The sequence below is a fragment of the Leguminivora glycinivorella genome, chromosome 5 (genome assembly GCF_023078275.1).
Source record: "Leguminivora glycinivorella isolate SPB_JAAS2020 chromosome 5, LegGlyc_1.1, whole genome shotgun sequence".
In the NCBI taxonomy this organism is placed as follows: Eukaryota; Metazoa; Arthropoda; class Insecta; order Lepidoptera; family Tortricidae; genus Leguminivora; species Leguminivora glycinivorella.
The window spans coordinates 7878473-8166830 of NC_062975.1; the positions used below are offsets into that span (position 1 = coordinate 7878473).

Consider the following 288358-nt stretch of genomic DNA (forward strand, 5'->3'; position numbering starts at 1 on the left):
AATATGGTAATAATGAAGGTATTGCCACCGAATATGGCGTGAACTACATTTGTGCGGTGTCCTAGTCATCTGTTTTTAATATCTTGATGCCATCCCTCATTATTACTGTTCTTGTTTAACTGGAAGACGCACAATAGGCTCTTGTGCTCACACCATTTCCATTATATGGTACTTGGGGTTAGGCAGGCATATGCCATTTAATCATCCTGCAGGTCATTTGAACGACTTGGTCATTGATGAATAATAAGATAACATTAAATTGCTGTAAATACTGAATATATTAATAAATAAAATAATTACCCGGACAAATATTTTTTTTACACATTTCTGTATCTCTCAAACGCTCGGTTCTGTCATGTCATTTTAACTTTTTTTTTCGCTACGTACCTAAAGGTTGTCTGAAAGAGATCGCTTTTTAGCGATAAGACCGCCTGTTATCTTTCTCTAGTTTAAGTACTTATTGTTTTGTATCGCTTTTATATTATTATCCAATCAATCACTAAGAGAAACCCGTTTTTAGGGTTCCGTAGTCAACTAGGAACCCTTATAGTTTCGCCATGTCTGTCTGTCCGTCCGTCCGTCCGTCCGTCCGCGGATAATCTCAGTAACCGTTAGCACTAGGAAGCTGAAATTTGGTACCAATATGTATATCAATCACGCCAACAAAGTGCAAAAATAAAAAAATGGAAAAAATGTTTTATTAGGATACCCCCCCTACATGTAAAGTGGGGGCTGATATTTTTTTTCATTCCAACCCCAACGTGTGAGATATTGTTGGATAGGTATTTAAAAATTATTAAGGGTTTACTAAGATCGTTTTTAGATAATATTCATATTTTCGGAAATAATCGCTCCTAAAGGAAAAAAAAGTGCGTCCCCCCCCCTCTAACTTTTGAACCATATGTTTAAAAAAAATGAAAAAAATCACAAAAGTAGAACTTTATAAAGACTTTCTAGGAAAATTGTTTTGAACTTGATAGGTTCAGTAGTTTTTCAGAAAAATACGGAAAACTACGGAACCCTACACTGAGCGTGGCCCGACACGCTCTTGGCCGGTTTTTTGATAATATTAATAGTTTCGGAAATAATCGCTCCTAAAGGAAAAAAAGTGCGTCCCCCCCCTCTAACTTTTGAACCATATATTTAAAAATTATGAAAAAAATCACAAAAGTAGAACTCTATAAAGACTTTATAGGAAAATTGTTTTGAACTTGATAGGTTTAGTAGTTTTTGAGAAAAATAAGGAAAACTACGGAACCCTACACTGAGCGTGGCCCGACACGCTCTTGGCCGGTTTTTTTGTAGATCTTATAACCACTGACTAAAATATGAATATCTCGGTTCTGCAATGTAATACAACTTGGTGCCTATAGAACGAAGTGAAGTATATTTATAGACCTATTTAATGACCTAACTCTCAGCTCTGTTGGTTCTGGGTCCAAGCTCCATACTAAGTTGCCCATGGTCCATTATACGTTTTTATTGTGAATAAGGTAATTACTAAATATGTAGATGTCAAGAATTAAAACTTCTCAAACTAGTTTTATTTTTTGACATAAAATCTATGAGTTAAGTGGTCCAATGATAGCAACCTTCCCCTAGACGGGAATTGAAAATAAATAAAAAATTGTCAAGTCACGGAATGAATCAGCAGATCGCCTAACGGTTAGCAATTACCATCTCCCATGGACACTGGGGATCGTCAGTGAGTTGTCGGCTTTTAATTAAGAGACCATCGATCGTCCAGTGGCGCCCTCATTTTGAGAATATTCTTGTTTAATATTCATACCAAATAGTTTAAGTATAAAGCTATCTAAATAATATAAAATATGGAACTTGCAATTTCCCGCCATTAGAAGTGCCTCCCTGTACCTTCGTGCCTTGAAACCCTCGCAACGCTCAAGAATCCAATCTTTGAACCACTCGCTATGCTCGCTGTTCAATATTGGAATCTTTCGCTCATTCGGGTATGAATATTGGCACGTGCGGTTAAACAACAACTTTGCCCCCTTCTAAAAGAAATAACTAAAAGTCGGAACCTATACTCTCTCTCTCTCTCCCTCTCTCTCTTCCAAGCTATGAATCCCACATGGTGGTGGGGTCAGCTTTCCACTTTCACTTCGCCCTGTCTGTGACGTCGTCTTCGGACACTTTGCACTCAGCCGTATCTTTTAGCACTACGTCCCTAGTAGTAGGAACCATTAGTAAGTAGGAACTTGTAGTATAAGCTGTAAAAATATCTGCAGCTCTCTCTCTCATCTTAACGGTTTCCCGGTTGCATCCTCAGCTCGGGCGCTTCGGAGCCCGGGGTCCGCTTTCCGGCTTTTTCTCCTCCACTTCGCACGGTCTTCTGCATCCCTTTTAGTGAGACCATTAGCACGCATATCAACCCCATGTAAAAATATCTGCAGCTAATAAGTTATATATATTAAGCCACCTGCCTGTGCGTGCCTGTGTGGTGACGGGTTAAGAATTTCACCACCCCCTTTCTTCCCGTGGGTGTCGTAGAAGGCGACTATGGGATATGGGTTAAATTGTGGTGTAGGCGAGAGGCTGGCAACCTGTCACTGCAATGCCACAGTTTCGTTTTCTTTTAACCCCTTATTTGCCAAGAGTGGCCCTGAAGCTTTAGTAGTTTCATGTGCTCTGCTTACCCCTTTATGGGATACAGGCGTGATTGTATGTATGTATGTATTAAGCCATGAATGGCAGGAGTACGCTGGATATATACTTTCATACAGCTCTCCCGGGAGCAAGCCATATTGCTTTTGTTGAAATATCAATGGGACTCTTATATAACGCTTTGCGTCACACAAAGTTCGTGCTTTTTTCGAGTATGAAATTATTTCATGTATCCCACGGGAGTCGTGAAACCCAAGCTACCTTTTATTTAGGCAGGTCACAAAGTAGGTCACGCATAATATTTAAAGGCCAAGGCCTTTTAAAGCATTTATGTAAACACATTAGTGTATAGCAAGGGCCATATAATACCGTGACTGACAAGGCCCATACAAAAAAGCGTACCCCTGAAATGTATGGGCCGGGCCTTTTAGGCTTAAAACTAGATGGGCGCTATTTTGCAGAATGGAAGTAGCCAAAATCATATTTTCCCCAAAAATTTTTTTTTATTTTTTATAAGAACAAATGACAACGCTGTGAAGGCTGTCAAAATTGCAGTTCCCTTACTCCCTGGGTCTTGGCGTTTGACTGCCGTTATTGCAATTAGATGAGCCTCCGATCTTATAATAATAAAAAATAAAAAAGCCATTTATTCCTTAATATCAATGTAAAAATAGATACAAAGTTTGTGGATAATGCATGCATTATTATAACATTTCAATTGTTCAATTTCTTAATAAATTATTTATAAATGAATTTTAATTTTAATTTAGTACATTATGTCATCAATATCATCATCATATTATTACTTAAGCCTCCGATCTTATGAACCTTATTAATATTTGTTAAGCTAACTAACCACATTTTTTATTTTAATGTTCTCCACGAAAATAATTTTACCTACGTAATAAGTAGACATAGGTACATTTACAAATGTAGGTACTTATTACCAAAAAGTAACTGAAAATATACTATAAAACTGTTACTGATGTAGTGTGAAATAAATTTCCGAAAAATTTCGATAGAAAACGAATAATATTTGTGAGTTTGTTTAGTAAAACGTCCCACTTTGTCGGTTACCATTAAGGCGAGATTTACTTGTATCTTTATATGAATAAAGTGACAGAGCGGTTCTATAGTAATCGACAAAGTGGGACGTCGGTGCACACTCACATTTGTTTTTTCCATGCATATTATGCACGATATATGTAGGTACGAGTAGTGTAGGAATATTATACTTGTTTAGAAACTGTGTTAATATTATTTATTACCTTGCCCAACAGAGAATGGGCATTATGTATAATGCCCGGCCAATTTAATTATTTGAATAGTTATTATGAAACTGCCCACTCACAATGGGCATTATTCATAATGCCTGAGCATTATGTATAGTGTCAATTAGTGCCCGATTTATCACTTGGTTCATAACATAATATGTATCTATACTAATAGTATGATGCTGATCTTACTAACTTCGCGGTAGACACTAATTGTTAATCTCAGCATGATGGCAAACCTATTAAGAAGTTTAAACACAATCTAGAAGTTTGAGTGGAAATAATGACAGTTGCTAGTTTTGTAAGCATGTTGTGCGCATGCATATTTAACTATTTACAAGTTACTTAACTAACTACTACTAATCTAATAGTATTGGGTTGGCACAAAAGTAATAAGACACTTGGTTTACGTTTTATATTTTTTATTGTTATTACAATACAAAAAGCTTAGTCGATGATGTAATCACCATTAGCATCTATGACTTCTTGCCAACGATTCGGCAAAGTTTGGATGCCTTTCGCCCAGAACTCTGATGGCTGTGCCTCGAAAAAGTTGTTCATCTCCACCTGTACATCATGATGGAAATCATTGAATTGTTTACCCCGCAAATGTCGTTTCAGGGCTCTAAACAAATGAAAGTCTGATGGTGCGAAGTCTGGAGAATAAGGTGGGTGGGGTATCGTCTCCCAGCCCAAGTTCTGCAGCTGTTGGCGAACAGTAGATGTGACATGAGGTCGAGCGTTATCATGTAGTAAAATTACAGTGGCTCGTCTTCGTCGTTTTTTCTTGATAGCAGAAGATAGTTCGGTGAGCTGTGTTGAATATTTGTTAGCGTTTACAGTTTCATTGTGTAATAGTTCATGAAACAGCATGCCTTGCGAGTCCCAGAAACAACAAAGCAAAACTTTTAAGCGGTTCTTTTGACTCAGCTTCGGTTGAGTTGGTGGCGTTTCTTCTCGAGGCAGCCAAAAAGCACGACGTGTATCGCTCTCATAATAAATCCATGATTCATCTCCCGTAACCAGATCAGTCAAAAACTCTTTACGTCGGGGTCGCAGCAAAAGTGATTGACAGATGGCGACACGGACTGCACGACTGGCGTCGGTAAGGATGTGCGGTACCCATCGAGCCAAAACTTTTTGATACCCAAGCTCATGCAGATGGTATTCCACAGCGTGGTGACTGCAGTTAAGTGCTTCCGCTAATTTACGAGTAGTAGCATCAGGATTCGACAGTAGTTCGCGGCGTAAATCGTCATCATTGAATGCAGGTGGTCGCCCTGAGCGTGACTGACTTTCAAGGTTCCTGTCTCCTGATTTAAAACGGTCAAACTATCTGGACACCGTGGCATGGCTTGTACTTCCAGCGCCCAATGCAGTGTTGATATTGTCAGCCGCAGCCCGTGCACTGTGGCCTAACAAGTACTCGTATAAGTAAAGTGTTCGAACTTGTCGCTCGTCCATTTTATTTCAATCTAACTAAACCAATCACGAAGGCGGCTTTATATACCCTCACATTAGAAGTACCTAGAATGTTCTACAACATACTAGAATATTATCGAAAACAATTAACTTAAGAAAGGAAATGTATAGAGTTTTGTAGAGTGTGTCATTACTTTTGTGCCAACCCAATATATACCTACTTTCTTCAACAAAAAATGTTGACGACCGGTATGGCCCATTTGGTAATTTAGTAACCCTACCTGTTATGCCAACGATCCTGACTTTGAATCCTGGTAAGAGCGCCTAAGATATTTTGTGTGACACTGAATGAATTTATGTAAAAAGAAAATACGAAAACCAGGGAGGAATGAGGGCTATGGTTGTAAATATGGATGGAAACTCGATCGATTGCTCTTAACGATGTCGAAAACCAATTAAATCTCGGTAATCCTCTGGCCAGGCTCGTAATCTGCCATCAACGTCATCCTCAGTGCGTCAGCTTGACACGAGTGGCGCCACGAGCGAAATCACAAAGTCAAACGTCGATTGGGATGTTTTTAAAAGATTGGCAAAAAGTGGAGGACTTTTGAGTGGGAATTTGTTTGTCAAATAAAATGTATTGTACCTATATTCCATCAGATTTAGCTCATTTTCCTCCACGCGTCAGCTTGACACGAGTGAAGCCACAAGACCAAAAGTCAGAATTAGGTACAAAATCGAACGTCGCGTCGATTCGAATTTTTTACCGATTTTTAGATTGACATTGAAAATGTCAAAAAACATGTTAATTACATAGCTTTTATATTGGAAGGCTCATTTATTATTTGAGGGTTCAAAGGTGGGCTTCAAACCAACTGCAACTTGTTATATCGGAACTGCAATCGGTCTGCGTCGGCGTGCCTTTTCCATACAAGGTGAATTAAAACCTGCAAATGTAAAATCTTCGTAAAACATACTTATTTTTTTAGTGTTAAATCGTTATAATTTTTTTATCAGTATTTAAACTACAGTAAATATTAGCTCAAAAAGCTTTTTTCAGTACAGATGGTGTTTTTTTACGCACTAGTGCGAGAAGTGGTTCATTATATGCCAGGTCGAAACTTCGGAGGCTCATCTGTACTGAAAAACGTCGTACGATACACGTGCAAAAAGGAAATTCGTAACTCGTGTCGATTTAAAACACTCCCTTTTTTACGCACTTGTATCGTAATGTACTATTATATTCTGCTCATACTCAGGCACATAATTAATCCTTGGTTTTTTATCCGTTTAAAACAATAATCGTAGATGCTTATCCCTAGTCACAAAATCTACGACCAATGAAGAAATCTGTAACCCATTTTTATCGTACGCTTTTTATGCCCTATCATTATATTTACGGGCCATAATCCATTGATGTTTCATTAAGAGAACTCCAACCATAGGCCTATAAAAGTATTCATGGCGCTCATCGGTACCATTTACTCTCTTTACTGTTCTATGAAGAATATTAAATGAAGTAAATTTGCTATAAAAACATTTGAACAAGACGCTGTTTTACCTTTTCTGCCTTCCCATGGAGATTTTTACGATGAGCATGGTTTTATTACGTACCGTTGATAAGTCAATGGGGTTCTTTTTTCGTAATGTTGTCATTATCATTTCGTTTCTTTTCCAGCCACTTTGTTTTACATTTTGTCAATGGTGTGTGCAATACATATTTTATTTTTATTTTTTGTTTTTCGTGCAATTGGAATGTGAGCTATTTTTTTTATTTTAAAAGTTGTCCACCCCACTTTTTTAGATTTGTAATTTTTTATGTGGTTTCCACTCAGAATCGGGATGTCTTTCCATCCTAATAGGAGAAAAAAGTGTCTCAAGGTTTTTTTCCCATTCCGTTATCATTTTTTCATATATTTTGTATGGCGGTAACAGAATTGAAGGTTTGAAAAATGTATGGAAATCTTGGGACATTTTTTTTCTCTATCATGATCGAAAGACCTCACGATTCTGACTATGAATCGCGTAAAAAATACACATGTTACAAAAAAGTGGGGTGGACAATTTTGAAAAAAAAAAATGGCCCATGTTATAAAAGTCATTTAAAAAATATATACTTAAATTTCTCAGATATATGTTTGCCAGAAAGTATTACATAATAATTATGCAATAATTTAAATGAGCAATCATACACATTTTCATTATTGCCAAACTAAAATTGAAACAGCTGAATAATAAATACAGGTGATTTTGAAAGTAATAGACAACAATCTGAAATCCCAAAAAAAAATTTGCTCTTTCATACATTTTGACTGCCGGGATGCCGCTCATTTCTATATGAACAGCCTATTTTTTTCCCCGATTTCAGCGTTAGTGCCACAATAAAAGTAATTCATTATGAAATCAAAAAGTCACTATGCCATGTTTGGCTAATACAGAATAATCCTGTATAACAAAACCCTTAAAATCCTTCAATATTACTTGCAAGGTCAAAGGTAAAAGTGAAGAGTAAATGTTTAAGTATTGGATGAAGTCGTTTAATGAGCCTTTGAGCAATCAGACGTGACGAGCCGCAGCAGCTTTCGGAGTGCTGGGATAATACTGATAGCAGCCGATTCGGATTAGGGATGTCACGAATGTCGCATGTGTCACATTCGCGAATGCGAATGCGAATATTCAGAATGCGAATGTGCGAATGCGAATGCAAATATTCGTAACATCCCTAATTCGGATCTACTATTTTGGTAATGTTTATAAGCTAATTTTGATATATGACCTTCCGGCGCAGCCGAATGGCAATCGTCACTTACAAATAGTGCGACCATGCTTATACTCTCTGTCGCGCCAATACGCAAGAGTGATAGAGATAAATATCTACGAAACAGATATTATCGTGAGCGTTTGGCTACGTACTTTCGTCCGTATATAGGGCGTATATTTCTTGTAAGGTCCAAACTTCAAAGGGCCATATGTACTAAAACACGTCGTTCGATTCATGTGCGAAGAGCCTCTTTTTCGCACTCATATCGTAATGTACCTACACTCAATGTATGTATATATGTTCACTCAATTTAATCATAGTGAATTCTATGAATATCTATTCATAAGACTGATTTAGACTCGACGTAATTATATTATCTATTTTGTAGGTGACTTGAGGACGGTGATTTATGGTTATTTATTCAGGCTGCAGTTAACCATTAGTAAGTATGTAAATTGTCAGTTTAACTTAAACATATGTTACCTTAAATATTCCGTATTCTGGTGTTTTCATTAAATTATAGGGCAGATAATAGATAAAAACGGACATCAATAACTATGCGTAATATTTTATTGAATTAATACGTCAATCTATGCATAATAATTTTATTTCTCTAATTTATAGTTTTGTTGACATTCTACTATTAACACGACCACTTATTTGACTAATGACCCTTTCATTCTTCGGAGCGAACTTCCAAAGTTGCCTCGTCTTGGCATTTCCAAATACCCAAAACGTCGCAGAAAACGCGAACTGGTAAAGAGAGAGAATATTAGATGTCACGTATATGCCTTGTACGAAGATCGGGGCCGTCACCTGCTTGTTAATAAGTATTATGTGAATCATCCTGTATATATCCATGAACAATAATTGAAAAGAGAACACGAATATCAACCAAACCATTACAAAAATTATTCTTCGATTATTTCGATTTCTTACGTTTGTCTTTAAAACCGACCGTAAACTCATAGAGAGAAGAATACCATTAGCACACAAAATAGGCCACTTCATAAAAACGTAATATACTAAGTGCACTTCCAGGTAAGAATTCCTGAAGACATACACTCCTGTATTGAATATAAACGCCGATATAATTGGGACTCCCCAGCCAAACATAACAGTCTTCCAAACGCTGTTCTTCTGAGTTTGAAAAACTTTCACTAAGCTTTCATATATCTGCTTACTAAAAATAGTCATCCAGATGATGAATGCCATTTCTGTGTATATCAGTATATACGACATAGACATCTGACGACGGATATGAAAATTTTCGTCGTATATCTCTATGAGTCCGAAAATGTTCCGCACATTGTTGAAATACCTCAAAAGGACGTAAAGAAATCGAGCCATAATGAAGTGAAGCAGGACTTGGTTCTTGTATATCTGTCTCCATTCTGGGAAGAGGATGGCGGTCAGGAACAGAAGGACTAGAGCAGTGGCGGATAGTCCAATCCCCAAACTGCTGGTGACGAGTGTAATGACGGTGCCAACTGTAGTTTTATTGTTTGGAGCATAAATGACCTGCCCTTGGTCTATATCCCACGTTATACTCAAGTTCCCAAAAATACGTCTGCATTGTTCCGCTCACTCAGTAACGCCACTTCAAATTTTTCCTGGACACTGCCGTGGGACAGATCTTTTTATGAAGCTTCTGGCAACCTTAAGTTTTTATATTCATAAATTGTTCACTTATCACGCTAACTATGTAATTATATTTGTCCATTATAACAATTGAATAAATATTGTTTGTGTTACCGAACAGTAACAACACAATTTATGAACTGATGTGTTTTTGATGTTTATCGCCATAATTTGATATGAAAAGCAATTGGTTGATAGCGGCATAATTTATCATGTAGTGATAAGATTAGCTATTTCATTAGGAGGGGTATAGGTTCATAATATTTTTGGTAGTCCAGTACAAGTGTTTATCAATTATCTTAATTAGATATAGACTAGACGTAATTATTTTGCTTCTTCTTTTTGCGTTTTCCCGTTGCATATTATATATCATAGGCTCTGCTTTTGACTATCAAATTCTAATAATTGTCACTAGTTTTTGTCTAAAATATTGCTATCTGATTTTCAACACTTAATACTCTCTCTAGACCTAATTGGGATAAGTTGATGGGCTTTCCACAATATTGTTTTTTCACCGAAGTGCGATTAGTAAATATTGGATGAGTTATACAATAAAATCTTTAGAGCGAGACTGGCGATCGAACCCGTGATCTCTCGTTCGTGGTTTTCTTGTCAAACCCTTACTACTGCCCCTCAAATGTTTGCTTTAAGGTTGATTTTATAAAAAATATAATATTGATCTGATAGACATTAGACAACCAACCTTATAGCAGAATGGATTTACCCAAGTTTGAAGGTAAGCAACACATATATTGATGTATGTAGGTGTTATACTAGTAAATAAAAATGCATTTTAGAAACACAGAGAATATATTTTCAGATATAACACCACGACAGGTCAAAAATAAAGTTTATATAGGAGGAATACGAAACAATAAATATATAAAATTTTACATACAAATAGTCAACAAGGTGACAGTGCCCAACGATCTTTATATTTATTATATTACTGAGTAGGGCACATAAGAGATTATTGTTGCAGATAAAAACATCTTGCTAAAAGTTACCGCTGCCACTTTGCCGTCGATTTTCACATTGGTATGGTTTACTTGATTGGATAAAAAACATAATATAATTATTTATTACATTACCATTCTATGTAGGTAAATGCACAAATATGGTAGATACATCAGGTTTTCGATATTTATTTCAATTAAACAAAATTATCGTGCATCAGCAATTTTATTTCCTATTTATTTGCACATTTGTGAGTATATTTAGTAAAACGTCCCACTTTGTCGGTTACCATTAAGGCGAGATTTGCTTGTATCTTTATATGAATAAACTGACAAAGCGGCTTTATAGCAATCGACAAAGTGGGACGTTTTCCCGCGCACACTCACATTTATGAAGAATTCAGTTCTTAAAGTAGAAAGTCAAATTTTTGTTCCTACAAATAAGTGCAACTACTTATAAGATATTATTGCATTTTCTAATTAAATGTAGAAATACTATCAACCACTACACATTTATGTAAATGCAACTAAGTTTATTATTAATTTATTCTAATGTAAAGATTCACTGCAAAAGATTTGTCACAAGTTATAGTAGTAGGTACATTAGTTACAAGTTTAGGTTGGGCCTGATTATTACTGAATAAACAACTACATAGTCATTTTCATTTATATTTGTTGACAGTATCAATAATTATTATATTAGAATATCCTGGTGCCAAGCTTTGTTTATTTCCAGCCAGGTTTTTGAAATTGCAGAAATAAAGCACTAGGAGCTGACACAAATCTGTACTCTAACAAACTATCGGTAGGTACTCAACGTTCGTCTGACATGCGGCCCGATTCGAATTTTAATATACTCTGAATATTGGATTAGATACGATATGGATCGGATATGTATTATTAGTGTAGATGTTTTCATTATTTGAAGAATCGTCACTTTTGACACTGATCGATAGATATCATATCGCATATCGTATCTTACTCACATCTTGAAAGCGTTGTTCGAATAGGTACGACAGTCACAGATTACAATGTTCAGACCATTTGCTAGATATATTTAAAATTCAGCCAGCTCAGTGTTGTCGCAAGCAAATTAAATGATCTGAAAGTTATGAGCGCCCGTTGTAAAATCCCTGCGTTGAATTTTTATGCATTCTGGCCTTAATCTGGTCTAAGTTTATAGAGCGACCTAGAACAAGTTACCTCGCATAATGTAGTATATAAGGCGTCATAAAAATATTTTGACCAAGTTCATCCTAGTTTCCTTTTATCTTTGACGTAAAGGAAAACATTTTTTTTTTAAATAAGTATGTAAGTCTTAAGTTTATTTTTTTCGTTTGCGCCTTATGTCACTGAGTAAGTAAGTAGTGATGACGGAAATATAAATTTCCCTTGAATTTCTAGCACTAACATCTCAAACCCTAGGTTTACTTGCCGGTGTTTCTATTTAGTGTACTACTTGCTATTTCCAAAAGGTGTAGTCACACAGACACTATAGCTGCAATCGCGTGTTAAAAATTCTGAGGAACGAGTAAACCAGACTAGCTTTCAGCGCTTCAGATAAGTGATTATTTTCTTACATTTAATTTCATACACTTTAAATATATCTATTGTATGTTGAATATAATGTGTACTTATGTAGAAGTCTTTATAAGGGATCACAGCTTGGAAAACACTAGTTCTACTTTGACCAAGGAAATTATGGCAGTGACGATTGGGGCTTGCCAAATAATTTAACCTGCATACATTTTGTGTTTTTTTTTAGATGGAATTGACAATTATATAAAATGTAATCAATTATTCACAGATTTATATTGCTATAATTTCCTTCGATCAAGGATCGTTTAATTGAAGGGTACAATTTTTATTCTAACAAGCTACTTTTTAATTACAACAATAATAAGTCTTAAAATTATGACTTTGAGTATGTATGTGTACTGTGTAGGTTTAGTGTAAAAGGAATCAGTAACCAACAATGCTATCTTAATAGGTCTTAAATTTTTTGTTAACTAAATCAATTGCTTTTAAAACGTGAAAAGAACTGGTAGGTATTACAGTTTTTTCTAAACGTTAAATAAGTTATTTCTACACGACTAAATTGATATATTATTTACGTTTTACATTAACAACAAAAAATATCACAACGTGAAATGAATTCTACTCTTACAAGACACGAAGCGCAACACACTGCGCTCGATTTTAATTTATTTAATTATATTAATTTTAAGTTACGTTTATCTTAATGAGGACCAGTTTCTAATCAAGGTTTGGATTTTATAAGTATTATCTTAACAAAACAATGGAAATTTACTCGTACCTAAATATTGGGATTTTCGCTTAATTCTCATAGTGAGAGTTACTATAGTATACAACGTGTTACACCATGCACTGAAAACCAGAAAACAGTTTGTTCAGAATCAAGAGTAGAATCGATTACGCTATATTTTAATGCAGGTTATTTTTTGTATTTAGTTTTCATTTTTTGCGTGCCAGGTCTAAAAGTTACAAAAGCAAAAGTTACTACAGTATCTCTGATAGAGGATTGCATACTTGGTAATGTTTTAATACTGGCTGTTCTTTTTATTAAAGATTGAATTTTTAAAATTTCGCTCTTCAGGCTCAGTGATAAGGTTCAATTTATCATGGCGAAAATACGACAGGTCAGTCCCTGTTACTACAAAGCGAATGTCAGTTGCCAATGTCACTACCGTATTTCAGGCAATAAGGGCTGTTTTTCTTACAATTTGTAACAAACTATCGCCTTATCGACTTTTGTTCTAAACCCAGTTTGTATGACTGACAATTGATAAGATACCTAAAGCCTTATGCCTTTGCAATAAGGATTACGAATTGCCAGTAATCTGTTTGGACCACGATGATACACTAACACGGCACGCATACGTAATCAACGAACGTAGAGTTACTAATCAACTAGACTTACGAAAATAAAAGAAACAGCAATATCTTTGGAAATAATAGGCCGATTTAAGAATAAATATTCTAGACTAACTCTAAATAATAAAAATCTGTTGGGGTGTCTGAGGTTTTCAGTGGTTGGTGTAACACGTTGTTTATCATCCTAGGAAAATAAAACTGAATGTTGAAAATTGGTATGATTTCCGCAATGTTCATCTGATAATATAATCGTAGCATTTTTTCAAATCATTAAAGTGCATATTATGGTTCTAATATATCGCACTAGTGCTTTATGTGCTTTATGTCTAAACATCGAAAAGCCGTAATATGCACTCTAAAACGTCATACGATATACATACAAAAAGGGAATTCGTAATGCGTGTCGATTTAAAACACTTCCTTCAGTCACGTTTTACTTTATTCAAACTGAGTTCGAATTTCCTCTTTTCTGCATTTGTATCGTAATGTACAGTCAACCAATTGGAACCCTAAGCCACTCTACAACCATGTCAAAAACACAAGCAGTAAGAAATTTCTTACAATCTGATTTATAACGTCACTATGACATAGTTCTACAGTGGCCTGGGGTTCCAATTGGTATGATATTCATAAACAAATACTTAATGATCATATGCTCTTCTCACTCTCTTTGGTATTAGTGTTATATAAGATAGACGTAGCAGTAAAATTACATACGTATGTTAAAATTCGATGTACAATAGAAACTGGTCCAGAAATAATAGAAGCTACATCTAGAAGATCACATTGCAAGAGGCAGGAGTTCTACGTACTAAATAGGTACTTAGCTATGTTTAATAAATCATTTCAAAAAGGATCCTAAATAGTTATAGTCTGTATTTTTAGGCATTCGAAAAAAATGTAAACAAAATCTACCCACAAAATGCTCTAAAGGTTGGTTGGAAGGTTGAAAGGCAAAAGGTTGAAGGTAAATTTACAGCATTAAACGACCAAATAAGAAAGTTAAAGACAGGTCACTCAGTGACTATCAGCTTGGTTTTTATATTTGGTTGGTGAAGCGAAAAATGTTGTAATACATACATACAATCAGGCCTGTTTCCCAGAGGGGTAGGCAGAGATCACGGATTTCCATTTACTACGATCCTGAAAAACCACTTTCACTTCACACACTTTCATAATGTTTCTCATACACGCTCGTCGGTTTCGAGTAGGTACTTCTGACCTGGCCTTTTTGTAACTACCCGAAAATTTACAAATTATTTGATTACGTTCTTTTAAATACCTAAGAGTAGGTACAGACTATGAGTCTAATAAATAAACTTACAATTAACTCACCACATGATGTAAAAACAATGATTTTCTTAAAGTATGTACCTAACACACAATATTTTTTGTAATAAGAGACCAGCTCTATTAAATAAGCAACTAAAATGATTTTAAGGTGGTACACTTTCATAAAAAAAGAAAACAACTATGTGCGACTATTTACTTTCTAATTGGTTTGAGTTAAATTAATAAAAACACTTTACAATTACTATGCAAAAATAAAATAAAAACCTTTTGTAGTTATTGTGTTATAAAAAAAACTGCTCTGCATGATTTTTGTATATAAAAAGTATCTTTATTAATTTTCTTCAAATAAAATACTCGAAAATAGGTAGACGTGAACATAATTTTGTACCTAGTAATGGCGTGTAATGCCACAAATGACTTAATAATAGGTACGTAGTATCATGAAAATTGAAAAGCGAACCACCTTAGCCGATTGGTAGAGGTCGATTCACGACAGGTGGCACAAATGGAACGAACGAGTGAATGAAAATATGCATGTTTGTGACAGATTATAGTATTTTATGCAACTGGCGTTTAACAGAGGTCAAAAAAGGTGAGTGGCGTGGGTAACAATTTGAGGCGAAGATGAAAATTGTTAATAAAGACGCCATGAGTATTTTTTTGACTCAAATAATAACCGACATACAATACTTTTTCTACGACGATGCACTTAGTTTTTAATAGTTTTCTAGAAAAAAAATCATGAAATTCACACTACGCGAAGGTTTGCACTGCCAGAGTTCGAGCCAGCTGCCCAAAGCCATCCTACGCCGGCGGGAGCGCACGCGCGCAGTAACGTTATAACAATACGTTGCCATGGTTACAGAGCCAAACAATGCGTTTTCAATTTTTTCATTACTTCGCGCATGCGCGGGAAGCCGGCGGGGGCTGGCTTTGGGGAATAAACTTTTATGTAGGGTTTTAAATATTTATTCGTGAGTAGAAACACTAATAAAACGGTAGCACTTGACTGTTACGATTGTATACCTGGCCGGTTGGCTATCAATTGTCACCATGTCTGTCACGTTCTAACTAGTAGGTATGTAAGTGCGAAAGTGACGCATGATATAACAAGTGACAAAAACACGACCATGATACGGCTATATCAAAGCTTTGTTCATTCCGTTCACGCCAGCTCTCATAAATCGACCTCTAAAATTAACATGAATGGTAACGTAAAGTGACTTGTGCTAAAGTTGACTAGAAGGTATAAATCTGTGCATCTTCTTCATTCCACCATGTGCTCTGTGGGAATAGGCTCTGGTTAGTTTGTGGCTTTCCGGAAACTAACTACATGAACAAATAAAATAAAATAAAATTAGGATACTTATGTGTTGTTTGTGTAACAAAAAATAACAATATCACAAATGAACATTTCACATTTAAGTATATTGTTTACTTTAAATTAATAGCCTATAGGCCCATTTAAATGGCACTCGAAGTCGCATGCGCTTCTATACTTGAGGTTGGATACATTTCATCACACCAATCATACTTCGCAATGTAAGGTACAGCGGACAAATCTCGACTGGAGGGCAAATGTAACTGGTTCATTTTTTCCATGTTTTACAATGTTTGCATTATTAAATAGAGTGTCCAGCGGTCATATATGGTAGGCGTGTTCAGTGGACATGTAGAACTCAACATCATAGTGTAATAATGGAAAAAATGGATTAGTTACACTTGCCCTAGATTTGCCCGGCTGTACCTTAATGAAACTCGTATGCGAGTACTCGCACAGCTGCACAGTGTAAATGGGCCCTTTTGGCTGCTAAATATTTGCAAAACAAGTTTTACTATGGTAGAAAAGCAAAAATCACGAAATATATGTCTTATGAGTAATTACAACTAACCTTGTTCTTCGACAGGCGTGTGTTCTTCGTCGGAAGAGTCTAACCTCTCTATCAGAGAGCTCTGTTTTGATAGTGACTGCAACAATCAATCATAGAATGAAATTGGTGTCGACTTGCATAGGGCCTTTACAAAGGGGCATTCCACGAGAATGTCGCTTACGACATGCAATTCTTCTAATACTTCTGAACACGCTAGGAAAGCGAAATTGTGTCTGACACCCTTTCATGGTTTGACTTCTAGGAAACTAGCCTATTGCGTAGTTCTAATTTTTATACATTCGATGCTTTATTGATGTTTACTGGTTTAAACTTGATTAGTAATGTTGTTTCTATGAATTTACTTGTGATATATAGTGTGTTGATATAAAAATAAGAACAGTGTCATGGCACGTATCTAAAGCCCTATAATACATTAAATGATTCTTCTCTTTCCGAAGAGATTCTAACACACATCACATCAGCCATCATGTTCTCTTTATGCTAAACTTTCACATAATAGATTGATTTAACTATTTCTGTATATTTCGGCATGACCTTAAAAGATACATCTTCAGCACCGATAGCATGGTCGCGTGATAAACGATAAAATATCGGGCCGTCCCTATCGCACTTACAAATAGTGCGATAGGGACGGCCCGATGTTTTATCATTTATCGCACGACCATGCTTGCCTGCCTGGTCGTCTTTTACCTATGATAAACTTGAACAATTTCATTAGGTTTGGCGTGGCTTCTGTAGCTCAATTAGTTAAAGGCTATGATGCACGGATTGCATTGCAGAAGACGCAGGTTCAAGTCTCGCCGGAAGAGTAAATTTTTAATTGTTTTCCTTTAATATTAAAAATGTTATACAAATTAAGGTACATGACAGTAATATTCTCGTTCGAACAGTTACCTTGTTCGAGCGTCGTCGCGGGGGCGAGACCTTGTTCCACAGTGCCTCGAGTTGATCGAAGTGCTGCGACTGTGCAATCGCCGCTTCCTCAGGCCCCAGGCTCACCTATTAAAATACAAAATTAAGTATAACTAAATTGACAGACAGACGGGCCATGAGGATTCCTTTTGTACCTTTTTGGTACGGATCCCTGAAAACAAAACCTACTGGGCGAGAGCCCCATTGTAGACCATTTGTCTTCACCTTGGCTAGTCTTTGGCCGCGATGAACCCATTTATAATAAAAAAATGTGTTTTATTAGAACGGAATGTTAGCTCTTTCAAATCATTTGTTTATCAGAATTTTATCAAAATATTGTTTTATATAAATACTAGCTTTTTCCCGCGGCTTCGCTCGCGTTAGAAAGAGACAAAAAGTAGCCTATGTCACTCTCCATCCCTTCAACTATCTCCACCTAAAAAATCACGTCAATTCGTCGCTCCGTTTTGCCGTGAAAGACGGACAAACAAACAGACACACACACTTTCCCATTTATAATATAAGTAGATGTTATATTAAATGCAAGTCCAAAAACAGATGCATTTTCAAATTTATTAATCTATGTATAGGTAATTCCACGGAGGTTGAAGTGAATGATAACACACACAGCTAAATGAAGATTAGTACTGATTGCAAAAAAAATGAATGAATGAAATGGTGAGTGAATGTAAAAAAACGATTAATATATTTTTGAAAAACATTATTATTTATTGATATACTTATCATTAATGGTATTAAAAGCAGTAATGGTATTATCCTGTGAACTTTATAGCTCATATGAAATTTCACTTCCAAATAAGTATTCAGCTATCGATATATTTTATATCGGAAGGATCTCCCTATGTTAATTGACGTTATTGCTACCGCGACTTCTATGTTTGCTAATAAGTAATGAAAAAATAGGTAAACACCATTTTAACAGCTACCATGATAAAATAAGGCAATCTTTTAAAATATCTTCGATTTCTACGATTAATATTACAATCATAATCTGACAATTAATAAATCACATACGAGATATTTTATTTTCTGTTTTGTTTGAAAATTGTTCTATAGCCGTAATTCTTAACAAAATAGTAAATAGAAACTTTTTGGTCTTTCTTGCAATTCACTGTTGAATCTGCAGTCGGTACACGGTAAGAACACTAATTTCAAAATATCGTTGTCTTTACATGACAGTGTTATAGTGTGCGTGGCCTCAACTGAGTTGAAACTACCTATAGCAATTATGCGTCGATATTTTCTAAATGACGGATCTAAAATTTTTGAGATTTTATGTAAACGAATATAACTTTATAATTAAGTATCGCAAGGTAAATTAAAAGTAAATATTTTTTCATTGTGAAAAATAAGTTATTAAGACGAATAGCGCTGTTTACAAGAAATGTAATAAGCACGTTAAATACATATTTTATGAAATGTTTACCTGTGAGCCCAAGTCTTTGTTTTTCGCTTCTTGTATTTTTGAGATTTCCTCCATGGAAGCGGATACGGAAAACCTAAAAATGAGAAAGTTATTCAAAATTGATTCCTGGTAGCTTTAAGTAAATTGGTACATTCTAACAGTATCCAATTGAGGCTTTCACGTGATTTATTTGAATCAAAAATTAAATCTATATCCATATAATTAAACACATGATAGTTAATCAATATAAAAGTACTGTAGATTATACTAAATAAAACTAAAAACTAAAATTAAACTAAATATATGGGTATGTATTATGTAATTATTAATTATACTGAATGTTCATTATAAGCATGTAAAAACAAATACATCTTTAAATATAGATAAAGTTAATTAAATAGTAAACTGTTGAGATTTTACTCAACTATTAAAATATTTACAATCTTTTGCATTTACCAACTTTTCACTTATCATTCGGTATAAGAAAACGAATTCTGTTTCAACAAAACTAATTAAAACTTGATTTAAAACAAAAATTATGAATTATAATGTTAAATTTGTATTATATTTAGTGTTGTATCTTAGACGCAAGGTTAATTAAGTTAGTAGAAATAAAACTGATTTAAGGCCCTACGAATTTATTTATTTATAAATACAAAGTTGCGGAATGGTCCATACAGACATGAAGAAACAGACAGACACAGTTTCCCATTTATAATATTAGTTATGGATTTATTTTATCTCACCTTCGTTTGAGTCGCTCGTCGACCTGCGCCATCATGGCTGCCGACGTGAGGTGGCCGTACTTCTTCTGCCAAGTGTACGTGTCTAAGGACACCTCTTTCTTGAGCAGTCTTCTCATCGGCCGCTTCGGAGCCAATGGCCTTAACTCTGTTCAGACAAAAAGGGCGTAGAAAAATTATATTAGCAGAAACACTCAGTACAGGCCTATATATGGTCACAATGGCTTTGACAACGAGATTTTAAGCGTCTATTACGCTTCCATATTATTACTCAGTACGATACTGACAGTAAGGAGTCAATCACTATATGGAGCGTAAGCGTTTGTGACGTTGTATATGCACCATGGTTGACTCACCAAAGCTGGCACGAATAGAATGAACGAATCTTTATTATATGAATGATACCTGTCTATTTACATACTCGTATGTGTGTGTTTGTACACTGAGTCTTGATAAATACACGCCTTATTTATTCAATTAATGTCAGCTCTTGTGAATCGTACACTTAACAATAAGCTCCTGATTAGACTGAAAGCCTTAACTGAATAATAAAAAAAATACTAAGTGCTTTGAAGAAATAAAACTAGTTATCTAAAACTTAAATTATAAAAATATATTATACTCGATCAAAGCGATTTTAATGGATAATTATATGATTATTTTTATGCATGATGTACCAAATAATGCCTTTGACATTGCAGAGATAAAAATAGGTATTAAATTGTTTATTTTTCATACCATCAGCATTCTTCGTCGGGGCTGCATAGGTTGGGATCTTCACGTATGTTGCCGGTGTGTTGTGTAGACAAATAATTGGGAGACAACCTGTTGATATCAAATTATATATGAGAAATACTAGATTCTACGCCAAGCGTCCACCAAAGAAAAAGTATTCAAGTCCACTGGATTTTAAAATGAATAGGTACGGTCACGGACTTTAATTGTTGATCCACTCCTAGCTCATTTTATACTGGACATTTCAGAGTTAAGCATAGTTAAGCTATGACGTTCCAGTATAAAATGAGCTAGAAGTGGATCAACAGTTAAAGTCCGTGACTGTACAAATAAAAGCAACAATCAACTGTCTAATAAGTAATAATATATGTCTTCTAAGTACAAAAGCGGTCTGAAAATGAGTGCGCCCAAAGTAACTACATATAGGTAAGTAGATGCCGAAGTGAGTCTTACCTCTGTCCAGAAGGTGTATGACGATGCGTGAGCAGTCGCTTGTGATCTGCAGTCCAAGAACGGGTACGTGCAGGGCGAGGGACGTCAGAGCCAGCCCGCGCTTTGTCTCCCAGATTATCAACGTTTTGTCTTCAGCACCTTACAAAAACAAAATATATATGAGAGCGAGCAAAATGTAGTTTAAGACAGTTTTATCACGCTATATTTGACAAATAGAGCAAACAAAGGTTTTACGACTTCGTACAACCTGGCTATTATTCCATTTAGTTCTACCAAAATACCATAGATGCCGCTGTCTAAAATAACAGAATCCGATAACTAACAGATGACGGCAGGAGCAGGACACGACTTGCATCTTGTTCGGAGATCAAACTAAATCGCAAATATAAAGAGAAAGACAAGACTCATTTGATACAGCAATGGAGCCATCCCCTGTAACCTTGACAGACGTGACCTTGCTCAAATGTCCGGACAGCAGATGCAGGTCGGCGGCCGTGTTTACATCCAACACGATAAGGTTAAATTCTCCGTGAACTATTCAGATCTAAACAAAATTAACTAAACTACAGAAGCAAGAAGAAAAATAATACTAACTTGACACAGCAATGGAGCCATCCCCTGTGACCTTGACAGACGTGACCTTGCCCAAATGTCCGGACAGCAGATGCAGGTCGGCGCCCGTGTTCATGTCCCACACGATGAGATTGCAGTCCCACGAGCCGGACACGACTTGCGTCTTGTTCGTGATGGCGACTGCTACGCAGGTTACGATGTCCGAGTGACCAACTAGGACCTAAACCAGAGAAACATATACGATTAGAGGTCTTGCGCAAAATCGTATTTTCATGCAGACGTATTCCTCATTTCCATACTAAGAAGTTGTGAGAGGAAAATGAAGAAGAGATCAAGCGCGGATCCAGCTTCGTGCCCAGGGGGGGGTCACGTGGTATAAAGACACAGGCCCCAGGGGGGGTCACGTGGTCTATTTGTATGGCCAACCTAGGCTCCAGGGGGGGGTCATGACCCCCATGACCCCCCCCTGGATCCGCGCATGGAAAAGATATTTATACGGAGAAGCGGTCCTCCCATTTAACCCTAAGATCAAAGAAAGATAAAATTGGCTGGACAGTTTCACACCGTCCAGATGCTGACCGAGTTGTAGTCCAATGCCCCATGCTACTGTCAATCCAGAATATAACCAACCTGTGACAGTTTCCCACCATCCAGCTTCCACACTTTCAGCGACATATCCATCGAACCGGTGACGACGTGCTGCAAGTCGGCAGTAACAGCGAAACAGGTTACGCGCTCAGCGTGCGAGACCGTGCGATGCTCTTCGCCGCCGTCGCCTCCCGTCAGCGCCCAGATGCGGACTGAGTTATCGCCATCTGACAGCACCTGGACGAGATAAGTTATTCGTTTATTTCTAATATAAATATAACTATTATTTTGTAGAAAATTCAATTTAAAATAAGTATAATATTAAGCCCGTGTGGTGGTAACTTCACCACCCCCTTTCTTCCCGTGGGTGTCGTAGAAGGCGACTGTGGGATATGGGTTAAATTGTGGCGTAGGCGACAGGCTGGCAACCTGTCACTGCAATGTCACAGTTTCGTTTTCTTTCAACCCCTTATTTGCCAAGAGTGGCACTGAAACCTGAGTAGTTTGATGTTCTCTGCCTACCCCTTCATGGGACACAGGCGTGATTGTATGTATGTATAATATTAAGACGAAATATTTATTTTAATTTATCATTTCGCTTGCATGTGGAATTAGTAAATTAGATAGCGCCTGATAAATAATTAACTGCAATTATATTTCCATTAGAGTAAAATGCTTTAGTCAATTATCAGGCGCGGTCTTAATTATGTCACTTTAGGGGTTAAAGTGACTTTTTAACCTTGGAAACCATCACATTACTTAAAAGTTTTTAAGACTAAGTAAGTATAAAGAGAATGGAGGTACGTGTCTCAGATGTTTACAGTAACGTTCAAGAGTTTGCCAGTCAACACCTTTTGCTAACTAATTAAGTAACTTTTACAATTACTTTCGTTATCTCGAAGACCAATAAAATACCTGTTTGTGTCCCTCATGTTTGGCATCAGTCACAAAAAGACAAGTCAAAAGTTTTAAAAGCCAAGTTGGATCCAATGACAAAACTTCTGGGCAATGTTTCGCTTACTTAAGTGGTATTACGTGTTTGCCAATGAAAGTTTTGATTTAGTTTCCCACTTATGGGTCGACTAATCGGTGTTATTACTTTCTAATCCTTATAGGGGTTAATTCCGTACCGTACTTTGATGACAGTGGAATGATTCATGAGGGTTATAGTTAAATTATTTTAGAAAATATTATAGAGCAGATAAATTATTACATTAAAAAAATATGAAAATGAACAGAAAAATACAGTACTTATACTGCTTGTTGTTATAAAATCATTATGTCAGGTGGCCAAATGTATTTATTGACTGTTTTTGTAACCAAATAGTCAGTGGCCCCGTGTGATAAGACCTCACAGTAGTTTCTAAAATTAAAACAGACAAATTAAATTAAATTACATTTCATTTATTTCAAACTCATGGCTCATAAGATGTTAGTTATGTACAATAATACTTAAAAACTATGTTAGTGATACAATAAATAACTTAACTAAATGGTACACCGTTACTGGGCTTGTGAAGTTCACAACAGTGCACTATGTACGGACAGTCAAGTCTGTCCGCAATCATGGCCACTTGGCCAGGATGGTGTTGGGGCTGGCGCGCACGCGTCGTACGAGCGAGGTGGCTCGCAGGCGCATGGCCGCTTTAAAGCACGTTACTCCTGCATCAGCGAACATTTGTGACTTGTGACGCACTACAATGCGCAGTAGCCCCATCAAAACCCGGAACGCATTATTGTATTGAACTTGAAGGGCCTTGTAAGACTTTATTGTAAATTTGCTCCACAGGCTGCACGTGTAAAAGTTGGTACAAAAAGCCCTGAAAAGAGTTATTTTGCTGTCCCTAGAGCAACGTGCAAACCTGCGGGCAATCATGTTAGCCCTTATAGACAAGGCCCTACGTTCACGTTCAATGTCAGTATTGTCTTTGAGGTCTGTGGTGAGTATATGCCATAGATAATATTTATATACTCTTTCAAGCTCAATCTTTCAAGACAAAGCATCTATAAATTAATATTGAATCTGATCACAAAATTTCACTAAACTCGGTTGAGAATTGCGACATGTAGACGAAAACATCCGGACAAATGCCGTTTTTGCGAGGCATGGTAAAATGTATATTTAATGACAGTGCAGCTGAGCAACCCAAACATGAAACATACCGTTTAGAACAAGTAACCAATACTCACAGCAAACTTCATGTTAAGAGTGACTTCAAGACTAGCTGACGGGCCGGTGGTGGAATGTAGCACAATGCCGGAGTCTACTAGCCAGACGTGCACGTTTCGCGCCCGGTCGCCCGACATCGCGCGACGGTTGTCAGACATCATCAGTAATGATTGCAGGGCGGCTGAGTGACCCTATGAAAAATATTTTATGAGTTCTTGTGATAATACATTTTCAATACAATATATTTTGGAAAACTTGTATAGATCCCGTATTCATAATTTTTTTTTAAATGTTATAATGTAGTGACATGATGAGTCACCTGTTGACTACGAACGCTGTAAAGGGATCGAAACATCGATTCGTATTACGTACTAGTATAAGTCTTTATAAGCGTAGGAAAGTATTCGCCAAGTGCCAGGCACGACAATCCTGTTATCAGACCCGCTCAACATCAGCACGTTGTTTGGTGAGAACGTGATGCAGGTCACATGGCCCATGTGGCTGTTGAGCGTGGCCTGACCGCCGGTGAGTGAACGCTGCCAGGAGAGAAAAAATCTTACCTTATACGTTAGCGTGGGGGAGTTATCAGCCAACTGCCAAACGACGACCGTTCTGTCTTCGGACCCACTCAACACCAGCAGGTTGTTAGGCGAGAACGTGACACATGTCACGTGGCCCATATGGCCGTTGAGCGTGGCCTGCAGCCGATGAGTGGACAGCTGCCAGACCCGCACAAGTCCCCGTGCGCACCCGCTGGCTGCCAGCTGACCGTCTCGGGAGACTTCGAGGCAGCTGATTGGGATCAACTCGCTTTGCTCGGCCTGGTAAAGAATAAAGGAAAGGAAAAAAGAAGAGATTATTCAATGCAATCTTAGTTGTCTAAATTCTAGGTTAGACCTCATATACAAGAGGTCTCCTGACATATGATCTTCACGATTACCTACAGTTTAATTGAAAATTTCTGCGAAATAAGATAAGTTAAATAAAATTAACAGTATAAAGCGATCGTTGCTATCAAATCCAGTTTATTGAAGACGGTGTGTGTAATTTAGGCAGAGTGAGCACGGATATGAGTACGAGTACGCGGGTATCACAAAATATTAGAATATAATTTTCTTTCATGAATACAATTTGTGACTTGTGACTTGTATTGGTGACTTGTTAATTAAAACGTCCTCCGTCGCTTTGAACTGGCATAAAATGTTTCAAACACTTATTACATTAAAGTTATTCGTTCTAAACTTGACGTAATAATTATTGAAAAAAGTAAATTGCAAAAATAAGATCAAGTTACTCGGTCCGCAAAGGCGTGCTAGGTATGGCGGAAATTTTGCTGACAGTTAATTTGGTTCTTTAGACATAAAACGGAGTTACCTAAAAGGATTGAAAGCAGCTGACGTCGTAGCATGTCTGTTATAATCACATTTAAACTTTGAATCAACTTAACCTTTGAGATCCAGTTTTTGATGTTTTAGAATACATTATAGGCTTATATCCTTTTTGATTTTCCAAAGAAACAATTTTCCGTGATCATGATGCATGCAACTGCGTCAAAACATCGGGAGCTCGACAAAAATCAAAAAAGTAATCACGATCTATAATCCCGGTCAATATAACGCCGTGGCTTGCGTGGGCGACGGTCGCGCGATGGTCGCGCGACGGCGATGCGACGCATACGAAATCAAACCTTATCGATATGGAAGTATGAGACGCGACGGCCCACGTAAGACAAGGCGTAAGTCTAATGCATATGTCGCAGTAAGATAGATAAAGCCGTTATATAGTTATAACCCTAGGGATATAATTATATGTCGTAACATAGTTAAACGAAAGCGATTAATTGCTATCTTACTAGGAATATAACTATAATACGTTACTAGTTTAGTCAAATAGTTATATGACTGGATTCAGTTTAGTGAAATGATTGTAGGCAGGAGTGCGGCGGTGCGGCGGAGGTATAGTTATAACCCTAGGGATATAATTATATGCCGTAACATAGCTAAACGAAAGCGATTCCTTACCATCTTACTAGGAATATAAATTTATATATAAGACCCATTTTTCATCTCCAGTGATAAGATGGTCCAACCAGTTGAATGTGCGGCGAAAAGACAGAAGTTGTATGCAGATATCGGCACGGCGGTTTATTTGATCTCTATCAAGTTCGTGCGGTATCCAAACACTGTATTTGTAGTTTTTTCCCAACTCGTGTAAATGTGTTTCTATGGTGACATGAGAGCAGCCTAACTCGGTAGCAAGAGTACGACTCGTTAGCCTCGGATCTCCTTCAATTAAGGTTTTTAATTTGGCTACATCAATCTTCACCGGTCGACCAGACTTAGGTTGATCTGATAATGAAAAGTCGCCACTACGAAACCGCTGGAACCATCGTTTCGCCGTGGCCTAAGACACAACTTCAGGAGCAACACGCTGACATATATTACGCACTGCTTCGGCGGCTGAATGGCCAGACTGAAATTCATATAGTAAGCAATGCCTTACATGCACTTTTTATTCGTCCATTTTCTTCCTTATATTAGTAATTATAATACGTTACTAGTTTAGTTATATAATTATATCACTGGATTAAACTTAGTTTAGGGATATAATTATAATACGTCTCTAGTTAAGTAATATAGTTATATTATAGGCCTTCACCCGATGAGGGGTTCTTGTCCGCCATAAATAAATACCACAATTTTATTAAATATTAAATTATGATTAAATTATAAATTAAATTAAATTAACATTGACATAATTAGGTAATTAGAATATAAATATAAATTGTGACGACATTCAATGATATGTAATAGCTTAACTTGGACTCGAAATAAAAGGCTTTTTTATTTTATTATTATAGGATTAAGTTCAGTAGTATAATTGTAGCAGTGTAGTGCTGCAAATTGCACTATTTGCGATAAATATCATGTTTATCTTGTCAGATTAAATTAAAACTGCCATCGCACAAATCCAAATCCGGTTACTAAATGTTTGTCCCGGTTATTTCGCCAACATAAAATTACCGGGATTTCCCGGGAAATCAAGAACCGGGAAATACCGGGAGCATGCCCTAACTGTTACGTTTTAACTAATATAGCTTGGATTCGTTTGTTTAGTAACCAAACCTTGTGTACTATGTTCGATACAAAATAAACTTTGTTCTAACGTCATTACGTCAGTGACGGTGTTGTTATTCCAAATCGTCCCGCTTATAAAACAACACTGATTTAAACTTTCACGATTTTTACATATATTTAAAATTGCAAACGGGACTTAATACATAGTAACACGCGATTAAGTCCCGTTCGCAATTTTAAATACCGTATTATAATTATGTTCCTAGTAAGATGGTAATCGCTTTTTTTTAGCTATGTTACGGCATATAATTATATCCCTAAGGTTATAACTATACCTCCGCCGCACCGCCGCACTCCTGCCTACAATCATTTCACTAAACTGAATCCAGTCATATATCTATATGACTAAACTAGTAACGTATTATAGTTATATTCCTAGTAAGATAGCAATTAATCGCTTTCGTTTAACTATGTTACGACGTATAATTATATTCCTAGGGTTATAACTATATAACGGCTTTATCTATCTTACTGCGACACATACATAAATACAATCACGCCTGTATCCCATAAAGGGGTAGGCAGAACACATGAAACTACTAAAGCTTCAGTGCCACTCTTGGCAAATAAGGGTTGAAAGAAAACGAAACTGTGACAGTGTGTGTGTGTAAGTCTAATAAAACTGTGAATCATTTAAAACGCTTGTTTTATAATATGTTAGTTACTCTATAGAGTAAACGGCACGGGACATGATATTCATATTATGGAAAAAGTAACCAAAGCTCCAAAGGGTAACTAACTAGAACCAAAAATTACATAGTTAGGTACCTACGTTTTCTTCCAACATTAACCTCGTAAGGCCCAATGTACATTACAATGTACATAGTTGTTGTTGCAATCTAATTTGAATATTTTAAGTACCAAATAAAGTAGATTTTCCTTTGTTACATTGATTTTTGAAACAAACGAAATGCTTGCCAATTTACTTATAGAACAAGGTTCAAAATCAAAACGGGAAAACTAACTATGGTGGTGGGCCTTACGAGGTTATGGGTAGAGGCAATAGGATCGAGTATTATAGAGAGTTACTGTCGAAGTAAAATGTGTAATCACAGTGCATAGACTGCCATCTCTCGACACAAGCTTAAAACATTTGAACCTCAGTTTTGACAATTTGGCCCATATTGTTAGCTTGATATGTGTTAAAATGTCAAATATTTATATTAGCGCCATCTAGCCGAGCGTTCCCCAAAGGTGTAACGCCGTCTAGGCCACCGTACCTTTTTCTCTAGGGCTTTGAGGTACGTTTGTTTTTTCTTAGACTTTATCCGTCTATACGGAGTTACATATGTCTCTGGTAGAGGCTATGCTCTAGAAAATGAACATTGCTAAACTAGCGTATGTATCGTTCTTCAGTACCTAATATAAAATAATTTGACTCTAGTAGTACTTACATGTAGTTAAAACGAGTTGCACAAACAAATTTGTTCAGTCATAATATTTGTTTGTACAAAGTGCAATATAAAACTTACTTGTAATAAGCTGATGTTGGTTTTTGACTTCGTCTGTCGTCTTTTTAGCTGTTTCGTCGGGCGGAAATTTGTTAAATTATCTTCTGTATGAAACGAGTATATCGTCACTCTGTTCCCTCCTGCAAATAAAAAAAAATAAGGCATAAAGATGTTCAGAATATAAAACTAATATAAAATTACTAGTTTTTGCCCCCGGCTTCGCTCGCGTTAAATTCGCGAAAATTGTGGAATGGTCTATACAAACGTCCATCCACATTTTAGGTAAGTGGGGGATCAGAAATAGACAAAAAGTAGCCCACGTCACTTTCCATCCCTTCAACCATCTCCACATAAAAAATCACGTCAAATCGTCGCTCCATTTTGCCGTGAAAGACAGACAAACAAACAGAGACTCACACTTTCCAAGATTTGAATTGCAAGAGTACACTGTCATTACATAAAGACGGAGTAATTAAAACTCGTTTGTAAGCAGAACGCAGTAATAAGGCTCTTTTTTTTATTGAAACGAAGATACTCCTCGTAGTATGCAAAGCCTGACATTCAAGTTTATTGGATGGTCGTTTCCTGTAAGCGTATTGTGTGACTGAACTTCAATGGATCCTGTATTCCTTTAATATCATTAAGGTAAGCTTACCAACCGACCGCCTTTTCTATTGGTCAGTTGGATTTTACGTTTACTATACCACTGAAAAATAAGGGTAGAGTGCTTACTACATACTACAACAGTTTTTTGTACCAAATCATTATTATCTTCATAGCTCAACTTCTAACATCGAGTAGCGATATCATTAGTACTTGACACTAGATTTCATAAAAGTTGCTACTGATAAAAATGTATCGCTTTACAATTGTGTCGCTTAACTTCAAACTCGGGTAAAACCATTCTGCTATAAGGTTGATTCCTTTTCAGATTATATATATTTTAGACATAATCAACCATAAAGCAGAATAGATTTACCGGACTTCATAATTTTTAAAAGTCAGTTTGATCAGTATAAGGAGAATAGCCTACAGTTCAATTCTTCGCCTTTGTTACAGGCCCCACTCTGTATATATTTTTAGACATAATCTTGAAGTTAAGTTAAGCGACACAATTGACAACAATTATACGTGGGCACGATATTACAATCATGTAGAATTAGTTGAAAATAGCGGTTCGATGTTAGCTTAGCGTTATTGTTCAGTATTTTATCATTTACCGCGACATCTATTGTCAAGTAACAATACTGCTGCCACTACTCAACGCTAAATAGATAAGATGCTCAGAGTGAGACTTCTGTCCAACCTAAGCATTTTCTCTAAGATAAAATTATCAGTTATTATCATATTACTCACCAGCAGCCAATAAAAAGTGGTCCCTGTCCGCCACGGCCAGCGCTGACAGATCGTGGGCCACGGCGATGGTGCGCAGGAGCTGCGCCGTGTGTAAACTGTACACGTAACTACGCTGGTCTAAGCAGCCCACCGCAGCGCGCAATCAGTCGTGGGCCACGCAGAAACACTTTATAATAAACTATAATTTAAGTATAATACTCACCGGCAGCCAATAAGAAGTGGTCTCTGTCCGCCACGGCCAGCGCTGACAGATCGTGAGTGCGCAGGAGCTGCGCCGTGTGTAAACTGTACACGTAAATACGCTGGTCTAAGCAGCCCACCGCAGCGCGCAATCAGTCGTGGGCCACGCAGAAACACTTTATAATAAACTATAATTTAAGTATAATACTCACCGGCAGCCAATAAGAAGTGGTCTCTGTCCGCCACGGCCAGCGCCGACAGATCGTGGGCCACGGCGATGGTGCGCAGGAGCTGCGCCGTGTGTAAACTGTACACGTATATGCGTTGGTCCGAGCATCCCACTGCGGCGCGCGACGAGTCGTGGGCCACGCAGAAACATTTTAACTGTTTGGGAAAACAAACAATAAATACATAGGTACAATTATAGGTAGGTAGCTTTTGCTTGCGGATTCGCTTGCGTTAAATTCGAAAATTATGAAATGCTCCATACAAACTTCCACCCCCCATTTTAGGAAAGTGGGGGGTTAGATACTCGTAGAAACAAAAAGTACCTAGCCTATGTCACTCTCCATCCCTTCGACTATCTCCACTTAAAAATCACGTCATGTCGTCGCTCCGTTTTGCCTTGAAAGACGAACAAATAAACAGACACACTCTTTTCCATAAGTATGGATCCTACACAACATCACAGTAAGTTTAGCACCCGTCTATCGCGATAGTATCTCAAGCGAGGGTTAAATTACTTTTCTCTTTTAACTGCATAAATAATTTGGGAGACGCGCGACGGATAGTTTTGGGGTTACCAAGTGGCGGACCGCTGACCACTTTAATGCGGACCGTGTTGTGTAATTTTATAAGACCGGGCCGCCTGCTGAAGGATCTTATTTTGAAGGGCGCATTTTTTTAACTTATCAATTTATCAAAATATGATTTTCGTAAACACCTATTCATTTTTCAATACCTATCCAACAATTTATCACACGTTGTCGGAGTGATTGATATACATATTGGCACTAAATTTCAGTTTTCTAGTGCTAACGCACTGAGAGAAAATACAACCAGTTTTCATGTTCGTTCAACAAGTTTTTTGGTTAAAATAGCGCTTACGTGCTCTTTGGTTCAAACAACAAGCTACTTGTCATTTGAATCGGCAATATATTTGAATCAACAAGTCGATTTTATAAACCACATGACACATATTGTTTTAAACATACGTTTGGCTGATTCAAACGGATAAACCGCAACAAGTCGAACTTGTTAAATTCACAATGCAAATTTCTCTCAGTGCGGTCACTGAGATTATCCGCGGACGGACGGACGGACATGGCGAAACTATAAGGGTTCCTAGTTGACTACGGAACCCTAAAAATGGGACTTTCCACCTCCTTAAACGTTTACACCGCCCCTTTTCACTAGGTAACTTCTTTCAGTATATTGTGTGACCTACACGATATTCACTTTTATACGAATTATTCAGGCAAACATATACCATAAAACAAAAAACCTTCACGAGACTTCACATTCACACGTACCGAATAGATGGATAGCTGTGTAAACGTGGGCAGTTAGCACTACGTAGCGAGTAATGCAATAAGGCAGAGCTCGAGAGCCACTTACAATAAATCAGCTGTATTTTATTTCCACTACTGGGGAATAACTAAGGGCTAAAGCAATTTAGAGACCCTCAATTACCTCGTCCGGAGAAGTTGGAAGATACGCGATACGGCGCTATAGCGGTTGATTGTTAGCCCCTTTAACCACATTGAAGAGTGGAAGGGTTGGAATTGATATACCCATTTGATTAAATCGTTAGATCAATCAGTAATATCTGGGCGACCGAGCTTAGCTCGGTTCTATTTTAATATATCACGTCTTTAGATAAAAAAAAAACTCTTATAAATACAAAAACAAAAAAAAGGACAAAAAACAAAAACTTAATTTCTGGCCGGGATTCGAAACCCTGACACCTACGATCTATCTGCGTACATTAGACCGACCTCGTACGACTGAGCTAAGCGGAATCGATGCGCGCGCGGCGAAATTAACGAACATATTTTACAATACAATACAAATACTCTTTATTGCACACCTCAATACACGAAACAACATAGCAAGTATAAACAACGTTTACGTTACGTTTACTAACGCGAAAGAAAAACCCATGAAAACTCGAAAATTCGCGATTTCCGGGATCTAAGGCTACGCTAGATCGATTTTTCACCCCCGAAAACCCCCACATAACAAATTTCAGCGAAATCGTTAGAGCTGTTTCCGAGATCGTCGGTATAAATAAATATACAAGAATACTCGTTTAAAAGTATAAGATAGAAATAAGCTTTGAATGTCTATGTAAGAGATATACTTGACACATACTTCGGAAAAGGCTTAACACCTGTCTAATACGAGTAATATGGAATACAATTTTATTTACATTTAGTAATAGGTAGTAGGTATTCAAATAAAATGATATTTTTGACTAGTGTAATAAAATCGCCGTCTAGTAAAATAGTGCAATTAAAGTGTAATGGAAATCATGTCTTGAAAATTCAAATAATGAGTTGTAATGGCAATGGGGCAAATCTCGAATGGGGGGCAAATGTAACTGGTCCATTTTTTCCATGTTTCTCTAAATTCTATTTAAAATCTGTAACTATTAAATTAACACCTTATATAAAGCTAAACATTGTTGTAAATTCAAAAGATACTTATTCCGGTTGTTAACCCGAATAAGCAACATTTTAGTTGAAAATTGTCGCGACGTGCTATCTGGTAACCGCAAACAGTGAATTAATACCTTTTGTGATGCATTTAATGCTAAAGTTAGTCGTTCAGTATGGAGACTGTGGAGTAACGAGCCGTGGCAAGTTTAGGGGTAATTGTTGGGCAGTGTTGCCCTGAGTTAATTAAGCTAGGAACAAATTATGGAACGAGTCCGCGGACGCGCGTCCTCTGCCGCGATCTATAGATAATACACTAAATTGTGCAAAACTATCGGACGTACTCGTAAGCCGTGGACGTGGACTTAAGCGCACGGACGGCCGGATTTTATTATAGGACGGATATTCTTACAATAGATTGTTTGGCCGGATAAATATCAAGAAATCATCGCTATTCGGTGGGTAATCATCATCAATCATTTAAGAGTTGGACTCTTGTCGGTGAGCGTAGTGAACTTCCATGAGTGCCGTTTTATGTGCCTCCTTTTGACTTCCTGATACGACACAACGTTGATTTACTGAACTTCATCGGCAAAATGCGACCTTTGTTCAAATGTTAATCGCGTTTAATAATTATGGCCTGCTGGATGTGTGAATTTTTCAATTTTTTTAATTTAATATTAATATCGCTTATGACGTTCTGCATGGCAAAACAAATTTAGTATGGGTTAACCGCACATTGTTCTGGCGATTCTCAATGTTTTGAAGACTGCATATTTGTTAAGATCTATACGGGTAGATGTTTGCTATAACGCCACCCTAGGCTTGACCCTATCGTCATTTTGTAGATTGTAGATAGGCATGGATAAATTCGCACTTTAATCCACATCCGTGGCGCAGTTGGTAATGGCTAAGCATAATCGCTTTTCGAATCCTGATTACGGAGGTGTGAATTACATAAAAAAACAGATTTTTCCAATTTAAAAATAAATAAAAATGACAATTAAAATATCGGCCTTAATGGGAAAACGTAAGTTTTTCAGTTTTTGTATTTTTTTCAAGAAATACTTGGGCTCATATGTGTAGATGTTGATGCACTAAACGAAAAAAGATAAGTAATATTTATATTTGCTGTGCTTTATTTGGGAAAGATTTTTTTAATAAAAGTCAAGATCGCCAACAGTCACCAGTAACAATAACCTAACCACAAAATTAAAATTTTGAAAAAGCCCCGACATAGTGGACCGATTTTCATGAAACATGGCTAGGAACACACTCGACTAACTCAGCTTTCAAACAAAAAGAAACTAAATCTAAATCGGTTCATCCGTTCGGGAGCTACGACGCCACAGTCAAACTTATAACACCCCGTCGTTTTTGCGTCGGGGGTTAAAAATAATGCTGCATAAATAACTGACACGCAATTATGGCTCTAGAAAAACGATTGTGTTCGATATTTTTTGTGCGATTATGCGATATGAATGCCGGTGACTGTACCTTACACATAAATATAATTATGTATAACAAAAATAGAAAGAAATCTAAAAGAATTCTGCTTATAAGTATCTAAAAGAACTCAAACCTTATTAATATCTACAAAAACAATCTTATTACATAAATCAGAACGACTGTTATGCTTTTCAATTCACTAATTAATTAGCACGGTATAAACAGAATTCATGATCCGAGCGAAAATTTCAAACAAAGCGTTTTGGGCTCACAAAAGCAGGTTTGCAATTTAATCAAATAAGCCGCGGTGCGCTGGATAAAACAATTATTTTACCGCCCGTGCAGCGATTACACTGCGGAACAGAAATTATAAATGTGCTGAGCTTTTTCTACTTTTCCTTCCTGAGAGGATTATCTAACCTTTAGGTAAATTGCTTTGTGTACATATATAGAATGTTTTGTAAAACAATATAGGTAAGGTACAGCGGGGCAAATCTCGACTGGGGGGCAAATGTAACTGGTCCATTTTTTTGCGTTTGAAAGCTCACAAAAGTTTAGAATAATTATAATTGTTAACAAACACCTAATATGTCTTATATAATTTCAATTGCAAAACTAGCCTTCAATAATCTCCTGTCTATACTCGAGCATACTGACCGTGAGAGTTCTGACTAACATGAAGTTGTCCACATTTCGATTCCACGTGTAGACTGTCTCGTCTTAAGAGCAGGTAATTACGAAACTAACGTTAGTTTTAGGCCTCTTCAGCATATGCAGGTACAGTCAAGTGTAAAAATATGGGTGTACACATCTTACTCAAAAATATGTCCTATAGCATCTTAGTCCGGTGTAATAAGAGCGTAGTACCATATTTATGAGACGATTATTTCGTTACGTATTTTTGCACTTGACTGTACGAACGCAGATGCAGGTATGAACGTGCGAACATGCAGCTCGTTCTGTCCCTGCAGAGTACCCAGGAACACGTAGTCATCATGTGATCTCCATCCTATGTACCGGCATGTTGGCCGTCACTGTGCTGAGCAGCGTGAAGTTATCCACGTTCCACGTGCAAACTATCCCGTCTTAAGAGCAGGTCACTACTATACTAACCTTAGTCTTAGGCCTCTTTAGCATATGCAGGTACGTCCCAGTGATGAATGTTCGAACATGTAGCTCGTTCTCTCCCTGCAGAGTAACCAGGAACACGTTGTCATCAGTGATCTCCATCCCGTGAACTGGCATGCCAGCCGTCACTGTGCTGAGCAGCGTGAAGTTATCCACGTTCCACGTGCAGACTGTCCCATCTTGGGAGCACGTGACCACGATCTCACCGTCTTGGAGGACTTTCACGCCGGTCACGGAGCCCCGGTGGTGGTCCAGTTTTGTTACCTGAATAAAGAAAATAATTTAGTTTTTTTTCTTAACTAGTTATGTGTCGCCATAGTTGGGCAAAGGCCACTTTAGATATTTAAAAATATTTTTGACAGATTAATTTTAAACACAAATTTATATCAGATATGATAAATCTGAATAAAACACTCAGTAGGTAATTTCTCAATATCGACTGTACGTATACTAACGGTTTATGCAGCTAATAGAAAGTAAACATAACTTTAATCAAGTCCACCGTTTGGTTTGCAGTGCATACGTTCATTTTAAACTTTCATAAAAATAAAAACACAAGAACTGTACCAATGCAAAAAATAACTCTTCGTTTAATGCGATTTTCCTGTACTTTCAAATGCGGGTTTTATTTGCATAATCAAAAAGTTCTTTGAAGTTAAACCTCTCAACAAAGAACAAATTAACAATTATTACACGAATACAAAGTAAAACACAAAAGTCTCCTTAAATTTTAACCAGTAGGTACAGTCGGCACCAATAGTGTCGGATGAAACAATCCGCCACGAGTGTCTACCATCGCAGAATACTTGTCCAAAATGTTGATATTTTGTACATTCATTCAAGAATATCTTACAGTCTTAATTGTTTATCTGTCTTTTTTTTATATAGGTGCATAGCTTTTTACTAACATGTGACATAATAGGCTACTAGACTCATATCGAATTTGGCACAATAAATGATTGTCTTCTGTAGTATTAGTAGACGACGACCGGTCTGGCTCAGTCGGTAGTGACCCTGCCTGCTGAGCCGCGGTCCCAGGTTCGAATCCCGGTAAGGGCATTTTATTTGTGTGATGAGCACAGATATTTGTTCCTGAGTCATGGATGTTTTCTATGTATATAAGTATGTATTTATCTATTTAAGTATGTATATCGTCGCTTAGCACCCATAGTACAAGCTTTGCTTAGTTTGGGGCTAAGTTGATCTGTGTAAGGTGTCCCCCAATATTTATTTATTTTATTTATATTTGACATAATAAACCGATATTTATAGATTTTGGGTATTAAAAATGTATGATGACTGCGTATTTTCGATTAAAAATGTGTTGTAATTTTTCATCTATTTTGGCCACCGAAAACGCTGGCAGCGATGTAGTGACGTCATCGAATTCGAACCTTACTGCATGCAGTCAAAACAATCACTGACATATTGAACTTTATGCCTTCATATTTAAAAAGTCAGAAAAAGCTGTTTTCGAATAGAATGACCTGATGCACAAAAAAGATATAGATTAACATGACTGTGTTGTTTTCGCCTGATTACGTAAAAGTATACTTTAAAAATATTTTTGCTGTTTTAGGTCATAATAAAATATCGCAATATTTTATTTCGGTTAATTGGACAATACTTAATCATATAAGACAGACTTTAAAAAGGGTCAAGTAGCCTAAAGTAGTGACTTTTGACACCTCCGTTACTTTTCATGCTGACAGTACCCAAAAATTTCAGTAGATTTTGTGAGAGCGTAAAACGTAGTAAATTGAAACCAGTCCACAGAGACTCGGGTCAGCAAAAATGGGCTTTGCGTTGTCAGAGCGGTATAATGCCGTGTTTTCATTGAATAGACTTACTTAGCTTTCATTTTTCCCTGAGAAGTTTTTCGTAACTCACACAAGTACAGGTTTGATTTTCAAAACTTGAAAGATTTTTACGTCTAGGTCATTATTTGAGGTAAGGAATATCTAACACAAGTAGTTTCAAAGCTAGTTGAAGCAGTTTAGGGACTTCATTGACTTTCATATCAATTTCCGGTATCATATATAGCACTCAACCGAGTTAAAAGTCGTCGCCTCTTACCTTAGCTACCATCTTCATCATCGTCATATCAGTCCTTCATCGCCGACTACTGAGAATAGACCTCTCTTCTATTACGCCATTTGTCCTGGTCCTGAGCTAGTCGAGTTGTGACCCGCAATTTTCCGGATATAGTCTATCTACACCGTGTTTCACTTAACACTAAAAACCTGAAAACAGTTTGTTCAGAATCGAGAGTAGAATCGATTCAGCTATATCTTGATGGGGGTAATATTTTTATTTAAATTTGTATTATTAGTTATTTTTTACGTGCCTATTCTATTGTACTCGTAAGACAACATTGTGTATATCGCATTGCTAGAGGTTGTTTACCTTTTTCAGTATTTAGGGGTATTAATACTGGCTGGTTACTTGGACGATTATTTTTTCGCTACGAGTTTGACGTTGTTTGTCAGTTTAATCTTAATGTTTATCATAAGTCATAACAAATTGAACTCGTACCTAATTACAACCTTGTCATTTTAAACATTGGGTTTAAATTTGATTACCTGTCCAATTTGAAGTTTACTGTGACAAAGCTTTAAAGTGTTTTACAGTGACATCTTAGCTGTCTATTGGTAAACCTTATGTCGTTGCAGTAACGTACACAAATAAATAGTTTTGTGGTTTATGGTGGAAGTTAGCAACTATTTTATTGAGTGTAGAGCTAAAAGTCAAGTAGAGCTGTACAAAAAATTTAAAATTCAATTAAAAAAAAGTAACCATCAGATTAAAATATGAATACTCTAGATGAGTTTAAAAAAATAAAAATCAGTTGGGGTGTCTGAGGTTTTGAGTGTTACCGGAAACACGGTGTATAAGTAACCGACGCCAACGGGATAGCCGACGCGACGGAGCAACGCTATTTCGTCGTGGCCCAAATCAAGTTCTTAAATGTATTTTTTTTTTTTGTGTATTTATCTTATGTATTTCTATTTTGTTTTGTAGTTTGTAGTGTCTTAGTTAACTGTAATGCTGTGTAACTATTTTTTAACCGACTTCAAAAAAGGAGGAGGTTCTCAATTCGACTGAATGTTTTTTTTTTTTTTTTTTGTATGTATGTTACTCGATATCTCCGAGAATCGTGGACCGATTTTCAAAATTTTTTTTTTGATCGAACCGGTATAACCCCGAGATGGTCCCATTGGCACCAAGTCAGGGTCTGATGATGGGATCCTGGAGAAATCGAGGGAACTCTTCAAATGTTATAGGCTTATGTAATGTTTTTAGTCTATTTTTCAAAGGTACACCAGTATTTACGTCTGATGGTAATAATTTTATGTGGCTGAGCTGATGATGGAAGGTCAACTCCTCAATGGTTAGGAGTTTAAGGATAATTCTTTCACTACTGTACATGTATTCGAACTGATACATATAATATCACTAGGAACCACTAAAAATCAACTGAGCTGATGATGGAAGGTCAACTCCTCAATGGTTAGGAGTTAAAGGATAATTCTTTCACTACTGTACATGTATTCGGACTGATACATATAATATCACTAGGAACCACTAAAAATCAACAAATAAATAAACTTTTTAACAAAAAATAAAACCGCCTTCAAAAATAAGCGCGTTACAAAACACGGAGAAACTAAAAAGCCAAAAATAATAAACCTTTCAATTCAGATTTCTTATCGTATTGCAATAAGCTAAACATCCAAATTATAAACAAATCAATTATTTTTGGAGTCGGTACCAGCCTGTGTATGGTTGGGTGGGGCAAACAGGCAATAGCAAGGCGACGAACAGGTCTGGTACCGACTACAAAAATAATTGATTTGTTTATAATTTGGATGTTTAGCTTATTGCAATACGATAAGAAATCTGAATTGAAAGGTTTATTATTTTTGGCTTTTTAGTTTCTCCGTGTTTTGTAACGCGCTTATTTTTGAAGGCGGTTTTATTTTTTGTTAAAAAGTTTATTAAATACAAACCGGCACGGCAATAAGTCGATCGGTCCGCCGGCCGCCTCGTGTGTTCAATACCCGAACGGTGCCGAAGTTCGTGCGTCCGGCCGTCCGGCCCCGAACGCCGATTCGGCACTACACGCGCGAACGGCACTACACGGGAACGGACTTCGGCGGGTTCGGGTAGTTCGGACGCTTAGCACCGCCGGGGCTAAGGGGCCGGGCGCACGGATCGGCGGGTAGTAACGAATATCCAGAGCCCTATTTAGAATAGATACTACATTGAAAATTGAATTAAACTAAGAAAATGTTTTTTGCGAAAAAAATATTTTACGTTTCTTTCAAGAGTCATCTACTGCTCTCCGAGATATCTAAAAACTCCTTACTCGATGGGGATACGACGTTTCATAACACAGTTCCTATGACCACTTTTCTGCTCCATCATGAGATCAGCTCCATGATACCATAGTATTGCATTGTCACGTGATTTACATATGTGTGCAAAATTTCAGCTCAATCGGAAACGGGGAAGTTGGTCAAATTTAGCTTCTACGTTTTGATCCAAACTAACATACTAACAAGGCAAGTTGAATAAAAGCTTATAATAAAAACTATTTATTATATGAAATATCATACACTACGTAGGTACTCCACCTAAAAACAAGTAAATATTTATAGATTGGATTGGTTCAGGATTTATTAAAATAAAACTTGCACAGTATCACCACACCTCGGACACTGGCGATCAAATATATGAAAGAGGCGCGTTCCTAGCACACATTCTAAGCTCGTGTAGGCTCGTACCATACTTGTATGAGTGAGATATGACAGGTTGACTGTTCGCGTTTTCAACGGGGAGCAGGAGTGGTCATACTGTACGATAGTACTCTTTATTATACTGTGGTATCACGGTATGGCAGATTCCTCCAGAGGCTCAGTTTGAGCTCCTGCACTTTCCTTTTTCAACGGCATCAAGCCGACCCGCTCACCATTCTTCGGCACATCTGTCGAAAACCTCCTCGGATACTCCTTCTTCTCCTCATCTTCCTCCTTTATCAAATACCTCCACTTAGCTCCATACATAGCCGCTTCGTCCGCCAGCTTCCTACTATGCTTCACACAAGCTAAAGGAGACAACCAAGCTATCACCGCATTTTTACCATATTGCTCCAAATCCCGATTCGCAGAGTTCGAAATGATTTTCCCATCGGGTCTTATAACAATAAAATACGGAATGTATGATACTTCGTATAAATAACTAAGGATAAGTACCAGGGGATCATCATGTAGAAGAGTAAACCAGTTCGCTTGCTGCTCGAAGCTCTGTCTCATTTGTGATTTGTTCGCGTCCAGTGGCACGTGAATAACTTCTAAGGGCACATTCGCGTGTTTGACACTTTCGTAGATATTGTTAAATTTCTCGACGATTCCCTCTCTGTCTACATTTATTGTGTTGAAAAAGACAACGACTATATCTGCGTTGGCTTTGATCCACTCCGGCTGTATCAAAGCGTAGTTTTTGTTGTAAATCTTTGCGTCTTTCAACCAGTTGTATCGAGGAATCTTTATTGAATTAAAAGAAGTCATTGCTTTGTTAATAAGTTCCGGGCTGCAAATAAGTTATTTATATTTTGACAGCTTTGATTGGCAGATAGCTGTCTCGATGACATGTTGCAGCTTATTACAGATATTATAAAATAGGTTATATATAATTTACACTAATTGAATTGATACCTACTTCAAGATCAATTGTATATTTTTTCTATTTAAATAGAGGAAGAAGTTGGTTTTTGGTAAGTGTTTATTGCCAAAGTAGTTGTAACTATGCTAAGAAACACTTATTATATGTGAGTGTGTTTAGTAAAGCGTCCCACTTTGTCGGTTACCATTAAGGCGAGATTTACTTGTATATGAATAAACTGACAAAGCGACAAAGTGGGACGTTCTCCCGTGCACACTCACATTATTGTAAAAAACTACTTTAACCACTAATCTCAGTTCTAAAGTTTAAACATCCAAAAAAGTAAAAAAAAACAATGACAGATAAACACATAAACTGTCAGTTAGTGTCAATGCTCAATCCGTTTTGACCTAACGGAAACATGAAAACTAATCAAAAATCTGGACCCGTCGCTTACCCGTTACTTAATATAACTAGAAGTGAACGTGAAATGATATATCTAACTGTGCAAACAGGCAAGTGTCATGCGCTGTTCTAAATAATTCGCCAAACTACGAAGAAAAGTTAAGGTAGGTGAGCAATTTTCAATAAGTTCGTACATTTCGATCATGTCTTCTATATTGATAACAAGTTTTTTGCAAAAAGAGGCATTTTTGGAACAAGCTTTTATCGCTGACTGTACCTTTCTTTCAACAGTCATCTGCTGCTTTCCTAGGCATTTCAAAACTCCTTACTCGATGGGGATACGGCGTTTCATAACAGAGTCCCTATGACCACCTTTCTGCTTCATCATCAGAAAGCTCCATGATACCATAATATTGCATTGTCACGTGATTTACATATATGTATGTGCAAAATTTCAGATCAATCAGAAACCGGGAAGTGGGTCAAATTTAGCTTCTACGTTTTGGCTCAAACTAACATACTAATAAGGCAAGTTAAATAAAAGCCTGTAATAATAACCTACATAAATAAATAAATAGATTGTTTATTAGCGCACAAGTCGCACAACAACAAAAAACCGGCCAAGAGCGTGTCGGGCCACGCTCAGTGTAGGGTTCCGTAGTTTTCCGTATTTTTCTCAAAAACTACTAAACGTATCAAGTTGAAAACAATTTTCCTAGAAAGTCTTTATAAAGTTCTACTTTTGTGATTTTTTTCATATTTTTTAAACATACGGTTCAAAAGTTAGAGGGGGGGGGACGCACTTTTTTTTCCTTTAGGAGCGATTATTTCCAAAAATACTAATATTATCAAAAAACCATCTTAGTAAACCCTTATTCATTTTTAAATACCTATCCAACAATGTATCACACGTTGGGGTTGGAATGAAAAAAAAATATCAGCCCCCACTTTACATGTAGGGGGGATACCCTAATAAAACATTTTTTTCCATTTTTTATTTTTGCACTTTGTCGGTGTGATTGAAATACATATTGGTACCAAATTTCAGCTTTCTAGTGCTAACGGTTACTGAGATTATCCGCGGACGGACGGACGGACGGACGGACAGACAGACATGGCGAAACTATAAGGGTTCCTAGTTGACTACGGAACCCTAAAAAGGTAAACAGAACAGAATAAAAATTATAGTTTAATCAGAAATGTGCATGATGCTGAGCAGGATCGACCAGATTTCCCAAAATGTCTCAGAAAATTTGTCTTTGTATGAAATATTTCCGTTTTTGTTAAGTACCAGCTTTCTGTACATTTTCGGTTACAGAGAAGGCGCCAATAGATACAAAGTATTCTAAGAAGTTTTAAACTTAAAATCCAGACTTATTTCAATAACCTGCTAACGTTCATATATTGTGGGTAGGTACAATGTCTACGATCAACCAGCAGTGGGCGATAAAGGGCTGATATGATGATGATGATAATGAAATAAGGGAAGGGACCTCAGATATGATAAATCACGAAATGGACGAATTGCGTATTAACAAATCTCGAAGTCGGCGAAATGCAGTCGGACAAATCGCTTAACTGACGAATAATTGCGTATTAACGAATCGCGAAGTCGGCGAAATGCTGTCGGACAAATCACTTAATTGACGAATTGTGTATTGACAAATCGCGAAATGAACTCATCACATGATGGACGAACTGCGTAGTAGGCGAACGGATTAAACACGATTTGGACGAACCGCGTATTGGACGTACAGCTAACAAATCCTTTTGACAGGTAAAATTTTATTGTTATTTACTTTCGTAACGGCACAATGAAAATAAAGAGATTGCTCCGCGAATGCCAATCCTTTTTAACCGACTTCAAAAAAGGAGGAGGTTCTCAATTCGACTGAATGTTTTTTTTTTTTTTGTATGTATGTTACTCGATATCTCCGAGAATTGTGGACCGATTTTCAAAATTTTTTTTTTGATCGTACGGGTATAACCCCGAGATGGTCCCATTGGCACCAAGTCGGGGTCTGATGATGGGATCCTGGAGAAATCGAGGGAACTCTTCAAATGTTAAAGGCACATGTAATGTTCTTAGTGTAGTTTTCAAAGGTACACCAGTATTTACGCCTGATGGTAATAATTTTATGTGGCTGAGCTGATGATGGAAGGTCAACTCTTCAATGGTTAGGAGTTAAAGGATAATTCTTTCACTAGTGTGCATATATTCGGACTGATACATATAATATCAATAGGAACCACTAAAAATCAACAAATAAATAAACTTTTTAACAAAAAATAAAACCGCCTTCAAAAATAAGCGCGTTACAAAACACGGAGAAACTAAAAAGTAAAAAATAATAAACCTTTGTATTCAGATTTCTTATCGTATTGCAATAATCTAAACATCCAAATTATAAACAAATCAATTATTTTTGGAGTCGGTACCAGCCTGTCTATGGTTGGGTGGGGCAAACAGGCAAAAAGCAAGGCGACGAACAGGTCTGGTACCGACTACAGAAATAATTGATTTGTTTATAATTTGGATGTTTAGATTATTGCAATACGATAAGAAATCTGAATACAAAGGTTTATTATTTTTTACTTTTTAGTTTCTCCGTGTTTTGTAACGCGCTTATTTTTGAAGGCGGTTTTATTTTTTGTTATTATTTTTATTTTTTTTTATTTAGAACACAAACAGTCGTAATATACATCATACATAGGTGTAGTACATAGTGTACCTACAGAAACTGAAAGTAATACAAATAGTAGGTAGTTATAAAAACAGCGTAGTAGTATAATAAATACAACGTAGTTCAAAAATGAACATGCAACACGTAAGTACCTATTATTAATTTGAATGAATAATAAAATAAATAATGTTGTCACTTGATTTACAATGATTAGTAAGTAATAAAGGACAGTTACGTACGAGTGAGCCATCAACCAGCGAAGCAACGATGACAGCCGAGTCCTCCCCTCCGCTGATTACCAGCGAGCGATTCACGACAGCCGCCACGCACAGTACAGGTGCGATATGTTCCCTGTGTCCAAGAGAATTAAATAAATATTAAATATTGGAGACACCTTACACAGATCAACTTAGCCCCAAACTAAGCAAAGCTTGTACTATGGGTGCTAAGCGACGATATTTTTTTTTTTATCAGAGTTTTGGGAATTTAGAGAAACCTCTATCTTATCCACATAATGGACAAAGGGCCATAAGGGAAAAAGAAAAGGGATATACTTAAATAGATAAATACATACTTATATACATAGAAAACATCCATGACTCAGGAACAAACATCTGTGTTCATCACACACATAAATGCCCTTACCGGGATTCGAACCCAGGACCGCGGCTTAGCAGGCAGGGTCACTACCAACTGAGCCAGACCGGTCGTCAAATGACATAGAAGAATGGACATAGAAGATTATTGTTAAAGTAAAACCTGTAATACATAAATACAATCACGCCTGTTTCCCATAGGGGTAGGCAGAGATCACAGAGTTGCTTTTGCTACGATCCTCACAACCACTCTCGCTTCATGCACTTTCATAATGTTCCTCATACATGCTTGTTTGTATGTATGCACCTATGTAAAACTTGTAGACACAGTGTTACTGCAATTTTTCGTCATGGGATCAAAACTATTAGAACCTCCGTTTTGACAATTCGACCATTAACTGACATCTAGTCGAGTATCAATAAAGGGAATGCCATCTAAACGAGCATATTTTATAAGAGTTTTAAATAATTCTCGGTTAGTTTCGTTAAACTTTATTTACACATACATACAATCACGCCTGTATCCCATAAAGGGGTAGGCAGAGCACATGAAACTACTAAAGCTTCAGTGCCACTCTTGGCAAATAAGGGGTTGAAAGAAAACGAAAGTGTGACATTGCAGTGACAGGTTGCCAGCCTCTCGCCTACGCCACAATTTAACCCATATCCCATAGTCGCCTTCTACGACACCCACGGAAAGAAAGGGGGTGGTGAAATTCTTAACCCGTCACCACACGGGGGGGGGGGGGGTTAAACTTTATTTACCTTTCTGATTTTTGAAAGTTTTCCGTGATCGTGATGCGTCGAAATATCGAGAGCTCGACAAAAACCAAAAAGGTAATCACGGTCTATATCCGGGCCTAATGAGTATATTTACTTTTTTGGTTACGCAATTTTTTTCATAGATATATTTTACATCATATACGGAGTTATAGTTTAATCCAAGCAAACAATCACGTCCAAATAGCTTCACTTTACTGCCTCCTAAAATAGACTGACATACATAAAACGTTTACAACCAAAAGTAGACTTGAGAGAATCTTTTAATCGGACCAGATTTCGACAAGTTTGGCTTGTTACAGCTGCCGTAAACCGAATAATGTTGAACAGTTGTGAACAATTAGCAGTTTGCTACATTTGAGCTTAAGTGCTCACAGTGACGCTCTGTAAGTAATAGCGAGAACTTCTGGACCCGGTTTTGTGGAAAATAAATATGCTCTTACTTTGTACCTGTTTGTCAGTAAATCCATACTAATATTATAAATGGGAAAGTGTGTGTCTGTTTGTTTGTCTATCTTTCACGGCAAAACGGAGCGACGAATTGACGTGATTTTTTAAGTGGAGATAGTTGAAGGGATGGACAGTGACATAGGCTACTTTTTGTCTCTTTCTAACGCGAGCGAAGCCGCGGGCAAAAGCTAGTCCCTACATATTACACTTTCGTACACTCCCATCCCAGGCTCATTAGAATGGGTATCAGATTTCCTCGCCCCAACAACTGGGTACAATGAGCGAAAATATGCACGATAGTTAAAAATTTTTTTGTACTTTTGGATATCATTTTAACGTCAGTGCAATGCTTTAAATGTCATAATTATACCTGGTAGATAAACATGACTGTTAATCATTAGATCATTACCATTTTGATATTGTGTGTTTATTTTAACTACGAGGAGTAGGTCTTGATAATCGAATGAGATTAGCAGAATGATAATGTTTGATCGTGAAAATGGATTGTGAGTGTGTATACTTAAACGCGTTACTCGCGTTAGAACGGCTCGTTTTATTTTTATAACCGAAACACTTGTTGCCAGTTTTATTGACTTGTGTATTGACTGGATATGTTCGTAATTATGTAAGTACATACATACATACATACATATAATCACGCCTGTATCCCATAAAGGGGTAGGCAGAGCACATTAACTACTAAGTTTCAGTAATTATGTAAGTACTTAAGTAAAAGTTATTCAAAAGTCTTCACAATAAATGAAGAGCAAGTGAATTGAGTTAGTTTATTAGAGTTATTATGACATTTTTTATCCCTTCTTATTACAAGTATGCACGGACTGGGCAAATCACGCCTGTAGGTATCCCATAAATGAAATACTAAAATAACAACAACAACAACATACAATCACGCCTGTATCCCATAAAGGCGTAGGCAGAACACATGAAACTACTAAAGCTTCAGTGCCACTCTTGGCAAATAAGGGGTTGAAAGAAAACGAAACTGCGACATTGCAATACTAAAATATTTCCATATAATACGTATAAATGTTTTATTTAGTAAAAACATGTTTGCATGACATTACAGTAAAACCAATGCGTCACGAAACTTAGATAACAAAAAACACAGAAAATAAAGAAAATAAAATTAAAAATAAAATTAAACAATTGATTTGGGCGATGACGTCACAGCGTGGCTCCGTTGCGTCGTTTGCCCCGGTGTGGGATTTGGCAGGTTGCCCCGGAACCGCCGAAAAACCACACCTTTCACATGTTATTTATTTATTTATTTAATTTTATTGCACAACAAAATAAGGTACAAATGGCGGACTTAATGCCTCAAGGCATTCTCTACCAGTCAACCAATGGGCTAAACCAGAAAGATTAATGTTCCGTTTCCTAGCAAAATGCTTCGAATACTTGGTAGCATTAAATGAATGTAAGGTCAGTGTGGGGAAGACCGTCTACCCGGAAAGACCGTCTATTGACTATAACTTTTGTGTTTATATATCTACGCCTCTCACACCTCCGAAGGTATATCAGTTTTTCATCCTTAAGCCATTGGTCTTCAATACATATCCCTAGGACGAACACTAGTTAACAATAAACTTGATTCGTGTTTCGAACTCGAGCATCGAGTTCAACATGGTTCCGCAAAAAATTAAAATAAAATAGAAGCAGTCGGAATATTTGTATATCATATATGTAACGTAGTCATTTAATAACCGTTCTTTCTGACTAGTACTATTAATCTACTCAAAACGCGTTCAATTTCTTGTTTTATGTTCTGAAATATGTAACTTAGAAATTGTGCCCACTCAGAAAGTCCGGCATAAAAGAGAAAGGCAAGACCGGCATACGATAAACAAGGAGTTGCCAACCTTTTTTAGGCTTTATTGGAAATAAGTCGAGTGTAAACAATATCAATATATAAGTACGTTTTTGGCTTATGATAATTGTACCGTTTTTGATTTTAACTTCGAAATACAGTTTTGGTAATGATTCGTATGGTGTTACTAATATCATTCGAAAGTATTAAATAAAAATGACATAGTTGTGAAGAATTATAAGTGGTGAACAGAACTAAGCCTACTTGCGATTAAATAACGACTTTAAAACGCCCTTGTAAAAAAAATAACTTGGTATTAACAATGCCAATTTGACGTATTTTAACAAAGGCTGTAATGGATAAATAGTGGGTAGTATTTTTTTATTTAGCTTTTAATAGTACATTGTGCATCAAGGGAAGGAACTTGAATATTACTAACGAGAGTAAGTTAAATCGCGACGGCATGCCAGAGCGATTTAAAGACTCGAGTTTGTAATATTCATACTCCCCAACCCCGAGTTACACACAATGTTTTTCATCACACTTGCAATATAAAAATATGTAAAAAGATAAAAAAAAAATTAATACGGTACTAGAAATTTCATAACTCCCTTGGGAGAACGATTTTTCTATAACTCACGCTCCGCCTGCGTGCAAAATCACATTTAGTGTGCGAGTATGATGAAAAAAATAACGCATTCATTCATACTGTAGTGACTATAGCAAAACCAAGCATTGCTAAGAAATGTTACCAAACTAATTCACGTATCTTAATATCCTATTAGGTTTTCTTAATAACATAGTTTCAAAAACAGATAAGTAGTTGGATTTATATGAGCCTGTAATATCGTGACTAAATTGTATTCGCAGGTGTTCGTTGGAAAAACAGTATTATGCAATATCTGGACCTGAAAAGAAAAGGTTATTAACCCCATCTACGGGACATATGTCTTGCCTTATAAATAGAAAAATGCTTATATGTTCAAAATTTCAACGTTATTTTAATAATTATCTAGCGCATTCTGCCTCGTTATTACGTAAAATAACAATGATCATGATTTTGCAACCTAGTCTCATATGAAATTACGCGACAACAAGCACTAGACGGTCTTTCCGTGCTCATCGCGGGAGAACGGTCAACCCGCCGAGCCTTAAAAAATGTGATTTTTATCACTTAAAAGTACCTTATTTCACCAAAATACTGTAAAAGCTTTGTAAAATATAATATTTGCTATCCCATAGGACCATGCGCATTACGCCAGACTAATTATACTAATTATAAAATGAGAAATGTCTACTCGACGGAAACATGTCACTAACAGACTTGCTGATATTCCAACAGTTTCAATGAAATAAATTGATATGTTACCGGATTTTATTTTATTTTTTAAGTATTAAACATACTTTATGGATATATTTCACGAATAAGTTTTGAATTAAGTCTCTTCAAAAGCAGATTGAAGTAGGCAAGGATTGTATTTTGTATTAAGTAGTTCTCGACAAGCTAATGTCCAATAGGTCCTTCTGTCACATTTATTGGCAATGACTTAAGATTGTAAGTGACATTTACTGGTATATTGTCGAGCACTGGTACTATTATGTATCTGTACCGCTCATACGGATATGTCCTGAATCACGGATCGGATTAATCCCTGCCGCTTCTTTCCTCCATCGCCCTACGCGAGAACAGTTCCATCTCCATCATTTAGATGGCTGACAGTCCACTACTGTACGTTTCTCCAGAAACTTCCTGCCCCGCACAGGTAAACTGAGGAATGAATTGTCGCCTGCGGTATTTCCGGACCGATCCGACCTTCAAACCTTCAAGAAAAGAGCGTAACACCCATCTTAAAGGCCGGCAACGCACCTCCAACGCTTTTGGTGTTTCGGGTGTCCATGGGCGGCAGTGATCGCTGGCGACCTGTCTGTTCGTTTGCCTCATACCTCATTAAAAAAAAAACGATAAAAATGTACCATATAACGAGGTCACAAGAAATTGCCTATTGAACTTGATTAAACAGTGAAAGACAGCATTATATATCTACTCCAGTTCTTTAATTTCTAAATAATTAAAATGCAATACTCACGTCATCTTAGCCTTGACCGCCAACGTGTGAAGATCCCACACGATAACGCTGGTATCTTCAGACCCCGTCAGCAGGTATTGCGACTCCCTCGTGACACACATGCAAAGGATCCGGCCCGAGTGACCTGTAAAATTGCCCTCATACATATTCATTTTCACCTAACGTCTAATGAAACGACGCCATGATGGATTGTGTAATAACGCATTTCGTATGTGTGCGTGGAAATATTAATTTCTTTCTGCCGTATCGTCAAAGGTGGGAACTTTACCAATGGCAGTATAGGCAACTTGACTGTACTTAAAATAAAAAATATAATACCATGCACGAAATAAAGTATCAGATTATAAGAAAAACAGGGACAGAAGTTATTTTTAACTCTCATTTATATTCTATAAATCAGATAGAAATATATAAATTTAATTTACAGTTGACCGTGACGTCACTCAATTCGATTTCATATTAATTCCATATTAGCAAGTCGTTCAAAATCGTTTTGACAGTTCTTAAAAAGAAGCTGACTTGACTAGGAGGAAAGTAGCCTATTATGGTCGTGTTTTTGTCGGTTGTCATATCATGTGCCACTTTCGCACTTTACATGGGGATTAGAACGTGACAGACATGGTGACAAAATATGATAAACAGGGGGCCGATTTTTGAGTCTCACTGTCACTAAAATAGCGGTTGAAAACGGTGAATTGCCTATTATTTTCAGTGACAATTTTCTGAATTCGAACGCGTGAGACTCAAAAATCGGTCCCCTGCAGTCCATCTTAGCCCAGTTGCTGAGATAACTTTGTTATCATCATCATTGGCCTTTGCCATAAATTACGAACATTTACCAAAATCAGTATTAAGCAGCTATCTATTCACATTTTCATGTTTTTCCGATCATGATGCATTAAATATCGAGCACAAAAATGAAAAAGGTAATCATGGTCTCAATAAAGTCTTAAGCGTTCATAAGCATAACATTACGTTACGACACACAAAAGACTGCTTATATTCCTTGAGCTATATTCATTAGTAACATATGCTAATGTTACCTTAGAAGGTAACGTTGACACCTTTGGCGGTTTCACGAAAAGCTTCTTAGATGGGAGTAAGTACGTTTTCACATTATCCGATCCGATATCGGATGTCGGAGGGATTTCATTAGAAAAAATCCAAGATGGCGGCTGTAATTTGTCATATCGTCGGATAATGTGAAAACGCACTAAGATATTACTGTGATATGATAGCAATTTGTCAGTGTCAAAGATCACGTTTTATCAAGCTAATATTCCTATTCTTATCCATATTGTATCTAAATCTACATTAGACATTAAATAAAATTCGAATTAGGTCATTTTTCATTCATGTGTACACATTGTGAGTTGTTAATATTTAGAACCTTTACTAAGAAATTACATCACATCTATTCACGTATTTATAGCCAGTTAATAAAAAAAAATATTAAAAAAAATATAGCTATACTGTTACCAAAATAGATATTAAAACTATATGACTCCCGTGAGACTCAGACATATTTAAAAATATTTTAAGCGGGTTACTCACGTATAAAGTGGATATAACGCTCGAAATATTTCGATCCGTTTCCGAGGATCTTTTTCGAGAGTAGCGACCCAGCCTTTACGCGTCAATCGACTTAATACGTGAGTACTGAGTAACCCCGCTTAAAATATTTTTAGAATAGATATTCTAAGTATTTGAGTTTCTAATCCATTAAATAAAAATAATTCGGCTCAGTCCACGTGAACTGCTTGCTATTCCAGTGTTCCATTATTTTGTTGGATTTTCATATTTAATGCTAAAATTAATTTTCTTCGTTGAAATTTCTTAGTAACTGCGGTGGATGAATTTGTCTCTTACTTTAATGATTCTGTGAGACATTAGAAATAGAGACAGAAATATTTTACAACTAGATACAAACATTCAATTTATACTATAATTTGATAGAAAATTTCAAGCAAGCAAAACTATTGAACAAAAGAATAAACAAATAGGTATGGCACAGCCGAGCAATTATGACCGGGGGCAATTTTCAACAGATCGAATTGTTTCCATGTTTTACACTATTAACTTGAGCTCCATATGTATCCACTGAAAACTCGTGCCATATATGACCAGTGGACGCTCTATTTAATACTGCAAAACATGTAAAACATGGAAAAAATAAAGCCATTGAAAATTGCCCCTCCCTCCCAGTCGTAATTATCCCGCTATACCTTACATTGGTTTTAACAAACAAGTAAACTTCAACAGGAGTATTTTATCGGAAAACAATAACCAGAGAATACGAGCAAATCCAATTAGCAATACGAATTCGATTCCATTTAATTGCAGCAATCACTACTTTCGGCCCAGTTCGAACAACGCCTCAATGATGTCACAGAGGCTCCACGATAGCGATATCGAGGGTACGTCAATGACAAAACCTTTATTTAATTAACGCTTTATTGGTCTTTAACGGTTATAATACTTATAATCCATAGTCCATAGTATAATATATGTGGATGAGGAGGGATTCACATTGGTGCAAAAGAAGAGCAAGGCGCGCAGGGCGCCTCGTAAGACTATGTGTGGCAATGCGGAACCAGTGAATTCAGGTCTACGGATTGCTACGCCGAGTAGGGCGCTCTACGTGTCGCGCTTGCACTACTCCGCCGGGGCTGATGAGGTGGTGGAGTACGTTCGCCAGAAGACTGGCTACACGCTGAGAGTGTTCCAGCTACAGTCGCGCCACTACGTGCACTTCAGTTCGTTTGTGTTGCGAGTGCCGCGGCCGCTGCAGGACACCATCGCGAGTGCAGACTTCTGGCCGAAGGGCGTGGTGTTTCGGCGGTTTCTGGGCAACCTGCCGAACCCTACGCCGTGTCAGACGACGCAACGGAGCCACGCTGTTACGTCGTCGCCTAAATAGAATATTGTTTTTTTTTTTTGTCTGATTTTTACTGTTGTGCTATATTTATACCTATTGTTTTTATTTCTTAGTTTCACAGTGCTTTGGTTTTACTGTTATGCTGTGTAACTTATTTGAATAATAAATAAATAAATAAATAAATAAATAAATATTATAAATAGGAAAGAGTATGTGTCTGTTTGTTTGTCCGTCTTTCACGGCAAAACGGAGCGACGAATACGGAGATAATTGAAGGGCTTGAGAGTGACATTGGCTACTTTTTGTCTCTTTCTAACCCCTCACTTTCCTAAAATGGGGGTTGCAAGTTTGTATGGAGTATTCCGCAAATTTTAGAAAATTTGCGGAATACTCCATACAAACTTGCAACCCCCATTTTAGGAATTTTATTTTTTTTAAATTAGAATTTAACGCGAGCGAAGCCGCGGGCAAAAACTAGTTTTAAATAAGGTAACATATGGATAAGTGTGTCATACAAGGGTAAATATGTCTGACCTATACTCACAAACAAAAAGAATTACCTGTGTCAGTGTTTTTGCGAGCTCGTGAATTTGCTACTTGCTGCTCACGATTCGTGGTAAACATACGAACTCTCAATAAATACTTCAACAGGCCAAATCGTCACTACTTTGAAAAAATCTCGTATCTCACGCTGCTCCTCAAAGTTAAAACGCAGTAAGTCTATATGCATTCCATACATACTTACTACAATTTTCTTTTCATTTCATTTTTTTTAAAGTAGTCACGATAAGCTTAAATAAGTAGGAACACTAACAAATATTTATAACATTACATTTTTAACTAGCTTTTGCCAGCGGCTTCGCTCGCGTTAGTGAGAGACAAAAAGTAGCCTATGTCACTCTCCATCCCTTCAACTATCTCCACTAAAAAAATCACGACAATTCGTCGCTCCGTTTTGCTGTGAAGGACGGACAAATAAACAGACACACACACTTTCCCATTTGTAATATTAGTATGGATGTTTAGAAACATATCACTTATGAATAAGTAATATTAATAAACTTATGAATAAGTGACGATTTGCCCTGTGTGGTGACGGGTTAAGAATTTCACCACCCCCTTTCTTCCCGTGGGTGTCGTAGAAGTCGACTGTGGGATATGGGTTAAATTGTGGCGTAGGCGAGAAGCTGGCAACATGTCACTGCAATGTCACAATTTTGTATTTCTTTCAACCCCTTTTTGCCAAGAGTAGCACTGAAACATAGTAGTTCATGTGCTCTGCCTACCCCTTTATGGGATACAGGCGTGATTATATGTATGTAATATTAAAAAAGAAACGCACAGTGCGTTACGCATCTCTAGCAGTCTGCCGAAAAAAATACCTATACGAGTAAGTACTTCCAGAGATATTATTGGACCTACATGTGTTTATTTTTATCACATAAGATTTCTTATGCTTCCTTCAATAAGAAATTTCAACAGAGATTCCCTTGTCTAAAGGAATGCTACATAAATATTTCAAATTACCTACAGTCGAGTTCTAAGCCGCAAAACCGAAAGATATTAACACGGATTATTTACCAACTCTATTAATTAACCAGAAAAGGTATCCCCTTTCTTAGAACTGTCCCGGAACATCCGGCACCGAAGACAATTTAAAACAAAAGTTCATCTCTGAATTAATTGCGCCACCGCAGCGCAAATCGTTCGCAGTTTAACAGGAACTGATCAAAGTTTCGCACAAATCGCACAATACAGCTGCAAACAAACCGGATTCGAAATTTAAGATAATGTTAACACTATTCCGGTATACACACACGACAGGCACAGGCGACATGGCGCTCATCCGCACACCTTGCGATCTAAATGGTCGCGCCCCGTGCGCTTTCAGAGGAATTTCCTCCCGCGGACGCTCCGGCTGTGAGGTATGAGCTCCCTGCAGAGGTATTTCCGATGAACTACAGTATGGGGTTCTTCAAAAAAGGAGTGTACAAGTTTCTAATGGGTCGGCAACGCGCATGTGACACCCCTTGAGTTGCAGACGTCCATAGGTTACGGTGACCGCTTTCCATCAGGCGGACCGTATACATGTTTGCCACCGACGTGGTATTAAAAAAATACTGGGTCTTTACGAACAAACAGGGTACGTAGCCAAATGGACAAACGCTTACGATAGTATCGTTTTCAGTACAGATGGTGTTCTTTTTACGCACTAGTGCGAGAAGTGGTTCATTATATGCCAGGTCGAAACTTCGGAGGCTGAAAAATGTCGTACGATACACGTGCGAAAAGGAAATTCGTAATTCGTGTCGATAAATGTGAAAAATATACGGATATATCCGGGCGGAAACCGACGGCACCACAAGAGATTTAATTTATCGCCACTCGTTTCGAACTTCCTTTTTTACGCACTTGTATCGTAATGTACTATTTCAGTACAGATGGTGTTTTTTTTACGCACTAGTGCGAGAAGTGGTTCCTTATATGATAGGTCGAAACTTCGGAGGGTCATCTGTACTGAAAAACGTCGTACGATACACGTGCGAAAAGGACATTCGTAACTCGTGTCGGTCGTGTTTTAATATATCACCACTCGTTTCGAACTTCCTTTTTTCGCACTAGTATCGTAATCTACTATTTCGTAATATCTATCTCTGTCGCTCTTCGTATTGGCGCGACAGAGCGCAACTGCGTTTCTATCGGCATCTAGCGTCAACGATTGTCATTCGGCTAGGCCGGCAGGGTACTTCGCCAAGGTCACAATTGCTTACGCCGTGGCTTGCGTGGGCGACGATCGCGCGATGATCGCGCGACCATCGCCGTCGCGTCTCATACTTCCATATCGATAAGGTTTGATTTCGTATGCGTCGCATCGCCGTCGCGCGACCATCGCGCGACCGTCGCCCACGCAAGCCACGGCGTTACGCTCGCAATCGCGTAGCGTGTCCTAGCTAGCTCTCTCTCATATCGCCATGTAAGTAAATAAAATAAATAAATATTATAGGACATTCTTACACAGATTGACTGAGTCCTACGGTAAGCTCAAGGATTTATAATAATAATTTATTTATTCAAATAACAAATTGCACCTTACAGCTAAAGCCAAAGCGGCACAAATTGGAATACATTACAACATTAACATTATAATTTATAAAACAATACACTGATAAAAACCAACAAAACTTAGAGGTAAAAAATGACTATGGGATGGTACTCTCAGGCATCTCTCTTTCTAACATCTTCTTGTATTCTGTTATAACTTGCCCCATCGCACTATCAAAGAGATCGCACTGGGGCTGTGCACGGAGTTGAGCAGCGTGAGCGCGCGCGCGACCGGCGCCTGCGCGTGCGCCTGCGTGCGCGCCGCGCCCCACGCCAGCAGCGGGTGCCCTCGCGCGCGGGTGTACTGATTAGGTACAAACAAGCGCACACAGACTTCAACAAGCTTTATGCTATCAATCTTGTTTATAAATATTTGTAAAACGAATTTAGCTAAAGAGAGCGACCTTCGTAGTTGCAGAGAGTCATATCCGAGTTGACCCTGCAAAAATAAGGTGGGAAAGAAGGCTTGTGTTGCGGGTACTCAGACAACGATATATATAATATGTAAATACTTATATACATAGAAATCATCCATGACTCAGAAATAAATATCTGTGCTCATCACACAAATAAATGCCCTTACCGGTATTCGAACCCGGGACCGCGGCGCAGCAGGCAGGGTCACTACCGACTGCGCCAGACCGGTCGTCAAAGTAGCGTCAATGATAGTCACTTCGGCTAGTTTTACAGCCAAAGACCATAGACGCATTACAGTTACAAATTACAAATTACAGTAGGTGCTGTGTAATATGTAATATGACAAGTAGAAAAGATGCTAAGCTATTATTTTTTTAGCTTGCAATGTTCAGCTCTGAGAAATGGTCTCCTTGTGTTTTTGACGTTTTAAAATACTTTACTAGATAACGTAAACGTCATGCAAAGTTACATGAAACAATGAATTCACTGTATGAACGAAGTGGATAGCGCTTCCAATCTGTTACTTACTAGAATAAAAACCCTAAAAATACGTTACACATAATATATTACACATTACACGATATACATTTTCCGTGATGTTCACGCTACCGAGAGGTATTCGAAAACGTCAAAAACTCATGGTAGAAGATATGGTCCGACAATTTTTGATTGCGTTTGATGTATATCGTATTCAGAGCTAATATTTGCCGTATTTTAAATTTCGAATCGGGACGAAAGTAGGAAATTCATCCTTTATCCTCTTAGAGATTCCCACAATTTGCGTTTTCTTTTGTGTTCTCCTTTCGTTGAATATGAAGAAGTTTACTCGACCCCTGGTTTGATCTGCATTAATATTAATTAGACGGCAAAAAGCGGAAATCCTTTGTGTTTGAAACTACGGGGATGTTCGAATTTAATAGGTATTTATTTTCAGAGATGAAATACCCTACTGTTGTTTTTTATATGAGAGTGTTTATTATCTGGTCGAACATGCTAGCGAACTGGCGCTTATTCAGTTCGGCTAGTGATGTGCAAGTTGCGGAAACTTTACAAAAAAGTCTTAAATTTCATGAAAAATTCACGAAACTTTCACGGAAAATAAAGATAATTTAAATTTATGAAATGGAAAGTTTCCATGCAAAGTATGGAAAGTTTCCAAAGTTTTCCTATATAAAAATTTCAGAATTTTGGAAACTTTCCGTCGGCACAGCAGTAAGTCCAGATCTGTCCACTATTAGAGATCTTGATCGTCTTTTCCTTGTTAAGACAGTTTTTTCAGTTGACAACGAAACTTGTGGTGACATTATTGTAGCTTAGCTAATACTTGGGCTGTCTTGAATCTGCACTGAGAGAAAATACAACCAGTTTTCATGTTCGTTCAACAAGTTTTTTGGTTAAAATAGCGCCTACGTGCTCTTTGGTTCAAACAACAAGCTACTTGTCATTTGAATCGGCAATATATTTGAATCAACAAGTCGATTTTATAAAAACAACCTGACACATATTGTTTTAAACATACGTTTGGCTGATTCAAACGAATAAACCGCAACAAGTCGAATTTGTTAAATTCACAATGCAAATTTCTCTCAGTGTGTGTTTACAATTTTAGAAATAAATCTTGTCATAAACGTCTGATTCTGTGGAATTTTACTCATAGAAAAATATGATCTAAAAGAAATCTACGATCACTTATTTATTTTCAAGAACAAATAATGAATAAAGATATACGTCCTAAATCCATATAATTTCCTGATATTTAATGAAATTTGGCAATCAAGCTAAAACTAATCCAGCCTGAATGCAGGCAAGCCATTAATCAACATCAGAGGATCGCGATGGAAACATTAATCATGCGCATTGGAGCTACTGAATCTTAATGTTAGTGTGAATTCCCGGTAACTAGAAACTACTGCATAATTTTTACTCAGATAATACAATTAACCCCTCGTGTGCGGATGCGTCAAAAAATTGTGGGTTCCAATTTCGGCTATGCCATGTAGATAGGGAAAAAAAAATCGTTCCAAAAAAAAAAATGCAAAAAATGACCAATTTTACGCACGGATCCGTGTCTGCCACATACGATGGTTTAAAAAATAACAACATAAAATGATAAAATACTATAAGAAATAGAGAAATTTAAAATAAAAAAAATACATTAACTAAACATAAATACTACTTGTAATAATAGAAACTACTTGTAATAATTTGTTCAATCTTGAGAATAAATAGGTGTAAAAGTAACTAAAATAGCTATGGTCAAGCAAGACGGGTAAGTGTATCGTAAGGGTAAGTGTGTCCGGCCTTCACGGTCAATACGGATAAGTGTGTCGTAAGCTTGTAAGGGTAAGTCTGTCATGCCTTCACATTTGACGTGTTTACTGTTTAAACCAATGATTAGTGTTTATTGGAAGTTCATACGTGAGTAGTAAGTAGCAAAAGTATGAACTGGCAAAAACACCTGTGACAATGAGTAAAAAGGTCAAATTTAATGCGAAAGCCAGATACACCCCTTATGACACACTTACCAATATTAACCTTATCTTGTTTGTCTTGTTGAAATTTGTCATTATAATCACTGATTCCAAGTATATTTTGTGGCAAAGTACCTATATTTTTGCTGCAGAAATCAATACCTACCTACTTTTAGGCGGCTATATATACCGAAACTTTTATAAAATTAATACTTAAAAAATGTTTAGTTATTTTTCGGGAAAAAAGCGAATTATAAACGGCATTATAACATTAATATCTTAACTACACATAAAAAGAGTACTAAAAGAGGTCGGTACCACAACTTACCTACTCGTTATAGTTGACGTTGAATTGAAAGTATCGTTATAAATGTAATGAATGAAACATTTTTTTAATTGGTAGCTAAGTACCAAATGTTTTTAAACATAATCCACAACCCCAAATCGCTCTGTCGCTACTTTCCCTCCAGGCGACTGTTGATCTTTTGTCGTAACAAAATAGTGCCGAAATTGTAAGCAACGAAAATTTCGCGTCTCCTTTTCAGGACTTTCATTAAAACATGAGCGATTATTGTTGTCAGTCGGGATATTGTTTAATTTCACGAGGAACCATTGTTGATCGAGAAGCTATTATGGTACTTATAAATAAAAAAACGCTTCAGCGGGGCAATCAAAAACGTGGCCTGGGGATTCAGAGCACGCTCCTGTCATCAATCAGCTGGAAGTTATTAAAAGAGTAGCACAATACCCTTTTATGAAAAATAAATTGGATAATCATGTTTGTATCCCGTATTTTTTATAAATTTGATTTTTTATGTACAATTTTAATGAATATGATGGAAATACATTTTATTTTAAATTAGTTATTAGTATTTGGGCAAATCAACCGACAGTTCGAGTGTCTCTCGCGTTTCTTTGAATGTCTCTGGAGTTATCATGGAATTAAACTTCTAATGAAGAAGGTTTTAATTTATTGTAAAATTGTATTAGATCCTTTTGTTAACATACCTTGCGTTTCGTTAATATAGAATAGGCACACCCTACACCATCATAGAATAGGGAATTCTACTAATCATTGCACGAGTTTAATTAATTATATAAGCTCATTTCTTTAATTAAGCCTTACTCGGCCACACGAACATAATCAACAGATAAGAAAAATATAAACCCTTAATAAAGAATCAGTTTTATATCTCCGGGTTAGTAAATAAGAGATTGCGGAATATAAGGGCACGGACGTTAAACGCCAATCGAGCTCACCCATAAAACGGCTATCGATCTATCCACGCGTGCAGGTGATTGCTAACGTAACCTTTTCTATTGTAAATAGATAAAAGATGGGAAAATATGAGATTATCCTTGTCTACAAGGTCCTTATTCTTCAGGTGCAATAAGGTCATAAAGAGGACCCTTTAACATGGACCGCCACGTAATAATGTCGTTATTTTAAATAAATAAAATATTATTTTACAACGCTGGAAAAGTAGTTTGTACACGTTTAGTCACCATCAGATATATCGCAGCAGTCAAGGTGTCAAAAATAAACCTCTATTTTCAAGGCGATAAGGCGTGTTCAGATAAGAAATAAAATATACAAGAAATAATTTTGACACTAGTTACGACACTAAAATATCTTCCTAATAGGTTTCCGTCATAAGACTCATAAGTTTGACCAAGTTTGTCTCAGATTGAAAATTCGATATTACTTGTTAAGCATTGTTCTACCGACGGACTCCATGTACCTTAGGAAACTATAATTGATGAGCGCTAAAAATAAACAAAGGCAATGAACTCCTTATTAGAATCTAACATAAATCAAATAAACTTAAACATACTTTAAGTCTGTGAAAACAAACGCCGATGAAATTCGGCGGATCTAAAACGCTCACCGCATGCAGTGTTGACTATCATGATTGAAAACACTCCACATTGTTCGGGTTTAGATGGGTAGGTACTAGTTATAATGGAAATGCATACCTATGCATGGAGATGGTATTTAATGATGTTGTTATTGTTATACTTACTACTACTATGTTTAACTAAGTCGAAATGATACGCTAAAACAGGGCCAGACGGGCAAATGTATCAATTATAAAAAGTACCCATTGAAATTTGGGCTATCACATAATTCCTTCTATAGAACGACATCTCGTTCCGTCCCTTTTTTTTGAAGCGTCAGTCATCTTAACCGTACCGTAACCCTGGAAAATCCTAAAACGCGCAGAAGGCCCTAAAATATAGGTAACTAAATACAATGCTTAGTAATTTGATTTTATCAAGCAAAAAAGTAAATTCAAATCTTATACAATACATTACAAATTATACATATACATAAGCCATTACTGAATTAAGGGGCTGAAAATTTCCTAACGAATCCAACAACACAATTGCGCAGTTACATTTCAGCACCAAATTCGCTCACTTACCTACAGAAACGCTCCAATCAGAACTAACCTTTAAAAGTGTGCACTTTCGAGTTGGACATGACATGCCAGAGCTGCGGGTCACCGGCGGCGGGCGCCAGCACCAGATGCTGCCCCGACGGTGCCAGTTGCAGCAGACGGGCCCCCGTGCCGGGGCTAGTCGCCCCCACGGATACCACCCGCACCGTTGACGCAATCGGCGGTTGGAGCCTGGGCGGAACGAGAAATATACAATATTTACAGTGGTTGCAGTAATATGGTTGTCAGATGTGTGTTGGTTTGGAAAATTATTATTCATATTTTATTTTAAATTTAAAAAAAAAGGAATAATGCTTGTATTGATATACTCCTAAGAGGTTTTTTAAAAGAAAAATCAATGGTCAGATTGAGCGTAAACTTTGCCATTTTACCTACACTATGCATGATTCTTGCTTTTTGGCTTCATACCTCTACCTTTTGTATAATCAGCAATATACATTATAATTATTAATATCTGGGCGACCGAGCTTCGCTCGGTTCTATTTTAATATATCACGTCTTTAGATAAAAAAACTCTTATAAATACAAAAACAAAAAAAAAAGACAAAAAACAAAAATTTAATTTCTGGCCGGGATTCGAAACCTACGATCTATCTGCGTACATTAGACCGACCTCGTACGACTGAGCTAAGCGGAATCGATGCGCGCGCGGCGAAATTAACGACCATATTTTACGTTTACTACCGCGAAAGAAAAACTCATGAAAACTCGAAAATTCGCGTTTTCCGGGATCTAAGGCTACGCTAGATCGATTTTTCACCCCCGAAAACCCCCACATAACAAATTTCGGCGAAATCGTTAGAGCGGTTTCCGAGATCGTCGGTATATATAAATAAATAAATAAATAAATAAATATACAAGAATTGCTCGTTTAAAAGTATAAGATGTGATAATATAATGTCTATTGCTGATTAAAATATATTGTTATTTGACATTTGGTTGCGCATTGAACCTCACGGGCGCCGTTGAAAAATTCCTATAATTTTATGTTCTACACAGAGATGAGATGAGTGCTGCGATTATTTTCGTAGCAGTGTTTTTCTTGCGCACTGAGTAATGGTAGTCATTTTAGAGGCCGACTCAAACTAGAAGAAAATGCTCTTACTTAGGTCTTTATATATCGATAACAAGTTGTTACAGATCAGTGGCCGCACAAATAGAAGTAAGTATAAGTACATCAATTACAGATGTTAAATTCTCATTTGTCTTACTATTTACTAATCACTCTTCACAGGTTACCGTCACAAGGGATGAAGTGAAAAGATACGAAAGCCAAATTAGTTGGCACATTTCTCGGAATTCCTCATTATAGATAACATTTGTCGGGTCCCAAGTGTCCCAACGGTGCAAGGTACCGACGTTCCTAGCCAACGTCACAAACGCTTACGCTTCGTAGCTCTCCCTATTGCTCTTCTAGGTACGTAGACAAATACAATAAGTTTTTTGCAAAAATTTCATTTTTGGCACAAGCTTTTATCGCCGACTGTACCTTTCTTTTAACAGTCATCTACTGCTTTCCGAGACGTTTCCAAAAAACCCTTACTCGATGGGATACGACGTTTCATGACAGAGTTCCTATGACCACCTTTCTGTTCCATCATCAGATCAGCTCCATGATACCATAATATTGCATTGTCACGTGATTTACATATGTGTGCAAAATTTCAGCGCAATCGGAAACCGGGAAGTGGGTCAAATTTAGCTTCTACGTTTTGACGTACACTAACACACTAACAAGGCAAGTTGAATAAAAGCTTGTAAAAACGCTTATAATACCGTTAAAGTAGCTACGTAGCTAACTATAATCTCTATCGCTCTTTCGTATTGGCGCGACAGAGCCAGACACCGTTACAATCGGCGTATAGCGTCAGCGATTGTCATTTCGGCTAGGCCGGCTGTAGTGCCGCGACAGAGCCAAACTTTCGATCGCCACGTATCGTCAATGATTGTCAGTTTGGCTAGACAGGATCTCGAAAGTTCGCAATAATATATCGCAGGGAAGTTAATGGGGTAGATAAACACAACGATCAGTAAACGGGGATACGGCCGGCTAATGAACACTAAATTCTGTGTACGCAATCTCGCCCGTTTTCTGTGATTGTTATCCTTTTTCTTGCTTTTTGTGTGTTGGGTAATGGTAGGGATAAATTTATGGGCATTATGCGGGATTTGCGAGCTTAGTACTGTATAAGGAAATAAATGCCAAATGTCAGTATATATCGAACAAAACGGGACTTTACGCGAGTGTAGGAAACTATTAAAATTCAAACCAATGTATGAAAATGACGTTTACGAATAAGCGACAGTATAAGTATTCAATGAATGATCTTTCTAATATGTGAATTTCTATTTACAATGATACCTGCTAACCTAAATTAGCATCAATTTAGATAGTCTCACACCTATACAAGGGTTAAGTAAACGTTAATATAACAAGGGTTAAAATAGCAGCTGCACCGGCCGGAACTAATTCGCTGCGAACTTAGATTGTGTGACTTTACTAGAAATTGTTGATGTTTTGTAAAATCGCTAACACTAATATATGTATACCTAACTTTAAGTAGGAAGACATAGCTGGAAGAGATCCCTTAAAGGGATAAGCTCGCCTTTGTACATAACCACTATAATTATTCACTGTACTTGTAATTTGTTCTGTGCAATAAAGTGTTTACTTAACTATCTATAATTAGGATATTATTGTTTTCCCCTCACTAGCTCGGAAACACGTGTTTTGTCCTTTAATACCAGCGGGTAAAAACGCATTTTATCCACTAGTGGGTAAAGTAATTTGACCTTGAATAAAGTCAAATTAACTGCTTTGAAATTGATAAAAGTAGGTGAATCTAGTAATAAAGATGATTTACCACCCGTGGAACTACTGGAAGCAGTGATAAACGCATTTTTTGCGTTGTAGTTTCCTCGCTATAGTGAGGGGAAAAGTTTTGTGTTACACTCGGGTGCAAATATATTTTACTTCTCGTGTGTTAAAAAACTCGCAAGTTCAGGATTCTATTCTCGAACCACTCGCTTCGCTCGTGGTTCAACTATAGAATCCTTTCACTTGCTCGTTTTTCAATTCCACACTCGGCGTTAAAATACAACTTTGCCCCCTTGTATAACAACTTAAAACATTTGCCATCAATTATAAAGTGCATCTTTTTATCAGCATTAACTCATAAAGCCAGAAATCGATTACAAGCCAGAAATCGGTTAAGTCGTGAATTTACCGTAACCGAGTCGTAACGCAAAACCAATTCCAGAACCGATTCTACCCAAACGAACATAAAACACATCCGCGAAGCTGTGATTGCATTTCCTAGGCACATAATACAAGGTAACTCGATTAAGGTGTGTTGTGTATCGGGCCTTGGGGCGGCGTGCTTCTGGCAGCTAATTGAATAAAATGGTACGGGGAATTAGACTGAGGTACCCTTGTACCGGTGTGGTAATCCGTTTATAACAATTTCGTTGTCAAAACATCGAACGAGTGAAACTTAAAGTTCTCTAAGATGATTGATTGATCTTAGATTTCGAAACACAACACGTAGAGTCTAAAGGTGAAAAATGTTTATTCATGAGCAGCCAGAAATTTTGTTCTTATATTTCATAAAACATTTTATGAATTAGACTGAGGTACCTACCTGAGGTACCTGAGGTAGATATTTAACCTTTACGCGCGGTATTCCGCTTATAACAATTTCTTCGTCAAAACATCAAACGAGAGAAACTTAGAGGTACTTTAAATTTTCGAAACACAAAAGTAGGCTCTAAGGTGAAAAATGTTTATGAGCAGACAGCCATTTTGTTTTTGTATTCCGTTAGGTAGTAGTTTCGAGCATGTTACGAAATCTATGATTACATATTAAGGTAGATACAGTAAAGAGCTTTCTAAAACTAGGACAGACAGATGTCTGGCGCAAGTTTAATAATAGCGCCAGTATTTTTGAACAAAATTGCAATACAACTTTAATGACTAAACTCACAAAACGAAGTTTGTTAAACTGTCCAAGGTTAGGAAAAACTGTACCTACCCTAAGTGAGAAGAAAATTTGTCTGAGTTGGAAAAAGTAGCGGCCTATTAGGTTTTTCTTTAAAAGTACCTAATCAATTCAATGTAAGTATTGGGTTGGTAAGAAAGTAATGAGCGATCGATTGAATTCCACATACAATTTTTGAGAGAGTTCTAGAATCTTCTATGGTCGAAAGTATATAAAGGGCGAGTCGCACAGTTTCTCGTCAGTCATTCACTAGCTGTCGCCGAGCTAATATAAGGAAGAAAATGGGCGAATTAAAAGTGCATGTAAGGCATTGCTTACTATATGAATTTCAGTCTGGCCATTCAGCCGCCGAAGCAGTGCGTAATATATGTCAGCGTGTTGCTCCTGAAGTTGTGTCTGAGGCCACGGCGAAACGATGGTTCCAGCGGTTTCGTAGTGGCGACTTTTCATTATCAGATCAACCTAAGTCTGGTCGACCGGTGAAGATTGATGTAGCCAAATTAAAAACCTTAATTGAAGGAGATCCGAGGCTAACGAGTCGTACTCTTGCTACCGAGTTAGGCTGCTCTCATGTCACCATAGAAACACATTTACACGAGTTGGGAAAAAACTACAAATACAGTGTTTGGATACCGCACGAACTTGATAGACATCAACTAAACCGCCGTGCCGATATCTGCATACAACTTCTGTCTTTTCGCCGCACATTCAACTGGTTGGACCATCTTATCACTGGAGATGAAAAATGGGTCTTATATATAAATCGCACACGCAAACGTCAGTGGCTAGCTCCAAACGAAAAAGGAATAGAGGCACCAAAAACAGAGCCTCACCCGAAAAAAGTTATGCTGTCCGTTTGGTGGGATATTCATGGTATTATTCACTGGGAACTACTACCAAGTGGAATGACTGTTACCGCATCAGTATACTGTAATCAGCTTGAAAATTTAAACCAAAAAATCTGTCAGAATCGTCCACAGCATGCTAAAGTTTTTTTCTTACACGACAATGTTCGCCCACACATTGCAAAAGTGACTCGGCTAAAGCTATTGAAGCTAGGTTGGAAAGTGATACCTCATCCACCGTACTCTCCAGACTTGGCACCTACGGATTACGCATTGTTCAGATCGCTAAGCACTGCCTTGAATGAATAAAAGTTCGATAATCAAGCCCATCTACGACAGTACATAGCTGAGTTTTTTAAATCTAAACCTAAGAACTTCTTCGCCGATGCTATTCATTCTTTACCAGAACGATGGAGACAAGTAGTAGATAACGAAGGCCGTTATATTTTTGATAAATGATTAAAATAATAAATTAAATAAAAATTACAATATTGGTTATGATTCGCTCATTACTTTCTTACCAACCCAATATTTTTCTCAATATCACTAAAGAAAAGGTGATACGATAACAAAACTAATTGGCTTAGCAACGCCATACTTGTGTGATTGGGCATAAGAACCTAATCTATAACAACGTTAAATTTTATTGTGATTTTTTTTATATTATAGATGGGCTTACGCTTGCCTTTTGTGATGACAAATATATAAAAGTAAATATGAAAACGATACCCTATTATACCCTGTTCGTCGATACACTAAAAAGTTACCATCGAGAAACAAAAAAAATCAGATCAGTCTTTTTATTGAGCGGCTGAAGCGATTTTTTCTTCCCAAATATTAATACGCTTTCTTTTACCCACTTACACAATTATCATGCATCGCTGCGTTCGCGAATGCTTTGAATTATTTACGTACATACGTACCTATGTTACGTTTACGTATAAACTTCAACTAACACAGATATGATCTCTTGTACGTATTTTCTTTTTCTTACTGTTAAAATACTTAATCATAAAATATACATTCAAAAATATTAGGTGTATATATTTATAACCAACGTTTACTTCGATAAAAAGTATCGGTTTGTTTTATGTTGGTTATACCATACTGAACTAAATGAGCAAAAGACCTAAAAGAGCGAACTAGTTCGTGGGAGCGATTGATATATCAACGAACGAAACGGCACAAGCCTAAATAAATGTCCTTACCATCCGTTGAGTGGGACAAGTAGCGGCTTGTCATAGCCGTCGCACCACGCCATCGCAGCCGTGACGAGTGTCGCTAGCACGCCGCGCCGCGCCACCGCCGGTCGGAGCCATGCTATGATCTGTACAAACAAAATACATGTCAGTTAGGTTAGTCGCGCCGACGCAGCGTCGGGCTTTGCCAACACAGTTGGCCCGACGCTACGCTCGCGAAACGCCAGATGGGGCCCTTAAAGGTTTAGTTTCCTAAATCCAGAGTCAAAAAAGTGACTATAAAATGAGCAAAATTCAATTTTTTATGGCCCTATAAACATTCGTGACTACAATTTTTAAATTTATCGTTTTTTTAAGACTATGACTTGACAGTTTTTATGAGGAACTAAATAAAATTAAATAGGTACTGATCTAAACTGTGATTAACTTCCAAAATCACTGCAAACATTTGTCTAGGTTTTAGATGGTTAAACAAAATCGTTTAAAAAAAAAGTAATTTCATAACTAGCTGCTTGGTCTATTAGGCTATGCATGTATCGTCGCCATGGTAACCGCTCTACAGAATTACTGTACGTTTTAATTTAGTTTTTACGTCTTTCTTTTTAATCAATTTTGTAGCCACGTTACTTTATCTGCTTGTCGAATAAGATTAGTCAGTCCTAAACTAATTAATCAGCGCCCCGTCCTTTCCGATTGTCTAACAGATAATTTACTATGTCGTTTCGTATATGGTGTTTTATTTATGTTCTACTTTTTCCTCTTCCTGCTTTTAGATATCAAAATACATACTGAATATATTCTTCAAGATAATTCTAATTCACGTGCAATATTTAGGCCGGCAAGAGACAGTCTTAAAATTCATAATCTTAAAAAACAAGAGTGTGTGGACAGTTGTTAAATTGTATGGAAATCTGTGCACTCGATCTGATTTTTATAAGATTATGATTTTTCAGATTATGAATTTTAAGACTGTCTGTTGCCGCTGCCGGCCTTATTCTTAACTTGTTTTTATAACCTTTTTGAATTGGATGATAAGGTTAGGTTAATATCTGGTAACAACATACATAACATATATAAATCGTATTCTAAAGCAATAATATAAAGAATATAAGGTTAGTGCGGGCAAGACCGGCATACTTTATTTGAAACAAAGTTTGAGTGGATACAACTAGACTATTAAATTAGTCTGGAGTGATCCGAATAGTCCTATGGGCTAGCAAATTTTATATTCTACACAGCTTTTATAATACTTTGGTGAATTGAAGTAAACTTATGTGATAAAAATCACTTTTATTAAGACTCGGCGGGTTGGCCGTCCCCACGCGCTGAGTACAGAAAGACCGTCTAGTGCTCGTTGTCGCGTAATTTCATATGGAAATAAGTATCAAAATCATGTTCATTGTTATACTCTGTAATAAAAGGGAGTAATGTGATAGATATTAAACAAATAACGTTGATATTTTCAACATATCAGCATTTTTCTATTTATGATAAGATAGATAGATAGATAAATGATTTATTGTCACAACATGGTCGTTACAATGTATCCTTATGATATATCTTAAAATTATATGTAACCTATACAATACAAGGAAACTTAACTTACAATCTAGGTATTCGTGACAAGTGGACAGTCTCAGCTACGTGCTGGAGCCTCACCTTCCGGCGTGGTTTCAGCGCTGATTTTCAGCCTGCCCGGGTTGAGGTTGAGGCGGTGACACAAGACGACTACTAAGTACTTACATATTATTTAAAAAAAAAACAAGAATGCAAAAATTTAAGTTTTCAATTACCCACTAATTATATTATATATAATTTATAAGGCAAGACCGTCATATGTCCCGTAAATGAGGTTGATAGCCTGCTTTTTTTAGGTACAGACAAAAACAAAGCCGAAACTTATAATTAAAATTAACGTACAACACCCGTTTAAACTCGACTTATTTCCCATAAAGCCTAGAAAAGGTGCCTTACTCTTATATGCCGGTCTTTCCGACTAGGCACAATTTCGAAGTTACATATTTCAGGACATAAAACAATAAATTGAAAGCGTTTTAAGAGCATTAATTGTACTAGACAGGAAAAACAATTATTAAATTAACACGTTACATACATAATGCACAAATATTCCGACTGCTTCTATTTTATTTTAATTTTTTGTTGAACTCGATGGTCGAGTTCGAAACAAGAATCAAGTTTTTTGTTAACTAGTGTTCGTCCTAGGGATATCTATTGAAGATCAATGGATTAAGGATGAAAACTGGTATACCTTCGGAGGTGTAAGAAGTGATAGATATATAAATACAAAAGTTATATTCAGTAGACGGTCTTTCTGGGTAGACGGTCTTCCCCACACTGACCTTACTGCGTATATTCCTCCCTTTCACGCGAAATTGGAAATGATATACAGCTCGGTATGAAAAAAGTGTAAAGAAAGTTCTTTTACACTCCACCGAGCTTTAGAAGAGATGTTTGTTTTCCTCGAGTGAAATAAAGTAGCGTGTTATACCTGAGCGCGAGCGTATACAATGTGCACATAAATTAAGTTTCTTTATTTACCTTTTACGTGACGAAATAAAAGTATACATTTAAAACAGTTATATCTTGAAAGCTGTAAACATAAAAAAACTTTGGGTTGAAGGATTGCAACTCAACTTACTTTGGAAATTCAATCAAATTTTGTGTTAGCTGTGTACTTAGTGTACCTACTTATGCGTAAACCGTTTACATACAACTGTTTATAACACAACTGATTTCAATACACTGAATCGTTTCTTCTTTTCAAATTGGAGGATTATAAAATCCGGCTAAAGCTAAATCTACAGCATTTTTATGACGCAGAGTATGCTATAATTATGGTTGTATGTTCAACAACATAACACTGGCCATTAGAGCGCAGACAAGTTATCTCAGCCTGATTTAATTCTGCATACTTCCTTCAGATACCTCAAGAATAATTAAAATTGTGACTTGATATTTTCACGCAATGCGACTTAATTTGTTTTTGTTAAGTAATTTTTACTTTAGGTAAATAAATCCTGACTTTTAGCAATTTAAGATTTTAAATTAACTCCATAAAGCTATTACTGATATTTTGTTATAGCCGGCGGCTTTCCTACAACCTAATTTTGACAGCTCCAAAAGTTTTCCTTTCAGCAAGCCCGTTGATGGAATTAATGTCTTTGTTAACGTCAATCCTTTCTATTTTGATTGATATTTGAGTTTGTATGGAAGTTAATTAAGAGTTTATTTCTCGGCAAATTAGATTTGCATGGAAAGGAGCTCGGGGTGAGAACAAAGTTATGTTGTTCTATATACAGGTGACCTACCTAAATAGTATAAAACAAAGTCGCTAGTAAGTATCTTTAAAACTACGCAACCAATTTTGATGTGGTCGCTAGTCCTTTATAAAAGACAGGATGGAGAATTACCGAAGAAATTATAAGTAAATAGGAATATTTTCACGGTCGCGTCGGATAGAAACTTGGAAGAAACGGCGAAAGTATAACCATTAAAATAATAATAAATTGTAAGGGGAAGTCACAAAAATGTTGTTCAATTATTTTAACTTGAAATACGAGGGCGGGATGATAAATAACTAGCCTAATAAATAAAAGGGTATAAAAGTGTAAAAAAAAATATTTTATTTTTCGACGTAGTCTCCTTGTAGCTCAATGCACTTATTCCATCTTCGTTCTAAAGCTGCAATGCCCTCCTTAAAATGACTTCTTTCGAGGCCTGCAAAATACTCCTCTACAGCGGCTATGACGTCATCATTGGAGGCAAACTTCTGTCCACCCAAAAAAGTTTTGAGCTTAGGGAATAGGTGAAAGTCTGACGGTGCGAGATCAGGCGAATAAGGCGGATGGGGCAACAAATCGTACTTGAGTTCGTTGATTTTTGCCATAGCTTTAACACATGTGTGAACCCTGGCGTTGTCTTGATGAAAAATTATTTTTTCTTGGATAAGCCTGGTCGTTTTTGCTGAATACTTTCATGAAGCTTATCTAAAAGATTTGCGTAGTATTCTCCATTTATAGTTTGACCTTTGGGAAGGTAATCTATCATTAAAATTCCATTTGCATCCCAAAAGACGGAAGCCATCACTTTTCCAGCTGACTTTACAGACATAGCCTTTTTAGGAGCTGAACACCCAGATTCTGTCCACTGTTTTGATTGGATTTTTGATTCTGGCGTGTAGTGGTGAACCCACGTTTCATCGGTTGTAACAAATCGACGCAAAAAATCTGCTTTATTCCCTTGAAAACGACTCAAACATTCCTTCGAATTTTGCACCCGAATTCTTTTTTGATCGTGTGTAAGCAATCGCGGCACCCAACGGGCGGATAACTTTTTCATGTTTAATTTTTCACTCAGGATATGATGTACCCGTTCTTTTGACATACCTGTAGTGTCAGCTATTTCAGATAGCTTTAATCGCCGATCGGCCAAAACCAAGTCATGTACTTTGGAGACCATTTCCGGACTCGTAACGGTTTTCGGCCGTCCAGGGCGGGCTTCGTCTTCGACACTTGTACGACCGCGTTTAAATTCAGCCACCCAGTTTTTTACGGTGGCGTAAGAAAGTGCACATTCACCCAAAACATTCTTTAACTCTTCATGTATATCCATCCCCTTCATACCCTTCATATAAAGAAACTTTATCACAACTCTTTGTTCATTTTTGTCCATGTTGAAAACAAGCGACACAATAAATTTTCAAATAATAGAAAAATAATAAAATATCCGCGCCAACAAATTCAAATTTCGAACACAGATAGCCAGAGACACGGTAATAAAAATGAGGCAGTTTTTTTTTTAATTCTTACTTTTTAAATGGCTAAGGCTAGTTACATATCATCCCGCCCCAAGGGACCTTTATTTAGGACGAAAAAATAATTGTAACAAAGTTTACGGAGATAACTTGTTGAAAAGATTGGAACAACAAATATTTCATTAAAGGAAGGCGTTGTCTCTGGGGACTTTTCCGAAAACTAAGGGGACAACGCCGTCCTCGAAACGTCGGAGGTTAGTTTACTCGATATACGCCATGAAGTTCCGTTTGCCGTTACCGTTTATACTTAGATGTTAGGCGAGGGTTTACCTGGGCTCCTAACTGCATGGGGTCGCGAGTGGATGTCGCGAGTAAGGATGTCGCTCGACTTCTTGACCGCGCCGTAGAAAAGTTCCACATCACGGTCAAGTATTCGTATACATATAGCTGCTGCTATACAGCTGCAGCGAACGTGTTCCAGGATGAATCAGAGATAGCACACCGTCACCGTTTATAGAGGTTAGGCGAGGGTTTACCCGGGCTCCTAACTGCATGGGGTCGCGAGTAAGGATGTCGCTCGACTTCTTGTCCGGCCGTAGACAAGTTCCACGTCACGGTCTCACGGTCAAGGATAGAGCAGCGGACGTGTTCAAGAATGCATCGATTTATAGAGGTTAGACGAGGGTTTACCTGGGCTCCTAACTGCATGGGGTCGCGAGTAAGGATATCGCTCGACTTCTTGACCGCGCCGTAGACAAGTTCCACGTCACGGTCAAGGATGTAGCAGCGGACGTGTTCCAGAATGCATCGGAGATAGGACACCGTCACCGTTTGTACCTGAGAAATGAGTTAAAACGTTCACTAAAGTTCAAGCCGATAATAATCGTTGGTCCCTTTCCGAAGTATTGGTGTGATAGAAAGGGGGAAACGATTTTTAACGGCTTGTGAACTTTAGTGAACTTTTATGAATAAGGAGTGAATCTGTAGTAAAATTACTTAAATAAATAGTGTTATTATTGCGAAGAGTGTGCTTTATTGGTGGAGAAAAGGTTATCCATGAATTACAACAACCTGTATTAAATAAACTAATTTCGATGTTACTAAGAATCGAAGTGGCACTTTTCTTAGAGGCATCAAAGTAAAACATTTGTCAGGACATCTTATTGTTACTATCACAGAACATTTTTTTGCTTGAATGATTTTAAAAGGTATTTATTTGGTAAAAGGCCACGTAAAACAGTTTCTGACACACAATAGCATACATATTTCAAGCCTGGGTTACCTGGAATTCTAGGATTCAATCGCCCAAGCCCCAATTATGTGGCTCCCTTATATATTGCTCCTTTGTGACGCAATTTACGTTTATTTTTAGCATTTGTTTGATTTAACAGGTTAACTTGTAAGGCGATGTTATTTTTCTTATTCTTCCTTTAAAATATTGAGTGCGCTGAGTCTCTTGGGGGTCAACGTTAGCAATTTACGAGCAGACAAGCAGCGGCGTAGAAAAACTTAGCTTTGCATAGCACAATGAAATTTACTTCAAAGATGTGACGTTCTCCTTGCCTCTAGAGGGTCTAGCCGTACTGAGCTCTTTGTTTGAGCCTAATTGATGCTTAGACAAAGCTAAAGCAGATAAATAAACGTTTATTCTTGCCTTTTAGTATTAGGTACCAAAAGGTGACAATCGGAACACTCAAACGCAGTCTTTCTGTCCGTCTATTTCTCTGGCAGCTGTTTACGTAAATATACATACATACAATCACGCCTGTTTCCCAGAAGGGTAGGCAGAGATCACGGATTTCCATTTACTACGATCCTGACAAACCACTTTCTCTTCACACACTTTCATAACGTTTCTCATAAAATACTCATTATACGTTACGTTTTCCTATAAATATATGAGTATTTATAAGTATACCTAAACAAATTGTAGTAGATAATTGGCGGTTCGTGCACCGGCTATTGTCCCAGATTTGTAAGAACCTCTTTTTGACACATGACAGCGTCCACAATACGTAAACTCGCGCAACCTAATGAAATTTTAAATAAAATCCTGTAATAATATTTAAAAAAATCAAGTACTTAAAAACAATATTTCGCTTACTTTAAACATAATCTAACACATGTTACATTTTTGCGGATCTTCGTTAGTGAGTATTTTACGATATTAATTTAACACCCAGGATTTACTTATTACGTCATTTATTATTCATTTTTTATTTTTAAACTAGTGCTGTGGCAGAGTTGTCATTTCGATTCAAATGACATTTCACTAAGTTGATAGAAATCGTATATTTGTTTAAGCACCTCCTTGTACATGTACATAGGGCCTAATCGATTCAACCAATTCGAAATTAATCGTTAGATTTGGCAAACGATACGTCTTAGCCACATCGCAACATACTTCAAAACAAATGTGTCAAAAATGTGAACTTACAAATCTGGGACATAGTAAATAAGAACCCCTAGTAAACACTACAATATTTGTAAATTTTATAATGAAATCGGCTACAAATGGATGTGTAATTAAACTACCTACAGTAGTAGTGGTTGCAAGGAATACATCATTTACATCATTAATAGTGATTTCTTCTTCAGACACTTCCTGAACCCACAGCCAACAAAAAGTAGAACTTGCGGACAGTGAGGTTCTTAAGCTTCGAGAAGTTGCCAGCAAGTAACCACTGTACGACTGCCCGAGTAGAGTAGTCTCGAGACTCTCGAGTTCAGCAAGACAAAACCACATGACGTTGAATAGTTTCAGTCACTTACCGCTGCCAGCAAAAAGTCGAAGTTGCAGACAGTGAGGTCCTTCAGCTTTGAGAAATCGCCGGCAAGAAGTAGGTGTAGCCAAGATTCCTCGACATGGCGCTGTGTGAACGCCGCCGCTGTCCGACTGCCCGAGTGAAATGGCGTCGAGTCTAGTAGTGCGTCGTCGTCGTCTGCGCAACCTGGTTTAAAAAGCACAATCTCAAGCAGCTCAATCTTTCGTAGCTATCTATATATAATCTTAGTATAGGACATTACAACATTATTTATGAATAACAAAAAACTGAACTTATTGCCAAATTCTTTATCGAAAAAAAAATGAACTGAGTCTACAAGAGTAATTTCAAAATTAATAAACTTCCATGAAACATTAAATCACCCAACTTTACGTGAAACATTTCACCCTCTAAAGCACATGTTGCTGCATAATTCATCGAGACATGTAATATTTAGGTAGTTGCGAAAGTTGAGCTCCACGCTGGAACGCTATCTGAAGCAGCTAATTCAATTTGCAATCGCGTTGCAAAAATGAAGAACAATTTACTGATATCGGATTTTCTCTGCTGGCAGTCGGGCTCGAGTATCATGCGAGTCAAAGGAGCTTAGTTAAAGATGTTCAAACGACATTTTAAATGAAAATATACGTGACTACTTTTTACAGGAGTAAAAGAGCGCAGGTAAATTGAATGTAATGTGGTGAATTAAAAGGGAAATAAATTACACATATGAAACAAAAAGTGACCAAGGCCTCCAGTGCCTGAGGCTGGAATCGAACCGGCGTACTCTACAATCGCGGCAGATGCCTGTTTCCGTTCGGCTACCCAGGTCACAGCTGCTGAGGTCGAAATTATCTCTCATATGAGTAAGTAATCTATACAAGGACTCGTAGCACCCTCTGACCATTCTAAGTATACATTATATATTCATTCTGACTGGTTCGATTCCAGCCTCAGGCACTGGAGGCCTTGGTCACTTTTGCTTTCATATGTGTAATTTATTTCGGTTTTAATGTATATTTATAGACAAGTTGAAATATTTTCAATAGAATATAATTTGACTTGTGTTAATTAATAATGTGGGTGATTTATTTTGCTGTATATTATTTAATTTAAAATGTATTAATCATAGGTACAATGATATATCTGTCCACATCCACATTTATTAAAGACACACATGGATCGAACGCGATAAAACAATATTATTACCTTTTAGCCAACTCTTAAAAAATGGTGTATTTTAAAAAAGTGTACAAAGCGCGAGAACTTAAATTGTTGTATCCACATTTAGATTTATTCTAAAATAGCTTAGTAACGTCCTTCGCAGGCGTTTTTACTGATTTAAGAACGCTTTAATCAATGTTTTTAAATTCCGGGCTGAACCTAAACGATTAAAAAATTTAAATTATAACTTGTTATAACGAAACTTTTAATTTCCCAACCAGCAGTAATCCATTTTTAATTGGGTGGGCTGCTTACCGCCGAGATTAACAGCTTAGCGTACCTTTTTAATTATGGAAGGGAATAATTAGTAACGATCTAATAGCTATAGACGCGACAGAGTATAATGAGTGTAACTTGACTCATAACGCAAAATATTGATAAGAAAACTATATATAAGCAAATGCGGGCATCTTTCTCATTAAAGCATTATTAGAGAGACATAGTTCCTGACGGCAATGACCACCGTAGCATGCAACAGCCATTGCATGATTCCAGGGTTTGTGATTATCATTGAATAAATTTGGCTTGTTTATTAGTTTTATTTTATGCTTAGTTTGTCCATACGACGCGTCAAACTACGAATAGGTTAACGCTGCGGGCTGGACAACACTAAGGTAAACGTCCCAATAGATGACACTGACCCAATGTATGACTATTTCACAGTTTATTTAAAAAAATAAGAAATCGGTTAACAGTATGAACAAGATACAGGACTTAATCGATCGTCAGCGTTATCTATGAATTTTGTTTAGAATTTGTGAATGATAAGTTTAGTAATTTTTATTTTGTGGGGTAGTTTTTGCAAGGAGGTGCATCTAGCTGGTTGTGCGTCGTAATTTTTACTAAATCTGTTAAGAAACTGCTTTTGAAAAGTGGAAATAAAAACCAGGATTTTGAAGTTACTGGTAAAACATCATTATAAACTGTTAGATGATACATTTACTGGGGACGCTATTGCACAACACCCTGCATTTTATGATTAAGCACTGAGACTTGCCACAGGTTGTTCCTTGGGTGGCCCTGAGTCGATAAAGATCGGGAGGCATTGAGAGCCCCCCTTAATTTAGGAGGGAAGAGGGGGGGAAGGCTGGCGCCGCCGCGCTTCCTTTGAAACCATATTTCTCTAAAACTATACAAAATAGGGCATGCGATATATCATTTTCGGATAAATGAAGGACGAGGAATTTATTTTTGGAACAAAAAAAATTTATTTTAGAACAAAAATACAAAATAAAATGGGAAAATCTGAAAACGAGATTTTTTTTTATACATATTATTGCACATTTTATGAAAACTGTAATGGTTTTTTCTAAATAAAAAATATTATTTAATAGCTACATTTATCTAGTTTTAGAAAATGTATAATTTGTTCTAGAAATATATTATAGGACGAGTGATAAAAAATAATTTACATCGCCCGATAGGGTGATTTGAATGCTCATTTCAATAAGTTTTGTCAATGATTTCAGGTATAATCACTATTTTTAACACACAAAAGCCGTAATCATTGTAGTTTATGGCTATTTTAGTGATTAATGTACTTAAAATAAAAAAAAATACAAAATTTTTTAAAAATATTAAAAATGTGATATTTTTTTTTAACATTATCCTATTTTGTTCTTTCTACACAATATATATCTAAAAGCAATAAATATCAATAAAAAGCCACATTTATACAGTTTATAAAAATATATAGTTTGTTATATAAATATATTACGAAACGCGAGATAAATAATAATGAAAATGAAAATTTTAATGTACATCTTACGTTGCATTATTCGATGAGGTGAGGTAAAGGTACTACCCGCTATGCCACTGCATTAACTTCTGAGCATTAACTCCACTGAGTTCGTCTAGTAATACAGAAATATACTTATTCTAATAACGTTTACACATGTAGGTATATCACGACCCAGTACAGAAAATTGTAAAAGTCCTATAATATAGTTTATTTTGATTGTAAAATAAAATTGCATGTGACTTATATTGCAAAAAAAATGTCTCAATCACGTTCTCCTCTCCTAAAGCAGTTCTGCATGCATAGGCTTGAAGATTTTTTAGTTTACTAGCAGAATTTAGTTCCTTTGGGCCCCCTTAAATCGGTTTTACCCATCCATAAAAGATAAAATAAAAATCGTCATATTCTTCCTTTCAGTATCAATGATAGTTAGTTATTGCGCAATAGTGCCATAAAAAATAAACTAGATTCGTATTAGCATTAAACATTAATGATTTTTGAACTAAGACATTGCTTTTGTACAAAGGAGAACCTCAAAAAATGGTCTGACTAGACGAAAACATGTGTATCGGGGCTAGTACTCAAGGCTCTCAAAAAGTGTAGCTATTTTGAGTTATTCAAATAAAACAACATGAATAGTCTGAATTTAATTATGTATATATCACAACATCCACTGCATAAGCACATCAGCTCCGAACATTTAATTTAAAAAGTATTTTTTTACGGTTGCACCTTACGCGGCACTGTTTTTTATTACACCTGCATCCGACAATTTCGAGGCATGTTTCTGCAGCAACAGGCAACGTTGCGGGCAAGTAGGCTCCCAAATCCCAATTGTTACAGACTTTCGTCCAGCCACAAGTAAAAAATAATGGCAAATTTTGAATTGGGTTTAGTTGACCCCATACATGGACACCTTGATATACCTATAACCCTTACAAAAATGGTGCAAGGCAGCTTTTGTCGGTGAAATGCTGTTAATTTGGCGGTCTTTTTTGGTTAATAACTATTTTCGGCACTCGTTAACCAAAGTACAGGACGCAGATCTGGAATAATAAATATGTCAAGTAAGAATTATCCATAAATTATGCAAATCATATAGATAACTACTATTTCACAAGATGTATGTATTAGGATCAGATGTATATATCTGACCTTCTTCTTCTTCTTCCCAGACCTTGTCCCATTTACTTGGGGTCGGCCTTCCCTGTTCTCTTCTTCCATAGTGCACGGTTTAGTGGCAGGTTTGCGTCGTCTATCCCTTGCTCTCTCAGGTTTTTCCCCACCGTCGTCAACCAAGTGGTAGGTGGTCTCCCGCTTCCTCGCGTCGTCGTAGGCATCGCTAAGGCTACATTGACAATATGATCAGGAGGTCGTCTTTGAACATGCCCGTACCACCGTAGGCGCTTCTCGACAAGCTTGTCTGTTATCGGTGCAACCTTGAAACTGCCCCTGATATACTGGTTTCGAATCCTATCTAACAGAGTGACGCCTGCAGACCAACGCAACATACGCATCTCCGTGGTGTGAAGTTTGTTTAGGTGACATTTGTTTGTGGCCCAGCATTCTGACCCATAAAGTACTGCCGGTCTTATGGCTGCTTTGTAGATGTTACCCTTCACTCTTATGGGCATGCGTTTATCACACATTACGCCAGTAAGTTCACGCCATTTAAGCCATCCAGTGTTAGTCCTCTGTGTGAGATCAGCGTCAATCCTCCCATCGTTGCTTATAACAGACCCAAGATATTTAAATTGTTCTACAGTGGGCAGAATGGTATTATCGATGGTTATCTTGACATCATTTGGATTTGTAGAATCATCAAATATGCAGGACATATGCTCTGTCTTTTTTCGGTTAATTTTAAGGCCATTTGTTTCTAGAGCATCGGCCCAGAGATTGAATACGTTTTGCAGTTCTTCGGCTGATTCCGATATCAGGGCAACATCATCCGCATACAAAATATTCCACGGTACCGGCTGCTGATGCTTCCTCGTAAGGTAATCCATGGTTACGTTAAACAATAGTGGGCTAAGAGTGGACCCTTGATGCACCCCAGTTCTCAATGCGAAGCTTTTGGTAACTCCTGCAGGACAGACTATTTGAGTTGAAACATCTCTATACATGTCCCTGATTAAGTCAATGTAGGGTTCCGGAACAAGCTGTGATCTAAGCGCTTCCCATATTAGATCTCGGGGGATATGGTCAAAGGCTTTTTCCAAATCGATGAAAACCATGTGCAAATTTGTCTTATTTCTCTTTGCTTTCTCGATTAGAATCCTAATGGCCTGTATAGCATCAGATGTACTTTTGCCAGCTACGAAACCACACTGATTAGGCGTGAGCTCTATTATATTGTTCAATCTGTTGTTAAGAATCCTCTCCCAGATCTTCAGACTGTGAGACATCAGTTTGATAGCTCTGTAGTTTTCGCACTCTCGTACGTCACCTTTCCCTTTGTAAAAGGGTATAAGATGACTTTTGCGCCATGAATCTGGTATAGACTGTTCTAGAATCAGCCTATTGTATAAATCTTGCAACCACGAAATCCCATCATTACCCATACTTTTCCAGACCTCGACGGGTATTTCGTCTGGTCCGGGAGCTTTATTATTTTTCATTAGCTTTAGAGCTTTGATGATTTCGTCCGTTGTAACTTCCGGGATTGGACCAGATACATGTGGTGGTTTCGTGTGGTTGCTAGTTCTGGGGTTAGATTTGTTTAAAAGCTTTTCATAGTATTCGACCCACCTATCATTTATATCGCTGTCTTTAGTTAAAAGTTGGTTATCTTTTCCTTTTATATATTTCACGTTGCTGATATCCTTGCTGTTGTTGTTTCGCGATCTTGCTATTCTGAATATATCGATATCAGTTTTGGCCGACTCCAGACTTTCGTAAAATTTTGCATTGGATTTTGCTCGGGATTTAGCTACTTGACGCTTGGCTTCATGTTTGGCTTTTTTATACTCATCGAGATCTGAGCACTCTCCTGTAGATTGCCATTTTTTGAACGCATTCTTTTTGGCGTTAATGGCATCTTTTACCTCTATTTGCCACCACTCCGTTTCTTTAAAGGGGCCTTTCCTATTTCTGGTCCTGCCTAGGTATTTTTCGGCGGTGTCTCTACAGGTAGTCTCGAAATCATTCCACACCTCATCCGTTGTTCTGCTGTTATTTATGGGCTTAAGATGTTCTACCATGTCATGAATAAATTGTTGACCAGCCTCATCTTTTAGCAATCTCCATTTAATTTTCGAGGTTAATTTATTATTGATTCTTATAGGTTTGGGTAGCTTATACTTAGTTACTAGAATTCTATGTTGGGTTGTTAATGCTTCGCCGGGTATGACCTTACTGTCTCTATAGCTTCCAAGCTGTCTTTTTCTGGCCAGTACATAATCCACCTGCGTTGAATGCCCTCCACTGCTATACGTAATAAGATGAGCGTCCTTCTTTTTAAAGTAGGTGTTTACAATTGCTAAGTTACAACTCGTTGCAAATTGAATAATCCGATCCCCATCAAGGTTTCGGGCGCCATATCCATAACCACCGTGACAACTTTTTGCATTCGTGCTTAGTCTGCCGACGTGGCCGTTCAGGTCTGCGCCTAGGTGAATATTTTCATCCTTGGGAATGTTATTACTTAGAAGATACAGATCGTCCCAGAAAGCGTCTTTATCGTCCGCTTTACTATTTGTTTGCGGTGCATAAGCGCAGATAATATTCATGACGGGTTGTTTTTCTAACGCCAGCTTAACTGCCATAAGCCGGTCTGTAACCCTTTCCACTCCGACTAGTCTTTGGGTCAGTTTCTCCGATAAAGCTATCCCTACGCCGTTTTTGCCGCTGGTGGTTCCGTGATAGATCAATTTGTAGCCATTACCGATGAGTCTAGATTTGGACCCCTTCCACTTGGTCTCTTGTACACAACATGCGTCGATGCGTCGTCTTTTTAGGACTTCGCTGAGTTCAGTACTCCTTCCAGTCATAGAACCGAGGTTCCACGTTGCTAATCGCAGTGAATCGCATGTATTGCTCCGACCGTCGCTTAAGGGGGACGCCCTAGTATTAGTGCTCTCTCTCTTTCTTTGTGCTTTCATGTTTGAACAGGGAAATGAAGATTGGCTGTATGTTTTTACGGCCGGCTGCCGCCTGACGCCAAGACGGTAACCCTCTTGGAGAGTTTGGGTGCCGCCGTTGGAAGATTCTCATCCGCCGCCAACCCTACTACGTCACCCCGCCTGATGCCGTAGCTCTAGCACAACCTGTTACTCCATCATTTGGAGTTAGCTTGCTACTAGGATTTGCCCCTTCCACCTGCTCCGCCGTTGTAAATGGACTCCATCTTCGCCTTTGCAGCCGTTGAGGACTTCACCTGTGACCCTAGGCAAGGGTTCCGTGCTATACCCCACGGGACTGGGTCCCTGACCGAACTCCGCCACCTGCACATTCCGGCCTACTAGAATGTGAGGTGCCCACCCCCACGGCAAGGACGCGCCGGTCAGGAGTTACCCCAGTGGATAATAGGGGAGGTGTCCCTATCATCCCTGGGGCCGGGTTAATGGTCTGTTATTAGCACAGACCAAGGGCAATGTATATATCTGACCTATCATATCAATCGATCATTTCATGTAATATAAATAGTTAAATTCAGACTATATAGGAGTATGTTGTTTAATTTGAAGTACTCTAAATAACTACACTTTTTGAGAGCTTTGAGTACCTTTACCTCACCTCATCGAATCATACAAGCTGACCCGTACCGTACATCAAGATCGCCCTGCCACGTCACTTTCATTATTTTTTATCTCGCGTAATATATTTATATAACAAACTATATATTTTTATAAACTGTATAAATGTGGCTTTTTATTGATATTTATTGCTTTTAGATATATATTGTGTAGAAAGAACAAAATAGGATAATGTTAAAAAAAATTATCACATTTTTAATATTTTTTAAAAATTTTGTATTTTTTTTTATTTTAAGTACATTAATCACTAAAATAGCCATAAACTACAATGATTACGGCTTTCGTGTGTTAAAAATAGTGATTATACCTGAAATCATTGACAAAACTTATTGAAATGAGCATTCAAATCACCCTATCGGGCGATGTAAATTATTTTTTATCACTCGTCCTATAATATATTTCTAGAACAAATTATACATTTTCTAAAACTAGATAAATGTAGCTATGAAATAATATTTTTTATTTAGAAAAAACCATTACAGTTTTCATAAAATGTGCAATAATATGTATAAAAAAAAATCTCGTTTTCAGATTTTCCCATTTTATTTTGTATTTTTGTTCTAAAATACATTTTTTTTGTTCCAAAAATAAATTCCTCGTCCTTCATTTATCCGAAAATGATATATTGCATGCCCTATTTTGTATAGTTTTAGAGAAATATGGTTTCAAAGGAAGCGCGGAGGCGCCAGCCTTCCCCCCCTCCTCCCTCCTAAATTAAGGGGGGCTCTCGATGCCTCCCGATCTTTATCTACTCAGGGCCACCCAATGAACAACTGTGCCAAGTCTCAGTGCTTAATCATAAAATGCAGGGTTCCCATACAAGACATAGCAATAGCGTCCCCAGTAATTAAACAATTGATTTAGTAAATTGAAAGTAGCTTATTTTCCTTACTTTAGTATTTTAAAGACATGTTATTCACTGGAACAAATTTTTAGATTTTACTAGTGTATGACACCCGCGTCATTCATTGGCACAAAATGTAATTTCACAAGTTTTTATTTTGACAATAAATTAAGGAAGTATAACATACGTATAATATACCCTGTAAAAATAAATGTTCTATCTATCACGTGAGTAGTGTCTGACATGGGTGTCATACACTGTTTTACTATGGATATAGAGTGAATGACAGGTACGTATTTACATGTCATTCATTAGGTCTAAAGTATAGTGTCATACACTGGTTACAGATATAGATAAATAAAAGTAAAAATGCCTCCAAACTCTAAAAATATAGTTTATATGACGTATTAAAGGCATTAGACGAAGTATCGAGAGGGATAGCTGTTGCTACAGCAGCTAATAATTACGGAATTACCGTATCACACTGTCATACATTAGGACAGCCAATTTTTTTTTTCCATAGTCATATATTGGGACATACGAGTTTTCGCGTGTTATCCATTGGTACAATTTCAGGTCTCAAGGGAAACTGAAATTATAGAGAAATGTTATTACTATTATACAATGTAATGTTTCACTGACATAAAGGAAGGATTGGTTCATAAATTTGCATACACCAGTAATCTGTATGGGTGACATAATAAGTAGTTTTCATAGAAAATGTCTCAAATCCCTCCTAATAGTGTCATTCATTGGGACGTTTACCTTATATTTTGACCTCGCGACTGCTTTTCATAATTTAAAAACAGTGGGCGCTGCGTGGTTAGCTTAAAGCGTCTCGAGAAAAGAAGATCTACCGCACGAGGGGTAAACTATTAGCAGCTTACCAGGCTCCTGTGTTTCCGAAGTATCCGTATCATCAGGGTCCTGCAGGAAGTTGGCAAAGTGTAGTGCAGCCAGATCAGAGTGTGCATCTCTGAGCGCGCTTTGCACGCGCACGTAACGCCTGCGCGCGCGCGCCCCGGCCGCCGCGGCCCGCCAGCGCCACGTGCTTCGGCCCGACACTACGTTCTCTGCTATTAGAGGTTCTGAGAATGAAACGAGGTTATTTATGAAGTGACATTACTTTTTTTCTTAAAAATCCGTGAGCTCTGCCTTCCCCTCTGGGAAATAGTCGTGATTGTATGTATGTACTTTGTCCTACTCAGGTTTTTTTTTTAATTTACGGCCAATGGTATCGAAAATAAATCGTAAGAAGCCCGATCGTGCAGCGACGGTCGGGCGAGGGTCCTTGTGTAAAATTGTATCAGCAGTGTTATTAGCGATTTCCATGCATTGTCATGCAATTGTTGCTTTATAAAAATAGCTGCGAGGCTAAAATATAGAGAGAGAATATGATTTTTAATCACACACACAATACGCAAATAATCAATTAATGTTCAAAAGACTAACATAAAATACATAACACGACAAATGGCCTCATCTCAGCATATTTCTGGCATTAATGTTTCTTTAAACAAAAAGTCATTTTTGGCAATGTCTTATCGTGCTTTGATCTTATATTTCAAGTATATTAAAGTTCAAAGCAAGCTGTGTGTGAGCTATGAAACCTGTTAGTGAAATTTCCTACCCCCTAAATTAATTTATCAGTACGAATATCGCGGCAACGCGTGCGTCGCGGAATACCTAAATCCACTAATTGGAACAGATGTCGCTTGCAAATTTATGCTTAACTACTACTAACATTCAAAATCATGCTAAAGCTGTGAAATTATAGGCAAATACACCGTTAAATTATTTAATATCTTTACGTAAAGTGTCCTTGTTAAATATTTCATAAACTGACACAGAATCCAAAACTTTTAATGTCACAAGATACAGGCTTCAAAGCTTCTTAGAAAAGTTAACGTCAGATTGTCACTTACTCATCATATATTTGGCGACACATAAAGTAGAAAAGTTAAAGTTGGCATCCTTCAGAGTTATGACCGCGTCGCTGTTGCTCGTAGGCATGAGAAGTTCCAGCAACTCGAGCTCCGTGAGGCCGAACTCCGAACAAGTTATATAACCTAAAATCAAGACCAGAATTAATTGCATCTAAATAAATTAGGAACACGAGCATGTATAGTATGTGTACAGTGTAGATTAGATTATTTACCTGCTAATTTACTAAAGGCTTTAGATCCGAAGACGGCTTCTAATTTATCAAAGGCACTGTCTATGTAATCTCCGTAGCTGTTATTCTCTGATGTCTCAGCTATAGCGTCGAGGAGATGGTAGCATTGCTGCACCTTGAACTTCTCCTTCTGCGCAGGAGTCAGCTGCAGCTGCTCGAGTGGAACTGCGCTCGTGCACACCAGGAACACGTTCCGAGGCAAAGACATCGGTAACCATGACAACCCTGTCACTATGTCGCACTCCAGCGGATTCACTCTATGCACGTTATCGATAAATATAAGCAAAATCTCATTCTCCATGTCCTCGCATCTCCTCAATAAACTTTGAAACCAATTATTAATATACAAAGGATCGAAACTGGCGTCTTTTGGCAAGTAGCCTTCCGGAATGTTCAAGATGATAGATATTTGTTGGCACATAACTCGCAAAAGTTCCAAATTGTAGGCCGATCTCGGGGTGGAAGCCGAAAACCTTATTATCCTTAGAACAGGCTTGGGGAAAACTTCCTCACATTTGTAATACAAATGTGTCAATAAAGTACTTTTTCCAGAAGCGTCCGGTCCATAAATTAAGACGGGAGGGTGTCGCGTCCGGTTTTCGTAGTTTTCTTTTGCGTTGCTTAGTATACTCTTCGCTGCATCCTCGATTTGCTTAACATTTACCTTATACTGACGCCTATGTTCTATACATATTCTAAGATGAGTGATGTGCTCCAAGAAAACTTCCTGAAACAAAATAGACGGGACGTAGTGAATTTATTGATAAGTTATATCGGCGGCTTTTCAGAGAACTTCAAATTGACTTGATTGAGTTTAAGCCAAACTTTATCAATTTGTTTACGTTTGGTGGTAATAAATTCTTTGTTCAACAGGGGTTAACCGAGTTGGGTCGGGAATTCCGATAAACTTAATACGCCTGGCGGCAAAGACAGTAATTAATAATATTTTTCGGGGAATTAAATTTAGCTCCTTTAAGTGATACTAATCAGTCCTATTGCAAAATAAATAATCCATCAATCAATTTAGGAAAGTTGTAAATTAGCTTAGCTTAGATACTTTGACAAAATAATTTCTGTTTTTATCAATATTTGGATAGCGTAAAGCATTCTTCAAAAACTTTGCTTTCGTAAAACTAGTATCGACGTCAATATCCTGGAATCAGTTGCCAAAGTTGACCCCAGGGTGGGACGTCCGTGACATAATGCAAGGAAGAGATTGGAACTATTGGAAGTGTAGTACCTGGATAGTCGTTTTGCTTCCCTTACCCTGGTTAGGCTCGGTGTTAGTGTTTCTTCGTTGTCGGTCACTCTTTCGTAAAACTGGTGCACACGCCAAGGCAGTTGCAAAAGTGGGCTCCAGCATGAGATGTGGCAACTTATGGAAGTGGTTGGGAGTTTTGTACCTGGACAGTCTTTTTCCTTCCCTTGCCCTAATCAGGTTTAGGGCTCAGGCTATTGTGGAGCAGTACACTGACGCAGGCTTGCACTGCCTCCCGAAACAGTGCCAGTCTATCCTCGTTGTCGAACTGTCTTTAGCAAAACTAACGTCTACACCGTTCATAGGATCAGTCACTAAAGGAGCACAGGCTCTCATGAGTTGTAAGATAATGCCGCGAAGAAACAATTGGGAGTGTTACCTGGACAGTCTTTTTCCTTCCCTTGCCCTGATCGGGTTCAGTGCTCAGGCTGTCGTCGAGCAGTGCGCTGACGCACGCTTGCACCGCCTCCCGGAACGGCGCCAGTCTCTCCTCGTTTTCGGACGCAGCGTCCGTCCGGGACGACTCAGCTGATGACGACCTGTAATATTATCTGTATCAACATGTATACTTTTTTACCTGTTTATCCGCAAGGCTCATTTAGATGGCGTGCGGACGCACTTGCGATTTCAGATAACTTGTGAACTACTGAGGTTATATTCCGCTTTATAATTATACTCACCACCCCCTTTCTTCCCGTGGGTGTCATAGAAGGCGACTATGGGATATGGGTTAAATTGTGGCGTAGGCGAGAGGCTGGCAACCTTTCACTGCAATGCCACAGTTTCGTTTTCTTTATGAACCTATTTACTCTTAAAGAGACCTGGATTGCCATGTGGGAACACAGACTCAGGCAGGCCCTGAAGCTTTAGTAGTTTCATGTGCTCTGCCTACCCCTTTATGGGATACAGGCGTGATTGTATGTATGTATGTATGTATGTAATTATACTCGCATGCGAGATATCGTGTCGTGTAAATCAGCCCTTAGTAATAACGGCCGCGTATTCCCATAAAGGGTCATTTTACTTTACACGGCGCGAGAACTTGTACATACTTTCAATACGTTTTGGTATTTGATTGGTATGCTCAGTACCAGCCCGACACTCTTTAAAAAAATCACTGAAAGAGTACCATCTGTTTTTTTAACCACATTGTTTTTTAGCGGCCATAGTTGTGAAAGCGGACCCCAGGCTCCCATGAGCTGTGGCAAATACCGGGATAACGCAAGGATGATGATGATGATTGCTTTTTGGCACCCCTTTTATTACCACTTAACGCCTAGAGCGGCCGCTCCACTCGCTGTATCCTAAATCCGGCCCTGGGTGTTCTGAAATGTATCTAATCTCCTTCGCCTAGTACAGTTTAGTTCGCCTTTGTATAAATGATGTGTGTGTTCTTTTTTTCCTGTTATATATGTTCTTATTTTTGTACAATAAAGTGTATTACTACTACTACTACTAATCTCAACAGACTGCAAACTGTGCAAGATTGAACATGGAACAAGAAATACTTAGATACTATTACGTACCTATATCAATGTACTTATGTAAAAGTATAACGCAAATAAAGTACGAAATAATAATTTGGAAAAGTATTCTGATTATACGAACGTAAGTAATAATATCTTATAAAGTCACTTACTCAAGCCTAATGATATGATTTTCAGGTAAAGTGTCTTCTAATTTTCTTCTAAAGCGACTTTAATTCTACAAGACAGTTGGCTCGATTCGATCATCAGGATAATGTTAAATAAGATATGTCAAAACGCTTTAGATATGGGTCGGATCTGTCCCTGTCTAAAGTGATGATTACATCTTTAAAAATTATAAATTGAAAATAGATACCATACACTAAAGAAAAAGCGATCAAGCCCACTGGTGGCGAAGCCGGGAATCGAACCCGGGTCTCCAGCTAACGCGGCTGACGTGATAAACCGCTACACCACCCCGACCGCCGAGGTACCCGTCGAAATTTCTCTAGTGTATGTTATCTCTGAAGGCTAGGCGCCTTTGACCAGTACATTTTGTATAGGAAGGACGTAAGGCGCGCCGCCAAGCTCTTACGTCTTTCCTAAGGAGCGAGCAATGTGTGCTCACTAAGCGAGCAATGTGTGCTTGCACCTCCTATATGAATCCTTTTGCAGGATTACGATATAGCGAGAGAGATGGTGCTGCCATCTATCGCAAATAAAGTACAAAATAATAATTCGGAAAAGTATTCCAATTATACGAACGTAAGTAATAATATCTTATAAAGTCACTTACTCAAGCCTAATGATATGATTTTCAGGTAAAGTGTCTTCTAATTTTCTCTTCAGTGATTTTAACCTAGAGTGCGCCAGGACTGCGATCTTCGAGTCATCTGCCTCGAGCGCCTGGCAGTCTCTGAAGACAGCTATGACGCCTTTAGGATGCTTGCCGGTTGATAGCAGATCTGCGAACAATATTGATTTTAATAATCTAGAAGTACCGAAACCTGTAAAGTTATGAGACCAGTAAAAATAGAAGGTAGGTATTACCTACACTAATTTAAGTAATGTATGTACAGTAACTTTGTGGAGAAGGCTGAGCAGGAAAGCGGACCCTGGCGCTAGGCCGGGAAAACGCTAGGTTGAAGAAGAAGAAGAAGAAGATGTACAGTAACTTTGTCGCCTGAAAGTATGGAGCCGTATGCGTCAAATCCGTTAGTTCTGATTTTTTGCAGACTTCTTTATGATGTTGGCCTAATGAATAATCCAAGTTTCAAGTCACAACCTCGAGCGCCGAACGCAACTTTGTCAAAAATAAAAAAATAAAACGCGAAAAAATCGTTTCTTTTTCAAATGTTGGCGATTATAACCCTAAGTCCGTTTTCACATTATCCGATCCGATATCGGATGTCGGAAGGATTTCAATGGAAAAAATCCAAGATGGCGCCTGTTATGTATGGGATATCGGTCCTACATCCGATATCGGATCGGATAATGTGAAAACGCACTAAGGGACTAGTTTATGAAAAACCTTCCTTAGGACGTTTTTAAAGTATGGGACAGAAATGCACCGAATGAAATCAATCACATGTCATTCTAATATTAAGCATTACGCTACTTGGAAGATATGTACTTACTTATCTACACGTATCTAGTACAAGAGGATTGAAAAATCGAATAAATACGTGAAATCAAGTCAAGAAATTTTTAATAAGAGTTTAAAAAAGTTACTCAAAAATGTGTAGCAAATATCGTCGAATTAGTCTGTAAATACATTTTTTTCATATTAAGTAAATAGAGCGACAGAAACAGTACTCCTCATTCGCTGTGATTCGTAAACAAGTAAGATTTTGGTTAGGCACTCTCTTAGATGTAATTCCAGTACATTTGAATTACCCCTTAAAACTCGCAATACATTAACGCTGCACGCGGTCCCGAAACTAGCACCGCCTGCATGTGACATTTTGCTCAAACTCCGCACCGCAACCGCAGACATTGGCGCCGCAAGCTTTTACATGCAATATGTGAACTTGAAGTCCCTTAATAATGCATCGCAATATTTATAGCCTTGTAAAACTAGTAAAAAAAAAGTAAAATTTATGTAGTGGCAACAAGACAACATTGTGATTGTTTTGGGACATAAATTGATTTTAAAGGTAGGTGCCACATTACAGTGTGTCCACTTTTTCGTTTCTGTTCTCTTTTGTCAGACTACGACTGAGTTTTCAATTTAATCTTACAAATGACAACGTAATTTGACAAATGTCAGTTTTCAATGACAAAAAACAAAATAACCTACGATACGCTGTGAACGATTGGCCACATTACGATACAAGTGCGAATCATCTGAAATATGAATCAATTTTCTTTTGAGTTATGTAACAATTATCACACTAGTGCAGTAATATGGCGCCATACGTACTGTAAAATATGATTACTGCCCCTTCTTTTAATTCTACTTATTGTTTGGTAAATCGCATAATATCTTAGTTATTATATTATCTAAAATTCCATTAACTCGTAGCTCGCGCGATTTAATAGGCGTTTTATTACCTCTGACCCGACGGACATTTCATTATTTTCCCCTTCATTAAAAATAAGTACGGCGGTGAAGCTTCCTCGTCTATCACATAATATAGCTATAATGTAGGCTAGAATCTAACCTCGTTTTATAACGTTCTTTAATTCTTACATGGATCGTGAATATAGAACATGCAATTTTTTTGCACGTCGGGATTAAAGACGCATATTTGTTTGGTTAATATTTTGAAACTTCATATATTTAATATAAAATTTTATTATTTTAATTTCTAATTGATTAACTGGTGACTAACCTCAAACAGCGATTTATTTATATCCATACTAATCCATAGTAATATTATAAATGGGAAAGTGTGTGTGTCTGTTTGTTTGTCCGTCTTTCACGGCAAAACGGAGCGACGAATTGACGTGATTTTTTAAGTGAAGGTAGTTAAAGGGATGGAGAGTGACATAGGCTACTTTTTGTCTCATTCTAACGCGAGCGAATCCGCGGGCAAAAGCTAGTGCAAGTAATATAAATGTAAGTCTTCTTCTTCCTACCCTTATCCCACGTTATGTGAGGTCGGTACAACATATCATCCTCTTCCATTCTTCTCTATCTAAATATATAACTATCAGGCAGGCAAGCATGGTCGCGCGATAAATGATAAAACATCAGCAGGGCAATCATGGTCGCGCGATAAATGATAAAACATCGGCCTGGGTGGCTAGCCGAATGGCACAAACGCTCACGAAACGCTCACGAAACGAAGCGCTAGTTATCTATCTCTATCGCGCTTGCGTATTGGCGCGACAGAGCCAGCGGCGTATCGCTTTCGTTTGGCGTCGGAGAAATGCCATTCGGCTACGGGGCCTGGTGTTTTATCATTTATTGCGCGACCATAATTGCCTGCCGGGCCGTACAAATAGTGCGATAGGGACGGCTAGATGTTTTATCATATATCGCGCGACCATACGTGCCTGCCTGATGTAGATAAATACTTATGTTGGGTATAAATGTAAGTATGCAATAGGTACATAATATTTTGCAATCGTATTTTCTCTGAAACGTTCCTAGATTATTCGTTTTCAGTAAACTTCAGTACTTTTTGTTCTGGCACTGACTGAAAATGCACAACGCGTTTCTGCGTTTTCATAAATAACATGAAATACTCGTATAATTTTAAAAGAATTCATACTAATATTATAAATGGGAAAGTGTGTGTGTCTGTTTGTTTGTCCGTCTTTCACGGCAAAACGGAGCGACGAATTGACGTGATTTTTTAAGTGGAGATAGTTTAATGGATGGAGAGTGACATAGGCTACTTTTTGTCTCTTTCTAACGCGAGCGAAGCCGCGGGAAAAGCTAGTATGCAATACTTGTACTTTTATACATGTAAACTCTGAACGAATAATAGAGGCCAAATAGTTATTTACTTTATATTATACTTGTTCAAATATTTAAATATATCAAAAGTGATTTACTTTATGTTTGTATGTTAAGTAACAGAGAGAGCCAATTATAGGCAAACGGTATTATGAATTAAAAATCAATAAATAATTATAGCTTTAATAAATTCACTTCTAAATTAATTGTAATTAGGCCTACATGAATAAAGAAATTTTTGAGTTTGAGTTTGAGCCGTAACAACAAACAAGATCTCGCATTTTTATCTACCTTTTAATATCTCCAGAATAATTTGCAACTCACCAAAAAGGATAATTACAAAGTTTCCGAGAGGAAATCGTGTGACAAAAAGGTACACTTGGATCGGAGGAGAATCACGCCAATGACGCGAAGAAAAAACGGTGGAAAAGTTTTAATGGGTCAAAGTTATGGTAACTACCTTATGCTAACAAGCGACACTTTTATTGATCGTTATATTCTTCTACGCTAGAAGATAATAAAAGGTGTAATTTCCCGTTTCACTAAAGTTTTACTATTACGCCATAAAACTGAAGGAGGAGCTCGTACTCGTATTGAATTAATAGCTCATAATTTCGGAGAATACTTTGGCACCGTGAATATGAGAATAGGTGAGTACGTAGTACAAAGAAGTTATTTTTCTTTGCTTACTGTTCATAATAGCGATAATATAATGTTTTGTTATTGGGAAGCAAATGTAAATTATACAATGTTTTCACAATTGTATGATAGAACTATTTTTTATTGGATAAATAAATGTTTAGATCCGTAAAAATATTCGCTAATATAAAAAGAGTAGGCTGCATAAACAAGACGCCATAAGACTCCGTCGTAAACGAAAAGCAAATACTGTCCTTGTCGCAATAAAACAAAAGCAACTTTAGATACGCAGCGTGAGCAATGGCATTAAAATACGTTCGTGCTCTTTACTCTCTTTAGTTTATAGAATGAGATTGAAAAATACAGACTTTCAATTACGACTGATTTAAAAAAAGACTACTTATTACAGATGAGAAAATAATTAAAACTGTCATAACTGTAATATAATCTTTTATCGCCGACTGTACCTTTCTTTTAACAGTCATCTACTGCTCTCCGAGACAATTATAAAAATCCCTTACTCGATGGGGATACGACGTTTCATAACAGGGTTCCTATGACCATCTTTCTGCTTCATCATCAGATCAGGTCCATGATACCATAATAAATAAATAAAAATAATAAATAAATAAATATTATAGGACATTTTTACACAGATTGACTGAGGCCCACGGTAACCTCAAGACGGCTTGTGTTGTGGGTACTCAGACAACGATATATATAATATATAAATACTTATATACATAGTCCATGACTCAGCAAATATTTGCTCATCACACAAATAAATGCCCTTACCGGGATTCGAACCCGGGACCGCGGCGTAGCAGGCAGGTTCACTACCGACTGCGCCAGACCGGTCGTCGAAATCACGATTACCACGATTATTGTCACGTTATTTACATATGTGTGCAATATTTCAGCTCAATCGGAAACCGGGAAGTGGGTCAAATTTAGCTTCTACGTTTTGACCCAAACTAACATACAAGGCAAGTTGAATAAAAGCTTGTATAAAAAGGTGTCGTATATAATACTCCTATTGCTATCGTTTTCCGTGACAATGAGAGATAAAACTACGATACGCTACGGCGGTTGAAATAACAGCGGTGTTCGAAAGACTCAGCTGTTTTCCAATTTTAATATTTTAGTCTTGTGACAGTCATTACTCACCTAAAGCTAATTCGCATTGTATCTCGACAGGACTCCGCAGAAGGTCCGTGACGTCAGCGCCGCCAGTGTGCGCCTCGAGCGCTAGCGAGTTGAACGCTTTCTGTACCTCCGCCAGGCGGCCACGCTGCTCTTCTCGATCCACTAAGTTGCTGTACCTGGTTCATAGAACAATAAGATTAGAATATGAGCCGTGAAAATACCTAAACAATTTAGTGATCCAATTAGATTGGCACTTAAGGATCATTTAAGAACCAACTATACAGCGTGTGGATTCCATATGGGCGAATAATGTACCCAGTTATAGTATCTGTTGGTACGAATCGTATAGGATAATCATTTTGTTTAAAAGTGTTATTAATAAAGAGTAATTAATTTTGGAAATCTGGCCAAGCACCAATGTACACCATCAAATTAATTTGACATGACATGAACGTCATGTCGTAATGTCGTTTAGGTAGGTACGCTAATTGATGTGGACATAATACACTGCGTACTGAATTATTATGTATGAAAAAATATATCTCATCTATTAAAAAAAAAATCATGTGGTTGGGTTCCTTAGATCCGATACTAATCGTCATTAAGATATTCGCCCGTATGGAATACACACGCTGTATAACCTAATCACAAAATTAAAATTTAGATTTTCATGAAACATGGCTAAAAACACTCCCGACTAACTCAGTTTTCAAACAAAAAAAACTAAATATTAATCGGTTCATCCGTTCGGAAGCTACGATGCCACAGACAGACAACCACAGATAGACAGACAAACAGACAGACAGACACGTCAAACTTATAACACCCCGTCGTTTTTGCGTCGCGGTTTAAAAATATGACTACATTCCAGATTATTTTGCATGACAATCGCTTGGACCATAGGTACCTACAAATGTAGTGCGAAAGGCTTTTCCTTCATATCTTTCCCGAACCGTTCGCATTTAGAAAGAAAGAAATAGTACATTACATCAGAGGCCGGGAAAATGAGGATTTCCGGCCAAGTGGGTATATACCGGATAGGGATACGAGGCCGGGAATCCGTTTTCACGCCGAGGCATGTATAGTGCTTTTCTCAAACATACAATGAAATAAAAAAAATGCTCTAAAGGACAATATTTTATAAAAAAAAGTTACTTGGCAGGCCTAGGCCTAAAAAATAATATGAAATCCCTTTACAGTCCTCTCGAGTTGTTGCGCCCAAAAAGCGATACTTCCCAGCCCATTTTAAGGAACGTAAAGACAATATTTCATTGCATGTTTGAGAAAATACATTTATTACGACCAATTTACAACTCAAGGTACTTTTATATTCCGCTTGTACTAGAGTACATAAACATAAACACAACATGTAAATACATAATGTTTGATATAGTGGTCGCAAATTAAAGGACACCACACATTTGTCATGCTAGTTCAGATAGCGTTAGTACGTCTTGTACCTACTGAGACTGACTGAAATTGCATGACACGTTCGTTCTTTCCGTAAGAATACGAAGGAAATGCTTTTCGCACTACAGCTGTACCTAGACTTGCTCACCTTTGTTAGATTATGATGTCTACTTGTGTATTTATTTATATTTATTAATGTGCCAAATTCGAATTGCTTGCCTCAGAGACATGTTCTATTTACTCTATGTTATACTTATCCATACTAATATTATAAATGGGAAAGTGTGTGTGTCTGTTTGTTTGTCCGTCCGTCACGGCAAAACGGAGCGACGAATTGTCGCGATTTTTTAAGTGGAGATTAGTTGAAAGGATGGAGAGTGACATAAGGGCCCATTTAGACGGTACGAGAACTCGCATACGAGTTTTATTACATTGCAGTATTTGATGGCTGTGCAAAATTGTATGCAATCTCAACAGCCCGCAATGTAGCTAAAATCGCATGCGAGCTCGCATGCCGTCTAAATCAGGCTTAAGACTTTTTGTCTCTTTCTAACGCGAGCGAAGCCGCGGGCAAAATCTGTTTTATTATAATCGCAAAACCATTTACGAGTATTTAGCTTCAGTAGTTTCATGTGCTCTGCCTACCCCTCTATGGGATACAGGTGTGATTGTATGTATGAGTGTCAAACCATTTAACAATGTCAATTGGATAATTTGGATACAACCTTATATGAAATTGGCGTAATTAAGTGACCTATGTGAACTTGGCGCCCGACATTGACGAATTTTTTTATATTTTTTTTTCTGATAGAGATTCGTTTGTAGTTGATTGTAGTTCAAAAGATTTCATTTGTAGTTGAACCCAAAAAAAGTTAGGGGGGTAAGAAAAATCGCAGCACCCCACTTTTGAAATCTTATATTTTTATTGTTGATTGTTGTTAATTATCGTTTGTAGTTGATTGTAGTTCTCGTTTTTTCATTTGTAGTGGCCATTAAACTCGGAAAAATCCAAAATGAAATACGAATAATAACCTTCAGATCCCGTTGATGTCTTTTATATGGAGTGAATTGTGACCGATAAAAAAAGATGTAAAATTTGACCAATTGTTACTTTTACGATTGATTCGTGTGCAGAATGGCTTGGAGGGGTTTGTAGTTCTTTTCGTTTCGTTTGTAGTTGCCAAATAAGGCCAAAAATTTTCATTTCACCAAAAACTCAATGACACTTCAATATTAAGGAATGTATAGGGGAAATTCGTAACTTTTCTTATTGATTCTTGTTCGGACCGGTCTCTAGAGGTTTGTAGTTCTTTTCATTTCATTTGTAGTTGGAAAATAAGCCCTTAATATTTTTTAGAAAACTGCATTTCACAACGATCGGCCGTTGTAGTCTTTTACATGGAGGAGACCAAATAAAAAAAAAGTTCTAAATTACTTCGTTTTCTTGATTGATTCTGGTGCAGAATCGTTTGTAGTTGTTTGTAGTTCTTTTCATTTCTTTCGTAGCCGCCAAATAACCCGGAAAATTTCGTTTTGAAGTTTCGATGAGAGCTTTTTTTTTGAAAGTTCAATAAAAGGTTGAAAATTTGATCAAGTTGTTACTTTTACGATTGCTTCGTGTGCAGAATGGCTTGGAAAGGTTTGTAGTTCTTTTCGTTTCGTTTGTAGTTGCCAAATAAGACCAAAAATTTTCATTTCACCAAAAACTCAATGACACTCCAATATTAAGGAATGTATAGGGGAAATTCGTAACTTTTGTTATTGATTCTTGTTCGGACCGGTCTCTAGAGGTTTGTAGTTCTTTTCATTTCATTTGTAGTTGGAAAACAAGCCCTTAATTTTTTTTAGAAAACTACATTTTAACAACGATCGGCCGTTGTAGTCTTTTACATGGAGGAGACCAAATAAAAAAAAAGTTCTAAATTTCTTCGTTTTCTTGATTGATTCTGGTGCAGAATCGTTTGTAGTTGTTTGTAGTTCTTTTCATTTCTTTCGTAGCCGCCAAATAACCCTGAAAATTTCGTTTTGAAGTTTCGATGAGAGCTTTTTTTTGAAAGTTCAATAAAAGGTTGAAAATTTGATCAAGTTGTTACTTTTACGATTGATTCGTGTGCAGAATGGCTTGGAAAGGTTTGTAGTTCTTTTCGTTTCGTTTGTAGTTGCCAAATAAGACCAAAAATTTTCATTTCACCAAAAACTCAATGACACTCCAATATTAAGGAATGTATAGGGGAAATTCGTAACTTTTGTTATTGATTCTTGTTCGGACCGGTCTCTAGAGGTTTGTAGTTCTTTTCATTTCATTTGTAGTTGGAAAACAAGCCCTTAATTTTTTTTAGAAAACTGCATTTCACAACGATCGGCCGTTGTAGTCTTTTACATGGAGGAGACCAAATAAAAAAAAAGTTCTAAATTTCTTCGTTTTCTTGATTGATTCTGGTGCAGAATCGTTTGTAGTTGTTTGTAGTTCTTTTCATTTCTTTCGTAGCCGCCAAATAACCCGGAAAATTTCGTTTTGAAGTTTCGATGAGAGCTTTTTCTTAAAAGTTCAATAAAAGGTTGAAAATTTGACCAAATTGTTACTTTTACGATTGATTCGTGTGCAGAATGGCTTGGAGGGGTTTGTAGTTCTTTTCGTTTCGTTTGTAGTTGCCAAATAAGACCAAAAATTTTCATTTCACCAAAAACTCAATGACACTTCAATATTAAGGAATGTATAGGGGAAATTCGTAACTTTTGTTATTGATTCTTGTTCGGACCGGTCTCTAGAGGTTTGTAGTTCTTTTCATTTCATTTGTAGTTGGAAAACAAGCCCTTAATTTTTTTTAGAAAACTGCATTTCACAACGATCGGCCGTTGTAGTCTTTTACATGGAGGAGACCAAATAAAAAAAAAGTTCTAAATTTCTTCGTTTTCTTGATTGATTCTGGTGCAGAATCGTTTGTAGTTGTTTGTAGTTCTTTTCATTTCTTTCGTAGCCGCCAAATAACCCGGAAAATTTCGTTTTGAAGTTTCGATGAAAGCTTTTTTTTTAAAGTTCAATAAAAGGTTGAAAATTTGATCAAGTTGTTACTTTTACGATTGATTCGTGTGCAGAATGGCTTGGAAAGGTTTGTAGTTCTTTTCGTTTCGTTTGTAGTTGCAAAATACGATCAAAAATTTTCATTTCACCAAAAATTTAATGACGCTTCAATATTAAGGAATGTATAGGGGAAATTCGTAACTTTTGTTATTGATTCTTGCTCGGACCGGTCTCTAGAGGTTTGTATTTCTTTTCATTTCATTTGTAGTTGGAAAACAAGCCCTTAATTTTTTTTAGAAAACTGCATTTCACAACGATCGGCCGTTCCAACATGTATTTGGATAGCGGGTCAGTATCAGATCCCATGTTGTTACGTGAAAACATTATTAGGAGACATTCCATCTATTTAAAAATTAATGAAGATTAGCGTTTAAGAGAAACATAGAGGTGCGAGAAAATAGTACATTACGATACAAGTGCGTAAAAAAGGAAGTTCGAAACGAGTGGCGCTAAATTAAAACACGACCGAAGGGAGTGTTTTAAATCGACACGAGTAACGAATTTCCTTTGCGCACGAGTATCGTACGACGTTTTTTCAGTACAGATGGCCATCCGAAGTTTCGACTTGGCATATAATGGACCACACCTCGCACTAGTGCGTAAAATAAACACCATCTGTACTGAAAAGATTATTTTTCACAAACTTTTTTTGATGCCAAACGATCCCATTCCTATCAGGTGTCAATAGTTTGTATCGAACCAAAAAATAGTCCGACTAGAAAATCCACAAATCGAGAAAAACTTTACTCATACAATTTGTATGAAACTTATTAAAATTGAAAATTGTTTTAAACGATCGTTGTGAATTGCAGTTTTCTAAAAAAAATTAAGGGCTTATTTTCCAACTACAAATGAAATGAAAAGAACTACAAACCTCTAGAGACCGGTCCGAACAAGAATCAATAACAAAAGTTACGAATTTCCCCTATACATTCCTTAATATTGAAGTGTCATTGAGTTTTTGGTGAAATGAAAATTTTTGATCGTATTTGAAACTACAAACGAAACGAAAAGAACTACAAACCTTTCCGAGCCATTCTGCACACGAATCAATCGTAAAAGTAACAACTTGATCAAATTTTCAACCTTTTATTGAACTTTCAAAAAAAAGCTCTCATCGAAACTTCAAAACGAAATTTTCCGGGTTATTTGGCGGCTACGAAAGAAATGAAAAGAACTACAAACAACTACAAACGATTCTGCACCAGAATCAATCAAGAAAACGAAGAAATTTAGAACTTTTTTTTTATTTGGTCTCCTCCATGTAAAAGACTACAACGGCCGATCGTTGTGAAATGCAGTTTTCTAAAAAAAATTAAGGGCTTGTTTTCCAACTACAAATGAAATGAAAAGAACTACAAACCTCTAGAGACCGGTCCGAACAAGAATCAATAACAAAAGTTACGAATTTCCCCTATACATTCCTTAATATTGAAGTGTCATTGAGTTTTTGGTGAAATGAAAATTTTTGGTCTTATTTGGCAACTACAAACGAAAAGAAAAGAACTACAAACCTCTCCGAGCCATTCTGCACACGAATCAATCGTAAAAGTAACAACTTGATCAAATTTTCAACCTTTTATTGAACTTTCAAAAAAAGCTCTCATCGAAACTTCAAAACGAAATTTTCCGGGTTATTTGGCGGCTACGAAAGAAATGAAAAGAACTACAAACAACTACAAACGATTCTGCACCAGAATCAATCAAGAAAACGAAGAAATTTAGAACTTTTTTTTTTTATTTGGTCTCCTCCATGTAAAAGACTACAACGGCCGATCGTTGTGAAATGCAGTTTTCTAAAAAAAATTAAGGGCTTGTTTTCCAACTACAAATGAAATGAAAAGAACTACAAACCTCTAGAGACCGGTCCGAACAAGAATCAATAACAAAAGTTACGAATTTCCCCTATACATTCCTTAATATTGAAGTGTCATTGAGTTTTTGGTGAAATGAAAATTTTTGGTCTTATTTGGCAACTACAAACGAAACGAAAAGAACTACAAACCTTTCCAAGCCATTCTGCACACGAATCAATCGTAAAAGTAACAACTTGATCAAATTTTCAACCTTTTATTGAACTTTCAAAAAAAGCTCTCATCGAAACTTCAAAACGAAATTTTCCGGGTTATTTGGCGGCTACGAAAGAAATGAAAAGAACTACAAACAACTACAAACGATTCTGCACCAGAATCAATCAAGAAAACGAAGAAATTTAGAACTTTTTTTTTATTTGGTCTCCTCCATGTAAAAGACTACAACGGCCGATCGTTGTGAAATGCAGTTTTCTAAAAAAAATTAAGGGCTTGTTTTCCAACTACAAATGAAATGAAAAGAACTACAAACCTCTAGAGACCGGTCCGAACAAGAATCAATAACAAAAGTTACGAATTTCCCCTATACATTCCTTAATATTGAAGTGTCATTGAGTTTTTGGTGAAATGAAAATTTTTGGTCTTATTTGGCAACTACAAACGAAACGAAAAGAACTACAAACCTTTCCAAGCCATTCTGCACACGAATCAATCGTAAAAGTAACAACTTGATCAAATTTTCAACCTTTTATTGAACTTTCAAAAAAAAAGCTCTCATCGAAACTTCAAAACGAAATTTTCCGGGTTATTTGGCGGCTACGAAAGAAATGAAAAGAACTACAAACAACTACAAACGATTCTGCACCAGAATCAATCAAGAAAACGAAGTAATTTAGAACTTTTTTTTTTATTTGGTCTCCTCCATGTAAAAGACTACAACGGCCGATCGTTGTGAAATGCAGTTTTCTAAAAAAATTAAGGGCTTGTTTTCCAACTACAAATGAAATGAAAAGAACTACAAACCTCTAGAGACCGGTCCGAACAAGAATCAATAACAAAAGTTACGAATTTCCCCTATACATTCCTTAATATTGAAGTGTCATTGAGTTTTTGGTGAAATGAAAATTTTTGGTCTTATTTGGCAACTACAAACGAAACGAAAAGAACTACAAACCCCTCCAAGCCATTCTGCACACGAATCAATCGTAAAAGTAACAATTTGGTCAAATTTTCAACCTTTTATTTAACTTTCAAAAAAAAGCTCTCATCGAAACTTCAAAACGAAATTTTCCGGGTTATTTGGCAGCTACGAAAGAAATGAAAAGAACTACAAACAACTACAAACGATTCTGCACCAGAATCAATCAAGAAAACGAAGAAATTTAGAACTTTTTTTTTATTTGGTCTCCTCCATGTAAAAGACTACAACGGCCGATCGTTGTGAAATGCAGTTTTCTAAAAAAAATTAAGGGCTTGTTTTCCAACTACAAATGAAATGAAAAGAACTACAAACCTCTAGAGACCGGTCCGAACAAGAATCAATAACAAAAGTTACGAATTTCCCCTATACATTCCTTAATATTGAAGTGTCATTGAGTTTTTGGTGAAATGAAAATTTTTGGTCTTATTTGGCAACTACAAACGAAACGAAAAGAACTACAAACCTTTTCGAGCCATTCTGCACACGAATCAATCGTAAAAGTAACAACTTGATCAAATTTTCAACCTTTTATTGAACTTTCAAAAAAAAGCTCTCATCGAAACTTCAAAACGAAATTTTCCGGGTTATTTGGCGGCTACGAAAGAAATGAAAAGAACTACAAACAACTACAAACGATTCTGCACCAGAATCAATCAAGAAAACGAAGAAATTTAGAACTTTTTTTTTATTTGGTCTCCTCCATGTAAAAGACTACAACGGCCGATCGTTGTGAAATGCAGTTTTCTAAAAAAATTAAGGGCTTGTTTTCCAACTACAAATGAAATGAAAAGAACTACAAACCTCTAGAGACCGGTCCGAACAAGAATCAATAACAAAAGTTACGAATTTCCCCTATACATTCCTTAATATTGAAGTGTCATTGAGTTTTTGGTGAAATGAAAATTTTTGGTCTTATTTGGCGACAACAAACGAAACGAAAAGAACTACAAACCTTTCCGAGCCATTCTGCACACGAATCAATCGTAAAAGTAACAACTTGATCAAATTTTCAACCTTTTATTGAACTTTCAAAAAAAGCTCTCATCGAAACTTCAAAACGAAATTTTCCGGGTTATTTGGCGGCTACGAAAGAAATGAAAAGAACTACAAACAACTACAAACGATTCTGCACCAGAATCAATCAAGAAAACGAAGAAATTTAGAACTTTTTTTTTATTTGGTCTCCTCCATGTAAAAGACTACAACGGCCGATCGTTGTGAAATGCAGTTTTCTAAAAAAAATTAAGGGCTTGTTTTCCAACTACAAATGAAATGAAAAGAACTACAAACCTCTAGAGACCGGTCCGAACAAGAATCAATAACAAAAGTTACGAATTTCCCCTATACATTCCTTAATATTGGAGTGTCATTGAGTTTTTGGTGAAATGAAAATTTTTGGTCTTATTTGGCAACTACAAACGAAACGAAAAGAACTACAAACCTTTCCAAGCCATTCTGCACACGAATCAATCGTAAAAGTAACAACTTGATCAAATTTTCAACCTTTTATTAAACTTTCAAAAAAAAAGCTCTCATCGAAACTTCAAAACGAAATTTTCCGGGTTATTTGGCGGCTACGAAAGAAATGAAAAGAACTACAAACAACTACAAACGATTCTGCACCAGAATCAATCAAGAAAACGAAGAAATTTAGAACTTTTTTTTTATTTGGTCTCCTCCATGTAAAAGACTACAACGGCCGATCGTTGTGAAATGCAGTTTTCTAAAAAAAATTAAGGGCTTGTTTTCCAACTACAAATGAAATGAAAAGAACTACAAACCTCTAGAGACCGGTCCGAACAAGAATCAATAACAAAAGTTACGAATTTCCCCTATACATTCCTTAATATTGAAGTGTCATTGAGTTTTTGGTGAAATGAAAATTTTTGGTCTTATTTGGCAACTACAAACGAAACGAAAAGAACTACAAACCTTTCCAAGCCATTCTGCACACGAATCAATCGTAAAAGTAACAACTTGATCAAATTTTCAACCTTTTATTGAACTTTCAAAAAAAGCTCTCATCGAAACTTCAAAACGAAATTTTCCGGGTTATTTGGCGGCTACGAAAGAAATGAAAAGAACTACAAACAACTACAAACGATTCTGCACCAGAATCAATCAAGAAAACGAAGAAATTTAGAACTTTTTTTTTATTTGGTCTCCTCCATGTAAAAGACTACAACGGCCGATCGTTGTGAAATGCAGTTTTCTAAAAAAAATTAAGGGCTTGTTTTCCAACTACAAATGAAATGAAAAGAACTACAAACCTCTAGAGACCGGTCCGAACAAGAATCAATAACAAAAGTTACGAATTTCCCCTATACATTCCTTAATATTGGAGTGTCATTGAGTTTTTGGTGAAATGAAAATTTTTGGTCTTATTTGGCAACTACAAACGAAAAGAAAAGAACTACAAACCTCTCCGAGCCATTCTGCACACGAATCAATCGTAAAAGTAACAACTTGATCAAATTTTCAACCTTTTATTGAACTTTCAAAAAAAAAGCTCTCATCGAAACTTCAAAACGAAATTTTCCGGGTTATTTGGTGGCTACGAAAGAAATGAAAAGAACTACAAACAACTACAAACGATTCTGCACCAGAATCAATCAAGAAAACGAAGAAATTTAGAACTTTTTTTTTTTTTGGTCTCCTCCATGTAAAAGACTACAACGGCCGATCGTTGTGAAATGCAGTTTTCTAAAAAAAATTAAGGGCTTGTTTTCCAACTACAAATGAAATGAAAAGAACTACAAACCTCTAGAGACCGGTCCGAACAAGAATCAATAACAAAAGTTACGAATTTCCCCTATACATTCCTTAATATTGAAGTGTCATTGAGTTTTTGGTGAAATGAAAATTTTTGGTCTTATTTGGCAACTACAAACGAAACGAAAAGAACTACAAACCTTTCCAAGCCATTCTGCACACGAATCAATCGTAAAAGTAACAACTTGATCAAATTTTCAACCTTTTATTGAACTTTCAAAAAAAGCTCTCATCGAAACTTCAAAACGAAATTTTCCGGGTTATTTGGCGGCTACGAAAGAAATGAAAAGAACTACAAACAACTACAAACGATTCTGCACCAGAATCAATCAAGAAAACGAAGAAATTTAGAACTTTTTTTTTATTTGGTCTCCTCCATGTAAAAGACTACAACGGCCGATCGTTGTGAAATGCAGTTTTCTAAAAAAAATTAAGGGCTTGTTTTCCAACTACAAATGAAATGAAAAGAACTACAAACCTCTAGAGACCGGTCCGAACAAGAATCAATAACAAAAGTTACGAATTTCCCCTATACATTCCTTAATATTGAAGTGTCATTGAGTTTTTGGTGAAATGAAAATTTTTGGTCTTATTTGGCAACTACAAACGAAACGAAAAGAACTACAAACCTTTCCAAGCCATTCTGCACACGAATCAATCGTAAAAGTAACAACTTGATCAAATTTTCAACCTTTTATTGAACTTTCAAAAAAAGCTCTCATCGAAACTTCAAAACGAAATTTTCCGGGTTATTTGGCGGCTACGAAAGAAATGAAAAGAACTACAAACAACTACAAACGATTCTGCACCAGAATCAATCAAGAAAACGAAGAAATTTAGAACTTTTTTTTTATTTGGTCTCCTCCATGTAAAAGACTACAACGGCCGATCGTTGTGAAATGCAGTTTTCTAAAAAAAATTAAGGGCTTGTTTTCCAACTACAAATGAAATGAAAAGAACTACAAACCTCTAGAGACCGGTCCGAACAAGAATCAATAACAAAAGTTACGAATTTCCCCTATACATTCCTTAATATTGAAGTGTCATTGAGTTTTTGGTGAAATGAAAATTTTTGGTCTTATTTGGCAACTACAAACGAAAAGAAAAGAACTACAAACCTCTCCGAGCCATTCTGCACACGAATCAATCGTAAAAGTAACAACTTGATCAAATTTTCAACCTTTTATTGTACTTTCAAAAAAAGCTCTCATCGAAACTTCAAAACGAAATTTTCCGGGTTATTTGGCGGCTACGAAAGAAATGAAAAGAACTACAAACAACTACAAACGATTCTGCACCAGAATCAATCAAGAAAACGAAGAAATTTAGAACTTTTTTTTTATTTGGTCTCCTCCATGTAAAAGACTACAACGGCCGATCGTTGTGAAATGCAGTTTTCTAAAAAAAATTAAGGGCTTGTTTTCCAACTACAAATGAAATGAAAAGAACTACAAACCTCTAGAGACCGGTCCGAACAAGAATCAATAACAAAAGTTACGAATTTCCCCTATACATTCCTTAATATTGAAGTGTCATTGAGTTTTTGGTGAAATGAAAATTTTTGGTCTTATTTGGCAACTACAAACGAAACGAAAAGAACTACAAACCTTTCCAAGCCATTCTGCACACGAATCAATCGTAAAAGTAACAACTTGATCAAATTTTCAACCTTTTATTGAACTTTCAAAAAAAAGCTCTCATCGAAACTTCAAAACGAAATTTTCCGGGTTATTTGGCGGCTACGAAAGAAATGAAAAGAACTACAAACAACTACAAACGATTCTGCACCAGAATCAATCAAGAAAACGAAGTAATTTAGAACTTTTTTTTTTTATTTGGTCTCCTCCATGTAAAAGACTACAACGGCCGATCGTTGTGAAATGCAGTTTTCTAAAAAAAATTAAGGGCTTGTTTTCCAACTACAAATGAAATGAAAAGAACTACAAACCTCTAGAGACCGGTCCGAACAAGAATCAATAACAAAAGTTACGAATTTCCCCTATACATTCCTTAATATTGAAGTGTCATTGAGTTTTGGGTGAAATGAAAATTTTTGGTCTTATTTGGCAACTACAAACGAAACGAAAAGAACTACAAACCTTTTCAAGCCATTCTGCACACGAATCAATCGTAAAAGTAACAACTTGATCAAATTTTCAACCTTTTATTGAACTTTCAAAAAAAAGCTCTCATCGAAACTTCAAAACGAAATTTTCCGGGTTATTTGGCGGCTACGAAAGAAATGAAAAAAAACTACAAACAACTACAAACGATTCTGCACCAGAATCAATCAAGAAAACGAAGAAATTTAGAACTTTTTTTTTATTTGGTCTCCTCCATGTGAAAGACTACAACGGCCGATCGTTGTGAAATGCAGTTTTCTAAAACAAATTAAGGGCTTGTTTTCCAACTACAAATGAAATGAAAAGAACTACAAACCTCTAGAGACCGGTCCGAACAAGAATCAATAACAAAAGTTACGAATTTCCCCTATACATTCCTTAATATTGAAGTGTCATTGAGTTTTTGGTGAAATGAAAATTTTTGGTCTTATTTGGCAACTACAAACGAAACGAAAAGAACTACAAACCTTTCCAAGCCATTCTGCACACGAATCAATCGTAAAAGTAACAACTTGATCAAATTTTCAACCTTTTATTGAACTTTCAAAAAAAGCTCTCATCGAAACTTCAAAACGAAATTTTCCGGGTTATTTGGCGGCTACGAAAGAAATGAAAAGAACTACAAACAACTACAAACGATTCTGCACCAGAATCAATCAAGAAAACGAAGAAATTTAGAACTTTTTTTTTATTTGGTCTCCTCCATGTAAAAGACTACAACGGCCGATCGTTGTGAAATGCAGTTTTCTAAAAAAAATTAAGGGCTTGTTTTCCAACTACAAATGAAATGAAAAGAACTACAAACCTCTAGAGACCGGTCCGAACAAGAATCAATAACAAAAGTTACGAATTTCCCCTATACATTCCTTAATATTGAAGTGTCATTGAGTTTTTGGTGAAATGAAAATTTTTGGTCTTATTTGGCAACTACAAACGAAAAGAAAAGAACTACAAACCTCTCCGAGCCATTCTGCACACGAATCAATCGTAAAAGTAACAACTTGATCAAATTTTCAACCTTTTATTGTACTTTCAAAAAAAAGCTCTCATCGAAACTTCAAAACGAAATTTTCCGGGTTATTTGGCGGCTACGAAAGAAATGAAAAGAACTACAAACAACTACAAACGATTCTGCACCAGAATCAATCAAGAATACGAAGAAATTTAGAACTTTTTTTTTATTTGGTCTCCTCCATGTAAAAGACTACAACGGCCGATCGTTGTGAAATGCAGTTTTCTAAAAAAAATTAAGGGCTTGTTTTCCAACTACAAATGAAATGAAAAGAACTACAAACCTCTAGAGACCGGTCCGAACAAGAATCAATAACAAAAGTTACGAATTTCCCCTATACATTCCTTAATATTGAAGTGTCATTGAGTTTTTGGTGAAATGAAAATTTTTGGTCTTATTTGGCAACTACAAACGAAACGAAAAGAACTACAAACCTTTCCAAGCCATTCTGCACACGAATCAATCGTAAAAGTAACAACTTGATCAAATTTTCAACCTTTTATTGAACTTTCAAAAAAAAGCTCTCATCGAAACTTCAAAACGAAATTTTCCGGGTTATTTGGCGGCTACGAAAGAAATGAAAAGAACTACAAACAACTACAAACGATTCTGCACCAGAATCAATCAAGAAAACGAAGAAATTTAGAACTTTTTTTTTATTTGGTCTCCTCCATGTAAAAGACTACAACGGCCGATCGTTGTGAAATGCAGTTTTCTAAAAAAAATTAAGGGCTTGTTTTCCAACTACAAATGAAATGAAAAGAACTACAAACCTCTAGAGACCGGTCCGAACAAGAATCAATAACAAAAGTTACGAATTTCCCCTATACATTCCTTAATATTGAAGTGTCATTGAGTTTTTGGTGAAATGAAAATTTTTGGTCTTATTTGGCAACTACAAACGAAAAGAAAAGAACTACAAACCTCTCCGAGCCATTCTGCACACGAATCAATCGTAAAAGTAACAACTTGATCAAATTTTCAACCTTTTATTGAACTTTCAAAAAAAGCTCTCATCGAAACTTCAAAACGAAATTTTCCGGGTTATTTGGCGGCTACGAAAGAAATGAAAAGAACTACAAACAACTACAAACGATTCTGCACCAGAATCAATCAAGAAAACGAAGAAATTTAGAACTTTTTTTTTTATTTGGTCTCCTCCATGTAAAAGACTACAACGGCCGATCGTTGTGAAATGCAGTTTTCTAAAAAAAATTAAGGGCTTGTTTTCCAACTACAAATGAAATGAAAAGAACTACAAACCTCTAGAGACCGGTCCGAACAAGAATCAATAACAAAAGTTACGAATTTCCCCTATACATTCCTTAATATTGGAGTGTCATTGAGTTTTTGGTGAAATGAAAATTTTTGGTCTTATTTGGCAACTACAAACGAAACGAAAAGAACTACAAACCTTTCCAAGCCATTCTGCACACGAATCAATCGTAAAAGTAACAACTTGATCAAATTTTCAACCTTTTATTGAACTTTCAAAAAAAAGCTCTCATCGAAACTTCAAAACGAAATTTTCCGGGTTATTTGGCGGCTACGAAAGAAATGAAAAGAACTACAAACAACTACAAACGATTCTGCACCAGAATCAATCAAGAAAACGAAGAAATTTAGAACTTTTTTTTTATTTGGTCTCCTCCATGTAAAAGACTACAACGGCCGATCGTTGTGAAATGCAGTTTTCTAAAAAAAATTAAGGGCTTGTTTTCCAACTACAAATGAAATGAAAAGAACTACAAACCTCTAGAGACCGGTCCGAACAAGAATCAATAACAAAAGTTACGAATTTCCCCTATACATTCCTTAATATTGGAGTGTCATTGAGTTTTTGGTGAAATGAAAATTTTTGGTCTTATTTGGCAACTACAAACGAAACGAAAAGAACTACAAACCTTTCCAAGCCATTATGCACACGAATCAATCGTAAAAGTAACAACTTGATCAAATTATCAACTATTTATTGAACTTTCAAAAAAAGCTCTCATCGAAACTTCAAAACGAAATTTTCCGGGTTATTTGGCGGCTACGAAAGAAATGAAAAAAACTACAAACAACTACAAACGATTCTGCACCAGAATCAATCAAGAAAACGAAGAAATTTAGAACTTTTTTTTTATTTGGTCTCCTCCATGTAAAAGACTACAACGGCCGATCGTTGTGAAATGCAGTTTTCTAAAAAAAATTAAGGGCTTGTTTTCCAACTACAAATGAAATGAAAAGAACTACAAACCTCTAGAGACCGGTCCGAACAAGAATCAATAACAAAAGTTACGAATTTCCCCTATACATTCCTTAATATTGAAGTGTCATTGAGTTTTTGGTGAAATGAAAATTTTTGGTCTTATTTGGCAACTACAAACGAAACGAAAAGAACTACAAACCTTTCCAAGCCATTCTGCACACGAATCAATCGTAAAAGTAACAACTTGATCAAATTTTCAACCTTTTATTGAACTTTCAAAAAAAGCTCTCATCGAAACTTCAAAACGAAATTTTCCGGGTTATTTGGCGGCTACGAAAGAAATGAAAAGAACTACAAACAACTACAAACGATTCTGCACCAGAATCAATCAAGAAAACGAAGAAATTTAGAACTTTTTTTTATTTGGTCTCCTCCATGTAAAAGACTACAACGGCCGATCGTTGTGAAATGCAGTTTTCTAAAAAATATTAAGGGCTTGTTTTCCAACTACAAATGAAATGAAAAGAACTACAAACCTCTAGAGACCGGTCCGAACAAGAATCAATAACAAAAGTTACGAATTTCCCCTATACATTCCTTAATATTGAAGTGTCATTGAGTTTTTGGTGAAATGAAAATTTTTGGTCTTATTTGGCAACTACAAACGAAAAGAAAAGAACTACAAACCTCTCCGAGCCATTCTGCACACGAATCAATCGTAAAAGTAACAATTTGGTCAAATTTTCAACCTTTTATTTAACTTTCAAAAAAAAGCTCTCATTGAAACTTCAAAACGAAATTTTCCGGGTTATTTGGTGGCTACGAAAGAAATGAAAAGAACTACAAACAACTACAAACGATTCTGCACCAGAATCAATCAAGAAAACGAAGAAATTTAGAACTTTTTTTTTATTTGGTCTCCTCCATAATAAAAGATTACAACGGCCGATCGTTGTGAAATGCAGTTTTCTAAAAAAAATTAAGGGCTTGTTTTCCAACTACAAATGAAATGAAAAGAACTACAAACCTCTAGAGACCGGTCCGAACAAGAATCAATAACAAAAGTTACGAATTTCCCCTATACATTCCTTAATATTGAAGTGTCATTGAGTTTTTGGTGAAATGAAAATTTTGGTCTTATTTGGCAACTACAAACGAAACGAAAAGAACTACAAACCTTTCCAAGCCATTCTGCACACGAATCAATCGTAAAAGTAACAACTTGATCAAATTTTCAACCTTTTATTGAACTTTCAAAAAAAGCTCTCATCGAAACTTCAAAACGAAATTTTCCGGGTTATTTGGCGGCTACGAAAGAAATGAAAAGAACTACAAACAACTACAAACGATTCTGCACCAGAATCAATCAAGAAAACGAAGAAATTTAGAACTTTTTTTTTATTTGGTCTCCTCCATGTAAAAGACTACAACGGCCGATCGTTGTGAAATGCAGTTTTCTAAAAAAATTAAGGGCTTGTTTTCCAACTACAAATGAAATGAAAAGAACTACAAACCTCTAGAGACCGGTCCGAACAAGAATCAATAACAAAAGTTACGAATTTCCCCTATACATTCCTTAATATTGGAGTGTCATTGAGTTTTTGGTGAAATGAAAATTTTTGGTCTTATTTGGCAACTACAAACGAAAAGAAAAGAACTACAAACCTCTCCGAGCCATTCTGCACACGTATCAATCGTAAAAGTAACAACTTGATCAAATTTTCAACCTTTTATTGAACTTTCAAAAAAAGCTCTCATCGAAACTTCAAAACGAAATTTTCCGGGTTATTTGGCGGCTACGAAAGAAATGAAAAGAACTACAAACAACTACAAACGATTCTGCACCAGAATCAATCAAGAAAACGAAGAAATTTAGAACTTTTTTTTTATTTGGTCTCCTCCATGTAAAAGACTACAACGGCCGATCGTTGTGAAATGCAGTTTTCTAAAAAAAATTAAGGGCTTGTTTTCCAACTACAAATGAAATGAAAAGAACTACAAACCTCTAGAGACCGGTCCGAACAAGAATCAATAACAAAAGTTACGAATTTCCCCTATACATTCATTAATATTGAAGTGTCATTGAGTTTTTGGTGAAATGAAAATTTTTGGTCTTATTTGGTAACTACAAACGAAACGAAAAGAACTACAAACCTTTCCAAGCCATTCTGCACACGAATCAATCGTAAAAGTAACAACTTGATCAAATTTTCAACCTTTTATTGAACTTTCAAAAAAAGCTCTCATCGAAACTTCAAAACGAAATTTTCCGGGTTATTTGGCGGCTACGAAAGAAATGAAAAGAACTACAAACAACTACAAACGATTCTGCACCAGAATCAATCAAGAAAACGAAGAAATTTAGAACTTTTTTTTTATTTGGTCTCCTCCATGTAAAAGACTACAACGGCCGATCGTTGTGAAATGCAGTTTTCTAAAAAAATTAAGGGCTTGTTTTCCAACTACAAATGAAATGAAAAGAACTACAAACCTCTAGAGACCGGTCCGAACAAGAATCAATAACAAAAGTTACGAATTTCCCCTATACATTCCTTAATATTGAGTGTCATTGAGTTTTTGGTGAAATGAAAATTTTTGGTCTTATTTGGCAACTACAAACGAAAAGAAAAGAACTACAAACCTCTCCGAGCCATTCTGCACACGTATCAATCGTAAAAGTAACAACTTGATCAAATTTTCAACCTTTTATTGAACTTTCAAAAAAAGCTCTCATCGAAACTTCAAAACGAAATTTTCAGGGTTATTTGGCGGCTACGAAAGAAATGAAAAGAACTACAAACAACTACAAACGATTCTGCACCAGAATCAATCAAGAAAACGAAGAAATTTAGAACTTTTTTTTTATTTGGTCTCCTCCATATAAAAGATTACAACGGCCGATCGTTGTGAAATGCAGTTTTCTAAAAAAAATTAAGGGCTTGTTTTCCAACTACAAATGAAATGAAAAGAACTACAAACCTCTAGAGACCGGTCCGAACAAGAATCAATAACAAAAGTTACGAATTTCCCCTATACATTCCTTAATATTGAAGTGTCATTGAGTTTTTGGTGAAATGAAAATTTTTGGTCTTATTTGGCAACTACAAACGAAACGAAAAGAACTACAAACCTTTCCAAGCCATTCTGCACACGAATCAATCGTAAAAGTAACAACTTGATCAAATTTTCAACCTTTTATTGAACTTTCAAAAAAAGCTCTCATCGAAACTTCAAAACGAAATTTTCCGGGTTATTTGGCGGCTACGAAAGAAATGAAAAGAACTACAAACAACTACAAACGATTCTGCACCAGAATCAATCAAGAAAACGAAGAAATTTAGAACTTTTTTTTTATTTGGTCTCCTCCATGTAAAAGACTACAACGGCCGATCGTTGTGAAATGCAGTTTTCTAAAAAAAATTAAGGGCTTGTTTTCCAACTACAAATGAAATGAAAAGAACTACAAACCTCTAGAGACCGGTCCGAACAAGAATCAATAACAAAAGTTACGAATTTCCCCTATACATTCCTTAATATTGGAGTGTCATTGAGTTTTTGGTGAAATGAAAATTTTGGTCTTATTTGGCAACTACAAACGAAACGAAAAGAACTACAAACCTTTCCAAGCCATTCTGCACACGAATCAATCATAAAAGTAACAATTTGATCAAATTTTCAACCTTTTATTTAACTTTCAAAAAAAGCTCTCATCGAAACTTCAAAACGAAATTTTCCGGGTTATTTGGTGGCTACGAAAGAAATGAAAAGAACTACAAACAACTACAAACGATTCTGCACCAGAATCAATCAAGAAAACGAAGAAATTTAGAACTTTTTTTTTATTTGGTCTCCTCCATGTAAAATACTACAACGGCCGATCGTTGTGAAATGCAGTTTTCTAAAAAATATTAAGGGCTTGTTTTCCAACTACAAATGAAATGAAAGAACTACAAACCTCTAGAGACCGGTCCGAACAAGAATCAATAACAAAAGTTACGAATTTCCCCTATACATTCCTTAATATTGAAGTGTCATTGAGTTTTTGGTGAAATGAAAATTTTTGGTCTTATTTGGCAACTACAAACGAAACGAAAAGAACTACAAACCCCTCCAAGCCATTCTGCACACGAATCAATCATAAAAGTAACAATTTGGTCAAATTTTCAACCTTTTATTTAACTTTCAAAAAAAAGCTCTCATTGAAACTTCAAAACGAAATTTTCCGGGTTATTTGGTGGCTACGAAAGAAATGAAAAGAACTACAAACAACTACAAACGATTCTGCACCAGAATCAATCAAGAAAACGAAGAAATTTAGAACTTTTTTTTTATTTGGTCTCCTCCATATAAAAGATTACAACGGCCGATCGTTGTGAAATGCAGTTTTCTAAAAAAAATTAAGGGCTTGTTTTCCAACTACAAATGAAATGAAAAGAACTACAAACCTCTAGAGACCGGTCCGAACAAGAATCAATAACAAAAGTTACGAATTTCCCCTATACATTCCTTAATATTGGAGTGTCATTGAGTTTTTGGTGAAATGAAAATTTTGGTCTTATTTGGTAACTACAAACGAAACGAAAATAACTACAAACCTTTCCAAGCCATTCTGCACACGAATCAATCGTAAAAGTAACAACTTGATCAAATTTTCAACCTTTTATTGAACTTTCAAAAAAAGCTCTCATCGAAACTTCAAAACGAAATTTTCCGGGTTATTTGGCGGCTACGAAAGAAATGAAAAGAACTACAAACAACTACAAACGATTCTGCACCAGAATCAATCAAGAAAACGAAGAAATTTAGAACTTTTTTTTTATTTGGTCTCCTCCATGTAAAAGACTACAACGGCCGATCGTTGTGAAATGCAGTTTTCTAAAAAAATTAAGGGCTTGTTTTCCAACTACAAATGAAATGAAAAGAACTACAAACCTCTAGAGACCGGTCCGAACAAGAATCAATAACAAAAGTTACGAATTTCCCCTATACATTCCTTAATATTGGAGTGTCATTGAGTTTTTGGTGAAATGAAAATTTTTGGTCTTATTTGGCAACTACAAACGAAAAGAAAAGAACTACAAACCTCTCCGAGCCATTCTGCACACGTATCAATCGTAAAAGTAACAACTTGATCAAATTTTCAACCTTTTATTGAACTTTCAAAAAAAAGCTCTCATCGAAACTTCAAAACGAAATTTTCCGGGTTATTTGGTGGCTACGAAAGAAATGAAAAGAACTACAAACAACTACAAACGATTCTGCACCAGAATCAATCAAGAAAACGAAGAAATTTAGAACTTTTTTTTTTGGTCTCCTCCATATAAAAGATTACAACGGCCGATCGTTGTGAAATGCAGTTTTCTAAAAAAAATTAAGGGCTTGTTTTCCAACTACAAATGAAATGAAAAGAACTACAAACCTCTAGAGACCGGTCCGAACAAGAATCAATAACAAAAGTTACGAATTTCCCCTATACATTCCTTAATATTGGAGTGTCATTGAGTTTTTGGTGAAATGAAAATTTTTGGTCTTATTTGGTAACTACAAACGAAACGAAAAGAACTACAAACCTTTCCAAGCCATTCTGCACACGAATCAATCGTAAAAGTAACAACTTGATCAAATTTTCAACCTTTAATTGAACTTTCAAAAAAAAGCTCTCATCGAAACTTCAAAACGAAATTTTCCGGGTTATTTGGCGGCTACGAAAGAAATGAAAAGAACTACAAACAACTACAAACGATTCTGCACCAGAATCAATCAAGAAAACGAAGAAATTTAGAACTTTTTTTTTATTTGGTCTCCTCCGTGCGAAAGACAACGGGCGACTGTTGTGAAATGCAGTTTTCTAAAAAAAATTAAGGGCTTGTTTTCCAACTACAAATGAAATGAAAAGAACTACAAACCTCTAGAGACCGGTCCGAACAAGAATCAATAACAAAAGTTACGAATTTCCCCTATACATTCCTTAATATTGGAGTGTCATTGAGTTTTTGGTGAAATGAAAATTTTTGGTCTTATTTGGCAACTACAAACGAAACGAAAAGAACTACAAACCTCTCCGAGCCATTCTGCACACGTATCAATCGTAAAAGTAACAACTTGATCAAATTTTCAACCTTTTATTGAACTTTCAAAAAAAGCTCTCATCGAAACTTCAAAACGAAATTTTCAGGGTTATTTGGCGGCTACGAAAGAAATGAAAAGAACTACAAACAACTACAAACGATTCTGCACCAGAATCAATCAAGAAAACGAAGAAATTTAGAACTTTTTTTTTATTTGGTCTCCTCCATAAAAAGATTACAACGGCCGATCGTTGTGAAATGCAGTTTTCTAAAAAAAATTAAGGGCTTGTTTTCCAACTACAAATGAAATGAAAAGAACTACAAACCTCTAGAGACCGGTCCGAACAAGAATCAATAACAAAAGTTACGAATTTCCCTATACATTCCTTAATATTGGAGTGTCATTGAGTTTTTGGTGAAATGAAAATTTTTGGTCTTATTTGGCAACTACAAACGAAAAGAAAAGAACTACAAACCTCTCCGAGCCATTCTGCACACGTATCAATCGTAAAAGTAACAACTTGATCAAATTTTCAACCTTTTATTGAACTTTCAAAAAAAAGCTCTCATCGAAACTTCAAAACGAAATTTTCCGGGTTATTTGGCGGCTACGAAAGAAATGAAAAGAACTACAAACAACTACAAACGATTCTGCACCAGAATCAATCAAGAAAACGAAGAAATTTAGAACTTTTTTTTATTTGGTCTCCTCCATGTAAAAGACTACAACGGCCGATCGTTGTGAAATGCAGTTTTCTAAAAAAAATTAAGGGCTTGTTTTCCAACTACAAATGAAATGAAAAGAACTACAAACCTCTAGAGACCGGTCCGAACAAGAATCAATAACAAAAGTTACGAATTTCCCCTATACGTTCCTTAATATTGAAGTGTCATTGAGTTTTTGGTGAAATGAAAATTTTTGGTCTTATTTGGTAACTACAAACGAAACGAAAAGAACTACAAACCTTTCCAAGCCATTCTGCACACGAATCAATCGTAAAAGTAACAACTTGATCAAATTTTCAACCTTTTATTGACCTTTCAAAAAAAGCTCTCATCGAAACTTCAAAACGAAATTTTCCGGGTTATTTGGCGGCTACGAAAGAAATGAAAAGAACTACAAACAACTACAAACGATTCTGCACCAGAATCAATCAAGAAAACGAAGAAATTTAGAACTTTTTTTTTATTTGGTCTCCTCCATATAAAAGATTACAACGGCCGATCGTTGTGAAATGCAGTTTTCTAAAAAAAATTAAGGGCTTGTTTTCCAACTACAAATGAAATGAAAAGAACTACAAACCTCTAGAGACCGGTCCGAACAAGAATCAATAACAAAAGTTACGAATTTCCCCTATACATTCCTTAATATTGGAGTGTCATTGAGTTTTTGGTGAAATGAAAATTTTTGGTCTTATTTGGCAACTACAAACGAAAAGAAAAGAACTACAAACCTCTCCGAGCCATTCTGCACACGTATCAATCGTAAAAGTAACAACTTGATCAAATTTTCAACCTTTTATTGAACTTTCAAAAAAAGCTCTCATCGAAACTTCAAAACGAAATTTTCCGGGTTATTTGGCGGCTACGAAAGAAATGAAAAGAACTACAAACAACTACAAACGATTCTGCACCAGAATCAATCAAGAAAACGAAGAAATTTAGAACTTTTTTTTTATTTGGTCTCCTCCATATAAAAGATTACAACGGCCGATCGTTGTGAAATGCAGTTTTCTAAAAAAAATTAAGGGCTTGTTTTCCAACTACAAATGTAATGAAAAGAACTACAAACCTCTAGAGACCGGTCCGAACAAGAATCAATAACAAAAGTTACGAATTTCCCCTATACATTCCTTAATATTGGAGTGTCATTGAGTTTTTGGTGAAATGAAAATTTTTGGTCTTATTTGGTAACTACAAACGAAACGAAAAGAACTACAAACCTTTCCAAGCCATTCTGCACACGAATCAATCGTAAAAGTAACAACTTGATCAAATTTTCAACCTTTTATTGAACTTTCAAAAAAAGCTCTCATCGAAACTTCAAAACGAAATTTTCCGGGTTATTTGGCGGCTACGAAAGAAATGAAAAGAACTACAAACAACTACAAACGATTCTGCACCAGAATCAATCAAGAAAGCGAAGAAATTTAGAACTTTTTTTTATTTGGTCTCCTCCATGTAAAAGACTACAACGGCCGATCGTTGTGAAATGCAGTTTTCTAAAAAAAATTAAGGGCTTGTTTTCCAAATACAAATGAAATGAAAAGAACTACAAACCTCTAGAGACCGGTCCGAACAAGAATCAATAACAAAAGTTACGAATTTCCCCTATACATTCCTTAATATTGGAGTGTCATTGAGTTTTTGGTGAAATGAAAATTCTTGGCCTTATTTGGTAACTACAAACGAAACGAAAATAACTACAAACCTTTCCAAGCCATTCTGCACACGAATCAATCGTAAAAGTAACAACTTGATCAAATTTTCAACCTTTTATTGAACTTTCAAAAAAAAGCTCTCATCGAAACTTCAAAACGAAATTTTCCGGGTTATTTGGCGGCTACGAAAGAAATGAAAAGAACTACAAACAACTACAAACGATTCTGCACCAGAATCAATCAAGAATACGAAGAAATTTAGAACTTTTTTTTTATTTGGTCTCCTCCATGTAAAAGACTACAACGGCCGATCGTTGTCAAATGCAGTTTTCTAAAAAAAATTAAGGGCTTGGTTTCCAACTACAAATGAAATGAAAAGAACTACAAACCTCTAGAGACCGGTCCGAACAAGAATCAATAACAAAAGTTACGAATTTCCCCTATTCATTCCTTAATATTGAAGTGTCATTGAGTTTTTGGTGAAATGAAAATTTTTGGTCTTATTTGGCAACTACAAACGAAACGAAAAGAACTACAAACCCCTCCAAGCCATTCTGCACACGAATCAATCATAAAAGTAACAATTTGGTCAAATTTTCAACCTTTAATTTAACTTTCAAAAAATAGCTCTCATTGAAACTTCAAAACGAAATTTTCCGGGTTATTTGGTGGCTACGAAAGAAATGAAAAGAACTACAAACAACTACAAACGATTCTGCACCAGAATCAATCAAGAAAACGAAGAAATTTAGAACTCTTTTTTTATTTGGTCTCCTCCATGTAAAATACTACAACGGCCGATCGTTGTGAAATGCAGTTTTCTAAAAAATATTAAGGGCTTGTTTTCCAACTACAAATGAAATGATAAGAACTACAAACCTCTAGAGACCGGTCCGAACAAGAATCAATAACAAAAGTTACGAATTTCCCCTATTCATTCCTTAATATTGAAGTGTCATTGAGTTTTTGGTGAAATGAAAATTTTTGGTCTTATTTGGCAACTACAAACGAAACGAAAAGAACTACAAACCCCTCCAAGCCATTCTGCACACGAATCAATCATAAAAGTAAAAATTTGGTCAAATTTTCATCCTTTTATTTAACTTTCAAAAAAAGCTCTCATTGAAACTTCAAAACGAAATTTTCCGGGTTATTTGGTGGCTACGAAAGAAATGAAAAGAACTACAAACAACTACAAACGATTCTGCACCAGAATCAATCAAGAAAACGAAGAAATTTAGAACTTTTTTTTTATTTGGTCTCCTCCATAATAAAAGATTACAACGGCCGATCGTTGTGAAATGCAGTTTTCTAAAAAAAATTAAGGGCTTGTTTTCCAACTACAAATGAAATGAAAAGAACTACAAACCTCTAGAGACCGGTCCGAACAAGAATCAATAACAAAAGTTACGAATTTCCCCTATACATTCCTTAATATTGGAGTGTCATTGAGTTTTTGGTGAAATGAAAATTCTTGGTCTTATTTGGTAACTACAAACGAAACGAAAATAACTACAAACCTTTCCAAGCCATTCTGCACACGAATCAATCGTAAAAGTAACAACTTGATCAAATTTTCAACCTTTTATTGAACTTTCAAAAAAAAGCTCTCATCGAAACTTCAAAACGAAATTTTCCGGGTTATTTGGCGGCTATGAAAGAAATGAAAAGAACTACAAACAACTACAAACGATTCTGCACCAGAATCAATCAAGAAAGCGAAGAAATTTAGAACTTTTTTTTTATTTGGTCTCCTCCATGTAAAAGACTACAACGGCCGATCGTTGTGAAATGCAGTTTTCTAAAAAAATTAAGGGCTTGTTTTCCAACTACAAATGAAATGAAAAGAACTACAAACCTCTAGAGACCGGTCCGAACAAGAATCAATAACAAAAGTTACGAATTTCCCCTATACATTCCTTAATATTGGAGTGTCATTGAGTTTTTGGTGAAATGAAAATTTTTGGTCTTATTTGGCAACTACAAACGAAAAGAAAAGAACTACAAACCTCTCCGAGCCATTCTGCACACGTATCAATCGTAAAAGTAACAACTTGATCAAATTTTCAACCTTTTATTGAACTTTCAAAAAAAAGCTCTCATCGAAACTTCAAAACGAAATTTTCCGGGTTATTTGGCGGCTACGAAAGAAATGAAAAGAACTACAAACAACTACATACGATTCTGCACCAGAATCAATCAAGAAAGCGAAGAAATTTAGAACTTTTTTTTTTATTTGGTCTCCTCCATGTAAAAGACTACAACGGCCGATCGTTGTGAAATGCAGTTTTCTAAAAAAAATTAAGGGCTTGTTTTCCAACTACAAATGAAATGAAAAGAACTACAAACCTCTAGAGACCGGTCCGAACAAGAATCAATAACAAAAGTTACGAATTTCCCCTATACGTTCCTTAATATTGAAGTGTCATTGAGTTTTTGGTGAAATGAAAATTTTTGGTCTTATTTGGTAACTACAAACGAAACGAAAAGAACTACAAACCTTTCCAAGCCATTCTGCACACGAATCAATCGTAAAAGTAACAACTTGATCAAATTTTCAACCTTTTATTGAACTTTCAAAAAAAAGCTCTCATCGAAACTTCAAAACGAAATTTTCCGGGTTATTTGGCGGCTACGAAAGAAATGAAAAGAACTACAAACAACTACAAACGATTCTGCACCAGAATCAATCAAGAAAACGAAGAAATTTAGAACTTTTTTTTTATTTGGTCTCCTCCATATAAAAGATTACAACGGCCGATCGTTGTGAAATGCAGTTTTCTAAAAAAAATTAAGGGCTTGTTTTCCAACTACAAATGAAATGAAAAGAACTACAAACCTCTAGAGACCGGTCCGAACAAGAATCAATAACAAAAGTTACGAATTTCCCCTATACATTCCTTAATATTGGAGTGTCATTGAGTTTTTGGTGAAATGAAAATTTTTGGTCTTATTTGGCAACTACAAACGAAAAGAAAAGAACTACAAACCTCTCCGAGCCATTCTGCACACGTATCAATCGTAAAAGTAACAACTTGATCAAATTTTCAACCTTTTATTGAACTTTCAAAAAAAAGCTCTCATCGAAACTTCAAAACGAAATTTTCCGGGTTATTTGGCGGCTACGAAAGAAATGAAAAGAACTACAAACAACTACAAACGATTCTGCACCAGAATCAATCAAGAAAACGAAGAAATTTAGAACTTTTTTTTTATTTGGTCTCCTCCATATAAAAGATTACAACGGCCGATCGTTGTGAAATGCAGTTTTCTAAAAAAAATTAAGGGCTTGTTTTCCAACTACAAATGTAATGAAAAGAACTACAAACCTCTAGAGACCGGTCCGAACAAGAATCAATAACAAAAGTTACGAATTTCCCCTATACATTCCTTAATATTGGAGTGTCATTGAGTTTTTGGTGAAATGAAAATTTTTGGTCTTATTTGGTAACTACAAACGAAACGAAAAGAACTACAAACCTTTCCAAGCCATTCTGCACACGAATCAATCGTAAAAGTAACAACTTGATCAAATTTTCAACCTTTTATTGAACTTTCAAAAAAAAGCTCTCATCGAAACTTCAAAACGAAATTTTCCGGGTTATTTGGCGGCTACGAAAGAAATGAAAAGAACTACAAACAACTACAAACGATTCTGCACCAGAATCAATCAAGAAAACGAAGAAATTTAGAACTTTTTTTTTTTTGGTCTCCTCCATGTAAAAGACTACAACGGCCGATCGTTGTGAAATGCAGTTTTCTAAAAAAAATTAAGGGCTTGTTTTCCAACTACAAATGAAATGAAAAGAACTACAAACCTCTAGAGACCGGTCCGAACAAGAATCAATAACAAAAGTTACGAATTTCCCCTATACATTCCTTAATATTGGAGTGTCATTGAGTTTTTGGTGAAATGAAAATTCTTGGTCTTATTTGGTAACTACAAACGAAACGAAAATAACTACAAACCTTTCCAAGCCATTCTGCACACGAATCAATCATAAAAGTAACAATTTGGTCAAATTTTCAACCTTTAATTTAACTTTCAAAAAATAGCTCTCATTGAAACTTCAAAACGAAATTTTCCGGGTTATTTGGTGGCTACGAAAGAAATGAAAAGAACTACAAACAACTACAAACGATTCTGCACCAGAATCAATCAAGAAAACGAAGAAATTTAGAACTCTTTTTTTATTTGGTCTCCTCCATGTAAAATACTACAACGGCCGATCGTTGTGAAATGCAGTTTTCTAAAAAATATTAAGGGCTTGTTTTCCAACTACAAATGAAATGATAAGAACTACAAACCTCTAGAGACCGGTCCGAACAAGAATCAATAACAAAAGTTACGAATTTCCCCTATTCATTCCTTAATATTGAAGTGTCATTGAGTTTTTGGTGAAATGAAAATTTTTGGTCTTATTTGGCAACTACAAACGAAACGAAAAGAACTACAAACCCCTCCAAGCCATTCTGCACACGAATCAATCATAAAAGTAACAATTTGGTCAAATTTTCATCCTTTTATTTAACTTTCAAAAAAAAGCTCTCATTGAAACTTCAAAACGAAATTTTCCGGGTTATTTGGTGGCTACGAAAGAAATGAAAAGAACTACAAACAACTACAAACGATTCTGCACCAGAATCAATCAAGAAAACGAAGAAATTTAGAACTTTTTTTTTATTTGGTCTCCTCCATATAAAAGATTACAACGGCCGATCGTTGTGAAATGCAGTTTTCTAAAAAAAATTAAGGGCTTGTTTTCCAACTACAAATGAAATGAAAAGAACTACAAACCTCTAGAGACCGGTCCGAACAAGAATCAATAACAAAAGTTACGAATTTCCCCTATACATTCCTTAATATTGGAGTGTCATTGAGTTTTTGGTGAAATGAAAATTCTTGGTCTTATTTGGTAACTACAAACGAAACGAAAATAACTACAAACCTTTCCAAGCCATTCTGCACACGAATCAATCGTAAAAGTAACAACTTGATCAAATTTTCAACCTTTTATTGAACTTTCAAAAAAAAGCTCTCATCGAAACTTCAAAACGAAATTTTCCGGGTTATTTGGCGGCTATGAAAGAAATGAAAAGAACTACAAACAACTACAAACGATTCTGCACCAGAATCAATCAAGAAAGCGAAGAAATTTAGAACTTTTTTTTTATTTGGTCTCCTCCATGTAAAAGACTACAACGGCCGATCGTTGTGAAATGCAGTTTTCTAAAAAAAATTAAGGGCTTGTTTTCCAACTACAAATGAAATGAAAAGAACTACAAACCTCTAGAGACCGGTCCGAACAAGAATCAATAACAAAAGTTACGAATTTCCCCTATACATTCCTTAATATTGGAGTGTCATTGAGTTTTTGGTGAAATGAAAATTTTTGGTCTTATTTGGCAACTACAAACGAAAAGAAAAGAACTACAAACCTCTCCGAGCCATTCTGCACACGTATCAATCGTAAAAGTAACAACTTGATCAAATTTTCAACCTTTTATTGAACTTTCAAAAAAAAGCTCTCATCGAAACTTCAAAACGAAATTTTCCGGGTTATTTGGTGGCTACGAATGAAATGAAAAGAACTACAAACAACTACAAACGATTCTGCACCAGAATCAATCAAGAAAACGAAGAAATTTAGAACTTTTTTTTTATTTGGTCTCCTCCATATAAAAGATTACAACGGCCGATCGTTGTGAAATGCAGTTTTCTAAAAAAAATTAAGGGCTTGTTTTCCAACTACAAATGAAATGAAAAGAACTACAAACCTCTAGAGACCGGTCCGAACAAGAATCAATAACAAAAGTTACGAATTTCCCCTATACATTCCTTAATATTGGAGTGTCATTGAGTTTTTGGTGAAATGAAAATTTTTGGTCTTATTTGGTAACTACAAACGAAACGAAAAGAACTACAAACCTTTCCAAGCCATTCTGCACACGAATCAATCGTAAAAGTAACAACTTGATCAAATTTTCAACCTTTAATTGAACTTTCAAAAAAAAGCTCTCATCGAAACTTCAAAACGAAATTTTCCGGGTTATTTGGCGGCTACGAAAGAAATGAAAAGAACTACATACAACTACAAACGATTCTGCACCAGAATCAATCAAGAAAGCGAAGAAATTTAGAACTTTTTTTTTATTTGGTCTCCTCCATGTAAAAGACTACAACGGCCGATTGTTGTGAAATGCAGTTTTCTAAAAAAAATTAAGGGCTTGTTTTCCAACTACAAATGAAATGAAAAGAACTACAAACCTCTAGAGACCGGTCCGAACAAGAATCAATAACAAAAGTTACGAATTTCCCCTATACATTCCTTAATATTGGAGTGTCATTGAGTTTTTGGTGAAATGAAAATTTTTGGTCTTATTTGGCAACTACAAACGAAGAGAAAAGAACTACAAACCTCTCCGAGCCATTGTGCACACGTATCAATCGTAAAAGTAACAACTTGATCAAATTTTCAACCTTTTATTGAACTTTCAAAAAAAGCTCTCATCGAAACTTCAAAACGAAATTTTCAGGGTTATTTGGCGGCTACGAAAGAAATGAAAAGAACTACAAACAACTACAAACGATTCTGCACCAGAATCAATCAAGAAAACGAAGAAATTTAGAACTTTTTTTTTATTTGGTCTCCTCCATGTAAAAGACTACAACGGCCGATAGTTGTGAAAAGCAGTTTTCTAAAAAAATTAAGGGCTTGTTTTCCAACTACAAATGAAATGAAAAGAACTACAAACCTCTAGAGACCGGTCCGAACAAGAAACAATAACAAAAGTTACGAATTTCCCCTATACATTCATTAATATTGAAGTGTCATTGAGTTTTTGGTGAAATGAAAATTTTTGATCGTATTTTGCAACTACAAACGAAACGAAAAGAACTACAAACCTTTCCGAGCCATTCTGCACACGAATCAATCGTAAAAGTAACAACTTGATCAAATTTTCAACCTTTTATTGAACTTTCAAAAAAAAGCTCTCATCGAAACTTCAAAACGAAATTTTCCGGGTTATTTGGCGGCAACGAAAGAAATGAAAAGAACTACAAACAACTACAAACGATTCTGCACCAGAATCAATCAAGAAAACCAAGAAATTTAAAACTTTTTTTTTATTTGGTCTCCTCCATGTAAAATACTACAACGGCCGATCGTTGTGAAATGCAGTTTTCTAAAAAATATTAAGGGCTTGTTTTCCAACTACAAATGAAATGAAAAGAACTACAAACCTCTAGAGACCGGTCCGAACAAGAATCAATAACAAAAGTTACGAATTTCCCCTATTCATTCCTTAATATTGAAGTGTCATTGAGTTTTTGGTGAAATGAAAATTTTTGGTCTTATTTGGCAACTACAAACGAAACGAAAAGAACTACAAACCCCTCCAAGCCATTCTGCACACGAATCAATCATAAAAGTAACAATTTGGTCAAATTTTCAACCTTTTATTTAACTTTCAAAAAAGCTCTCATTGAAACTTCAAAACGAAATTTTCCGGGTTATTTGGTGGCTACGAAAGAAATGAAAAGAACTACAAACAACTACAAACGATTCTGCACCAGAATCAATCAAGAAAACGAAGAAATTTAGAACTTTTTTTTATTTGGTCTCCTCCATATAAAAGATTACAACGGCCGATCGTTGTGAAATGCAGTTTTCTAAAAAAAATTAAGGGCTTGTTTTCCAACTACAAATGAAATGAAAAGAATTACAAACCTCTAGAGACCGGTCCGAACAAGAATCAATAAGAAAAGTTACGAATTTCCCCTATACATTCCTTAATATTGAAGTGTCATTGAGTTTTGGGTGAAATGAAAATTTTTGGTCTTATTTGGCAACTACAAACGAAACGAAAAGAACTACAAACCTTTCCAAGCCATTCTTCACACGAAGCAATCGTAAAAGTAACAACTTGATCAAATTTTCAACCTTTTATTGAACTTTCAAAAAAAAGCTCTCATCGAAACTTCGAAACGAAATTTTCAGGGTTATTTGGCGGCTACGAAAGAAATGAAAAGAACTACAAACAACTACAAACGATTCTGCACCAGAATCAATCAAGAAAACGAAGAAATTTAGAGCTTTTTTTGTATTTGGTCTCCTCCATGTAAAAGACTACAACGGCCGATCGTTGTGAAATGCATTTTTCTAAAAAAAATTAAGGGCTTGTTTTCCAACTAAAAATGAAATGAAAAGAACTACAAACCTCTAGAGACCGGTCCGAACAAGAATCAATAACAAAAGTTACGAATTTCCCCTATACATTCCTTAATATTGGAGTGTCATTGAGTTTTTGGTGAAATGAAAATTTTTGGTCTTATTTGGCAACTACAAACGAAACGAAAAGAACTACAAACCTTTCCAAGCCATTCTGCACACGAATCAATCGTAAAAGTAACAACTTGATCAAATTTTCAACCTTTTATTGAACTTTCAAAAAAAAAAGCTCTCATCGAAACTTCAAAACGAAATTTTCCGGGTTATTTGGCGGCTACGAAAGAAATGAAAAGAACTACAAACAACTACAAACGATTCTGCACCAGAATCAATCAAGAAAACGAAGTAATTTAGAACTTTTTTTTATTTGGTCTCCTCCATGTAAAAGACTACAACGGCCGATCGTTGTGAAATGCAGTTTTCTAAAAAATATTAAGGGCTTATTTTCCAACTACAAATGAAATGAAAAGAACTACAAACCTCTAGAGACCGGTCCGAACAAGAATCAATAAGAAAAGTTACGAATTTCCCCTATACATTCCTTAATATTGAAGTGTCATTGAGTTTTTGGTGAAATGAAAATTTTTGGCCTTATTTGGCAACTACAAACGAAACGAAAAGAACTACAAACCCCTCCAAGCCATTCTGCACACGAATCAATCGTAAAAGTAACAAATTGGTCAAATTTTACATCTTTTTTTATCGGTCACAATTCACTCCATATAAAAGACATCAACGGGATCTGAAGGTTATTATTCGTATTTCATTTTGGATTTTTCCGAGTTTAATGGCCACTACAAATGAAAAAACGAGAACTACAATCAACTACAAACGATAATTAACAACAATCAACAATAAAAATATAAGATTTCAAAAGTGGGGTGCTGCGATTTTTCTTACCCCCCTAACTTTTTTTGGGTTCAACTACAAATGAAATCTTTTGAACTACAATCAACTACAAACGAACCTCTATCAGAAAAAAAAAATATAAAAAAATTCGTCAAGGTCGGGCGCCAAGTTCACATAGGTAATTAAGTGCCCTTCATTCGCCATCCAATTAAGATTTTAATCGGTTAAAAAGTTCCCGGTAGCGCAAACAATTTAATAAGGTTACTTTAGCGTACGAAACAATTCAATTTAATTTACTTTGCGACAAGATATTGCAGATTTCAATAATTAACTACCTATATTGGCGAAGGGAGTCTTGTACTATGAAAAGTATTATTTGTACGTTCATACAACAAAATAAATCCCTGTAAAAAGAAGTAACAGTCTATTAGAAACTGTCACCTTTATATATGTAGGTACATTATACATGCTTCATTTAAAAATAAAACCATTTCTAAAGTACAGATTTACAGAAATACATTTAATTTAAAAGAAAACAGTATTTAGAGCAACAGTCTTGGAATTAAAATACATCCATACTAATATTATAAATGGGAAAGTGTGTGTGTCTGTTTGTTTGTCCGTCTTTCACGGCAAAACGGAGTGACGAATTGACGTGATTTCTTAAGTGGAGATAGTTGAAGGGATGGAGAGTGACATAAGTTACTTTTTGTCTCTTTCTAACGCTAGCGAAGCCGCGGTCAAAAGCTAGTATGAAATAAATGTAGAATCATGTCATTCAACCAAATAATTCTTAAAGTCCTATTCGCAGGTAACAAAAGGCCTATAGAAAAACGTGTAACAGGTGTTCGAAATTCTTACAAATCCGCCAGAAAACGCTGTAATAACGTTTACAATAATGAAAATAGATTGAATCGATATACTCATTTCATCAATTCCAGCGGCCGCTCTCGCAAATGATAACCCTGGTCCTTTCAGGTGAAGCAATATTTATGTGCAAGGTACCCTCTTTCCATCTTCTAAATTATTTATTTTACGATCCTACTGAGTGTCCGGATCCCGTTTCAAGGAAACAGCCATAAATTGTCATAGCCTAGATAGAGAAGTATAAAGGTTTTCCTTAAGCACTCGAGGGATATATCCCTTCGAGTTGAGAAACGGTATTTTATTGGCGTTGGAACTTGTTGATTATGTTGGGAACGTTGGTGCATCTAGCTATAGGTACCATCAGAAGGGTTGAGTTGAATGATTCCACAGTTGGATGAATCAACTTTTTCTTGTCTGTTATTGCCATGGTTACGGTCTCCTGGGACACGCTGGTTTTATGCAAAAATATGCTACTTAAACTATGCAAACATGCATTTTTCTGGTGTTAACAATCCCTTTCCTTAATTTGCCACCTACAAACATGGACTACATGCATGCTTGCATAATTTCAGTAACATAATTTTTCATAAAACCAGCGTGACGACTGATGCGCCGACGGAAAGTTTCCAAAATTCTGAAATTTTCACATAGGAAAACTTCGGAAACTTTCCATACTTTCTATGGACAATTTTATTGTATGGATGGAAACTTTCCATTTAATAAATTTAAATTCCCTTTATTTTTCGTGAAAGTTTCGTGAATTTTTCAAGATTTTTTTTGGAAAGTTACCGCAACTTGCACATCACTAAGCGTGACTCAGGGGACCGTAACCATGGCATTAACAGACAAGAATAAGTTGATTCACCCAGTTGGGTAACGTAACTACGCTGAGTGCAATATCTAACGGAATGATTCGAACTATAATGTATTAAAATATTTTGTAATACTTAAACAGAAACGTTTAGTTATTTCGACTTCCTATCAGTAGGAAAGAAAAATATTTAGCAATTTCAGAATCTGGCTATCGTTATTATCATGTTGTTGCAGTAGGAACTTGCATGTCGATGAAAGAACATTTTCCGTGCTTATGTTGAATGCTTGCTTGTGCCATGAATAAATTTAATATAATTATCGCCACTCGTTTCAAAATGTATTGTAAATAAATACAAATAACTAAAATTGTTGTGTGCGTGATTTCAACTCAAATGGACAACAATACTAAAACAGTTCATAAAGAGTGAAGATCCACTCGAGGGGCGGTGACCTCTCGCACGGTCATCAAATATAAGGGTTTCAATTAATCCTAATAAATTATTAACATTGAGGGCCAGTTGGGCTCGCATGGGATCCGCACGGGTCGCGGTCCCTAACACCTTGTAAACCTTTACACTTTGTCAGGTATCCAATCGATAACGAGGCAACGACTAAAAGCGATTCTATTTTTCCGGGTCTCACGCAAAATGGCCCGGCTCCGGACTAAGGCAACAAATATTACGATTTCAAGGTATGATGATGTATGATGATGTATGACCGTGATGACGGGTCGGTAATCACGTGACGCTTTGAATTGAAAACGATCCGACCGTTCCAAATTATATTTCATACCCCGAAACGTGTTATTAATCTCAGCAACAAGTACGACCGAGATATTCTCATTTTGAAAATGCCTCCCTCCAGGCATAATGTTCTACAAAACTTCATATAAATTCACGATTGAAAATGAGCGACATTTTCTGTATATTACCCCCTAGAGGCTAGAAGGAGTTTGCTACCAGAGTTACTCTCGGTGTCACCGCTCGCTGCCAAAGTTCTGAATAGTTTGAGTACAATAGGTTTCTAACCACCCCCAAGCGAATAGCTCCTATTATGCTTTCTTGCCTCAAATTTTAAATTATGAATAGTTTAACAGCCGACTTTCACATTATTCAAAATGAATTTCGATGTAGGCCTCAGGGAGAATAATGCGGTAAGAATAATTTTCAATAATTTCAAGTTTTTGGCATGAATGATGTAACATAATAGATTTTTTGTGTTAAAAGATTTCATAAAAATTAAAATAATGTATGAGGCGCGAATATCTACCATTTGATTCGTAATTTGTACCTACATGTTCACGTGGAAGTACTCTTGGGAAATATTTAGAAGCGAAAAGTTTTGACAGCTGCCTTTAATCCACCCAATTAGAGTTCAATAGGGAATTGTAATAATGTAAATAGACCAAGTCACCTTCATTAGTTACTCGTAGCCTCGGAATATCAAGGCAAAATTCCTTACCAAAAGGGTAGAGGTGCTTAAACCTTTTATTTTTATTACGACTCACAGGCGTATTCTATCGTATTACCACAGAATACATATTAGTACAGTAATACATCCACCTGAATCTATCAAACTGATAGATCGTAATATCTACAAGGCCGGCCGCTTTTGTTATCAGAGTGTAGGTACTATAATCACCATTTGTAGTTTCCTGAGAAATGATAAAGCCAATCGCACGCCCGTACTAAAACCGATGGGCTACAATAACTAGTCGAACGTGGCGTCTTTGATCAGCCGGCGTATCATGCTGCCAATTTCATCACTTATCCACGTGGATAAAGCATCCGTCACGCTTTAGCAAGTATTTCAGTGTGAGAGTGACAGATGTCTTATCCAGGTGGATAAGTGATAAAATTGGCAGCATGATACGCCGGCAGGCTTCAACCAGCGATCTCCTACCAGTCACAAGCTCATACAGTTATGCCACCAGCGCTTTCGTTGCTTGAGCTTACTTACCATTTGTCATCTCCTTCTAGATGATAAAGTCCGTCTGCATGGAGTCTGTAGCACGCCTGCACTAGCGCCGCCTGGGGAGACCCAGGTTTCACTAGCGTCTCGAACGTGTCCTCTTTGATTAGGATTCAACCTGCATCCTCCGTCACACGCTCATACAGTTATGTCACCAGCGCTTTCGTTGCTTTCGCTTACTTACCATTTGTCATCTTCTAGATGATAAAGTCCGTCGGAGTGGACTCTGTAGCACGCCTGCACTAGTGCCGCCTGGGGAGACCCAGGTTACACTAGTTACTAAAACGTGTCCTCTTTGATCAGTCTTTAACGTGCGGTGCGACCTCCGTCACACGCTCATACAGTGATGCCACCAGCGCTTTCGTTGCTTTAGCTTACTTACCATTTGTCATCTTCTAGATGATAAAGTCCGTCAGAGTGGACTCTGTAGCACGCCTGCACTAGTGCCGCCTGGGAAGACCCAGGTTACACTAGTTACTAAAACGTGTCCTCTTTGATTAGTCTTTAACGTGCGGTGCGACCTCCGTCACACGCTCATACAGTGATGCCACCAGCGCTTTCGTTGCTTTAGCTTACTCACCATTTATCATCTCCGTCTAGATGATAAAGTCCGTCTGCATGGAGTCTGTAGCAAGCCTGCACTAGCGCCGCCTGGGGAGACCCAGGTTTCACTAGCTACTCGATCCTGTCCTCTTTGATCAGGCTTCAACCTGCGACCTCCATCACACGCTCATACAGTGATGCCACCAGAGCTTTCGTTGCTTTAGCTTACTTACCATTTGTCATCTCCTTCTAGATGATAAAGTCCGTCGGAGTGGAGTCTGTAGCACGCCTGCACTAGGGCCGCCTGGGGAGACCCAGGTTTCACTAGCGTCTCGAACGTGTCCTCTTTGATCGTGAACGGGAGCACTGGCTGGTAGGATGATGCGTCGCCACCGATGAGACACTGGGAAAAATGGTTACAGGTAAATACAAAATAAATGTTATTATTTCAGGAAGCACACATGACGCCTATTGAATTTATGTTATGCATAATCAAATACAAGCTGATACTTTAGTAATTTTGCAACAGAAGCATGGTTTTAATAACTACTTTTTGACGATATACCTATCCTATGTCATGTCAAACTACTACCACGGGCAGAGTTTAAACAATTTAAAAGAGCAGTCTATCTTCTATTAGTTATTCAATTAGACTTAGTAGATCTTCGAAAATAAATAATTCAATAGAGGGTATACCTAAGATAGCAACCAAACTAATTAAATTTACTTTAGCTTTATTTGGATACAGACTACCCAGACTATATTACAATTAAATTATCCGTTTTACATTTTTTCAAATAAATATTGAGACAGCCTTCTGTTATTCTTTAATTCCACAAAAAAACAGAAAAAATGGTGTCACTCGGCTTAGTCTAGCTCATTTAAATTAATCGTGTCTTCGTTCCGCCGCGGCTCGGATAACAAAGAGGACTTCATTTTATTATGAGGCTAAAGTAGGGAAGAGTACAAAGTGTTATTTATTTTTATTCTGCTGACTTTTTGTACAATGAGATTGTGACAACTCAATTTATTAGGCCCGTTTTTATTGCATTAGGGTTTAGGGTCAGTTGGGGCTAACTGTTTTACATTTTACATTTATTTCAGAATAGAGCGATATAAATTTGATATCTAAATTTGCTATGCGTTGTATTTAAATTGGAAAAAGCAATAAAATATAACGCGTTTTCAATAAATCGTACTGAATGAAAATGGATGATGAACATACAATTGAACGGATCGGGTGATTACATGTTTATTTACACATACTGTACATTTATTTTTATTTTTTAATTTGTTGAATGAAATAGTTATTTGTTAACAAGGGGGCAAAGTTGTATTTTAACGCCGGGTGTGGAATTGAAAAACGAGCAAGTGAAAGGATTCTATAGTTGAAGGTTCGAGAATAGAATCCTGAACCTGCGAGTTTTTTAACACACGAGAAGTAAAATACATTTGCACCCGAGTGTATTTAACACAAAACTTTTCCCCTCACTATAGCGAGGAAACTACAATGCAAAAAAAACCGGTCAAGTGCGAGTCGGACTCGCTCACCGAGGGTTCCGTACAAACTTTCAATAGTTGAATCATCAAAATGTTATTCATAGAACTCTACAGATTTTACTAAATCCCTCAAGACTCAATTTCCCACATAACAAGCAATATTTTAATATACAATTTTATTGGTAGACAACGTCCAAATAAAATCAAGACTATTCGGCTTCAATAGTTTACGACTTATCTTACTTAAATGTCGCAACGACGCTCCTGAACCGACCTCATTATATCAGGAAAAATGCGATGTAGGAAATGAGCGTTCAACGTACAGCGACATCTATCGGCAAATTGAGTAAACTAATGCGCGCGAGCTAGTATGGAAGATGATTTTTATGGAATAATTGTTTATTGCGTGAACCGATTTTAACCATTTTGTCTCTATTTGAAAGCAGGTAATTTCATTGTTATTTTGTTAAAAAATACAGGTACAATAAACACCCGCAAGGGTGTTGAAATTGAAAATGTAAATCTGAAAGGTTTTTTATAAATAAATAAAAAAGTTTTCAAGATACGTGTACGATTTTATTTTTCCTGTAATATTCATTATAATACCCATGTTTGGTGAAAATTTCATACATTTATGTTGGTAAACTTCGGAGATAAGGGGGGGGAACGGTATTTTTTTTTACATTTTCCTTCAAAAAGCTTTTTTTTTCCACAACCAAAAAATTATAAAAAATAGTTTTGATATGTACAATTTGAGCTCTTTCTAACGATACCCCACTTGACCTAGTTACTTGAAATTTTCAGTTTGCCCCCTTTCATTTTGGCCATTTTCTATCATTTATATTAATTAATTAAAAAAAAAAATACTTTCAACTTGTAGAGGTTCACAATGTTTATAACTATTCCAAATTTCATATCGATAGTATAAGTAGTTCTCGAGATATTTAACAATGTGACAGACGGACAGACAGACGGACAGAGTCGCACCATAAGGGTTCCTGTTGTACCTTTTTGGTACGGAACCCTAAAAATGCGTTTTATCACTGCTTTCAGTAGTTGCACAGGTGGTAAATCATCTTTATTACTAGATTCACCTACTTTTATCAATTTTAAAGCAGTTAATTTGACTTTATACAAGGTCACATTACTTTACCCACTAGTGGATAAAATGCGTTTTTACCCGCTGGTATTAAAGGACAAAACACGTGTTTCCGAGCTAGTGAGGGGAAAAATATCTATAACTAGCTTTTGCCCGCGGCTTCACTCGCATTATAAAGAGAAAAAAAGTAGCCTATGTCACTCTCCATCCCTTCAACTACCTCCACTTAAAAAATCACGTCAATTCGTGGCTCCGTTTTGCCGTGAAAAACGGACAAACAAACAGACACACACACTTTCCCATTTATAATATTAGTATGGATAATAACTTTGGAATAAGGCACTGGTCCCACCGCGAGCTAGTAAACTATGAGCTATCAAAACGAACAAAAGATAATCACTCCCACGTAATTAAAAGAGACACGGCGATGTTTATAGTTACTCGCCCAGCGGTGAGCTATCAATATCGCCGTGTGTCTCCTTTATTTGCACGGGAGTGGTGCTTATCTTTTGATCGTTTTTATAGCCGATAGCTCATAGCTTACTAGCTCGCGGTAAGACCTAGCACATGATGGCCGCGGGAGTATGTCGCCGCGAGATAGATAACACGTCTTTGTCTAATTGTATTAATGACAAAAGGACAGGTAGTCTATCTCGCGGCGACATACTCTCGCGGCCATCATGTGCTAGGCCTGCAGTGCCTAAGAAGGGCTGTAAGTAAACGATTATATAAATATAAATCATAACCTAGCTTTTGAAGGAGGGAGTAATGAGAGGGGAAATATACATAGAAAATAATTGATAGCACACGCACACTTTGACACTTTATAATTAATAGCAAAATGAATAGTAACTAGAATTTGTATGTATCTTTAAACCTACCAACCAAATGTTATGGAAAACCTGCACAAGCACACTCGCGCGTGAGAGCGCAAGCTGTGCTGGAGCTGGTGGTCCACCACCAGGCCTCGATATTAGTTTCGTTAATTTTTGTACAAAATTAAAATAACAGGTAAATAGGCAAATAACCTATATAAATTGAGCAGGGAATCGATCGTAATGCATGGACAAGTAGGTCGTTAGGTGGAGCAATCACCAGATCCCAGTGAAGTAGCGCAGCTGTTCAAAGGGAAAATCAAACAAAAGGCACGCCTACGAGTACACATACGAGTCGAGTACATATGGTAACGCATCAAATAGTAGGTACAGTCAGCATCAATAGTAGCGGATGAAACAACGCACCAAAAGTATCTGATATAATGAATAACTTACTTAAAGTATACAGGATGAAATAAAAAGACCGTTCAAACTTTGCATAGTGACTTTTGAGGTCATAATGAAAAACTTTTATTATGAAATCGCGAAAAAAACAATTGGCTGTTCCATAGAAATGAGCGGCGTCATGACGGTCGAAATGTATGAAACAGCAAAATTTTTTTGCGATTACAACATTAGTTCCACAGTAAAAGTTGTTCATTATGACCTCAAAAGTCATTATGCGAAGTTTGAACGGTACTTTTTAGGGTTCCGTAGTCAACTAGGAACCCTTATAGTTTCGCCATGTCTGTCTGTCCGTCCGTCCGCGGATAATCTCAGTAACCGTAAGCACTAGAAAGCTGAAATTTGGTACCAATATGTATATCAATCACGCCAACAAAGTGCAAAAATAAAAAATGGAAAACAATTATTTATTAGGGTACCCCCCCCCTACATGTAAAGTGGGGGCTGATATTTTTTTTTCATTCCAACCCCAACGTGTGATATATTGTTGGATAGGTATTTAAAAATGAATAAGGGTTTACGAAGATCGTTTTAAGATAATATTAATATTTTCGGAAATAATCGCTCTTTATAGTTTTGCCATGTCTGTCTGTCCGTCCGTCCGTCCTCAGTAACTGTAAGCACTAGAAAGCTGAAATTTGGTACCAATATGTATATCAATCACGCCAACAAAGTCCAAAAATAAAAAATGGAAAAAAATGTTTTATTAGGGTAGCCCCCCTACATGTAAAGTGGGGGCTGATTTTTTTTTTCATTCCAACCCTAACGTGTGATATATTGTTGGATAGGTATTTAAAAATGAATAAGGGTTTACTAAGATAGCTTTATGATAATACTAATATTTTCGGAAATAATCGCTCCTAAAGGAAAAAAAAGTGCGTCCCCCCCCTCTAACTTTTGAACCATATGTTTAAAAAATATGAAAAAAATCACAAAAGTAGAACTTTATAAAGACTTTCTAGGAAAATTGTTTTGAACTTCATAGTTCAGTAGTTTTTGAGAAAAATACGGAAAACTACGGAACCCTACACTGAGCGTGGCCCGACACGCTCTTGGCCGGTTTTTATTTCACCGCGTAGATAAATCTGTACAGTTCGCAGTAAGAATTGTCAATGATTAATTATATTGTTTGTGTATAGACATTAGGCACACATCTCTTCTTTAAAGGTTACAGAATGGTAGTTACTTCTAAAGCGTTATTTAATTCGCGTTTTTAAGCGTTGTTTAAGCGTAATTTATATAAGTATTAGTATTCACCCTTTGTTATGTTTGATGTCACGATTATATTTGTCTCTGTTAGCTATTATTTCTCCTGCACCAAACATATATGTCTCTGTTTAACCCAATGGTTGACTGTTAGAGAATGCCTTTTGGCATTATAAGTCCGCCATTTGTACATGTTTCTTTGGTTGTGCAATAAAGTTTAAATAAATAAATAATCCGCTCCTTTTTATGCTGACTGTACTGCGTTTGAAACATCCTCGTACTCGTGGCACTCGTCAAACTCATTCCCGATACACGCTTCATCTAAAGTTGGACTTGAGCCTGTTTGATTAAATGGTTCTGTTCTACTCGAAAATGAAACATCTTATCCACAGAACTATATTTAGATAGAAGAATCAAGTTCATCTATTTGTATAGGGGCCGAGCGTGTCAAATTTTGTACTGAATTTGTTTCTTGCCTGTAATTTTAAATATATCTCAGGCTCTTGATTGTTCATAATTTTTGTGTTGTTGCAATTGAATATCACGTAACGAGACATTTTTTATGTTTTGATTGACTTCAACTTACAAAAATTGACGCCCGAAAGCTGCAAGCTGCGATTAAAGACGGACAGCTCAGTGGATTTCACTGAGTTCATTTGACACGCTAAGTAGATACGTTTGCTTGATCTATGGTATATATGACATCTGTGATCTTATCTCATTGTTTAATACAGCAATGAATAAATGGTATTGAATTGAAATTATAGTTTCCACTACGTCACGCGAAGAAGTGAAAAATGTTTTCTTACTTCAGTCACGTTTTAACGTTAGAGTATTGAACGGACTTATTGGATTTTACTTATTTCCTACTTCTCTAGCACAACTTGCCTTGTCGCGCGCGAGTCCATACTTGAAGTCGTGCTTGATGTATGGACTCGCGCGCGACAAGGCAAGTTGTGGTAAAGGGTCTGATGTGGAGAGAGAAGAGATTAGCTATTATAATTCTCAGTAGACTGAACCCAAATGCCAGCCGGCGCCGAGCGAAACGCAGTCTGGCTCTGTCTCGACAATACGGAAGAGCGATAGAGATAGCTAGTTACGATAACGATATTATCGTAAACGTTTGTGTTTTTGTTCAACGGACGGTGTATTTGTGTTTTTTAATATTTTTTTTCTGAAAACGCCCAGGATCTACCTACTGCAATAGGAAGATTTTAGATGAAAACTGTGAACTTACGAGGAAGTAGCCAGCCTTGGAGGTGTCGTTGCAACACCGGATCTCGTCGAGTAAATGCCGCAGCAGCGCGGGACTCGACTCATCGCCGCCGTCCGTGCCATAGTGCATGTCCAGGAACTCGATCTGGAACAAAACGGACGTTTTTTATGATAAATATAGGCAAACGAGCAGACGAGCCGCCTGATGGGAAGCAATATACGCAACATGAACGGATCCATTTATGCGTTGCCGACCTTTAAGAACACTAAATACCTGCTTCTTGAAGAAACCCATGTTATAGCGCCAGGGTAGAAGGCAGGTGGACCAAAATGTTGACCGAATGGTGGCCGCTATCGGATGTAAGAAGCGCCTGGCATCCGTTGGCTCGTTGGGTGGACGACATTCGAAAAACTGCGGGGCACTTCTGGATGAGATTAGCCCAGGACCGAGATAAGTGGCGTACACGAAGGGAGGCCTAATATGCTCAGCAGGCCTAGCACATGATGGCCGCGGGAGTATGTCGCCGCGAGATAGACTACCTGTCCTTATGTCATTAATACAATTAGACAAAGACGTGTCATCTATCTCGCGGCGAAATCATGTGCTGATGAGTGGGCGATTCATGGCTGAAATGATGACGATGATGATGATGATAATGAGAAGTCAGAAGGTAGCTTGCATCCCACAACTGGCACGTTTGTAAAGTATTCCCCATCAGATAATTATCAGCTATTATCAAAAAAGATATGAACTCCCAGCAAGTACTTATCCCAGAAATATTGACCAGCTTTATTTAACATTCAACTCTGTCATAATCCCTCTGTTGAACTTATGCGATTAAAACATAAATTCCTTTTTCGAGGTATTTTCATTATTAATAAAAGCTTTTCGAGCATCAATGTGGAGTCAGTATTAATCGATTCAAAATAAATTCATTTATATTCAAAGGTTCATAATGAACAGTTACTTGCTCAACCTATATCCCATCATAGCCATTGATTAATTATTAAATTATGAGTCCTAGCTAGCCTAGCCTAAGTGACAAAGTAAGAAAGTAGTTGTCGTGAGTCTCACGCATATGCATAGCTATTTATTTAGTAAAGAAATCCAGTGTGACAAATATATAGATAGCTTTCCCCGCGGCTTCGCTCGCGTTAAATTCGAAAATTGCAGAATGCTCCATACAAACTTCCACCCCCCCCCCCCATTTTAGGGAAGTGGTGGTTAGAAAGAGAAATAGTAGTCTATGTCACACCTCGTCCCTTCAACTATCTCCACTTAAAAATCACGTCAATTCGCAGCTCCTTTTTAAATAAATAATAAATAAATAAATAAATATTATAGGACATTCTTACACAAATTGACCGAGTCCCACGGTAAGCTCAAGAAGGCTTGTGTTGTGGGTACTCAGACAACGATATATATAATATACAAATACTTATATACATAGAAAACATCCATAACTCAGGAACAAATATCTGTGCTCATCACACAAATAAATGCCCGTACCGGGATTCGAACCCAGGACCGCGGCTTAGCAGGCAGGGTCACTACGCGCTAGGCCATACCGGTCGTCGTCCTTTTTGCCGTGAAAGACAAACAACACACACTTTCCCATTTATAATATTAGTATGGATAATTGTAGTTGTTATTACGTTCCGATTTTGTACACGTAAATGCATTAGCAACTTGTGGCATCTTCATTGGTTCTTGTATTAACTGATAACATTATTTTATAAGATAAATTGTACCGTTTGTGCCCTAATAAACATTAAACATTAAACATTATTTATTACTTATAGAGTATTGTTTCGTTCACTGTTACCGGCGCTAACCTATAAACGTCCTCCCCACTCGAATGAAGCCACTGAATGCAATTCACTGCAGTACGCCGCGTCAATCCGTTTACGAGAGTGTTTGGCAGAATTCGGTCGACAGCCGCTGTTGCCTGTGACTGTGCCCCGAATCTCGTTGGCAAGTAAGGCCTACCGCGGAACATGGTCGACGTTTTTAATTTGTAATGAAATAGTATGTATTTAAAACACAAATCTAGGTATATGAGTGAGAAACAAGTTGAGTTTTGTAAGTTCTACCAGGAGATAGGGGAACTTTTAGAGTTAGCTTCATGCAAGTATCACTATTAAGTAGTTTGCGAAATGTCAAGTTGACGCGTGACTGATGACTGTATAAGACATCAGCCGGCGTACCATGCTTCCAATTTTATCACTTATCCACGTGGATAAGACATCTGTCACTCTCACACTGACATACTTGCCAAAGCGTGACAGAAGTCTTATCCACGTGGATAAGTGATAAAATTAGAAGCATGATACGCCGGCAGATTGATAAACTGAACAGCGTGCGTAGCCGAATGCACAAACGCTCACGAAACGAAACGCTCGTAGATATCTACAGTATATTGGCGCGGCAGAGCCAGACTACCTTTCGTTTTCGTTTTCGTTTTCGAATCGATGCCACTAGGCTTAGAATAAATTTAAAAGTGGAAAATGTCTGCTTTGGGTGAGACTTGAACTCACGGCCAGAGATCGATACTCCAGCGCTCTGCCAACTGAGCCACCAAGACTTCAACCAAGCCAGCGAAATATTCCACTACTAAGGTCAATGGGACCCGTAGCGACATCTACCGTAAGAGTGTTAAACTTCTTAAACGGCAACCGGAGTTCCAAGTCATATTGGAAATTCACCAGTTACGATGCGCTAACCACATGATTTAAATTTTTAAATTTAGCATGTGATTAGCGCATCGTAACTGGTGAATTTCCAATATGACTTGGAACTCCGGTTTAAATTTATTCTAAACGTTCAACATGTTGCCTCCCTATCAAATTTAGGTACTGATGATGATGATGATGATGATGTCATTCTGTTATCCCTCACTATAGGGACATAGGGCTCTTAGAGGAATCTTCCACTTTTACGACTACTTCCAAATCCTTCCAGCCTAGTCCACTTGCGCCAGTCTCCTTCTCCACTTACCGCCTCCGCGGTCCTACAAATTTAGGTACTACGAGTAGTTTATTATTATTGGTAAAATTGGTCCTACTTTGAGTGTCACAGCAGTGATCTATTGTGATGGCCTTATAAGATAAAAGTTTGCTAAATGTCCAGTGATTAAAGGAAGATCTAATTTTTTGGGTTGTAATTTGTTGAACGAACCGAATAGTTGCAAGTCGGAACTTACTCATTTTGAGACATTATACTCGTATAGTGGTCGCCAACAAATGAGAATGTGTATTGCTATCTCTTCTGTCACCTGGCACAACCAACGACGGGCAAATTCGAACGTAGGTACATCGATTTCAGAACGTTGTTCGAAAAATGTCATTTAGCCATAGTACCTACATGTCTCCCGCGTCAATACAGCCACGGCCAAGCACGAGCGAAATACACTTTTTCCGAAAAATAACCTCCAGGAACTTTAATGATATTAGTGAAGTTTTTTTTTATACTACTTCGGTGGCAAATTCCTTTCTGCCGTATTAAGTACACATGCAGCAAGAACGAGTGTCTTGTACACTCCTTCTTCTAAGGAGGGTTCGGGTTGTACGGGTACGCAGGTCCTTCCGTCATCAACACACCGCACCCTCGTTGAGTTCTGGCAGCCTTACTGACCGACAAAAACACAGCACTATGAGTATTAGGGTCTAGTGCTATTTGGCTGCGGTCTTTTGTAAGGGTATTTCGCGGTAGGCCCTATTTGCCAACGAAATTCGGGGCACAGTCACAGGCAACAGCGGCTGTCGACCGAATTCTGCCAAACTCCACTCTCGTAAACGGATTGACGCGGTGCGCGTACTGCAGAGAATTGCATTCAGTGGCTTCATTCAAGTGGTGTGGATAGCAAATCAAATAAAATAATCTAGCGCTTTAGCATAACTCACGCTCTCGCGCGCGAGTTCATACGAGTCGCGCTAGATGTATGGACTCGCGCGCGACAACGCAAGCTATGCTTGCCCGCAAAATGTGACTATACTACAGTTACTTTTGGTGCGTTGTTTTTGTTTCATCCGCTACAATGGATGCTGACTGTACACTTGGCGCCAATAACGGTGAATGAACAACACCATAAAAATATCCAAACCTATCACACTGGATTACTTTTAATAAATAGCTAAAGATTTTACAAATCATACGACAAGTAATAAATAACAGGGCCCGTAGCCGAATGGCATTTCTACGACGCCAAACGAAAACGAAAGGTAGTCTGGCTCTGCCGCGCCAATATACTGTAGATATCTACGAGCGTTTCGTTTCGTGAGCGTTTGTGCATTCGGCTACGCACGCTGTTCAGTTTATCAATCTGCCGGCGTATCATGCTTCTAATTTTATCACTTATCCACGTGGATAAGACATCTGTCACCAGATTGATAAACTGAACAGCGTGCGTAGCCGAATGCACAAACGCTCACGAAACGAAACGCTCGTAGATATCTACAGTATATTGGCGCGGCAGAGCCAGACTACCTTTCGTTTTCCTTTGGCGTCGTAGAAATGCCATTCGGCTACGGGCCCTGCGTGCGTAGCCGAATGGCATTTCTACGACGCCAAACGAAAACGAAACGCCGCGCCAGTTAGTCTGGCTCTGTCTCGCCAATACGCACGAGCGATAGAGATAGATATCTACTAGCGTTTCGTTTCGTGAGCGTTTGTGCCATTCGGCTACGCACCCTGTTATTTATTACTTGTCGTATGATTTGTAAAATCTTTAGCTATTTATTAAAAGTTATCCAGTGTGATAGGTTTGGATATTTTTATGGTGTTGTTCATTCACCGTTATTGGCGCTAAGTGTACAGTCAGCATCCATTGTAGCGGATGAAACAAAAACAACGCACCAAAAGTAACTGTAGTATAGTCACATTTTGCGGGCAAGCATAGCTTGCGTTGTCGCGCGCGAGTCCATACATCTAGCGCGACTCGTATGAACTCGCGCGCGAGAGCGTGAGTTGTGCTAAAGCGCTAGATTATTTTATTTTATTTGCTATCCACACCACTCGAATGACGCCACTGAATGCAATTCACTGCAGTACGCGCACCGCGTCAATCCGTTTACGAGAGTGGAGTTTGGCAGAATTCGGTCGACAGCCGCTGTTGCCTGTGACTGTGCCCCGAATTTCGTTGGCAAATAGGGCCTACCGCGAAATACTCTTACAAAAGACCGCAGCCAAATAGCACTAGACCCTAATACTCATAGTGCTGTGTTTTTGCCGGTCAGTAAGGCTGCCAGAACTCAACGAGGGTGCGGTGTGTTGATGACGGAAGGACCTGCGTACCCGTACAACCCGAACCCTCCTTAGAAGAAGGAGTGTAATACAAGACACTCGTTCTTGCTGCATGTGTACTTAATACGGCAAAAAGAAATTTGCCACCGAAGTAGTATAAAAAAAAACTTCACTAATATCATTAAAGTTCCTGGAGGTTATTTTTCGGAAAAAGTGTATTTCGCTCGTGCTTGGCCGTGGCTGTATTGACGCGGGAGACATGTAGGTACCTACTATGGCTAAATGACATTTTTCGAACAACGTTCTGAAATCGATGTACCTACGTTCGAATTTGCCCGTCGTTGGTTGTGCCAGGTGACAGAAGAGATAGCAATACACATTCTCATTTGTTGGCGACCACTATATAATGTCTCAAAATGAGTAAGTTCCGACTTTCAACTATTCGGTTCGGTTCAACAAATTACAGCCCAAAAAATTAGATCTTCCTTTAATCACTGGACATTTAGCAAACTTTTATCTTATAAGGCCATCACAATAGATCACTGCTGTGACACTCAAAGTAGGACCAATTTTACCAATAATAATAAACTACTCGTAGTACCTAAATTTGGAGGACCGCGGAGGCGGTAAGTGGAGAAGGAGACTGGCGCAAGTGGACTAGGCTGGAAGGATTTGGAAGTAGTCGTAAAAGTGGAAGATTCCTCTAAGAGCCCTATGTCCCTAGTGAGGGATAACAGAATGACATCATCATCATCATCATCATCATCATCATCAGTACCTAAATTTGATAGGGAGGCAACATGTTGAACGTTTAGAATAAATTTAAACCGGAGTTCCAAGTCATATTGGAAATTCACCAGTTACGATGCGCTAACCATGCTAAATTTTTAAATTTTTAATTTTAGCATGTGGTTAGCGCATCGTAACTGGTGAATTTCCAATATGACTTGGAACTCCGGTTGCCATTTAAGAAGTTTAACACTCTTACGGTAGATGTCGCTACGGGTCCCATTGACCTTAGTAGTGGAATATTTCGCTGGCTTGGTTGAAGTCTTGGTGGCTCAGTTGGCAGAGCGCTGGAGTATCGATCTCTGGCCGTGAGTTCAAGTCTCACCCAAAGCAGACATTTTCCACTTTTAAATTTATTCTAAGCCTAGTGGCATCGATTGCAGACGTTTCTTGCTAATCAGAGGTTAAAAATGTTGAACGTTGTTCGCGGTAGGCCCTTGTCAAATAAGGCTCGAATCACACATGCTTCACAACTTTTGTTCGGAGTTGTTGGGACGTGTTCCAGTGAAGCCTCGTTGAAGTATTTATGTGTTTGGGGCTTAGTTTATTTAATGCAGTTTCCAAGTTTGCGAGATACTCTGAGAATGTTTAATTTCACGTAACACGAGACTAAACTTTTGCCAAGTTGTACGTATTGTTTAACAAATTATACCTTTTATTAACATCGGCATCTAATTTCGTATCTACTTCTAGTTTTCTTTTTTTGAGCTTTTAATATCCAGTCGATGGTCAATGTATTGTTCAGAACAATAATTAAGGCAGCCAATTACAGTAGACCTGTTTTGATAATCTAATTTTTAAGTTATTCTAATAACGTAAGAAGACCTTGTAATATTTTATATTCAATAAAAGACTTATAAAAAATAAACCGTGTGCAGAAGAACTAATTAAATGACAGGTTGCTGTGTTTGCAAGCATATAAATATAGAAAAAAGCTGGTACAATCATGAACAAAACAACCTTATTTTTAGACTGATTCAAACGTACTACTAACAAGTAAATAAAATACAATAGAAATTAATTTATTCGCAAACACACACACACACACACACACACATATGTATATAATTATTTAAATTGTAAATGTACTGTAACAGATAGTACTGCTTAGTGTATGTGTAATATTCCTATTCCTTTAATTATTTCTTGCACTACCATTTTCAAATTTTCTATTCTTTATTTCCTGCTACCCTAAGGTTGTCTGGTAGAGATCGCTTACAGCAATAAGACCGCCTGACCCTATATATTTAATGTAATTCTGCTATTTGTAAATCTGTTATCTTTGTGGTGCAATAAAGAATATTTACTTACACACAATAGTAGTATAAATACCTACTGTCTGACAGTACCTACAACAGTACCTACCTATGGGAGTCGCCTTTAAAAGCTTACCTTTCTACTAAAAAAACTACGATGAATGGCCTTTCTTATTACATGGACGGACTTTATTAGACATGGCTTTCCTCAGAAATTCGAGCCGTACAAAAACCGGCAGATTTTTTAGTACAGAAAATGACAGACGCTGTCTCCCGTCTGAATGATCAAAGAGTCACAGTCAGGTAAAGAAGACAAGAAATTAAAAGGTGGCAACAATTTTCGTCCCGCTCTTTCACTTGTCCTCAAATAGAATTGCAAGGGACGACAGTTCAGTGTTGACACTTTTTAATTTCCTCTTTTTTCACCAAGCTGTATACCGAAATCCCGTGACTAGATAATGTTAGGCCGAACAAAGCGAAGTCCCTGGGTCCCGAATACAACTCGCACGCGATGCGGGCATTTTCGGAGATCTCGTGATCTCTAATCTGCGTAGTGACACGCAACAAAGGCTTTTTTCTGCCATTGTCGTACTTTTACAAACATAGATCAAACACATTTGATTATCAGTGGGCATGTGTCGAAACAATACAAGACAAATGGATTTTTCTTTTCGTTCGACGTGGATATAATTGCGGTGATTATAGGGAGGTTAGGTACCTACCTAATATGTTTTTATACTTTTTATGAAAGGCCAATGTATGAAAATGGGTTAGGTTAGGCTACAAGGTCGTCGGTATAATACAATCGACGTGATGTGAACAACGGTTTATGTCGAATAAAATTAAGACTCCACCTGTACTTACTGAAGAAATTATAGGCGTATTATAAAAGGAACATGATAATTAAAATATTTTCACCACACCAACTGGTAAAGGCATACCTACTTTGCTATTCGAAAACAGATAGCAAAATTGCATTTTATCCACAAGTGCAAAGTAATTTCATACAAATTTTAACTTGATGTCTTAAGCTGACTGGTAGAATTTACCTATAAATTATGACTTTGTTTGACTCGCTACGCTCGCGGTTCAATATTGGAACCTTTCGCTTGCTCGGGTATCAGTATTGGCACGTGCGGTTAAACAACAACTTTGCCCCCTTGTAAAACAAATAACTATTAATAATGGTTTTAATAACACATATATTTTGTAATAAACATATATCAATAATGCGTCAAACTTTAGCTCTCTGGACTCTTTTATAGTAAAACGTTATATATAAATAAAATGTTTTACAACCGTATTTAAATACGTGACCACGTTCATCACAAGTTTGTTTATTATAATTTGTAAGAACTCTCAAACTTACTTTTACATTATAATTACATTAATAACAATCCCTAGTGTACAGGTACAGGTACTTGTGCGGCCTGTGCCCTGTGCCGTATAAGTTTGAGGAGGCACCCGCAGCAAAGTTCTTTGTAAGTAGACCTTCTGAAGGTCACGACGCAATTTATACGGGTGTAGTTGATGTCTAAATAAACACTATAATACAAACTCAAAAGTTGGCTAAAATGTAAGGTTTTATAAGGTAAATCTGTTTTTTAGCAATAAGCTCGCATAAAAATAGAGTGATATTTGAGAAAGATTTAGATTCTGATTAACAAATCAGAGATGTAAATTAGTCGAAATATGACGATTGCTAATCAAGTCGAAAAAAAAGTCACGCTGGCTGCTCGCTCCTGTCACTTCCTTTGAGACAAAACAATGTGTGGTGAATTTGTTTGTCTTTCATGGCTCTAAAAAATGACATAGTCTATCTTTTAAGCTACTATGCCCATTTTTATGCTCCCCATGCAACAAAGCTAGGGCGGGTCGCAAGTAAATTTATATGTATAACGCTTCTGTTTTTGTCCAACCTTTTACTGACCGACTTTCCATGCTTAACACGATCCGAAAACTTTAGACATGTACTCATAATGTTAGTTTTAAGTTTTGACTAAATCCAATAAAGGATGGGACTTAAAGGGACATGTTCAGAAACGTAAAATAAGATACAAATATAGTATGAATATTTTTTCAATCTCAAAGTAAAATTTGCATTTTGTTGCATTTAACTTTTTTAATTTTAAAATTATACCTACATACTTACTTATAACTATGGATGTAGGTCACGTTTTACTTGTAGGTCACGTCTGGATAAGGCTAGCACAAGACAGGCAAGTATGGTCGCGCGATAAATGGTAAAACATCTGGCCGTCCTTATCGCACTTCCAAATAGTGCGATAGGGATGGCCAGTTTTATGATTTACCGCGCGACCATGCTTGCCTGCCTTGACATGTGGCGTATTAGAAAAGAGGCCTATGCATAACAGTAGACCATTAAGGGCTGATAAGATAATAGTGATGACCTAAGTATTTATAATAGGTTTGCCCCTTCTTTCCTAATGCGAATTGCTAAGGAATGGAACATGCTCCCCTCATCTGTATTCCCGGGCGAATACAATCTGGGTGAATTCAAGTCAAGAGTGAATAGGCTATTTCTGAACCAGTGAGCTACAACCTCGGCCTTGTCGTCACTTTCCATCAGGTGTGACTAAGAGCAATCACTGGTCAGTTTATAAAAAAAAAAAAAAAAAATGCCTGCGAACAAAAAAAAATCGTACCTCGATGTACCGATCGTCGTATGTTGCTTGCAGTTCCGGGCCCACCATCTCCAGGATCTGACGTCTCTCTTCGCGAAAGTCTGTAAATGAAACAAAATGTCAGCAATATCACCACTTACGAGTAAGTATATTGAATGTACAGGAATGATATTCTTGTATCCTCCCAACAAGTTTATCGGTATTTTCGAGCAACTACTGCCAACTCGCAGTAGCTTGAATGTGTAGTGTTACTAGTGTTCTTAATTACTGTAAATTTAAATACGAGAATTTCTAGTAATAACACCTCTGGATCTGTGGCTTCGAGCTGTTGAAAGTGTAAAGTATAATAAATACCATACTGTACACTTTCAACAGCTCGAAGCCAAAAAGCTCGAAGCTGTCTGTGGGTACCTGGAGTCCCTAGCGCCACACAATAAACATCTACAGACACATACAAAAGAGTGTAGACAGAGGCGACATATATTTAGCAGGTGCACAGGCCGCGCGTCTTGTCGCAATTATGCGTGTGGCCTCACAGCCATATACCGCCACTGGAGTGTACTGTACTACAGTGTAGTGTACCATTGTAGACAGAGGCGACGTATATCTTGCAGGCGCGCGGGCCGGGCCACTTATCGCAGTTCTGCGTGTGGCCCTGCAGCGCCTGCAGCACGCCCGGCTCCGGCGCGCTCATCGCGACGCTCTAACCGCCGCTAGTGTGTACTGTACTATAGTGTAGTGTACCATTGTAGACAGAGGCGACGTATATCTTGCAGGCGCGCGGGCCGGGCCACTTGTCGCAGTTCTGCGTGTGGCCCTGCAGCGCCAGCAGCACGACCGGCTCCGGCGCGCTCATCGCGACGCTCTAACCGCCGCTAGTGTGTACTGTACTATAGTGTAGTGTACCATTGTAGACAGAGGCGACGTATATCTTGCAGGCGCGCGGGCCGGGCCACTTGTCGCAGTTCTGCGTGTGGCCCTGCAGCGCCAGCAGCACGCCCGGCTCCGGCGCGCTCATCGCGACGCTCTAACCGCCGCTAGTGTGTACTGTACTACAGTGTAGTGTACCATTGTAGACAGAGGCGACGTATATCTTGCAGGCGCGCGGGCCGGGCCACTTGTCGCAGTTCTGCGTGTGGCCCTGCAGCGCCTGCAGCACGCCCGGCTCCGGCGCGCTCATCGCGACGCTCTAACCGCCGCTGGAGACGACCCACCGCATTCTGTGGACAAAGCGACACATCATTTAAATATCGTTTTATACAATCCAGAATATCAATATCAGTGATTTATATACAGTCTAGAACTGTCATGTTTCCTAAACTCTAACGCCGTGGCTTGCGTGGGCGACGGTCGCGCGATGGTCGCGCGACGGCGATGCGACGCATATGAAATCAAACCTTATACTCAAAATTCTGACTGATCAGGCTATCTCAATGTTACCATAACAATATCACATGTCCAATTTTAGGACAGCCAAGAGGTTTTTTTTAATACCACGTCGGTGGCAAACAGGTATACGGCCCGCCTGATGGAAAGCGGTCACCGTAACCTATGGACGCCTGTAACTCAAGCAAGGTGTTGCAACTTTGGCAACTTTTGTTAGCCTGCGCATATTTTAGAACAAGAACATTCGAAATGTAGTCTATTTTTCATTAATAAGTAACCCAAATTAATTAATAATAGAAGACAAGTTAATAATAGAAGACGATTGTACGAACAAAACGAAAAGGACAGCTCTAAATATACATATATTTTTTTCCCTCTTTATTAGGAATGAAATCGTAACTTATTACGAGGAGATTGCCAGAGGCCTGTTTTTGTAGCAAATAGAATCTTGAGTAAGGGAAAATATTCTCTAAAAACAATACGTCTATACGAATGGATTCAATATGCTAATTAAAGAAATTTTAATGCACTTATTGCTTTGATACTTATACACTGTCAAACAAGTCTGTCAGTAAATAAGAACAAAGAAAACTATATGCATCCTATTCTTTAGGATGCTAGAGAAAAGGATACCTCTACTTTTCTTAGTTCTTATTTACTGACAGACTTGTTTGACAGAGTATATCATAGTTATCCGTAAATAGCTAGTACCTACACTTTTAAAAATACAGGAATGGTTGTTGCCAAACCTATAATAAATATTTTTTCCCGTTATTAAACCTCAATTTTTAATCCCCGACGCAAAATTGACGGGGTGTCATAAGTTTGACGTGTCTGTCTGTCTGTCTTTCTGTCTGTGTGTGTCTGTCTGTGGCATCGTAGCTTCCGAACGGATGAACCGATTTAGATTTTAGTTTTTTTTTTGTTTGAAAGCTGAGTTAGTCGGGAGTGTTCTTAGCCATGTTTCATAAAAATCTATCCACTATGTCGCGGTCGGGGATTTATTCAAAATTTTAATTTTGTGGTTAGGTTATACCATTAATAGATATGTACGAGTGGACCCGTACATATTAAAATGTAATAATAGTATCTAATATGCTAAAACGGAGCCTAAGACCGGGACAAAGCCATTTGCCATTGCTAATAGTTCAGTCCATTGTTGTCCAAACATCCTTAGCCTTTGTGAATCATAAATGGAATTAATTAGGTATAATATAAATTGGGAGTACTTTGAACTTATAAAACGTATAATATGTATATTAATGACAATTTTCTGTTTAATTGCTCATTATTCCGGCATTAATTTTAAAAGTTCGTCAGACAATTTAATTCAAGGATTTTCGGTCGTTTCGTATTTTAAGCGACATATAAATTACAATTAAAACTCAATATTTAAACATTCTTACAATAAAATAGATAACTAATCCACAAAATTTAAATTTTGAAAAAACTCCCGACCGCGACATAGTAGACCGATTTTCATGAAACATGGCTAAGAACGTTCCTGACTAACTCGGCTTTCAGACAAAAAAACTAAATATAAATCGGTTCATCCGTTCGGGAGCTACGATGCCACAGACAGACACACACACAGACAGACAAACAGACAAACAGACACGTCAAACTTAGAACACCCCGTCGTTTTTGCGTCGGGGGATAAAAATTACACACAAATATGGCGAAAATAGGCATGTCGTGCAAAAATCGACATTTCCGTTCTCTTAAGCTCTAAATACGAGTAAATATACAACTTGAACACATCGATGTCTCGTAATCTCTAAAGCGACAACTGTTGTGTCGAAAACCTTTCACATTACCATCGTTCGCGAATAAATCAGGCGCTTTTACTTTTCGAACAACGTAATAACTTTGGTTTGATGCATTAGTTCCGAACGAAGTCTGAAAGAACTCATTTGAATTCAATTTAGTTTTCAAACTTTCAGAACTTCGTAACTTATTTATTACATTTAGTAGTTAGTAGTTGAAAGTTTCATTCAATGCATAATAAATGTACCAACATCACATTTTTTGTTGAAATAGATAGGACAAAGTTTTTCTTTATGGTAACGGTAAGTATCGTAGTTTATCCAAGGAGAATATCTATTTAGAATTTTCTACTGTAGGTACTTTCTATTAAGCTTTACACTCTAAAAAATGAAGACCAACTAAGAGCAGGTTTCTCTTAGTTGACGTAAAGTTAATCACTACAATTACGATCTTATATAATTCAAATAAAGCTGATTACTAAAAACAACAAGGAAATGTATGATTGAACTAATAACTTAGGTGTTTTGTTATTCCTAACCATTGTACGCCTTGAATCAATTATTAACTTGTTAGGCATAACTATGTAACATAGGTTGATTCAATCCTTAGTTGAACTTACTAAGGTAATTTAGTTCGCATAATTATTTTTCATGGAATTATTGAACAAGATCTTAATCGGCTCAGTTACGTTACAAAAGTAAGAGCAATCAAAATTACCTTATTTGATTTGTCTAAGATCTTATCAGGCTCGTATGGAATCAAGATGCTTGACTACGACTATCAAAATATTGATAGGAGCAACCAAATTTTTTTTAGAGTGTAGAAAGTCAGATGTTTACAATATACATTAGGAGGGAAAATTAATGTTTTGGCTTGTAAAAAATATTATAAAGTTTAGAAGTCTTGAAAGGTTTTATTCGGTTAAAGAATTCATGGAAGGGTAGTTCCTATTATTATTTTACACTAACCTGACGTATACGTATAGCTACTATAAAAAATGTTAAATGCTTTAAAATGCCTAATTTTATTTTTTATTTTTACTGTATAAATCTCTGACATACCTACTTAAATATACTACTTATTATTGTCTATTTAATACCTAAGTACTATGAATGTATGAAACCATGACAATGTATGATTAATACAAATAAAGAATATGAATATGAATATTAAAAATATCTACGAATAATCTGTAAATCAACCATATATTCACCATACACCCAAAAGTTTTATTCAACGGCTTAAATTTTCCAAATGAAGGCATAAATGCAAAAAAGAAAAATCAAATCATCAGATTCACTCACAAATGGAGGAAAGGGTCTGTCAGCCACTGCCTTTAATTTCTAATTCTTCGCGTTCTAATGTAACATTGTGGCCTGTTTTTCAACAGGTAACTAAGTGTATCATTTTTGAGCCAGTTGTGCCTTAGCGAATGTTAGTTGATGTCAATGGCAATGTCAAGTGATTCTTCACAACCATGAAGCTAAAATTTCGAATTATAGATATGGCTTGTTGAGCAAAAACAAGCCATAAAACTTCTCAAGCTTCAGTGCAGTGAACTAGGTAAATTCGTAACCCATCGCTACATTTTTATTTATATTGACATACTTACATATTTAAAAGCAAAAACTATCTACAAATGATCTACAAATTTTCCCTTATACACTAGACACACACTTTTATATACTACGAGTCGAAGTTATTTGAGCCGCCTAAACTTTGCGAAACAAAACATAAATGCATAAATGAAAACAGATCGAATTCACTTTCAGGAAAGGGTCCGGCAGCCGTCGCCGCCCGGTTCTAACTCCACGACGAAACTAGAAATCATGCTCGTTTATGTAAATGGCATGCGGGTCCGGGCTGCACTGATTGTGGCGAAACATTTGCAATTCGTTGCCAAAGTACGGTGAATTGATTTGTACCTACTGTTTGGGAAAAAAACAATAGGATAATCGTTGGCTCATGCTGCGAAATCAACATATTTTTGTTGAATGGTCAAGTTGGCCACAATTTTGATAACCTGTACCGAAGTCGTCTTAATTTCATATAAAACTGAAGTTTAATATAACATTACATAAAATCGCTGCTAACTTAGCTTGGTATGACTAGGCACTATATTTATGTGAGTATGTTTAGTAAAACGTCCCACTTTGTCGATTACTATAAAGCCGATTTGTCATTTTATTTCTATAAAGACAATAGAAGCATATCTCGTCTTTATGGTAAGCGACAAAGTGGGACGTTTTACTAAACACGCTCACACAACAACCAACAAACATTTGGAATAAAATACCTAAAATAGAAGTGATTTAAAAAATATCTGTTAAAAATATTAAAATCAACAAATATGTACCTACAGCATTAGTAAACCAAAACCAATGAAAAAGTAAGTTTACATTGGTTAAATAATAAACTAATTTTTGAAAATATTAAAAAAAAAAAAGATTTTAATAATATATCTTCTATTAAAACCAGAATAATACTTTTGTTATCCTTTCGACTGTAAATAAAATTAATACATTTTCTTTCCTACTAAGAGTCATACATAAGTATCATAATACATAAAGAACCCGGCCCGTACCAAAAATATGGAAAATGTGACTTCAGTTAAATATTCTGAGATTTTGATATACTTAATATAGATTTTAACGTCCTGAACAAAAGTCCACCTCAGACAATCGTAATCGCATTCTAGGCAGGCAAGCATGGGGTCGCGCGATCCTAGTAAATGATAAAATAAAACATCAGGCCGTCCCTATCGCTCTATTGGTAAGTGCGATAGGGCCGGTTAGAGATGTTTTATCATTTATCGCGCGACCATACTCGTCTGCCAGTGCTAAAATGATAAGCGTTCCACGCTGCTCTTACACAAAGGCGTCTAATCAAAGGCGACACGCCAGTGTCCATTATACCGCCTGGAGAGACCATTCAGGCGGTGAGATTTATAAGCCATACAATATACTTAAGTTGGCTTTAATGGCGTCACGGAGGAGCTTTTACGACTAGCACACATTTTCAGTGCTTTTAAGTTAAACTCATTATTACCTTAATGTATAGCTACGCCAATAAATGCGGTAGTTATTTCGGTGATAAAGCACGAAATTATCGCACGCACACGACATGTAACAATTTTCAGCATTACAGTCTGTCCGAAAAGAGAAATCGTAGAATTTACATACATACATAAAATCATGCCTGTTTCCCAGAGGGGTAGGCAGAGATCACGGATTTCCATTTACTACGATCCTGACAAATCACTTTCGCTTCACACACTTTCATAACGTTTGTCATACACGATCGTCGGTTTCGAGTACTTCTGACCTGGCCCCGTAGCCGAATGGCATTTCTCCGACGCCAAACGAAAGCGATACGCCGCTGGCTCTGTCGCGCCAATACGCAAGCGCGATAGAGATAGATATCTACTAGCGCTTCGTTTCGTGAGCGTTTCGTGAGCGATTGTGCCATTCGGCTAGCCACCCTGGCCTTTTTGCAATATTTCCCCGATTTGGTCGAGAAAAGTTCGCCTAGGTCTTCCACTTCCAACTGACCCTTCCACTCTTTTTGCATATATTTTCTTCGTTAATCTCCTCTCATTCATCCTTTCTACATGCCCAAACCACCATAACATACCCATCTCAATCGTTGTCACCACATCTACATCCACTCCACACTAAACTTATCGTAGAATGTATTACCACACACATATTTCACGACTCCACTCTTTCCGTACAGAGTATAATGTTCTAATACATCTGTTAATACTGCTGCCTGTTGGGCATCTAATGTATAATAGAGAAAGGAGAAGAAAACTACACCTAAGCCTTATAATTGTTAGCCTTTTTGTGAACATTCTCAAATTTGTCAATAATTCACGTACAGTAAGCCAAAAAAGTGGTTCACCTACCACTTTTCGACCTAATGTGTTTAAAATAGAGTCCAAAAGTGGTAAACCACTTTCTTGGCTGACTGTACCTACACGTACGTACATAATATTTTATAAATAAGGTGCAGTGGGGTAATTTGAAAGTACAGAAATGCTCGGGTAATTTCGAAAGTAGAATCTTAATTTGACATAATGGTGATTTTTATGTGAATTTCGAAATTAGACGACTTTCGAAATTCCCTCAATGCACCCTACCTACTTATTAATAGTTATTATGTACGCATGAAAGCTTTCATTTCATTTCGCAACGCTATTTGCGAAAGCTTTTGCAGTACAAACATGCATTTTCATTATGAATAATTAATAAACTATTGAAATTATTGCTTTTGTATGAATAAGCGGGAATTTTGTATGTGTGTGCTTTTAGAAATATTCAACCGTAGGCCGACAAATACTGATGTAAACTTAAGGAATCAATACTAATATTATAAATGGGAAAGTGTGTGTGTCTGTTTGTTTGTCCGTCTTTCACGGCAAAACGGGGCGACGAATTGACGTGATTTTTTAAATGGAGATAGTTGCAGGGATGGATAGTGACATAACGTCACTACTTTTAAAAAAACTTGTATCTTCGTCTGTCAATGAAAAGAATGCATGGAATGCATATAGACTTACTGCGTTTTTACTTTGAGGAACAGCGGGAGATACGAGATTTTTTAAAAGTAGTGACGATAAGTAGGCTACTTTTTTCACTCTCTACTCCCTCTCTTGTTCAAAATGGGGGTGGAATTAAGTTTGTATGGATCATGCCGCAATTTTCGAATTAAACGCGAAAAAGCTAGTGGAACTATAAATATGTGACATTATCTGGGTAAAGGGACCTTTATTGTCGATGGCGCTTACGGCGTTATGACTGTTATGAGAATTGAGCGTGTACAACCCATACAACCCGGCAACCTTCAAATCAAGAGTGAACAGGCATCTTCAGGGCGAGCTCACTCCATCGTAGGCCACGTCTTTGTCTTCGGCTAGTCTGTGGCCAAGAGTAAGCCCATTTATAAAATAAATAAAAAAACAAATACGACGCTGCGGGACGTAAGCGCCATCGACAATGAGACCCTTTTACCAGATAACATCACATACTGACGATGTGATGACAGCACCTAACGATTCTATAAATCCATTCGTACTCGTACCTTAAATAATATCCAGGCACATGCAAAACGGGATGACCAACAAAAAACACAATTTGAACTTATAATGAGTTGAAGAATAAAGAACTGAAATAACCCAAAGGACACTCAGCGAACTTTTTTAGCTTAGAGCGGAGCAAGGGTCCGATCCGAATCACGCTTCAAAGAGTTTACAGCGAAACGATACCGATCTTTGCAAGGTAGTGACTTGTTTGATGTAGAAAATTAAATGTCAGTTTAATGATACTATAATGTGATAACTACTTGAGGAGCTACGCATAAAACGCCAGCTGTCAACAATATGCCAGGACCATTACTCTTGGTTATTTCGGTCACATTTCACGTCGCCCGCCAGTGACGGGCAAAGTTGAAGGCACGAGACCTCAGGCACCCCCCCTACTAGATGGTGTGCTCAAATTACTGCACCCATGCGATTAAAACTGCACGAGGCCATACGCTTAGCGAGGAATCTAGTCTTCAACAGAATGACATGATGCCACGACCCTCAGCATTGAGGGAACGACTTAAGAAGAAGAATGATACTAAAAGGACCTGTCGCTGAACGTACAATCGATGACACTCCATGGCGAATGATGCGCAACTTCCTGTGTGGAGCCAATACAGAAGGACGGCAAAGAGAGATAGCTACCGATACAGGCCCAGTCGCCGAATGGCATTTCTGCGAAACCGGAACGTCACAGAAAGGTAGTCTGACTCTGTCACACCAATACGCAAGAGCGATAGAGATAGATAGCTACGAAAGATATATTATCGTGAGCGTTTTGTGAGCGTTTGTGCATTCGGTTACAAACACAGGAACAGGGAACCTAGTCAACGTCACAATCACTTATGCTTCGTAAGCGTATATGAGCGTATCGTAGCTAAGTAATAGCTCTCCCTATCGCTTTTCAGGCAGGCAAGCGTGGTCGCGTGATAAACGATATATACGTACAGTCGAGTTCATAAATTTTTGCACTTTTTCACCTTATTGCAACGTTACGGTAAAGAAATGTACACATATTTATGAACTCGACTGTCAGTAACCGTCTAGCCGTCCTTTTCTCACTATTTGTAAGTGCGATAAGGACGCACCGATGCGATAAAGTTTATCGAACTAATGTGCTACGCCCGCGACACAGCCAGACTGCGTTTCAATTAACACGCGCTCACTCGTAACTCTACCTACAGGGTACGTAGCCGAATGGCACAAACGCTCAAGAAACGCTCACGAAACGAAACGCTCGTAGATATATATCTCTATCGCTCGTGCGTATTGGCGCGATAGAGCCAGACTAACTTTCGCGGCGTTTCGTTTTCGTTTCGCGTCGCAGAAATGCCATTCGGCTACGGTAGGTCGCCATGAAGCGTCACGATTGTCACTTCGGCTAAACTGGTAGGTCGGTATCGTACCGCTGTTTTATCTTTAGAGCTTTGCTTGACTAAGGGCAAGGGAGGGCACGCGTAGGGGACGCTTGATACGTGACGAGACGCACCTGCGAGCTGCGCCATTACGAGATTGCGCACTACGGGCACATAACAGTTTAATATCAATTTAGTTACGTTGCCGTCACTCTGTATTATTTTTCTCCCAGTGACATAAGGTAACATTGTTATTTATTTAACGGTTAAAGTGGCAGGCAGCCTCGCGGGATTTTGCAAACAAGATTTAGCAAGAGTATATCGTCACTACTTTAAAAAAAACTTGTATCTTCGTCTGTCAATGAAAAGAAAATTGTAGTAAGTATGTATGGAATACATATAGACTTACTGCGTTTTAACTTTGAGGAGCAGCGTGAGATACAAGATTCTTTTCAAAGTAGTGACGATATATGACAGGCAAAACACTGTACAATAACATGAGTAAATACACCGTGTAGTGACAAGTTAAGAATTTCACCACCCCCTTTTCTCCCGTGGGTAGTAAAAGACGACTGTGGGATGTATGTTCAACCTGTGGCGTAACCGAGAGCCTAGCAAAATATAATTTCGTTTTCGATTCGTTTTTATTCAACCCCTTGAATTGCAAAGAATTGCACTCCAGTAGTTTCATGTGTTCTGCCTACCCCTTATGGCAATACAGGCGTCAGTGTACGGGCATAATTAATATGAGCTAATGCATGAAGTACGGTGATTAGTCCAAGTCGTACTTACTGGATTATAGTTGGAGCGGCTAAGCTTACCCACTGGCGGCCTTGAGTCTAGCCTTAATTGTACCCCCAAAGAGCCATATGCGGCTCGCGGGCCGCGATTGCAGACCCCTGGCTTAAACCACGAATCAACGAATGATGTCCAAAGAATAAGTAACATTGTTTTTTCACTAAGTATGGATTTTATAAACATTTTGTTAGAGTTGTCAGATTCACGCACTGACATTGATATGACAAGTAAAAAAGTCCGAAATAAAGAGTTAGAAAAGTGACTAAAGAAAAGATTTGGAGTTCTGAGCAATCTGAATGATGCCACGTGAAATGAAATTACATTTCTTTTTTAATAAACATATTTTTTGGGTTTTTGTCATTGTAACAAGTACATAGTGTTAAAACTATTTTCGAGTAAAAGAAAAGTAGAAACATAAGGTTTTTCATGGTCAGATCTATGCCTATGCGTCTATGCCTATGGTCTATGCATTGTCTATGTGTAAAATTTTGTTTGAATAAGGGCAATTATATTTTGTTAAATTTTATTGATTTAAAAAATCCCAGTATTGTTGTAAATGATATGTATAATTTTTAATTCACGTAGCATCAGCTATGAATTTATTTTTAATAAACTTGTTAAATTGACAGTGAGATCTAACGTTCAAAGACAGACTTTAAAAGCGAAGTGCAGTGATTTAATCTAGTGAATCATGAATTTGTGTAGAGAAAAATACTCAATTTAAGTGAAGGTGAGTCACGCCTACCCAAAATATCTGAAAAGCATCGTGTTTGGTCTACTATCCATCCGTTTAATGTGCACACATTATCCCCGTTCCGGGTACCTAATCTTGTCGACGACACAATTCCGAGTGACCGCATATCTGCTAAACGCGTTATGTGTAGTCACCCGCACGAACCAGGTTAAGGGGCTGTTTCTAAATACTCACGTTATGTATACAACCGTACAACCGGCGGCGACACTTTTCCTCGTTCATGCATGAAGTGCCACGGCTTAAAAATGCTGACCTGCGTGTCCCACCGTAACCACATAAGCCGAACCCGTCATTATCCCTCCCTAGGGGACGATTTGTGAATGTACACTTTAGAGAACTCAACGCAGTTCAGTGTGGGTGCCTAATAAGTATGACCCTTTTATTTGGATGTTCATTAAAATTGAAATTATTTGAAATTCTTGCCTCGTGCTTATCTGTAAGGCATATTAAGTCTTCCGGCAATAATAGAAAGCTTGTAAATTAATACAAAAGAGGACGATTGCTCCGAAACCGTTTTTAACACATCTATGTAGTTAAGTAGTAGTAAATTCTGAAGTTGAAATAAAACGTACTGCCCTAACATTAGTTATCCTGAAGTAAACGGAATAAATCTGACGAGAAGGTCGGAGGAAACATGGAGGAAGATCCTCTGACAGACGTATTTTATAGGCACTTTACTTTTAATAAATGTTGCTATGGTTGAGGCTTCTTCGTCTTTAAAGTGACACTAAAGGAACTAAAATAATCAAACTATATACCTTTATATTATTTCAAAAATGTAGACAAAAATAAGATTCATGATGGTTTCAAAGTTAACACCTAAAACTGTATATTTTAAGTAACTTAACAAAAAATGTTGATTATTTTATTCAATAATCCTCTAATCACGAATTTTACTGAAAATAAAAATATTCCATTCTAATGGGCTCCTTTAATAAAGAAATATTTTTCTTTGCAGAAGTTCAAAGCTACATTCTTATAAATAAATTGTAAAAATCTTTACAAATTTCGAAGAGTTCTCAAAGGATGCTTAGCATACAAGAAAAAAGAGAGCGAATTTTTTGATTACAGTCGAAACAAGGTAAGATGTCTTTCCACCTATCTATGTGTTGACTTGGGATGAGGAATTTTCGTACATTGATCAGCCTCTTGCAATTTTTATCGCAAGCGTTAATTGAGCATTATTTGTCCGTGCTCACGCTCAGTGCATACATTTTCCTTCCGTTTTTGATGGAAATGCACGAACGTGCCAGTGAGTATTGCATTCATTCTCATCTCATTCTACATGAAGTATTGACATCGACTGAACTATTTAACGAATACCAATGTTTTTGAGGAAAATAGATATCATAATGGAAATAGTAGGCATATTATTATTATACAACCTGTTTTTATTGAATTCCTTTAACTTTAAGGGAGGGGTCTTTAGATCAAATACAATTAATTTCTCTAAGAAACTAGCGTTTTAACTCTTACGGTTATCGAGTTATTAAAAAAATAAAGATAATTACTGAACACGTGAAGATAATTACTGAACACGTGAAGATAATTACTGAACACTAACTTGAATGTATGAAAATGATCTAACATTTTTTTTCCGAATTTAGCTAAAAGTGATATACAGAGTGGTTCCTGATAATGAACCTAGCTACGAGTCGAATTTAACGGAAAACAAAAAAACACCGTGTATAAGTGCGAAAAATAGAAAATTCTCAATTAGTAACAATGCCAGTTACAGTACGTATAAATAAGAAGTATTTATTTAGTACACAAATGGAGATTGCTTTGCGTTTGATAGAATTTTATTTGACAACTCCGACTGTGCTATGAAAGTAATTTAAGAGAAACTGTTGGACCAATTTGAAAACATCCAGCGGATAGCCACTTGAAAAAATCTAAAAAAGCGCGGCGCGCAAAGTTCAGGCAAATCGCAATAATTTATATTTTGTGAATTCAATTAGTGCTTGCCAGAGAGTTCACGATGAGATTGAATTAACTTTAAATTTCGATTTATTACAAACAAATTGCATTTATTTTTTTCAATAAAGTATAGTGAAGATCATTTGTTTAGATGAGAGCAGTAAAATATTAAACAGATGGAAAACAGAGTTTTCTATGTCATCTCGTCTAGTGCGCTTTATGAGAAAATTTCTCCCCCGATCGCTCCTGCGGTATAGAAGAACCTCTTTGGCCTTTCCTTCATCTCGTATGATTTATTTAATCGTATGGCATGAAAATAAGCAAATAACAAGTTTAATGCAATAAAATCAGTCAAAAAGAATACTTCTCTAAAAGCGTCAAGAGGTCAACATTTAGACAATACATCTCGTATGATGGAGTGTGCAGGTATTTAAAAATCTTAGCAGCGCACATGTATCTTCTCCAGAGTTGCAGGCGTCATAGACCAAGATGATTATTGTATGCTCGTTTGCCACAAACGTGACTAAAAAAAACCGGCCAAGAGCGTGTCGGGCCACGCTCAGTGTAGGGTTCCGTAGTTTTCCGTATTTTTCTCAAAAACTACTGAACCTATCAAGTTCAAAACAATTTTCCTAGAAAGTCTTTATAAAGTTCTACTTTTGTGATTTTTTTCATATTTTTTAAACATAGATAAATTATATAAATTTATCAATTTCCGCTACCTTAAGGTTGTCTGGAAGAAATCGCTCTTTAGCGATAAGACCGCCTGTTGTTTACCTTTGTTCGTGTTTCTTCCTTGTTTTGTATTGTTGTATTTTATCAAGGTGTGCAATAAAGAGTATTGTATTGTATTGTATAGATTCAAAAGTTAGAAGGGGGGGACGCACTTTTTTTCCTTTAGGAGCGATTATTTCCGAAAATATTAATATTATCAAAAAACGATCTTAGTAAACCCTTATTCATTTTTAAATACCTATCCAACAATATATCACACGTTGGGGTTGGAATGAAAAAAAATATCAGCCCCCACTTTACATGTATGGGGGTACCCTAATAAAACATTTTTTTCCATTTTTAGGGTTCCGTAGTCAACTAGGAACCCTTATAGTTTCGCCATGTCTGTCTGTCTGTCCGTCCGTCCGTCCGTCCGTCCGTCCGTCCGTCCGTCCGTCCGTCCGTCCGTCCGTCCGTCCGTCCGTCCGTCCGTCCGCGGATAATCTCAGTAACCGTTAGCACTAGAAAGCTAAAATTTGGTACCAATATGTATATCAATCACGCCAACAAAGTGCAAAAATAAAAAAGGGAAAAAAATGTTTTATTAGGGTACCCCCCTTACATGTAAAGTGGGGGCTGATATTTTTTTTTATTCCAACCCCAACGTGTGATATATTGTTGGATAGGTATTTAAAAATAAATAAGGGTTTACTCAGATCGTTTGTTGATAATATTAATATTTTCGGAAATAATCGCTCCTAAAGGAAAAAAAAAAGTGCGTCCCCCCTAACTTTTGAACCATATGTTTAAAAAATATGAAAAAAATCACGAAAGTAGAACTTTATAAGGACTTTCTAGGAAAATTATTTTGAATTTGATAGGTTCAGTAGTTTTTGAGAAAAATACGGAAAACTACGGAACCCCACACTGAGCGTGGCCCGACACGCTCTTGGCCGGTTTTTTTATTTTTTCACTTTGTTGGCGTGATTGATATACATATTGGTACCAAATTTCAGCTTTCTAGTGCTAAAGGTTACTGAGATTATCCGCGGACGGACGGACGGACGGACGGACGGACGGACGGACGGACGGACGGACGGACATACAGACATGGCGAAACTATAAGGGTTCCTAGTTGACTACGGAACCCTAAAAATGTGCCTCAAAGTGACATTTTATCTGTCGATTAATACTGTGGAACCATTGCCCGATCTCACGTAGCTATAAATCTACCTTTAGTGTTGTAATTGGGATCATTTTAAGATCGCGTGCTCAAAGTTACTGAGTCACGGGCGTTTTACCGTATCAGCGAGCCGGTAAGTAATGTAAGTATAGGTTGTGGCTCTGTCATTACAATGTGGTAGTTTATGGCAACGTCAACAATAGACTTTTCGACTTAGTTGCTGAGCTATTAAAGTAACATTATGGTGACTTTAATTGTTTGAGGGCGCTTAGTGCTACTTAGTTGTTTCGATATTTTAAAAACTGTTTTAAGATGCTACAGGAGCGAAAATGCAAAAATGGAAAGTAGCACCCATTTAAATTTGGGTATTTTAGTTAAGTAGATGTGTTATTGACTAGATTTATCGAAAAAAAAATGTCCATTTAGAACAACACAGTTAAAAGATATTGTTACCAATTTTGCATATCAGACATTTTTTTGCGCCACAATGAAAAAGGCCGTTTTTGGACATTTTTCATGAGCAGCGTCTCTAAAAATAAAATTTAAAAAAAAAGGTCCTACACACAAAAAAAATAATGATCTGTGTTGAAAAAATCATTGCTCTAGCTTCAAAAACTAGGAGGAAACAGTCGAGAACATTTGTATGGAAAATTGATCCCTCCTGTATCGTCTTAAGTAAGAACACCGGGCCAATTTAGAATGGACCGGATCGAATTATTTTCCATGTTTTAGACAGTTAATAATATATGGCTGGACACATGTGGCACTCTAGTTAATAATATAAAATGTAGAAAATATTTCGACTAGTTTTAGGCATCGCAGATAATATAGTGTTGTAAATAGTAAAGTAGGTAGGCAAATATCCGAATTTAAGAAAGTAAAATATACTATATAAGTACCTCTATATATAAAGAAATCGACAACATGAAATCCGCTTAGATTTTTTTTTAATAAATTATAACTTGTTTAATTAAACAATAAATAAGCAAAACTTCCAAAAACACAAAACAGTCAAGAAAGAATGTATGTAAGTAGATATTCTTGGAACATTCATTGAACATGGGCCCGTATAAAATATTTATGCAATTTATACCTCCAACAACCAAAAGTTTTCGACCTAAATTTGGGCGAATATTTTATGCATGACGAAAGTTTTAGCGGCAAGGCTGTGTAATCTAGGTCTAATTCAGGCGGATTCAGATTGTCACAGTGAGACGTCTTTATTCACATAATCCAATGAGATAGCAAAATGGCGGCGTTGGCAAAAAGGATTATGTACGTTGGAACTGAATGTAAATTTGCGCTAGTGGGTACATATATATTATTTGAATGTAATTTCCTACTAGTCAAATCAGCTTCTTTTTAAGAACTGTCAAAACGATTTGCTGATATGGAATTACTAGGTATGAAATACTCGATTCATTTACTTTATATATATATATTTTTTTTTTTTATGAGGAGTGACGATCACCGCCGCCCACACCCGTCGATTCGTTTACTTTATATCTTTTATATCTTTCTTTTTCACTTATTAAATAGAAAATATGTAATGTCCATATTTTTCTTCTAATTACGTGGTGCTTTATTTCGTGTACTGCATGAAATATTTTATTTTAAGTTCAGGAAACTAGCCTATTTAGTTTTCATTTAGTTACTAGACTGGCACATACATTTCCTTTAAATTGTTGGTACCTAATTTAAAAATCGTACGAACCTTAAGACGCTACAGGAGCGAAAATGCTAAAATGCAAATGAGGCCCGCTTCCGTTTGCCATTGGGAAATGGAGGTTCCGCTCTCGACTGTTTTCTCCTTCAAAACTTAATCAATCGTAACGAAATTTGAAATCTGAATAACAATAAAATAATCTGTGTCGGACCGTTTAGTTTTTTTGGATAATTGTTAACAATTTTGAATACCATACCTTTTTTACGCCATAATCAATAAGGCCGATTTTGGAAATTTTTAATGGGTTCTAGTCTTTAAAAATAAGAATATAAAAAAATCAAAACGGTCCGACACACATAAAAATAATAATAATCTGTGTTGAAAAACTAATTTCTCAATCTTCAAAAACCAGGGAGGAAATAGTCGAGAGCGTTTGTATGGACAATTGACCCCTCCTGTATCGTCTTAAACTGAGTCTATTCCTCATACGGTTTGAATGCGGGAATGCGCACACGTAAAATCTTTATGTAAATTTTGCATGAAACTTCTATCTCCGTTGGTAGTAACTACTTGGTATCCCTGCTTGTTAAATTTGCAGACATTTTTAAATAGTTTTAAACCATTCTTTATAATCCTATTTGAAGTCGCACCAATTTTTATTAGTAATTGTCTAGGTTTCATTTAAAATAAATGCCTAAATTGTTTTCTAGTAGGTAGTCAATCATCCATCATCAACATATTATTTAAGAGCCAGGCTCTTGTCTGTGGAGTAAGCACCATTCCGTTCTTTTCTCTGCCGCTTTTTTAAGGTCCTGTTCTCTCACTTAAAATCCACAGTTTGTAATTTTTGATTGTGCAATAATGTTTAAATAAAGAAATAATAGTACATTACGACACAAGTGCGTAAAAAAGGAAGTTCGAAACGAGTGGCGATAAATGAAAACATGACCGAAGGAAGTGTTTTAAATCGACACGAGTTTCGAATTTCCTTTTCGCACGAGGTTTTTCAGTACAGATGGCCCTCCGAAGTTTCAAAACCCGACATGAACTAAACCACTTCTCGCACTAGTGCGTAAAAAAAACATCTGTACTGAAAAATAACTTAATTTGTTTTTATCATGCAGACACATCTGCGAGCGATATTACATATTTTTATATTAAAGGAAAAATGCACACCTCCGGCAGGAAAAATAACTTACTTAGGCTCAATAAATATAATGCCATTTTTATAACCACTTCCTGTCCTTTAAACATCGTTATTAAATTTCCCTCTTTATTAAATCGTGCATAATCAGCTTCAACACTATAATAAACATAATTGGGTGAAATACCAATTCGGTCGTTCAGTAATCTACCTTATCGAAACTAGCGCGAGTGAAGGAAATGTATAATTTATATGGCACCGTAATTTGTACGTACACACGTTGGCTTGCGTGACCCGATGACATAATAATTCGTGTGGACTAGGGCGTTTAACCGTGAAAATGGGAGTTCTTTAATTATTATGCTTGAAATATCAATTTTCAGAGAAATTAAAAGTAAAACGCATATGTAGGTTTTCACTATATGTCATTGCCTAAAAGGATACGAAGACTAGCTAAGCTACTTAATGACAATAGGTAAATCTTTTTTTAGAAAATGTTGTATTGGCGGCAGAGCCAGACTGCGTTTCGATAGGCGTTAGGCACTGGTCACCTCGAGCTAGTAAACTATGAACTATCGGCTATAAAAACGAACAAAAGATTATCACTGCCGTGTAAATAAAAGAGACACGGCGATGTTTATATAGTTACTCGCCCAGCGGTGAGCTATCAATATCGCCGTATCTCTTTTATTTGCTCGGGTGTGCTTATCTTTTGTTCGTTTTTAAAGCCGATAGCTCATAGTTTACTAGCTCGCGGTGGGACCAGTGCCTTAGCGTCAACGTCAACGATTCATTTCAGCTACGCCGGCAGGATTTCGTTTCACCGATTCCGTCGATACATTTTACACAAAAAAATATATACGCATTACAATTGGTATCGATTTACCTATCTAACGAACGTTACAAAATTCGTATAAATTATTAGGTGCCTGGTCATTAATAATAGATACCTAGTTTGAAATGAACACATTGATGGACAATAGGATGAACAATAATAGATACCTAGTTTGAAATGAACACATTGATGGACAATAGGATGAACAATAATAGATACCTAGTTTGAAATGAACACATTGATGGACAATAGGACTGAACAATAGGCTTAGGCGTATAGGCGCCTATCAGGCGTTAAGAGTGGATCCACCAAGTTCTTAATTAATCTACAATCTATTTTAAGAGGCATTCAACGAAACTTGATTATCGGGTATTCCTCTGGAACTTTGCCACAATCAGAGTCATTCCTGAAAAAAAAAATACGTAAAAGGGTCCTTTCCCTTCTAGTGTGACAAAGGTGAATATCTGTTGAAAATACAGATGAAAACGTCCTTATCGCACTCGAAACATGAGGACTCTTCTGTGCCGGAAACCACAAATCGTCTTATTGAGGTTTTACAAATTACTTAAGTCTTTTCTTTTGTTTTGACTCGCAAGAGAATATGATATTTTTTATTTGTAAACACAAGCTATTACACACTACAACAAAAACATAGAAAGAATAAAGTACCACGTAATGGCCTCTTCCAAGCGTGTCAATGTTTATTTTTATCACAAATCAAAAATGTAAGGCAGTGAGCAAATGCGATAAAAAGACGTAATGGAATATTCTTCAGAGTATTTATATTTGAACTGTATTTAGCATATCAACTACTACTTGAGTGTTGTATCAACAGCGACACTCACGTTTACAATGTTTACATGGTTAATATTGGTTTATAGCAATTACCTTACTGATATGGATTGATAAGATATATCAACCTGCTGTTTATAGACTTGAGTATGTACAGGTTTGTTATATAATGGTCATTAAATAAAAGTAATAAATAATAATAAATAATAAATATTATAGGACAAACATCTAGTTGGGTTAGTCTCAATTATAACACAAGTAATAAAATTGGATATTTAAACCATAAAGAGGTTCTTTACCCGATTAAAAATTGTTAAAGATTAGATTAAATTACATAGTCCGTTTAGTTTCGCACGTTTAATGGTTAATATTTATTCGTAATATAAATAATAACCGTTACATTTTCAAACGTTTTTATTACCAACAAACAAGCTAACATAATCTGTGTTTTAACACTTTCTTATTGTAAGAGTTTTGAATGATTCACGGTTATTTTCATTAGACTTATATTGACCGGGATATAGACCGTGATTAGGTACTTTCTTATTGGGTAAATATAATTACCGAACAGAAATGCTTAAAGAAGATTAATTCAAGTTAATCGGGAGCCGTCAGCCTCTTAACATAATCACATTAAATACCACAAATACGCATTACAGACCACACAATATACTGTAATTAATTCGGATTTGCTCACTTACCGTTGGGATATATTATAATATATAATATACCCCATTTATATAATACTAGCTTTTGCCCGCGGCTTCGCTCGCGTTAGAAAGACAAAAAGTAGCCTATGTCACTCTCCATCCCTTCAACTATCTTCACTTAAAAAATCACGTCAATTCGTCGCTTCGTTTTGCCGTGAAAGACAGACAAACAAACAGACACACACACACTTTCCCGTTTATAATATTAGTATGGAAGTATGGATTACCACATATTACATTACAGGCCCTCTAGTCAAACGTACTCGCACAATCATTGTCATTGGACAACTGGTCTGGCCTAGCGCGTAATGACCCTTCCTGGTAAGCCGCGGTTCGAATCCCGGTAAGAGCGTTTATTTGTGTTATAAGTACAAATATTTGTCGTTGAATCATAGATGTTTTTTTATGACCGGGCTCAGTCGGTAGTGACCCTGCCTGCTGAGCCGCGGTCCCAGGTTCGAATCCCGGTAAGGGCATTTATTTGTGTGATGAGCACAGATATTTTGTTCCTGAGTCATGGATGTTTTCTATGTATATAAGTATGTATTTATCTATTTAAGTAAGTATATCGTCGCTTAGCATCCATAGTACAAGCTTTGCTTAGTTTGGGGCTAAGTTGATCTGTGTAAGGTGTCCCCCAATATTTATTTATTTATTTATTTATTTATTTTATGTTCATTAAATATACATATCACAAGCTTCCTTGAGCTTGACGTGGGAATCACTTTAATTATTTTGTCTAGGTACCGTAATGTCTAGAAAAATTGTAGATAAGTAGTCGTCATTTTAACAGTCCCTCAAAAATCGTTATAAGTACCCATTCCCAGGTGTTTTCAGTATGAGGTCCAAAAACTAAAATGTAGACTGTAGGTACCTACTCCTCAAAATGACTAACATTGTTTAGGGACTTTTACAACTATACAATCTATACATGTGCACATGCCAAAATAAACTTCGATCACAATACGACTGGTACTTTATATTTAACCGAAAACACCTTGATATTTATGATACTTACTTATTTTAGAAAAAGTTACACAAAAATACTATTTACAAAACATAAAGGTAGTAACAAAATCGTTTTACAACTGGCGTATAAGTAGTTCGTAATCCGACATCAGATAAAGGCTGCGGAACGCGGTCCGTATTGGGCGTATCGCGAGCACCTGTTGCCGGCACGTTAGTATCGACCGAACTCTGCCGTGGTTATGGCGACGCAGTCGTGCCGTTCACGAAGACGTGTGTTTTGACTCGTAACGACGAATACCTATAATTAGTTCATTGTGGACTATAAACGCAGAATAATCTAATTTGAAAAATCAGCGAAGTATATATAGGTGAAAAACTTAAGAAAGTCACCTGTTATATGTGTGAGTAACGTGTTCGAATAGGCGTTTGTTTTGTTTGTGTTACAAATTTTAAATATGTGTTCTCTATTCGAACACGTCACTCACACATCATACAACAGGTGACTTTCTAAAGTTTTTCACCTATAATTAAATTTTACATATCTAGTTAAGCGGGGTTGGAGGGTTACTTGTTTGTGCCTCTGGCGGTGGAAACGACAGGCTGTTGGTGTGCAGAGGCAATTGAGTTTTTTAAAGAGGTTGGGAACCGTTTGAGGGATAGGGGCCTAGATCCCCGCTCCGGGTCATTCCTGGTGCAGAGGTTGTCCATCGCGATTCAGCGTGGCAATGCTGCGAGCGTGTTGGGCACCTTTGCACCGGGGATGACGCGGGGGGGGGGGGGTTGACTGATAGTTAGTTAAGTAAGTTAAGAATAGATTGGTTGCATAAAATAGTTTGTGTACTTTATGTCATATCTAGGTTAAGTTAGGTTTAGTTTTTTTTTTTGACGTGTAATTTTTATTGTGTAATATGTTAATGTAATTAATATTTTAATAAATTGATTCTAGTTAAGTCTAGATGAACAGGGAACATCTGCCCTGGATTATGGCGAATCGGTCGTGCCGTTTACGAAGACATGTGATTTGACTCGTAACGACGAATACCTAGTTCATCGTGGACGATAAACGCAGAATAATCTAATTAAAAAAAAACAGCAGAAGTAATTATATATCTAGTTATATCGAGATGAACAGGGAACATAGGTACTATCTATGTACGATAAAAGAGGAGCGTGTATTTTTTAGTATTTTCAGCTTAGGTATTCATCAGACCAGCTGAGCACCATGGTTAACTACTTTGCAAATTTTGAGATTTCGTACTTTAGAAAAAAAACATACTCCAGAAAAAAAACTGTTTTTTTTCACGGTTTTTTTTCATGTTTTTTTTCAAGCCAGAAAAAAAACCGTTTTTTTGCAACCCTAGACCAGCTAGACCAAAAATCATGATTTTTCGCGATACAACCGGTTGACGATTTTATTAGTTTATAAAGCTTTTAACTCTCACCAGACAAAGCATGAAACGGGAGTCGAAGCAAACGTGATTTTTTTCCCGTGGCTGTCATTTTCCAACCAACCAACAGAGTGAGAGCTGACGTCCATTATTGAGTTTTAATTAGCCCGGGAGGCGATTAATTATGGAAACCTAATTCGTGTCTCAGTGTCTATAGAACCAAAACTAAAGCAGTGTCTATAGAACCAAATAAAAATAAAGGCTCTAGTGTTAAGGTTTTACTTAACAGAAATAATCTCCACCGCAACAATAAAAGTAGTTTTGTACTTCGCGGTTGCTATTTTCCTCGCCTCGAGCAAGATGTTTGCATGCATAGAGCGGGTAACTAATGTACGCAGCAACGGAAACGATTTCCTTAATGCAGAAGATTATGTTTAAGTAGGTATGTCATTTATATGATGCTTTCTATATAATAACAAAACATTTTTTTTCGGGAATACCTTCGATAATTTAAAGTACTTGGGCTCAAAACTCTTTATGACGACTATTGTGATGTAACATCACACAATTTTGATAATCAAAATCAAATCTCACGTACACTAACCTTCCATACACACATTAAAGCCAATCTAATCGAAGTGTCAATCCTTGACGCTACGAGGCAGTCGAAACGCAGTCTCGCTGCGTTGCGCTACTGCAGAAAAGCGATAGAGAGAGCTATGAAACGGTTACGAAGCGTAAGCGACTGTGAAGTTGACCAGCGTGCGTAGCCGAATGCACAAACGCTCACGAAACGAAACGCTCGTAGATATGTATCCCTATCGCTCTTACGTATTGGCCCGACAGAGCCAGACTACCGTTTGCGGAGTTTCGTTTTCGTTTCGCGTCGTAGAAATGACATTAGGCTACGGGCGGCATGCCAGCGCGCGTCTTTTGTTTATGTACAGATTTTTTCAGTGTGTTACGAAATGTCAACAAGGCTCATATGTATAGTTTTGCACTTCAAATTGTAATTACTATGTGTAAATAGCCTTTTCTTTTGTATATATCCGTGTAGATAATTGTGTAATGTGCCTAACCTGTGCCTGTATAAATAAACTGTATATAGAGCCCTTTCCTGTATAATTTTCATCATCCGCGGCCCGATCTATTACAAAAGCCATTGACGCTATTCTTCACAATGAGTAAACGAGTATCACCACTATTTATTGTTTGTCATTAGAAGTTATTGTGCCCATTAATTTCGATAATATGAGCGGAATAAATAAATGTTTTTCCTTGATCAGTAAGCCGACATCTTTATGGCTTTAAGGATTGCATAGGATTTTTCGGGCTTGAATAGAAAATAGAATGTAAATGAATAGCTAAGTCAACTCCTAAAACATAACAGTAGGTATTTCTAAGATTCTTCTTCCTAGAGTTATCTCGGCAACCATGGCTCTTGAGAGTCTCGGGTCCGCTTCGGCAACAAATCTCTGGATTTTGGCGTACACAGCAGTCGTTTCTACGAAGGTAACTGCAATTTGACTTTCCAACGCAGAGGGTGAATGGTCGTATTGGGATTAGTCCCATTTCCTCGCGATGTTTTCGTTTACAGCGACAAGAAAATATCAAATGCGATTTCGAACATACGACACACGCTCTGAAAAACAGTGGTACGAGCCGAGGTTTGAACCTGCGACCTCCGGTTTGAAATCGCACACTTTTACAGGTTGGCAAAAAAGAGTAGAAACGGATTTATTTGTTTTAAATCGTAGATACACTTACTTTTCTCATACAGAAGTGTCAAAATAGCTTCCACATGCACAGCGGTTATTAGACGATGGCGCCCCCATTATTTTCTAAGTACTCTTTTTTAACGGGAGCCTCATATCTCAAGAAGGACGGTTATCAAGTCGTCTGTATGTTTTTTATTTTTTATTTTTTTTTTATTTTTTATGTTTGTTCCTCGATATCTCCGTCGTTACTGGACCGATTTTGAAATTTTTTTTTTTTGATTGAATGTATATGCATACAGATTGGTCCCATTTTTCTCAGAACCCAGTTCTGATGATGGGATCCTGGAGAAATCGAGGGAACTCCTCAAATCTGAAAGGCATACATATGGTTATTTTTGTGTTTTTAAAGGAACAGCATGCATTTAGGTACGGAACAGTGACATTTGGTGCAGTGGAACTGCTGATGATGGCCAGAACGGAACTCTTCAAATCTGAACGGCACGCTTATAGTGACTTTGGTATTTTTATACGAACAGCATGCACTTTCGTCCAGAACAGTGACATTTGGTGCAGTGGAATTTCTGATGATGGTCAGAACCGAACTCCTCAAATCTGAACGGCACGCTTATAGTGACTTTGGTATTTTTATAAGAACAGCATGCACTTTCATCCAGAACAGTGACATTTGGTGCAGTGGAACTGCTGATGATGGCCAGAACCAAACTCCTCAAATCTGAACGGCACGCTTATAGTGACTTTGCCATTTTTATAAGAACAGCATGCACTTTCGTCCAGAACAGTGACATTTGGTGCAGTGGAATTTCTGATGATGGTCAGAACCGAACTCCTCAAATCTGAACGGCACGCTTATAGTGACTGTGGTATTTTTATAAGAACAGCATGCACTTTCGTCCAGAACAGTGACATTTGGTGCAGTGGAACTGCTGATGATGGCAGAACCAAACTCCTCAAACCTGAACGGCACACTCATAGTGACTTTGGTATTTTTGTAAGAAAAGCATGCATTTAAGTTCAGAACAGTGACACTTTATTTAGTTATGTTTGTTAAGCATAAGTTTTGAAGTCAAAGTTTGTCAAGCTTCGATTTCTTATAATATAATAGGATTCATGAGGAATTGAGGAAACTCCTCAAACCTTAACGTTATACGTATATTCATTTGTGTTGCCATCTAATAATTAAAGCATTAAAAGCAGTTTAAAAAAATACTTACACATTTCTACATAATCCAACATTCGCAAGTAGCTTTCACCAGAACCCGAAAGGCGACGGTTTTTTTTTCTTAAAAATTATTGCTAGGAAGAAAGTAACGGGAGAGGAAAACCGAGGAAAAGGTGGATGGATTGCGTGAGAGATGATATGAAGCGAAAGCAAGTGAATGATGAAATGACGGATGATAGGGAGGTATGGAAGCGGAAGACATGCTGCGCCGACCCCAAATGAATGGGATAAGGGCAGGCGAATGATGATAATGATGACTCTTTTTTGCCAGGCTGTACAGTAGCGGAAAAAAAATGGATCATACTGGCCAATATCGAAAACAATAAGTCGAAAATTCTTAAAATTAGACTTTAATATCAAGTAAACAACAATTGTATCACCATTAAAAAAATATATTTGAATACTTACGAGTCTTAATTAGGACCCATTACACGTGGCCCGTGGTAAATTACACCTCATCATTAATTTACTATTTAAGGCCCACAGGGCTACCCTGTAAAACTCGGGCACACAAGTTGTTTTAAAAATGAACCTTGAAGTGTAAACGTATGAAAAAGACAATTTGGGCAACCCCAAATTGTCTTTTTCATACGCACCTAGGTATATTGTAAATTTCATCGACATCGCAATAGCCGTTCTTAAAAAAATATGAAATAAGTACCTGATGCAAGTGTGTACGAAAAAATATGATAGATTTTTTTTCGCTACTGTATATTAAATACCTAAGGTAGATAAACAAAATTAATATATTTATCTTTATAGTTCAAAGCGACATTTCAGCTTGATATGCCTCAGGCAATATTGATAAGATTTACCTGAGAGACGTAACATGCTTGACAATATACCGGCGTTATTGTTTGAGCACGACATGCTTCTGAACCGGGGCCCCGAGACTATCGTTGCTTTGAAGCTTTACCGGGCTTTCCTTTTATGTCGCTATTATAAATATACACAGTGTAACATAAAGAAATTGAATAACTAGAAATATTTTAACATTTAAAAACTAAAAACTCATTTAAAGCCAAGCAAAAAGGAGTAAAAAAATAAAGAGTTGTATGATGACGATGGTGAAGGGGTTTGAGGTTTGATACATAATTATGAAAGAAATCAGGACGTCGATACAATATTGCCACTTTCTCGTTTTTGATTTCTACTCTTTTTTTTACAGAATTTTTTATAAAAATAAAAAAATTTCTATTGCGGCATAGATAATCAAAAATAGACACATGATTGTGTAAAATTTTCCAAAAGCTAAGTTTAACGAAAAATATACTTACACAAATGTATATGAGAGTTTTACCCTCTTGTTTTTCCATCAAGAATGCGTGGTTAAAATCTTTGGGATTATTCATGTTACACTGTGTATATATGTACGTAGGTAAGAGTACATATTATTATGAAACAAACATTTGTGAATTTTATGAAGCTCCGTCAGACATGAAATATAAACACAGGCGCAAAAGTGTCCTTTACGCGAGGTCGGGAGCTAACTGGATACTCTTCTTACTGCGTAAACAGACATCTTCTTATATTGGTGCTAAACACCACTGTAACTAAAGCTAGAGCAGTAAAGTACCTATAGAAATGGTTTCTTACCGTTTACGTATGTTATTAAAATATCAATACGTACAGTGAGCTGCAAAATTGCATGGAGAAATTATGAATGAATTCATTGATAAATTCACCATGCACTTTTGCAGCTGACTGTACATCTACAATTCTACATATGATAATATAGTGCCTGCGCAACCGAGCTTCGCTCGGAGATCTATTTTATTATATCGTGTTTTTAGACATACCAGACTATATAATATACCGTATTTTTTTTAGTTTAAAATTGCGAGAGAAAAACGTATGAAAACTCGAAAATTGGCGTTTCCCGGGACCTAAAACTAAACTGGACCGATTTTTCACCCCCGAAAACCCGGTATTAGATACATAGATAATCTCTCTCACACTCTTGATTTTTTTTCTCGTTTTAAGAATAACGAATAAAGCAGGACGCCAAATCGTTCATGGAATAATAATAATAATATATATTACTCGTAAGGTAACGGACCCAATTATGGACACTTTAAGATAAAATTTTGCCTATTTTTGATATTTCACTGATTCGTGTAAAATTTCTACCGCTAAGTGTGTTAAAACTTGAATGTCCTATCCTTCTTTTACATTTCAGGCGTATTACAGAATATATACTGCTATTGGTTTCCTCATAGTTAACAAATTAAAACTAGGTGTTTTTTTTTCAGTCATGGACACCAGATCTTCAGTAATGGATCCCCCATTATGGATAGTGTTTAAATTTTACAAGCCAACTGATAATCAATGAGTCAATTTTATATACCCCAAAAAAATTGTTTGCGTTATTTTAACATAGGATTGTTTCTTGTAAATTTTGGTTTCGTAAATTGTTCCTTATCCATCATAGGAGGTATGCAGTTTTCCGGTTCCAGTTATGGACACTCGCAAAATAACACTATTTCTTGATATGTATGGAGTGACAATAACAAAGCTAGTTATACCTTATCTCATGGTTAATTCAGTAAGTAAAACTCATTCAAGTTTACACCGAGTATTATTTATTTATTATTTTTTTACATCAACTCAACTCTCTTAACGATATTGCTAAGAATTCGTGCTGATATTTTTTTCAGTAAACTGATGACTTTTGTCTTGCCGCCAAATCCTTCAGAAATAACTGAATTAAATGAAACTTCAAAATTAAGCAGCTTTATTACTCTTGTTTGTGGTACAATGCCGTCAGTTTTTAGAAACTAATTTTGGGAAATTAGTTTTAGGGATTTGTATTTTTTTTCCATAATGGCATCACCGTCCATTATAAGGTATTTTACCTGAATAAATAGTGACAATGTATCACAAAGTATATTTTGTTAGGTACTTTTACCATTACAATTACCTTATTTCGAAATAAAAACAAAACGTATAAAATACCCATATAACCATAATCGGTCGCCGTTCCTACGCAAATCCTCCTATTTTGTGTACACACAGGTCTTCGGGTCTCAATGCTTAGTCGCAGTACGGTCGACGTTTAGTCGCGGCGACCCAAATGGGGACGATTGGTAACAGGCACAAATGGTCACAGAAGTGACAGAAGTGTGCACTACGCGTGCACACATTGTTACCGTTTGGCGACTACTTTCCCAAAATCATTCGTTCATTTCATTCTTTTCAAATGGCGACTGTCAGAGACGTCAAAGTAAAAAAGAAATAAAATCATGACATTAAAATGTAATGGCGTAAGAATTTATTAAAGATAAAATATTGTTTGCATTTGTAATATAATGTGGGCTAATTACCATGGCCAATTAAATTGCTCGAGTGATTTCATAAAATAAGTCTAAATTTATCAACGCGCCATCAATTTACCTCAGTTTAACCAGTAATAATATTATTGACTACTCGGTGTTTGCGTGTTATGTATATTGATTGGTGAAGTTTTAGTGCTCCGGTGCATATACTATACTGAAATAATAAAAATAATGCCTAGAAAACCAATAAAGTTGTTAAAATATGGATTAAGACGGTAATATTCCATGTAAAAAACAGTCGCCAAACGGTCACCAAACGGTCGACAAACGGTCGCAAAATGGTCGCAGCGTACACGCGTGACCGAAAGCAGTGAATATTTATTATATTTTCAAAATGGCTTCTTGTATTAATTTTTTCCAGGTATCCTCAAACTTTATAAACAATTAAATATGCCGTCGTACTCAGTTGCCCTCACTAAAGAAGATTAAAAAAAATTGTAACGTGCGTACCGAGCTGCTGGGTTGTAAAGGATCGGGGATCATATTATTATGGTCTTCTATAGAGCAACTAGTATTTTGCGGCATTTCACAATTGACACTTGTTGAAGTAGTCGTCATTAATATTACTATCAACATTAATTTCAGCGATCTGTACTTCTTTTGTCAAGATTTTTGTATAGATAAGTGTCTACAAATTTGTAATGTTAAAGAGACATAAATAAAACGTAGTAGAGTAAATAATGTGTTTTTTTTGTAACCCAAACAAAATACTTGTAGATACGAGTGCGGAAAAGAGGAAAATCGATAAGAGTAGCGATAAATTAATACACGAACGAAGGGAGTGTTTTAAATCGACACGAGTTGTGAATGTCCTTTTCGCACGTGTATCGTACGACGATTTTCAGTACCTAAATCTAAGCTAAGAGTTTCGACCAGACAAGAAAAGAATCATTGCTTGATTTGCTCGCACTACTGCGTTAAAAAAGCAGCATCTGTACTGAAAAAACTATCATTGCGCAACAGAAATTCTATTAATATCACAGTAAATACTCTATTTCATTTGATTCCTACTTTTATTGTGTAAAGCAACACTACACTTCATTTTTATCAATAAGAATTAAAAATTATATATTTAATACATTAAGTATATATAAAGTGCTTATCTATTTGTATTATCATTCTGCACTTTTATTAACTTTCCCACATTTCTATAAAATGTCGAAGAGTGCTTAAATGGTCGTCGTCGTTTATTATTATTTAATTCGCTCATATTTAAATGATTCAAAGCAACCAGTCCACAACTTCACAAGACAGTTTGAGAAACCTTCGTATTTCAGATTGTCATTTGCGGATACAGTGGTTTAGGAGCAGTTCGGTAATCAGACCTACACATGTGTGTACAAATTCTGTCAATGTCACTGTCAGAAACCGTTCTGACAGTGACAATGACAGCCACAAATTCGTCCACATGTTGTTACCGTTATGTGTGCAAACGTCGACTAATAAAGTGTCGTTAAAAGTAATTCTGACAGTGACATTGACAGCCACAAATTCGTACACATTTTGTTACCGTAACGAGTGCACACGACGACTACATTTTGTTATTGTATCAATACGGTCGCATTGTTTGCACGACGTTACCACGCGTTATGTCACATTTGACAGTTAGTTACTGATTTGAAGATTTTGCGACTGAAATGGTTGTATGGGTACAAAGATAAGAATAACAGACCTACGCTTCGTGTCTGCTCCCCTGAGCCGAGATTTCGCTAATGAACTTACCGCTCGTCATTTTCACAAACTCTTATCCTAATTCTATAGATAAGCAGGGCCGTTTTCTGTTCCTATTGCGGCGTTACTAATTATATCTATCTTTATATTGAGAAGGTAGATAAGAAGCTATTATTTTAAGTACAAACTGGTTGAAAACTCGGTAGTAGGTTTAGATGTCGTTGCAAGTTATTGAAAGACGTAAAGTAAAGTTAACTAGGTACCTAGGTTTAGTTCAAAAACAATCCTCTCCGGTATCGGGTTAAGAATTTCACCACCCCTTTTCCTCCCGTGAGTCTCGTTGTAGGTGATGTACTAGCAGCCTGTGACTGAAATATGACAATATCGTTACCTTTTATTTACCCCTTAATTGATATAAATAGAACCTAAGTAGTTAACTACCTTTTATTTTGGAATACTGGCGTGATTTGTATGTAGGTATGTATTTCATGTCTGCGCACATAGCACATTGTTCTCAAATATAATTTACTAATAAATAATTTTGACAAAACAAACTACGAAAACAACATTATGGCAGTCAACCGCTCCATTTTGCAGACGCTATATTAAATTGAAAACGCGATTTTTCTTCTAAAATATGTTCGCAAACTTCCCAAATGCCGAGTCAAAATTAAAATTAAGGTTCGTTCATACTTGAGTTCGTCTTGGCTGCAATAGGCTGCAATAAGATTCGCATTTATCTGCATTGAGAGACCTAATATTAAATTCCAAGTTTTCAGCTTAAGTGTTCGTCCGCCGGAACTCTTTGAGATGAGCACCTATAACATTACTGTAGGTATGTACCTATCAGTGGCGGAGCGTCGATACAACTCGATTCCCAACGGGTTCCCTAAAATTCTCTAGTATCTGTAGAAGTCCATACAAAACAGATTCCAAAAACCCCTCCGACGACCAACGAAAATTTTCACGCCCCGCCACTGGTATATGACTAGTAGACCTATATGATTAGTAGCTGGACAGCTCCTTAATTTTTAAGCGCATTTTGTCCTGCATAATAATAAATAACTTAACCTAGACTTGGCTCATGAGATAACCGCCATGTGGGATTTTGGATCAACGATCATTGGTCCGATAGTCGTTTCAGCGAACGTTCTGACTCTCGCTAGGTGGCTGGATCAAGGGCCAGATGCAGAAGGCGGTGATCTTGGACACGGCACGGATAGTCCGACGGTTCCTCTCTCTGCAGCCCTAACCACCGGCAGCTTGGGCCCTGCCCCGCTGCTGGCGGCACCCTAGGTTAGGTTTTTTATAATATGTTTATATGTTTTTATATTGTTTTGTAAATGTTTTTATATTTTATTTTTACTATATACATATTGTAAAATACCTAGCCTAAGAAAGAAAATAAATACTGAGAATAATAACTTAATATTAGATTACGACTTAAACAACAGTAACTGCAATAATCTCCGAATGTTGCTAGCTTGGGAATCGTTGAATCATAAACGTCTCATTCAATAGTTTTTAACCCCCGACGCAAAAACGAAGGGGTGTTATAAATTTGACGTGTCTGTCTGTCTGTCCGTCCGTCTGTCTGTCTGTCTGTCTGTCTGTCTGTCTGTTTGTCTGTGTGTGTGTCTGTCTGTGGCATCGTAGCTCCCGAACGGATGAACCGATTTAGATTTAGTTTGTTTTTGTCTGAAAGCTGAGTTAGTCGGGAGTGTTCTTAGCCATGTTTCATGAAAATCGGTCAACAATGTCGCAGTCGGGGGTTTTTTTCAAAATTTTAATTTTGTGGTTAGGTTATTATTTGCTGATAAGTTGTTTTCCTGGAGTTGGTCGATAACGAGTATTATATCTAGCTAAATAAGTTACTACGTGCTTACATGAAACAAGTCGCAAAACTTTGTTAGATAAAAAATATCTTGTACAATGTCGTAGCAGTGTAAGTATAAACTTATCGAGTCGTAGTAATCAGTGTAATCACAAACTCATCCGTAAATTTCGTTTTTTTTTTTCGTTATATTGCAACATCATTATTTAACCAACCAAGTAAAATGCAGCATTACATGTACCCAGCCATATTTTAAATTGCGACAAATACATCAAATCTATTTCAGTACTGAGCGGCTGGAAATTCTGTTAAAAATGCAAGGCCCGATATCCGCTAACCCCGAAATATATTTTCACCTGCATAAGCTACAGAGACCTACATTTTATATGTACTCGTACTAACTTCGGACGTGACCTTTCCAGCTACAATTTATTCACGCGAGCTTATGGAACCAGACAGTATTTAGAGAGTAAGCCGCAGATGACCCAATTCCGCCCCTAATTGACACTAGACACACACGCTTTGTCGGTGTACATAACTACCGCGTTAACACGTAGTTATGCTGCATAATAACTGCATATGACGGGAGATTGGCTGGCATATGCAAATTTGGATTTACATATTTTGTACGCATCTTTTAGCAAAACACTGTAATTACGTAGCTTAAGTGACAATCTGAACATTCATGGAACGCCTGTCGCATGTGTGGTTTGTCCCTTGGGTAGATAGAGGGATGTGTCCAAACGACTTAGTCGCCACAGTGACGTTACGTTTCGTACACTACAAAGCGTTAACCAAGCGATTTTCAAATGAAGTATGAACCTGAATAGGCTCTTTCTGGACGAATCCACTTCATTGTAGGCCACGTCTTCGCCTTCAGTCTATAGCCATGTCTATTTATAAGCCTATTTTTTAAGCCTATTTATATAAAAAAAGATTTTTTTTTTGTAATATTGGGGACACCTTACACAGATCAACTTAGCCCCAAACTAAGCAAAGCTTGTACTATGGGTGCTAAGCGACGATATACATACTTAAATAGATAAATACATACTTATATACATAGAAAACATCCATGACTCAGGAACAAATATCAGTGCTCATCACATAAATAAATGCCCTTACCGGGATTCGAACCCAGGACCGCGGCTTAGCAGGCAGGGTCACTACCGACTGAGCCAGACTGGTCATCAAATGATTTGAATGTTTGCTACGGGGCTTGAACCGCACCATTTACTGGTTAGACGTTCATCTTTCTGGAAACTAAACGGTGGCCGTGCGGTTTCAAAGGAATTTCCCTCCGCTACGCTAACGCGATTGGTCATGTAATGAACTTTTATGTTAGACTTGCTTGCGATAAAAAACTAATACTTAAGTATTTAGTGCACGACAGTCCGTTCCATATCGTAGCTCGATCTCACATAGCTACATGTCATATAAGACATTTTTCACATACCTAACCCAAGCCTGTATTGTGTATTTCCAAAAAAATGTAGGCAGATCACATAAAACGTCTTAAATTTCAATGCCATTCTTAGCAAATAAGTGCGTTTTCACATTATCCGATCCGATATCGGATGTCGGAAGGATTTCAATAGAAAAAATCCAAGATGGCGCCTGTAATGTATGGGATATCGGTCCGACATCCGATATCGGATCGGATAATGTGAAAACGCACTAACGGGTTGAAAGAAAAAAAAATATCCCAATTGATCTCATAACCCATAGTCGAATTCTAGCGACACCCACGGGAGGAAAGGGGTAGTGAAATTCTTACCCTGTCACCACACGGGGCATTGCTCGCACGGCAGTTATTATTTGTTATACTGATAAGTTATTGATTTTGTTCTACCCCTTTACACTTCAAAGCTTATTTGGACCAAGCGGAAGCATGCACGCCTCACAGCGCTGAGCGACCGTCTCGTCTCCTTCCGTCAGTTGAAACACCTACGTTACGTTGCTTCATTGCCTGACGTATTCAAAAATATATATTTACACACCCATTTATTTATATTGAATAATCAATATTCAAACTTGGTAACAATTAGCCAAAAAAACTAAACGGTCCGACACAGATAATTCTCAAATTCCGTTACGATTGATTAAGTTTTGAAGGAGGAAACAGACGAGAGCGGAACCTCGATTTTAAAGATTTTTTCGCTATATCTTTTGACTGAGTTCTTCTGAATGGACAATTCTTTTTTGGATAAATCTAGTTAAAACACTAGTGTATTTAACTAAGATTCCCAAATTGAAAGGGGGGCTCCTTTCCATTTTAGAATTTTCGCTCCTGTAGCGTCTTAATCAAACATTACCTACATAATAAATATAAATAATTATAACTGTATACTATAATTATAATATAGTTTAACATAGATATTGTTTATACCAAATGAAATAAATATATTTGAGTTTAATACACAATAATAACATAATATATTATTTAGTACTGACATGTAACGATCTGTTATCAAATAAATTTCATTTCATTTCATTTCATTTCATTTCATTTCATTACAATAAGTACTTTGCTATGTAACCAACTTAGAGGTGAGCAAGCTCGTAGCTCTAGTTACTGGAAGCAAATAGTATATCATCACTACTTTTAAAAAAACTTGTATCTTCGTCTGTCAATGAAAAGAAAATTGTAGTAAGTATGTATGGAATGCATATAGACTTACTGCGTTTTAACTTTGAGCAGCAGAGTGAGATACGAGATTTTTTCAAAGTAGTGACGATATGTGACTACATCAGGTGGCTCTATTGCACAGAACCTGATCAATCTACGGAGAAAATTGCATTTATCCGCATGTAGAGTAAAGTTACCTGATGAAAATGTAAAAGAAGCAACTACGTACGAGTGCGTTATGAAATATCCCAACTTAATAGTACCTACATTACGATACAAGTGCGGAAAAAAGGACGAGTGCTTTAAATCGACACGAGTTACGAAGTATCGTAAATATACTTATTTTTTTTCAGAATATAAAAGTATATTCAGACAGTGTCAAACATTCTGCTGTATTCTCCGCAATGCGTGAGCAAAATATAGAAAATGCTTATATTGAACTCGTTGGAAACATTTATCAGCAAAGCACCGCAAGCATTAAATTTTCGCACGATCCCATGTAATCGGCTGGCCCCGACAGTCGGGTTCTTGGTAGCGAAAGTGTTAAATTGCAAAATTTCGCATAGAAAAGGGAGTCAAGCAAGGCGACCCGCTGTCCCCAAAATTATTCACCTCAAGCCTACAGCATATTTTCCAAAAGTTTGCGACTAAGTGGGAAAAAATGGGCATTGATATCGGCAACAAGAAATTAACTAACTTGCGATTTGCAGACGACATCGTTTTGTTCTCCCACACTGCACCCCATCTACAACAAATGCTACAAGACCTTAGCACGGCAAGTCTTGAAGTCGGACTCACAATGAACATGGCCAAAACCAAGTTGATGACCAACAGGGGGAAAGATACGGTCACGGTTGATGGACAGGATATCCAATATGTCGCAGCATCCTTCGAAAACAGGCAGTGCAAAGAAATCGATCGACGCATCGAGAACGCCTGGAAGAGCTTCTGGTCCATGAAGACGCTAATGAAGGACAACCTTCCACTGACACTAAAGCGCAAACTCGTCGACATGTGTATCCTGCCTATCCTAACATACGGCGCCCAAACTTGGTCATTGACGGAAGCCCAAAAGTCCCGACTCAAGATTTGCCAGCGAGCAATGGAGCGCAGCATACTCGGAGTCCGCAGAACCGATCGGGTTAGGAACACCGAACTGCGCTCCAAAACTGGTATTGTAGATGTGGGTGTTAAGTCTGCAAGGCTCAAGTGGGATTGGGCAGGACATGTCTGCCGAATGCATCCAGATCGGTGGGCCAAATTGGCTACCGACTGGACACCACAGATTAGCCGGGGCAGAGGTAGGCCAAAGAAAAGATGGCGGGATGACCTCGACGCATTTTGCAGCGACTGGCCAGAGCAGGCGGCAAATCGTGACGAGTGGCGAAAGAAAGGGGAGGCCTTTGCCCAGCAGTGGGACACAATTATAGGCTAGGGGAAAAAAAAAAAGTATATTAAGATTAGGTAAACTACACGATTACTAATTAATCTAATTTAGATTTAAAATTCATACAATAATATAAGCTCCCCTTTGTTCCATACATAAAAAAAAAAAAAAAATAAAATAAAATATCTTTATTTCAGACCAAAGTCCATACACATAAACTTCTTTTATTTTCGTATGGTATCGACATTTTCTATTTCCCGAAAGAAAGTTTTCTGTGCCAATTTCCTGTGAAACATTCTTGAACACTCTAAGAACTTTTCGGATTTTGGGGAACTTTCCTAACTTATATATATTGTAATTACCTGATTAGAAATAAATATTACCTATAGGACATTCCTACACAGATTTACTGAGTCCCACGGTAAGCTCAAGATGGCTTGTGTTGCAGGTACTCAGACAACTATTGTATATAATATATACCTAATATAATCTATAATTACTTATACACCCTGTTTTTATTGAATTCCGTTAACTTTAAGGGAAGGTTCTTTAGATCAAATAGGTACAATTAATTTCTCTAAGAAACAAGTGTCTTAACTTTTACGGTTATCGAGTTATTAAAAAAATTAAGATAATTACTGAACACGTCTGTGACAGCCTTTACCAATTCCTAATGTTATTTATTTTGACATGTGCCGTCAATCACTTGACACTATCTTAAATGTAATTCTTAGGGGTCTCTCACACTAATAAATTCATTTATTATGTATCAAAACGGCGAAAAAGTTTTTTTTGCGAATTTGACTAAAAGTGATATACAGGATGGTTCCTGATAATGAACCTAACGACGTGTCGAATTTAACGGAAATCAAAAAAAAAACACGGTGTATACATAGAAATCGTCCATGACTCAGGAAGAAATATCTGAACCCGTCAAACAAATAAATGACCTTACCGGGATTCGAACCCGGGACCGCGGCGTAGCAGGCAGGGTCACTACGCGCTAGGCCAGGCCGGTATAAACTATAAATGCCCTTAGATTGGTATATGTATGTATGTATAAGCTTTACTGTACAAGGAAACAAAAGAGACACAGTTACAGAGTCAGTAATATACAATGTAGGCGGACTTATCCCTTTATGGGATCTCTTCCAGTCAACCTTTGAAGAAATGAGTAGAAGTAAATTAACGGTGAATGATAAATATACACGGTGTTTCCGGTATCACTCAAAAGCTCAGACACCCCAACTGATTTTTATTTTTTTAAACGTATCTATAATGTTCATTTTTTAATCTGATGATTATTATTTTTTTAAATTGAGTTTTAAATTTTCTGTGCAGCTCTACTCGGCTTTTAACTCTACACTCAATAAAATAATTGCTAGCTACCATCATAAACCTTCAAACTGTTTAATTGTGTACGTTACTGCAACGACATAAGGTTTACCAATAGACAGCTATGTCAATGTAAAGCACTTTAACCTGTGTCACAGTAAACTTCAAATTGGACAGGTGACTCAGTAAGCAAATTTAAACCTAAAATTCAAAATGACAAGGTTGTAATTAGGTACGAGTTCAATTTGTTATGACTTATGATAAACTTTAAAATTAAACTGACGCACAACGTCTATCTCGTAGCGCAAAAAATAATCGTCCAAGTAACCAGCCAGTATTAATACCCTTAAATACTGAAAAAGGTATACAACCTCTAACAATATGATATGCACAATGTTGTATTACAAATTTGTAGAATGGGCACGTAAACAATAACCAATAATACAAATTAAAACAAAAAATATTACCCCCATCAAGATATAGCTCAATCGATTCTACTCTCGATTCTGAACAAACAGTTTTCAGGTTTTTAGTGTTAAGTGAAACACGGTGTATTTAAAAAAGTACAACCACTAAGGGCCACTTGCACCAACGAAAATGGAGGGTTAACCCGAGGGTTAACCCACCATTTTATATGAAATTTGACAGATGACAGCCCATTAACTCTGAGTTAAGTGGTTGGTGCAAGTGGGCCTTAAAGAGTTTGGTATTGTCTTCAATTCATTCATTCTTCATTCATCTTTCGTCTGTAGTAAATAAAATTATTCCAAAATAAAATAACAGTAAGTTCTCTAAGGCAAACACAAATCTAAATTACTGCCATTTCATACAAAGCCATTTCACCGCATTAGAGAAATTTAAAACAATAGGACCATCCCAGGGGGTATAGGGGGATAGTCTGGGGAGTCACCCGTTTAAATATTTGTTCTTGTTATTTATACTTAGACTCCACTCCATCCTGTATACTCACGCGTACAAAATGTCTCAAATAATATTTAATTTTCCGAAAACCACGTTTCGCATACGAGTGTTTAATTACATTAAGGAACGAATTTACAAACCGCCCGCAGAGTTGTACTGTTTTTCATTTCATTTAAATTTAAATAAGTTCTCTTTGACACGACAAGGCGTAATGACACAAAGTTCCGTTTTTGTAGAATGTAGATAATGATTACCTACATATTAAATTACTATAGTTACCTAAATACACATACAATCACGCCTGTATCCCATAAAGGGGTAGGCAGAACACATGAAACTACTAAAGCTTCAGTGCCACTCTTGGCAAATAAGGGGTTGAAAGAAAACGAAACTGTGACATTGCAGTGACAGGTTGCCAGCCTCTTCTCGCCTACGCCACAATTTAACCCATATCCCATAGTCGCCTTCTACGACACCCACGGGAAGAAAGGGGGTGGTGAAATTCTTAACCCGTCACCACACAGGCTCCACGGGAAGAAAGGGGGTGGTGACCTAAATACAAAACATGTAAATAGTACATTACGATGCGGAAAAAGTAAGGTCGAAATTTCCTTTTCGCACGAGTATCGTACGACGTTTTTCAGTACAGATGGCCTTCCGAAGTTTCGACCTGGGGGGCGATTTTTGAATCTCGCATACGGGATTTTGTCACTAAAATACCGGTTGAAAACGGTGACTTGCTTATTTATTTTCAGTGACAATTTTCTGAATTCGAACGCGTGAGACTCGAAAATCGGCCCCCTGACAAGAAATGAACCAGTTCTCGCACTAGGTCATAAAAAACCGGCCAAGAGCGTGTCGGGCCACGCTCAGTGTAGGGTTCCGTAGTTTTCCGCATTTTTCTCAAAAACTACTGAACCTATCAAGTTCAAAACAATTTTCCCAGAAAGTCTTTATAAATTTCTAATTTTGTGATTTTTTTCATATTTTTTAAGCATATGGTTCAAAAGTTAGAGGGGGGGGGACGCACTTTTTTTTCCTTTAGGAGCGATTATTTCCGAAAATATTAATATTATCAAAAAACGATCTTAGTAAACCCTTATTCATTTTTAAATACCTATCCAACAATATATCACACGTTGGGGTTGGAATGAAAAAAAAAAATCAGCCCCCACTTTACATGTAGGGGGGTACCCTAATAAAACATTTTTTTCCATTTTTTATTTTTGCACTTTGTTGGCGTGATTGATATACATATTGGTACCAAATTTCAGCTTTCTAGTGCTAACGGTTACTGAGATTATCGGCGGACGGACGGACGGACGGACGGACGGACGGACGGACGGACGGACAGACAGACATGGCGAAACTATAAGGGTTCCTAGTTTACTACGGAACCCTAAAAACAGCTTTTTTGTATAAATCTAGTAATTGTATAATAATCCCCCTCAGTGACACAGAATGGGCCGGATCGCATAATGAAATAGGTATTATTACTTACTTTGTACGTGAAATCGCAAATAGTAGCTTGTATTTTAATGTGCTATCGCATTTTAGCGAAAAAAGATTCAAAAAGTTTTTTTTCCAAAATGGGTAAATTTAATGTTTTTCCTACTCAGAATCACGAGACCTTTCCATCCTACTAGACGGAAAAAAGCGTCCCAAATTCAATTTTTCCACTTTGTTACCCCTTTTCAAACACTTTGTACAGGGGTTTCAAAGTGAAAAATATGCAAATTAATAGAAAATTTTGGGACCATTTTTTTGTCTCTTGTTTTTTTGTCCTAGATCGAAAGGGCTCGTGATTCTGAGTAGGAAAAACATGAAAATGGCCATCTAACTAGCTTTTAATTTATGCAATAACTAGCTTTTGTCCGCGGCTCCGCTCGCGTTATAGTCGAAAATTGCGGTATGCTCCATACAAACATCCACCCCCCATTTTAGGGAAGAAAGGGGTTAGAAAGAGACAAAAAGTAGCCTATGTCACTCTCCATCTCGTCAATTATCTCCACTAAAAAAAAATCACATCAATTCGTTGCTCCGTTTTGCCGTGAAAGACGGACAAACAAACAGACACACACAATTTCCCATTTATAATATTAGTATGGATGTGACCATGCATTTTCCAGTAATTCCGGTCAGTCCGCCGCGAAAAACGCTCTTTATCAAAACAAAGCTGAACAAATGTAGCGGCCATAAACTCCAAAATAGCTACGAAGCGCAGTTATAGCTTACGACGTAATTGTTTCGCGTTGAATTTTTGTTATTTTGTGCTGTATGTAGTATGTGTTACTGTTATACATATAGGTAGGTATATTTTTTTTAATAGCCCGTTTATGTGTCCCACTGCTGGGCAAAGGCCTCTCCCCGTGATTTCCACAAATCCCGTTGGTGAGCCATTTCTGGCCAATTCGTCGTGAAGATATCAAGGTCGTCCCGCCATCCCGTATAATATTAATAAAAAAATATTTAATCAATGTTTTATGTTATCACTATGTAATATTTAGTGAGTATCGCTTAATCAGCCAATTAACGATATATTAGGTGATTTAAAAATAGGGGATTTTGAAACAATCTTAGGTAGTATAATTTGGTGAATTAATTTAGTAATTTTCATATCTTGAAAACACAACACATTTTAAGGGTTTATATTTGTACCTAAAAGTATGTTTTCGTGTGAGTCTAAGTGCGTTTTCACATTATCCGATCCGATATCGGATGTAGGACCGATTACCCGTTCATTTGAGCCGCCATCTTTGATTTTTGCCTTTGAAATCCTTCCGAAATCCGATAACGGATCGGATAATGTGAAAACGCACTAAAGTAGACGACACTCATGAATTTATTTCTATCGATAAAAAAAGTAGGTAAAACGAAAATATTCATATAAACGCTTTGCTGCTTCGTATTTACAGTAAATTGTTCGCATCAATATCTGAAATTCCCAATTCAATATCACTACAACCACATCCCGTCTTATAAGCCAATTCGGACATATACCGACATCAGAACGATATCCGGAGATATCATTCAGCCAAAGTGCTTCTCACCCTCGCAATTTGCTAGCACAGAATATGTAGGTTAGGTACCTATGCCACCTTTCATAATTCTTACCGACATTGACAAACGGACCGCACGTCACGCGAGCAGCCGACATTGAGTTCTATTGCGTCGCGCAAAGGTCGTCAACGCCGAATTGGCTGCGAATGCGTGGCCGCTAGCATGTACTTGTAGCTCAGCGAAAGAATCGCGGAGTGAACCGCCCCTGGCACAAGCGAAATGAATGACATCCGAATGGCATACTTCAAATATCCCAATATGCTTTTTTTAGCTAGCCTATAATGGTGTCCCACTGCTGGGCAAAGGCTTCTCCTCTTAACCTCCATGACTCCCTTTAGTGCCTCTTCCGGCCAGTTAGTGGGGAAAGTGTTTAGTTTGTCCCTCCATCGCCTTCTGGGCCTGCCGCGTCCGCGCTCTATTTGTGGCATCCCAATGATATCAGTGTATATTCGTATATTAGGCACGTTAGTTATATACCGTACTGTCTGTTAATTAATTCAGTATCAACCATGCCTATCAAATTTAATGTCTGCTCTAATCTAACCAATACATTCGTGTACAGATGAACGGCTTCCCCTTTTGGAAGATCGGAAATAATTAATTGAACATTAAGTGGTATCTATTTAATTATCATTTTCTTGACTGATGAACTATAATATATATCTTGTGTTTACATTGCGCAGTTGAATAGGCAATCTTAATTAAATAAAGATAGGTAGATATGTAAGGTAACACAAGTTCTAGTAAATAACTAAATATACATTATGTTAACTGTAAATAATTATTAAGGTTATAGGGGACAATTTCGACTGACGGGTAATTTTAACAAATCGAAATATTTTTCATGTTTTCCACCATGAACTAGAGCGCACTACCGTTGTGTCCACTGAACACGCGTGCCATATATCGCACAGACCCGAAAGCAGCGCGTGTTTTTCGTAAAAAAAATGAAAAATATTAGTAGTTGACATTACTCGCCAGCCCGCATTAATTAATTTATTCGCGTGGGTACACAATAGGTAAGTATTGTGCTATAGTTATTTGTTATACAACTCGGGCATTAATTTATTTATTCGCGTGGGTTGTATTTATTTGTTATACGCCCGAGTGTGGAATTGAAAAACGAGCAAGTGAAAGGATTCTATAGTTGAAGTTGGTTCAAGAATAGAATCCTGAACTTGCGAGTTTTTTAACACACGAGAAGTAAAATACATTTGCACCCGAGTGTAACACAAAACTTTTCCCCTCATTATAGCGAGGAAACTACAACGCAAAAAATGCGTTTATCACTGCTTCCAGTAGTTCCACAGGTGGAAAGTCATCTTTATTACTAGATTCACCAACTTCTATCAATTTTAAAGCAGTTATTTTGACTTTCTTCAAGGTCAAATTACTTTACCCACTAGTGGATAAAATGCGTTTTTACCCGCTGGTATTAAAGGACAAAACACGTGTTTCCGAGCTAGTGAGGGGAAAAATATTTATTTATTTTGTTGTAATTGGTCAACTTTTTTTGACATTACTTTTTTGTATTTTATCTTTAGCGATAGGAGGCAAACGAGCTGAACGTACATAATTTGGTTATCAAATAATTACAAAGCACAACCATTAAACACTGAAAGCAAATGAAAATGCTTGTAACCTTTACAAGTCATCGTCTTTGTAATTCTAAACCGGTAGTTTAGGCGGCAGTCTGTTTATTCTCTTTAAAAATAGATAAAAGTTTCAGACAACAGAGTAATGCTTGTTACGGAATACCTTACAGCAATTTTATATAGGTACGCCCTTGAATTTAGTCTATTACTATAATAAAAAATATGCTGTCGAAAATACTTGTTTTGTTTTATCTTGGAATAATTTCGTTTGAAAATTGTAATAAATACTCTTGTACTTTGGACCAATGCGTTAGCGTACCTATATCTGAATATTCTATTCATAGCATATTTAACAAATTCTTGCGAAATTTTGAAAGTTATTAAGTATAAGTCTTTTTTTTTGTCGATATTTTACAAAATTCGGAAGTTGACATAAAGACGCTTAAAGACCAATGTGAGATTACTGTGATTTATAACAATGTTGTTTTATTTATAATTTTTGAATACGTGGCTCACAGACCCAGTAGTAAGTATAAGTATTTTTACCCTAACTAGTCTTAATTTAAATTAAAAAGTTTAACAACAATATGTGTTATTTTAAAAATTACATCGTTCTCCACCACAGCCCACTGCGCAACGCGGACTTGACAAAGGCGAGTTACCCGCTTAAGCAAGCGTTAGTAATTCGATTTTAAACCAGCCCGAGAAAGATGTCTGACTTTTTTGACCGCGAATTCATAATTCACGACTGTGACTATACTGACTATGTTATGTACCTACTAATGTTGTCGTCATAAATTTTAATAAAATGAGAGTAATTTTTTGTTCATATAACTTCACATTTCACATCAGAATTGGTTTTCAGGGTCATTTCGCTTGCATTAGGTACCATTAAAGCATTCACAGTATTTTTAATAATGTGAAAACTATCACACTAGTGCTTGAAAGTAGTCTTATATGTCCTTTAAAAGAGTATATGCGATCAGCTGACCAAAATCAGGAGCCAAGGCGAGCCAATTACATAAGCTGAGTCTACACTTTTTTGACTCTTAGCCCTTTTCTTTCATAAATACACTGAGAGAAAAAACAACCAGTTATGTTCGTTCAACAAGTTTTTTAGTTAAAATAGCGCCTAGGTACGTGCTCTTTGGTTCAAAAAACAAGTTAAATTTTGTTAAGTACACAAGTTAAGTAAGTACACAAACCTGATAGGGTTTCATGGCACTCTGGTGTATGAACAAATGTAAGATTTTTAATATAGAATAAAAAAAAAGTGTAACTAGTACATTCTACAAGTTACTCGTCATTTGAATCTACAATATATTTGAATCAACAAGTCGATTTTATAAAAGCGACACGGCACATATTGTTTTAATTGTTTGGCTGATTCAATCAAATATCTTGTAACAAGTTTGACCTTGTTGTTCGAACAAATTCGACTTGTATCATCAATATTGTGATTTATTCCGTTTATACTTTTGTTTCAAACGGATAAACCCGCAACAAGTCAAACTTGTTAAATTCACAATGCAAATTTCTCTCAGTGTAAGTAACAGTGTGCGTAGCCGAATTCACAAACCCTGACGAAACGCTCACGATAATATCTCTTTCGTAGCTATCTATCTCTATCGCTCTTGCGTATTGGCGCGACAGAGCCAGACTACCTTTCTGCGGCATTTCGATTTCGTTTCGCGTCGTAGAAATGCCACCCGGCTACGGGGCCTGAACTGTCAATTACCTAATCTAATTCAGGTTTATCAAGCGTTAAGGAATAACACCATTAATAGTTAACGCGTATATGATGTGAGTCTGTCTTGTATTCTAGTTTCAAGTTTGGCATTCGACTAGTCCTTCTTTCTTGTAAAAGGTGAGAGGAGAACAAATACGCGGGTTAGGTTACCCAACATAAAAGGAAAGTTTGTTTTGTAAACGAAAACAGGGCATTCGATTTTCTGAGCGCTTATTTGTTTTGTCGGACGTCGTATACCTACTACGTACTACGTGTTCCTTACGCCGTGGCTTGCGTGGGCGACGGTCGCGCGATGGTCGCGCGACGGCGATGCGACGCATACGAAATCAAACCTTATCGATATGGAAGTATGAGACGTGATGGCGACGGTCGCGCGACGGTCGCGCGACCGTCGCCCACGCAAGACACGGCGTTAGTTTTTAATCCCCGACGCAAAAACGACGGGGTGTTATAAGTTTGACGTGTCTGTCTGTTTGTGTGTGTCTGTCTCTGGCATCGTAGCTCCCGACCGGATGAACCGATTTGGATTTAGTTTTTCTTTGTCTGAAAGCTAAGTTTAAGTCGGGAGTGTTCGAAGCCATGTTTCATGAAAATATCGGTCCATTATGTCGCGTCCGGAGGTTTTTTCAAATTAAATTTTAATTTTGTGGTTAGGTTAGGTTATATTGCCTATGTTCCGTGCTTAGGCGTACAATTCTGTTAGTCTGTTCGGAAAGAGAAGAGTCGTGAAATGTATGGGCGGCCTACGTCACTCGCTCGCGGTCGCGCGTTAATTACCTACACGTAGGCTTGTGCCGTTTCGTTCGTTGATCGGATCGCTCCGATCTCGTTCAATCGCTCCCACGAACTAGTTCGCTCTTTTAGGTCTTTTGCTCATTTAGCCTAGTTACCAGCGACCACTGCGGTCCGAAAGATCAGAACGAATGGGACCGAATAGTGTCAAAATGATACGAATAGTCCACAGATAGTAACATTCCGGGCCCAAAGGTTGTAAGTAACCGAAGTTTAATATGAAAACTTGACTTTTTTTGATGCTCTCTCACACACTCGTTCTCGATCCAAACCGCTCGCGCTCGCCGATCCTATAATGAACTAAATGAGCAAAGACCGATTCTCAGAGCACGGAAAGATTCAGTTCATTTCGGTCATTGATGGGATTTTATTCCTAACAGTTCATAGTTCGTGAACGACACAAGCCTACCTACACGCTAGCTGTTCATTTGAATGAAGAAGTGGCCTGTGTGGTCGCGCTGCACGCACTAATCTTCTGAGTTTTACGTAGTATTAGTTAAATAAAGCGTAGGTATTTATCGTTTTGCGGACAAGTGAATGATCTGTTACGTCAGTAACTTATTAATTATCTGTGGTATGGGGTCTAATACAACAGACTTCTGGTTAGGTAAGGAGTAAGGACTATCAGAGTTAGCTGCAGAGGAAAAAAAGCCACTCCCTCACACTTAACACTTTCGCTACCAAGAACCCGACTGTCGGGCACACCGCTCGTAGAAGCGTAGCCGATTACATGGGTTTCCCCGTATGTAGCGAAAATGTCGTAGCGCCGCGTAGAGCCCGGTTTCGAAAGTGTTAATAGTAGATAGTATGTTTGCTAATGTGTATTATTGACTGTACTTTAAGATAATTAATTTACAATACGTACTTAACTAAGTACCAGGAGCATCACCGAGACGCCATTCCTTTGCGTCGTAACAATTTTTTTTTAGCCTAAATGGCAAAGGCCTCGTAACAAATAAAACGCAATTATTGTCACTCTGTCGCATTAATAAGTGATAGAGATACATTGCCGCACCATTAGCTACTTTTAGGCTAGGTCCTCAGATATTATATTAATTTACAACATACATACATACAATCACGCCATGTATCCTATAAAGGGGTAGGCAGAACACATGAAACTACTAAAGCTTCAGTGCCACTTTCTTGGCAAATAAGGGGTGAAAGAAAACGAAACTGTAAAATTGCAGTGACAGGTTGCCAGCCTCTCGCCTACGCCACAATTTAACCCATATCCCATAGTCGCCTTTTACGACACCCACGGGAAGAAAGGGGGTGGTGAAATTCTTAACCCGTCACCACACAGGCATATTAATTTAAATTGTATTAAATAAAACTATGCAAACGGATTATATCGCTTATAATGAATTTACAATTCATCGGCTGAGATGCGCGCCATATTCGTGAACGGGTGCTGTTTGTGAAGACCGGTCTGTTTCAGCTAATAGGGGCTATGCTATTCTATGTAACATTAATTTTGAATGAGATTACGTTGAGGCACTCTGTTCGGTCCTTGTTTGTTTATTTTTCTTTCTGACTCTTGGAGACCATATACATCTCCAAGGAAAAAAGTAGATTAAGTATACATATATTTTTTTTTTTCCTTTGCTTAAGACAACAAGAGTCTTTTACAACTCTAAAGTTATTTTAGTTATTCGGTTTTTTTCTTCATGTATAATTTTTTTAGATGTACTTTGACACTTAGAGACTCTATACATCTCTAACATCTCTTATTCATAATCATAATAGCTTTGTACTTTGTATAATTTCTTGTGTTAATATTTTTTTTTTATGAATACTTTTGCTTATTAAATTGTATCTTGTTTTTTTTTTTTTAATGCATGTTAAATATAAGATGTAATGTTTTGAAAAGAAGTGGCCCGCCGAGTTTCTTGCCGGTCCCATAGTGGATACCCTCCTCCAACTGAGGGGGACTGAAATCTTCTCGAGGCTGAGGCGTAGGGTTAGAGCCGGCGTAGTTTTATTTGACGTTCATAAGCGCATTGTAATATGCCTACTTGGAAAATAAATATTTCATTTCATTTCATTTCATTTCATTTCATCCCAATTCATTCATTATACGCGATATATAGTAAGGCGGCGGAATTGAAAAAAGTCGTCTAGTTTTGAAGTTGATGTGACTGGAGAGTATACTGCCGACAAGTGGTATCGTTGTGATCGGTAGACTTTACTGAGTACGAAATAATGACTTGTCGCATTCTCAGACTGTGGGCCCCCCCACTATGACGTCACAAAGATCGCGGTCCCGGGTTTCAATTTTTTGCCAATTTGTCTAGAACCCCTTATCCAATTTTGAAAAATGAGGTGTCGATTGAAAGCGTATAACATGCTGATTAAGATTTCTTATATGTGAAAAGTATAGTTTTGTTAGTTATTTTTTAATTAACAATAATGCAAAAAATACTTTTTTTTTACTCTCTTTTTTGATTTTTGTGACTCAAAAAGGCAATGAAAACGGCCACTTAGCTACAAAATATGTTATATAAATCATTTAACTACATTATTAAGCTATCTGTTGCTTTTTAAATTTCTACGATCGGATAATAAATTAGCAAACTACAACCACATACCTGTAGGCGGGGAGTACCGCTTGACACGCGTTCCCATACATTCGGCGTCTATCAAATTACACCTCGCGCAAAATTCGTTTCAAGCAGATATACCTCTAATCTTATTCATCGTAACCTATCAATATTGGTATCATTTGAAAGTACAATTAAAGTACTTTAAGGAACAATCTCAATCATTTTCTTAAAATCAATAATCGCCAGTCTGCGGTGGTTACAAAGGAAAAAAGTGGGTATGCAATTTGACTGGTTTCCTAGGTTTGATACCCTAGACGAGTTTAAAAGGGGAGGTAAAGGTGACATGTGGGTTGTTCTCTGGCCTAAAAGCTATACAGAGGGTCAGGGGAGAAAAAAACTAGGGCTTAAGTTTAGTTTTAAGTTATTTTTTCTTTTATTTGTTGATTTTATTGTGTTAAATTTTTTTGTAATTTTCTCAAGGATACACGTTGGTTTCTTTTGCTGAAAATTCCCTTTTTTATGAGAAATGTTATAAATTTCATGGCATTTTCCGATAGAGACTAAAATTAACTTTCAAATAAGGCCACATAGTCATACTGATACATAGTCATACCCTTAATATTATATAAGTAAAAGTATGACTATGTGGCCTACTGATACATAGCCATACCCTTAATATTATATAAGTAAAAGTATGACTATTTGGCCTTATTTGAAAGTTAATTTTAGTCTCTATCGGAAAATGCCATAAAATTCATAACATTTCTCATAAAAAAGGGAACTTTTAACAAAAGAAACCAACGTGTATCCTTGATAAAATTAAAAAAAAAAAATTAAACACAATAAAATCAACAAATAAAGGAAAAAATAACTTAAAACTAAACTTAAACCCTAGTTTTTTTCTCCCCTGACCCTCTGTGTAGCTTTTAGGCCAGAGAACAACCCATATGTCACCTTTACCTCCCCTTTTAATTTAAACTCGTCTAGGGTATCAAACCTAGGAAACCAGTCAAATTGCATACCCACTTTTTTCCTTTGTAACCACCGCAGACTGGCGATTATTGATTTTGAGAAAATGATTGACATTGTTTCTTAAAGTACTTTAATTATCCTTTCAAATGATACCAATATTGATAGGTTACGATGAATAAGATTAGAGGTATATCTGATTGAAACGAATTTTGCGCGAGGTGTAATTTGATAGACGCCGAATGTATGGGAACGCGTGTCAAGCGGTACTCCCCGCCTACAGGTATGTGGTTGTAGTTTGCTTATTTATTATCCGATCGTAGAAATTTAAAAAGCAACAGATAGCTTAATAATGTAGTTAAATGATTTATATAACATATTTTTTAGCTAAGTGGCCGTTTTCATTGCCTTTTTGAGTCACAAAAATCAAAAAAGAGAGTAAAAAAAAAGTATTTTTTGCATTATTGTTAATTAAAAAATAACTAACAAAACTATACTTTTCACATATAAGAAATCTTAATCAGCATGCGCTTTCAATTGACACCTCATTTTTCAAAATTGGATAAGGGGTTCTAGACAAATTGGCAAAAAAATGAAACCCGGGACCGCGATCTTTGTGACGTCATAGTTAACCCCCCCACAGTCTGAGAATGCGACAAGTCATTATTTCGTACTCAGTAAAGTCTACCGATCACAACGATACCACTTGTCAGCAGTATACTCTCCAGTCACATCAACTTTTTCCGAGACCCTCTCGCCGCTCTATTAATAAACCGTTTGCATAGTTTTATTTCATTAGTAACTATCGCGGTAACCGAAGACAATATTAAATTATATTTTCATACTAGCTTTTGCCCGCGGCTTCGCTCGCGTTAGAAAGAGACAAAAAGTAACCTATGTAACTTTCCATCCTTTCAACTATCTTCACCTAAAAAATCACGTCGATTCGTCGCTCCATTTTGCGGTGAAAGAGGGACAAACAAACAGACACACACACGGTACACTTTCCCATTTGTATGGATTAGGTACTGATATTGGTTTTGAATGCCTGCCATAACTATTCACTAATGTTCAGCTGTAGCTTCTAATGTAATTAACCAAATGGATCGTAACCCTAGAGGCATAGCATTGGAGGCTTCGATTCAATGAACTCATTGAAACATTGCCATTTGCCGCCGGCTACGTGCCACTGGTTGGAGTACTTAACCTAATAAGCTTCGGTGTACCTCCCTTGTACATGTGAAGAGAATTTTGTGATTTTTATTTGGAAAACATATTTATTTATTTATTTATTTAAACTTTATTACACAGTAAAAAAAATGTACAAAAGGCGAACTTAATGCCAGAAGGCATTCTCTACCAGCTAACCTTTGGGCCAAACAGAGATCTATAAGAGCTTAATAGGTGCAGGAAATGTCGCAATGACGAGAAATGGAATACCTACTAAATAACCATAAATGATTATATATATCATACAGCTTACTATTATATATATTAAAAAAATATACATACTTAAAATAATATAGATACCTACTTACAAATACACATAAATATACATACGTAACATTATATATACATAAATAAATATATATATCTGCCTTATAATTATTACGACTCTTAGTTATGAGACTTTTCTAAAAGATGTCTGCGCAACTTGATCTTAAACAGAGACTTGGTCTGACTTTGCCTTATGTCAAGAGGGAGATCATTCCAAAGACGAATCGCATATTACTATTAATATTTACCAAATTGCTTTTGCAGAAAACGTTTATGACACTGTAAATGATTAAATTAATATGCCAGTTCAGATGGCTACCAACATTAAAATGATATTCGAAAGATGTCAATCCGTCATCGTGCATCGCGTCCGCGCAAATACAGCTAAGTGCAAGCACGAGTGAAACGTACAAGATCTGAATGACTTATCTCAGGTGCCCTAATTAGTGTAATAAAATCCTAAATTCAAAATTAAAGTTACTACAAGCTGTCTAACAACATTTCTTAATTACTAGTAAAATACTTATATAGGTAGCAATCATTATTCTTTCGGTCGTCAGTCCTCACATAGATGTTATTTGTACTATTATATATTCTGTGGTGTTATCTAGATGTCCCTTTTTGTGGGGGCGATTCAACGTCTGCTGGAAATATAAATTCATGCAATTTTATCAGAAGATGTGGCTGTTAATGTCAATTGAGGTAAATGTGTCACTTAGTGTAAATGCGTCTTTAAAAGATATCTTTGAACAACAACATGATTTTACACCCAATCCTTACTAATATTATATATGGGAAAGTGTGTATGTCTGTTTGTTTGTCCGTCTTTCACGGCAAAACGGAGCGTCGAATTGACGTGATTTTTTAGGTGGAGATAGTTGAAGGGATGGAAAGTTACATAGGCTACTTTTTGTCTCTTTCTAACGCGAGCGAAGTCTCGGGCAAAAGCTTGTATATTATAAACCCGCTTAAATTCAAAGTTCGTTAACCTTACTTTGAAGTGGTTTACAATCGTTTTAGAATGTTATATTTAAACCTTTTAGAAGTATTGAAAGTTCGCATTTACTTCAATGAATTTTTTTCAGGCGACATTTTGTCATTTAAATGAACAAGACTTTCTTTTTTGACATAATATTCATGTTTTGATATATTTTTGCAAAGCTTAATAATTTTCTCTACATACTAATCGTAAGCCAGCATAATTATCTATACTTACTCTGGCTTATGGGCATTTTCAGAATTTGGGACACCCGAATTAGCGTAAGTTGTTAACAAAAATTAACTCACTGTCAGTTTTGTGACGATAATAAAATTAAGCATAAAATTACAATAATATTATTGTTTTTGTGTTAGTTACTCGTACATAAACTTTAAGCGATAATCTACATTCAGGATGTGAAAAAAGTAAATTTTTAAACATATTTTATGCTTAATTATCGTCACAAAACTGACAGCGACTTAATTTTTGTTAACGACTTACGCTAATTGGGGGGACCCAAATTCTGAAAATGCCCTTATACTTCGAGCAGCATTAGCAACAATATAACGATCAACTGAACACAAGCCAAGAAGCTAAATAGAATCACTCGTACGAGAGGAGGTTATTCCTCTTCCTTATACATCATTAGACGACTTAGCCGCGAAGACTAGTGGAAAAGGAACAAAGAAGTGTCATTATTTCCGCAGATATAATGCGAGATAAGTGTGGGCACAGTGAGATAAGAATACCTTTGAGTAAAGTGCCCGGAAACTGAGTATTATTGTCCCAATCATGGGCTTAGATTGACGTAGGCCTCCTAACTTTGTGCTCAATTAGAATAGTTCTATAAGTGCCTGGGAAATCAATTTTAAATTACAAAAGCAAGTCATCATCTCAATTATACATAGAAAATAGGAAATTGTTTTCTAAAATACTTATTGAATTATTATTGTTACTTATATAAATACTAAATAGAACTAGGCATTACTTCTCAGATTAGCAAATTTATATTCTTGTTTAAAATTTTCAGCGTAAAATTGAGTTTAATAAAACATTTTCTGCGACTATGAGACGATCGTCCGCGACAAATGGTTATTGCTTAACTTTCAAAAACTTTTAATGGTATTTTCAACGAAACATTGGTTACAAGAGTAAAAGTATTTCATTGCGTATTCCCACATGCAAGGAGTTCTTTCGTGTAATTTACAAGCAAATTATAGTTTATTTTTTGAACTATCATAGAAGTCGGAATGAGATACCGTAGATCGTAGGTACAGTAGTTAGTTATTTATACTTGTAATTTGTTTTCTACGAGAGGCGTAGGCTAACAAGAACTTGCATATATATTACATAACATCTGAACATTTTTTTCAATACAATAGGACAGATTATCTGTCCTATCATAGTAGGTACATATACATAAAATTATATAAAAAATCCTAAGCAAGATAAAACTTGTACATACTCAACGTTTTATAAAAGCAATAGATAAAATTGTTCAGTTTCGTTAAAGCTAATTCTGCTCTCTCAAACCAAACACGCCTATTCCAATATTTGAAGACATCGAAACGGCGAGCTGGCGTTATCTGGGATACAAAAAGCCTACCGTGAACTAGGTACGTTCTTCGCACTTATGAATTCGTATGTAAGTGTGACAGGGAAAAACAGTTAGAATGTGGTTTGCAGTAGGTCTTGTGATGTAGTAATTGAAACCGCTACGAGCTGTGAAAGCGCCAAAGCCAAAATAATATATCATCCGTCAACGTTTATAAATTTATACAAAAAAAACTTATTTTTTACGGTTTTTGTCCTTATTGTTTTTCCTTTATTTATTTCATAAATAAATCTGTTATAAGTTATAAATAATTATTCATTTTTAAAGCAGAATGATTATTATTTTTTCATGAAACTTTGACATTTACCCAGATAATATTATTAAATAACATAACAATAGTTCATCGTCTGTTGCGTATTCATCCTTGTATAGATCATGCCATCCACGATGACTCGCGAATTCGAAATACTATCCTTTAATGGCATGACAATACAAACCAAGGCGTTTTCGTGAAGACATTCTATATCATACTACAAACTCCCGCGTATGTACAGTGGCGTTACAGAGGAATTTTCTCTCGCGAATTCCTGCGAAAATGCGATATCTTTAGTAGCGAAAAATGCGATACCTTTTTTCAACTCAATTGAAATGTTCACAACGTCGTAGTGTACTGTAATTATTTTTAGGTAACCATTGTAAGTATCAATGATAATTTCAATGGTTACCTTCTAAAGCATAAATGTCATAATGATTTGCGTGCCTTATTTCATCAAATTTTCCTAGAAAAATCGGCCATAGTTAGGGTTAAGTTAACACTAGTCTAGTCCCAATGGTTCTTAGCGAGCATAAATTTATCGCTGAAATCACGAACAGTCTGTTTGTCGTAACTGGTGACTGAAGACATGGCGACTTTGCGATACGGTGACGAAATACTAAATGCTCAAAGTTCTATTCTATGCTTAAGCTGTTTTTGATATGTATTTCGTTATGTAAACATAAGGCTAATATATTTGGTAAGATACATTTCCAGTTATATTTTATTGCTTCGCAAAACATCAGGGCAATGAACAAGTAACTGGCTTGAAAAATGGGCATAATATTTTCCCTTGTTTCAGCAATTTATTGTGACCAACCTGCCGCATACCTGGCATATGTAGCAGACCGTATCGGAGTGGATGCCAATTTGTATTCATGAAACCGTCATTTAAAATATTTTGTAGGAAAAAAAAAGGTATTCCAGAACAGGTCAAAAGCACAATTTTAGTCTAAAATATTTAGCTAGAGTTCAAATAAACTGAAATATTATCCTTATCATATACGACGCGTGATGCTCTAGATACTTAAACTTAAAAACACAAATATATTTGAACGATCATAATTGCTTATAATTATAACACCATTTTTTCTTGCACAATTTTTTTTAAACATTAGATAACAGGAGGTGATCAGGCTTGAATCCACGATGTTTTTGAGTTTTGCCCATAAAAGGGTCACTTTACTTACATAAAACGAATAAATAGATATTCTGGTTTGTATTCGAGATATTTTTACAGTATTAGTAAAGGCGCACTTGTTACTAACGGGCTACTTTTATATTTAGTTTTTCCATGTTCGTACCGCCCAGTTTTTCAGGGTTGTAAATTACAAGGACCTTCGTCTGAAACCGGCCATTAACGTCAGCCTGTATAACAACACAGCAAATAAATGATAACGCCCTAAGCCTACACGTCGTGTAAAAACTATAGAAAACAAGGGTCACAACTAAGCCCTGAGGGCCGACTACGCACACCGAATTGTGAATATCGGATGTCTTTCTCTCTTACTCCAACGCTTAAAAACGCGACAGGAGGTACAGTTTCTAAATCGAAAGGAGCACGTATTATGATTTGTAAAATTAAGCCAAATATAACCGCCGTGCTGACAATATGTTTGAAAAAGCCCAAAAATATTTTTACAAAATCTTTTTAGCCGAAAAACAATTTCGTTCACAACTGTTCTCTTATAGAACTTATCTGTGATGAATAAATCTGTGTCGAACCGTTTTGGCTTTTTTGGCTAATTGATATCCATTTTCAAAATCGCGTAAATTAAGAAGGATAATTTTGGCCATGATTGGCTTTAGCGCCTTTAAAAAAATCAAGCACTAACAGTCAAGAGCGTTTGTATTCAAAAACTACCCCTCCTGTTGCGTTTTAAGAGTGAGAGAGAAAGGTGTTCACGAGTTGCGAACTTGTGTTTTTGCAATCTGCTTAGCCGGGCTTCCCGTCTTCCAACTTTGACGGCGTAGTGTTCCGCACCGCACATTATCTGACCCTTGAAACCCTTGATAATCAATCAACCGAAAACGGGTCCAAGGAATTCCTCCCTAAACTTCTACAAAAACCACTTAAGAATTGGCAACTCCAAGTAATTATAAGAGCTTAAAGACGAAGTTGAGATTAACATTGTCTTGAAGTTAGTATTCGGAAAGGAAATCTTTTCATTGCAAAAGACTTCTATCAAAGGACGAGAATGTTCTGTAAAGGTAATCCCTTGGGCTTTATTGCTTGCGCTATTTTATTAATCTACGAGGGGAAGGCTATAAATCAAAAGCTTTATTTATTGCGAAATAAAATGAACTGTACTTTGAGGCATTGTATCTGTGTCAAACAATATATGTAACGAGTTTTGGAAGTCCATAATAAATGATTCGTCGTTCATTCAGTATTGATTTCTACCCTGAAAAGTTAAAATTATACAGTATCTTTACACCTATTTGTCTACACGTACGTAGTAAACTTTTTTTGTATCTAAGTAAATGATATGTATACATTTGTTAAGTACTAAGGAAAACATATTTGCCTCAATCCTACACATACTTTTTGTATCTCAGGGAGTAAAATATTTCTTGGACATATTCGATGCTTTTGACAATTCTTTATCGAACTGTATAACTAAATCCTTCTATAACATGATGTGACACGTATATATACAAAGTCGTAAAACACGCCTAATATAAACCCCCATAAAATAACGCAGCAAGCTAAAAGTTGACAGACAATGACTCTCACAGCTCATTTTCGGCTATTGACCTGGTTGCCTGATGCAAGGACCTGGAGCTGAATTTCGTTAGCTTTATATTTAAATTGAATTTACGTAGTTAAAAAAAATAAGTCAAAGGACAAAGAGTTTAAGTATCGAAAAATAATTTATTCTTGGATTATTTTTTGTGCAAAACATTGTACTCCCAAAGTACCTATGTAACATTACTATATGTAGGAGAGTAATTATTTATTATTATTACCAAGGATGATCTATATATTAGGATTTACAATCTTCATACTAAGAATCGTACCTACATTTTATAGCGCCATCTATTAAATACTATCAAAACTACACTGATTATGCTTACATTTTTTTTAATGTGTATTGACTTGATATCGTGATATTAAAATAAAGAAGCATGTCATTTGTTATTATAAAAAATAAAAACACGCAAAAATATTTGGGGAAAATATGATTTTGGCCACTTCCAGGCTGCGAAGCAGCGTCATCTAGTTTTAAGCCTAAAAGGCCCATAAATTTCAGGGGTACGATTTTTTGTATGGGCTTTGCCTTACTCGGTATGATATGGTCCTTCGTATTACACAATTCTAAGTATGTATGTATTTTTGAATTTAAGAATGAAGGGTATGAGTAGAATTACTTACTATTGTCACAGACCAAAGTTATGTGAGAGCTACTTACAACATTAACCCGGCAACCTTCAAATCAAGAGTGAACAGGCATCTTCTGGGCGAGCTCACTCCATCGTAGGCCACGTCTTTGCCTTTAGCTATTAGGTGGCCAAGAGTAAGCCCATTCATAATAATTAAAAAAAAAACATTATTATGTAGGCGACAGTCGGTGTGCAATCGTAGTATACGTGCAGACCGTGAATCCTAGGGATTATATAGGTATATTGTGGAAAGTGAAAATAATTTTGTCGTTCCCTGATACTACAATGCATTACTGATTACTGATACGAGTTTAGAGTTTTGGGCATCTGTAACAAGCTGACAAACAGTTCTGCATATCTACATTTTAATAAAATATATTACAGGACATTCTTACATAGATTGACTGAGTCCTACGGTAAGCTCAAGAAGGCTTGTGTTATGGGTACTCAGACAACAATATATAAAGTTACAAATACTTATATACATAGACAACATCCATGACTCAGGAACAAATATCTGCGCTCATCACACAAATAAATGCCCTTACCGGGATTCGAACCCGGGACCGCGGCAGCAGGCAGGGTACCGACTAGGCCAAACCGGTCGTCAAACTACTAACGTTACTACCTTTCGAAACTTTACGAACTGTCCGATTTTGCCACCTGCCGTTGACATTTTTGTTATGCGACATTGTTATACCTACCCATGACCCAACTTCTGCCAAAATGAAGGCTTGATTTCATTTTAATTTCGCCACCAGGAGTGACTTTGTTGGCGTCGTTCAAGTTTTCAGTTACAAAAATGAGGAAGCCGGAAAAATTGGCAAGAGTTTCCTTATTGTGAATACAATGGGCTGGTTTTTCGGAGATTCCGGAACTTGAGCAAGGTTTGATGTCTAAATCAGTGAGATTTTGTATGGCTTTGCAGATTCATTTACATAAAGTTTGTAAAAATAGCCTGTATGTTTGTCAGTTCAATCAAAATTTGTAACAAGATTTTTTTTTGTTGGGTTACCATTACAAAAAATATTTTCCGAACCCACTATTGCGGGCTTTCCTCTAGATTTTTTTATGAGAGGAAAAGGAGCAGACAGGTCACCTGATGGTAAGCGATCACTGCCGCCCATATTATAGCTTTAGATATAGCTTTTCGGGATTTAATACAAAATGATTACTTATTATAATTTCTCATGGCAAAGGCAGGCCTACGATGAAGCGAGCTCGTCCAGTAGGGCCATGTTCACCCTTGATTTGAAGGTTGCTGAGTTGTATGGCTGGGAAAGATACGCAAGGAATAATGTAAAGTATAAACTGAAATATATACCATACACTAAAGAAAAAGCGATCATGCCCACTGGTGGCGAAGCCGGGAATTGAACCCGGGTCTCCAGCTACGCGGCACCAGCGGCTGACGTGATAAACTGCTACACCACCTCGACCGCCGAGGTACCCGTGGAAATTTCTCTAGTGCATGTTATCTCTGAAGGCTAGGCGCCTTTGACCAACTCTAAGGGCGAGCAATTTGTGCTTACACCTCCTATATGAATCCTTTTGCAGGATTACGATATAGCGAGAGAGATGGAAAATTATTTAATAAAATAATTTGATTTTCACCACACCAACTGGTAAAGGCTTACTTTGCTATTCGAAAACAGATAGCAAAATTGCATTTTATCCACAAGAGTTGTTTCATACAAATTTTAACTTGATGTCTTAAGCTGGCTGGTAGAAATTACTTATAAATGATGATTTTGAATCATAAATATTGAATAAATAGATGAATTTGATTTAATTTGATGTTTTATAGTCAGTATTTTGTTCGTGTTGGTGTGGTGAAAAATTTTGTGTTTCACTCGATGGCAAAGTTTTGTTTAACCTTCGTGCCTTGAAACCCTCGCAACGCTCAAGATTCCACTTTTTGAATAATGGAATCTTTCCCTTGCTCGGGTATCAATATTGGCACATGAGGTTAAACAACAACTTTGCCCCCTTGTAAAACAAATAATTGAATTGTTTATCCCGCAAATGTCGTTTCAGGGCTCTAAACAAATGAAAGTCTGATGGTGCGAGGTCTGGAGAATAAGGTGGGTGGGGTATCGTCTCCCAGCCCAAGTTCTGCAGCTGTTGGCGAACGGTAGATGCGACATGAGGTCGAGCGTTATCATGTAGTAAAATTACAGTGGCTCGTCTTCGTCGTTTTTTCTTGATAGCAGAAGATAGTTCGGTGAGCTGTGTTGAATATTTGTTAGCGTTTACAGTTTAATTGTGTAATAGTTCATGAAACAGCATGCCTTGCGAGTCCCAGAAACAACAAAGCAAAACTTTTAAGCGGTTCTTTTGACTCAGCTTCGGATGAGTTGGTGGCGTTTCTTCTCGAGGCAGCCAAAAAGCACGTCGTGTATCGTTCTCATAATAAATCCATGATTCTTCTCCCGTAACCAGATCAGTCAAAAACTCTTTACGTCGGGGTCGCAGCAAAAGTGATTGACAGATGGCGACACGGAAAGAAAGGAAATATACTATTGTACCCTACATCGAATAACGATTTAAAATTATAGTTACAAATCCCACGAATGGTTCCCATAGCAATAATCAGACAACGCCTTGTTCTTGCCTAAGCACACATTGGCTTTCAGATTAGTCTGTGCGGTGATACAAATATTGGGGGATTAGTGTCGAAAGAGGACCGATAAAGCAGCTTACAATCCACGGATTACGAACTAGAGATAATCTCGTGAATTCGTGTTTACAAGAATAATGACATATTTTATTTTGAAGCATATTAATATGAATGCATATGGCCCTTCTGATGGTAATGGTGCTCTCACACTGGGCTGTTATACATGTCATATAACATGATGTGACAGGGACAGCGCGCTATCGCACCATCGCGCTGCCCCTGTCACACCCATGCATAAGCAACCACTGTAGCCAATGGTCGCGGGCAACGCCAGTGATGTTACATGGGCCTTGTCGACCCTAACACCCTGTAATGGCGTGGACCATTAGACACTGGTCCCACCGCGAGCTAGTAAGCTATGAGCTATCGGCTATAAAAACGAACAAAAGATAAGCCTTCCCGTGCAAATAAAAGAGACACGGCGATATTGATAGCTTACCGCTGGGCGAGTAACTATAAACATCGCCGTGTCTCTTTTATTTACGCGGGAGTGATTATTATTTTATTATTTTATTTTTATTTATTTAGAACACATACAGTCATTTATACATATGAAAAGGGTGCATATAAATATACGCATGCAAATTTACTCTAAAAAAGACCTGGAGGTTCATAAAATTTAGAACAGTAAAAATACATAACACTTCCAAAGCTATGCTAAGGTAAAGCTAAGGTTACATAATACAATAAGTATTGAAAATACAAAAGTTACTAGTTATTATATCTTCTGTTCGTTTTTATAGACTCATAGTTTACTAGCTCGCGGTGGGACCAGTGCCTTACAATAAAAATAAAGACGGGTATATAATTATTTTATTGGACTTTACTATTTCCAGTCAATCTTTCTTGATGGCCTGGATTAACAAAAGTCACAGTTATTTTCAGTTCTTTTTACCCGTTTGTTTGACGACGACTGATTCATATGTAGCTCTCAGACGCCCGCTTGAGTACCTAAGTTAAATTTATTTTCTCTCAAAATTGTGTTTTTTCTGGATTTAACTCTGGGACTCCGTGCATAGCAGCGTCAACATGATCATGTGTCTAAATTAAATTGATTCAACTCTTGAAGTGTATTGAGAGCAATTTGACACAAGTCAGGCGGTCTAAATAGCATTGCCTGCGTTCTTGTGCGCGAGTCCAAACGTCTAGCATGACGTGAAGTATGGAATCGCGCGCCATACTCGTAGTGAAAATTGAGCTAAACCACCTGGCCCCGTAGCCGAATGGCATTTCTGCGACGCGAAACGAAATCGAAACGCCGCAGAAAGGTAGTCTGGCTCTGTCGCGCTAATACGCAAGAGCGATAGAGATAGATAGCTACGAAAGAGATATTATCGTGAGCGTTTCGTAAGCGTTTGTGCATTCGGCTACGCACACTGGCCCCGTAGCCGAATGGCATTTCTGCGACCCCAAACGCTGCAGTAAATGTAGTCTGGCTCTGTCGCGCCAATACGCAAGAGCGATAGAGATATATTGCATTTCTGCGGCGTTTGGCATCGCAGAAATGCCATTCGTCTACGGGGCTTGCGTGCGTATCCGAATGCACAAACGCTCACGAAACGAAACGCTCGTAGATATCTATCTCTATCGCTCTTGCGTATTGGCGCGACAGAGCTAGACTACCTTTCGCGGCGTTTCGTTTTCGTTTCGCGTCGTAGAAATGCCATTCGGCTACGGGGCCTAATGTTGTTATGCAACTGGAGTTTGACGTATTACCAAAATTACGAAACGAAATTTACAATCGTTTTTATGAATCTACAGGACAAATGGCAAAAAACGGCAATTTATCGAGGCAGATTTAGACGGTTATAAAACCCTTTCTAAAAATAGGCAGAACTAGATAATTTGACCTTTGATCTATTTGAGATTCGATACCAGAATCCAATAATTCAACATTGTTGCTAACAGGTAGGTACAATAAATACACTCGCTAGACTAAAATTACATTCCGTGATGCATCTAATATAAGTTATTTATAATTGGCCCAAATCTAACTTTTAGATATGTCCAACATATTATATTATAATAGCTCTAACTACATTATGGATCGGATTGATCTGATAAAACCATTTTTATTAGAAGTTGATGATCATTCATAGATAGTTTGATCTGTCAGTGTTAGAAATGACGTTTCTTCAAAAATATACACTTTTCACGCTGACATACTTACAAACATACATTCATACAATCACGCCTATGTACGCCTAAGCACTGGAAAGTGTGTGTGTTGTTTGTTTGTCCGTCTTTCACGGCAAAACGGAGCAACGAATCGACGTGATTTTTTAAGTGGAGATATTTGAAGATATGGAGAGTGACATAGGACACTTTTTGTCTCTTTCGAACCCCTCACTTCCCTAAAATGGGGGTTGAAGTTTGTATGAAGCATTCCGTAATTTTCGAATTTAACGCGAGCGAAGCCGCGGGCAAAAGCTAATATTCCATAAAGGGGTAGACAGAGCATATGAAACTACTCAAGTTTCAGTGCCACTCTTGGCAATAAGGGGTTGAAAGAAAACGAAATTGTGACATTGCATTGACTAACTACGATTAAGACGCTACAGGAGCGAAAATACTAAAATGGAAAGGAGCCCCCCTTTCAATTTGGGAATTTAAGTTGAATATAATAGGGTTATTAACTAGATTTATCGAAAAAAATATTTTTTAACATAAATTTAATAAAATAAACCTATAAAGACGTGGGTATACATATAAATACATACCTAGACGATGTTATTATGCTAAAGAGATCCTGGTTACATATATATCTAAAAAAAAATTGTTCATTCAGAACAACTCAGTTAAAAGATATTGCGAAAAAATCTTTAAAATCGAGGTTCCGCTCTCGACTGTTTCCTCCTTCAAAACTTAATCGATCGTCGATCGTAACGAAATTTGAGAATCTGAATAATAATGAAATAATCTGTGTCGGACCGTTTAGTTTTTTGGCTAATTGTTACCAATTTTGAATAAGTACCACACCTTTTTTGCGCCATAATCAATAAAGCCGTTTTTGACTGTGTTGAAAGAATCATTGCTCTATCTTCAAAAACCAGGGAGGAAATAGTCGAGAGCGTTTGTATGGACAATTTTACACTGACATATCCAATCTATATCGTATTTAGAGGTGATATTTGATCAATTGAAAATTCGAGTTGAGAAATGTTCTTCCGAAACGGTTGTGAATTCAATATCTGCCCAAAATATTCGTCGCTGCCATCCGCCGAAAATAGTTGACATTTCTATCGAGCCTTTGCATATATTATTAATGAACTGCGCCGGCCCACTACGAAAATTATTTATTTAAACGTGTGCTACCCTATTTCGGTGGTTTCGTTTTTAAAGTTAATTGTATACATACAGGAACTTTTTATTGGACGCCGCGCCGTCTCATGTACAGTGTAATAAAAAGGACCGTTCAATTTCATTCATTTCACCGTGTATATATAATCTGTTTTCCATTTTCGTATATATCGATTTAAATCAATATCCATACTAATATTATAAATGGGAAAGTGTGTGTGTCTGTTTGTTTGTCCGTCTTTCACGGCAAAACGGAGCGACAAATTGACGTGATATTTTAAGTGGTGATAGTTGAAGGGATGGAGAGTGACATACACTACTTTTTGTCTCTTTCTAACGCAAGCGAAGCCGCGGGCAAAAGCTAGTCCATAGTAATATTATAAATGGGAAAGTGTGTGTGTCTGTTTGTTTGTCCGTCTTTCACGGCAAAACGGAGCGACGGATGACGAGTTTTTTTAAGTGGAGATGGTTGAAGGGATGGAGAGTGACATAGGCTACTTTTTGGCTCTTTCTAACGCGAGCGAAGCCGCGGGCAAAAGCTAGTTATTAATAATGTTTTAGTTTAATGGGTGAATCGTTCAATTTTGTTCCATTTAAAATTTTCGTTTGGAATAAAATTATCAAGCCTAACAACAAGCATAAAAACTTATCCTTTATCTTACGAAATACTACAATTTAATACAGAATAGCTATAAATCAGAACTCAAGTGTACTTACCGAAGTTGTTAACAAGAACATTAATAACAAAAACAAAAACTTGCTCGAGTTTGTTCTCAACTACGCTCTCTGTCTCTGTACCTACATAAGCCTACAGCACATCTCGGACACTGGCGATCAAATATATGAAAGAGGCGCGTTCCTAGCACACATTCTAAGCTCGTGTAGGTGAACGCGTACCATGCTTGTATGAGTGAGATATGACAGGTTGACGGTTCGCGTGTTTGACAGGCGGTAACTGTGAGGTAACCGAGAGGGGGTGGGCGGCGCTATCAGCGGGGAGCGGGAGTGGCCATACTGTACGATAGTACTATTTCTTATACTGTGCCTACAGGGTACGAAGCCAAATGCACAAACGCTTACGGTAATATTGTTTTCGTAGATATCTATCTCTATCACTCTTCCATATTGGCGCGACAGAGCCAGACTGCGTTTCGATCGGCGTCTAGCGTCAACGATTGTCATTTTTGCTAGGCCTTTAGTGACCCTCTGCCATGAGTTATAGACGTTTTAGAATACTTTATTCAATAGCGTAAACGTTACTTCTTTCTTTCACTAGTTGCAAAAAAGTAAAAAAATAATCAATTATATTTCCCAGGCTAACACCACACCTCGGACACTGGCCAACAAATATATGAAAGAGGTGCGTTCCTAGCACACAGTCTAAGCTAGTGTAGGTGAACGCGTACTATGCTTGTATGAGTGAAATATGACAGGTCGATTGTTCGCATTTTTGACAGGCGGTAACTGTGAGGTAACCGAGAGGGGGTGGGTGGCACTTTCAGCGGGGAGCGGGAGTGGCCATACTGTACGATAGTACTCTTTATTATACTGTGCTAACACCATGCTGAGTGGGAATACATTTTTTTATTACCTATCTAATTTTTGTAATAATTTGTAAATAATTTTCTGTTATTCTTTTTTGCCAATTAATAATTATGCCATGATTAAATTATTTCTCTTTCTATTATATTAATTATATCAAACCACACATTCATACTCGTCCACTGATTAAACAATCTCATAAAATAGTTCCCTTAAAGTAATCACAAAAGCAAAATCTGCCATAAAATATATCAGTTTATTGGTTCTAAGAAAAGAACGTATAATTTTCATAACCCCATAAATGATTATCGTTTCCTCTTCCTAAATAACTGCTGACCAATCTTATTCACTGATTGATCAAATATTCCGTTTAGTGAGTTCATTCGTAGATTTTCAGAGTCTGATAAGTTTGAATAGAGAAAACGGCTTTGTGCTATTGTCATGTTAATTGGAGGGGTTCCTGATTGATTTTCGATGCAAATTCCATTGTTAACACTTCAGCAGTCAGCAGTTACTGGGTTTGTAGCCAGTGCCCTATACACCGTGTTTTGTTTTTGTTTTCCGTTAAATTCGACATGTCGTTAGGTTCATTATCAGGAACCATCCTGTATATCAGTTTTAGTTAAATTCGCCAAAAAAAATTTTTCATCGTTTCCATACATAACACATGAATTTATTAGTGTGAGAGACCCTTAAGAATTACGTACAAGTTAGTGTCAAGTGATTGACGGCACATGTCAAAACAAATAACATTAGGAATTGGTAAAGGCTGTCACACACGTGTTCAGTAATTAGCTTAATGTTTTTACATACATACATACATACATACATACAATCACGCCTGTATCCCATAAAGGAGTAGGCTAAAGCTTCAGTGCCACTCTTGGCAAATAAGGGGTTGAAAGAAAACGAAACTGTTACATTGCAGTGACAGGTTGCCAGCCTCTCGCCTACGCCACAATTTAACCACACATTTCACAATTTTAATGTTTTTAATAACTCGATAACTGTAAAAGTTAAGACGCTTGTTTCTTAGAAAAGTTAATTGTATTTGATCTAAAGAACCTTCCCTTGAAATTAACGGAATTCAATAAAAACAGGGTGTATAGCTTTAACTTGTTCACTGAGTATTGCGACGACGATTTTCTTTTCTTAGTACATCAACCAATTAGAATCCTAGGCCACTCTAGAACCCTGTCGTATTGACACCGTGCTTTATTTCCTATAGCAGTCAGTTTGACTTTTACTGTGAAAGGGTTCTACAGTGGCCTAGGATTCAGATTGGTTGACTGTACCTCTGGGTGGAAATTCTTCGCATTTATTCATTATTTCGTCGGTTGGTCGTCAGATTCACGAGCGACGTACCTCCAAAGAAACTGTTAGACCCCAGTGGAGTCATGAGACTCATGAGTGACTTCCATTTGACCTGTGTTTTATTACACTAAACAGTTAGAGGTTATAAATACTCACCAAATCACCACAAAAAGTGTTCGAATCTGCCGAGCTGTCCTAGTTTCAAATTACATGCTACTGCCGATTTATAGTCATTAATTTTAGGGAAGGTTTAGGATTAGCAATATTGGTCCGTCTTACCCTGAAATTGAGCGATATACGAAGTAACTGGTTATAAGTATATTAAGTAGGTAAATATAATTTTCCTGGACTTCATGCCCTTCGTGCGTAGGTTTAATTTTCTTGGATTAGATATATTTCACAGTACTTACCTAACTAACTTAACTAAAGTACTTAACTGGTAACTTCTAAATAATGATATAACGTTTGCACTCAATTCAAGTTGTTCCAAGTAAATTCATCTAGCTCTAGCTCTAGGTACACCTACATAGTCGAGCGTTATCATTTATGCAGTAAGCTGGTTGCCTAGGAAATTACATTTGCGAGATAAGATTAGCTAACTTCAGATATAAGTTAGCGTTCAAACCCTGAGAATCGGCTATCTGAAAACACATTCAATGATTCAGATGCAAATTGTATTCAGCAAGATAATCGGATTCCATTGAAAGTCGACTGAACTTCGGCCCTTAGATTATTCCTTCTTGCTTAGAATTGAGTGCGTAAGTATTAACAAGGCCTTTGTTAACCGATTTTATCTTAGACAAAGTTTACATTGCTATTATGTCTCGTTGAAATAGAAACTCTTAACTGGGTTAAGCAGTTTAGGGCCCGTTTGAAAATAATACAATTCTACTGTATTAATTACCCGCAATCGCACTCAAAGTTATTGTAATACGAAATTGGTAAGGCGTAGTGATGTGACGATCTCATCATTTATACCTACCAGTGCGTCAAGTCAGCACGGGGCAGCTTGTGACGCGCTGTTGAGCAGTTAGCTACCCCTCGCACCTGGATACTCCTGGTGTAACCAATCTCTGTCACACAAAAGGGGGGTGGATGGTACAGGTATTTTTAGTTCTGGAATGCCTAAACCAGCCGTAAAATGTATAAAAATGTTTGGGGTGACTTGGATGTTTAATCTTCAGGTAATCTCTATGCTCATCCTACATAACGGTGCCTCCTAAGTTTGAGTAATATTAGATATCGCTTTTAGTGGTGTCCATTCCGTTCGTCGTATTAGGCACGCTTTCTGTTTTTTACTCCATAATCGAGTTTAGTCCATCGTCACGGTAACAAAGTTAATTTTAGACAATTTATAAATAGTCCTTACTCGATTCTCTAGTGGGTGCTGCCTCCATGTATCGCCCATGACATGAGCTAGGGCTTTATCCGTTCAGTGTGCCCCTTACATCTCATTAACGTGTCAAAAGGGTGTCCGTGTTGCTTTCGACTCCACACACGCATCTAAAACTCCGGAAAACCATTGTTCCGTGATGGACAAAGTATTGATAATTCATTAGTGACGTAAAATTTAAAACGCATCTGTATTTAATGGGGCTGTTAAAAATCCCATTTCCATCATCCGATGCGATATTGGATACACGGTTATGTCTTTAATACGATTTTATCAGTATGAAGTATCACCATCGTGGATTATCCATTCGAGCACATCGCTGCTTTGAGCTTTAGTAGCGTCGTTAAGATCGCATTTCTATACAGCTCGTACGTGCATCACACTATATCAGATATCAAAGCTAAACCCGCTGTCGGAGCTTTGTCTCAGGTTCTCAGTGGTAACAATTTCGAGTGTCTAAACTGAACTAAAATAAACAATTTATACAATTATACATAGTTATTGTGATATTCATAGACTTACCTATAAAATTGTGTTTGACTTGTACTGTGCTATTTCTGTTACCTTTTCCAGGCTTCCCGGAAAGCCTGTTTAAATTAACACCTGACTCAACCTTGTCAAGTGGGTTGGGGCACTTGGGACTTTGACGACATACTCAAATATTTACCTGAGTACGTACGTCTTATGATTCAATAAATAAATTTGTTATGGCATCCAAATCTTAAAATCGATTCAAACGAGGCACTTGCGAAGCCCAAAAGTGGGTAATAAATAATCATCGTTATTGAAAGTAACGTGTTTATTAACACTCCTTGACTTTGATCTGTTAAAAATCGGCACAAAGTTACCCGAACACAAATATAAATAAAAAATTGACAGCGATCTGGCCTGAAGCTGAAGTTAATCTGTATTCACAATATTTATCGCTAATTTCGGCAAATTCTTTCAGCAGATTCCGGCATTCATGATGGATTAATGTTGATAAAACGGCCCGTAGTGATCCGCTTGTTGGTTTAGGATTGTGGTTTCATTTTGCGCCTCGACGCGGTGAGCACGGATTTTTGAAATCCTGGTTTGACATGAATCGACTTTCCTGGCCCGTGGGACATCGTTGCTAGGGATTCAAATACAGGGTGAAAATTAAATTGAGAATCGAAACATGTTTTTCTTTCTCTATCAACAATTGACTACCTATTGAATGTCCCGAGTAGTGTCGCTTAAAACAAACAAGTATTTTTTTACGGTTTTTTTTGTGGTTAATTAGGGTTCCGTAGTCAACTAGGAACCCTTATAGTTTCGCCATGTCTGTCTGTCCGTCCGTCCGTCCGTCCGTCCGTCCGTCCGTCCGCGGATAATCTCAATAACCGTTTGCACTAGAAAGCTGAAATTTGGTACCAATATGTATATCAATTACGCCAACAAAGTGCAAAAATAAAAAATGGAAAAAAATGTTTTATTAGGGTACCCCCCCCCCCCTACATGTAAAGTGGGGGCTGATATTTTTTTTCATTCCAACCCCAACGTGTGATATATTGTTGGATAGGTTTTTAAAAATTAATAAGGGTTTGCTGAGATCGTTTTTTGATAATATTTATATTTTCGGAAATAATCGCTCCTAAAGGAAAAAAAAGTGCGTCCCCCCCCTCTAACTTTTGAACCATAGGTTTAAAAAATATGAAAAAAATCACAAAAGTAGAACTTTATAAAGACTTTCTAGGAAAATTGTTTTGAACTTGATAGGTTCAGTAGTTTTTGAGAAAAACACGGAAAACTACGGAACCCTACACTGAGCGTGGCCCGACACGCTCTTGGCCGGTTTTTTTTTATTTCGTTGTGGTTTTAGGATAATCTAACAACTTAAAAGATTATTGTTCTGATTACCTTCAAAATTTGTTAAAATATCTTAAAACTACAAAGAAATAAAAAATTAACCACATAAAAAAACGGTTAAAAAAAGAATAAAACTCGTCTGTTTTTAGTGACACACGTGACATTCAATGTTGATAAAGAAAGAAAAACATGTTTCGGTTCACGATTTAATTTTCACCCCGTATAGCTTAGGATTCAGTATTTTCCTCAAAAATAGGAAATATTATTATAGACTCTGTAATTTTTGAAATACTGGTTTGACATAAATCGACTTTCCCGGCCCGATGGAAATCGTTGCTAGGGATTCCAATACAGCTTAGGATTCAGTGGTTTTATATTCTTTGATTCAGTGTCTACCTCAAAAAATGGAACCCTTTATCACCGGAATGCCTAGAAGCAGTCCCTTAAAACTGTGAAATAAAAAAATATAATACATAATAATAATAACTCCACGGCCGATACGGCCTCCGGCGACTGCTTTCAAGTCCGTTGCTGTCTCGTCACGTTAACATGAAGAAAAATTTCGGCATTGTTCTCAAATTCATAAAAAAATTTGCAAAATAATTTTAATATACAAACAACTCACAACACGCACTTGACCGGTTTTTCAACGTTACGGCTTTGTATCTGTTTCCTTATTGTCACTGGCCAACATTATAAGTAAGTACTTTACCTACTTATAAGTGTTATAAGTACTTTTCATTCACGCTTCAGTACATTTCCACATTGTTAGCTGTCGAGTGTTTGAAGGTGAGGTAAAATAATACGTACGTTTTACTCCACTGCACGATGTCTCTTTATTTTAATCATCATTTGTGACATTTTCATCTAAAAGAAACCACATTGTCGGTTGTCGATAAGGTTTATTTCAAGTTGAAGCTTTGTCCGCCTGAGATTTTGAATTTAGAACTTTCTTTTATATCTACAATATCTACATAGGTATAAGAGTTCAAAACTCGAATATCAATATTTACTCGAATACAAGTAGGTACGTCGGGACTTACCTTATGCGATAAATATAGACGGTCAACCAAATATTAGCACTAAATAATAGCGGCAAATTTTAATTATGTAAGGCTCCTTTGCCAATGGTCTTCCTAAAGCATATGCCTTTCTAAACCTTGACGTTGGTTGAATCATTAACGAGCCATAACACTTAAAGATTGATTGAAAATGTAGGTTTAATTCTCATTGAACATTTGTATTTCGCGCCTTTTTTAGTACCAAGATTTGGTTGAGCGTTTATATCGCCATATTGACAACCGACAATAAGTAGTACCCTTTTGATTGAGAACGGCACATTTATCTCAGCTATCTTATTACGCTGGTTCTGGCACGATGGATTGCTAGCCTCGTTTTGAGACGCTGAGTAGGGTAAAATAGTTATTTGTAATACAAGGGGGCAAAGTTGTATTTTAACGCCGAATGTGGAATTGAAAAACGAGCAAGTGAAATGATTCTACAGTTGAACCACGAGCGAAGCGAGTGGTTCGAGAATAGAATCCTGAACTTGCTCGTTTTTTAACACACGGGATGTAAAATACATGTGCACCCGAGTGCATGTAACACAAAACTTTTCCCCTCACTATAGCGAGGAAACTACAACGCAAAAAATGCGTTTACCACTGCTTCCAGTAGTTCCACAGGTGGTAAATCATCTTTATTTATTACTAGATTCACCCACTTTTATCAATTTTAAAGCAGTTAATTTGACTTTATTCAAGGTCAAGTTACTTTACCCACTAGTGGATAAAATGCGTTTTTACCCGCTGGTATTAAAGGACAAAACACGTGTTTCCGAGCTAGTGAGGTGTAAAAAATATTGTACTTTGGATACAGACATTTTTTTAAACTATTGTTAGGTGCATTAGTATAAATTAGAATAAAATGTAATTTTAATCACTTAATGTGTTCTAAACCAGTAGCATTTCATTCTTGACAACATTTATTATCTTGCAAGAGTTATGTAGCGTAAACAGCATTTACAATACTTTTAGTTTATTGGATAGGTATTTCTTATTTTACTTGTGACTCCGTTTTCTAAATTATCGAAACACTCATTGGGAGGGAGATTTGTCTACGAGTAGTCTATTATTTACTTCAACATGAATTTTATTAATGAAATAAAGCAAAAATACATACAGTATTCCACAGATCATAAGTGAAACAAAAAATAATACCAAGATATCATAATTCACTGTTAATGATTTCTCTCCGAACGTGAGATATTTTTAACTCACTCTTTCACCAGTAGGTACCAATTATCAAATATATTCAAAAGTCCATGCGTTTTAGAAATGTCGATAAATATTCAACACTAAAAATACAATATCCCGATGTAGAGGAGACTAAGGTGAATTGAAACGGAGGTAAATTCAAACAACTCAATTTTAAGATCCTTAAAAGTCATGTTAACGAGCTAAAAAAAAATTAAACGTCCACCTCTCCTTCAACATGCATCATTGTCTCGAAATAGCGAAATTACCGTAAAATTGACGTTGTTTCAACTAACTACAGTTTCTTGGGGTACTCGTCTCCTCTTCCTAAAGTTTAAAAAGGCATACAATACAAAATGTCAAAAATAATTTTCAGACCCACGTTCGTAATGAGAAATTCAATCGGTTGAAATGAAGATTTGTTTAGACTAATGACGAAAATAACGAGAGCTAGGATATAATTTGATGTTTTCTTTGGAACGTTGACAAATTATTTCATAATTTAAAATAATATGACTTAGATTAAGTTTATTTAGTTTTAGTATTTTTTGGGCCAGTTATTTATTTTCAGGAAGGAAAAATATATATTCTGTAATATGATGATTATAGGTATAATATTGTAAGAGTAAAACGGGTCAAAACAGAAGTCAGAAATCAAAGTAGAATATTCGAATATTTTATTCATAAGAATTTACCTTCGTCATGCGAACACTTGACACTTCGCTAATGAAAAATCAATTTTGTTATTTCGCAAATGACAAATTGCGATGTCTGCCTCGATTATTACCGTAAACGTATAATAATTACTCGTATATATGATTACACCTAGATAAAATGTTTGATAACAAATAACGGGTTTATTTCAGTTGTTACATTTGGCTTATCGCATCGACTACATGGGTCATTCCACGGAAAAGTGTAAAGAAAGTTACCTACTAATTATTCGCCTTTTACTAATTAGTCATAACAATTTAAATGTAAAAATATCTACAGATAAACTAATAATACAAATATTCAGATTCATAAATAAATAAACACGCAAAGGAACGGTAACTTACGTTACATTTTTGTGGAACTATCCTCATGTACATGTTTATTGTTACTGCCAGTACCCGCTGTCGAAATTTTGGACGTGTTTCATATCTGGAATGCCCTACTTTACCATGGATCGTACACATGGGTCCCGATAATACGGTCATGATACACTTTTGCAAGACAGCGAATAATTCTTGTAAACATGAGATAAGTGTACTCTAGCCAAACGTTCGTTTGGTTTGATTTAGGTCACGCCAGATTCTGGGTTATAATTGATTCCACACACGAGTATGAAATGAACAGTACAAAACGGGGTTATTAACATTCAAATTGATAATATTAGGGCATGAATAAACAAGTAATAATTACAGTGCCATATTTTATTCCACTCACTCGGGATACCTAGTATTACCTAGGCATACTGTGATCACGGACGTAAACCTACGTTAGAAATGTACGGTCAAATAATAAACCATAAAGTCCCGTCTCGACTCAGTTTTGCAAATTATGAGTTAATTTTGTGTTACTTTAAATTAATGTATAGATACTACAAAATCATTTAGTTTATTAAAATTACAGTAATATTTTTGTATTATATTATTTTTTTTGTTTTACTTACCTTAATTTAACAAAAAGAAAATCCTAAATTGCATCAGTCCGAATTGTCACAGAACAAAACCATTCACAAACCAATATGAATAAAAATAAAAATGAAACAAAAATTTCCAACACAGCACTAACGCGAACGGCACTCACTGAAACTAGTATTTCAGCTCTTGATGTTTGTTTTAATTCATGTTTTAGTATAACAGTTTTCGCGGCAGCGCGGCGCGGACCGGCAAGGGAGGATCGGCTGGCCCGGCGTCCGGAGGTAGACTGAGTCCCCCCTTGCCCTGCGAGTGGGGGGAAAGGTGCGGGGCTCAACAAACTCGCCCGCCGCCCGCCCAAGGCATTATGCCGCGACCACACATCGGACTATTTGAGTGCAATTCAGCTCGTGGGCTGACGCAATTAGTAAACCGCACCAGGTTGTTATGCGACGTTCGAGTACTCCACGCTCGACGCTCGTTCGGATGCAATTCGAGTTACAGGTGGGATGAAACGCGCCCTAACCTTTGGATAAAACGGGTTCTGGGCGGCTTGCGTAAATTATTGTGATGGATGAAATGGCAGCACTATTTGTTTTATTTCTAATGTTATTAAATTTGCTTAGAAGTAAATAAATAATAATAAATAAGTATTGGGAACCCCTTACACAGATCAACTTAGCCCCAAACTAAGCAAAGCTTGTACTATGGGTGCTAATTTAAGCGACGATATGCATACTTAAATAGATAAATATATACTTATATACATAGAAAACATCCATGACTCAGGAACAAATATCTGTGCTCATCACACAAATAAATGCCCTTACCGGGATTCGAACCCAGGACCGCGGCTTAGCAGGCTACCGACTGAGCTAGAACGGTCATCAAAAGTGCATTGTTTGCGAAGAATATTCATAGCGTATTTAAGTAATATTTGTTGTGTTACAATCGATAATTTGCATTGAATAAAATGTTATTGTAAATGTTAAATAAGTCCATATATTAGTAGCCACCTACTTGAGTTGACTTAACAAAGGTAAATAATATATTTTTGTGTTATTTTGCGTATATAATTAGATACCTAAAATATGTCAGTACGGACAATGGTATAATTGGTACAAAGAGTTTCATAACCGATTCTTTTCGATCATTGTTTTCCTTTCATAACATTTCTCGTAATAAAATAGTAAGTACGCTCTACGCTTGTACGGACGTAGTTATGCAGAAACGTTCCAATCCATCTTAAATTTCATTGGAATTAAAGACTTTTGTTTTTCATACAAGGTCTAAAGGTGGTTTTCCACCGACAGGGCGTGAATGGGCAGAGCGGGGAGGGAATTGAAATTTGTATGGCAAATTTTCAATTCTCACCCAGCGCATCTTCGGTGGAAATAGTAAAGATTGACTAGAATGTGCGGTACTTTAATTGAGATATTTGTTAGACTAAAAATGGAATGAACTTCTGTATTGCTTCCGATTTAAAGTATAAATTAACTCTGATGTTAGTTATCCACCGGAAGGGCGAGCCGAAAAGTGGCTTAATCGTGGAACTGAATGACAATTTCATATTATGTATGTAGATTGGAACGTTTTTGCGTATCCAGTGTAATTATGTCCTACATAAATGGGTATCAGGTATCACTGTACACTGTGTATTTTCATATACTTACCGAAAGTCATTCAGAATAGGAATAGATTTTTGTGTGTATATCTATTTTCTTATAACTCCTGTCTACACGTGTCGTGGGATATTAGCATGTAAATAAAATTATCACCTACCATGATAATATATGTATCGTGATCGTCTCATACAGGTACTTACTTACTATATTCACGTGAGCTGACAATTTTACAAATGACAACAGTATGCTTTACCAAGCACATTCGTGGAAATTTGACTAAAATTAATATTAATGCATTTATTTTCTGCTAAAACAATTGGTCGCTGATGGAACAACAAAAATATTTTTTTTTTAAATATAAACTAAAAAATAATGTGTATACATGTATAACTTTTAAGGACAAATTGTAGAAAAATAGATTATTTCAATTTAGTTTCTGCTAGCAATGAACTGTTTCTCGAAACCTTTCGTCAAAATACTTTTTCTCCAATATAAGAAGCAAATTGAATAATGCCGGGGCTCGTCAAACCTTTATGATATATTAGTTTTCTTGCAAAAAGGGGCAAAAGAGTTTTCAAGCAAAACAGTAATTGTCCGAAGATCTATGGGGAGACGGTTTCAACCGAATATTTTCTGATTGTAAAACATATTCATATTCATTTCCTTTTATACATAATGTCAAAGATATAAATGGTATTTTATGTCAATTAAAGTTAAATTATCATAAAGGGTACAATACAGTACCTTTAAAAAATATAAAATACTCCCAACCAAATTCAGTAATTAATAATAATAAAAAAATAGATAAATATTATAGGGCATTCTTTTACACAGATTGACTGAGCCCCACGGTAAGCTCAAGAAGGCTTATTATATTGAACATTAATAAAAAACGCTATAATATTATAAAATAAAATGAATTATTATTATTTATAATATTCCGAGATGTCATAAAAAGCATTAACAGTCAGCCATTTCCTTAACGTATAAGTATAATAAAAAGTAGTTTCACTTTTAATATATTTCATACTTTCAGAATATGTTGTTATTCTGTGAATAAAAAAAAAGTAACTGTGTGAGTTAAAATATTAAACATTGGGTAACATGTTTACCGTCCGGCTCTGAATTGCGGATCTTACAGCTCTGTAATAGAACTTACCGCCGCTCATAATTATGTGGCACAGGAAAGTGAACGTGTTAATAACTATGGTAAAAATGTGCATAGGCACTTTACGTCCCACTGGGAAGAGCTTCAACAGTTTACTACTTGTGTAGTTAGTATCCATACTAATATTATAAATGGGAAAGTGTGTGTGTTTGTTTGTTTGTCCGTCTTTCACGGCAAAATAGAGCGACGAATTGACGTATTTTTTTAGGTGGAGATAGTTGAAGGGATGGAGACTTGGAGAGTGACATAGGCTACTTTTTGTCTCTTTCTAACGCGAGCGAAGTCGCGGGCGAAAGCTAGTACCTACATAAATGTACAACATATGATGAGTCCACATACTTACAATCTCTTTAATTTCAAGGAGAATCGGGTGTCAAGGAGAGCCAGGGGAGGGATCTTTGCCCAGCAGTGGGACCATGTTTTCTACTCCTCCTACCTGTGTCCACACTAATTGGTTTACGTGTCAACAAAATTTACATAACACTTCAATCAGTCAGGTAGGTATTAGGTAAGGTACAGCGGGGCAAAGCTCGACTGGGGGACAATGAGGAGGCACACTCAAAGGTTATGACAGATGGCGCCACCCTATTAGTCCATACGTGAGAGCGAGAAGATGATATGTTTTCTCTCTCTCTCACATATGAATGACAGTAACATGCCTAGACACTTGCACAGGCGCCGCCTGCCGGGATAAAATGTCAGTGTGCCTCCTCATTGTATATAACCAATTCAATTTTTTCTATTATTACACCATGATGTTGAGTTCAACATGTATCCACTGAACACGCCTACCATATATAACCGGTGGAGAGTGTCTTTAATAATGAAAACATTGTAAAACATGGAAAACATTTACCAGTTACATTTGCCCCGCTGTACCTTACACATCAATATTATGTTAAGTGATAGTCAACGTTAATTCAGAATTAAAAAAGCTACTTCCTTACGCAGGGATAAACCCGGTGGCCCACAAAGCCTCCATCAATCAGGAGACGCGCATTGTGTTCCAAGAGGCTTCATCCGCCGAGGACGAATAATCATCATCTTTTGTGCGCTCCACATTTTCCAAGAAAAACGCAAATTATTTTCATCTTGCGTTCTACCCGAGATGGACAGAAAGATAGACGAACAGACCCTCTAGGTGTTTGATGTCTTGGAATACGCTTCTCGGCACTTTTACGATCACGGAACATTACATTCATTGTTTAAAGAATGTGCATTGTGCATGTTGCTAAAACTTCCAAAAAAATTGAAACGTTCTTGGAAATTTTATGAAAGTTTCACAAGAAATATAGGAATCTAAATTTATAAAATGGAGTTTCAATTTCCATCAAAAAATGAGGAAAGTTTCAGAATTTTACCATGTTGAAAATTTCGAAATTTTGGAAAATTTATTATGAGAACCAAACATTACGTGCATATTTCATGACGTTAACGCTATTTAATAATGTAAGGTACAGTGGGTCAATTTTCGACTGGAGGGCAATTGTAACTGATCCATTTTTTTCCATTTCCATTTTATATTTTATTACACTATGATGTTGAGTTCTACATGTATCCACTGAACACGCCTACCATATATAACCGGTGGATACTCTATTTAATAATGCAAACATTGTAAAACATGGAACAAATGGACCAGTTACATTTGTCCCCCAGTCGAGATTTGCCCCGCTATACCTTATAAATGGGAAAGTGTGTGCGACGATTTGACGGGATTTTTTTGAGTTTAGATAAGTGAAGGGATGGAGGGTGACATAGGTCATTTTTTGCCTCTTCTAGCCCCCCAGTTCCCTAAAATGGGGGTGGGGGGTTTGTATGGAGCATTCCGAAATTTTCGAATTTAACGCGAGCGAAGCCGCGAGCAAAAGCTATTAAATAATATATAAATCTTTTCTAAGTCGCATCACCAACCTTCAAAAACTGGACCAGTTACATTTGCCCCCCAGTCGAGATTTGCCCCGCAGTACCTTATTCTTATATGTCAAAACTCATCATAGAGGCGTGTAAGTCGTATAACTTGATTCTATAAGGATTCTATAAGGAACGCTATATTATCCTTGTATGCGAAACCCTAAAAAGGGGTGTTGACAATTCTCTTTGTAAATACCATAAACATTCAGTATGTACGAGTAAACACTTATTCCGAGCGCAGTTCTCATGGGACTTTAAAATTTTAATAAATCGTTTAAAGTACATAGCATCTTTTGATAGCATGAAAATACAGTTGTTTGAATGCTAACAACAGCTAAAACCTAAGTAAACATTCCATTAAAAATACTACTTATTATCTTATAGGTGGGCTTATATAACCACCAAGTGGATGCATGGTCCTATCGCGAGCACCTATGTTTGCGGTCGAGAGGTTACGTACAAGGAAGAAAACTGTTCGATCACAACTGGTTACGAATAAGAAGAAATTAGGCTTTGATCGCAACTGGTTAATCTTCGATCGCAACTGGTTACGAAGCTCCGGTTGCGTACGCGGCCGAAAGGGCGGGGACGTGGCAGGCCTAGGCGAAGATGGCGGAACGACTTGGACACTTTTATGAGTGACTGACCGGAAAAACCACATCAGAGGGAGTTGTGGAAATCAAGGGGAGAGGCCTTTGCCCAGCAGTATAACGGGCTCATTAAAAAAAAATGTATTTTTAGGAAATTCTTTCACGGGTTCGTTTCGTAATAAATTGAATAAAGAGAAAAATGATTCAATAGAATTTAACCAAGCCAGTCGGGTGGTTCTGTCACGTCGAGTTAGATTACTTATAAAATGGCACGTCCCACATGGCTGGTGTCGAAACGAATCGTGTTTGCGGCGATACACTGTACAATTGTACAGGTAATTTAATAAAAAGTCTTCTAACAGAATGTAATATTGAGCACGAAATTGTAACAAGTTCAAGTAAAAATAATAATTCATTGATAAATATTTACCAAGACATATAAAAAAAATACAATAAATATTATAAACTAGGCAATTAAAATAAGAGTTTTGAATGATTCACGGTTATTTTCATTAGACTTATATTGACCGGGATATAGACCGTGATTACCTTTTTGATTTTTGAACGCAGCCGACGCGCGCGAAGGAGGGTAGATCGCGCGCTGTCTATGCAACTTTAACATCCACCCGCCTTCGTCAGTTTTCCGTGATCATGATGCATGCAACAGCGTCGAAATATCGGGAGCTCGACAAAAATCAAAAAGGTAATCACGGTCTATATCCCGGTCAATATAAGTCTTAGGCCATTAAAAATATAATATCTAAATCTAAAGATGGCCCCTGAGGCATAGTGCCCAAGATGCTGGCAGCATTTCCTCCATGAATCGCAATGCTAATAAGTTATACATAAAAAGAATAATAAGTTATACATTTATTAGTACCTAACCTATATACATACATACATACAATCACGCCTGTATCCCATGAAGGGGTAGGCAGAGCACATGAAACTACTCAAGTTTCAGTGCCACTCTTGGCAAATAAGGGGTCGATAGAAAACGAAAGTGTGACATTGCAGTGACAGGTTGCCAGCCGCCCAGGCGACTGTGGGATATGAGTTAAAGTGTGGCGTAAGCGAGAGCTTACGCCACACTTTAACTCATATCCCACAGTCGCCTTCTACGACACCCACGGGAAGAAAGGGGGTGGTGAAATTCTTAACCCGTCACCACACGGGATACCTAACCTATATACAATTTATTTATTTTATTTATTTATTTAATCTTTATTGCACAAAATAAAACAGCGTACAAAAGGCGAACTTAATGCCGTAAGGCATTCTCTACCAGTCAACCATTGGGCAAAGCAGAAAAGTTGTAGGCGGTGCAAAACGTGATTAAAACAACAATCAATATTATTATAATTATGCGTCATATATTCGTTAGCTGCATGGCTGCATGAGTGATATTCTAATTTTGTGGGCTTTTTCTATGTAAATCCATGGAGTTTTATTACTTACATCCAACATCCTACTCAAAAGGCTATGTAAGTAAAATTAAAGTAAAATGAAAATGAAATATTTATTTTAGTAAAAAGACGACAGTGTAGGTACCAGAAGATGTCACTTTTATTAAGTCATTGTCAATAACTGTGACAGAGTGTCACTTATAAGGCTAGTTAGCTCTTGCCTGCGGCTTCGCTCGCGTTAGAAAGAGTCAAAAAGTAGCCTATGTCACTCTCCATCCCTTCAACTATCTCCTCTTAAAAAATAAGGACAATTCGTCGTTTCGTTTTGCAGTGAAAGGCGGAAAAACAAACAAACACACACATACTTTCCCATTTATAATATTATTGTAAGGATTAGCGTGTCGAGCACTTTTTTATTTTACGTAAATTTTTGACAATGTGGCGCCACTCCTTCACGCACGTGGCCAATAGAATTAACACATGTGCCTCATTACGGAACATTTCCTTTGATTATGAAAGGAAAAAACCTTGACAATGACAACGAATATCACAAAGCCTTCAGACATAATTCAATCCAGTTTAACGAATCTTGTTGCCAAAAGCAAAAATGAGAAGGCTTGTTAGCTGCCACGAGTGGGCGGCGTACTCGGCCAGCCTACTAATTACTCCTATTTTAACAATCTTCAATTGTTGGGTTTGTGTTAAAAGGACTGAATTTGAGTGTATTAACAAGCTTATTTTTTGTCAATTTGCATACTTAATTACTTCGCGTGATAAAATTAAATTCTTCATAGTATTTTTTTCTCTCTCTAGCTTTATAACTACATTAGCCATAATATCCTTTCCAAAATATTAAATTAAAACATAAAAAGAATTAAAATTATCAAAAGGTTGTGAAACTGATAAGTAAGATACTATATTTTTACACTAGTCCATTATACTCGTAGATCAAAATCATGTTCTTGATTTGAATAATGGGCCTTTTATTTTTCAATGTTGTCCACCCCACTTTTTTTGTAACATGGATATTTTTCACGCGATTCATACTCAGAATCACGAGGTCTTTCGATCCTGGTAGGAAAAAAAAATGTCCCAAGATTTCTATACATTTTTCATACCTTCCATTCCGTTACCGCCATACAAAATGTATGAAATAACTAGCTTTTGCTCGCAGCTTCGCTCGTGTTAGAAAGAGACAAAAAGTAACCTATGTCACTCTATATCCCTTCAACTATCTCCACTTAAAAAATCACGTCAATTCGTCGCTCCGTTTTGCCGTGAAAGACGGACAAACAAACAGACAAACACACTTTCCCATTTATAATATTAGTATGGATGGTAACGGAATGGGAAAAAACCTTGGGACACTTTTTTCTCCTATTGAAAGAGCTCGCGATTCTGAGTGGAAATCACATAAAAATTTCCGAATCCAAAAAAAAAAGTGGGGTGGACAACTTTGGAAAAAATGGCCCTAGTAACACCTTTGGATAAAGAGCACTTTCAGATTCATCCTTTTACTTAATACCTACTTTTAAAACCTCACCTCGTATTAAAAATCACTGGTAAATCATTTATAATTCAGAAAGTTATTTGCAATATTTCAGGAGCATGTTAAATAAAAGGTAACTTTTTTTGTCGCAAATTTTATTCACCGTTTATTTTTATTCTAAGCTTAATTGTAGAGGATCCTCTTTTGCTGGTTTATTTCTTCTTCCTACAATATTTCATGAATAAAACCCTCTTATTTCCTCTTAACACCGCACCTTACTTCTCAAAACCTTTTTACCTTTCTGTAACGTAAAAATCTAAAACCATTATTCTGCACTGCTAGGGTGCCCATAATTTAGGATTACGAATTATTTTAATAATCGTTTTTTTATCAGGATTACGATCCTTATCCCAAGTACCAACTAAATTGTTATTTGCCACCGTCGTAATAGGTATATAAAATAAAAAAAGTTTTGGTGGCTGCTGTCGCTTGTACAGCTAAATCGGTTTTGATAAAATGCGGTGTTTAGGATATTTTTAATTTTTAACCGTTTTTAGTCATCTTCTACAAAGGTAAACTGCAGGCATATACTATAGTAATACGTAATAAATGATAACGTTGTAAATAATTCTGATAAAATATCTTAATGTAAAACTGACCATGAACCTTAATTGTGTCGCTTATCTTCAAACTTGGGTAACTCCTTTCTGCTTTAAGGTTGAATATATAAAAAAATGTCATATCATCTGAAATCAACCTTATAGCAGAATGGATTTACCCAATTTTGAAGATAAGCGACACAATTACAGATGGATTAAAACATAAAATACAAATTCATTTCAGGGTCTAGCCGTGAAAAGGAACGTAACGAGACATTAGAAACGTCGGGCCAAAATATAAACGTAAGTTTTACGAGATTAAGTCACGTTTTAGTTCTTAAAATGTGTGGTAAAAGTGGATAGTTTAAATCAAATGCACTTTTTTGCACAATTCAGAAAACATGTACATAATTGTGTATGGGTTTTTTTAACGTTAGTTAATCTTATATACACCTACGAATTGGAAAAAATATATAATTATCTATATTCAAATCATTACACCTACCTTAACCTTACCTGAACATTGTGCCTACATATTTTTGGCTAAGTAAATTCGTGTTTCGTCTCATACCTACTTTACTCCGCATGTAATTTTCACAATGTACACGAGATTATCCACTATAAAACTGCAGTTTGGTCACCGGCGCAACACCCGACCGCAAGTTTCTTTTGTTGCTCCGAAACCCCCTGAAAGCCTTTGTGGCTAAGCGTTTCCGTGAAATGCTCGACCTACTGCCACCGGCCTGCCCACCTATTGTGGCTACGTTTTACGATCTTGCTGTTTTGTAGTTCGCTATAAAGTTGGTGTAACGTGGGGTGTGGTAGGCCAACAACTGGGTGGCTAGCCGAATGGCACAATCGCTCACGAAACGCTCACGAAACGAAGCGCTAGTAGATATCTATCTCTATCGCGCTTGCGTATTGGCGCGACAGAGCCAGCGGCGTATCGCTTTCGTTTGGCGTCGGAGAAATGCCATTCGGCTACGGGGCCTGATACTACTTTAAAATTCGGGCCTAAATACAAATCTAACGGTTGAACTTGTTTAGGCTTAACTTTATTTGAAAGGTCCACGGATAAACGTTTTTGGGAAATAAGGTTTTCATCTAAAAATGTGGTTTTTAATGAACTACGTAATATTTGCTGTCAGTGTAAAGAAAAATTAACGCAAATTTTATTTTATTTTAATAATAATAAATATAATAAAAACATAATTTATCCTGCACTAGGTTGTATTTTGCAAAGTTTATGGCTATTAAAAAACTTGAAATAAGGATTATTATAAAATCTCTAGGAAAATTTTAATGTTAAAATCATAAGTAGCAAGTGCAATATTTGAAAGCAAGCGTACCTATAGTCCCAAAAAACCTTCATTAGATTAACAAATATAAACATACACAAGTGTATATGTGTAAAGGAAAGTACATAGACTTCCAATTCCTCACAAAATTTGTACTTACATATGTACGCCCACATACCGTCATTTATCACTTACCCAGATTAATCAATCCATCAAAAAGTTAGCAAGTTCTGCAAAACGCCGCTTCTGGGAAACGACTTTTGATCGTTCGAAGTCGTTGCCTACATCTACATACGCAAAATATGTGTGTGGTTACAGTCAACAAATTGATTTCTGGGATACTTTGTAACTTTTGCGATGTACGATCCTTACAAAGGTGAACATTTAGCTCAACGTTACTTTCGTGAGGTGAGACATATTTTTAAATTTGTCTTATATGCGAAACTATGGGAACAAATCAAATTATTTTAACAAATATTTTTTGATTTGTGTTTTTAAGTAGCCACACCACTATAATATAAATTAAAAATCGAAATAGGTTGTCATATATTAAAGAAAAAATGACGGACACCACCAGTGGCGAAGGCCGGATTCGAACCGGCGTCTTTAGCAATCCGGGCTAACGCCATGAACCTCTAGACCACCCCGTCGTTTGTGACGAGGTAGCCTAGGAGTCATTTTTTCCGTCATTTATTCTTTAATATATGTTATTTCGATCTCTCGTATATGATTAAGCTCCGGATTAAATCCGGATTTTTAAGGTTTTTTAGTTACCACCAAAAATAAAGCAAAATTCAAGAGTTTAATAAGTAAACAGTATTTTTAAACATTAGTAAACACACAACAGTACGTATATGCGTGTTTTGCTACGCAAATTTCAAACAAAAAATGAATTATTTCATTAAACTTATATTGACTGGGTATAGATAGACCGTGACGTGGTTAGGTGGTTACCTTTCTATTTTTTTGTGGAGCTTCTGAACAGTTCCTCGGTCCATATATTATACTTAAGTCTAGTGAAACTAAGTGTGAATCATAACTCTCATTATTTTCAATCAAACAAAACACGTTCCTCTTTTTTTACTGATTATAAGCTACGTACGTGGGCAGTTAATCATTATTTTAACGAGGTAAAGTTTTTTTTTTACATTCAGGATTATATACATCCAGTAAACAACGAAATCATAAAAATATTAGCGCGTCAAGTGTAGAGTAAATTTTACGTTCTTAGGCACAGCATTCCAACAGAACCAGGAAAATATTGATTTAAGTGGTTAAGAGTGCGAAATTTAATTACCAGAGGGCGGAATTACTCATGGCAAAAATCAAACGTCAATAGAGTTGGAACGTAAAATCTTATCGACTATCGATTAAACTGAAATTATCAGTATATTGTTGAGTTGTTTTCGACGTAAGTAAGACAAGGATACTTCTTTATCCATTTGGTGGCTGTTTTTCGTCTTGTATTAACCATTTTTTTCAAACGTGAATTAGTTGCAAAAGGACTAGTGACAGAAATGGTAATTAAATATCATTCAATTTACTTTTAATCTAATCAAAGAGGTCAAAATCAAATGGTCGACTAGCTAATCAAAGAGGTTAATGTTAAAGTCAGAAATGTAAAAGGTGACTGAATTTATCGATAGCTGAATATGTCGATAAAATTTAACATTCCAACTCTATTGACGTTTGATTTTTGCCATGAGCAATTCCGTCCTCTGTTAATTACGACTTTCACTCAGTTTTAAACTAAATCAGGACTTAATCGAGTAACACTAACACATCGTGTATATTTAGCCCGTCGTTTCCAACGTGACAATTTCTCGTATTTTGCCGTTATTTTACTATTGAGACGTCATTTTTGCACAATCTATCTATATTGCCGTAATTAACAATACGCATTGAATAATCGTACATTGTGTATTACGATTGAGGGCGGAAAGTGAAGCCTTCAGCCGCCCGTGATATACACAACGTTTTTCATCACACTCGCGAAGTAATAACCAAATTTTAAACTATTGTATTGAAATATCTACGCTGACAATTTGAACATTCGTCCGCCATCTTGTAATTTTTGACAGGTCGTGGAAGGTCCCACTCTGGTATTCACTTTACCGCCCCAAGGGCGGTAAAATAGTTCATTAAGTATCAGTATGTAATAACACCGTTTTCGAGAGAGTGTGATGAAAAGCATATTATAAAATATGTTTTACGACAGTGATAGTGTTTCCAAATATGAAGGCAGCAAGCAATTTAGTATTCATTTATCTTATAAACATGACAATTTAGTCAAATTTCTACATTAACGTTGGACAACTTTTGTTGAGGTCGCAGTTCAAACTTAGCCTAATCGACTTTGACAGCATAATTGTAGTATGTATTGAAGTGCAGCAGCAAGTTGGAGCTCGCTGCATTATATGAGAGAATGTTATGTACTCCGTAATTGTCATGTATATCAGTACTTAATGCCTGTTTGAATGTTTGTTATGTAATGATGTGGATGTAATTTTATAATAAAAAAAAATAAGTGCATCAGTTCTAACATAACCAACTTAGATGACAATGTTGTTATGTGTTATGATTGTAATTCTACTTAATATAATTCATTAACAATAGGATTTTTGGTTCGTCTACTAATAATTTATTTATTTATTTAATCTTTATTGCACAAAAGAAAAATCTTACAGTACAAAAAGGCGGACTTAATGCTTTAAGGCATTCTCTACCAGTCAACCTCGAGGCTAAGCAGAGAGACTGTGAGCGGTGCTACAATGTCAACAGTAAAAGGAAATAAAAGAAAGCATACTAAATAAACTATAAAGTACACATATAATCTACAAATACATATACATACATATAACTATACACACACACACACACACACACACACACACACACACACACACACACACATATATATATATATATATATATATATATATATATATACACGTATACACATACACACACATATATATATATACATATATATCATACGAAACATGTGAAACTAAGAGTTTTTCATTCTGCTAGCAAAGAGAGCTCGTAAGGATTTTTTGAAAGCGAACTTAGTTGGGGCGCTTTTAATTTTATACGGAAGTACGTTCCAGAGGCGAGCCGCTTGCACGGTGAACGAATGTGACATGAACCCAGTACGGTGAGGAGGGATGGACAGAGACATGTTGCCAGTGGAGCGATGTTGACGGTCGCGAGAAACTCCATAATATTGGAAAAAGGATTTGAGGTAGACCGGAGAATGTGGGTCGTCATAATATAAGCATTTATTGCAAACCATGGTATACAAAGTGGTTCACATAAGTATAGATACCAGGAATCACATTACACCCTGTATGTATGGACATTTTTCGTATACTATTTAAACTTAAATTTGCCTGCACTCTCGTGACATCTGATGACGTGTAAACGGATGTTTTTTTTATTTACAGTTGCTTATACATTGGATTCCACGTACATAAACACTAAACTTGTCTTAGAATAAATTTAAAAGTGGAAAATGTCTGCCTTGGGTGAGACTTGAACTCACATTTTCCACTTTTAATTTATTCTAAGCTTAGTGGCATCGATTGCAGACGTTTCTGCTAGTCAGAAGTTAAAAATAAACACTTGTGTCCTTTATTTCGGTTGAAATTGCGATGTCAAAGTAAAAATCCGAAAATCCGGATTTCGGTTTAAAAATCCGGATTTAGAAACGGATCGCAAAATCAGCGGATTATCCGGATTTTCGGACTCCGGATAATCCGGATTACAATCCCTAATTAAGTACTGTACAATTAACCGAAATAAAATATTACCGTATTTTATTATGACCTAAAAACGGCAAAAAATAGTTTTAACCCTTAAATTGTTTTTGTCCGTTTTAAATGACGTCCTATAAAGTCTAGGCTAACTCAGATTCCTAGGCACTCTGGCGCAGGTGGCGTGATCCACACGGTCTAGCTTCTATCCCTTTTATTTTTACGCACTTTCGCATCGCTTTCTCTTACCAATGTTTGAAAAAAATATTCAGTTTAAAAATTACAAACGTGAGGTCTTTTTGCGCTTGTGACAAATGTCGTTATTATGTAAGTATTTTAGTAGTTTATGCGTATTTTTCACTGAATTTTATTGAAATAGTATTTAAGTTACTATTTAGTGTCATTATTGTGAGTAAATGACAAACATTTCATAATTATTTTTGAAATTATAATATATGTCACTTTAAACTGACACTGCCAGTTAGTACTAAATATTGTGTTTTTTCTATTGGTCACTTGTAACGGACATTGCCAACTTTTCTAAACAAATATTTTTTTGTGTATTGTTAACATTACTTGCATTTTTACAATAATATGGCCGGGCAACGTTTGAGGTCAAAGAGGATAATAGCTCTTCTTCCACCTCCAGCTTCTAAAGACTAAGAAAGAAGAAAAAATGAGAATCTTAGCTAGAGTTTTTTTAGAGACGACTGCAGCAGTAAATCTTCTTCTCCTAAAAGTGTAGGTACCTGTTTATTTTTGCCTGGACTATATTTTTATTTTATTTATTAGGAAAACTCACAGATAAACTTACTATTAGGCTTATAACATAGAAACAACGAGCCAATAACAAGTTTCCACAGATAGAAACTGGGCAAAGTACATGCGTGCAAAATTACTGAAAATTGTGTAATTTATTTAAAGATTATGTAATACATCTATATATGAGTTCAAACAATGATTGAGAGCAAACAGTAAAAGAAAGAAAAAAACAGTAACCTGTTTATAGTGTTATTTGAGAGTTAACAGTGGGTGAAGTCTTGGGTCAATAGTTTGCGTACTGATGTAAAACTGTCAGAGATCAGATCGATGGGGTCATGATCAAGTCAAATTTGATTGAAATATTTAGTGGCTCTTATAGGTAATAAAGGAGTTTTTTTCTGAAGTTAGTATTAGTGGCGAGGATATGAAACATTCGTTTAGTGCGATACGCAAGGCGTGAGGGGACTGCGAAGTGGGAACTTCAAGCTTGACAGCAGATCCGGACAGTCAACATAGTTTTGAGCATTTTTCATAACGTAGGTTACGTTATAGGTAGATATTGCGCCGGACATAAAGAGGTAGCACGTGAAGTTTCGGACAATGTTGAGTGTAACTTATTAAGTTTACATTTTATTTTTCTATGTTAGCAATGTGCATGTGTAGTTGGCAATGTCCGTCCAAAGTGACGTCTTTATGTTAAGCAGTAGTTGGCAATGTCATTTATAAGTGACGCTTAAAAAAAACCATTTCCAATTTTTTTATGTTTTTTTTTTCACACATTTTCTCCTTACTCTACCCTAACTGAACCCAAAACACCAAGTTTCATTATAAAAATCCTGCGCGGTCATAGAGTGGAAATTTAAGGGTTAAAGTATACTTTTACGTAATCAGGTGAAAACAACACAGTCATGTTAATCTATAGATTATCTGTGCATCAGGTCATTCTATTCGAAAACAACATTTTCTGACTTTTGATTATAAGGCATAAAGTTCATTATGTCAGTGATTGTTTTGACATGAAGTAAGTTCGAATTCGATGACGTCACTAAGGTGAAATACCCCATAATGGACGGTGATGCCATTATGGACAAAAAAACACAAATCCTTAAAAATAAGTATCTAAAATTAGTTTCTAAAAACTGACGGCTATGTACCATAAACTAGAGTTGTAGAGCTGTTCCATTTTGAAGTTTCAATTAATTCGGTTATTTCTGAAGTATTTGGCGACAAGATAAAATTCATCAGTTTACTGAAAAAAATATCAAGACGAATTCTTAGTAATGTTGCTAAGAGAGTTGAGTTCATGTAAAAAATAATAAAAAAATAATACTCGGTGTAAACTTGAATGCGTTTTACTTACTGGATTAGGCCTGAGATAAGGCATAAAACATACTAGTTTGTTGCTCCAAAGATATAAAGAAATGGCGTTATTTTGCGAGTGTCCATTACTGGAACCGAAAAACTGCCTACCTCCTATGATGGACAAGGAACAATTTACAAAACCAAAATTTACAAGAAACAATCCTATGTTAAAATAACTCAAACTAATTGCATTTATGGTATATAATATTGACTCATTGAGTATCAGTTGGCTTTAAAAGTAAAATTTTAAACTTTTTTCACTGTCCATAATGGGGGATCCATTACTGGAGAACTGCCGTCCATAATTGGAGAAAAAACGCCTATTTTTAATTTGTTAACTATGAAGAAACCAATAGGAGTATCCATACTGCAATACGCTTGAAATGTAAAAGAAGGATTGGACATTCAAAATTTAACACGCTTAGCGGTAGAATTTTTACATTTATGAGTGAAATATCAAAAAGAGGCGAAAATTTTTCTTAAACTGTCCATGATTGGGTCCGTTACCTTACATTGCTGACAGTGTTTTCGGTGGCCAAATTCGATATGAGTCGTATTCGATATCATGACATGTAATCTGCCAAATTCGATATGAGTCTAGAAGCCTATCAAATATACGGATGTACTTACGTTCATGTAACGCACGGCGTGCAGTACACGAAGACTAGCCGCCGCCGCGGGTATTACACATGTAAGCACTAGCCAAAGGCAAAGACGTGGTCTACGATGGAGTGAGCTCGCCCAGAAGATGCCTTCTCTCTTGATTTGAAGGTTGCCGGGTTATATGAGCTCGGTTATATTTCTTTCTGAACAGACTATTCCAATGTATTAGGTAGGAACATGCCCGTCGCGAAGTGTATTCATTAAACCAGTAATTGTATCGTAATAACAATATCTTGTTATTTTGGCGGAAACCGCAGTGCGATCAAATATCAAGACTGAGAGGAACATCGCGAGTATCTTATTAATACAAATGTTAAGGAAATGAGTCAAATTAGTAAATTAATTAATTACAAACTCAAAATGAAAAAAAATGTGGTGTCCTTAGATAGAGATAGATGCTTGTATACAACTATACATCTGTAATAAAAAAAATATAAAAGACGAAACAAAATTATTTATTTAACAAAACATGAAAAATTTATAATTTGCAAACACAATGTGGTGAAGAGACAAGTCGTGAAATACATATACTTATTGAATTTGCACACATTTTAATAAAATTAAAGCGTACCTACCTAATGCTTGTTGACCTCTTCGCAATATTAGTAATAGGTACTATATATTATTTTTTGTACTCCTTTTTTTACTTATAAAGATACACGCCCTTAGTGTCCCATTTTGTACCTACCTTTTAGTCCACTGACACATTAATACATTACATAGTTTGCATTTTTTTCCTATTAATGATAATAAATATCTTATTATTCCATAAATCGATATAGTAACGAGTTTGAGAGCTTCAATAGCATACCCGAGATTCAAAAGATTACACCGCGCCGTAAAGAGATCTCGGAAACACTACAAGGAACAAAGACAAGTGCCATATCTCTTTATTGCGATCGTTTTCCTTATTTGGATTGTATTGGAAAACAATATCACGCTACGGTGATTTTTCAGAGGACCGAATAAAGAAAAGAATGATCGTAAGTCCGTTTTCACATTATCCGATCCGATATCGGATGTCGGAAGGATTTCCATAGAAAAAATCCAAGATGGCGCCTGTAATGTATGAAATATCGGTCCGACATCCGATATCGGATCGGATAATGTGAAAACGCACTAAGGTCTGTTTAAAAAGCGTGTAAGTAAAACAGCTAGGCCCCTAGCTGTCTGGAGTCTGTAAAAGGGTTTATTCTTTTTTTTTAGCGACAGCAACTTGTTCTTCGTTCAAAAAATCGTCCAGTTCAGATTTTTATTAGGTAGCAGTTTCTTCTTCTATTTCTTCTTCCTCGTTCCCTCAATGCTGAGGATCGAGACGACAAAGTTTAGTAGCGTGTCTCCATTGAACGCGGTCATAAGCCATGTGGACTGCACGGTATAGGCCGCTGCCAGTCGACTTCTTCACACAGTCAGACCATCTCTTACGAGCCCCACCCCAAGCGTGCAGCAGTTTCTTATGGGCATTTTCAGAATTTGGAACACCCCAATTAGCGTAAGTTGTTAACAAAAATTTACTCGCTGTCAGGTTTGTGACGACAATTAAGCATAAAATCTGTCTAAAAATTTACTTTTTTTCACATTCGGAATGTATTTTTAGTATTTTTATAGAAATTTCATGCTTAATTATCGTCATAAAACTGACAGTGAGTTATTTATTGTTAACAACTTACGCTAATTGGGGGGTCCCAAATTCTGAAAGTGCTCTTATAGGTGACAGTTCCAAGTATTTGTTTGCACAGTTATTCCATTTTGAAATTTATTTATTTATTTATTATTGTTCGGAGAACCAACAGCTATTAATACAGAAAGGTTAACTTAATTAGATTATTAAAAGCCAATTACAGGTTCCCACCAATAGTAACATACTGGGAGTTATTAGGTGGTTTACACTATCACATTGCAATACTAAGCAACCTACTATCACATTGCAATACTAATAAATCTAACAAAAATAAGGCCTGCAATTAGCTTTAACTCAGTTTAACTTTGACTTTAAACGACACATATCTTCACATTTCACCGGCAATAGCGTTGTATATGTATTTGCCCGCTGAGATCTTTGGTCGATGATCCATTCGCGATGGGCTCAAGGGTGAAATCCACGCTAATTTCCTAACTTTAATCCTTTAACTTTAGCCCATTCCCTTTATTCTTGTAATCCCTTTTACAAGCTTTCCTGGTATAGCAATCCTTAGCTGCCTCAACAGGTTAAGAAGTAAATTGGGCTGAGAGAGCCCTTCTTAGTTTACAACCCAAGTTTATAGGGGAAAGTTTTATATGGCGTCCTACTTCATAAACAACTCCGCAGCAAAAGTGTTAGCTCTATTGCTGAAAGATATAAAACACTCATCCGCTAATAAATTACTTTTTAATACAAATGTGTGACTAGAAATAAGCAAACACTAACGAATTATACACAACTAAGTATCTGGTGGGAACACTTCACTGGCACCGGTCAATCAACATAACAAAAACCATTATGAAAAAGGTCGACATTTAACGTGCATTTAAGACGGTACAGGAGCGAAAATGCTAAAATTGAAAACAGCCCCCCTTTCAATTTGGGAATTTTAGTTTAATATACAGAGTGGGGCCTGTAACAAAGGCGAAGAATTGAACTAGGCTATTCTCCTTATACTGATCAACATTTGTTCAGTGACTTTTAAAAATTGTGAAGTATTTAAATTTTTAATTTTTCATACAAAATAAATATTAGCTTCAATGTACGCCATTATTGTTGTCATTGACGTTGTCTGTCACACTTTAGACTTAACAGAATTCGCAATACATTACCTCTTAGAAAAAACTTTCAAGGGTGATAAAAATCAAAATACAAGTTATTTTTAAAAGTCGCCGAACAAATGTTGATCAGTATAAGGAGAATAGCCTAGAGTTCAATTCTTCGCCTTTGTTACAGGCCCCACTCTGTATATTAGTGTTATTAACTAGATTTATGGAAAAAAAAAGTTATCCGTTCAGAACAACTCAGTTAAAAGATATTGCAAAAAAATCTTTAAAATCGAGGTTCCGCTCTCGATTGTTTCCTCCTTCAAAATTGAGAATCTGAATAACAATGAAATAAAAATATCAGAAAAATAAGAATGTCAGAAAAATCAAAACGGTCCGACACAGATAAAAATAACAACAATCTGTGTTGAAAAAATCATTGCTCTATCTTCAAAAACCAGGGAGGAAATAGTCGAGAGCATTTGTATGGAGAATTGACCCCTCCTGTATCGTCTTCACATGTGCATGGAACTGGACGCGTATACTGACTGCGGTAACTGCTTTCCATCGTTCTTTGTCGCTGACTTGGTATAAAGAAAAAGTAATAGTAACACATCAATATGTATTTAACTAAAACCAATTTTATTTTGATTCAAATCAGAAATTGTCTCAACATCCATTTTTGTATTTCCATTGTTATCCCAAGTAATATTAAACATTAGAAGATCATGAAAATACTTCTTTATCTTTTCTGTACAATTGTGAACGAACACAAAAGCGAATTGTAACAGACAGTGACAATAATGATACCTGACATCGAGCGTTACTGTCGTTGTTGATGTCAAATTGATTGTTGACCTTCTGCCTCGTGTTTTATGTCAAAACTGTCTTTATTTAATGCATATTATAACTACAGTGGCTCATTTCTCGGACAATTAGACTATAATACACGCTAATAGTCCACAAACTGTTTCGTGATATGGGTTGCCATGATAACTAACATTATGTATTTCAAGGAATCAGCCTCTGTACAGTCGCCATCAGATATATAAGAGCGCCCGAGGTACTCAAAAATATCTGAACACGCCTCTAACGCCTAGGCAATAGAGGCGTGTTCAGATATTTTTGAGTACCTCGGGCGCTCTTATATATCTGATGGCGACTGTACTGTATTTCCTTATTTTTATAATTTCTGCCGGCCCAGCCGAAATGATGCTAGACGCTGAACGAAACGAAGTCTACTCTATCGCGCCAATACGGAAGAGCTATAGAGATAACGATATTATCGTAAGCTTCTGTGCATTTGGCTACGTGCCCTGTTCCGAAAAGTAATTGGTACATTTTTTTTAATTATAAATGGGCTTACTCTTGACCACAGACTAGCCAAAGGCAAAGACGTGGCCTACGATGGAGTGAGCTCGCCCAGAAGATGCCTGTTCAAGTGTTCACTCTTGTGGTGATTCGATGGAAATATGAATATTGTATCACTAAAATACAATATTATACATAATGAATAATAATTTGGGTAATACATATTTGAGATACACACACACACACACACAGTTGATAAGAGGAATGTGTGACTATGCGTAATGTGTAGTGTAGGTTTTTTTTTTCTAGTGGGCGAAATACTAGCACTGAAAGCAATAAACAACCTCCTGCAATCGTTTTGTTTTAAATAGAACACCGTCATAAAAACAGAAACATATTATTTACTATGCACATAAACAGGGCACTTAAACTGAATTAAAAGCAGTATAAGCCCCTATTAAAGTAGTAGGTATAGTAAAGGTAAAGTAAGGTAGGTACAGCTGCTGCGGCTGGTCCATACACGCCGATTGCCTAAAATTGATTACTAGTTAAGTACCAAATGTTACGGTTGGTTTCTTTCTGCTCAGTGTTGCCTAGCAAAAATTTTCAGCAGCCGCCACTGGTAGGTACAGTCAGCAACCGAAGTTCCGTAACGGGCAAGGTGTTCACAATGATCCTAACACGCTCTTACGCCGTGGCTTGCGTGGGCGATGGTCGCGCGATGGTCGCGCGACGGCGATGCGACGCATACGAAATCAAACCTTATCGATATGGAAGTATGAGACGCGACGGCGACGGTCGCGCGACCGTCGCCCACGCAAGACACGGCGTTATTGTCTTAAAAATAAGATCGTGTCAAGTTCATTTTGAACACCTTTCCCGAGACGGAACTTCTGCTGCTGACTGTATAACATACATTTGGTAAGTGGTAAATATCTTTAATAACTTGCCTTTGCAATGTAAACAAATACTTCTCGGAGACATTATCAGTATCACACTACTTTTTCGCCTAAAATATTGTAGAGTTATATATTTAAATAAAAATACCCAACACAATAATTTGTTGCAGCTTTGTTTATTCACCGGTTGTACCTACGTACTTACATATTTATAAGGGCCACTCATCTCATTTGTATAATTTTTCTTTTTTTTAGATGCACTTTGACACTTAGAGACTCTAATATACATCTCTAACATCTCTTATTAATCATAGTAGCTTTGTACTTTGTATAATTTATTGATATTAATGTCCATAGAGTAGGTACCTAGTCTGTTAATATTTTTTTGATGAATACTTTTGCTTTTCATATTGTATCTTGTTTTTTAATGCATGTTAATTATAAGATGTAATGTTTTAAAAAGAAGTGGCCCGCCGAGTTTCTTGCCGGTCCCATAGTGGATACCACCCTCCAACTGAGGGGGGACTGAAATCTTCTCGAGGCTGAGGCGTAGGGTTAAAGCCGGCGTAGCTTTATTTGACGTTCGTATGCGCATTATGATATGCCTACTAACCCGAGGGTTAACCCCCCAATTTATATGGAATTTGAAAGTTGACAGCCCATTAACCCTGAGTTAAGTGGTTGGTGCAAGTGGACCTAAGTAATCAGTGACAGTCTAACAGTCGTGATGCCGCGTCAATATTTTCAATATAGGTAAGTATTGAAAAAAGAAATCATAATGGTAATAATATACTTAGTAAGTAATGTTGACCTGGGTCCTGGATATAGGCCGTGAATTCCTTTTTGTATTTATTTTGTCGAGCTCCCGATATTACGAAGCAGTTACATGTATATTGTATAATGGTCACGAGCAACTCAAATTCAAATAGTCGTTGAAAAAGGTTACAAAGTAAATATTGAAAAAAGCTCATATATTTATTCAAATTATATGAAATTTCCTTTTCCTACACGAGGATTGCGAGCAAAATACGTCAAAGTAACAATACATTGTTGTAGCAGGTAAATATCATCAAATAGCGGCCCGCCCTCAAGTTTTGACGTTTGGGGACGATGAATGCGCAAACAAACGATGATGGAACGTCCCCCGATGCCCATCGATCTCCGGGCTCGCCTTCGTGAAACAGAGGTTTCGCCTTAGGCGTATGCCACGTTTTAACCGGCTTTGAGGATAATTTGAACGTACGCTGACTTTTGAATATTTGAATTGCTAGCGAAATGAACGATATTTTAGGAGGAAATGGGAACGGCCACTTTTTCAGTAGCTGCGTATGTAGGTTATATTTAATTGATAATAATATATTACATTTATTATGGGACTAATGCTGAAATATACAATAGTACATTACGATACATTAAATAATTTGAAATTAGAAAAAAGTTCCGGAAAAAGTGTTAGCCAACGTGGGGGAGGGCAGCACCATCGTCGAAACCAAGCCATCTGGCAGCGGGCTTGAAGCGGTGGCGAGTGCCTCGAATGCACATACTTGTAGCGCGTATTACTGCGACATTAATTCTCGCTCGAAGCCAGCCTAGGATGGTACTCAAGGAGCAATTCCAGCGTTCAGATATGGTTTCTGCCAGATGTTTAATGAAGGAAGACATTTGCGGAGCAAAGACACCGTCGACCGATGTTACGAGTGGGGTGAAAGTTGCATGTCGTAATTCACAGGCATTATTATATTTTCTATGTTTTTCATCTTCGGCTGATTTAAGGATGGAAGATACGGGTCTTGAGATATAAGAAGGAGCGTCGGTGTCAACAACACGGATGTCAAATAACGCCTCCCTCTGAGCATCCCATACCCCACGGCAAGAAAGGTCTGCACGTATGCCGCAGTCGTTTTCAGCTATTATTGGTTCTTTTGTTACATTGCCCCAAGCGTATTGGCAGAGTTCGCAGAATAGATCCCTTATCTCGTTATGACGCCGTGTGATAAGGCCGCCGGTTTTACAACAGAGTGCATGATCGATGTTGAAATGGTTGTTACCACAACCGTCGCAAGTCTGTGGCATAGCGTTTGGTGATCTATGGTAACGTATTGAAAGTGCATCTCTGAACTCCAATGGGGATAGGTCGAAATGATCCTTCTTTGTGGGAATAACTGAAAGCCAATTTGAGGATTTTGTTTTCATTTTAGAAGCAATAGATCTTCCGATTGCTCTTTTCTTAGTGGTACTAAAGTTATTTAATGTACTTTCTAGAAGTTTATCATCAAGGGCTTCTTTTTCTTTGCGGCCCTCTTTGCGAGCATCATTTAGGGCAGTAACGTGGTCAGATAAAACAATCTGTTGTTTGTCTATTAAGGCGGCTGTGAGAACCTTACATCCTTTGTTGGAAATTTCATAATTTAGGTTGGTGGCGTTAAATGGGTCAGAAATTGCTAATCCGCCTTTATTTACTGGTAAAGAAAATAGATTAGCTTCTGTCGGGGTGACATTGCTTCCAAAGAGAGTTGGCAGAAACAGTGTTACAAATAGTTTGTGGGAATTTTTCAGGACTCTTAGTATAAATGACCATTGAAACTGAATCGCTTTGGTAAGGGCAGTATAAGCAGCTTGCGGAGAGTTTTTACAAATTTCTGTAATTTTTTCTATGGTAGAAACGAATCTGTTCACATTATTTTGTATGAAGTCCTCTTTCCCTTCGCCTATGTAGCTTCCCAAGAAACGTGATCCAGTAACAATACTTAGGTTAGTGTCTCTGAAGATTTGGTGGGCTGATTGTTTGTCGGTTTCGGAAACTATGAGTATAGTTTTTTTAGCTTGCGGAAAGTATCCAAAGGATGGTCCTATGCTGTTAAGTTTGTCCCGACAGGTGCGTAGACTTCCCAGATCACCTTGGGCTGAAGAGTCATCGGCGTACCAGGTTTGTGTGGTTCCTTGCTGATCTTTAAGTTTGTTTATGATGGGAAGTAGAGCGTACTGACTAGTCGGATTGTTGATATTCATTGTTCGGCGTCAATGTGTAGAACTCCCAGACAGTCCGAATTGTATAGACATGGTATAAAAACGTGAAATATCATTTGATTTAGGTAAATAATATCAAAACACTAAAATGTTGGTAAATATGTCACAAATTTTCTATAGGAATGTCAAATGATAGAGGTGTCAAAATTTCTTCTAAATATGTTTTCACTGAGAATTTATAGTATTTCTTTAAGATTTCACTTTCACAGAATATTTTGTGACTAATTATAATGAAGGTAATATAATTATACTAAAGGTCGCTAAATATACCGAAATATCGCAACAAATTTTAATGTGCGACTTATCGCTCCTAAGCATAGACATATGCCATTTAATTTGTTAAGGTTTTCTTTTCAATTGATTTAAACATGACGATATTTGTTAATCCAGTCGATAAAAATGGCGCTCTTCAAGGGCTTTATTATAAAATACACTGCCCATACCGATAGAGATATTAGAGCATTTTCAGAATTTGGGACCCCCCAATTAGCGTAAGTTATAAATTGAAATAGATATCATACATGAAAGAAAAAACTCAAGGCCCACTGGTGGCCGAGCCGGGAATCGAACCCGGGTCTTCAGCTTACGCGGCTAACGTTTTTACCACTAGACCACACGCCCGCCAAGCCGCGACTCACTGTCATCTGACATTTTATGCTTTAATTCCCGTGCGTGTTCGGGGCGGGCTGCTAGTATTATTTAAGTAAAAACGAGTTATTCACATACAAATAGTCGAAACGTTTAGCTCAACGAGGAGAATTTTCATTACAAATTCTAATCTTAATTTTCTACCTCATATTTAACATAGTTACCTAAATATTTTTAAATACATAATAATTTGATGTAAATTAACCATAGAATATGCTGCGACGCGACGTTTGACATTTTTCCATTATTATAAGGAGTAAGTATGAGCAAAAAATACAATTGTAACTAAAAAAAACAATAACTAAAAAATACATGTCATTAAAAAAAATACAATAACTAAAAAATACATGTCCGCTTAGCTGTGGTTGAAATGTAACAAAATGCGTCACAATAGGTAATTTTAATAATTTTAATATTCATAGAAATTAATGCGGACTATGTCTATATAAAATCTATTGTTTTACAAGGGGCAAAGTTGTTGTTTTACCGCGCGTGTCAATATTGACACCCGAGTAAGCGAAAGATTCCAATATTGAAATGCGAGCAGCGTAGGAAATTTTGTCACCGAATGAAACAAACATTTTTTCCTTGTTAGTATCAAGGAAAATATTAACTGTAAAACTTCAAATTAAATCAAATTCATAATATTTTTAACAATTATTATTCAAAATTGTCATTTTATACAATTTAAAATTTGTTTGAAATTATTTTGCCTTCTTGTGGATACATTGCAAGTTTATCATTAGTTTTAAAAAGTATCAAGAGAGCCTACCAGTGCGTGTGGTGAAGATAATTTCGCTCAGCAATGACACGGGTTAAATAGGTTGATATCAGTGTACGTTGGAATTTGGCCTAAGGGAGGGTAACTATTTTGGCTATTTACATGAAGTATGCAAGATAGGCCACAGGAGTCAGGAAATCGGGAAGTAGTGTGCATAATAGGCGAGACGACTAAAAAAACTAATTAGTCCGTCAGATTATCAAATAATTTTAGACACGTATATTTTCTTTTTTCTCGTAAACGAAAAATGACGACGGTACAGTGCGTTGAAGTTTCGCGTGACATCACGCCTAGGTACAATTTTTACCTGGGAGTGATGTCACAAGCCCCCACTCCGGAACTTTGATGCTCTATATCTTTGTATTTTTTTATTAATTAGAAAAAGCGAAAAATATGTGTTCAGTATTTTTGGACGATCTAACTAACGGACTAAACAGAATGCCATTTTTTTATGTGGTCGTTGTAACATGTCAGAAACTTGCTTCCATGTTTCATCATATGCAAGCATAATAATTATATTTTTTGTTTATTTGATTAAATTCCTGTTTCGGTCTCACGATAATTAAAAATTTGTTTGTCTCAAGTAGATCGTATTTTAGAAATACGAGATGGAGAGCTTGGAGATTTATAGTGAACCAAAATATTTAGATGCTTATTTGTAGCCCAATTTGAGTCTTGTTTCAAAGTCATAAAGGTTTTGCAGTAGGGATTTTAAGAAATGCTGCCTGGTCAAATTCAAATCAACAAGAAGATGTGTCAAATTTCAAACTGTACAATTAAATGATACTAGCCAATAAAAACAAATTTGAGCCATATTGAACCATATTACAAAGGGCGTTGATTGAGACAATTTTTAAAGCATGTGCAAATGGAAAAAAGTCTAGTGAGCCAATCCTGTGTCCAAACATGTGGAAAAAAACTTAGTTCGGCCACGCCCTATGAGTAGATCAAATTGGACCTTATTCTGATCAGGAAATAAAACATGTTTTATTTAAATATTGTATGAAATTATGAATTTCAGCGTTGGTTAAGAAATACCAATCAGGAGTGAGGAAGTGAGAGCTAGTGGGGATTTCAGAGTCTTGGAAGGGATGTTTGAAATGGGATGCAAGGCATTGCATAGGATTCATTCATTAGCATTCGGGGATTAGAGAGCCTTCCGCTCGACCGTCAGACTGGTTCTATTTAGGTTTATTTGGGTAAATCTAGATTACCTATATTATGTCCTAGCCTTGATTTTGCTAGTATTTCATGATACTGGTATGGTTTGGGTTGGAGGATAATATAGAGTATTTTGTTAATAAGCGTATATTTCAGTGTTTAATTGGTGTAAATTTAAGTGTCTTAATTGTTATTGTTTTGGAGCTCGATCACTGCTAGTATTATAAAGTGTACTAGTAGAGTTTAGAGTTGTAGAACAATAGTGTTGCTAAAGTTTTAAAGTTTGGTTACATTTGTGAGTGATTCTTATTAGTTAAAGAGTTAATTGTGTTTTAATGTGTGAAATGTTTTAGCTTGGATTGCTTTAGTGTTATTTTACGCTAGAATAATCTTTGTTGAAGGATTTCATATATTACTTAGTTCTGTTAGTTAATTAATAACTTTTGTAAATAAATATTGGGGTAGATGATTTTAGTAGGATGAACTGGTCTGATATTTTGCTGTCTTTTGGAGGGATAGGGCGGGTAACCTAACGGTGTTCAACTACAGCCCTAGTCAACCAAGGGACATTTCTTGGGTTATTTTAGTAGAGTCCAAGTGAGCTCTTGGCAGTTTCCTGCGTTTATTAAGACAGGATTTTGCTCCTGGAATCTGGACGATTTGAGTTGTTATCTAAACTTCTTAAATTTGCCAGGTTCTTGTCCAACTTTCCTATTTAACATTACCCGTCTGGCTGACTTCTTGCTGTCCCAATCCCTAGTGTGAGAACCAGCCCACGTGAAGAAATAGGATGTCAGGTCTAAGGGTTATTCTTCACCCGTCTTAGTTAGCTTTAGCTACAGATTTTCCATTGCACTTTCGGAAAATCACGCGAGTAAATTAAATGTGCGATCCGGATCGCTAGTTTGCTAATATGTCGGTAGAGTAGATGGTTAGTTTAGCTGTTAGGGCTAGGATTTTGTTTGGTATAGGAAATATTAGAATTAAAATTGTTTTCTCCTTTTCAAGTCTTTATTCATTTTCTAGAAAATTCAATTATACATTTTTAACACGGGATTTGGTTACTTAATATGTTAGACTTTAACTGTGTGAGTGAATTTATAAATTAAAATTAAATAAATAAATGTTGTACATAGATTAAGTGAATCCCACGGTAGGCTCAGGAAGGCTTGCGTTTAATGATATTCAATTATTGATTTGGGATTAGTAAGACTTATAGGAATTTATATTAACTATGTTTATTTATGACAAATGACAAACTCGACATATACATTTATGACTTTATATATATTTTTGATCCCTTGTATACCTACTGGTAGTAAATAAATATATTGTGAGAAAATTAAAATAAATAACTCACAATATAATGTAAGATTGTAAATTCATTTTGTTTTAAAATAAAAATGATTATTTTTAATTAGCTTGTCCCTCAGCAGTTTGTCTGTCTATTCTGTTATCTATGAACCTGTGATTTTTACATACATAATGGCTTTCAAATATAAAGTCATATTATTCCAAATACCTATCATAAATGATTTGTCTAGACTGAATCGAGGCAGAAAGTTGCAAGATCGTGGTTTATTTTGGTCCGAAAGGTGATACAAAATGACTACATTAACAGTTTGGATAATATTATTTTGATAAATACCTACAAAAACAATGATGTACAAAATTACAGAATTCTGGAGAATTGGAGTGGTCAGATACACTGCTCTACTATCAGTATTTGATATTTTAAAGTGTCTCTTTGAAAATCCTCTCTATGGTGATGAAAGTGTCACAACATAATGGCTCGGGCAAATGAAAGTAGTCCTGTCATTATGAAAAGATGTCCCTTCAGGACCACAAAATAGTTCCTTCAGAACTGGGGCAGGGGTCTGACCCGTAACTGGATGATGGCCATGGACTGTCGCGGAGGCGGAGCGACATCTATAACCCCAAAAATAAAATATTTTAAAATACATTATATTTACTATTGACTTTCTATATTATAATGGTGACATTTTAGATTATTTACTGACAAACATTAGTTATTTTAATTTTGACATAATTATGCTCATTTGTTTATTTGTTTTATTTAACTAAAACAATCTGATTATATTTGATTAAACTCCATCTTTTAATTACAACTTATTATTCACTCTGATTTTTGTTGTGGACTTAATCCATCTATTTTGGCTATTGACTTTTTAGGGTTATTAGGAGTAATAGGACATTACTGTTTCATAATATGCGAAAAGGACTGGTTACTATTTGCGGCTACAACATTGGGTTCTACATAGACACTAAACGATCACTAGGTCAAAATACTGATCCAATTCAAGATATTAACTTAATTGTTTGATTTCGTTTCATGGTAATTAATTTTATTTAATAAATTTTAGAGTTTCAATTTTTGTATGGTTATGTAGGTTAACTAAATAGGTAATTATTGTTAGTTAGGTATTTATAGGGTAGGAATATTACATCGTCATCCCTATTAATCGGGTTATATTAACGACTTACGATATTCACTGATTTAATATCTCACTATTTTACACATAATTTGCAAAAGGGACTTAGTGTCTGCTCCGAAATCACAGATAGAACGCCATTTTAAAACGTCAGATTGGTATAAAAACTTGTAATACGCAATGAAGTCCCTCTAAATATCACATAAAAAAAATCCAAACACGCCTGTCGTAGTTGTAGCACAATACTTACTTCGTATTTTGCTTCATACATAACAGTGTGACCATTATTCGCACTTATAGCAAAACGTTACGTTGAGAAATGCAAATTATCTGTTCTCATACGTACTTATTGTACACATAAGTATATTATGATTATGACCCTTTCAATTTTCGGCACAGTTACATAAAGTGTATTATCGCACGCACAGTGCGATAAAGTAGCACCACGTTTACTATTAACTTCCTGACCGCACTAAATTTGTAACATCAGGAATGAGGCGCACTACATACATTAGAGGGCTAGTTTGCCAAATTAGTTTATTTATCGCCAAACATTCTCCGGTAACAATAGTATCCCTTATCACGTCAAAACTCACTCGAATTTCCCTCAAAGTTGGCAGCGCCAATCCAATTAGGACGTGATGCATGTTTCAGACTGCTTTTATTAAATTTATGAAGCTCACAGAGTTTTAAAAATATGCAATTTAGCGCTACCTGTATTATTAAGTTACGTGTTGCATTAAGCCAGAAAAAAAGTAATTATTTTTACTTTTTAACGGCTTTTTCATGCTCGACTCAGTTATTGCATGCCCAGATTTACGTAAAAGTGCTTAATAAGAATAATGAGGGATCGTTAAATCTAAATTATATAAAAGAAGAAACTGATTGACTGGCTGACTGACGCATCAACGCTCAGCCAAAACTGCTGATCCTAGAGATTCCAAATTTGTCACGTAGATTCCTTATTAGGTGTAAGGGAGCACTATGAAAGAATTTTTCAAAATTCACCTCCCGGTGGGGTGAAATGGGGGTCCAAAGTTTGTATGGGAAATCAAGATTAGATTAGTACGCGGGCGAAGCTAGGGGAAAAAGCTAGTACTTACGTGTATATGTTACTATACACACAAAGAACTACGTCATCGTCAGCTAACTAATTCTACCTCGTTTCCTGTTATAACAGCTCAATTTAGACAGAAACAATAAAGTGAGACGCGACTACACAGAATCGTACCGAGCAATGCTCTAAAGGTAAGGGTCTACAGACCCATACCAAAGGCATCGCATTTAGAACTGTATATAAAATGACAACAGATCCACACCACGTACCACATTGTCCGCAATTCAGTGGACGCTGTGCAATGCTTACAATATGAAAATGTGGACGCCCACCTTACCTGAAGCAAAGCACTCACCTGCATCGGTCAACTCCCACGTCAGGATGCGGGTGACAGGGGCCTAAATTCGGATCGCTGGCTGGTATATCTATCGTTTGTACTTACGTAATGCCGGACTAAGAGCACTTATAGGTTTATTCCTATGCGTATTGTAGGTACTCGTTTTGATAAATTTATTGATACATTTATGCTTGTTGGCCGCAACTCGAATCGTTGCCTAATATGATATCTACGTTTGTACTTATTTAATTCCTCAGTCAATCCGCGGCAAGAGTAACATGAGTCACGATTTTATGGCATGCTCCATTTATTCACGATGCATGTTCTAGTGATAATCTCTATCTCTAAATAAGTAATACTTTCTCGATATATGCATAGATCCTTTCATTTGCAACTGTGAGCACTTAAGGTTTTTCCTATGCGTATTGTACCTATAGATCTGATACTGGTTTCAAATTGTTAAATTTATGCTTGGCCGCAACTCGGATCGTTGGCTGATATGATACCTATAACCGCTAGATTATGTCATTCCAAATCGTACCGTGAAAAATAAAAAAAATTCCTTCGTCTCCTGAATTGAAGTTTCTGAACAGTTTGCCCTCGGAGTATTAATTAAAGCGCATTTTACGAACAAATACCCTACCAACATATAAAGTTTGTACCCGTTCGCGGCCGATTATTATAACCGCTAGATTATGTCATTCCAAATCGTACCGTGAAAAATAAAAAAAAATCCTTCGTCTCCTGAGTTGAAGTTTCTGAACAGTTTGCCCTCGGAGTATTAATTAAAGAATTTTACGAACAAATACCCTACCAACATAAATATTAGTATATGAAATTCACACTACAATCACTACATTGTATTCACATTATTGTCAATTTCAGAAAATGTCACCGAAATGTCTGTAGCTTTTCTCATTCGCTCGGTGTGACGGCTTGACGGCTTCAAGCCTCGTTAGCCTGCACCTCACGGGACAGGGCTCTAATAGAGACATAAAACGTGTCAATTGTGCATTTTCGGTGCTCCATAAATGACAGGGCTCCCTGTCAAAACATTGTAAGCATATGTAAGTAAATAGAAAAACCACAGACCTATCATTTCGCTTACGTTTAAAAGCTGCTGTAGTGTGCAAAGATCTATCACGTATATGATCATCCTATGAGTGCAAAAGAGGCAGACTACTAAATGAAAAAAAACGTGACCATTTTGCGACAGACAGCGGCCGGATTAATCGGATTTTCAGTACAAAAAGTTGTATAATTATTATTACAGTGGATGATTTCCGTTTCGATAAAACAGTTAGAAATGCAAATTATTCATGTACATGTGTAATTCATTAATTTTAATAAAATGCTTGAATTTATTACTCCCAATGACACTTGAAAGTTTTCCAGTTTTGGTCTCACTTTTGATATTGGACAGTTCTTTTTTGTAATCCTACTTCTATTGGATTGGCAAATTGTTCCGAAAAAATACTTATGATTTTTTAAGACCCAGTTCAGAAGGCCGTGGTAGTCACATGATTTAATCGAAGACAAATTCATCTCTTTTCGCATAGAGAAGCTACCCTCGATCTCGACCCCAAAGAGATTACACAGAAATGCAGCCCATTTCTAACGAAAGGAAAGCGCTTGTATTCCGAAAGGTAGCCCTTCTTTATATCGATGTTCTGTAAAGGCAAAGGGACCCGACTAATATCAGAACCTCTACCATGAGCATTTGACGTTTTAGAATAAGTAATTTTCTCGATATCGTATACGTAACGGAAAATTTACCCATGTAATTTTTGGTTCCAGTAAGAACCAAAAAGTTTGAGGCCACTGTTCACTTTTTCCATACAATACGCAAAAACTACGGGGTGTTATAAGTTTGACGTGTCTGTCTGTCTGTGGCATGGTAGCTCCCGAACGGATGAACAGATTTAGATTTTTTTTGTTTGAAAGCTGAATTAGTCGGGAGCGTTCTTAGCCATGTTTGATGGAAATCGGTCCACTATGTCGGGGTATTTTCAAAACTTAAATTTTATGGTTATCCGTGTTGTTAACGCTACCGAGTAACGTATTTTAAAACGTCAATTTCGTGCTCCAGACTCAGGAACTACACTAAGCTCCACACGGCCGCCTTATGAGATAATTTCACATCTGACCGGTTTCTCGTTCGAGCGGGCGTTTATTGAAAAAGGTCCATGGAAATATTAGAAATGTATTAGAAAGGTCTAGTTGGAAGCGTGATTGGAAATATACGTGACCCTTAACCTAAAAAGTCCTTTACTCCCGTCACATTTTACCGACTAATATTTATTTTAATGCTAAAGAAATTTCTTTGTGAGTAGCCTAATACTTTTCGGAATCTTTTTTGTGTAATACTTGAAAAAGTTATTAAGGTATTATTTTGTGGGAGTAGGTTTCTCTCTGAAAGACAGATTACTATACCTATTCAATAATTTTATTGCGAAATTTGCGAATTAGGTTAATGTCCGAAACTTTTGATTAAGGTACTGATATTTAATAAAATGGCATAGCATAACCGGATTATAACACCAAAAGAACACTTAAAAACATTATTTAGGTAAGTAGGTACAGTCAACCAATTGGAACCCTAGGCCACTCTACAATCATGTCAAAATGATAAGCAGTGAGAGATTTCTTACAATCTGATTTGTAACGTCACTATGACATAGTTCTACAGTGGTCTAGGGTTCCAATTGGTTGATGTAATATTGTTTTGGTTTTTAAGTGCTCCACGAACTAAACCTTGCAGATCAATATGATCGCCGTCACTTGCCATACTGGACTAATCTTTAAAGTTCTGGCCCTGGCATTTCTACGACGCGAAACGAAAACGAAACGCCGCGAAAGGTAGTCTGGCTCTGTCGCGCCAATACGCAAGAGCGCTCGGCCATTCGGCTACGCACGCTGGTTCTCTTAGTTCCCTATGATAGCAATGCCACACCTCGGACACTGGCGATCATATATATGAAAGAGGCGCGTTCCTAGCACACAGTCTAAGCTCGTGTAGGAGAACGCATGCTATGCTTGTATGAGTGAAATATGACAGGTCGACTGTTCGCGTTTTCGACAGGCGGTAACTGTGAGGTAATCGAGAGGGGAGGGCGGCACTTTCAGTGGGGAGCGGGCTTGGCCATACTATACGATATTACTCTTTATTATACTGTGGCGATGCTGTTATGTCATATAGGAGGCCGTCTACAAACTTGGTGCTAGTACGACACGACAGAATGACATGACGTCACGATCCTCAGCATTGAGGGAACGACTAAAGAAGAAGACTAGTGCGAAGTAAGTACAAAACGCGAAGGATACCTGAGTTTAACGTTCTCATACAGACCATACAGTTCATTAAAACCGACCGTAATTCGAGATGAATATTAAATTCTGTAAGTAATAAACGTAATACAAATTAATAAATTAAATGCAGTACCTAGGCATTTTCAGAATTTGGGACACCCCAATTAGCGTAAGTAATTAACAAAAATTAACTCGCTGTCAGTTTTGTGACGACAATTAAGCATAAAATCTGTCTAAAAATTTACTTTTTTCACATTCGGAATATAGATTATTGCTTAAAGTTTATGTAATTAGATAACACAAAAACAATATTTTATAGAAATTTCGTGCTTAATTATCGTCACAAAACTGACAGTGAGTTAACTTTTTTTAACTACTTACGCTAATTGGGGGGTCCCAAATTCTGCAAATGCTCACCTGTGAGTCCATGTAGCCGATAATAATTTCTCGCGTACTTCCCAAGTGCGTCAGTAAAAATGTTTTTGTGTAACGATGACGCACGCGATGGGTAGGTAGATTGTTTTACACGGAAATTAAATTTCCCGCCAAACGGAACCGCTTGGGATATCGATCATAAATTGGCACGTTGAAGTTGAAATTGCTTTTAAAATTATTATCCACGTTGCGTTTTTTTTCATGGGTGCTGATTAGTACGAATATTTAAAATTGATCACATTTTATTGCAATGTTATTTTTTAATTAGTAGTAGGTATCTAATGACAATTTTATAATTTAAGCCCTGGGGCCTATTGCATAACAATTTACAACTTGTATTACAAGTGGAACTCTTTCTTATAAAATGAATTGGAGACTACCGCTTGTAATATGAGTTGTAAATTGTTATGCAATAGGCCCCAGGGCGTTAATCAATTACAGGGTATGGAAACTATGTAACTTTTAGTGCTTGATTCGTGCTCTGCTTTATGTTCAGGCGTTGTAACTTTTCCAGCAAATTATGACATTTACTAATAATAACATATTAGTTATAATTAACTACGTTTAATTAAAATTAACTCAGTAACGGTGTGATAGTATGTACAAATATGTGACAGTGTACGGGCAAACGTCCCACTTTGTCGATTAGGTACTATAAAGAGTAACCGACAAAGTGGGACGTTTTACTAAACACACTCACATATTTAATATGACATCATACTGTTGGACTTTAACTTCGAAAATTTTTCATATGGCGACTCCACGGATTTTAGAATCACGGTATGCAATAAAAAATCCAAACCCTAATAATAGCAGAAACGTGCTCAATACATAATATTTAGCGTTTACAGTCCGCAAATAAAAAAATAAAAAAAAATAAAAATAAATATAATAATATTTATTGCCCCAACTAAGAAGACTGTACAACTTAATACTAAGTATACATTTACAGAAAAAATAAACGAAAGTACATTCTCTTAAAAAACTAGGCAATGGGTACCAGTCTCAGCATGTGCTAGTTAGACAGTTAAAGCTATCTAGCGCTGATTTTCAGACTTAATTAATTTTCAGACAGAATTAATTATCCGTATTCCACATTTGAATAAGCTTAAATTTCAATTTAAACTAGGATATTAACAATAACCACACACGTAGATCGGCTTTATAGATGCGGTTAACCGCAGCGCTGCCAGCATGTTTGCGGTGTCGCCTGTCATTTCGATACAATTGGCCCGCATATATTCGGACCACTCTATACAAATAACAAACCAATTGGCTGATAGTCCAGTTATTTACGTATCCATAGTTATGTCACACCTCGGACACTGGCGATCAAATATATACATTCTAAGCTCGTGTAGGTGAACGAGTACTATGCTTGTATGAGTGAAATATGACAGGTCGACTGTTCGCGTTTTTGACAGGCGGTAACTGCGAGGTAACCGAGAGGGGGTGGGCAGCACTTTCAGCGGGGAGCGGGAGTGGCCATACTGTATGATAGTACTCTTTATTATACTGTGGTTATGTACTCGAGCTCAATAATAGCGCCTTACACCCTTATAAAAAGTAACTGAACTGATTAGTTAGTGTTTTGTACCTTTCTCACAAATACTCGTTCAACATGACACATGACAGACAATGACAAACTAATTTTAGCTAATTCTGGTTTAAAAAGCGTGTATGAATACATAACTTGATTTGTACCCGAAATATAAGAGGTGGCCTAAAACATGTTTTTGTAGGTGTAGGTAATCCAATACCTGCACCTAAGCTGTTTTTTCAGTACATATTTTATTGTGTTTTTTTTCCTGCACTAGTTCGCAAAGTAGTACATAACATAACTTAGGTCGATGTATGTACTGACGTCGTACTTACGTACAAAAGGGGAATTCGTAACTCGTGTCAATTTAAAACACTCCTCTCGGTCGTATTTTAATTCATCGCCACTCGTTTCGATTTCCTCTTTTCCGCCCTTGTATGGTAATGAAGTAGTTTAACTTTGATGTCGGAAATCCAAAAACGCCACCACGCATGTCACATAGAAGAAAATACATATACAATTTTATATATACCTTCAGGTCATTCCCTGAAATTGTGTAATGAAATAAAACAGACGTCAATTTGTGCGATTGACGTCTATAACTGGCAGAACCGAGTGTAACGTAGCTGTTGTATAAAAGCCCCTTTTATGTGTGCGTTTGTAGATGTCTACCCAAGTGACGTTGTGATATGCAAGCGACACCCGATATTGTACTCGGGCGTTCTGCCGATCAGAATCGGTATGGGTTAGCAACCTTTGGTCTGAATACTTAATATTAATCAAATCAGTATCGTATTACCGCATAGTTTCATAAATTCATAATAAAATATGCCTATAGTTTAATAACAAAAATATTAACTATGAATAATTTAGATTCGTGAGGAAAAGCAACATAGATTCAATAAAAAAACACGTTTCATATAGGTACCTACTAATAAAATACTTGGCTATAATTCTTTTGGATGAAAGTCTCTTTATTAAGCAAAATAGGTTTACATTTTTTTAGGACAATTAAGATTCAAGAATGCTTGAAGTATCTGCATGTGTTTCTGTAATAGCTACGTATTTCATTTTCATACCTTCTATTCGTACAAATGTGAAAAAAAAAACATTTATAGTACACAATAAAACATTTGTTTTAATTTTTGTAGAATTAATTGGAATCATAAAACAAAAAGCAAGCCCTGTCTTCCGATTAAAATAATAATTACTGAGAAGGCAAATAAATCTTAACAAAGGGCGCTAACAAAAGGGTTGTATAATCGTCTGTACGCTTAAATGACATTAAAATAATAATGAGGCTTATAAATCTTAACGCAGAAGGCACTGCATTGAATAAATATTTTCTTACTTTTTTTTGTCAAGCAAAATGGCTGGGAAACTGGTGCCTTTTAAGATAAATAAAATATTACAGGTTGTCGCTCGATACCTCCCTAAGAAGTATAAGCATCGAGGAAGGCACGAAAAAATTCGAACGCATTTGATAGGCTTTGACTCAGTTCTCGTTTGATCATATATTATATTTCCTCGCTTCATTGTTCGATATAATTATTAAGTTTACATTATTGTAGTTGTTTAGAGACAAAGTTTTGCGGATGCCAATTGTGAAAACAAAATTAAATATTTATCATTAAATTTTGTTACATAATTATTACTAAACAACTAGCAATTACATAATTATGTAATTTATACACAAGATCAGTCTTATTCAGTAACACAGTTCATAATTAATTATAGCAAACTGATCTTGCAAATAGGTCTTCGTCAACTATTTGACGATGGCAGAATTTAGGAAATATTTGCGAGGTTGAGGTCCAACCCGCAGTTTTTCTGATAATGTCAAACATTGACCCATGCCGAAACGGCAGTAGACGTGGTAGTATGGCGAGTGCCTGTGTGCACTAAATGTTGCCACGTCCATCCCGATCTCCGCTAGTACTTGTTTTATCCACCTGCTTATTGACTGTGCCATCGCGTCCCTGTGAGGGCGCTTCGCAGTTAATAAGAGGTGTTCTGAGTTCGGAGGCCTTTTATCGCTTGTTAGAGTGAGATACTCGCGCGACACGTTTCTTTAAGGTACGAAAGGAACAGTATAAGTATGTCGGGGCAGATGGTTATATCTGACACGATAATTTTTACCCCATTTGGGTAGTGTATATTCACTCATTTAATCAGTAAGAATGTTGGCACGCGATGGGCAGTGCATAATGCCAATAATACGACAAGCTTTTTAGTACCTAGGTAATCTGCTCTAAAGATATAGTCGTATTTGGATACCATTCATCAATGTAATCCAATACTATTTTTGGATCCCAAGAGTGAGTAAGTATATTTTGGAAAATTAGGTCTCATTTTAAATCTGCGTTTTAACAAACGTTTAACATGTTCTGTTTTTTTTTTTTTTTTTTTTGTCCTGCGAAACAGGGATAATGCTGACCTTATGATTGTTTATGGATCCATAATATGACGATCCTGCTGTGATCAAAATGTCCACCATAGTTTAAATCACGTTTAAACGAAACGTTATATTGCTGAATGGTATTTTTAGAAATAGATGCGATCACATGAAGTTTCCTCAGATAACCTTTACCGGAGAGCACCGCTGCACCCAGGAAAAGGCGCTCGTGGAACGGATTCCTGGTGCTGTGATCAGAACAGACCTTATGTTCTTCGGGGCTCATGTAAATAATATCGGATTTTACTAGTGACATTAACAAAGGAAACTACGCTTGGGATTGCCAGACGGGGAAGCTAAACTTCCTGTTACTTTGTCATAAATTATCTTTTTTAAAGATTTTAAAATGATCGGCAATGGAGGGAAACTATAAAAGTCTAGTGTAAAAGCATCTACAGCTGATGCATCTGGGTATTTCCACCATGATAAGTAAGTGTACATTTGGCATTGGAGCGAGAAGAGAAAAGATCAATATCAAGCTCACCAGCAGTATACATTATGCGTAGCAGTATAAACGCTTCATGAGATAGTTACCATTCAGTATCGAGATTCACATTTCGTGATACCCGGTCTACTTCTATATTGTCTTTCGTATATTTAATATTTATATACGATGCAAAAAAAACCAAAGGTTTCGCTTCTTCGCACCACTGCCAAATCCGTCTGAAAGGGTCGTTCAAATTTCGAAATTGAACGCTGCCCATGCGATTTTCATCGCTTATATCAGTTATAGCTTTCGTATTGTCTATACGAATTAATATAAAACAGTCACAACGACGGTCATTTGAGAAATATTAAGAGGTAAACATACTGCTAACATTTCCAAATGGTTTATGTGGAAAGCTTTTTCCTCGGATCTCGACGCTCCGTGTGCAAGAGAATATAATATTCATCCCCCAGTTCGGATCATTTAATATTAGTTTCGGTAATTTAATTTTCTTACTATAGTTTGGGTCGCGTTGCAAGGCTAGAAATTTTTGGCGTTCTAGAATTTTAGTATATAGCCACCCAAATTTAGCTGCAGGGCATGCGTTAATAAGTACTCCGATCAGTTGAGATAATTCTCTAACGGAACAAGAGTGTAGTGACAGAGATTTTCTAACCATCACGTTGATTTTCTTTCGTTTTTCCCGTAGGTAAAAAAATCGACTGAGTTTGAACATAAAACCTAAGTCTCGACAAACCTGTCGTGGTTTTAATGTCCTATTAGTATAGTTTATGACAAAGCACAAGCATTCTAGTAGGTTAACGTTTACGTTTCGTAAACACTCTACATAAGAGTACCGACACATAAAATACCGCGCTAAAAAAGACCATAAGACAAAGCCGTAAATTCATTTAAGTTAATAAACTAGGGTTTTCATCTTCAAAATGGACGCTCAGATATTTGCGGCAATATCTCGCAATAAGAATCAGTGGGTAAGCTTCCTTCAAATCAACTGTAGCCATGAAGCTACCTGTTGGTAAGTATAAGCTTAACAGTTGGTCTGTAGTTTTCCATTTTGAAATGTTCTCTAGGAATAAATTTGTTCAGCTTTTCGAGATTTGGAATAAAACGTTTGGTGTCATAGATTTTTGTGACAAAAACGTTCTCGAAATAAACTGGTCATGCTGTGGGATGCAAGGGACAACTGCATCCAGCTGAATTAAATTTTGGACGTACCTCCATAACGGCTTTTCCACTACTCCAATTTATTTTTGGGGTACAACGTCTTGAAAAAACCGGACGTTCAAAAGTTACAGAGCAACCGTTTTTAAGCGAATCTAAAATAACTTCATTTGATGTTATTTTTGACCAGCAATCATAAAAAATATTTTATTTTACCAGCGTGAGGTAACTGACTCATTGTTGAGGAGTGGCACGGGGCTTGCCCTGGCCCGCTGGTCTAGCTGGAGGGTTCGGGGTTGGTTGACTGCTGTCCTTTCTCTGGGCCCCCCCGCCTTTCGACTGGTAACGAGGAAGGCCTGACCCGTTTCCCTGAAACTGGTATTGGTTGCGCGCCGACGTTGTTGTCGAAGTTGATGGAGCCGTGTTGCTCTTTCCCAAATATACAGACTTTTTATCTGTAGCCATTGTTTCTCAATTACTTTTGAGGCTTTTATGTTTTCCGGGAGTTTACTTCCATAGAGTAAATCGCCCGCATCTTGAATTATGGTCAAGAAGGGTTTTTATAACCTGGGTGTGACAAGCCTTGTACGTGCTTGGGTTTTGCAATAATGCAAGTCTGATAAGATGCGACAACTGTCGCTTAACAGCTTGATAGCAGTGATCTTATATATCATCAGACGTCAATAGAACAGTAATAGCTCGGTTTATGGCTGTAATGCCTACACCCAACTGGCAGCTGCCACAAACAGCATGGCTGTAATGGCCGCAGAAATTTCTGCATGAAGCATCTAAATGCGTACAATTTTCGGAGATAAGGTATTCTTTTAATATCTTATCCTTCAAATATTTGGTAAACCCTTGCGGACTAATGATAGCCAAAGGGAGGCTAAGTTACCGTGAATTTTTCCCCAAGTATGGGTGTATGTTCGGTATATAGCCTCACCTAAACACGGTAACCAGGTCTGGGTCCAAATCAGGTACTTTTGGAGCTGAATTTTCAGGAGTTGAGCCTGGCGCCGTACCCGCAAGGTGTTGCGTCTTCAGGTAAGATCTCCGGAACATTCTCGATGTATGGAGAATTCGAGTCCTGGTAATCGAGTTGGTTGTCCGGAATGTACCATTTCGGTCTCCGTGACTTCTTGTTCGAGAAAGCAACGATGCTTTCTGAACAGAACAAAAAACCAAGCCATAATTTAGTTTTATAAAAACTAAAATAAAAATAGTACCAAAATTGTGGGTACACTGAGAGAAAATACAACCAGTTTCATGTTCGTTCAACAAATTTTTTGGTTAAAATAGCACCTACGTGCTTTTTGGTTCAAACAACAAGCTACTTGTCATTTGAATCAACAAGTCGATTTTATAAAAACAACCTGACACATATTGTTTTAAACATACGTTTGGCTGATTCAAACGGATAAACCGCAACAAGTCGAACTTGTTAAATTCACAATGCAAATTTCTCTCAGTGTAGATTTCACCCATATGCGCGAATGCGCGTCTTACTTAGTGTTATCTCGCGGATAACATTCAGTAACTAATGTTCATATCAACATGTGTTCGTAATAGAATCACCATGTCTTACATGAGTTATGCCTTCGTGTTGACTCACGGTCAACCCCCCGGCTGCCTTCGTGTTGACTCACGGTCAACCCCCAGGCTCGCGTCTTGTTAAAAGTACGCGTTGTGTGATCATCCGTAGATGATGATAAAAATACTAGTCCACTGTTTTTCTTGGTTAGTGCGTTTTACGCTTTGGCATTGCCAACAACCAAGATAAACTTAGTATCAAAAGATAGTGCAGTGGACGCGTGCGTCTGTTGCCGTGCACGAAAAAATAATGAGGATCCCACCGCCGGTTGACACCGACCTGAGGGTGGGGGGGAAGGTTTAGAGCCAATTGAAATACTTATTTTTTATAAATCTCTAAAATAAGCGTGCAATATGTTGCCAGTAGATTAAATAAACTACAATAATGTAAACTTAATAATTATATCGAACAATGAAGCGAGGAAATATAATTTAAATTTCACTTTCATCTTCCCTTTTTTTATTGCCTACTATCAAACTAATCTGTGGGTTTTTTAGTGTATTACTTTTCAGTATCCTTTTATTTTATTACCTACTATCATAATGTGGTCGACCCCTGGCTAGGCAGATGATGTGAGATGCTTAATGTATGCCACTTCCAATACGTGCGCCAGATTGATCGATATGCAAATTGCAATGAGAAGCAGTGGAATATGCAGTGAGCGTCAACAGGAAACTGTTGGCCCGGTTCGAGTTTTACTCTACGTCAAAATTCTGCTATAGGTATATGCGATATGGGTTGGATATGTCTGTGACAAAAGTCATGTTTTTCTTTAAAGAAACATCCCTTTTGACACATCTTATCTAAATATATGTATTTTTCTCTCAAATGTGATGAAAAATATTGTGTGTAACTCCGGAGGTAAGGACATTAATAACTTGTGTCTATAATCCACTCCAGCCTGCGGATAATAACACACGTTATTAATGTCCTCCTTACCTCCCTTGTTGCACAATGTACTATTAGACTTATATTGACCGGGATATAGACCGTGATTACCTTTTTGATTTTTGTCGAGCTCCCGATATTTCGACGCAGTTGCATGCATCATGATCACGGAAAACTGACGAAGGCGGGTGGATGTTAAAGTGTCGGGTGCAAATCATTGGATCGAGTTGCATAGTCCTAAGGTAATTTCGACGGAACGCCACTACATACCGAGATTGGTAAGAGAAGCCATTGAGATTCACAAATATAAAAATTTCAATCGTGAGGATGGTTTCAAACTATCTAATGTATGGAATCCAGTGATTTGTTTGTGTAAAAAACCGGTGAAGTCAGAATTGAACAAACGTAGTGACACTGTGAGTGTAGTGCGTTTGGACAGACCATCGAGTGTGAATGCGACCAGTGGTAACGCTGAAAGTGAACGCAGCCGACGCGCGCGAAGGAGGGTAGATCGCGCGCTGTCTATGCAACTTTAACATCCACCCGCCTTCGTCAGGTTTCCGTGATCATGATGCATGCAACTGCGTCGAAATATCGGGAGCTCGACAAAAATCAAAAAGGTAATCACGGTCTATATCCCGGTCAATATAAGTCTAATGAGAATAACCGTGAATCATTCAAAACTCTCAATGTACTATTATACCTACATACCACTTTTATTTCATTTTCATTACAGTGTCCACTGTCCAGGACTCACCTCTAATACTTTAGTATTCTGTACTCGTTGGTCGTAACTCACGTTAGTTACATCTATGAGCTTCGTGAGTTTCGTGAGATTGTAATGCTTGGTCAGCGGAGTTATGAGGCCAGGGGGAAATTTGTTGTACAATCGTTGATATCGCTACAGTCACGTAAAAATAACAGCTTAGCTCTCACAGAATACCGTAAAATAATCGTTTGCCTCCACTACCCAAAGGTTTCCTGGAAGAGCTCTTCAGCGATATGACCGCCTGGTTGAAGACACACACAACAGTTAGAAGTAATCACATAATACTTCTAAATAAATAAAAAGCCTTTTTATTCCATAAGCACTTTACAAATTTTTCCTTATTAACTAAATTTAAATATAAGTATATCGTCACTACTTTTAAAAAAACTTGTATCTTCGTCTGTCAATGAAAAGAAAATTGTAGTAAGTATATATGGAATGCAATATAGACTTACTGCGTTGTAACTTTGAGGAGAAGCATGAGATACGAGATTTTTTAAAAGTAGTGACGATATGTGTTAAATATAAGTTGTTAGGACCCGTTCCGAGTCTTCTTCTTCCTCGGTTCCTCATGGCTGAGGGTCGCGACCACATGAGGTCGTTATTTTTCGCACCAAAGCTCTCCACTCCGCACGGTCTTCTGCAGTCCTCATAATAGGCGCCTGTGTTAATCCCTGGCAGGCCTTCTTAACGCTGTCCACCCAGCGGGTCGGTGGATGGCCACTTCGCCGTCCTCCATCCACCATGCCAACCATAATGCGTTTCTCCAGGTTTTCCCTTCCGGGTATAGGCCTATATAGGCCTATATTTAACTATGTGATTACTCTTCTACTATATATAAGTAGGTTTTTAAGCAGTGGAACCCGTGATCAGACCTTGATAACACATTGGTCACCCAATCTTGAATGGAATGTACTCCTCGCGATGGCAGATTGTTTACCGATTGACAGAACTTTAGTTTTATTATACGCACTCTTATTGTTATTTATAATAGCTTTTCGTATACTAAGTATACTAAAATAAATATATTTAAATAGTAAATTTATGCTACAAAACAAAACACAAAATCTCAGACTGGACCGAGGTACAGAACCCTGAAATATCCATACTCCATACTAATATTATAAATGGGAAAGTGTGTGTGTCTGTTTATTTGTCCGTCTTTCATGACAAAACGGAGCGACGTATTGCCGTGAGTTTTTTAAGTGGAGATAGTTGAAGGGATGGAGAGTGACATAGGCTACTTTTTGTCTCTTTCTAACCCCCACTTCCCTATAAGGGGGGAGGGGTAGTTTGTATGGAACATTCCGCAATTTTCGAATTTAAAGCGACGGCGAAGCCGCGGGCAAAAGAAGTGGCCCGCCGAGTTTCTTGCCGGTCCCATAGTGGATACCCCCCCTCCAACTGAGGGGGGACTGAAATCTTCTCGAGGCTGAGGCGTAGGGTTAGAGCCGGCGTATCTTTATTTGACGTTCATATGCGCATTGTGACATGCCTACTTGGAAAATAAATATTTCATTTCATTTCATTTCAAAAGCTGGTAATTTTATATACTTATTGATCTCACACCTTTCCTCTTTTAGTTGTAAAGTTTTATATTATTTCCGAGTCTAGTTTCTCAGGCAGAGCACGTACGGAAGGCTATTGGACAACAATAATGGCCACGCGAGATCGCCTTTGTGACAATAATCGCATAGTCGAGTCGAGCTGAAGATTACAGCTTTGATGGATGTGGTACTGCGCACTCACTCAGCATTTACTGATTAGCTGTCTCGAGGGAGTCATGACACTTAGATTTAATTTTACAAAAAGAAAATATAACTGAAAAAAAAAGGAAAAATAGCCACGACAAAAATCTTGTACATACCTAAAAGGAAACATCACTAAGCTTCACGTAGAGTGAGGAACTTCATTGATATTTATGGTTTTATCATCCTTGAAATGGTTCGCCATTATTAATATTCTTATATGTCAAAATCTTACAAAGCTATTTAAGTTACAGCCTGATGTAGCACTTTGTGCATTATTTGAGAATATGCTGTACTAGCTTTTGCCCGTGACTTCGTTCACGTTAAATTCGGAAATTGCGGAATAGGTACTCCATACAAACTTCCACCCCCCCCCATTATAGGGAAGTAGGGGATTAGGATGCCCCATACAAACTTCCGCCTCCTATTTTAGGGATGGCTGGGGTTGAAGGCGGGGCATCAGAAAGGGACAAAAAATAGCCTATGTCGCTCTCCATCCCTTCAACTATCTCCACTTTAAAAAATCACGTCAATTCGTCGCTCCGTTTTGCCGTGAAGGACGGACAAATAAACAGACACACACACTTTCCCATTTATAATATGTATTAGTATGGATTAACGCTTCCAGGGAAATTCCATTCTTAGAGTTTACATCATTGTTTGTTACTTTACAGCAACCACACCGCTTTCCCCGAACGGCAGCCGTACGTGCTCAGATTTACTATTTAGCGTAGGTACAAATAATCGGCGTCTTCTTTAAAATAACGAAATGTTTCATACATAAGTAATTAAGTACCTAACCCTTTATAGGGCACTGGTCTCAAAAAAGACCACCCTGTATGACTATCTTTTTGTATTTTTTTCTCTTTCATTTCTCTTGGATAGGGAGAATAGATGCCATCACAAATTTTCGTCGAATCACCAATATGTAAACCAGTACACACCCTTGGTTCGGTTTTGTTTATCTTGATACGAATTAGGGCAATTCCACGTAACTGTAATGTAAGTGACCACTTCATTGCATGTTTTTTTATTTATGATGCAAATTGAAGTCTTAATTTATCTAGAGATAAATTAAGACTTCATCAGCAGACTACTTTTAATCCTTAGATATATTGATATTTAAATTAGCACCATGAATAAAAAAACATGCAAATAATTGGTCATTACTCTGTTACATGGAATTACCCATTAGACCAAGGGTGTGTTCGCTACCAAACATAAGAGTATAAAATATAAGGTTTACAAATATGTTACAGAACTTGCGTGCTACATTCCAATTTCTTTGCAGATTAATACATTTTCAGGCTAGAAATGTTCGCTGAAAAGATTTATCGCGAAACCAATGACGTATGAACGGTAAGTACACGAACAGCCGCGAGAAAACCATTTCATATAAAAAAATCATCAGCTCAAACGTGAAATGTGTAACTTTATGTAGCTCATTTGGTCCCATTTCACGTTTGGAGCCACTTGCAAATTTCTCCAGACACATTTATTGACGGCATTTGACATCAAAGGTTTGGTAAATTTTGTTACTCGCTACATTTGCTTGCTCGGGCACACTTGTTTGCAAACGAGTGAGCGTATGAAAATACATGAACTTTCTGCTTTAAATATTGGTTAAAAGTTGTTCGATTAACAATTAATAACTAGGATGCGTGTCGTTTAATAAATTTATTAACTGATGCACAGAGATCTCTCGGTCTTGTTGGTACCAACATTTCATCACTTTATAGTTCTTTCAACAGGAAACAGCCGGCGTATCATGCTGCCAATTTTATCACTTATCCACGTGGATAAAGCATCCGTCACGATGTCAGTGTGAAAGTGACAGATGTCTTATCCACGTGGATAAGTGATAAAATTGGCAGCATGATACGCCGGCAGTAAGGATTACTTGAACTCTAAATAAACATCGTTCAAAACTTAATTTACGCGTTTCAGTCCCATGTTATGAAAACAAAATGTATCAAAATCGTTAGAGCCTAAACCAGTGTCGACCAATAATAATTATAGCTTCTGACCAATAATATTCGAACGCACCATACAAACTTCCAACCCCCCATTTTAGGGAAATGGGAGGTTAAAAAAGACAAATAATAGCCTATGTTACTCTTGTCAATTCGTCGCTCCATTTTGCCGTGAAAGACGGAGATACATACACAGTTTTCCATTTGTAATATTAGTATAGTATAGATTGGAAATAAATCATATTTTGAATGAATGCTGTCCTATTTTATTTATCTTACAGATTTCATTACCTTCTCCTTGTTCACTGCGCTTCTGCGCATTTATAAAAGCCCATAAATGCTTATCTTCACGTAGTAAGAGCTCATTGAATATTCCTGGATAGAAACGCCCTCTGATTTATAGCTCTAGAAGCTTTTTAGGGTTCCGTAGTCAACTAGGAACCCTTATAGTTTTGCCATGTCTGTCTGTCCGTCCGTCCGTCCGTCCGTCCGTCCGTCCGTCCGTCCGTCCGTCCGTCCGTCCGTCCGTCCGTCCGTCCGTCTGTCCGCGGATAATCTCAGTAACCGTTAGCACTAGAAAGCTGAAATTTGGTACCAATATGTATATCAATCACGCCAACAAAGTGCAAAAAAAATAATGGAATAAAATGTTTTATTAGGGTACCCCCCCCCCTACATGTAAAGTGGGGGCTGATTTTTTTTTCATTCCAACCCCAACGTGTGATATATTGTTGGATAGGTATTGAAAAATTAATAAGGGTTTGTTAAGATTGTTTTTTGATAATATTAATATTTTCGGAAATAATCGCTCCTCAAGGAAAAAAAAGTGCGTCCCCCCCCCCTCTAACTTTTGAACCATATATTTAAAAAATCTGAAAAAAATCACAAAAGTAGAACTTTATAAATACTTTCTAGGAAAATTATTTTGAACTTGATAGGTTCAGTAGTTTTTGAGAAAAATACGGAAAACTACGGAACTAGACACTGAGCGTGGCCCGACACGCTCTTGGCCGGTTTTTTCATTTTATATTTCAATATTCTTAATTACAAAATGCCTATGCACCATGCATACTTATCATGACCAACCACCTCAATTGAGCTAGGTACAGGCTAAATTGAGCTCTTCGTAAACAAAATCACGAAAAAGTGTTTATTTAATCCCTCAGCCCATAAGAAGAAACTATGAAAAGTACGATTTAATTAAAAAAATCTGATAAAAATGTTTAAATTCGGAAGATCAGCGCTGGAAGTCACCAGCAACACGCTGAGATGAGGCCATTTCGTGGCACTTCATTCCTTTCTGTCTTGTTGTTATTATGTGTATTTTGTCTTACCTGTGTTCACGAATAAACGTTTATTCTATTCTATTCTAAATTTAGCATTCATTCGCCGTTTCTATTATTAATGTTTTTTTCGTGATTGTACACATATTTTTCCCTGTGTTCTTACTATCTCGGTGGCCCATCTTTCCATCGGTCTGCCATGTTTCCGCTTTTCTCTTAGTATAGGTATATACTTCTATACCTAAATACCTATATGTATTGATATGAATAAAAATGTAATACTTAATGCTGTGATAAATTTATCAAACTAGCAGGCATTTTGTGTCTAGCAATTGCATCAATATGGAATCTACTTATTATAATGAATATAAATTGTAAACGGGTCTCTATTGGTTCCCATATTTTTTGAAGTCCGATTTTTACCATCCGTAACGATTTCCGTCAGAAATTTTCTTAGTCATATTATCACTAGTCATACAATTAAACGTTCGAAATTGAAGTTCCGATTTTTGAAAGTCATAAAATGTATTAGCCATAATAATCAAAGTCCATAGTTATACAAATCCATAATGTTGAGGGAAATAAACTTATTCGGAATAATTGTTCTAAGGACTTTATCACGAGTCATAATGTTTCCCTATTGATCTCTATTGTTTCCTATAAATAAATGTAAAAGATCGATTTTAATACTAAATCAGTGTTAGAAGTTAAATAGGCAAGAACTTATTTATATAAACCAAAAGCTAAAACAATTCAAAATCAGCAAATACATGCAAGCACTTAAAAACTAGATCTAATCCTCAAGCGTCTTCCCACCTCCCCGAAAAACACTTTGGCCTCCGCACACCAGCAACCGGTAGTTTCCACTGCAAGCGGGATAAACAAATAGTTCGCAAGGATCGCGTACATCTCCCGCTTGCGAGCTGCAGCTAACTCAGCCGCCGCCCGTGCCACTCTCGCGGTACGGCCAATATGCGAAGCGGCGAAAGTGCTGACACACGTTGCGTCCCAAACTAAACACCTTCCCCTCTCCCAAGGAACCAACGTTAACCCATCCGGTCTCTTCCCGTCAGAGCGACAGAGACCAGGAGGCTCCAGCACGCAAGGGACATTCGCAGACACCAACGCCCTCCGCACGATATCGCTAAGCGCGTGGTGCCGCGGGAATCTCCCCGCACACCGACAACAACTCAACGCGTGATGACCGTTGCTCTCCACCATAGTGCCGCAGATGCATATGTGAGGTTCACACACCGCACAGCCGAGGCGAAGAGCCACCGCAATCCGCGTCGAGTCGCTATCCCAGTCGCTAGTAGTGTGCCCAAGTGTGGTGATGGAAGTGCGTGTAGCCACGCTCCAGACTCAGGCTCTGACACTAAATAAATGTTGTAATGTTTTTTTCGTCTGCATTTTCGTAAGTTGTAATTTGGCTTACTAACTTCCCCAGTATTTATTAAATTTTCATGGCACCTATTAAACCAATTGGTCTCACCAAGGAGCCGACGTCGACGACTTCTATATCCGCTCTTAAGGACAAAAGGAAACTAACGAACCTACACGAGGCAAAGGGTTACTTTTTGAAACAATTTTGTTCCGCCAATAAGTCGACGGAGCCCCGCTACGCGGGCCTCCTATTTCCGCTCTAAGGGCAAGAGGAAACTAACGAACATACACAAGGAAAAGGGTTATTTTTAAAAACAATTTTGTTCCACCAATAAGTTGACGGAGCCCGGCTACTCGGGGCTCCTATTTCCGCTCTAAGGAATCAAAGGAAACTAACTAACCTACCTGAGGAATAGGGTTACTTTTTGTTTGGAAGTCATAAATAGTATTTTATGTCTAAATTTTTTCTGTATAATTATATGTATGTCTGAAAGATAATATACTTTAGGAATTTTAGACATTAAATCTATATGCAGAAAAATCATTAGACTGGTCCCACCGCGAGCTAGTAAGCTATGAGCTATCGGCTATAAAAACGAACAAAAGATAGTCGCTCCCGAGCAAATAAAAGAGACACGGCGATGTTTATAGTTACTCGCCCAGCGGTGAGCTATCAAAATCGCCGTGTCTCTTTTATTTGCACGGGAGTGCTTATAAAAGATCGTTTTTATAGCCATAGCTCATAGCTTACTAGCTCGCGATGGGACCAGTGCCTTAGGGCGTTAAACTACATATATGCCTTATAATATTTCTGAATAATTATTGATATGCTTTAAAAAATTATACACTTAACTTTATGACTTTTAAGGTTATGGCATCCAATATGATGGGTTGTTAATGTTAGAACCATTAAGCGTTATTCGTAACAAAAATTATGACTAGTGATGATTATGACCACAAAATATATGAATAACAACTTCTAACTAACGAAATTCTGAATAATAAGTTTATGGGAAAAAAGGGATCCCATTGTAAACAGTAGCTACAGGTATTTTAAACATGTAAGGAGGCATAATTATACACGGTGCAACATGAGGAAACCGAAAGATTCTAACTACGCATTTCTGAGGGCACAATAAAAATAAAATGATTATTTATTTATTTGAAAAATATTTCAATGACATTACAAATAAATCCAATGCGTCATGAAACTTAAATTAAAAAAAAAAACAGTAAATAAGAACATGCAATAAAAACAAACAATAAAAGTTTACAACTAAACTATTGATTTGGGATAATATGACGTCTTAAAGCAAATTTCGCTAAAAAAAATGAAAAAAAAATTTCTGTACCTTTTTTTGTATTTTCATAAAGTAAATATTATTTATAAATTTAAATAGATATCATATACGAAAGAAAAAATGGCAAGGCCCACTGGTGACCGAGCCGGAAAGCGAACCCGGGTCTTCAGCTTACGCGGCTAACGTCTTTACCACTAGACCACACGCCCGCCACCAGTGGGCCTTGCCGTTTTTTCTTTCGTGTATGATATCTATTTCAATTTATAATTTATATATAGTAGTGTGACTACTTGAAAAAATAACAAATTAAAAATATTCAATAAAATAATTTGATTTGTTCCCTAGTTGTTAATATTATTTATTTTGTAAAACTGTATATGTATAAATATATTTTGTAAAACTGTATAAATATATTTGTAAAACTGGCACATAAAATAAAACATTACAATGTATTGATTTTATCACATAGCTGATAAAATCATTTATAATCCTGAAAATCCTTTTGTATACGGTCAATTTGTGAGCGAGCCCTTTACATTCATCCTGGGTTTTCTTTTCATTCTTTCTTTTAAATGTGAAAATTTAGAGTGTTTTCTCAGGAGCACAATGAAAGGAAGTATTTTCCAGACTTTCAAAATGATTAATTGATTGAGTATCGTAGGACCCACAAAATTATAGTATCTTTATTATTGTCCCCTACTAAAGCTTATTTACATAGTATAATTGTATATAAGACTAAAGCCTTGATTTAATATTTGCGGTATAGTTAACGGTCCTCCTCCTTGCGTTATCCCGGCATTCACCACGGCTCATGGGAGCCTGGGATCCGCTTTGACAACTAATCCCAAGATTTACGTAGGCACTAGTTTTTACGAAAGCGACTGCCATCTGACTTTCCAACCCGAAGGGTAAACTAGACCTTATTAGTTCGGTTTCCTCACGATGTTTCCCTTCACCGAAAAGCGACTGGCAAATATCAAATGACATTTCGCACATAAATTCCGAAAAACTCATCGGTGCGATCCCTTTTTTGTTTGTATCAATTTAAGTAATTATTTCTTGAAACGCGACAATGGGAGGGGTTAGAGATAAAACCCCATTAAATCGAGATTATTTTTCATTGTATAAAAACGATGAGAAATGCAAACTTATCTAGTTTGACTACTCACTCTCAAAATAAAAGTGTCTAAATTGTGGCTCTCTTAGTCATAAAACATAGATTTATTAAACAGCTACTTTGCTCAGCTCTAAAAATAATTAAAATTTTTGCTCAACATTCATGATTGGGTGCTCAATCCATCAGATTTGTAATGAATAATATGTGACGTCGAAAACCCGGGGTTGAAAGGCGCTTGAAAAGCCTCAATAAGTACCTATAGCTGTGTTACTTATTTATAAAACAGATTTATTAATCCCTACGTCATACCTGCCAAATCTAAAAATAATTAAAATTTTGCTCAACATTCATGATTGGGTACTTAATCCATCAGATTTGTAATTAATATGACGTCGAAAGCCCTGGGGGCCGATTTTAAAATCTCGAACGCATGAATTCGCCGTTCGAATGTCTATGGAAAACGACGTAATGCTATTTTTGAAAAAGGACGGCTAGGAAGGTTAAATCTAGTCGTAAAGACTACTCGTTTTAGATCCTATTAGTAGAATTTAAATCGATAGTAGTGGAGATATTATTGAACGAAATTCACGTCATGGAATAGTCGACATTCAAAAATCGGCCCCCAGGGCTGAAAAGCGCTTGAGAAGCCTCAACAAGGTACTATCACGGAATGTTGTCCGAACGAATGAGGCGCGAACTCGAGGCCTAATGATACCGCCCTACATTTCTGACATTCTTTTCAACAGGTATTTCAGTTCCGAACTACCCGTTGCATATTAACCTCCTTATTCATAACTGTACACAGTTTTCAAGCCGATAAAGTTCGTTTGTCCCTTTCTATCACACTAATACGTCGGAAATGGACAAACGAACTTTATCGGCTTGATAACTTTAGAGTACGTTTATGAGTATGAGTGAGTTTCTAATGGGGTGGCAACGCGCATGTGACACTGTTTGCGTTGCATGCGTTCATAGGTTACGGTGACCGCTTTCCATCAGGCGGACCGTATGCTTGTTTGCCACCGACGTAGTATAAAAAAAAATGAATAAGGGGGTAAGTGTATCCATAGTGATATATAGTTATCCTCCTTGCGTTATCCCGTTATTTGCCACGGCTCTTAGCATATAATAGATATTATGTCAATTCATAAAAAGGTACTTAGTAGGCTATAATAATAATTGTAATAAAATTTACAGGATTAAAAATATGTGTCTATTCTTATAAAAATATCACTATAAGCGTGCCGTTCAGATTTGAGGAGTTCCGTTCTAACCATCATCAGCAGTTCCGCTGCACCAAATGTTACTATTCTGTACATAAATGCGTGCTGTTCCTTAAAAAACACAAAAATCACCATATGAGTGCCTTTCAGATTTGAAAAGTTCCCTCGACTTCTCCAGGATCCCATCATCAGAACTGGGTTCTGAGAAAAATGGGACCAATCTGTATCAAAACATTCAATCAAAAAAAAATTTCAAAATCGATCCAGTAACGACGGAGACATTGTGGAACAAATATTTAAAAAAAAAATACAGACGAATTAAAAAAACCACCTTCCTTGAGAGATTTGAGGCGGCGGTTAAAAATGGTCTAACGATAGACTGGACAAAAACCTAAAATAGGCATGTTTTATAGTCCAATAAAAACTAAATTCATCAGTAACAATGAACTTGTTATTTATTACGGCTCCCAAAAATAATACCTATCTTAACACTTTACCTACAGCTCTTTTAGATAAACGGCCGACCCTTTTATATTCAACACGAAAAACATAACCTCACGTATTCATATAAAAAGTAAGCCTCAGAAAACTGCTCCTTACTTATTTCTGTCGCAATATTCGGAGTTTGTTCAGTAAACACAGGTACTCTGTAACAGTAGAATAACACAAACAGTATCCTTACCATGAATTTGATGCTGATGTCACAGAATTATATTAATAGTAGGTACTACCTACTACTATTAATCATGGCAGTCAAGAGTATACCCAGTTACACCATAACGAAGTTTATGGTACCAGGTTTGCTTGTCGTGCCGAGGGTCACTAATTACTACGGCGATAGGTGTATTCAGAAACGCCTTCCCTATATACTCAACAGCCTGACATCAGACAGGAAACATTTGTAAAGTGAAGTTTGCGAAAAAGCTACGTAGTTACCTTAAAAACTGCATATAATAATTAGTATTATAGATAATTAATATAGTTATATGTTGATTATATATACATGATAACCCTGATAACAGTGATAATGTAAGAGAGTAGAGACTGCTCGATCCCACAGTCAAACCGTTAAAACTGTTCTAATGTAAACTGTTTATTTGTGCGTTAATAAATAAAAACTAGCGTACAGAAAAGTCACTACCCAACAAATCCGAAATTTGACTGCAGTTCAAGGTCCAATCATATTGTCCATATCTAACGCATGGCACTATTCTTTCTACTAATGAAGGTGGTCAAAAATCAAATAATTATCTCGTCAGTGGTAGCGCATGCAAAGAAACCCTAATGACTACAAAGCAATGCGAGCCGAATGGAGCCAAAATCGCCCGACTAGGGCAGTGTCCAATCTCTGCCGACGTATTTTGCTCACATTAAATATCCTTTGCTGCGGTAAACACTCAGTTTCTAACTAGTTGGTAAGGCTAACACATCCGAAACTTGGCTTCAAGAACAATACAACTAGGTCAACGGTCGAAACCTTTTGAACAACAAACCTTCAATAAGTACTTTTAAGATGACGGGGGTTCTTTAAGGTCCCCTCAACATCATGAAAATGGACCTTTTATTACAAGCTTTTCTTTAGTTCCACCGTTTGTCTGTCTATTACCAAATCCCGAGTCCAAATCTACCCTCATTCTGGTTTCTGATAAAAATGAAAATTTTCATGCATAATAAAATCTGCGAAGAAATTCAAAGATGTTTGTGTCTCCGTATTGGGGTGACGAGAGGACTTCAGCCCGAACCATCTCGTGAAAGGAGGCCAGTGCCCGGCAGCGGGACGTTTGTATAGGCTAAATTATGTATGTTAAAATCAATTCTATGTCAATTCTGTGAAAACATCGCAACATAAGTAATTTTGTTTGAATTGGTTATAATACTTATCAAAAACTAAAATTTTGACTAAAATCTATTTAACATATCAGGACAATGCCTAGTTCGGTTATCATATGCTATTTACTAAATTATTCTAAACAAGCTCTGTAAATGTCGTTCAGACTCTAAACTAACAAAAGTTATAACATTATAAGTATTTATGCATAGATCCACCGTCCCAAATTTCTTAAACATAAGTTCTATCGTATTCTCATCAGGAAAAAGTAGAAGAAATTTTTTTTTTCGCGAAAAAAATTTTTACCTTTGTATGGCGGTTCGGCGGATTCTCGCGGCACGGCCCATACAAAAATGAAAATTTTTTTCGCGAAAAAAAATTTTTCTTCTACTTTTTCCTGATCAGAATACGATACTGAATACGCCCTTAAACGGATCACCACCATTTTTGTTACACTCTGTATACGGGGGATAGTATTTATATCAACGGATATAATCATCGACATGTGTACAAAATGTAGGTACCTACCTATCATATTCATACAGCTACAACACCAGTAACGCGGCATAGGAAAATCGTACGCGCCCTCCACGGCCCCTCACAGCTCGTGTGAAGGGCCCTTGACTCGGAGAAAAACTCGCAGATATTGAAAACAGGATATATGGTTAAATATAATTATTAAGTATTTTTTTCGCGATGGTTAGGTAGTCAACAAGCGTAGGTAATGAAAAGGTTTTATGTGAGATAAGATACGTAACAGTCATGGTATTGGTACCTAAAATCACACCTGTGTTGTTCCCAAACACAAAAACTTACCCTGTGTCACTCGGATTTTAAAAAGAGGAATCAATCGATTGATATGATATACCTACCTACTTTACCTACAATTTATCAAAACTGGATCAGTAGTTTAAGTTGAAAATTGAGCTGGTTTATTTAAAGTTCCTCAGAGCTGCGTTTAAATCAAAAGTTCGAATCTCGCGTCTCATATTGGTTCTTGGCATTAAGTGCGAAGAGAATATTGAGCTCCTTTACGGTGCAACTGAGAAAATATTTGATGACTATTTTCTACCAAATATAAACAAAGACACCGAAAACTATGACTAAATAAAAATAGATTCCCCGCCCTTATTATAGGCAGGCGTGGCTAATAAAAGCCTGCTAGATATAGCTAATGCGAACAGCCAGTATTAGCCAAAGTGACAATCATTGACGCTACGTAGCCATCGAAACGCAGTCTGACTATCGCGCCACTACATTGGCCTTTCTGAAACGACAGTCGTTGACGCTAGACGCCGATCGAAATATAGTCTGGCTTTATCGTGCCAATACAGAAGAGCTATAAAGATAGATAATGATATAATCGTAAGCGTTTGTCCATTTGGCTTACGGGCGTTTTCAAAAATTGGGACCCAAAATTAGTGAAAGTTGTTATAAGTTGTTAAATTAACTCGATGTCAGTTCTGTAACTACATTAAGCATAACATTTTATAAAAATATTGCTTTTGTGTTAAATACGTAAACAATAAGCAATAATGTACATTTAGAACATGAAAAAAAATTGGTTTTTAGACAAATTTTATTCTTAATTGCCATCACAAAACTAATATCGTGTTTTTTTGTTAACAACTTTACTATGAGTACTGTGACTTTACTTTGGGTCCCAAAATCTGAAAATGCCCCTACGTACCCAGCCAGAAGAACGATCGGGATAGCTAGCTACGAAACACTTACGATGCGTTAGCGATTGTGGCGTTGGCTAGTTACACTGATGTTTATTAGGTCATTCACTTATTTATGAAAAATGTGTTTTTGTTCCGAACAACAATAAAACGGACTCATCAATCATCGCTTTCGCCATTATATTCAGATTTTGAGGGCCGCTTCACATCAAATATTTTCAAATTAGATATAATTAATGCAAATAAAGATTAGAATAGGTAAATTGGCCGAGAATAAATATAATACCTAATTTTCAGTAGATAGATATGGCACTTATACCTACGGTGTTTTTTCCGCACTTGTTCGCAAAGTAGTAGATAGTTTACTGAAAAACGTAGTCCGATACACGTGCGTAGAGGAAATTCGTTTCCTCTTTTCTGCACTTGTATCGTAAGGTACTATTGTGTTGGTATAAATGAAAAGGGTCGTTCAGGTGTCTTTGAATCATTCCGGAATTCATCGTATTGATTAATTTAACGGTAAACGTATTTAAGCGTATGTATAATATACAATATACTATGTGTAGTGTATGTTGTACGTGCCATCTCTATGAGGCTCATTTGAACTTTAAACTATTTGAACTGTGTGCACATCATTTAACATGACTTGTAGTAAATTTCGCTCGCTCGTGTAGATTCGTACGAGTGAAATGAAATAGAAGCAAACATATGAGTCGTTCTCGATCAAAAAGTACCACGCTGGTACATAAGACGCTGTAAAATTTTATTTTTATAGAAATACAAATTTTATCATGGTAAGCAATAAGTATATTTAATATTGTCTTCGGTTACCGCGATAGTTACTCATAAAATAAAACTATGCAAACGGATTATATCGCGTATAATGAATTCACAATTCATCCCGACGTTTCGAACACTTTACAGCGTTAGGGGTCAACGGGTGACTGAGGAAAAATTACAATGTGCAAAAACTACCCACATACAAGAAATATTAATTATGGTCATGGGTTATTTATTATTATATTATGGTCATGGGTCGTTAATATTTCTTGTATGTGGGTAGCTTTTGTACATTGTAATTTTTCCTCAGTCACCCGTTGACCACGAATGCTGTTCGAAACGTCGAGATGAATTGTAAATTCATTATACGCGATATAATCCGTTTGCATAGTTTTATTTCATAAGTATATTTTTTTTTCTATTCATAGTTTAATTCTATCGCCAACGAAATTTTTTTTCCTTACGAATATTTTCGTTTTAAACGTACCCAGCCTCCTTAGGATTAAATTTATAAATACTAAATACTTTCCTGGAATTCAACTAGACTACTCTCAAATTACCGCATTCACTGATGAAAAGCTAAATTTATAGGTACTAAAACGTTTTAGTCAAATATTACAGGAAGAGAACCAACAGTACCCTCCCCATACTTCTTATGAACTAAGGCTTAATAATACAATTGAATCGTTTATATCCAATTATGATGTTTTATTAAAACATCTCCTTTGTAAAGTCAATTTAATTTCCACGCGCTCAAAAGTCTCATAACAAAACAAATGGAGCAAGGTACCTAGCCAACGTCACAACCACTTACGCTTCGTAAACGTATCGTAGCTTCATTGTCGCTCGAGCACAGCATTTCAATCGCCACATAACATAGACGAATGTCACTTTATCTAGGCCTGCAGAGCCCCTACCACGTAGAATACGTAACTTGATCGCGTAAATGTCGAACGGAAAATGTATGTAAATTTTCACTCTAGTGAGTAGCCGATTGGACTGCCGGCCAGTCTAGCCGAAGTGATCGCTAAACATCGTGCGAGCTGTCTGCTAGTTTGTCTTCTATCGCATAAAAAAGTGGCAATCGTTGGCGATTCGTGCACTACCGAAGAGCAATATAGAGCTACGCAATGCTTACGAAGCCTAAAGCCCCATTCATCGATTCATCGTTTCGATCGATCGGACAGATATCGTGGCGATCGATCGCATCGAAAGTGCCAGTAATAGACGAAGCGATTGATCATTTACAATCGATCGCAAACGATCGATCGTAAGCAATCTACTTGAATGAAACGGAATAATAAAGTCAGTAACGATTCTATTTTTATCTCATACTTACCTACTGACTCAGTAGGTATAACTATGAGATAAATAATAGAATCGTTAGTCGCAAGGGGCCACACACTTTCGATCCATCGTTGCGATATTTATGATTGCACGGGATCTTGTTGCGATCGGCGATGTCGGATGCGATCAAGTAAATCGTTAACGATATTGACATACATTGTCGATCGGTCGTTTCGATTAATCTCTTGCGACGGATCGTACAGGTATATCGTACAGTGGGGGGCTTAAGCGATTGTGACATTGGGGCACCCCTTATCATTTTCTTCACGAATGTCGTTTTCCGTGACGTGTACAGCAAGTAACGTAAACACACGGTAGAGGATAATGGCGCAATTTCGTTAGTCGATAGGGCCCGCATGCGGGGTACGAGAGATTTCTGGAACGCGTGCTACAGGGCCCGCATTCGGGGAAACGTTTCCATTAGTCGATAGGCTCCGCATTCGGGGTACGAGAGATTTCTGTAACGCATGCCACAGGGCCCGAATTCGGGGAAACGTTTTCATTAGTCGATCGGGTCCGCATACGGGGTGCGTGAGATTTCTGGAACGCGTGCCACAGGGCCCGCATTCGGGGAAATTATATAGTAATAGTATTTTTCATTGGTCGTTATCTCGCCTGCGGGGAGTCCCCGTATGCTGCATAACGACCAATCAATTTGCACCACTTTCATTGGTTGTTATCTCGCCTGCGGCGACTCCCCGTATGTTGCTAACCGAACGAGTTAACGACCAATTAAATTGCACCACTTTCATTGGTTGTTATATCGCCTGCGGGGACTCCCCGTATGCTGTATACCGAACCAGTTATCGACTAATGAAATTGCGCCGTAAGGTTTAGTCTTTATTATAGTAGTGAAAGATCTACGTCACGTAGTACAACAACCATTAATAACGCGCGCACCGCCATTAGCCCCCTGGGTTCCGCGGACTTTATAATAAATCATCATTTTTCATCGCATTGTACGCAACAGGCCTGTGACAATAAGACCTTTTTATTTATATTTACTTTAAGAAATTGTGAAATAGGGGCGCATTACGAAAAGTTGGTGTGAGAGGATATCTTAAATGTAAGGTATTCTGTACACTTCTTAATTCACCAAGACCGGTAGAGCCTGTACCATGTCGAATACGTCACTCAATCGAGTAAATGTATGTAAGTTTTCACATGACAAGCCATTTGGGGGTGCAGCCGCCGGGCCGGCCTAACCGAAGTGCGTCTACAGAAGAGCGATGAAGAGCAGCTACGAAACGCTCAAGCAATTGTGACGTTAGGGTGAGGGGATATCTTAAATGTACAGAATACCTGACTACGATGTTGTATAGTAATTTTCGTGTTTGAACAAAAAGTAGGTTCTTACCATAGAGGAATAAGTAAGGGTAACTCCATACATCAGTAAATGCGGATTATTTGTAGTGACATCTAGCGACGATCACGCGTCAAATAGCGTAAATTATCAGTACTGCTACTTGTCCACAGATGTCGTAACTAACAAAGTCTAATGCTCACCAATTTTTAGCTAATATTACAAGTATTAATCAGTATTCTGTTTTCAATTCCTTCTGCTTGTAATATAAGTTGTAAACTGTTCTAATATTACATTTTTGGCAGACGAGACACTGTTGACACTTAGTATCGAGTAGTGGTACTGATAATTTAAGGTATTTGACGCGTGATTTTCGCTAGATGTCACTATAACTATGTATATACAAATAACTCACGTTTACTGATGTATGGTACAACTCTTCCCTTACATATTCCTCTATAGTTCGTACTTACTCATTGTTATACACTTGTACGCAAAGTGGATCTTGACCTCCTACATCAAAGACCGCAATGATTCCTGTGACCCGTTTCTCGAAAGGTACAAGTCTTGTATTACAAGTGTGTTTCCATGACAACCCTTACGATTTGACAGTCCGCGCACTTGTAATACAAGGCTTGTACCTTTCGAGAAACGGGCCCCTGGTCCAAAGCCATTTCAGTCACATCGATTGTCCTATCATAAACTTTCTATTAGTCATTGAGACAGGTGTTTTTGCGCGTTCATTTTACATTAAATTTCCTACTTGTTACTCGCGTTAGGTGGTAAAAGTATGAACACAGTGGTCTTTTTTTTTTTTATTTACTCAAAAAAGGTTACACAGTATTATTCTAAGGTAAAATACCCCATAATGGACGGTGATGCCATTATGGACAAAAAAACACAAATCCTTAAAAATAAGTATCTAAAATAAGTTTCTAAAAACTGACGGCTATAATGTACCATAAACTAGAGTTATAGACCTGTTTCATTTTGAAGTTTCAATTAATTCGGTTATTTCTGAAGGATTTGGCGACAAGATAAAATTCACCAGTTTACTGAAAAAAATATCAAGACGAATTCTTAGTAATGTTGCTAAGAGAGTTGAGTTCATGTATAAAATAATAAAAAAATAACGCACGGTGTAATCTTGAATGCGTTTTACTTACTGCATTGAGCATGAGATAAGGTATAAAACATACTAGTTTGTTGCTCCAAAGAAATAAAGAAATGACGTTATTTTGCGAGTGTCCATTACTGGACCCGAAAAACTACGTACCTCCTATGATGGACAAGGAACAATTTACAAAACCAAAATTTACAAGAAACAATCCTATGTTAAAATAACTCAAACTAATTGTATTTATGGTGTATAAAATTGACTCATTACGTATCAGTTGGTATATAAGGTAACGGACCCAATCATGGACAGTTTAAGGAAAATTTTCGCCTGTTTTTGATATTTCACTCATAAATGTAAAAATTCTACCGCTAAGCGTGTTAAATCTTGAATGTCCTATCCTTCTTTTACATTTCAAGCGTATTGCAGAATGGATACTCCTAATAGTTTCTTCATACTTAACAAATTAAAACTAGGTGTTTTTTCTCCAATTATGGACGGCAGTTCTCCAGTAATGGATCCCCCATTATGGACAGTGAAATAAGTTTAAAATTTTACTTTTAAAGCCAACTGATACTCAATGAGTCAATTTTATATACCATAAATACAATTAGTTTGAGTTATTTTAACATAGGATTGTTTCTTGTAAATTTTGGTTTTGTAAATTGTTCCTTGTCCATCATAGGAGGTAGGCAGTTTTTCGGTTCCAGTAATGGACACTCGCAAAATAACGCCATTTCTTTATATCTTTGGAGCAACAAACTAGTATGTTTTATACCTTATCTCATGCTTAATGCAGTAAGTAAAACGCATTCAAGTTTACACCGAGTATTATTTTTTTATTATTTTATACATGAACTCAACTCTCTTAGCAACATTACTAAGAATTCGTCTTGATATTTTTTTCAGTAAACTGATGAATTTTATCTTGTCGCCAAATCCTTCAGAAATAACCGAATTAATTGAAACTTCAAAATGAAACAGCTCTACAACTCTAGTTTATGGTACATAGCCGTCAGTTTTTAGAAACTAATTTTAGATACTTATTTTTAAGGATTTGTGTTTTTTTGTCCATAATGGCATCACCGTCCATTATGGGCTATTTCACCTAAAATGAATAAGAATGTTTCGCCCAGACTGGATGTAGCAGAACAATGACAAATTGTTATTTTCCCGCTTCGGGCGAAATCATTATTCTTTATTACACTCGGTGGCCTTTGTTTCCTTGACTCACTCCTTAATTAGGAACCTTAGACAATACAAATTATAGTAGCAAAGTAATAATCATTTGAATAATTTGTGGCTTTTAATGTCAAATATTAGTAGTGAAGTAGGAAAAATAGGCTAACACGATTTGCACTCATAATTTTAGAACAAAACGGGACTTAATCGCGTAAACACTTACATTTATTTTTGGCCCGACGCGACGTTTCAAAGATCACATTATGTTCGTGGTCACGGGTAGACTGGCGTGGAATTGCATCAACATCTTCTAGCCGCGCGAGTTTCTCGAACTACCTACCCGCACTTGTTCTTGATTATTCACTTTTGCGCTAGGGTTGTCACAAATATAAATGTAAGTGTTTACGCGATTAAATCCCGTTTTGTTCTAAAATTATATTGTAATAGGCTAGTTTCCTAGTCAAATCGGCTTCTTTTTAAGAACTGTCAAAACGATTTGCTAATATGGAATTACTATGAAATACTGAGTAGTGACGTCACGGTCAATTCATTTACTTTATATCTTTCACTTTGACTTATTAAATAGAAATTATATTTATACATAACTACTGTCCATATTTTTCTTCTACACTGGATAAAATATTTTATTTTAAGTATAGGAAACTAGTTAAATATTGTTTTATTAAACAACTATTCTTTGTAACACTAAGTAATCGCTATTGACTGGGATAACATTGTAACTACATGTTTGATTTTTACACATGAAAACATCATGCATCGAGTTTTCCGTAATCTGCGTCGAAATATCGGTAGCAATGGGAGCATAATCAATAATCATCGTCTGAGTAATAAATAGTTTAATGAAATTAACCGTGAATCATTCAAAATTTATTCTATAATTATTTATTGTTTTGTCCGCAGCTTCGCTTGCGTTAGAAGAGACAAAAAGTAGCCTATGTCACTTTCCATCCCTTCAACTATCTCCATTTAAAAAATCATGTCAATTAGTCGCTCCGTTTTTCCGTGAAAGACGGACAAACAAATTAACAGACACATACTTTCCCATTTATAATATTACTATAGATTACTCTAAAATAAGTGTTAGTACAAATTTATATAAATTCTCTAAGTACCTACCTAAAATATCTAAAATTCTAGTAACAAGTTCTACTTTGTAAGAACAATTTTGTTGCGCCTTTATACGAATAACGACAAAGTCGGTATTTTTGCTGGTAAGCGACACATATACATTAAGTGCCTGTCAGAATAGATCTGGAAGCTTACACGAATATCAACAAACGCCAAACAATAAGGAAAAATGTCTTGGTTATATAAATGTCACGAAAACCACGCGTGTATTGCCTATTAGCGTTTTCTATCGGCCATTTCTAAATAGTCCTCTCTGACATATCTGTACTTAGATTCGCCAACTTGAATATTTGACATTCCATGAACCAATTAATTAAAAGCTATACAGATAGATAGCTACGAAGGATATTACCCCGTTTCGTGAGTTTGACGGGTTACACTGTACCCCGTTTGTTGATTTCACCACCCCATTCTTCCGCGTAAACGTGTCGTAAATGAAACCAGGCGACTGTTGTTATATTAATTAAGGGTTTTTTGAATTGTTTTCACCCCATAATGAATTTTTGAAAAAATCTCAGAGGCTGGCAACCTGTCACAATGCAATGTCAACAAGCGTTTGGAGTTTCTTTTACGTTGCTGGCCGAACCCCTTTTATGGATAATAAAAATATTTCAAGAGTGGTTATCTAATTGATTTTAACGTCCTATACTCACCACCGTTAAGAGGTTCATGGTGCTCTGTACTACCCATGAACCAATTTAAAACTATTTTTACATAAGGATACAGGCGTGATTATATGTATGTCATGTTTTTCCATGTACACTATGATGTTGAGTTCTACATGTATCCACTGACAACCATATACGACTGGGGCCTGTACAATTGTCTAATTCTCCTTATACTGAAACATTTGTTCCATTATTACACTATAATGTTGAGTTCTAAGTCATGTATCCACGTCATCAATGAAACAATAATGGCGCCTTGACCATATATAACCGGTGGACACTCTATTTAATAATGCAAACATTGTATAACATGGAAAGAATGGACCAGTTACTTTTGTCCCCTAGTCGAGATTTACCCCGCTGTACCTTATTCGTAACATAATTCAAGCACCTAATGTTTAGTATAAAGTCTTGTAATCATCTAAGGTATATTTCCAGCCTTTTCACTTATATGTGTGTGAACTTATTGAACCATTTTTTTTTTTATCATCGAGATTGAATCTGAGTGGTTCTGAGGAGCGAACCAAAGCTCACTAGAATTTGTAAGAATCAGGTATCAATCAACGTTCTGTAAAAACGCCTAGATTACAACAATATTTCAGGCTCACTGACTGTCAACAGTTCCCTCAGCGAGATCTATTCCAAGTGTGAAATGTTTACTTTTCACATTCATGCGTAACGTACGCTCCGGTCCCCACTTACGAATAACCCCCTAATCGTAAGTGAGGAACGATTCGTAAAGGACGACAGAGTATTTTCGCGAAATATTTAAATTATTTATGAATATGCATAAATAATTTAAATTTAAATATTAACAGATTTAAAAGAAAACATGATATGCTTAAGGCCTGATTTAGACGGCGTGCGAACTCGCATGCGATTTTAGTTACACAGCGGGCTGTTGAGGTTACATACAATTTTGCACAACCATCAAATACCGCAATGCAATAAAACTCGTATGCGAGTTCTCGTGCCGTCTAAATGGGCCATAATAAAAACCTATCGACGAATTACGATAGCGATTGTAACGTTTGTATTTGGCGGTGCACGGTGTTGCCAACAAAGTGACAACACTGATGGATTAGCTTTATTATGGAGTTTAAATAAACTTTCTGGTAGTGGAATGTATAGTTTTAATGACTAAGGTTCATTTGCGACGTAAAAAAGGGTTAAAATAAATATGTGTGTCTCCGTAACTTCTAGTTTTATGATGATTTTAAACATGATCGAATCTTTATACAAATTACCTTTTAGCGCCCTTACCTATGCTTAAGCGACGTATAGTTACCTTTTGCTTAAAAACTGCTCATTTAGTGACTAACCGTGGCTGCCTGGCTAACGAAGTGACAACAGAGCTGATTAATTGGCTTTATAAGTTATAACAGAGGCTATGTGTTGTCTTAAAAATCTTCAGGTCGATGTGTAGTTCTAACGCCAATCAAGGCTCATGAGAAACATTCGAACGTATCTAGTGACTTATTTATTCGTGACTAAACAACTAAACATGGCCGTCTCGCTAACAAAGCGACAAGAGACCTGACGAATTGGCTCATAACGAAGGCTATCTGTTGTCTTAATTAATTTTCAGCTCCATCTGTTGTGGCTATATGTATTTAATGTGACAACGTCAAATGGTTAAAAGAAACATCAACTAATAGATATTGCGTGGCTCAATCCAAATTTATATAGCAATCGCTTTAGTGAGCAAACTGATCTGTGAACCAGGTTAAGACATAGGTACGAATTCAGTTAACTATACGAATTTGAGTATCACAATCCCAGACGTTTGAACGTATCTAGCACTATCTCGTAACTCCTATACTCGTATTCAGTAACTAAACATGGCAGTTTCGCTAACGAAGCGACAAGAGACCTGGGGGGTTACCATGACGTACTAAAGACGTTCAGTTTAGGTTGATAGAAAGGGACACAGCTATAGCAGTTACATAGCTCCGTCCCTCTCTCTCAACCTAAACTGAACGACTTTAGCACGTCATGGTAACCCCCCTGATGAATTGGCTTTATGAAGACGGCTATCTATCTGTCGTCTTAATGAACCTTCAGCTCGGTGTATGGTTCTAACGTCAATGTGTCATGAGACGACATAGAAGTAGAAGGGTTAAAAGAAATATTCAAACCTATCCAGTACCTAATTCCTTTATCCAATGACTAAACATGTCAGCCGGCCTAGCCGAAATAACAATCGACGCGCTAGACGCCGACCGAAACGCAGCCTAGCTTTATCGCTATACGGAACAGCGATAGAGACAGCTAGCAACGATAACGATATTATCATAAGCGTTTGTGCATTTGGCTACGAACTCTGTCTCGCTAACGAAGCGACAACAGAGCTGATGTATTGGCTTTATGACTGAGGCTATCTGTCGTCTTAATTAACCGTCAGCTCAGTGTGTGGTTCTAATGGCCAAGTTTCATGTGACGACGAGGAAGGGTTAAAAATCTGACATCAAATTGTGCTGTAATTTAAACGCTACTTAAATTCGTCTAAACAAAGGTCTATTTATAGACCTCTACCAGTCTAGCCAATATGACAATTATTGTTGCCGATAGACGCCGCGCCGATGGACAACGGCGGCAGATAAACCGTTACCGGTTTTCGCTCGCTGTTCAAATGTAAAAAAATAGTATATAAGTTTAGTGTTTTTAGATAAATAAATTAAAAAAAAATACAGTTTGGCTCTGTCGCGCCAATACGGAAGACCGAGCTACTAAAACGATGTTATCGTAACCTTTTGTATATTTGGCTACGTAATACCCTGAGCTCCTAAAGGATTAGTGTAGGAAGGTTTTAAGGCTTACGCCTATAGAGGTTTAACTTGAGCATTCTGATTTAAGGTTCAAATTCAAATTAGATTGTTTTTTCGGAAATAAATGACTT

General features: G+C 36.8%; 1 protein-coding gene across 4 annotated transcripts; it reads right to left on the reverse strand.

Moving 5' to 3' along the window:
- Positions 1-10511: 10511 nt before the first annotated feature.
- Positions 10512-221079, reverse strand: LOC125226075 (protein qui-1). Of its 4 annotated transcripts, none has more exons than XM_048129919.1 (30): positions 148582-148860; positions 147859-147938; positions 137928-138050; positions 131839-132008; positions 94296-94450; positions 89379-89547; positions 87496-87655; positions 85841-86585; positions 85608-85751; positions 84570-84770; positions 75127-75305; positions 73045-73191; positions 67590-67708; positions 61531-61709; positions 50209-50332; positions 44707-44818; positions 35700-35978; positions 30693-30864; positions 28966-29084; positions 24917-25177; positions 24377-24547; positions 22229-22423; positions 21620-21818; positions 21026-21163; positions 20576-20662; positions 19841-19985; positions 19116-19188; positions 17651-17755; positions 16757-16832; positions 10512-16193 (listed from the first exon to the last, which is right to left on the reverse strand). In XM_048129919.1, exons 1-30 carry the CDS (start codon positions 148691-148693, stop codon positions 16168-16170), a joined length of 4965 nt encoding a protein of 1654 aa, XP_047985876.1. In that variant the 5' UTR covers positions 148694-148860; the 3' UTR covers positions 10512-16167. The 4 variants fall into 4 exon arrangements, with proteins under 4 accessions (XP_047985876.1, XP_047985877.1, XP_047985875.1 ...); XM_048129920.1 differs by lacking the exon at positions 148582-148860 and adding an exon at positions 148420-148552 and having other exon boundaries at positions 10512-16148; XM_048129918.1 differs by lacking the exon at positions 148582-148860 and adding an exon at positions 148420-148552.
- Positions 221080-288358: the final 67279 nt, after the last annotated feature.

What these genes read in the sequence shown, in the direction of transcription:
- LOC125226075 (XM_048129919.1), bottom strand. Translation starts at nt 148,693, where the DNA reads ATGAGCGCGCCGGAGCCGGTCGTGCTGCTGGCGCTGCAGGGCCACACG. An exon ending in AATCATATCATTAGGCTTGA is followed by an intron (nt 87,656 to 89,378) that starts GTAAGTGACTTT and finishes ATAATATTACAG; the next exon opens with GTCGTCATCAGCTGAGTCGT. An exon ending in CACGCCTGTCGAAGAACAAG is followed by an intron (nt 16,194 to 16,756) that starts GTTAGTTGTAAT and finishes TTGTTCATGTAG; the next exon opens with TTAGTTTCCGGAAAGCCACA.